Raw genomic sequence first — 243018 nt, 5'->3', positions numbered from 1 at the left:
AGATGACTTGAAGTAGTAATGAATTTAATATTTGCACATATTTTCTAGTCTTTTTAATGCATTTAAAATGAACGACCAAATTAATTATTAACAAAGTAAATGTGAATCGTAAAATGTCCATATGAATCTAATGAAGTAGATTTTCATGTAATGTCTTGTTTAGCGGTAATCTAAAAATCATATAATGATGTAAATGGACACTGGAGAGTACAGTGATTTGTCATTTTGACTGTGAAAACTGTAGGGACAACACAAGTCAAGAAAATGAACTTTCTCTATGTTTAATGTGCCTCCTGAATTTGGTGACCCCTCCCACCACACCCCACTATGTCCCAGGGGCATACTCACTAAAACCACAGTCCATTTGTCATTACGGATTTATAATTACTAGTAAAATTTTACATTATCTGCTCTTCTGTAAGAATGTTTTTATGATTTTAGTCATCAGTCATCAAGTAAATCAGTACTTGATCTGTTACCTAGCTGGCATTGCAAATCTAAAACAGTTTCTTCTATGCAGAAACAAGTTTTGGCCTGGAATATGATATGCACTCATAGTAGGCTGTGTGAAACTGGGTATTATGGAGTGGGGGTGGGAGTGGGTTGGGGTAGGGGTGGTAGTCCTCTCAGGTGGGTTTTGGTCCTATAGCCAAAAGGTGCTCATCCTTGGAATAAGCACTGTTCATACCTGTTTATCAGGAAATGTACATATATTGAATATATCACATTACAAAAATAAAAAATGACCTTTGACACTCTTTCTGACTGGAAGTACTGTGGAAGTCAAGTCTACATGGGGCAGCAATAAGAAAATGTCAGTGTGTTTCTAGCTGAATTAAAATATAAGCTCAAATCTAATTAAAAAAAAGAACAGATGTTGTCAAGATAAGGTTATTGTGGAAAAATCTTCTGTTCATTTTTGATTTATTTTCTTCTGATCCTTCAATTGAGTCTATTTGACTGTGGGAAACTTTGTGTAATCAGAGGGATATGGGAGGTGAATGTGTGCTCAGTTTGAAAGAGCACTTGGTGTGGGTGTTAGTCTCTGGGGATCACACTGTATTACACATGGTTTTGACTCCCCCCCCAACTGAGGTGGCACTTGAAAGCCCGGGCAACAGATGAATGGCACACATTACCCTACCCATAGCTATTTCCAGATAATGCGTTCTTACTCCAGCACACTGTCACACCCACATACACTCAGCTGTGCTGAGCCTCAGTCACCAGATGAAGAATACTTGCACGCACAGCTGTGCCAGATGTCTGTGTCTCCTTCTGCCCATGGAACAGCTGTTCTGCCCTTCAAAGGGCACATCCACCTATTACATTGTCTTGCCTCAGTTGCCACTTCCATCCAAATGTACAAGCCACTTTGTGTAGTGAAGGATTTTAGTAAGATCTGACATTAGTTCACATCTAATGTCTTGCCTTGGCTCTCCTTTCTTGATCTGGTGAGACACCCCTGGTAAAATATAGGGATGAATTATCATAGTCTGCATTGATACAAAAGTGTATTTTGTATAATGCAAGGTAGATATTTTAGAATGTTTAGTTTTAAAACAATGTGTTCTCTCTCAACAGAAAACTAATTAAAATCTATGTGATGTGTTTTTACCAGTAATCAGATAGCCTGTTCATTTGTGCTGGATTGCCTAGAATAAAACACTCAGTGCCTTTAGTTTAACATAGGATTCTATTTTTGGCATGAAAGGTGATATTTTCACTGTCTTGTAATCAAGGGCTCATCTTGTTTGTAGTGTGAGATATTGTTAATTGAAATCACACTATACAACTTAAAACTTGTTATGTCACCACGTGTCATGTCTAATTGTTAATTAGTTATAAAGTTACTGATGGAAACTTGCTTTTCCTGTGAGAACGAATCTCATTTGGATTTATACTGACTGCACTGGACATATGACTCGAGTGTGTTTGTTAGTCTGTTTTTCTCAGCCTCTCCCAGTTTCTCAGTCCCAGATCTTGAGAAACCTGCCAGTCTAGAATTGTAATGCAGAGTCAGGGATTCCGGTAGTCTTGCAGAGCCCTCCATTCACTTCTGTCTTCTGGTTATATTCATATGGACCTTCCACTCATACCATTGTGTTCAGCTGATTTTTCTCTTTCTCTACCCGCATTTTGATTGAAGAACCCCCCCCCCCCCCCCCCCCCCAGTTGTGTCTCTGAGACTGGCATAGTATACATGGAACCTGGCAGAATCCAGCACAGGCAGGAGAGGGAATGTGGGTTTTGCACTGGTGTATTACAACGGCCACTATCCAACCCACATGCAGTCTGTCCTGTTATTTGAAAAAAGATCATTTTAAACCTCAGCACTGAGTCCAGATAAACCATGTAACATCAATGTTATGTTGATTAACTAAATAAGGTTCTGTCTGACCTACTGAGCTGCATCAAGTCTCCAACAGTATGCCAAGAAAGCTGAATGTCCCATTTCAAAGGAACTTGGGAATTACTTTCACTCTCCATGACAGTGAAGCAAAAAACGTGGTATCGCTAAAGCTGGCTTTGCCAAACTTTAATTTAATTTTTTTGTGAAAAGGTACAATGTATGTGTTGTTTTTCAACAAAACACCTTATTAAGTCAAGTAACACTGCAGTTATGGCTATCATATTGTCTTTATTTTTCATCTCTCTGCTCTCCTTTAATATATTGTTTCAAGGCATGTTTGTCTCTTTTTGATAGATTTTTGCACTTTTTCTTACTATTTATCCTTTTAATTCTTTAACCTTTTTCACTGCTACCATAGCAAAAGCTCTGTGATGATTCCAGTGTTAGTAACACTTCTACAAACATTCAACCCTCAGAGTGCGCTTCATTCAAGTATTGCAGCATGCCTGGCAAGCAGGCACATCCTATTAGGTAAGCCTGCAGGGAAGATATTGTCAGTGCTGTTTTGTACCTGGTTTGACAGCTGTGTAATAAGATTGTGGGGATGTTGAAGGATGCAGGATAATTTGTAGACAGCAGGGGGTGCCACAGAGTTACAATAATGGCTGGAATTACTCTAGTTCCCAGTTCATGCTGCCGGCGATCTGATATTCCTGAGACTTCTGGGAAATAGCCAGACCCAATGATGCATGCATCACATGCACTTCTGCCTCCAGTCAGATCCTTTGAGGTTTGTCTCTTGTGCACACAGCAATACCACAGTCAGTGTAGCTGGGAAATACCGGGGAAACAGGCATCTGCATAGGGTTGTGCAGACAAAGGTGAATTCTGTTGAAACATTTGGCAGAAATAACAATGAATATCAACGCTGATCTCTCCATTGTTTCAACATGAGCTGTTCATCAGTAATGAATGCAAGACTTCAAGTGGGTTATCCTGACAGCTGAGCTGAAATACAAGTTCAATGCTCACATTTAGCCTGTCAGAGCACTGGACCATGTGACTGTGAACCACCCCCTGAAGGTGCACTTCATATGCAAGAGGAGCAATATAAACAAATACAGCATTTACACAGACTTTCCTAGTAATGCACCACTGAGGACAGCAGCGCCACATTCATGGTGAGGCATGAAAACTTTTACCTGATAAAACATGGTAGATTGGCTTTTTCTTTTGGTGTTTGCACACACTTAAATGAGCTAGGAGGCATTTGCCACATGATAGCAAATGGACATAAATTAAACCAGACATTGATAACCTTGAATGCTGTAGTGGTGTAGGCTAACATGGAATCAGTTGTATTATTTACTTAATTATTTGTTTACTTAATATTTGTGACTGCAACAATTCAATGTGTAATTGGAACCTAGAACTTTGGTTCAGAGTCTAGTGCCTTAACTATTACTCAAGACTACTGGATTTAGTCATAAAAAGTGCAAATAAGTAATTTCCCCAGAAAATATTTAGATCAGGCAACTGAATGTTTGATTAAAATTATGTAGGCCACCTTTGAATACTTTACAGCAGAATTCATCTGAAGATAAGCATAGGCCTAGTACTCAAAAGGTTTAGTGTCAGGCATTCTTAGTGCTTTCCGTTTTCTGTAAGCTGGTATAGAAATGCAAGTCAGTCTCCACAATTAAAGAACCAGGAAATACATTAATAAATATTTTTTGTAATGTGGGCAAGAGAGGTGAATAGAAGAGGGTTGCAATCAAAATAAATGTGATCTGTTTTAGCTAAGTGAAAGTGCAAATAAATCCAAATGTTATTTTTGGGATTTAAGACCAATTGAGACTACAAATAAAACACACGTGCAAACATCATAGCAGCTTGCCGAAGGTGAAAAAGGGAGATTGAAGTCCACTGAGGCTGCCTCGAGAATATTAACAAGGGAAAGAAGCTGAAGGATGAACACATTTCCGCAACAGAGCTATTAATATTCATCGGTCAAAATCATTTAACCTGAGGTGACAAATGTGAAAGAGGAGTGGTGCAAATCCAAAGAAATCATTCTCAACACGCACATTTAATAAATTTCGATTAATTGTCCTTAAAACAAATGAGAGGCATTGTTGCTGAGGGCTGGAGACGTTCCCATTCTCACTGCTGCTCACGCACTGCCTGTTTGGTGACACACAGTGTCACATCTGCCCACAAGTTACCTTGCTGTCTCTCATGATTACCAATGGGACACAGTGCACCAGAGAGCCACATTTCATCTTTCCAATCAAAGACATGCTCCTTCTTCATTTTCCCCCACATCAGATCGAATTGTGTAAGATGCTCTCTCCTTTGTGTTTGGATGTGTTAAAAAAAGATGTGAGACTCACATGCCCATTCAACACTCTGATTACATTGGCATTTATTAAGAAAGTACAGAGATGGGCATACAACCCCTGGGAGCAATTCATCTCTGTCTATTCCACCCACTCAGCTGAGACCCATAAAATTCAGAGGGAATGAGGAGGTGCATTGCATTATTTTTCCCTCTTGTTTGGTTGTCTGAGTTATTTTTTAAAAAGTCATCAACTGAATACTGATCACATATTATACTAGTGCTCACATATTATACTAGTGCTGTAAATGCCATCTTTCCAGTTCATTTGTAATTTGTTTCATTTACTTTACACAAAGTTGTTTAACTAATATTAACAGAAAAATTGAATATTAAAACATTATTACTGTTCCTACCATACCTTTTTGATTTCTACACTAAAATATCTTATAATTTGGGTATAATATATCCTACATTTTGGGTCCACAGTACACACCATTCACGTGTATATGTTATTCAACCATCACTATGAGGGAAATTGAGAGGAAAAAATAGTTACTATTTTCATCAAATTAATGACACTGCCTACATGAAAAAATGCTTGTATTTTGAGTGCCCCCCCCCAAAAAAGAAAGAAATGCCCAAATCAAAATGATAGCAGAATAAACATACAATATGCACTACATAAAAATGCACATTGCGTTTAGAAAAACATCCATGCATTAAATGTTGAAATACAGACTATTTTCATACAGCAGTTCTAATTCTCTACTGTGGCTCTTGTGCTCTGGATTTTAGTTCACAGTTTATGATCACTTTTGGAAGGGGATTCTGGTGTGCTGGTTTTGTTTTGATCTGTAACAGAAAGCAGTCCAAGAAAGCCTTTTCAGCTCTGGTGTCCTGATATGTAACCACTGTTACTTTGTGATAATACAGAATTCCACTTACTGCACTGCCAAGGCTGAGAATTACACTGCTCCATTATCATGTTTGGTCACCCCGGATATGGCAGAAAAAAATGAAGCAAACAAATGTAATATCTTTAAATGTATTATGTGAAAAAGAGGCAGGGGTAAAGATAAGAAAGAGTAGCCTTGAGTTCTTGAACATTTTGTAAAGATGACAGGAAAAAATGTCAATCATTTATCTACTACTGTGTGTTGCATAGGGAGGCAGGAATGTTATGCAAAAATAGATCGACTGCCTTTGCCCTCTAGATCAGCGGCTGTATTTCAGGTAATGTATCATTGCTATCATCAGACCTTTGAAGAGCCGTTATCTGTGCAGTACCAAGCTGCCATGTGGAGGAAGCTCAGTCAGAAGGCAGAAAAAGCCCTCAGGGTGCTGCTGTCTAACTGTGAATGTGGGAATCAGAATCCTGACATCCTCTGTCATCATCACCTTTATCACTCTGATCCAGGCACAGCCAAATCACTGGCAACAGGGGGCTTTTGTGTCTTGGAAATCTCTTAGAGAACAAGGGAAGGCTATGCCTGTCTCGCTCTGAGGTGCATGGGATGAGGAGGATAGAGAGAGCTCTGTATGTCGTTAAATGTTTTCACTCTGGCTCTCCAATCTCTGTCAGGGGCCGGGGTTCCTGTCACCTGGTTTTCCAAGCTATTTGTAACCTCTCCACTCTTCTCCCATGACCCCGTCAAGCATCTCTCCTACTGTTGCCTGGTGGTGAGGATGTGTATCTGCATGACTGTGCTTCTTTACTGTCTCTCTACTGTTGCTCCCCAGATATAAACAAGTGTGTGTACCATGCATATCCCAGTGTACTAGGGAAATGCCTGATGGGAAGGAATTGGGGTAGCATGGATCATCTCTAGTCCTGAGTTACAGTTTAGATTTGTCATAATCTGAGGTATAGAAAAATCAAAACACCCCTTTCTATCACCCACTACTCCCTTCCCCTTCTTTCCTTGGTTTCTTCACATTATTCTTTGCAGTCTTTCCATCCCTCATTCTCCTCTCCTCTTTCTTTCCCTCTTCCGCTTGTCTATTTACAATAACAGGCTGCTCAAATCCATGATAAACAGGTCTCCTGTCCTGACTACTGTCACAGCACTCTGCAGTCCAGTGCTAATTAATTGAAGCTAATGAGTAGCAGTATTTGCATATTAATACTTTCTCCACATGATCCACACTGTGTTTCTTTTCAGTGGTACATCACATCTCAGCAAGAACCTTTCATTAACATAAAATGCAAGTTTCACAAATAAAAATGAATGAGGACATTTCTGTAATGATTTTAATCATTTGCCCATTTTACATTTACATTTATTTGTTTGGCAGATGCTTTTATCCAAAACGACTTACAAGTGAGGCAGAGTACAACACAAACACATTTGTCCTTTCCTTTTTCCCACCCTCTCCCAGCTTCTTGTACATTCTAGAAATGTCTACAGCAACATTGTTCAACTCTTCAGAATATGTCAGAAAAACAACTAAAATGTATGTTTTTTCAAATATTTTAACAGCTAATTAATAATGAACTCTAGGTCTGATATACCAGTTCAATGTTCTTGTTTAGCATTGGGGGGGGGGGGGGGGGGGGGAGTTGTGCCTTGTTGGTCACTCTGTATAAGAACTCTGTTCAACAACAATGACCTAATGTCTCTAATGTGGAGTGAGAATGGGGGTAGGGTGTGTGTGTGTGTGGGGGAGAGTTAGGTGAGAAGAATTATCAGGTGAACAGGTCTTTTATCCTACAGCCCTGATGTGTCTGTAGGTGTGCTTCCCATCAAAATCATGGTTACACTCTGAAGATGTGGTCTGTTGCCAAATGGTGACAGAATCGTGCACAGAATGGTGCTGTGGGTGAGAAGTTGTGGGTCTGTAAACTGGTTAAGTGCAGTGCTATTGCCACTGGAAGTTGGTGCTGTGAGAGGGGATCAGTAAGTGAAATGCTCTGCACCCTGTTTGATTAGTCACTGTAAAGCAGGGAGAGTGACCTTGTGCCCATGGGTGGGAAGAGATGATGCACTGACCTTTCCCCTTTGGCAGTGCTGGAATTCAGAACAATAGAACTTATACAGAATGATGAGTCAACTTGTCAACTTGAGTCAGCTTGAGTGAACAGCTGCTTACTGTAAGATTTGTGGTTCCCGCCTCTCTGATGATAGTTTTACATTCAGTCAAGGATTCTGCCAAATAAGTAGGATGCAAAGTGAGGGAAAAGTGGAATTAATGAACTACTTTAATAACAAATTACCATGGTTTATTCTCTGTGGGTGTAATTAAGGAGTGTTTATTTGACCATTGCAAATAGTTACTGCAAGCTAATATATACCATATTTAACTTGTGTACACTACAATTGTGTTTTTTATGTTTCACAGCTGTGCAAAAACGGGTGTTTCCAGCTACAGATATAATAGATAACATTACAAAGTATTCGATAATTTTGTAAGTGCAATACCACTGAAGCCAAAGTAGGAGGGCAGGCCTCAGGGAGATGGATTCAATTACCTACACATATTTCAAGAATCAGTCACGCTTATTCACACACTAATGATTCAGGCATGCGAGGGAATAAAGTGATGAAGCTCTGAAAATGAAAACAACAGAATACTAACTTCACTGTTCATTTTTTCTTTGGCTTCATCTGACATAAGCAACATTGAACATATTTGATAAAACAAGCATTAGCGTTCAATCAGAAACACTTAATGGATGCAATCATACATCTCAATGGATGCACACTATTGTACCAAATCCATACACATGTCTCTCCTTCAACTAATTTCATTAATACTATTAATAAAATATGACACATTTAATAGATGCAAATAGAAAACTGACTTAATTAACAGCACATAACATTACTCCAGCATTTACAAAGTAAATCTTTTCAATTTTTTTTTGTTTTAACTAAAGTTAAACAAGACATAAACACTGAAAATGTTGATATACACTCATTGATATCTCATCCAGTTAAGAAGTAGATCACTTTTACAGTGAAATTGAATTCAATTAAGTAATGTTACTTTACTTGTGGAACACTGGCATTCCAAAGTTGTGTTCTGAATGTAACCATATAAATGTAAGAGGGAGAAAGGTCACCAGAAAAACCAAGTTCTTCCCTATGAATAAAGTTGTGAAGCCACAGAAGAGTTCTAATACAAAAATTCTATCATTTTACTGGATAGCTTTCTTTAAAAGCAATCTGTATTCTCATCTTTAACAATCTCCAATCTCCACCATTTATGAATGAACACTAATTAAGAAACACAGGTTGAAAAGTGTCTGAGTTAATGCTCTTGTTATTTATAATTAGCTCTTTGGATTTATCCATATTAATTACAAATGATCTTGTCTAACATAATTTTTGAAGAGGTACAACCTGTTCAAAATAAATTCACTCAGTCTGGGCTTGATCTAGTGAAAATAATCCCACTAGGGCCATATCATCACCATATTTAAACAGCAACATCTGAAATCTTCATCTCATTGGTATATATTGAAGACAACAGATGCGGCAGGTCATAGCTGTGAGGTATGCCAAAAAAAAAAAAAATCTAAAAGTATTTAATATGAGAGTATCTTCTCATGAAACCTTTATCACAGATAATCCCTGATTCATGGATGGATTCATTCATCATCAAATCAAGTAGTCACAGTAAAAGAATGTGGCTTTTCTTTGTGCTGAATGCTGAGCTAAAATGTAATCATAAAAATATTTAAGCTGTTGGAGATATTCAGCAAGTTTCCCTACATAAGTGTTACAGCCGGTTTTCTTCTGCATGATTTATGAGGAAATTCTCAGGGGTGCAGGTTACCTATGACAGCTAATGTAAGATGGTTTTTGACAATCCTCACCGTACGCAGAAGGGTGAAAGCTATAGGTCTGAAGTCATTGACTGATGAAACACCTGTTTCTTTTGGCACCGGCTGGCATTTTTTGGAACAGGGAAGCTATTAAACAGCTGAAACAGCTGTGTAAAATCACCTTTCAGCTGATTGACACACACCTTCAGTATTTTATGTACTTTGACCTGTCGTCCATCTGGCTCAGGTGCATGGTACAGTTTAACACATGCAAATCATGCAGTGACCTCACACGTGGACAGCTGCATATGAGGGCATTTATGAGTTTTGTCACATACATTTTTACATTAGTCTACAAAATCTCCAAAGTCAAATCAGCTGGTTAAGGTCATTCACAAAGAAATAAACATTCACAGGACTGAAACTGTGTATGTGTGTGTGTTTTTTGCATTGTGTGTGCATTATTTGTCTTTATACTTTGTCCTTTTTTGAGCTTTTGTCTCAAATGAAATTACATACTTTCCAATTACTTGGGAAAATAATGCCTGTAAAAATTATTTTTTAAAAAATCTCTTTTTGCTGTGTAATCTATACACCTAATCTCTTACTTCTGAACATAAGTAATGAGGTAAAATAGCATCTACCAGTATGTCTGGTTGTGATTAGTAGCAATTAAATTGGATGAACTAGTGAGACCTCCTTAGGTCTTAGTATAGAATGTGTTATGCATGCAGGTGCTATGTTTTTCATTCCTTCACCTTTCTGTCCTTCTGCACAATACAAAGCTATTACACCACTACCAAGAGCCTCCGCTGAAATGTTTTAATCTTCTCCTTCAATTTGCATATTCTCACTGTATTTGTTTAATTTTTGTCAAGGTTGCATTTCAATAAAAACAAAGTTGATACATATTTTTCAGCTCTGAGATGATATTGTATTTATATTATTATACATGTAAAGAAAGAAAGAAATAAGCAAACAACTTCCAGGCACAAATTCCATGAATACAGTTGTATGGTGTAACAATATTATGGCATCCTACAAGTAAACAATACCATACACACTAGAAGGAGGTACTATTATAAATAAATTATACCATAAGTTTCCCTTTTTCTAGGGGGCAATTTTGCTGTATTTTTTTCATTTCAGCATCTGAACACAAAGTACTACTCAACTTTCTGTGTGTGAAGTGAATTTAACATTATCTTTAAGACAGTGAAAACATTTTATATGTTAGAAATCATTTTAATGCAGATTAAATTGCGCTGCATGTGATTTTTTTTTGTTTGTGTTACAAAATATGCAAACACTTAGATGAAAGATGAACTGAATGGATGTTGTCACTTTATTATCACATCTACAGTGGCTGCACCTGTAATATTCTTTGCATTATTCTTTGCAAGTTAAAGGAGGCAACAAACTTGAAACTGGCTACAACGAATACCAATTATCCCTAATAAATCCCTGATGGGATATTGTGGCTTTCCATGGTAGCTGTGCTTCTAATTGATATGTTAACAGATTTAACATAATGTGTGGCTGGTATATGTGTTTACAGTACCTTATATCTGGCTTGCATGTTTTAACTCTGTATTTCTAATACTTTTGAGGACCTTTGGTGTGTCTGATAATGTGTTACATATGGATGTTCCACACATGATTTCCTAGTATCAACTGTATCCTTTTTCTAAGGAAAATATGCCTTGCCACACATAGCAAAGTTTTCGTAAGGACAAAAGAAGTTTAATGAGAAGAACATGATTTTCAGTCCAAAAATATTCATGATTTTCATTTCATTTCATCAGCAATCAACTTAGCAACTATTCCTGTTTATACAGCTTGGATAACACACATCATTTAAACATATATTAATGTCCATAGGTAACATTATTAATCACCATGCTCAAGGAAACATATAGCAGGGATTAAGACACACACCCAACTGGACCTGTGTCCAGGGCCCTAATCCTTTTGCCTAAGATTGAGTGAGATGTTGCTAACAACAGAGAGATGTTGTCAGTGAACCCATCTCACTTTCTGGTGCATCACTGCTGCCTGCATGCCTCTCTCAACCTTGTGCTAGTCCAGACCTCCTGCTGTCACCTGGCTAGTCTTACATATGGATGCAAACATTTTTGTGATGCAGCTAATCCTACTGAATGCACTTCTAGCAAAGGGCGAGAGCAGTCACCCCACCCGGCCACGAGCCCAGGTCTACAGGGTACTAACCATGCGACTTTGACCGCGACATCAAAGAACCAGGCTGCGTGAAGCGCATGGGCGCGCTTCCCGAAGGGGAGGGCAGTGTGTCGGAGTGCCGTCACTACGGTTGAGTATGTGCTCTGACTGCCACACCAACGAGCCAGGCTCTTTAGCCACACACATTCCCTAAATATAGGAAATAAAGAATGAGGTGTCTTCCAAATGAAAACATTTGTTTAAGCTTCTCCCCAGTAAGTCTTGTCTGGGATTCTCTATGAGGATTTTGCTCTAAGCATACTCAGTAAGTACAAAATTGCAAGTAATTCTGTGGTTAATGGTCCAGGGATAAAATGTAAAGCTGTACATAATATGCAGCATAGAGATTATGCAAGGATAACACTGTGATGACCTTTTGTCCATTTCAGTCAAAAGCACAGTGATTTTTCATCTGCTGTGTGGTGTAATACTTAGCATTAAAGCAGCTTTGTGATTGCTTCACAGAGAAGTTTATGGAGGAGAATCAAAGATCTACTATGTCCCTGTGAAACCCAGCTCTTTTATTGGGGAAATCCAGATCTGGTTTCTGCATTGTCTAGTATTACAGAGCTTCGCAAAATCATGTTTCCTACGGTGAGTGATGGTAATTCCAGTAGAATTTTAGCTAATGTAAGGAGATTAATTGTTGAAGTGCAGAGTCTGAACATTACTGCCACGCCCCACCCTCAAAATGAGTTCCATTTTTGGAGGGATTTGATCAGCTACGGTGTCCTTCTATTGATGTTTGAGGCAGGGTGAGAGACCACAAAATTGATTTGATGGGTATTTTCAACATTTCAAGGCAAACCAAGGTCTGACTACAAGGTGGCAGATGCCTTGAATGTTAAATCTATCCTCTCTTAAAACCAATGATTTCTGGAGAACTAATATTTCAGTAAAAGCGACTGAAGAAACTCTACTGTGTACTACCACAGAGCTGAATAAATGTAATTTATATTACATTCCCTTTTCCCCAGTCATTTTATCCTTTATACTGTATATCTGGTAAAGTTGCTATTTTACAATGGATGTGTGATAACAGAAGTGAAGCCAGTTGTGACTATGGACTGTTTTGTTGGCATGTCAGGTGTTACACTGGTGTGGTCTACAGCTTTTATAGAAATGTGTGTCAGTAGTCTGGTTAGCTTTCAATGGATTATGGATTTCACTGGGGTGTGTCTGATGGGAGTGTACTGGCAATGTCTACCTTGGATGTGTACTGTATGGCCTCTGAGATGTGATTTCAGAGTCAGCTATGCCCTGAGAGGGCTGTTCTTACACTCTGAACCTCCTGCTGATAGCGTGCAATTTCACCTCAATTCCATGTCTGAAGGTAGGAGAAAAATCAGATCAAAATGAATAGTTCTATGTCATTGAAAGGCTAGTTTCATTTCTGTTGACTGTGCCATTATTATGTTCTGACTTTCATCTCAAGCTATTTGGTTTGGTTGTAACTGTTCTCTCTGCTGAGATTCTGCTGTTTTCACGAACCACTCCAGCAATAATAAAGTGGAAAGCAGAGAGCTAGTGGAATCCCATTAGGGAGGTAGAAGGATGGTGCACAGAGCTTGGCACACCTTCATTGACCTTGTATGACATGTGCCAAGTGTTATCATGGTCATCATGTATTTGTCAGGATCACAAAGTGGTGGGTGGCTAATGACCAGGAGGGGTGAGGTCAATATAAACACACATTCTCGTTATTATAATATTACTAAGTGTTCTTCGGTGAAGGGGAGCGTGAAACAACATTGACTGCAAAGACTATGGCAGCACAAGAACCAGCATCATGTCCTTCTGCTGTATTTTATCTCAGTTTTACTTTCCTACTCAAAATCACGATGTAGTGAAATTTGTCCCAAAAGGGACTGCATTTAACATTTTGAAAACGTTATTTCACAACTGGTATAATTAAGTAAGATATTTTAGCATCGGTATTTAGTATTGTTTAGAATAGTAATTCATATTTCACAAATTGGGATCTAAATATGTCTCCTGAAATTCATTGCATTCAAGCTTCTCATTCAAGTTTCCTACAAAGTCTACAGGAAACCAGCTTTGTGCGACATTAACTCACATACCAGAGCCAGATATATTCAGTTACAAAATGTTGAAGGACTAGATTTTGAGACATGAGATCCCTCCCTCACAGAGGTTCACCACATAACAGTGAGAGTGAAAGTGAGCGGTGCAAAGAATTTCCTTGGAGTGAATAACTTTGGGAGCACAGATACACTAAAGTTGTAGTTTCAGTTACAAGACAGTGTCCCATTGCAATAAAACATATAAAATGTCTTGCTATTAGCTCAGTGCATGAATAGTTTGCCTTGCATGCAAGCTGAGCTCTATGACTCAGTCTGATCCCAGCCATGTCATTTGCTAATTATGACAACTGGAAGCTCACAGTGGTGAAACAAATTGGTTTCCTTCCACTGGGGATAAGGATAGGTCAATTTAGTTTAGTTTATTAGCTTTTTAACAGGGACCATGCACAACACGTTAGTTGCACCAGAATTAGCTATGTAGGTAACTTTCATCTGCAGTTCCTGGGCAGGAAGCACATTAAAACATTAAAATACATTATAAGTAGGAAGAAGAACATACCAACTTAATATACAGCATTTACAAACAAACAAGGACAGAAGGAAAAAAAGATGTTGCTTCTATTATACACTATTAACTATAACAAAGTCAAATGTTAGTGTCTACATGCTTGGGTGGTCTTCAGCCTAAATTTTAGTCTTGATTTATAAATTGTGAAACTTGTGGATTTTCTAATGTTAGTGGGCACTGAGTTCCATTTCCCTGGTGCCTTGACTGTAAATGGTGTTTATCCAAAAGCTGTCTTTCTGAACTGTACCACACCTCTGTACCATTAACCTCTAACTGAAGCCCTTGTCTCGCTAGCATTGTCCCTTGCAAGAGGTAAGCATCTTTTTAGTGGAGGAGATTCTGAATCATGGATAACTTTGTACATAAGGCAAGCATCTGAAAAAATACAGAACTGCCAAAGGTCAACAAGATATACTTCTTTACAATGTTGCAGTGATGAGGACTCCTTGTTTTTTATTTAGAGTTTTTAATGTTTGTTTGTAGAGGGTGTATCATGGTTATCATGAGAGAGGATTGTGGAGTGTACAAGCAGTTTTGCAGCAGAAAAAGGCAGTTGGTGTCTGATATGTTTAAAAGTAATCAGATTGACTTTGACATTGCTCTAAACCATTTTCAACCTGTTTATTAAAGGACACGTTGGAGTCAATAATGATACTCAGATATTTGAAGTGCTGGACAACATTTATAATTTCTCCTTTAACCAGTAAATCTGGTGGTTACATGTAATTATTCTTAATGGAGAAATACAGTTTTGCTCACATTGAGGGGCATACAGGAGTAAAAAAGCCATTCTGCCACTTTGTTCAAAACAGTGGTATGTTTCAAAGTAGCTTGTTGTTTAGTCTTTGCATGGGTATAAATAACTGTGTCCTCTGTGTACACGTGGATGTTAACATTTGGACAAGCTGAAGCAAGATCATTAATATATCAACTAAACACAACACACACCAGAACTGAACCCTGTGGAACAGCAATGAACTCTTGTCGCTGATTCTTGAGCACTGCTTCCTCATAGTTAAGTATGACTCCCTCCATGGTAATGCATTAACAGAAAAGTTTAAATTTTACAGTTTTAATAAGAGAACATTATGGGTTTTAGTGTCAAAAGCTTTTTAAAAAACCAGATATACTATACCAACAACATCACCCTTGTTGAGATTTAATTTGTTAAATAAAGAAGCAGTTAGCCGTGTCAGTAGAATGGTGTTTCAATTCAAATTGCATAGGATGGAGAGGAAAGTGGCCTACATTCAGATGTAAAACTAATTGATCGCGGACTACCCTTTCAGCTATCTTAAAAACAATTTGAAGGATACTGATAGATCTATAGCTGGCTATATTGGTAGAGTCACCAGCCTTGAAAGTAAAATTTATGACTCCTGACTTCCAAGTAGAGGAAAAATATCTCAGTTTGACTGACATTACAGGTTAACTAGGTGGGTGATGAAAGGACAGAGGATGGTTTTGTACTTTTTTTTTACAGTCTCACACTAAAAAAATCTTTGGCCTTAGAGGTCTTTTTAAGTTTTTTTCATTATAGAGATTTCTGACAGCTCTGTGACATGAAAAGTGGGAAGATTATAATTGGGGTTGTGTAATTTCCTTAGGTCTTACACCAAAAGTTTGTACCAGATCCTGAACTGAATCTTTAAAAAATTATTAAACACAGTGGCAATTTGGTCTTTATCTTGTGTAAAATTTTCATGGACCTACAATTCAAAACCTTTACCTACAGTCTTGTTACCTTTCTTTATAACTTTGCTGAGGTTCTCCCAAAATAATTTGTTGTAGCCTCATTTATCATATCAATAATGACATTTGCTTTAGCTTTTCTAAGTTTATTTAGCACTTTGTTTCATTGCTGCTGAAATGTTCCTTGCTCATTGCTTAGCCCTAAGTTAAGTACAGTTTTTAACACATAGTTCCTCAGCTTCATTGAGTTCCACAGGAGCTCATTCCAGGGTAAATTCTGTTTCTTTCTTGAATGTGTGACTTTTTTGCTGAATTCATTTTTAACCTTGTTGATTTTGGTCATGACACTGTTGGAAACAGTCTCATTATTGACAGTAGACAAGTAGACATCTCATTTCAGTTGGACTGTGTTATTTTATCCTAACATTCATTGCCAAGATTTTTTTGGTATAATGTTTGAAAAAAATGTTTACTTTCTTGTTGGTATAAGAAACTTAATTTTGTCAATTTCCTCATGACCAGTGTTGGATTATGATCTGACAAGACAGTGATGAAGTTAAATGATTTGGTTATTCTTTCTGGCTTTTTGCTGAATATTAAGTCTATCTTTGGGATGATTGGGTTATTGGCTTGTAATATCTTTCAGTTTTTCAGTTTCAGTTAGATGTATCCATCAAGTTAACCACAACAAATTCTTCGGTTTTTAAGCCTATGTTTGTTTCCTATGTGCTCGTAAAACATGTTATTTGATGATGGTGGTCTGTATACACCCACAAGAGTGGAAAAACATTTGAGGAGATAACATGATGAAGACTGAGATACACCCAATGTCCAAGGTATTATTGATATGGGTGTCTATGGGAGTCTTTTCTCATACCTAAGCAGCCTTCCTCCCCTAGCCATTTTTCCATCTTTCCTGAATATATTATATTCTAGTACTAAATAAGCAGTCGTAGGTGATGTGTTCATCAGCCAAGATTCAGAAAACTCTTGGGTGGTTCACTAATTGAAATAATTGGAAGTTTTGTTGTTTGTACATCGCTGTATTATCATTCCAAATGCTAGTATTGAGGATTGCTTCGTTTGTTTGGAGTGGTGGAATCGCATTCAGGAAGGTAATAATCGCCATAAAAGTTGATGGATGGTAGAGACGTCATTGGAGTATCTGTGATGTAGGATTATTCTTTGGATGGCCATTACTTCATCTTTCAAGTAGATGGAGGCAGTTGGTCACCTTCTCTGTAGGAGCTTGGTCCTGGGTTCCACTGAACATCTCTTTCCAGTTGAAGGGTGACCATCGGGTAGCTGATTAGTGGTAGAGAGGATTTGTGTTTCTCAGTAGGTACAGGTGCTGTGTTAAAGCTGTTGTCTTGCCATCGCTCAGGATCATGGAGAAAGAGGTCAAGTGCCTCCAGGAACTGAAAGTAACATAATTGTTTTGCCACTGTGTGTTGCTATGGGATTTTACCCAGCAGCATTGGAGTGATAATGTTAGGAGAATAACAATGTACATGCATGTCAAAAGAGTGTATGAACTGTCCAGCATTTATTTACCGTATCATGGGCTTTATATGAATTAATATGTATGATCAGACAGACTCAGCTATGCCATTTTATATGGAGTGGCATGTTTAAATGCTCCCAGGTACATCAGTCAGCTGAAGCACTTATTCCAAAGGTAGGCTGAGCCCTATGGCCTGGGTATATGTCATTTTCTGACAATGATTGGGATTGGGATTGGGGTAGAGGTGAGTGGGGGTGGGTATGTCAGCAGGGTTCTCTTGTCTCTTCACTGCTATTCCCTCTAACAGTTCATGAGACACCTGTGAGGCCCTTTGTGATGTTATTGGGAATGCAATGATCCTCAGTGTATTCCCCTGCTGTGGTGCACTGTAGGGCTCGGAGTGTGGAAAATATCTGTTGGCTGTGTCTGAGTGTATTGGAGGATTGCACTTACCTCGCTTCAGCACTCCTACAAGCATAGGGAGGGTGCATGAAGAGTAGAACCTAATGTACTATTAGCAATTGCAAACTGGGTGAAAAAAGGGACAAAGCAAAAAGCAAGTCAGATTCCTGACTTGTACTTGTAAGTTTTATCTCTTACCTTGTATTGTGCATGTTTTTGCCTAGGTAATATAGCGGTACTTTACTGTCCCTGTGATTGTATTTGATATATGTAATCCTAGATCAGATTAGCTCTGACTCGCTACACCGACCTTGCGCTCAGCTTAAGCACTATCTGCATTGTATGACCTGTACACATCTTGCCCTTGTGCCTGTCTGCCCACTATATGCACTTTTGTGCGTTGCTTTGGATAAAGCGTCTGCTAAATGAATACATGTAAAATGTAATGTAAATGAAAAAAAACAAAAAAACAAAAAAGGACTGAGAGATGAGATATGCATTCCTTACCTAGATGATGTACTGGTGCACAGCAACACTTTTGATGAGCTTGTCCATTCATGTCCAGAAAGTGCTGAAAAGTATTAACAAAAATTCAAAGGTGGATTTCAGACAAAACTTATTTAACTTATATAAAAGGAAGAAAAAGCACTTAGGGAGAATTGTTTCAGCAGAAGGCATTACAGTTGATCCTACAGACACAATTGGTGTCCTGGCACTCATCATTCAAAGCTGTGTATAGGAACCTACACCAGAAACCATTATTACTTGTAAGGCACTTGTAGTGATTAAGGACAAGAGACTGGCTTGAGTTCTCAATAATGGAAACTTTCTGAATCATTCAAGAAATTGACTGGAGAAATGGTACTTGCAGCAGTGAACCAATAGACTAAATGATATTGGAAAATGCCCAACTACTCTGGAATCCATGTGTCAAAATGGGAAATCAAGTGAAAATGAGATTGAAAACTGAAATGGAAGAACTGCTGCTTTTCAGAGAAAGGAGTAAAAGCTTCAATTACAGTCATATGGAATACTGTTCAGAAAAAACAGTGGGAAATGACAGCAAAACACCATTCTCAAGTTTGCAAAGAGTCTCTACATGGAATGGATCATTTGGGAACCAAAAGAATAGTAAACTTGGGGAAAACAGATTTTATTGTCCTTACCTAAAACAGAATGTAGAGCATTCAATTTTCAAGCAGTGTCTGTAGGGAAGAAAGAGAAAGACATCAGCAAGAAAGATCTGACCACCTCCCACCTGCATTGTAACCACAGAACCATTTCAACTAGTATCAATTGAATTATATTGAACTCTGAAGTAAGGAGGTTATGAAAACATTGTGGTCAAAACAGATTGCTCAATGTGTTCTCCTCAAGCAAAAGACAAATATGTGAGGAACAGAGCAGCAGACACGATTTTTATTGATTTTAGTTTTCCATGCTGACTTCACCGTGGCCATGGTAGCGAGTCTGAGAATCAGATTATCTGTCCATTAAAAAAAAAAAACTAGGTTTTACATGTGTCATTGGGTAAAGTGGTCACACAGCCTTGTGAAAATTAACACACAAAGGTACAAATTCCTAATGTGAAGAGGTGGATTTATAAACTGATTTCAGAAGTCATAAACACACACATAAACAAGAAAAAAAAATCATAAAACTGTTGCCCCTAAAAGCATGAAGTTCACCACAAACAAAAATAGTAACTAAATTAGAACATCCAAAGAATGTGATCCCATTTGAGCAACAACACAATTAATATAGATGTGTGCACTCACCTATATTTATTCCAGGTAACAGACAGCTGCAGAGATTAGATTAAAAAAATCCTCTCCATGGTTACAATTTACAGAATTTACAACATGATATATTTGTTAATTATGTTTATTTCTTCTTTCGTTCAATTGCTCATTTCCTTATACAAATGTGTTATTATTATCCTAAAATCAAAATACAGGAGAATTTAGCATCAGCTAACATGGGAGTGTACTGATGGGATGATGGGAGTGCACTGATGCATCATGACAAAATTTCTGCAGCTGTACCCATAGCCATGTAACTAGTTTCTCTCCATTTTAGTTATTGTATGGGCACCCTCCTTGTCTGCCAATAGAAATTCCATTTTGTTGGGAGGGAGAAGGCAAACAACATAGTCATTCAGAATATGTAGAGGTTTGTCAGAATGATGCAGGCCTACAAAATTGCTCAGGCCCAAAGTTTTGCTGAAAAAGGGAAAAAAAGTCAGCACAGGAAAGGGAGCTGAAAAGCCTATCTGTGAAGTACAGCCATTGGAGGAAAAGAAGAAGAGCTTTACACAGAAAGCTGCTCCTACCTATTTCCCCACAAATCAACCCACACTCACGAAAAGGAGAGTCAGAACTGGTACCTATGTTACAGAGCGAGATGCAATTGATGAACAGTCAGAGAAATCTGACAGTGAAGATAAAGAAATTGGGACCTTACAGTAGAGATGGCTAAACTAGTTAGTTTAAAATCGTACATGATTTTTCTTAGAAGGGAGATTGGAGCTCTAATAGGGCATGTTGTTTCTGAGGAACTGGACTTCTATGCTTTACTCTCTGTCTGAACAGAGAGAACAGGCGCTCAACACCTCTACCCCCTCCTAGGTCACAGGACCACTTGCTTGGATGACATCTGAATTCCTGGTATCTCCATACAGTGTAATCTTAGTTGTGCAATGACAAGAAGGAAAAAGGATTATCTACATTCTTTTTGTGGAGCTAAAGGTGCTGGACATCGAGAAATTAATGCTGATGGTGCTTGCTAAAAAACAAACAAGCAACAACTATAACCATTCACACAGGCACAAATACCATGAAACTGAGACAGTTAGAGATTCTGAAGGTGCGCTTTATTTGTTTGATCGATAAAATCAAATTGTCTTGGAGGAACGTAATTACTTCCGCCCATTAGCCTGCCTGGCAATGAGGCATACATCCACCTCAGTGTGGATGTATGCCTCATTGGCTGAAAGGGTGGTGTAATGCACAACACAGAGACGTCATTAACAATTGAGACACTTTATGAGAAAGATTTGCATTGCTTAGGGAAGAAAGACTCCACCCTATCTGTTGTGGACTGCCATACCTGTTGAAAATGTTTTGCTGCACTGTAAGAACTGACTAGTTAAAATGTCTTAAATACAGTGAACAGTGAGTACAAGGAGCAGGTGTTTTAGAAAAAAGGCGTGGGAAGTAATTCTTACAATCTAATTGATGTCTCCATGCTGCCAAAGGTGTACGTCTAACCTAGCTCCCAATCTATGCAATTTGAAACTTTTTATTTTAAGATCAATTGTGAATAAAACTTTTGTTGTTAATGTATACTTTTGAGCAGAAACTCAGTTGTATCTGTTTAACTGAAACCTGGCTTGGCAATGATAGGATAGCCTGGGTTATGAGGGCTCTGCTCCTAATTCAGAAACGATTCGGCACTACCATATGCGCATTTCATATATAGGAATGCGCCCGTTTCATGTGTATCTGTATGAACATTTCATAAGTATGTGTGTGAATGCGTTTCACATGTGTCTATATGAGCGTTTCACATATTTGTGTGTGAGTTTTCAGTAGTATGGATGCGTGTGTGAAAGTTTCACATGTGAATGCATACGTGTTTCATATGTGTATGTGTAACAAAAGTCTGAAATTTTTCCTAAATGGCCCCTCATACAATGGCAGCCTGAGTCTGCTTCTGGCAACTGCTGTTTGTCTCAGGCGTAGTGACGTGCCACACACATCAGTCAACACTCCTAGTGCGGTTTTCTTCTGATATTCTCCCTCTACAATAACACATAACCTAAAATTACGACTTTATTCTCGTAATATTATGACTTTTTTCTTGTAAAATTACGACTTTATTCTCGAAATCTCAGAATTTTTTTATTTCCTCAATGTGGCCCTAATACTCCGTCATACTAGTTTATACGGAACATTACATATGATTTAATATTTTTATTGAATATAGTTGATAAACCCAGATAGTTCAGTGAACTGTTGAGTTCATTTTGAAATATAATACGTATAAATTAAAATGGTGATTAACACTGAACATATGTAACAACTTTGTTGTAGGAAACTTGAAATTCCATGGGACAACTGTGTGGATTTTGCCTCTGACAACCGTAATGTCATGTCTGGGAAAAGAAATTTGGTGCTGTCCAGGAATCGAGAAAAACAACCAAACTGCTTCAACATTGGCTGCATCTGTCATCTGGCTAACCTTTGTGTCGGTGCGGGTGTGAGAGAGCTGTCCGTATATTTTTTTGTATATTTCTCCTACTTGAAATTGAAAAGAATATATTTTAGTCTTTTACAAAGACTGTCAGGTTTAACGTTGATAACAACAGCCATGAACACAATGAAAAACCTGGTAGGGTGAGGTGCAAAGATCGGCTGATGTCACCACTCACAAAGCTGACACTACGCTTCCTAGAGTACATACTGCTAGTGATGAATGACTTCAACAAATTGTTCCAGGTTTGTACCATATAAATATTCAAGCTTATACATTTATTCAAAGATAACATCAGTGTAGGAGGTATTACACTGATATATTGATGTCTCTGATTGTTTTCTTGAAAGGGGGTGAGATTATTAATTTTGACATTTGTTGATATAGCATAATTCTTAATGATGGTTGGTATGAATAGTATTTTGATTTAAAAAATACAACTGTGCTTTTCAAAATTTCTGTCAATTTTTGTTTTTACAGGCTGATGAAACCCAGATTGGAGTTATGGCTGAGGAGATGGATCATCTTCTCTGGAAACTGATGGGCAAGTTTGTCAAACTTGTTCACATCAGGGGCCAGCATGACCTGAGGCAGGTGGATTACCTCAACAGTCACCATCAACATGCTGAAGACAGTATCGCTATTGGTCTTCAAACCAGAACACTTCTAGAAAGTGTGGAGGAGGGACTTGACCCAAACATCAGAAATGAGTTTTTCAGGTAAGAAAGTGTCTCCTATAATACCAAGTTTGTATTATATCAGTGTACTTTATATTGTTTATTGATAACACATACATTTGTTTATAGGGTACATGTTTTTTAATTAAACATCAACATTATAATTAAAACCAAATCATATGGATATTTTTTCAGGAATTCAGCATTTTCATTTATTTATTGGATTTGAAAAAATGACAATATTGGCATATGCTGTATAGGAAATTCATGAAATACCTTATGGTATCATATTATAACTATATGCTGATTTTAAAAAGTTATAAGGGGTGGAATACTTGAATGATATCTATACTACAACTGATTTGATTATGAGGATTAATATAGAACTTTCTGTTTGTCTTTTATTAATAACATAAACTTGTCAGTAACCCACTTTCATATTGTTGCAGTTGTCTCCCTTGCCAACCAAGAGGACCTGAAAGAAGGGTTTGAGGAATACCAGCTCTTGGAAGATGAAGAAATTACACTTCTTAAACAATGAAACAAATAATTCACAGAATAATTTACACCAATGTGTAAACAGAGTAAATAATTAAGCTCGCAGAACAGCGCAGATTGTCTGTAGTTTGTGCACTGTTGCGAAAGCTACAGCATGACGTTGTTTAATTAACAAGGATGGCAATTTGAACAATTATGTGGCAAGTAATCCCAAAGCTTTCTCTTAAATGTTCCACATTATAGCTTTTTGCGTTACAAAATTCAAATTACAAAATGGAGCAAAATTTAGTTAAATGGATTTAAATGACTGAGAATAAACTTTTATGTTAGGGTGAGGGCAGTGAACAATAACGTTTAGAACACAGACCTCACAAAAGCTGTGATGTGTCATGAGCATTTAATGTAATTTAAATCGATAAATGCCATCCTTGTTAATTAAACAATCTCACGTTGTTGCTTTCGCAAACACACAAACTACAGACAATCTGCGCTGTTTCATGAGCATAATCATTTACTCCATTTACGCGATTGGTGTCAATCATTCTGTGAATTATTTGTTTTATTGTTAACCAAGGAAGATAAAGGGGAACAGGTTGAAAGTAATGATAGATTTAAAGGTAAAGTTTCACAGCCTCCCCTGTTTCCAGCTCACCAGCTGCCACTGATCAGATGTAGGGCCATCAAACTGTACACACTGAGTCCTCTCTGTAAGGTAGTTGACAAACTAACTTACTGTATGATCGGAGAATCCAATGTTAAAAAGGCATTGCTTCAAAATGTCATGATCCACAGTATCAAATGCCTTTGATAAATCAATAGAGACACAATGCTGCTTATTATCCTGAGCTTCTATTGTGTCATTTACCACGTTCATGGTAGCAGTTAGAGTGCTACAGTTTTTTCTAAACCCTGACTGATATTTAGATAAAATATCATTTGCATATAAATACTCCTTAATCTGGTCACTAACCAATGTTTCCAGAACCTTTGCTAAAAGCAACAGTTCTAGGATTTGTCTGTAATTGTTCAACAGTGTAGAATCTCCCCCTTTTAACAGGGGTAGAGCATAAGCAGCCTTCCAGACCTTAGGGATTTTATTAGAAACCAAAGTAAGATTGAAAAGATGTGTCAGAGGTTCAGCTATATATCCTGCTGCTAATTTTAGGGAACCTGGTTCTAGGTGATCCGGGCTAGCTGGTTTGTGAGGGTTCAACTGCTTTAGGGCTTTGTGAACCTCAGCAAAAGAAAAGGTAGTAAAACAAAATGTTTGATCAACATGAGCAGCATTATCAACACAGATCTCAGGTGCCACAACAGGGGAAGTCACGACAGAATCAAATAAAAACCCAGAGGAAATAAAATGCTCATTAAAACAGTTCAACATTTCTGACCTATCAGACACAATAACAGAGTTCTTGATTATAGAGGAAGGCATATAGGCATGTGCAAAAATATCGTTTTTTTTTTATTAATTGTTTTTTAAAATTCATCCGATTCGATATCGATCTGTAAAATTTATGGATCAATCTTTTAGGTTAATATGCATTTTTCCTGTTTTCTAGATTCATTTCCGAAATGGTTAAACAGAGCCAGAGAATTAAATAGCCGGGCTCTGACATAGCCTAACTGTCTTAGTAAAGACAATTACTAGTCTCCCCAATTAGATGTCGCTCTCTCCTTTAACTTTTAACGTTTAAAGACCTGCGAATGCATAGAGGAAAACCTGTTACATCATTTTTTTTTTTACTGGGATGCGACCTCTCAGTGTTCACCACGGCTAACCCTATGGTCACACGGACGACACAGGAGAGAGACAAAGCGACCGGCTGCCATTCATTTTCAGTTGAGAGTTGGAGTTGGGGATTTACAGTGACAAGAGAGAAGTGGCCGTTGCAAAGCCAACTAGGTGGGGCTAAAATAGACTAGACTCGTGGTCGGCTTTATGCAAATACTGAGCGATGCGACATGGCGAAGGCAGCGTGACACACATTGCTGAAACAAATGATCCAACATTTTGGTTTCAGTCAAACATGGAGGAGAAGCTTATCGTGGCAGTCTCGGGTTTCCCCATACTCTACAATTTGTCTCTTGATATGTACAGATATATAAATTTTTTTAAATGATGCGTGGAGAAGGGTGTCCAAAATCGTGAAGATGCCTGGTATACATATTCATATATATGTGCACTGCAGTCACAGCTTTTTAGCTATAACTTTCATACAGTGCACAGCCACTACCGGACTAGCTAGCTAGCTAAACGTTGCAAAGTAAGTATGCACATTAAAACAGTGATAGAAAGTACAGTACAGTACATACATAAAACATTAGCATAAGCATTTACTATGACTATCAGGACATATTACATGGTATACTATGTACTGTACCATTATACGCCTGGCAGCGCAATCGCTTTATTTCCAAGAGACATGAGATACACTTGTTGCGTGCGGGAAGCGTTGCCTTCACTACGTCCGATTACGTCCGCTATGTCCCGTTCTGCGATCGGGATTTTTAAACTTTATTATAACCTTATGGGACTATGGATGTATATGCGAAAGGACGTTGTCCGAATGCACGTTAAGCGCCGCATGACTGTACACGCCTTTGGCCTTTTCTTTAGTGATTTTCACAATTTCCAGTTACTCTGCATTTGTAAATGTGTGTTCCCTTTAGAGCTTTTTAAACATCTCTCCAAATATGGAAAGCTGTTATAGTATTTAATATCTCGTTCCTATCGAATCGATATTGAATCGGATTGAATTGAATAGTTAGCTTGTGTATCGGAATCGAATCGGATCGGGGCATCTCTGCCAATACCCAGCCCTAAAGGTATATTATTAGAGTTATCGCAGACTGACAAAGATTTAATAGTTTTCCAGAATCTCTATGGATTATTTAAGTTGTCTCTAATTACAAATAGATAAAACTCAGATTTGGCCTTCCTAATAAGAGACGTGCATTTATTTCTTAACTGTCTAAAAATAAGCCAATCAGCCTGAGCTCCAGACTTCATTGCCTTTGCCCAGGCTGTGTTACGTTCATGGAGCATATTCGAGAGCTGCGTTGTGAACCAGGGGTTGTCCCGCCCCTGGACAGAGAGTGTAGCGAAGGGCGAGAGCAGTCACCCCACCCGGCCTCGAACCCAGGTCTACAGGGTACCAAACATGCGACTTTGACTGCGACGCCAAAGAGCCTGGCTACTGGCGCCCTTCGCTACAGGGAGCATGCTTATTCAGAATTTTTAAAAAGCTGTCTTGAAAAAAATTCCAGGCTGATTCAACTTCATCAATAAGGACAATTCTGTGCCAGTCAAAATAAAATAAATCATGCAAAAAGCCCTGCTCGACAAATACCTTCATATTCTGTCTTTGCACAAAATGAGTAAGTAATTCCTAACATTCGAAATCACAGATACACGCGCCAGTACTATACCCTTTAGACCAAAGGAAATAGAGAGAGTATTGCCACAGAAAACACCTAGCCTCAGGGGGAGGACATTTTCAGGCTTGAATACCAATGAAAGATCATTTTCCCTGCAGTCCCATAATGTTAAAAAACAAAACAAAACCCAGAGTATTTTCATTGCCACTGCAGTTCAAATTGCTTGAGCTTTAATGTATCAGATTGTTGGCAATGTATCTAGATGTGTACCGCGTCTTTTCGATGAAGTTACACCTAGATCTGTGAGGGCTCTACTGGTCAGCACGGTATAGTCAAAATCCATACGGTAGGGCAAATTCATGTCGGTGTACCTTCTATACCGTCCACCCCTACCTGAGATACATTCCAGATGTCACTAGCCCCTGAAAGACAACAACCACTGAGGGACTAACAACTCACCCAACCCCCATCCCCTCCAGATACCACCACCACCGTACTGGAAGATAATGTGAGAAGCAAATCAATTACGGTTAACAGTTAGTCATCTCCATATACTCCCTCAACTAAGGATGCAAATCCAGAATTTTATTTTATTTGTTGTGTGCATTAATAAATTGTATGCTAGGAAAATGTTTCCTAGGACAATTCAAGCATCATCTATGAGATATCCAAGAGAATTGTCACACGATGGAAAGAATATACAACTCTGCTATTATTAAAACACCTGCATCTGCAACATGTTGTGAACCACAGAGTTGAGCCAGTGGCAGGCTGACTACACTTAGCAACTGATTCTGCTGAGAAACTGGTGAAATGCCATCATGCTCTCTGACATGAAAAGGAAACCCAACAATGCTTCCTTATGCAACAGGGATAAAGACTGGGATGCCAGGATTTCCAAATGTAATTAATTCTTATTTCAAATCAGTTTGGGAAAGTGCAAAATCATTGTAGTGTTTATTCATCTTGTACCAGCCATCAGTTTCAGTGGAATGTGCTTTCTAACTTTGCATTGGAGAACAATTTATGTCAATGTTAGCTGAAACCAACATTTGCTTAAATTGTTTATTTAAATTAAAACAGTGTGAAAATGTAGTTAAAATTTGTGGGTTAATTGCTTTCACCAATATTCCTTGCATCCTAACTTAAGGAGGGTCTTATTGTTCACGTATTTAGAGCACGCACTGCACAGATCCATGCTTCTTTATTTTTTATGGACATAATAATCTAATAATCTATGTTCATTGCTAGCCCATCCTGACAATAAAAAGGTCAGTTGATCTGTGCAGCAACTGATTTGACACAATGCTTTTGAAAAACCATTGTGTCATACTAGAACTTCATTTGCCAATTTATGGAGAGCATGTAGTTATTAAAATGACAAAATGTGTTATGCAGTACAACCAGTTGTCAGCTCCCCTGCTTGTTCTTCTCAAGGGGAAGACATGTTTGTGTCAGCTTGTCCATTCTCAGCTTGACAGCAGTTTAGAGGCAATTCAGAGGCCAAATGCAGACATTGCAGGCATAAAATGAAGTGTTGTGAGGTGAATTGAATGACAAAGAGAATGATATTCAATTTCTGTCATTTAATCCTTAAACTGTATTCATTTTCTTTGGGGTTATGGATGGCAAGGTCTAGCCATTTTTAATTAAGAAGTTAATGACATTCAGACATTCAAACATAGTCATTTGTTATCTGTCCAGTACATTTGTTGTAAATAATAGGCCATATTGATTGTCATATAAAATATTTTGGGAGTCCATGATTGTATTAAAAAGCCACAAGAGTGATAATCCATCACAAAAAAGAACTACTCTGATAATAGTTTGAGGCAATTTTTATTGACAGATTATATACAGTGCATTCAGAAAGTATTCAGACCCCTTCACTTTTTTTTACATTTTGTTGTGTTGCAGCCTTATGCTAAAATTGTTTAAATTCATTTTCCCTCGTCAATCTATACTCCCATAATAACAAAGTGAAAACAAGATTTTAGATTTTTTTTGGAAATTTATTAAAAATAAAAAACTGAAATATCACATTGGCATAAGTATTCATACCCTTTGCTATGACACTCGAAATTCAGCTCAGGTGCATTCTGTCAAGGCTCAGGCAAGGACTCAGGCGCGGATCACGGGAGCTTCGGGTTCCAAGCGTCTTTAACGAAATCGTCAGGCAGATCGCTAATCAGAAACGAGCAGGGTCGAAAACCAGAAGGCAGTCCGTGGACAGAATGAGGATCGGAAACCGGAGCAGGCAGGGTCGGGAACCGGACAGGCAGGCAATCAGGCGAACGTGGCAAGGCGGCAGGCAAAAACGAGGTCAGGATACGAGCAGGGTTGAAAACGAGAAACACGCAGACAGAAGCAAAAAGCAAATGGCAGGGACGAAACAGGAGAAACACACTGTGACGAACTAGCAACAGGACAGGGAAAAGCAGGGAAGATATAGGGCAGGGCTGACGAGGGGATGGGAAGCAGGTGTGCAGGCAATCAGGTGGGCGGAGACCGGGTGGGGAGCGGGGCAGGACTAAAACACAAGGAAAACAAAAGCACATGGGCAAGGAAAACAAAAACACAACAGCTAAGGAGGCGGAGCACTGACACATCCCTTTTTTTCTTGATCATCTTGGAGATTTATTTACATCTTGACTGGAGTGTACTTGTGGTAAATTCCATTGATTGGACATGATTTGGAAAGTCACACACCTGTCTATATAAGGTCTCTCAGCTGACAATGCAAATCAGATCAAAAACCAAGCCATGAGTTTGAAGGAACTGCCTGCAGTGCTCAGAGAAAGGATTGTGTCAAGGCACAGATCTGGGGAAGGCTATGAAAAATTTCTGCTGCATTGAAGGTTCCCAAGAGTACAGTGCCTTCCATAATTCTTAAATGGAAGAAGTTTGGAACAACTCTTCCTAGAGCTGGCCATCCAGCCAAACTGAGCGATCTGGTGAGAAGGGTCTTGGAAAGAGAGGTGACCAAGAACATGATGGTCAATCTGGCTGAGCTCCAGAGATCCTGTGTGGAGATGGGAGAAACTTCCAGAAAGACAACTGCAACACTCCACCGATCTGAGCTTTATGGCAGAGTGGCCAGACGGAAGCCTCTCCCTAGTAAAAGACACAAGAAAGCCCATTTGGAGTCAGCAAAATAGGACCTAAAGGACTCTCAGACTGTGAGAAACAAGATTCTCTGGTCTGATGAAAGCAAATTCTAAGCATCATGTCTGGAGGAAAACAGGCACCGCTCATCACCTGCGCAATACCACCCCAATAGTGAAGCATGGTGGTGGCAGCATCATGCTATAGCCCCCTTCACACATGCACTGGACGCCAGAACGTATCCAGCCCTTAGCCGGAGGAGCTGTATGTGAGAACGCAAATGTCTGAATCAATCGGACCGGACATGTGGCGGACATCGTTCTGCCAGCTCCCTAGTACAAAGTCCGTCTCATGTCGGAGCAAGCCCATGTGTGAATAGAGCAGACAATGTTCCGGAGAATCCACCAAGAGCGAGTGGGCGTGTTGATGACGTTTCTATTATGTGACTGGCGTGAAACCGGAAGAATACAAACATCTGCCTCGTACTCTTTTCCGCGTGCCTGTACATAGCTTTCAACTGTTTAGTTGACATTGCGGATATGTCCAAATACATGCTATTTTGAGTCCAATGATCATTAAAGAGATGGGGAAAACGTGTCTCTTACGTCTCTTACGAAATCTGGACGTTTCTAAACTCGCAATGATTTCAAGCAACAATGTAACATACTACAAATGTAATTATTAATGGTCTCATACTGGGTACTACACTGAAAAATAGCATGCAGTATACAGTATATACTTGTGTAGTACGCAGTACACAGTATGCAGTAGGCGGTTTTGAATACAGCCACTGCGATTTCTGCAGCATAGTTTTTGCATCATGTCCTGCCTCCTGCACACTCTACCCAGGCGCCACCCCTCACCTAAACCAAACCGGAGTATTTCCTGTAGGTGAGAAGGCATCTGTCACGGACAATCTCCTGTTGTGGCTCCACGCGTGAAAGGGCAATTCCGGCCAATTTCCGGACCTGATTCTCTGCACTTTGTCCGGAGTTCATATGTGAAAATGGCTTATGAGGGTGTTTTTCAGTGACAAGGACTGGGAGACTGGTCAGGGTTGAGGGAAAGCTGAACAGAGCAAAGTACAGAGATATTCTTAATGAACACCTGCTCCAGAGCGCTCAAGACCTCAGACAGGGCCAAAGGTGGACCTTCCAATAGCACAATGACCCTAAGCACACAGCCAAGACAATGCAGCAGTGGCTTAGGGACAACTCTGTGAATGTCCTTGAGTGGCCCAGCCAGAGCCCAGACTTGAACCCAATTGAACACCTCTGCAGAGACCTGAAAATGGCTGTCCACCAACGGTCCCCATCCAACCTGACAGAGCTTGAGAGCTTCAGAGAACAATGGCAGAAAATCCCCAAATCCAGGTGTGTAAAGCTTATCGCTGCCAAAGGTGCTTCAAGTTTTGAATTAAGGGTCTGAATGTTCACTTCAATGTGATATTTCAGTTGTTCATTTTTTTAATAAATTTGCAAAATTTTCTAAAAGTCTGCTTTTGCACATGTATGGACATGTGTTTAATAGACAGTCTGATATCTGCATAAAATCACACTGCATTGATAATTATAATCACAGTGCTGTTTTACAGCATCAGACTTGATGATAGGCACATAACAATACACATCACAGATGTGTTACTGAGAATAATTATACATATACTGGTGAAAATAGGAATTATGAACATTTCATTACAGCAGTGAATCCATTCTCAGTTGTGCAGTTATTTTTGAATCAAATGAATATTATTGTTACAAAATTATTGTGCAGATTGTTGTTACTTTAATATCAAATAATGATTTTGTTAAAATCCACACAATAAAGAGGACATGAAATAAAATGAAAATGATTACAGCCTACCTAACTACATTAGGTTGAATGGACTTAGCAAATACTCTTTTCCCTGGACTTGACAAACAACGATATTACTACCCTGAGGGACAACAAGGTGCTGTATTATATAAAAAATGCTCTCTGATTTCTTTCACATATTTGTCCTCATTAACCTCTGCTGTGTGGAGAATTGCAGGCTGAAACTGTATAATGAGCCACAATGTTGTGCAGTTTCATGCTGTCTTTAACTTATTCACTAACCTTAGCCAATTAAGGAGCCTATTGTGGCCAACTGGTGGGTAAGACTTTGTGATAAGAACTGTAAATAATAAACGAGAGAGCTGCTGTACAAGTACACTGATGAATTTGAGCCAGCAGTATGGGCCCTTGTGCAGGGGAATTAGTAAAATGTAAAGTTGCAGCATTCTGCAGGATTTGGAAATGCTGTGTTCCTGTGGGACATTACCGAACACCGTAGTGGGTGAGACTTGTACAGACTAATACTGTGTGAGAGAGCTGATCCGGGGGCGAGTGATGTGATGCTCATTACAAACATGCAGGGCAGCTGAGACCAGCTTGTTTTGTTCTCTGCAGCCAGCACTGAGAGGAGAGTGGGAGTGAATGGATGTCCTTTTGTGAGAGGGACCCAATAGAGCCAGCCAAACAGCATCGACTGAACCTCATACTGCGCTCCGCCACTCAGGTAGGGCGCATCACCAGAACATCCTGGTGCTCACCACCACAACATTCAGCCAGCCAATAGCTATTTGCCACCTGTCACCTGGGCCAATATCCAGAGAAAGGTAACTGTAACCTCTGCAGCTCTCATAAAAGGCATGAGCAAAGTCCAAAAGAAAGGACCTGCACACTTGTAACGCTGGAATAAATCCAAGGTTAACAATTTTAGTTGTTGGACAAGGCAAAAAATAGCACAAATATTTCTTAGCCACATGGCTTTTGTTTAGCATGAGCATCAACAGCATATGTTGCAGAACAATACCTTCATCAGTCTTTATTTTAAACTCAGTCTTTAGATTCATCTCTTGTAGCCCAAACAGTATAAAATGGGAACATGAATTGACTTAAATTCTTAAGGAAGATCATTAATTGCCTAAGTCTATTTTTAATTTCAGGTAAAAGACATATGGTATCACCTTTACATCACTTCTTGAGCTTTTTTTTGTGCATATGGATGCATTTAATAATGCTTCATTTTCAAGAGGTGAACATATTCATAAAAAATTTGAAATGTAAAATTTATTCAGCTGGCTTATTTTTGGCTGATACTAATCAGCCCTCTGAAGGGTAGTGTCCCTGACTGACTGACACACTCTGTGTCAGACTGAGTGATGGAGCGGATCCCCCAAAGTAACAGCAGAACCTTATTTTTACCAGTAAATGACATAAAGGCACTAATAAGAGGGTCCACAACCACTAAAACAGTGCTTGTTCTTTCATTATTTTTGCATGTGTCAGTCAGTATAAATCCCACAATCCTTTCAAATTTTTTGAAAACTCACAGATGATTAATAAGACCAATTCTGGGATGGTTATTCATGCACTACAAAAACAACATGAGGTTTTTTTTAAGATTTAAGTTCTGATCTCGTGTCTACTTATAATAGTAAAATTTAAGATGGTATTCGGGGTTCATTAATGAGGTCTAGCCTATAATACGCATTTGCTTCCAGGCATTACCTCTCTTAAATTTTGCATGCAAAATTTCATCTGTATAGCCTTCACTCCAAGCAATGCAATCTGAGGAAATCTGAGTTAAGACGATTAAATCCATCAGTATCAGAAGAACTGCGGTGTCGTGTATTTCCTGGAGGGAGTGATATGCAGCAACCAAGAGAGCAACACTGGCATACTCCCAGTTCACGTGAGGAAAAGCAAAGCCCAAGAAGTATCACAACTACATCGGTCTAACAGAAGATCATTATGGCACAAGCTTATCTGGGGCAGCACCACTTACATATATATCTGTATTTGGTTGATGGTTGCACAAACAGTATTATATGTGTGTTATTCTACCGGACTGCAATTTTGTCAGAATCAGTGTCCTGGAGATACAGCAAGTAGGGTCTAAGTATTTTGATAACGGATATCTAAATAGGTAACCATCACTACATCACTACATTTAAACTAACAACTGTACAAGTGTAGCAACCAGACACTCTTGGTCAGACCACCACCTCACCATCAATTAACTTATTTAACAACATAATTGATAATATTATATTGGTCATTCCACACACCTGTACACTGCAAACACCAGAGTTCCTAACATCATCAATAAACATGACCCGGTACTATTTCTGGCCTTCCCTACATTTTACCTACAACAAAATGATAACCTAAATTTTCAGCTTCAACAGCATTTTACCTTAACAAAATTTTCAGCTTTAACAATATTTGACAGATTTATGCAGATTGTTTCACTAATTCAGCTTTCCTAGTGGAATCAAAATGCGAAACCACACATTCATTTTGTCAGTTACATGGCAGTCTATGACTGACAGGCTAAGATATGGTCCATCAGACACAACACTTCACCAAGAAGGAGACATCAAGTTCTGTCTTCATGATTGTTTTGACGTGCTAGTTATTCTGCATCAAGAGAAGTCAGTTTTCAATCTTTTTTTGTATTGTACCTATTCCTCCTATATGAATGGAGTAGAGTATTTGCAGGAAAAAAGACTTTGGGAAGACAAATACTGTCCTCCACCTGATACTTACTGGCACAGCACTCGCCGTCAGTCCCTTTCTGCCCTTTGCGAATAGCTCTTCCCCTATCCTCCAGTCATTGTTGAGGTTATGAAACTGATTCTACTTATCAATGGCAATAAGATCTGGACAAGAGGAATCTTTCTCAAGCAAACCAGGGGGAGCAAATTGTGGTGGGATCTTATTTTGGCACTCATTTTAGATGACAGTAAGAAAAAGACTAATTCTGAGAAATGAGTACATAAGCTGAAAAAAATGAAAAAAAAAAATAGGAAAGGCTGGGAAGAACTAAAGTTTGAAGCCATGGAGTCCAAATGGTCACATGACTCTACCACCTGGCTTCTCTGATGCAGAACATCTGGCATTTGAAAAGGGTCACAAAGACAGAACTTGATGTGTCCAAGTTGAGGTGTTATGACTGAATGACCATATTGCAATTTGTCATTGATGGACTGAAACTAACGTTCTGCCAGGTTATAAATTCCTGGCTGTGAACAATCCAGCCAGTGCACTGACTTAGTAAAGGCTTGAACATAACATTTCTCCTAACTTCTCTCCACCAGTTTATATTTCAACAGGATAAAATGTTGCAGTCATGCAGTGCTTCTACAACAGGTGAAGCCACCCAAGTGTGTCACTGTCAGTCATGTGTTATCGTGAATTAATCAAATGCACTCCATGAACACGTAATTAATATTGAAAACTTCTATACTTTATCTTTCATTAATATACAAGCTGAAATACATGAGTTTCCTTTAGTGCTCATTATATAAACAGGTTATACAGAAACACATGTACCAAAGTGAGAGACACAAAGAGTGATAAATAAAACATGTCTACTTTTCTTTTCATCAACACCCTCTTTCCAGTAAAACACCATGCCTAGGGCCACCGACAACCTCAAAACTACAGAAAAACATATCTAATGTGCACTTTGTGTGTGCTTGATGAATAATTGACTAAATCCATTCCACTCAGTAGAGGAGCTTTTGATATGGGCACAGGTCATAGAGATTTCAATACTGCAATAGTATCCATGGTTATAGCAGATTGTTACCTGTGAATGTTTTTGTTTGTTTGCTTGTTTGTTTTATTTACTTATTTTTAGAAAGGGAGGGCTGAATATGTGGGGTTAATACCAAATTAGGTAACACTTTATTTTAGGGATCCATAATAATACATTAATAAACTGCTAATAAGCCAGGAACTAATCATCAGCCTGGCAGTTATTAGTGCAATATAAAACATAATTAAGGACTTATAAGGCCTTTTCATAACTGTGTCTTGTATGTTTGTTATAAGTCAAATAAACCTTTATTAATCATTAATAATGCATAATATAATCAATTAAGAGTGAATAAGACAAGTAATTAACAACATGTTAATGATGCTTATTATGTACTGTTTAGCTATTTATTCATGATAGTATTGCATTGTAGGGTGTATATGCCTAATTACAGAGCTGCATAATGGGGTTAAAGATACATATGAAGCAACTACTAATGCGATACAATATGATTCACCCCTATTGCGATGCAGTACGATTCCACACGATTTCATTCAACACAATGCGATTCAACGCGATACGATGCGATGCAAAAGAATATGATGCTATACAATTCAATATGGTACAGATAGTTTGATTTTATTTCTTTGGTTAGTCGTGCTGCCTGTGCACTTTATAGCGGCACGGCATATTTTGCAAATTGCATGCGAAAAATCTGAAGTGCCGCCAAACATTTGACTTGTAGCAATTCGGCGGAACGTTTACCTCGTTCTCCTCCATGATAAACTGTGACTCGTCCGGACACGCCTTCAACCCACGCGAGACTTGGCCGAGAGACTTGACGAGAATTGGCCACTGACAGCAGTGGAGATGAGAGAGCGCCCTTGAGAAACAGTTTAGAGAGGAGGAATCAGTCTAAACATAAAATTATTGATCACAAACTATTGGTCACGTTTCTAAATAATAAAGGCATAGGACCTCTACTAATAATTATATATAAATAAATCGGATTTTACCGATGCAAAGATGTTAGAAACGATGCATCCCGGGTTCATCCCAAATTGTATCCAGTGCACACTTTTTTAATCGGGGCAATCGCATCATAAACTTTTATGCCGGTGCATGCACCGTGGCCTCTCTGGAATCCAATTGACGAAAATCCGTCGTAGCGACGGAGAACTTTAATACCTGAGACAGTTTTAATTTTCACTTTGTGTAGCTTGATTTTATTGTAGACTATTTCATGAAAAAGTGTTTTTCAGAAATGGAAGTTACTTGAGAAAAGGTTTTGTTTTTTTTTTCTATTTATTATTGCAGTTTTACACCGTAAATATTCTTAAAATACCTCTGTACTATGTGAAATATGTCCTAGTAATACAGTTAAGAGTACAGTAATAGCTGCCATGCAGTTGCCATACCAGTGCTTTACCCCTTCAGAAGCATTTATATTGAAATTTTAATATATATATATATATATAATATATGAATGTATGAATATACCGTGATATATACCATCACCATCCGTGCCTCACATTATACCATGATATAAATTTCAGGCATATTAGGTAATGAATCCATGGGGGTATTAGAAAGGTTTTTTTTGGTTTATTTTTCTTAATTCATCAAATGAATCCCATCATAAGTGCAATTTCCCCAGTAGACTGACAAAAACAGAGCATTGCTAATGTGTCTGCTACGCTCCTGTTGTACATGAAACCAATATGTGATTTGCATCATTTATTAAAAATACACAATATAGATGATTATGCTGGTTAATAGCCTGAATGAGGAACCCCTTTGTGCATGTTAATGAAGTCAAATGGGAAAATTTAACTGTAAATCTTTGAGAATATGATAATACACATATTCTATTAAAAGTCTCTTACCATTGGGCCCTGCTGCTTAATGTTCTCAACTTGTATTTATGCTACTCAAATGATGGCCTTGTTTCACACATATTCAGTTCCTCAGATGTGAGTCTACAACTGCGTGAATAGAATGGAGGGAGTGTCTTAGCTCGGCTCAAACAATCATGAATCTGTGGCACTCATATTGCATGCCCCTGTAGGCCCCTGCAGGCCCTCGCAAGACAGAACAGAACATATGGAAATATGGAAAGGACTCACAATTGTCTGAGACAGCAGAGTGGGAACAATTTTATTACCTACATTGACACTACCTTAGATACATTACTACCTGTGTAGATGTCATGTCATCACTGAGTGTCGAATAAGTGCATAAATGGTCCCAATTCCAAACAATCATGATCAATGATGTAAGATGAAGAAAGCTACTGGCTTAACTAAAGGCAGCTATATTCTGTCAGTCTCCAGTTATAAGCACTTACTGTTAGCATGCAGTGTATAGTGTGCTGTTTGACTTGTACAGTGTGCACAGCACTGGGGAATAACAGACAGTACAGTGCACAGTAATTTTACTAGAGTTTTGATTTAAAAATTCTGTTCATCTCAAAAAAACACTGTTGTCCATACTACAATAAACACTGAGCAAATAGGTCAATGTTTATTTATCAAGCTGCCTTTACCAATGAAATATGTGGTTTCCAGACTAAGGGACATTTGTTTGACTGTGCAAGACACTAAAAACATTTTTGGACATCTCAAGCTATCAGCAGACATGTTGTTGCTGGTATGTGAGGGGAATTTAACCTGACACCAATCAATTAAAGAGCCATCACCCTGGACATTGTTTCTACATATTGTGTAGATTTGCAGACTTTTTGATCTGGTTCAACACAGGGATTAAATCCATAGAACAAGCAAGCCAAGCAAGCTATGGTACTGGAAAAGGTGATGAAGTCTATGTGTGCCAGCTGAAACCTTAGTAGGCAAGAAAAATTACATTTGACATTGCATTATGCATATAATGTTTTGTGCTTTGCAGCTGCAGTAAGGATGAATCATGAACTTTTTCCACTGTATGTGTTCTCATATTATAGCATTCAGCATACCTCTGATTCTCTGTCTTGTGAAGTACACTCAACACATCTGGAGCTAACAGGAAGGATGAGTTGATCATGCTCTTTCAGTAAGTATCTGTCCGTGTTTCGTGTTGCATCTGAGCTTGATTAACAAAGAGATTGGATGTGGTGGATGATGCCTGTAGGAGAAAGCAGGATTTTGCTAGGGAATCAAAGCTGTTGGGCTCTTTATCTGCAGGTAGCACCTGCTCTGAAACAGACCCATTTCAGTGCTTTGGCTGTTTGCCTGCTGGGTGAATCTGGGGTGAGACAGCTCTTTGTTAGTAGGTGACACAGTAATGGTTACGCAGGGTGTTACTGAGAGAGGGAGCTGATGGAGTGATATAGAGGCAGCTACAATGGAGAAACAGGGAATTAAGAATAATGTAGAGTGTGATTCTGATAAAAGGATAGGGCAAAGAGAGAGAGAGAGAACTAAGAGTAACTGCGTAACTCTTGAGGACAGCTGCAGGCAGAGGAAGGACTAGTTTGGTGATCAAGATAAATAAATGAAAGTGTATTCACCAGCTGAAAATTTCTCCCTTTGTTTCAAAGACAAAATTTAAATAGATACATTCAGAGAAAAGGAGGACTTTTGTTTGTAAAATAGTATACAATATGCATCCAGACAGGTTGATAAAGATTTGGTGTGATTAACATGAGAAGCACAGATAGATCTGCTCTTAGTTGGGGGAGAGGATGGATTTTCAGACCCTGCTTGTTAATGAGGAATGAATGTGCACACATTGGCCAGTGGGTATAATGCTGTAATCACAGCTGGCCACATGTTTATCTTCTTACTCACCCCTACTTTAAACGAGGATGGATTACATAGATGATAGAGTACATCTTGGTAAGACAATAGTCTTGCACAGCACATTACAGTCAGGGGAATCATTGTTGGTACAGTTATGGCAGTATATCTGATGTCCTTCATTCATTGGGAAACCTTTGAGAGCACTGAGCTCTCATGTTTGTTAACCTACATAACGCCAACGGAGATGCTTGCAACACTCAACTGCTGCAACTGTGATGAAGATCAACCAAAGGAATTATAGTGATGAGCTCAACATGTGCTACATTATTGCCAAAAATAATAACCACTGCACCAAATTATGCAAGGAATTACAATGACCACACCACAAAAAATGACACATAATTGTAATCACTGCCATACTCAAGATGTTACACAGGATTAGAGACCACTTTAATAATTCATATCATAAGTGCTTTATTATCAACGCTTATTTATATAAAAAAGCTATTCTGAAAGATGTAAACACATCTATCATCAATGTATCATTATCATCCATAATTTCTCATTGAAATGGCCATACAGAAGCACAAGTGTTGATTCATTTATTTTTAATGCTTTTATCCTCTTTGTGAAACCCTATTTTGCAATTGCTAATTGTACATGCTAGATTTGTCTCACCATGACAACCCCTGCACTCACGCAGGAGCGCTGAGGCGTGATGAATGCAATCCTCCTGTACGCTTACATGCAGCCAAAGGCTATTTTTCACACTACAAGTCACACAGTGCACTGCAATGGAGTGAGCACTCATTGAGGGATAGGTGCCTGTCAAGTTGGAGGGTGCCTGAGAGTGGCGAGATGGGCACACGCTGGCTGACCTACTTGCCCCAGTCCCCAGTGGAATGAAGGTCAATTTGTTCTGCCACTGTGTGATCCTGGTCTTTGCTGGCAAATGACATGGCTGGTTTTGAATCTCTAAGAGCTCATTCTGTGCTCAGAGTGAAAACGTTGCCAATTTAGCCTCTCAGGACACCCAAGTATAAGTATTTATTATTGTTCAGTTCCTATCATGATAACCAGTTAGACTGCATATGACAACACAGCAGGTGATGTTGTCATAGCCAGTGATGTGAGCTGTAAGAAGCAAATGTGTAGGATGGAATTTGTGTAAAATAATTGTTAATTCAAAGCTTTAAAAAGATGACCTTAAAGTCTGCCCAGGTGTTTGTCTCACCTAATAAAGACTGAATTGTATTTATCATCACACACATTGTTACTTTGAACTTATTTGTGAAATACTTCAATTGTATATTATGTATCCTGATTTCAACTATAATTTGAAAACTTATGTTTAGGCTTCTTACATTTACTTTCTATAATAAATGTATGCTGAAGTAAGTTGTATCCACCCAGGTGAGACATGCCAGATCATTGCTGCACTAGCATACAGAATGAAAAGTACAATAGGGCTGAAAATATGAACTAATACTGTTACTGGGTAGCATTTACCATTTATACGACTGTAAAAGTATGGGTTTAATAGTTAAATCAATTTACACATGATTATTTATACATATAAAGATACAACAGTAAGCAGTGAAGAGTAATCCTAAACGTATTTGGCCCATGGGTTGTGTCTGAGGAAGTTGGCTTCCCTTGTACCCTTGAGAAGGGTTCTTTACTTTGTATAAATGGTTAAGAGGTATGTGTAAGGCATCACATTCTTAGATTCCCTGGATAAGGTGGTCTGCTGAATACATTCATGATTAGTTTTTGTTGTTTTCATTGATGGTGTTCTCAGCTCCTTCTATTTATGACAGCATGTGTTCAGAGGAGCCAGCTGCAGGGACTGACACACTGCTGTAGGCCTAGCTGATTCCTCACAGTGCAGATTCAAAAGCACACCTTCACTAAGCAGAGGAATCCAACTGTTTCCTACCTCTCTTTGGCCCACAGACTTTTACCAAATTAGCTATCAAGCAGAGGGAGGGAGAAGTCCAGACAAACAAGAGAGCATTTCATAAGCTTTGTGGTCAAATCTGTTTTTTTTTCCCTGTTTGCTTCAACAGAGAGATTAGAAGATTATCCCCTTGATAAAGCCAGCTTGCCTGGAGTCAAGGGGGAGGGGGTGATGGATAAGAAAACAGGAAAAAATGGGGGAAAAGTGATATGTAGAGCAAATAGCTTTTCTTCATTTCCCTGGAGGAAAAATAATTAAGGAAAGGCGGATTACCTTGAAAGCATTCTCTCTACCCACATGAGAGGGACATATAGAGGGAGTTGGAGTGGCACTTTGCCCATTGTCATGACCACTATTAGAGGCAAAGTACATAGACACGCACCACAGCACCGAGACTGAGTTTGCCTGTGGCTGAATGACAGACTGTGCATGCTGTGGTCACTCTCCCTAACAATGCACAAGAGTGTACTGAGCACATGTCATTTTGTGACTCTACCTTCATTCGGATCAACAATCTGTTTGAACTCAGGAAACACGGTTAATGACCACATGGAATCTTTATTGCTTGAACATTGGGATTTTCTCCTGTGTATTTTCACTTCTCAGTAATCCCACAATACTGTAGAGGTGAGTGGCACAACACTGACTTTTGCACTCCATCACCATCCACTGAATCAGTCTGACATGTAGCCATCAAAAGTGTAGGTAGTCTGCAGGTACCTGTACAGATGAGGAAGCTTTAACACCCACCTTGTGGATAATTACCTTTGGCCCCCAGGTTGTTGTGTAGTGGCCTTTAACGGTGTCTGTTATATTGTGACTTATCTACCATATGTAGATAATGGACAGGAAAAATGGTGACTTGGAGAACTTACCATGGATATGCAGGGATAGATTCTGGTATGTGTATGGCTGTGAAACGTCTAGCCAGAGTCTTGCTGTCACTAAGCTCTGAGATATGCAGACCACCCATCTTTTACTCCACTGCTTTTCATGATTTCAGAGATTGCCAGTAACCATGTCTTTGAAGATGTGTGGTCAGCTTTCTCCTTTTATAAAATGTAATCTCCACTAGACCCCTTGTCTCAAGCTTTTACAAATGCCCAAACCATTGCCTGTGATTTGTTTCTGTAACAAATGGCTTTTCTGTTGATGAGTCAAGTATTGAACATAATGGAAACAAGGTGTTAGTGTTTACTAAAATAATTGTTTCTTATCAAATCTCATGTGTAATTCTAAAATATTTAGCTTAAAACAAGTGATTTAAATTACATTTCATTACATTTTATTACATTCATTTGTGATTATGTAATTAATATTCAAATGAATTCATTGATTAATCTAAATTGTGGATATTCCTTTAGACAGTATGGGTGCAGGGAGTGATTATCCATAAATATATGTACAGTGGACAGACAGAGCATGCTTATCTGTACAGTGAATTTCTGGGCCAGAAGGTGTGGTCTGCAAATTGTCAGACAGCCAGGTTAGGGACAGAAATCCAGAGCATTAGCTGTCTGTTTGGTTTATCCATGATCTTTTTTTGGTTTACAGTAGCCAGCAAAGCTCATCTTCTTTGGTGTTTTATAAAATCTATGTACTTTGCAATCACAGCTTCTTATCTCCGCTCCTGTAAAAAGGGTTGATTTCCCCCCTCTTAAAACACACATGTTAAGAATCATGTAATCAAAGCATGTACACAGCTATCACTGGAGGCTCTGTAGCGGGAGCTCCAGTCAGCTAACTTTACTCTTCTCCTTAAGATTCCTTATCTTATGTTGCTCACAGAATGTGTCTTTTTCTCTTTTGGGCTCTACAATTAAGTTGGTGAAGAAACTAATATATATTTCTTAATTGAAAATGGATTACAGAATATGGCAACCAGATAGGATAACCAAATATACCCACAAACACATCTCATCTCCAGTAATCCATTAAAGGAACAATTATTCACTTGAATTGCCACTCCATTGAACATCCTTTTAATTAGAACATTGATACAGCTGTTCTTAAATTCAGCCACCTAGAAATTGTCCATCAGAGTCTTTTTTGTCAGTAGCAGTACAGACCAAATCTCCACACACTGTAGGTAGATGGTTGTACCATCGAGACAGATAATTTTATTAATAGAAATTGCTCCAGGAAGGTGTTTTTACAGTTAGTACAACAATGTGTCCAAGTACTTGTAAGTCACTTTGGAAAAAGTCTAGATACGCCCTTCTGATGGTGGTGCTGAGGACATATTTTATGACCTTATAAATGTTCATGTTGTCTTTTTTCTTTCACAGAGGACAGAGGACATCTAAGCAAACCAGGCATGTTGTATTTTTGAAATGAGTACATTTACTCGCTGATTATTCATGTAATATCTGAAATTCCTCAGAGTGCTGGTTACACAGACAGGGGGTAAAGTATACAGTGACAATGCTCATTAAAAGGAAATGGTGCTGCTCTACTGAAGTCTCACCATTGATGCTGCCAGCTCTTCTAATTATGCATGGTAGATTCTGTCTCACAAAGTAACAACCTTTGGTTTTTCCATATGCAAATGTGACAGTCTCGATCATGTGGAAGCTAAAGGCAAATTAATTTTAAAAAATTAACTTTAATATTGTAAATTTATTACAATAAATTTTCCACTGTAAAAAAAGTTTTATATCAGTATTTGGCAAGGGGGATGTTACAACTAATATGTCATCTTCAGATCTTAGCACAATTTATTGGCGTTCACAGTTCTATGTGCACTCTAGACTATAAATAACATGACAGGCATAGATTGCCTGAATGGCTCTTCCTTGCCATGTAACTTTATGTGCTTAAAAGGTATCAGATGTACCCTTAAAATGGGATGTAATTGGAAGTATCTGCTGCTTATTGGCTACCTTCTCTCTGTTTGATTTATTGGCTTTCTGAAGGAATTTCAAAAAAGTCTAAATTACCAATCATTGCTGGCCCGGTCTGTATCAAGATATTTAATGTAGAGTCACCAATTATAAAACAGTTATAAACAGGGTAAAAAAGGGTGTGAAGATGTAATCTTCACTGGTAAGGACACAAGTTAGCACCATGCTTATAATCTAATCACTGAATATGAATCCATCTGTGTTTCGAAGGGTCCTGTGTTTTCACATTGCTTTCAAAACTATTTAGTAGTTAACCTTTATTTAATCAGTTTTGCCTTTGTCAGTTTGTGCATGTGAATATGTGTCTGTTCAGACAACTGGGTAATTGTTTGGCCTCTCCTCCCAGTTAAAGACCAGGGGGCTGAATCACGAAGCAGCTTCAGACCTTATTGTGTTAAACTCAAGCAAGCTGACTTCAGTTAAAGAAATAACTGAGTTCTCATCATGTGTGTAGCACCAAAGTTGCCACGTCACCAATTTATCAAATTAAGTCAATGCAGGTTTAACAAACCACAGCACAAACACATGCAGACTCCATAAGAGGCCAGTGATGAGTATTCATTTATATATCATGATGGAGAGCACTATGGAAAGTGTGGCATTCTTTCCTATTTGCACAAGTGTAAACACAATTCAAGGGAAATCACTGTTAAAAATGTATTGAATCATTTAATCAGTAAAGTTCTCTGCTGTACTGTCCTGCACAGCTCCCCCATTTGGGTGGTTGAGGTGTACTGGCTGAAGGTCGTTCTCCTCATTTAGTTGATTTGTCACTGTGTAGGGTAGGCTGTTCTGTACATTAAATGCATTTTTTTCTGTTCTTGCGCACCAAGAGTTTCTGACAGATGTAATCTGCCTTGTGAACTGTGGGGGTGCAGTTATAAGGACCTGAGTACAGTCCAGTGCACCAGTGACATTTGGGAATCCTGCAAAGACAAATGTAAGCTCTTGGTTACTGTAACTTATATAAAAAATTACACTCTCAAAGGAAATAGCAAGAACGACATTAGCCTGATGAGAATTATCGAATTGCCCACAATGGCATAGACGTTCTCTTTAACAGGTCTAATGTCTTGGTGGTCTGCGAATGTAATAAAACATTCAAGATATGTTTGAAGGCAAGGCACACTTTGCACTGCTCAGCACAGTGTTTTTGCTTAGATGCTTAGCAGGAGAAAGCATCACTTGGAAGAAACCGTAGCCCAATACACAGTGTTTGGTGATCTCTCATCAATGGTATTCTCCACCCCGTGATCACAGAGGATGGGCCATGATTTGGCATGATTATTACATAAGCTAAGCCAAGTTAACTTCCTGATTAGCATTTCAGTTTCCTTGCCTATGTTTTATAACATTTGGACTGGCTATATCCAGCTGAAACATACTTATGACTATAATATTTTGTTCTTACAAACCAGGAAGAATTTTTTACAGAGCTACACTATAAAAATTTTTACAGTGTAGCTTTGTGTAGGCTACACTTTAAATGTTTCACAACTGTAAATGACCAAAATCCTACATCTATTACCTCCGAAAATAATTTCAGTGGTTTCACATGCACCACCTCAAGGAAGGATTAAAAACCCTATGAGCTAACCTGTGAAAGAACTGTTGATGAACTGTTTCATCCCTGTTTACTTCTGACTGTTTTATCCTGTGCAATTCATGATGTTAATCTTATTTATTTATTTTTTTTCTCAGATCCGGTGTTTTTTAAAGAAAACCTTTTTATGTGAGAATCTAGCTCTAACACCCAGGGGGATAGGAACAGTAATTTTACAAGAAAAAAAAAAACAAACTCCTAAATGCACAAGACATGTAGATCAGCAGCTAGGTCAAATTTCTCATTTGAACCCAACATGTGACAGAGCTGTACTTTGTAAGTGCAGCTGAATAGGAGAGGAGAGGCCCACTTGACATGCTTCAAGGGGATATGAGCTGGGGAATCAGAACTGGTAAATGTAAGGCTTTAGAGGGGTGAAATGATGTAAAACAGCCATTTGCCCATGGTATGAATTTTGAATTGCATGTGGACCCAAAGCCTGAGTGTGGTGAACTTCCTTCCCTCGCCTCTAAATTGAAAATCCTTAAGATTATTTCTGTGGAAGGACATGAGATTGCCTCTTTTGTTTCGCAGAAGTAAGGCATAGGTGACTGTTGATTTCTACCACCTCTCTGTTGTGAATATATGTTAGTTTTACTGCAGGTACTGTATATTATTAAACCTCACATTGGTTTATCCACGTTAGGAAGTCTTTGGTGCATCCTTCTTTGGGGGTGCACACCCTTGATGTTTCGTAGCAGCTGACACCATCTCATTTAGGAGGAGCATCACACTGAGTTAGCAGCCCGATTTAAAGAAGCGTGATTGATTATTTAAACTGGAATTCTATTCCATACACCATATTAGATGTGATGCCAAGGCATTATTCCTGGTATGGAGATTCATTTAAATACCTCAGGTAGGTATAGATAACGTAGCTGCATAGGCTGTAGTAAGAAATCAAAGACTGTCATGTCTTTAAAGGCTGCTTTTCCCAAGAAAAGTTCAAAGTCAAAAATACAGACAATATTTGCCAGCTTTCCTTAGTTATAACTGTGCATTTATTATACTACTATTTATTATCTGAAGATACACTATTGAAGATGTTGAAGCTAGACTGTTGTACAGTCCTGCTTGACTGATCTTAAAAGCTATGCCAGTTGAGTAGCCTCTAAATCTTGGTCTTTAAAATGATTCATATACCAGGGCAGTAATGCACACCTAAGGACCTTTAATGGGTTAAATAACAAATATGAACAATTATTTTTCACATACTAAAAAATAAAATGTAGGAAAATTCAACAGATTTTACAGAGTTCAGGACCATTAATGGAAAAATTGCTAAGGTCCTGAAGTAAGGAATGCAGGAATATAAATTATCTTTAAAATACGTTGTCAGATCAAATATCTCTTTTTTGTAGAATGGAGACATTGTTCAATAATTCCACCAACAGTACCCACTGAACTACTAGTCATTTTGTATATGTTCTGACTGTGCGTCTCTTCCACAGTAAAGGATACATTTAATGATTCTGCCTCATTATTTTCACTTCATCAAAAACTGCATCACCAGACTGGCTACCATTATGTTCGCTGATATTGTTCAAACAGTCACCATAAAAAAATCCTAAAAATAGCAGCCTTCAGAAAGCTGTTGCATTTAAATGCGAGCTTTTTGTATTAAAAGTAGGTTGATCAACGTCCATTCTTAAATTAAGTCAACGAAGTGGTACAGTGGACGTAAAACTGCTGCGGCGCTGCGCGGTGTGGAGTTCCCTAGAGGTTTTCCCCTACTTTTTTTTTAGTTTCCTTCTACCTTACGCCACGCCCCGAGCGTGCCGCTGTCCAGCACTACGTGATGCAGTTAAAACATACCAACACAGCGCACATCAGCGCACACTCCGGCTGCCTGGAGATGTAGACAGACCGTGGTTAGAGCACAGTGAATGCGGAGATAAAGTTGTACGGCGTTAAGTCGTCATTAGTAGAGATGCAGTAAATATAAGGTCGGCTTTTAAAATAGTTTTATTTCTTGGAAGATACAAAGTATTTAGTAATGGTCCGGTGTCACAGCGTACGCTCCTAAACCACTTGCTGTGGTAGAAATTCTCCTAGCCATGATTTGGACAATTTTATTGTCGTATGTCCTAACTTCTGTTTTGGGGAATAAAACGGATGAACGTGTCCCCTTCTTTCATGGGCATGTGTTCGAGAACTCGCCGCCGGGGTCAAAAGTGAATGGACTGAGTATTCCAGTTAAACGGATAGACGCAGGAAAATGGTGCCCAAAGGCAGGTATACACCTGAAACTCTTGGGGAGCGGAAACGAAGATTTCCACGTGCTTGCCCACTACAAACGAGGCCATATATTGCTGAAAACCTCCAAGATATTGGACAGGGAAGGACGGGCTGAATACATCCTTAGCGTTGGATTATGCTGTCAAAGTTGTGCTTCAGAAGCCCGTGTGGTCGCCGAAGTGGCATCTGTTAAAGTCGACGTATTGGACACAAACGACAACGACCCTACTTTTCATCGTGAAAATGTTAAAATAACTTTGGACGATGCAACAGCCCTCCGATCTGTAGTGTACACGGTGAATGCGGTAGACACGGACAGTGGCAAGAATGCAGAACTGATTTACTTTGGAATTCCAAAAAACGGTAGTTTCTACGTTGTTCCAAAAACCGGAGATATTTTACTGGTAGATTCCATACTGGGTTTGACGACCCCGATTAAGTTAAATGTGTTCGCCAAAGACCACGGATGGCCCTCTAGAATTAGTCAGAATATAGAAATAGAGATTAATCCACGACAATGGTCAGCGGCGCCTCTGTCCCATGCAAACGAGCCAGGCAGCGGACTGTCTCGGAAGTCGAGGTCTCTTTTGGAGTCTGAAAAAACGGTCATAGTGAATGTGTCCGAAGACGCAAGTATCGGTTCTGTTGTGATGAACCTGAACTCGAGATTTCAGATGGCGACCTTTGAGTTAGTTTACCCCGACACAGAGAACACCCCGGTCACAGTGAGTCGGGACAGCGGAGATATAGTCATTGCTAGGCGCCTGGACAGGGAGACGGAACCGGTTGTAGAGATCACCATTAAAATACAAGATAAACGGGGTGAGTGCATTGCTGTTTATTAAACGTGTTTGAGCTTGTGTGTAAAATGTCCGTTTTGACTGCATTTCTCTCGCTATTTCTCTCTTTCCACCATGTATAATTCGGTAGTTTTGCATAGCATGAATACTGGAGAATAACCAGTTTCGACTCTAAAACTGTCGAGTGAACACTCAGCATTACCCTCCACACATCACGTATCTTGTATCATTTTATATATCATTTTTAACTATTTATTTCAGTGTGTAAATATGACTTGGGAAAAGCAAATTCTGACTTCTGTGTAGAACTTTTTGTACACGAACTGTAGTTAATTTTTTTATTCCTCTTAATACTGGCCTTGACGAGTGGAGATTGTGCGTAATGATGCTAAATGTTGGGTTTGTTACGAATTGATTACAGTTTAAAGATAAAATAAAATTAAATATAAACAAAATCAGTTATGCCTACAACGATATTCTCTTCCTATTCAGATGTCGTGCCATTTAACATGGCATTTCTTGGTGCATTTTGCGTTATTACAGATGTTCAAAGCTCATATGCAATCTGTTTAGTGCTAGGTTAATTATTACCTGCGGAAAGGGATTACAAAACATCTGGATCCAGGTGTGATGAAAACCTGAGAACCTCGTTACGATGCATGCTAGGGTAGATATTAGAGCAGTAGCCAACAAGTCAACGTAGCAACTAGGGTGTAACAGTCACTGTCACCACCCTTAGTGGTTTTAACAATAACAATTTGTTATAAATGAAAAAAAGCTTTTCAAGCTCCTGCAGAATATTAGTTCAGACAACTTTAACCAGCAGCCTCCGCAACATTTCTGAATATATATATATATATATATATATATATATAGTGCCTTGCTAAAGTATTCAGACTCTTGACCCTGCAAATGATACACTGAAATTTTGTTCTCTGTGATATTTTATTTAAAAACACCGAAACTCAAAATGAATTATTTTAAAGTGACATTGGCTTTATTTTTAAAAGTAGGCGATTTAAAAACTGAAATATGTTATTTGTGCTCTAGATCTCCAAGTTGGCACAGAAGAAAAAAAAAAACCCATGTGGTGGACACAACTGCCTTTCCATTGGCAGTGAACCTGTGAACCACTAAAGTAACTCTTAATATCTGGATAAAACTCCACTTTGTTTAATTGGTATGGCTGTGAATCTAAGTAAATATGTGAACATGAAGCCTAAAGAGCATTCTGCAGAAGTTAGTGATACAGTAATACAAATGCATTAATTAGGAAAAGGGTACAAAATAATATTCAAGTGAACACTGTCGGATCAATAATCAGGAAGTAGAAGCTGCATCACACCACTCAGGCTCTGCCTAGAAAAAGCCGCTTCTCAAAGCTATGTGTCCAAGCAAGGACACTTGTGAGAGAAGCCACAGAGAGGCTAACAGTGACTTTGGAGAGGCTTGAAGGAGTTCAGTGGCTGAGAGTGGAGTAAAGGTGCACCAGTCAACAATATTAAGAGCTCTGCATAAAACCTGCCTGTATGGGAGGGTGGTAATAAAGAGACCATTACTCAAAAAGTACCATCTCAAAGCCAGTGGTGGAGCCAGAGGGGTGTCTGGGGTGGCACTGGACACCCCTGATATCTGACTGGAGACCCCGGGTGCCACCCTAAAATTTCATTTGCTATGCAATTTTAGGGTACAGTTATGATAATGGGGATTTGTAATTAAGATTGAGATTGGACTAAAATGTGGGTAATTGGATGCTTAGATGTAACCATAGACTGTCTTCTGTTTTCGCATAGGGTCAATTAAAACAACCATGAAAAGGAAGGGAGATATATCAGAGTTCTTTTTAAAGAAGAACAAACAGGCAGATCAGGTGCAAACAGACCCCAGCCTTTGCATCACCACCGGACCCCAGAGCAGCTCCCTACCTGAGGCTAGTCAGAATCAGTGTGGTCAGACTTCACAAGGACCCAGTCTACCACCACCAGGTCAGAGCACCTACCAGGCAGTCAGTCACATGCCCAGTTCAGAATTTAAGTTTAGCTTCAACTTGTAACAATAGATAATTTTGTCAGATTAAGCCTCACTTTAAAATGTTGGTTGTTGATTCATGTGTGTTCTTGTTTTGATGGCTGTGGCATTTTTATTGTGATTATATATTCATGAAAACAGAGTGACCCAAGTCTCTCCAGTATGTGAGTATAGTACAGTGTGTATGTGTGTGTGTGTGTGTGTGTGCTTGCATGTGTATGCGTGTGTGTGTGTGTGTATGTGTGTGTAGAGAGGTAGAGCCACTGGCTATTCATAGCATGTTAAAGAATTCTAGTGAAGTAACCCTAGTGGACCACACTATCTGCCACATTGAAGAACTCCGGGTTAAGTGAATTATCACCTCTACCTCTAATCAACAATCATAGGATTCATTCATGGTCCTTAGATGCCAGGTTAGGGTTACACACTTTTCTGTCATGGTCTATGGACCCCCTGAAGTAGACTTGGCCACCCCCTGGCCACCCCATGTGTAAAACTCTAGTTCCGCCACTGCTCATAGCTGTCTAGAGTTTGCCAGAAAGCATAAGAGTGACCCAGCTAAAATGTGGAAAAGTGCTTTGTGGTCAGATGAGACCAAGATAGATCTTTTTGGCCAAAATTCAAAGCGTCGTATGTGGTGCAAACCTAATCCATGTCTTAAGAGACACCATCCTTACAGTGAGGTATGGTAGCGGCCACACCATGCTGTGGGGTTGCTTTTGCTCAGCAGGGACTGGGCATCTTGTTAAAACTGAAGGAAAACTGTATGAAACAAAATACAGGAAAATGCTGTGAGAGAAACTGCTTCAGTCTGCTAAAAACTGAATCTTGGGAGAAAGTTCACCCTTCAGCAGAACAGTGATTCCCAGCACAAGACTAAAACAACATTACAGGGCTCAAGAACAAAAAGATGAATGCCCTACAGTAGCCTAGTCAAAGTCCTGATCTCAATCCCACTGAGAATCTCGGGCACTATTTGAAAAGTGCGGTCCAAAATTGTCATCCAACCAACCTGGACAACCTGGAGCAAATCTGCCATGAAGAATGGGCAAACATCACTCCAAAACAGTGTGCAAAGCTAGCAGATACTTACTAGGGGTCGACCGATTATTGGCCTGGCCGATTATTGAATCTGATATTCTACATTTTTACAATTATCAGAATCATTATTTTTTATCTGATTGCCAATAAAATAAATGAATTTTGTACTTTAGTGCTACTTTGGCTCTGATGCAGCCACCTCTCTCTGTCTGTAGTCACCACTCTGTGGTCTCGAGCAACACATCACGAGTAATAGCCTATCAACACTGAAGGCTACTGTGCCACAGATGGGCACAGAGGAATACATTTGCAGACTGGAGCAGCTCTGGTGAGTGAGCAGAGCTGTGTTTTGAAGGTAAGGCAGCAGATATTGCTGAAGTTGCAATAAACATCACAATCCTTTACGCTGAAGTTGCAAAAACACCACAATCTTATCATCTATGTCTATGATGACAAGCATGCCTAGTTTCCCAGTTACACTGAAAATGCCCGAATAATGCACTTTGTTGCAGTGATATACTGTTAACTATAACGAGATAATAGAGTTTATTTATTTAGCGATAGCTATATCTTTGAGTAACGTTGGTGCCAGTGCAACAGGAACTTATTTTAGCTACCATATTGCGAACGTAACATTACTCGCCCGTATGAGCTGGTGTTTTTACATGTTATAGGTAGCCAATGGTTATAATAATGTAAGCTAATGTTGAGTCTCGTAGAGCTAACTTGAATGTGATAGCGAATGTCAACAAGTTCATTTGTTGATCCATAATTTGGCCAGCTGAGCATGCTGAGCAACTCTGCTTTCTGCACCACAATCTGGTGCTGCTGAATTGGGACTACTAATTGAGACTCAAATTTCAGTACAAATTTAAGTTTTACTAGTTTTATATATGTTTACTTTATTTACTTAATAAAACTTCAGGGAGCTATTTTGTTTGATGTTTATTTATTTATTTATTTAAAAATTTCAGTTAACTTTATAAGAAATGCTGCTGGGAGCTCCCTGCACTTTTTGTTCTAAGATAATGTTGAAAAGTCCTCTTTTAATTAAACATATGTTTAAAAGCATTTCAGTGAAGTTTTGTGTTGGAGTTTATGTTATTCTAAATTTTATTCTAAATATTGGTTATCGGTCTCCTTGATTACTAATAATCGGTATCAGTATCAGCCCTGAAAAAAACATATTGGTTTTATTACCCCAAAGGACTTAAAGCTTTTATTGCAGCAAAAGGTGGCTCTACCAAATATTACTGTGTGGGGGTTGAATACTTGTGGAAACAGCATATTTCAGTTTTTATTTTTCTTCAGTTTTTTTTTCTAGCATAACCCAATGTCAGTGTGTTAATTGAGTTTAAATGTATCATTTGTAATTCAGTAAAATTTGAGAATTACCTTTGCAAGGCATTATATATATAAATGTATAAATATACTGGTATGCATGGTATGCATATGTTTTATTTTTTACTTTTTTTACTTTTACTTTTTACTTTTGAAAGCTAAAGGTGAGGGATGTTTCCTCCTGGTATGTGTGCATGACTGTGTCAACTGTTAGAATGAAGAATGCATCACTGACAGTGTTTTTGTCAGTGATCATATGTACTTCAGTTATTTTAACACTATTTAACACATGTACTCCAGACACTTAACTCTGAAAGTAATGTGAACAATTTCCCAGATACTACTTGTACAAAACAGTGTAGTATTAACCTTCCCCATTAAAGCTCATCTGCAATCATTTTAGGTGTAAGTGTCAGTCAGACACTTTCTCTCAGATGTACTGAATCTGTTATTACTCTGGGTCCAGTATATTTGAAATGTTATATTATCACTTTAGCTGGTAACTTATAGATTAAATGGTGACACAAAAAATGTATGAATCATAAGTCTGTATTTAAGAAATTATTGACTTTTATGCAGAAAAATCTGAAATGACTGGAAAATGATCTCCTGGAGTTACGTGTACACAAAGTTTACCCTTGAGATGTTTGAGTTTAATTTTAGTCCTATTGTACTTGCACAGAGGGGTGGAAGAGCAGCACTAAAAGGATCTGGTCTGGTTTAATCCTGTCTTGAGAGGAGATGCTGTGCGACCTTTCCTCATCTGCTAGCATTAGCTGTGTAATCCCCCACATTCATTTTCTCATTTTAGCCGTTTGGAGTGGCAGCACATTTGTCTGTGTAACTCTGAATTTCATAGAGGGAGAAAGAAGCAGTTAAATCCTGTATTAATTGGTATCATCACAGTCTTCAGCTGTCCATTATGTTCCATTATTTATTTGTACCCCCATAGTGACTTGTTATTTGTGTGTACAGGGAAGTGATTTCATTTCTACAGTCTGTTGGTGGTTTAATTACAACATATCTGAGTGGCTGTATCCTGGCCTTAGTGTTCAATGCTCTGTGTGTGTGTATGTGTGTGTAATATGAATGTGTTTAAGAATGAAGGTGTGTAAGAAATATAGGATTCTAAACAATGAGGAGAAAACAGCTGGTTTTAGTCAAGAATAGGAAGTGGTTCTGCTGACCTTTCAACACTTTAACACTTAATGATATCTTTCTCTTGACTTTATTGCACACAGTACTTAACTAATTCCCCACATCAGCTCCCTGTGTTTTGATGCTATCTGAGTGGTTATATTGTCACTGTAATAACAGAATGGGTGCTGTTGTACCACCATCTCTGTGAGCCAAAAAAAAAAAAAAAGACAAAAAAACCTACCAAGTGCTCCCACCTCTGGGTAGCCCTGGGAAACACACTGATTCTTTGTAATTGCTGGATGGGCATGAGATGAAATACTGTAAGAATCACTGATCACAAATCTGATCAAAAATTTAGAAAATTACAAAATGTTTTATGGCCCTGATGTTATGAAGTCAAATTAACATTCGACTGGCTAGAATGTAAAATAAAAGTGACTAGAGAGTAAAAATCATGTAAGTGGAATTTTTACTTGGTTTAGTACTTTTGTCCATTACTTTCCTTGAATGCTGTTTACATTTTTTGTGGCCATTTGAACTATTTCCCAGTAATAGCACCACCACGTGATGCCTCTCTTAGATTAGAAAGCAGAGGGCAGGCTGCCTTGATAAGACTGAGACAGAAAAACTTGAATCCAAAGAGTATTTTTCTAGCCAAGCAATTTATTATGGATAAGAATGAATTTGCACTGCCATTACCCATTTAATATATGAATAAAGGAAAGAAAAGAAAAACTTCTTTAGTTATGTGTTACGACTGTGTTCCTGTCAGCATTATTTCTCAGAAAATAGCCTTTTATAGTAATTTTGTATTGTGAATTCCATTTCATGAAATGTATTATGAGTTGATTGTATTGTTCCATGCATACTGCTAGATATCTGGTGGGTGCCCATCTCCCAGTAAATCTAATACAGAGCAAAACTTTCTGTTGTGACCACAACCTCAGTTCACACAGTTGTTTGCCAGTACTTTGGTTATGACTGGGTAGGAGCATTGATTCTGCTCCTCTGCTTCCACCATACATCTACTGAAAATGATCTCCTCTCTTAATTGTTTGCACATAGAATAACTTCTTAATTTCTTTGACAGGCTGCATGCTCTTCTGATGCACTGGCTTTTGATATTATTTGTGTGTTAATTTGCAAGTGAAGACAGAGAGAGCAGATGTGAGGATCAAACACATGGGTGGCATTTCACCGCCTTCTGAAAGACCAGGGCAGCAACACCTTTTTACAGTTTTTTTGGTATCCAGACCTGAGGGCCTGCATGGTGTCTCTCTTTCATCCCTGCCTGTCCATCACCAGGAATCTCCTATCTGGATGTTTCTCATCTGAAAGTTAGTGATCTTGAAGGCTCCTACAGCATGTTGATTGTTTACCCTTCTGTCACTTCTTAACTAAATTGATTTTCAGCTGGTTGTATTGGCATGACAGATATGTGTATGTGTTGCCAAACCATGTTATTGCACTGACCCTCCTGCATTTTGATGTAATCTGTTAGGAACATTAGTAGGTGCCTGGAACATTATAAAAAATTATTCTGTTCATTGTGATCTGGCAGGAAATAAAATTCTTTCTGTTCCTTGATTTAAACAGACGCCCATGTTTTCCTGGGGTTGAGTTGAGTTTTTTCTGGAGAGCCAGAGATTTATTTTTTTCTGGGAGACATATTCTGCAAGGGAATAATAGGTTCTTGTGTGTGGTTCTCTTCACACAATCCTGTGTGCATTGTTGCATACCTTTCTCTCTCTCTCTCTCTCTCTCTCTCTCTCTCTCTCACACACACACACACACACACACACACACACACTTGCACACATTCACACAGATGCTCACATAAGACAGAAACACATGCATAGCTTCACATGTGTGCACATACTCACAGGACCCTCAAATATAACCCATTCAAGGCACGGTGGATTTACAGTGCTGAAAAATATATTTCCCAGAAATTGCATATTGGGATAAGCAAGCAGCAAGTGAACAAACAAATAAAAAAATAAATCAGAATGAACACCAAGGGGAGTGTATTGCTGATAAGAGGTTAGTACCAAGAAAGCTTCTTACAGTAGATTGCCCCACATTGCATGCAGCATCCAATATCAGCCATTCCTCCCACCATGCTGAGTACATTTTCACTTGTATAAGTGATATACTTGAAGTATAAACTGTTGAAGTAGGTAAGGACATCTTCTAAATAAATAGACAATAATGTTTATATGGCAGAGTACCCTGTCAAGTAAGTCTGAATGTGAAGTCCTCTTCCATAACAAACACATTGTTGAGCACCAGTGAACCCTGCTCAATAGGCCTGCTACAACTGACAGGAGTTTCAGTCTTATCAGTGTCATTTACTGATAGATCACAAACAGATGTGTTAGGCCTATGTTTACCATGGATGCAATAATCTATAGCATAGGAGAGTTTTGAAAAGTCTAAACCTAAAAACATACATGTTTTCTGTTACCCCAGCCCTCCTTTCTTTCCTGGCAAAGACCGTTTTGAATCGCGCACACATCATTCACACATTAAAAATGTGTCACTGCGTGTTTCACTCTGGTGTTGTAGAGTTGTTTTTTTGCAAACAGCAAGCAGTAGGGTCAAGAGAGGCTTACCTCACAGTAATCCTCTGGTGGATTAATTATCAGAAGGACCATAGTTGTTTTTAAAGAGAAACGTGCTATCACTCAGGAGATAGCACATTCCCTGCTCCTAAGTGTTGTGATGCTGAACTCACAGGTTGCCTTGCATTGACTACTGTGCCTCTCTTCCACTCTGTGTTTCCCCTCTGCTCAGACTCCCTCTCTTACTCAGATACTGTCAGCAAGATGCATCTATCCGCCGACAATGTTTTCTTCCTGGTGCACTGTGGGACCTACAGTGTAAAAAGTTGGTGCCATAGGACTTAAGGTGTATCAGAGGTTGGCATGAGCCTCTCCCCACACACCTAAATGGTTGTTGTTGTGGTGGCCTAAGTGCATGATTGGCAACCTCTGAGAATAATTTATCTCTGAGAAAAATACTTTCAGTACACAAACACTCCAGTTTTCTCATAGGCATAATTAAAAACTATCCAGAGAGCACAGACAAAGGGTGAAACATATTTTTAGGGGACTGATGGTTTGTGATGATGTAATATGAAAAATTAAAATGGAGATGAAGCAGAAGACAAGGAAGAAAGTGCAAAATTGTCCTTCTCAATTTTGATTACAGTGATGTGTATGGAGTGTCTCCTAGAGGCACTGTTAGGGGAGTGGAAATCCTCAAATATTCTGCAATTATAATACAAGACAACTCATGCAGCAGCATTTTTTATTTATATATTCCTGTAAAAATCCCCTGTTAGCTGCAAAGTCTGTTGCTTGTCTACTTATTGACTTCAACTGAGGTAATCACACTGGTGATACCAAAAGTCCATAAAATCTTTTATTATAGTACCTTTCAGTTTACCGATGCTTGTGTGAGTTATAGGAAGGATGAAAATTAAGGTCAGCACTTTGTTGACCAAAATTTGTAGTTGTTCATTTGTTCTGTGAGGTCATATAATAATGTTCAATTATCAAATGTTAGAAATGGTTCTCAATGAACTCACTTCAGTTATTTAACTAACCTGGTTAAATAAGTAAACAATAAACGCAGCATTAAGAAATAATAAAAACATTATCGAAACAACAGTCCTCTCCCACAATGATGAATTGTCCTCAGTGTATGAGTATACCACAACATCATTCTGGGAAAATGTACAATGAATTATTTCCTTGTGATGACACACTATCAATACCTAAAGAAAAATGGAAGAATGATATAGATTCCTGCATAGGCCTCCCTGTATGACAAATGACATGCTGTCTGTGACCCATAATACAAATATTCAGTCCAGTCGATGCAAAGTCATACACAGTGTGTGCCATACCAGACATAGAATGTGTTTGATGATTGCATACTCTGCAGCAGTGATACAGCTCACAGATTGATTCACTCCCCATGGCAGTGCCCTGTAAATTAGTTAGGAAAATCCATCATTGTGGACAGTTTGATATTCCAGACCTCTGCATCCTACACTCACTTGCCCCCTGCCTGATAGAAGATGCCCTCAGTCTTGAAAGTCCCACATGATTATAGTAAATTCATCCTCATTTCACTGGAAATGGCAAAAAGGTTGTAATCACCAAGTGGAAAAACCATGAAACTCTCTCCCTGTACCATTAGCTTGTATATGTTTAATTCTTGACCTTGAACAACTGTCTGTGTCATACTGCACCCTACTATTTGAAAAGGTCATTGTAATTAGATGAATTACTGTGAAAAATAGGATATTATCTAATTTGGAAAAAATTGCACTGTCTTTGTAGGCTACATATTTACCTTTTACATTATCATCTGTTGCAGTTTCTGTCTGCCAAAAAGAAGTTTGTCTTGTTGTATTTTGACTGCAGTGTGGAACATGGCAAAAATATCGTTATCAGTAAGGGTTGCTCTTTCTAATGGCTTCCTACACAAGCATTAATGGAAATTAAGGAAAGGAAATTAAGAAATTAAGGAAATTAATTTCTCACACATCTTTGAGGTTACTATATATATGCTATTTTCTGCAAAGCCACATTATTATATGGAATGTTATTTGCCATGTGATATGTAGAGTTTTAAAAATCCTATGAATGTAAATGGTTAAAATGGTAACTTTGTTAACACTAATGGAATAGCCCAAATAGCCCAGTGTGTTGGTATTTAACAGTTGGCTTTATAATACTTTATATAATACAATTGCTTGCCAATACTGCACAATGGTAAACTGTTTGTTGATCAACTTTTTTGAAAAAATATGCTATACCATTTGAAATTATCAATGCTATTCAGTTTGTAGTAAACTAGTAAATGTAAATGTAATATACTAATTTGTGTTAACAAACTATTGGATCACATCCTTAGTCACAGCAAAGTTGCAACAATGTAACTAGTTAGCTACTCATGTAAATAGTGTCATTGTTAATTAACAGCTAGCTCTGTCTAACATGCTAGCTATTTCATAGTGTCATAATGCATTGTGAGCATTATTGCTGAATTTATTGACTTAAGTTATTGAGTTAAACGTCACCTCTGTATACAGATACTTAGCATGTCTACAGTCATACCAGTGTGTCTGGAATTTTCAGACCTCAGTGCCCTGCATCATGTAAAATTGCTAACTGTAGTCCTTATAGGTTTTGTCTTGTTTTATTAGTATAACTACAATACCAGTCAAAAGTTTGCACACACCTATTCATAAAGTTTTCTTTATTTTTACTATTTTCCATATTTTATAATAATAGTAAAGACATCAAAACTATGAAATAACACAAATTACACAGTGACCAAAAAGTGTTAAACAAACTTATATTTCAGATTCTTCAAAGTAGCCAAAAATATTTTTAAAATTGAAATTTTTTTTGGAAAGAAAATTATACATAGGCATCAACTTCACTAATTATATTTGTCTAAGAAACAAATTTTAAGAATTTAAGCATAAGTGTTAAGATCAAAATGTATTTGAATGCATGTTTGCCATTCTCTTAATCAGGTGTGTCCAAACCTTTGACTGATACTGTATCAAGAAACATTACAGCACAAATGGAATTACACAAAGGTATTGGAATTGTCTGTCTTCACAATGTTAATTATGAACACTTTGAATTAATGTTGAACAAGTTCTTGATTACAGTGGGCATCAGTCCTCTCACACTTGTATGCTAGTATCACACAGATGGTTTACCGCATTGTTCAGGTATAAGATACAACGAAAATAAAAACATTTTGTTATATTTGTGTTAATATGTGACATGAAGTGCTCACTAAAATTAAAAAAAAAGTTGGCATATGTTGCTGTCATACAATGTAAAATGGCCAAATTACAGAATGCCAGATTAAGACGCAAGGAATCTGAGACAACTCTGAAGCAATGACCTTTATGAAACATAGCTTGACTCATCTTTCAGGATGATAGTTTCATTTATTCATCAACATTTCTGTTGTTGGCTGATGTCAGAAAAAAGTATACAATGAATCCTGATTTTGACCCCAGAAGGCACTGTGTCATCTAAAGTGCAGAGCTAGAAGAATGAGTCTATGATGTTTGGTGCTGATAGCATCTAATTTGTGTGGAAACACAGTGGTCAACTGGATTGTGATGAGGAAAGATGTAGCTGATTTTTATCTGCCAAGACATTTATAAACACAAAAACATATGGTTAAAAACAACAACTGTGTGTGTGTTGTAGTGGCTTTATCTGACTGTTTTGGCTTACTTTATCTGGATATTGTGATTCATGCTCATGAGGATGTCCCTGGCTTGAAGAGGTCCAGGTCCCTGTATGAGTAGTTATTGTGATCTTCCAACCACGTATTTTCATCATCACAGTCTATTCTCCAGTTTGTCCTTACCATATCGGCATCAAGAACGGAGTTGTAGTAACAACAGTAAATGGTGGGCACATTGCTTTTCACTGTGTCCTGGGCTTTTGTCAGCTGGAGCCTCACCTTCTCCACTTTCAAAAAGAAATGTATACGTGAATACACTTCAAAACAATTTTGTATCTAACATTTTTGAATCAGAGGGCATGCAAAACACAATCTGTATCACTACCTCAACCACAACCCTTGTGTATTGCTATGTGTGTATCCATGTATTACGATTATGAAGCTGTTGGTGTAAACACACACACACGCACGCACGCATGCACACACACACACTCTCTCCCTCTCTCTCTCTGTATTTCTGATTTCAACCAGCATACATCTTCTTACTTTGTGCACTGTAATACCTCCATCATATTTTCATTCCATTTCTGGCATCTGTGTGCTCAGCAGACACAGAATCTTTCTCATCCTGAGAAGATTTGATACTAATAGGACTTGAGAAGTTTTACAGTTTCTAGGTATTATTATTGTAAGTGTTATCTGGTACTGAATTTTAATTTTGATCTTCCCTCTCTCCACAAAGTATGCTGGAGGCTCCAAGGTTTTTTGTATGAAACATTGTTTTTAAATTGTACTTTACATTTGAAAGTTAGTTAATAAAGTCTATCTGTGGTGATGCAGCTTAGCACTGGCATCACACTTTAGTGCCACATTTTAACACCTCATATGGACTGAACTGTTCTCTTGGGGAGAATGTGGGAAAAAGGACATGTATGATCCTAGGGATGTTTGTTGTTTTCCGTTAACAGCACTATTACATTCAATGTGCTAGTTGCTGAATCAGTGTGGACATTTCCTATATACCTGTGAAATGCCAGCTTTCACGCATGTAAAGGGAAAAGTGCATGTCCCCTTGCATTAGTTTGTGTAATCTGTCATTAGGAATGTAAACTTTGTAATGACTTTAACTCTTCACATTTTGTGTATCTGCATTAGGTATACTGCAGTTAGGCATTAACAGTGGAAGCAAGTAACTTACCTTACAGTGTATACAGTAATGTTACATAGAAAAGGCATATGCCTTTTTGTGTACCTCTTTTCTAGACATTGAATGAGACAACCAACGCACCTTAAGGGAGTATTTAATGCTCTGATGATCAGACCTCAGTCCATGTATCTCCTATGTAGATTTAAATAAGCCTGTCTGTTTTTTTATAAGACTGTCTGTTTTTTATGTGTTGAGCCATTGCAAGGCCTGGGGGAGAGACTTGGAGCCTGAGACTGCAATAAGTCTCGTTTCCCGGCCACCATCCTTGGCTATGTGTGTCACACTACCTTGTGACAAATTAGTGGCAGCAGAGGCCACAAGGGGCAATAGATTATTCAAGATGCCACCAATGTGACTGCTGGCTGCAAGAGATGAAGATGAACCCACAGAGGTGGACACAGATGCTATCCTGGAGGGGGCAACAATAGCAGGCCCTCATCAAGCCCAAGAAGAGAGTGTGTTAGAGCTAAGCTGTATGCTGTAACACTTTGCACAGGCCCAGCTATCTCAGGAGGAGTGGTTTGAGAGCATCAGAACCCTGAGGCGTTCCCTGTGAAGAAGATCAGAACAAGGCAGTTTGTAAATGCACTAATACAAAGGGTGGGTGATCCATTGGAGATCATTACAGGAAAAAATTTCAGATCAAGACTCCTCAAAGATGTTTACAGTCTGTTAGGGATTAGGGCCATTAGGACCACACAGACTGATGAGCTGGTGGAGTGCTTCAGTCATTCACTCAAGAGCATGTTGCATAAGTTTGCTTGTGATAGATGATCTGATTGGGATCAGTGGCTTCTGTACCTTTGGTTCACCTACAAAGAAGTCCTGTAGGCCCCCACTGGTTATTCCCTATTTCAGCCCTTGTATGGCAGCAGGTGAGGGGACCTCTTGATGTGCTGAGAAAGGCTAGGGAAGGAGACAAATGTATGATGTTCAGACTGCCAATTTACCTATCTGCAAGGTAGTGTGGTCCCTCTACTGCTGCCTTCATCACATTCAAAAGGACCCAGTCAAACAGTCTCTAATTACTGGTATCAGAGCACATGCAGGGCCACCCAATGTAACCATAACTATGAGTGTATTTTATATGTCTAGAAGTGAGTGTATACTGAATGGATGGGGGCAGGAATGTGAGAGACAGGGACTGTGAGGACAATTCACTGTCTGGTGAAACAAGAATTAAAAGAGGTAGTATGCTTCTAAGTGTGTCTGACTGGAACTTTTTTTTTTTTTAAGCAAGGACAAGTTGTAAAATGCATTAGGAAGGGGAGATAACACCATGCCGCTGTGTGTGTATGAATGTGTGAGGGTGTGGATATATGTTTTAGATGTTGGTTATAAGGAATGGTACATTGACAGCAACAGACTGTTTTTCAGTATTATTTGCTTGTATGAGGTATAGAGAGAAACACTTTAATGTTTTTTTTTCTGGATTGCCTCCCTTTCATGGTCCTGATTATGGGAGCAGCTGCCATGACAATACACATTACACAGACATGAGAAGTTTTTGCAACGATGTGCTAATCCAGTTTCCATTTCTTAGCACTCAGCCTTGTTATATTACTTTTTTATCTTTGATTTCTGTATGCTCTCTATCTATGGGACAATCTGGTACATACACATAGTCTTTTTTTCAATGATTGTATATAGGAAGAATTGGGGAGCAATGCCCTTCCATGTTTTTCCACTTCTTTTGTCTGGGTACACTGCTGTCCATCTCTATTCTTGAGCCCTGCATTTATTCCACCTCCTTGCATTCACAGAATGCACAGCAGTTAAGATGTGTGCAGCCATCACATGAGCCTTTGTGCAGGCTCATCTCACTGATTAACAAGCTCCTCTAATTAGGTGGGTAGCAGAATCCCTGCAACTGCTAGGAGTGTGAAAGTGATGGTGGGGGGGGGGGTTCACTGCTATACCCTCTGTTGTATAATGTGATAAATCACGGTTGCAAACCATAATCCCTTACAGATGGTCCAGATAGCTGGGCCCTTGAGACCACATGTTTCCATCATGGCCATGTTTAGTGCAGCGGTTAAGCACTGCTTAGACAGCCGCCTGTCTTTGCTTTTGCAGGCAGAAAGGACTATTCAAAATGTGTTCCTTTAACATGACTGAACGTCTCCCATCTTTGTGTCAATTTATAATGAACCATGCCTGTGCGGTATTCCTCATGACTATCTAAAGCTGAACAGTATTATTCTTTTGAACCTGAATACTGATGATAATGTGCTCTGGAATTTTTGCCAAAGTTTCTGTCAGTGAATTCAGAGGCCACTGACTAGCATGGTTGTTCAAACCCTCTGTAGTAAATTTTCTCAGAAAAGAAAGAGAATCATATTTTGTGTGTGTGTGTGTGTGTGTGTGTGTGGGGGGGGGGGGCTCATTTTACCTGTTTTGATTGAATCGTGGATGTAGTAGCACATGACAAGTGTTAGAGCTTAACACTTCCACTGTGGCTGTAATTTACATCTCTCTCTGTACCCCCTGAGGCATGTGTTGTCATTTGTTAACGCTGTGAGTCTTCAGCAAGGAATTAGAAATGAAAGAAAGTCTGGTCATGTTTATGGGCCTTCTCTTCTCTGTATCTCTGTATGTTACTCTGTAACTTCTAAATTCTGTGTCTACATTTAGTTCTGCATTTCTGTGTCAAATATGTTAAAAGAAGTATGCCATCCTAACCTGACTCTAATGCACCATTGGTCAGGTGTACATAGCAGGGTACTCCTGACATAAGTTAACCAAAATATTGATCGATACTGCTCTATTAGCTCCGTTGAATGTTCCAACCCCACTCTATCAAATGCAACAGGATGTGGCAAACTTAAGTTCAAGTTCCATCTGACTATGCCTGTCAGTATGGTGAAATAACTGGTAGTACTATTAACATCAGGCAGCAATGTCCATGCCTGTTATACCTGTCTTGAATAGAAAATAGAAAAATTCCAACAACAACCTGCTAGCCTCCCTCCCATGACCTGGAGAAAGATAGATACATAGCCTATTACTTATGGTGATTTCAGTAACTCAGTAGGCTTTTGGTGAAAAAAAACAAAAAAAAAAAAACAAAAACAGTAGGCTTTTAGCAGTTGAAAAAAAAGACAAGCTGAAAGCCAGTTAGTGCTACATCTGAAAAGATAGAGGCTGTTTGTCTCTGCTTTTTTGAATAATTGTGAATTGTTGTTTTGAATAAAAACAATGGTGAAAACAATCCTGCTGAGAATGTATACTTGTTTTAATGAATTCACTTTTGCTCTGTCATATACATGAGAGGGAAATTGTAGGATACATGGCCACTGCCAGAGGTCCTGGTCTCATTTTTTCAATAATGTCACAAAGGTTAATAGATCTGAATGCATGTTGTGTCCCTCATGTGATCATTGCTGCCTTGCAAGACAAATTGTGGTTTTCAGTTGACAGTGATTGTTGTGCCTTGAATAAGCTATTTACTGTTGTATGGGCTTTTTAGGAAAATATAACAATTTGTGTCAAATTGGGTCCAAATGAGTGACTTTTGTGGAGTCCATTGGGTTTTCGGCACCTGTTTCCAGAATTCGTCCTGGTGGTCATTTTAGTGCTAACAAAGCCTAGCGCTTCTTAGCTTCAGCCATCAAGAAGGAGTTGCAAGGTGGTATGGCTGCTTGGAGTGAATTGGGATTAAATGAAATATGACTGGCTCACCTTGGATGAAATTTACACAAAAACATCGACAACAAAACATGCTGCACTTTCCCACACAAAGGGAGACCAAAAAATTTCTATGAGAATTTTTCATGAACTCAACCATGTCTGCATCATCCAGTCTTCCTTCTTGATTAGTCTGGTTAACTTTTTTTGGAGTGTGTTTCCCTGCCTGGGAGTGCTGAAAGTGCTGATGACTGTGGGTTGTGTGATGTTGGAGGGGGAGAAAGGCCGCTGATATCAATAAGTAGAGGGATTTTGGAATAGGTAGGGGATGTCAGGTGGCAGAATGTGGGAGGTAATAAGTTCTGAAGCCTGTGGTTGAGGGTTGCTCTCTTGTTATAGAATAAGAACTCAGCACATCATTATCCATGACTTCACTCTTGCAGGTCCCACTTTGTTTAGATTTGACTGATTAACACAGAATAAAACAAAACTGTAAACATGGTGTAAAGATGGGCTTACTACAAATGTAGTTGCTACAAAGTGTAAGGCATGGCTTGATTTGAATAGTAAGAGATAGGAGCTGTACTCAGACAGTCCTATGAGGGACTGAAAAAAAAAAGGAAGAGACACGGAAGTGATGAGGATGGAGCAGAGAGATGTGTACTAATCAGGCAGAAAGGCTGCATTATTAATGTCCATTACTGCTGGTATTTCTAACTCAGGACAAAGTGGGGGAGGGGGGTGGGGGGTTAGCGTGGCAAGCCAGTAATTGGTGACATGTATTTCTGAGTACATTTCTGTGACATGCTGGCACAACAGCATGGAAAATGGAAAATAATTTGAGCTGCACCCCTGTGTTGTAGGAACAAAAACAAGTTGTGTTGTTACTGAATGGAGTGATCAGTGAGCATGAACTGCAAACCCAGTTCTTTTGCAATGCATGTAACTTGTGCTCTTCTTTAATGCTGAGGAGTATATTTTCCACCCTTCTTTCCACATGTAAAACAATCCTGATGGAATAATTTTCTTTTATAATTTTACTATGGACCCACTCCATTTGTAGGAGAATTAGGATTTATAAAAATGTATCTATGTCACGATAAGCTGCTTTCAGTTTTGAAGAGTAGAAAAGCATGAAAGCAGTTACTATAAACTATACACTGTTTTTCCTCACCAATCAGTTATATTTGAATAACTTTGTGTGTTGTGTTATGTAACATGGGGTTTTTCCTCAGTTAGGCCCAACAACTCCCCTTCCTTACCATTTGTTCAGTTGTTTTCCATTTAAGTGAATGCCTTGTTACAGTGCTGCGTTGTGTTACGCTTCTTTTAAACGTACTCCCTTGCACAATCCAGGTAATAACCCTGCCCGGTATCAAAGTTGTTGACACCACAGGTATACCTCATATCTGATTGGTTTAGTGATACATGATAAGTGGTCATGATTCTGCATGCAGAATCGTAGCAAGATAAATCTTGCTATCTCACAGTCACTCTTGTACTAAATTGACCAGCCAGATCCCAAAAAGCCCAACATATGGGCTAGATGGCTTGATCTAATATAGTACAAGCACCTTTACCCAATTAAAGCTGGCCCTGATGTTGCCTTCCACGTGGAGGTACCACTCTCAGGCCCCTTTCACATATGTATGTACTCAAGCTGGACAGCATAGTAAACTCTGCTAGATGTCTCGACGCACCTCTTTTGTATAATTGCCTTCTCTTACAGTGTACAGGATTTCACTCTGTCATAAATCAAGGTCCAAGAGAGCATTATGGATGACATCTGAGCAAATTGAATAGAACATAATACCAGGGAAATTCAGTGTTGATGTAGACATTTGGATTTGCAGAGGTAAGTATATATACCTGTACAGCACAAACCACTCTGCTTCTATTGTTGTTGTGGGTCCGTAGATCTACATGTGGACAGACAGTGAGCGACTCTCAGACGCCCTCATCTGGCGAGTGCATTTCTCTTCCAGAGAAATGGATTTTTTTCTGTTGATTCAATGCTCAATATTTGCTAATTATCAGTCCTTTTGACAACAGTGTGATTACTATAATCTGTAACAGCGAATTGGTAAAGAAAGCCTAGAGCAAGTGAGTGTTGTATTGTACAAACTAGAAAAGATTGGTTGGACTGTGTTTGGTGATTAATAACGGTGGTTTATTTGGAGCAGAACTTTCCTGCATCATAATGAGACAAACTTTGCGATAAGATTCAAGCCAGAGGAAAGGTGCTAAATGAGACTTGATGTGGGACCCACCCTGGGGAAATGAGTCATTTGCAAGTGTTCTTAGGGTTCCCCTACCTGCTGTACCTCAGAACCTGCCCCAGTGTATTTAACCATGGTCAAACCCCACCTACAGTGCTTCAGAACTAGAAAATTATACATTGTTTGAAGGTAGTTGGGGCTACAAAAAGAGGGCCAAGGAGTGATGTGGGATTGACTGTCAGCGTCAAGCTGGAATGTGGGCATGAAGTCATAGTCATATGTACAGTAGAATTGTACAGTACAGAGTACAGTTTGAACACAGCTGCTTATGTCAGCTACAATTACAATAATAATCAATATACCAAATGCTTTAAATGGTACAATGGTACTCTATGTAACTTATTTATCCAACGTGTCCACTACACCACACTTCCTCCTGAACTCTTTCCTGCTACCATGACCAGAGCATTGGCTTGTTTTAGAGAGTATCTTAAGTACCTTACCTACCCTAACTATCCACCAGGTATTCACATGGCATTGTTTTCAGGCTGCTATAATAAAGCAGGAATGATGTAGGTTATTTTATGCCCTTCACAGAGAGGAACACCACCACAAAAAGTGTTACAAAAGATATTCAAAACAGACTGGAACTGAACCTTTGACAGTAACAACAAGATGGACGTTTAGAAAAAAAAATGTTGTGCTAAAGTTTCTACTCAATGGTGCCCTCTCAAAAAGGCACAATTATTCCATTTGTATAAAAAGAATAAGACAATGGTCCCCATTATCGCCACACACTTTCATTCAGTCTGTTTTTGGATCATTATGACCATTATGGTAATGAACACAGAAATGCCTCTCCATGATGATGAGGAGGAACATCATCATATAATCATCCAACTAGGCTGAAATCTAGCCGGAAAATTTTGCTACTTCAGTAGACGCTTTCAATTTTTCAAGTGCAGTGTTGTCTGCTGGGCTGTATGTGTGTGTGTGTGTGTGTGTGTGGGAGGCAGTGTGCGTGTGTTTTATATGGCTGTGCATGTGTGTGTTTATGAATGTGTGTATGTGGTGGGATGGGTGTGCATACATTTGTATATCTCTGCATGTGTGTTAATGTATATGTGGTGAGGGTTGAGTGTGTATGGTTGTGTACAGAATGTGACTCAACACCATGATGGTTAGCAGATAGCTTCACCAAGCTGGTCTGAAGAGGCTGAAATAGTCCTCATTCACAGCCTGCCATAATCAGCCTCTCTCCGCCTGCCTACTTGCTGTGTTCTCATTATGGCCGTGCTGATGCAGGCCCTCTAAGCCCTCTCCAGCCTCTCCAGCATAGGGGTTTAGGTTTGTGCAGTCATGGAGACTACCATACAGCTGGAAGGATCATTCAGAGGGTCAAGGCAAGCATAGGTATGGGTAGGCTTTCTGTGAACATGTACAACATGCACAGAGGGATGTAATCATGTGGAATGTTTGGGATGTATACCACTAAACGTAAGACACCTTCACCTGACTACCCTGATGAGATCAAATTTATGAAAAGTATACATTTCTACAACTTGTGCAAACAGCCTCTTCAGATTATTCTTATTTAATTCACTTTTTAAAGAAAACTGCTGCATCAACAGCTAGAGGTTGATAGCAGAAACAATCTCTGCAGAATGGTTCTTTTTCTTCTTGAACCTGTGCCATTTTGGAATAGGCCCTGTCTTAGTAATAGCCAATGGATACATGTCAAAAACATTTAACTGGCATAGAGGTATCAGGCAAGGATGCCCACTATCCCCATTAGTCTTTACTGCTCTTCAGATCGTTGTGGTTCTGGCAGGTCCCATTCTTCAAAACAATGGTACTGCGGAAATCCAACAAAAACTATCATAAAAGCAACTTTATCTAGGTGCCTCCTTTTGCTTTTCAAATGGTCCACATGTGGTTTCAGATACATAAGAAACCTTCATTTGTCCAAATTCTCATGATCTGAACAACCTCAGTTTTCTTCCACTGCTCAAAACAATAAATATTCTTGAGAGACAATAAAGATTAACATGTGCATTGATGGAGCACATCTCCCCTGATATGATGAACACACTACCTAGATTTGATTACTTGTTCTCTATGACACCAGCTTATCATACTGTATCTTACCTTAATTTTTTCAATGTGTTCAACCTAGAGAACCCTAAAAACAAAACTGAAGTAAACTGTGCCAATTTACAATAGTCTGTCATATTTCAAGAACTGAAGTTTTTAAACACCAAAAAACAATTCTTGCAGGCATACATGTTTCTCTCATTCCATTTTAATCTCTACACAAAAATGGATTAGAGATCTAAATCTCAAAGCAGACAACATTCTCTGTCTAACAGTTTCGAACAATGCATTCTCGATGACTCAAAGTTTGAGAACTCCAAACCATTAATTGAAGTGCACACAACACATCTTCATAAACATGAATTACATGGCATGTTAAATGCAGGATCTGACACTTGTATACATTGCCTCAATAACAGCCATGACACCTATGAACATGCCCCATTGACATGCCCACCTGTTAAAAAAAAATATAGTCAATGGTCCTGCAGTACATTCTTAGCTTTTTCATCCTTTCTGTCCCCTCCTTTCTCATGGCCTACAATCTACATTGCAGACTCCCCCACAATATAAGATAGAAGCACTCTTGCACAGTCCCCAAAAACAAATAAACAAACAAACAAAAATTATATTTCTAAACTAGACAAGGAAAGAAGTTCACTGCCTATTGGTGATGACAGAGCACTTATATGACATGGGTCACACCTATGGCACTGGTACAACTTTCACAGAGGATATGGGATATGTTGAGATTTTTTCATGTCTTCTAAAGAACAAGGTCACTTTATGGGTTTGTGGGCTGATACACTTCAAAGTGAATTGTCCCCCTTCTCTTCTACCACCACAAAGCTACACTGCCAGTCATCTCCCCAACACCCTATTCACTGCACCCAGCCAGTGTGACAAGGGGGGTGATCTCCATGGTGACAACCCTGTAAGGTATTTACACAGATGCGCCTGTCCATGTGTCTGCGGTAGGTTAATTAAGCCTGAGGAGGGGGTGTCTGCGGTAGATTAACATTTGATGAGGGGATCAGCAGCCCCAGATTTGTCAGCCCATTGATTTATCACACACTCTCCAAACACCCAAAGCCATTTTTCAGTCAACACATTACTCAGTCTGCCCACAGTGGAAGGGCTTTGCCTCATCTCACCTTGTGCCTGCAGTGTTTGCAATCAGCGGGCCAGTGAGGGCTGAGGGATAGCATACAGGCCCATATGAGAGAAAACTCCAATCAATCTCTTTATAAATGGGACAGAGGAGCAAGTTAAGCCTCTTTCTTATGGCATACTTTTTGCCTTTGGGTAGCTGTCCCCTCAGGAAAGACATTTCATACACAACGGTGAGACTGTTCAAATCATGAACATTAATCTGTACAAGAAGATATGTACACTGCATGATAAGGCTTGAACCCCCAGGGCTAGATTCATTGTTACATAATTTCTTATCTCTTATAGAGCATATGGAAGGTTTTGTCGTGGTTTTTGCACCATTATGCATGTTAAGGGGCAAAGGGTTATATGAGTAAAGGGTCTGTTGGTTGAGACAGGGCTTCTCTACAAGCAACCCTGTACTTTGGTATTATGTGATTGAGGCAGCAAGCCCTAACTATGTCAATAAAATTATCCCATGAAACAGTATTATAATTACAATTGCATTTAACAGCCCCTACCATTTATTTTATATTATAAATTTATATATGATAAATTTCTTGCTGTAGCACACACAGTGTTCACAGATACTGTTGTGGAATAACACATCTCTTCTGAAACAAGAACTTAGTTACAATTGAACAATTTCAATGTAATTTCATAAGATCAATTTTGCCTTTTTTTAGTTAAATATAGACTGCATTTCTTGGGGGAATTTCATCTGCAGTTTTAAAACTTGTTCTGAAATCAACTGATTCAGTTTTCAGTGAAGCAGATAGATTAAATCCATGTTACTGGAATGCTGTAGACAAATTTTGAAACAGAAATTGTTTGTATAATAATACGATAAGAGATCTATTCATTAACCACTGTATGCAGCCAGCTAGTACTCTAGGAAGTAAAAAAAAAGATGCAGATAAAAACATTTTTCCCTCTGCAATTTCTAACACCACTTTCCCATGTATTGAGGATTGAACTGGATTGGTTCAGTTAAGGAACAGGTAATTTTCCACAATCCTGTTCTACATTGCTGATCAATGTTTGCTCAGCCTGTGCATGTCACTGTTGTTGATGTACTTATGAGCTTTCTCAAAACAAAGACACGTTATGTAAATGCATTGCCTCTGCCCATATCTGTGTTAAAAACCTTGATGAAAACATAGAGGAGAACACTGCCATGACTGATCATTCTAAACAACGAGCATTATGTAGGACCCTGGGCACTGAACACTGCAATCAGCTCTACAGAGAAATAATGTGAAGTCTACTTTCTTTGGAGAAACGGTGACCTCAGAATACAGAGACAGTGCAAACAGTCCTCTTGACTAGTACACAAAATAATTTCAGGTAAAAATGTGGATGTTTTTTGGGTGTTGAAACACAAATACAAGTTCAAAGCTGTCAACCAGCCCAAACTAATAACTTTCATTTTACTTGTGTCAGGCCTTCTAAGAAAATACAAACACAATTCAACATGCTGCCTTCTTCGGTGTGCAGTGTTATGAGCCATTGATATTCATCAAACAATAAAAATGAAATGTTCAGTAGAACAGATCTGAAAGGCTGTTGTGCACAGCCAAGCTTGTCCTTGTGATGTGCTGGTTGCAGCAAGACAAAGACCCATTCAATAAAGAGCAAAAGTATAAGCCTGCTTTGAAGAAACTTGGGAGGGTTTGGTATTTGATGCGACTAGATAAACACTAAACATCAGAGAAAATGAAATTATCTTACTTTGATAAGCTCCAATAAAGTCGATCTCTTTTCTTTTACTTGTTGTGTGAGCATTAGTGTAAAATACCAATATAATGACATGCATTTCAGGTTAAAGTAAATGAGCACAGAATAGTGGCACGCTAATGTATGCTTAATTGTGGTTAATGGGACCACCACACTGCATCACTTTATCCATTGTGTCCACAGAAAGACTTTCCCAGAAAGAGAGAAAAAAATCTCAATTGATATTGAAAATCTGACATGGTGATACAATATGTGATTAATACTTGATTAGAAACTTCATGCTTTTTTTCTGAACATGTGATGATTGCAGAGGAGGAGGTGAAGTGAGGTGAAGCAGTATCTCAGAGACGCTTTGCTCAGAGATCTTCCACAGTGCTCTTGAAGGGAGCTCTTCAGCAGAACAAACAAGTGGTGCAATGATACAATATTACTTAAGCACAAAAGGGCTGCAGAGATCATGTGGAGTTGATTCTGTTCCTGTGTGCACCATCCCCCCTCAGTCATTTCAGTTCACTTGCACAGTGGAGCTATACACAGTGTAGCTCCCTCTCACGCTCACTAAATCCCTTGATTACATTAAAGGGGACTTCACATAAAATTTCAGACAGAATATGTTGTTCCTTACTGTTTTTATAGCAGATATAAATACTGGAAAGCACTTCATTTGTTCTGATAATAACATGAGGAAATATTAGTCCTTATCTTGGTTCCTAAACACACATAAATTTATCCAACTGCAATAAAAACCCAGAATCCATTGTTCCTTCTTACTGTGTAAGGTACATTTGCAAACCATGCTGCTATTTCAAAAGTATGCTTAATCACATAGCACATAAATACTTTATACACTTAGCTAAGCTATAAATCAAGATCAGAATCTGTTGGCTATGCTGGCTTTTCTCTTACTGTGTGGAATTTTAAATTATTATTTATAACTACTTTACTCATATTATACTAAATTTTTTTTTAGCAAATTTCTAGCTGTAGGATAGTTTCCTGGTTGGGGAGGCAGCAGACTGTAGGTCAGAGGGGCACAGATATGAATCCATGAAATTAAAGATTATAAATTGAAAATTAGAGAAAGTATAAGATTATATAGCACTGTAACTGGGCATTACAAATGGTTCACTAAATGATAACCCTGCTTCAGATCTTGTGTTTTTGTGGAAATCAGTTTTAGTGTGTATGATTTAGCTATGTCAGGAAGCGCAACATTGTGTGGAAGATTGAGGAGCAGGCACTGTAAATATTTATCCTAGGGAACCATGATAGAGGTGGGTGATGGCAGGGAGGGGGCTCTAGGTATGGAAGGGAAGACAGCTCCAGACAGACTGAGGCTGTGTCAAACAACCCCATTACTCCCCATTAGACATCCATCTCCAGCTGAAATACCTTTGGGAATGAACTGCAACTCCCCTGGCTTTGCTGGCCTCACCACATCCTCAGTTTAGTTACACTTTACCACCTTATATTGGGACTATTGGTAAAATTGAACTGGTTCAATAAGAAAATCCTTCATTTTAAATTCTGTAGGTTTATTGTTGAAAAAGATGGCAAGCAATTATACCTTACCATTTTCTTTGAGGAGGACCTTTCTGAGAAATGCTTCTGTTTATGGTTGAGACGCAATCACTTGCTTCTTCTCAGGGTCAGGAGAGAGAGGAGACGAAAAGGCTGGGGAGACTGAGAAAGAGGGGCAATATCTGTGTAGTGTAAAATAGTGTAAAATAATTATGCATAGTGGGCATTAGGGGTTGCTGCTATTTAAATATATTATTGGACATCCATGATTCCTAAGCCTGGTCTGGGATTTGATTTTATTGAGTTATGCCTATGGGGTTGGATAATTCTCCAGGTTGGATCCTGATTTTACTGCAATGTGGCAAGATTGTCAACTGCTCTCAATCAGCATGTTTTACACTGGTGCTGCTGAGCTGTAGTGGTGATGCCCCAAGATTGGCTGTTTTAAGGGTGTCAGACTTAATTGCATTCTGGGGCATATATTCATGAAATATTTTACCTCAGTTGTTCTAGTAACACACTGTGGAAATGTTTTGTAAAATATGTAATCTACAGAAACTGTAAGCAACCCCGGACAAGGAAATCTGTGACCCATATATTAGTAATGTGCTAAACTGGCACATTGACCTCCTGATCTCTTGGGTGGATCTCCACGTTCTCCTCACCTCTTCAGTATAATGCTGTACACGTGGTGCTGATGGTAGAAATGCAGACAGGGTCTCAGGAGTCTGTCCAGCTGTTAACTTTCATTGCATATTAAGCTGGATTTGCTGAGCATTTAAGGAAATGCAACCCAAATGTTGTGAAGATAATCTGTGCTTTTATCGCAGGCGGCGAACCGCACCATTTGCCTCCCGTGATCAGGAAGTCTAGGAATAATCCTAAATAATGCCCCCCTCCTCTTTCCAAAACCCGCTTTTTGTAGGGCACTGTCAATTTTTTCATTAAAAAGGCTTTCTCCATCCACACAGACGCAGAGAGAGAAATGAATGTAACGATTCCTTGCTTATGATGAATAAGATTGCCTGCAAATCTAAAACATCATTTTCTTCATTTAATGCACTGTGGGATCTGAATCAAGATATTTTCACCTCCCATAAAGACTCATTAAAAGGTCTGCTGAGCCAGTCTCTGCAGGCACTGCAGTAATGCATCTAAAACTCTTCCATGCTGAGTTCACTTACAAATTAATTTCCCACCAAACTATAAATGCTTGCTTGCACAGTCATAGAACACATACACAATATTTTTTGGTATAAAATGTATGTCACACTAATTAAAAACAAAACGGAAACATGCTGTGGTAAACATAATTGAGGAGGGGAAAGCCTCAAGCTCAAAAAAATCCCAGCTGTTTAAAATATTAATTGTGAATCTAGAAATACTCCATCTCCCCTGGTTAGTTGTTTGGCTCCTGTCCTGGGTGTATAATGGGATATTGATCTGGTGGGTATGTATCGTATGTACACCGTGTGTGTGTCCATGCCTATCCATTCCACAGATCAGGTGGGAATTATTTTAAGGCACACTGCATGGCATGTGTGTGGAGGAGGAGTGGGAGGTTCAGTGAGTGGGGTGATTGAATGAGATTAGATAAAGGTGAAGGATTTACCTCAGAAGTTTGCTTAGAAGTGGGAATGGACTGCAGCAGAAGTGGTAATTATTTGATGTTGGATTATTTGTTGTTATGGTTCATCACAAAACCCTGATCTGAGATGAAATCCACTGAGAAACAGTAGTTCTGGTGTGTTGGTAAATTTAGGTAAGGAAGTCCACTGTAGGATCATAGGTAGCCCATGTGTCCTGATGTCATACATCTGTCAATGACATCCTTATACATCTGGCAGGGATGTAAAAACAGTGTGGTATGTATTTTCAAACGCTAACAGAAATACTGCCCATAGGTTAAGATAAAGTACTATTAGCAAATTGTGAAACATTTATCTTGAGTTTATGTTCCATATGATATGATATACAAAGAAAATATGCATTGTTCTGTCTTCCCTCTTCATGAGCCCCTGCTGTTAATGAACTTTAACCTGAGAGTAGCTTAATGACCATGGCATGGACAGCTGACCCTTGAAGACTTCAGATAGGGGAACTTTGATTTTAAATGTTCATGCTTTGCTTCAGATAGTAATCATGTGGTTATTGGGACATGCTCTCTGCTCAGATTTCCATGGTGGGAGAGAAGACCCCCATGTCATGCAGGCCCACAAAGGGGAATCCTACAACATTGTGCTAAGAACAGGCAATGCAAGGCTGACAACAAAGCACCTCACAGTCTGTTGTTCATGTTGTAGGATTCAATTAACCATGAGGAATGGAACTGTCACTGAGACCGTACGTGTGGACCACAGTAGTCTGAGATTGTTCTCCATTGTACTGCCTGTACTGTATGGACTGGCACTTCCTACAGCCATGTCTGGGTTTGTTTACAGAGTGCTCCATGTCCTGGCGTACCCCATACCCCCACCCCTGCAGCTTTAGAGAATAGCTCATGGTAGGCCTGTAATCACAGCGCTTGAGGAAATTTTTACCATGGCAAGCCACTTACCTGCTTTTTATAGCCGTGCTGAAAGAGGATTATCAGCAGGAGGGAGGATGAGTCTTGTAACGTGGGTTGGTCACACCAGACACTGGGCTACATACATCCTTAGCTGATGCTGATCTGAATAGCAACAGAGACACTGTAACTTACAGTGCTGTTTTCACGTAATACATGCAAAACGAGTGAGTGAAAAATTGTTGTGGTGGTGCAGGTACCAACTTGAACACAATGTAGTAGGATTTAACATTGTTGTTTTACCGTATTGCAGGATTTTAAAATTCAGATGTTATGTAGGTGAATGTATAGAAATGTGAGCACTCTAGGTCATCAGCATGAGGAAATATTTTAAGGAAATAAATCATGTGGTATGTAAGTTGTAATGTAATGTTGGCCACAGGACACTTTTATTGGATGGTGTACTTTTGGTCACTGTCTTGTTCAGCTACAGCTGTGTGTAGCTGTTGCTGTGAGCATTTCCTTCACTGCAATTCCATCCAGAAAAAAGTAAAACCTGTTTAAATTCAGAGAATCATTGGGAAATTCAGCTGTTTTCTTTGCTGTCTTGGACCACAGAGATTATTTTGGTGTTAACACTGTTCAAGTGAAAAAGGTAAATTAAGCAAAAAAGTAAATAAAAAAATCATAGTACTTTTCCATCTACTCTGAAAACAGGTGTCAGGCTTTTAGTTTCAGATGATGTTTATTATTGTTCCAGGAGTTTTAGAGAACTTTTAGTTCCGAGAACTAACTGAAAGAGATCTCACATTATCTGCCATTGCCATAGTTAGATCTCTATCAAGCTAATTTTATACTATATTGGGAAATCAAGATCACAATCAATAATGAAAAGAATCCTGAAAAAAGAATTCATAACATGTAACAACTGTCTGTCTTTTCACATGACATACTGTAAGACTGAAATAATTTTCACAAGAAAAATATTTTTCATACTGTTAGACTTGTGCTGTTAGTACTGAAATGATCAATTTTATGAATTTGGACTTTCATCAACAACTAACCATACAGTGAAAATCACACCACACAGTTTTGAAAATGTGAAATGTATAATTGCTGTTGACTGAAATTAGGAAGTCTTAGTAAAGCATGTCATTATTTTCAGAATTCTCACATGCGTAGGTTGCTCCTGACAACCTCTCTTCATAACTGATTAAAGTTTAGATTTTTTTCTTGAAAAAGGTCTTCACATATGAAAGGGCTGTCGACTCTCTCAAGTCAATTTTTTCCTCTCCAAATTGACTTCAAAGCTACAAAACTAATCCTCTCATTTCGCGTTCATCCCTATGTGTTATTAATCCTGTTAATAATCCTTTTATGAGCTGTCACACTCTCAGTTTATTGACATTGTTTTTCAGAACACTGTATGGAATCCTGCCTTTAGAAGCCTGCTTGTATCAATATTAGCAGTGTTCCATTACAGACCTGTTTCTTTTTGAAAACTGATGCATCTGCAGGCAAGTTAAAAAAAAAAAAACAGAAGGTAACTACAAAAGAACAAACTACACAGATGTTCCACCTTTCAAATTTACATAACTTCTTATTTTTTAATTGCATTTTCCTGAAAAATAAAACAAAAAAACAGAGAGAAACCAAAGCACCATGAAGAAAAGTTTAAATATGCAGATATACAGTAGTGATGCATAGGAAATAATTCAACTGGAAGTCACTGACCAGCTAGCTACAATATTGTGGAATTTTAGCTAGCTAACAAGGTACTGCAATACTGTTTGTCACCTCTATAGGTGAAATCTGAAGGCAATCACATGATCAGAGACCTTATGTTATTAACTGGCTAAAACTTAGCTAGATGTGTCTATAGTCACAGACATACATTTACAGCCATTTGTACAGCTTTCCTATTTTAAGTGAAGATCAACACTTTTAGAAAATCTAGCTAGCTAGCCATTTCACATTCAGTTTGGCTCAAACAGGTTTTTCTTATTAGTTAGTTGAGCGGTTGTGCTACTTTTGTGTAGTGCTGGTGTACTTGGGGGACAAAACCTCTCATGTCGGACACAGATGGGGAAGGATGCTCTTATCCAGAGCAACATACAAGATTAGTACACTTAACATTACATTCACATTGTTGACATCCAGCAGATGCTCTCATTTAGAGCAACTCCAGAAATCAAGCACAAGGGCATCCAACAAAATCACACAAAATGTTACACAAACAGGCACACCACCATCCACTCACAAGCAAGAGGCAGTGTCAAACACACAAGGCTGAGACCACAAGTGAGCACCTGGCCCAACATGCAACTACAGCACAATATTCCCGACAGTATATCATTGGGTGTATCATTCGAGAACAATACTGACACATAACCAGGGCCTCCTCTAGTGGAGTCCCATAGATACACTCCCTTGACTTTGAACAAACTGAGTCTTCCTACAATAATGCTGAGGAACGAGACCCCGGCTTCAGTGCAACACAACCAAAAAATGTCCTGTTCGACTAACAAGTGGACAAGCAGCCAGCAGAGAGGGGGAAGCCTAAACTACTGAATAACTAGACGAGCAGTTAAAATCCACCAGTATAACTATCCAATGAAAACAACAATGACAAACAATTACATGATCACTGCAGGGGTGAGCAACACACTGTAAAACACAGCACAGTTTCACACAAAAAACAAGTTAGAAAAGTTTAGTCCTGTTGGGATAACGAAGCTCGCACCATCCAAATTACATGCACCCTGAACTAATTGCCCTCCTTCACGGTTTAATGCCACCAGCTCAGAGGAATTAAATATTTAATGTAGTAATGTGAGTATTTTGTGCAGTAAATATTTTGGTAGAAAAAAATGGTGCTCGGAAATTTATGGGAGCTGCATTCAAATAGTCAAATTGTACTTATTCTGAATTTACATCTTAGATAAATTTAAAATTAAAATACATTGTTTTTCTACCATAGACAGTTTACTCTAAAGTAAACAGTCACCCCCAGTGGGCACAAAAGAGATTTTAAACTTTGAGTTTAAACCACAAGACATCTGTACTCTCCTTGGACTGGAATGGGTATACCTACTGCCATGTGATAAGCCCATTTTGTATGAAGCAAAGCCATGAACAGTACAGCAGCATTTTTAAAGGCAGTGTGAATTAGAAAGGTGTGTATATGATGAGGTTATCATGGTCTGGGGTATATGGCAAAGGAATATACAATCAATTTCTCCTATGTCTTTGTTCACATGGTGTGTCAGAGAATTAGGTTGAATTGGTGCTTTGTTATGGGGACACATCCACCACATCCCCAATACTCTCCTAGATGGGCCTTTTCCACACTGAAAGTGCACCGGTCACTTCATGCTGCTGGTTTATAAAGCTCTTTGAGGCTCTGAAAAAATCTGACAGAAAATGTAAGTGACGGGGGTTTCTGGATGAAGGTGATGTTCGCATTCAGCATTCCTCAACCTCAGGCAGGGCCCATATTGACACTCATACCTACTTCTCTTACTCCATTGCCAGTGCTTTAAGTAGAGCATCATATGGTGTGCAGGTCTTTTGTGAGAACAGCATGGAAAAGGTATGGGGGTATATACTGTATATAATTTGTTTATAGTATATATTAATATATATTATATATGCAGATGATTTCATGTACAGTTAATCGATATGGGCAATAATGGGGCTTATTGTGACATTTAAGTTATAATATTTAAGTTCCAATATTTAAATTGCCAGCATGGATGTATTTAATGCATAAATTATGGAGAAAGTCTGAACTCTTAATAAAAGATTACATGACTGAAAATACATGTAATGTAAGCCTAATATTCAATAATACCAAACCACGCCATGAAACATTATGGGCAGGATAGACACTGCAGTTTCTTTCATCAAGAATGTAATCATTTTTTCCAGGTCATTGTAGCTGGATAAAAAGTTAATGGGAATGTTAGCCTTTTCTGTTGTAGTCTTGTGGGTTCACCAAAAAGGATCAAGGTTACATGCTTCTTATCTTAAATTTCAGAAGGGCTCTTTATTTTCAAAGGCCATGGCACCGTTTCATTTTTGTATTTATTTTAATTGTGTTTTACTATACCGCCAACCCAAGATGATCTAGGACTCATTTGGTTTTTGTCCAGTGATTATTGCAAAGAAGACAGCAAAATAAAAGCCATCGTGTTAACTATTCTTGACAAATTATTATGTAGTACCAACAAATAAATGTCAGTGATTTTTTTTTCCTGCAATATTTCCCAGTATGTGGATTAAGATAGTTATCACCTGTATTTCCTCCTTTCTTTTTTGGATTTGCATTCTGAATCTTCTGACCATCTTGTTATTACTGCAGTGTTAATTCTGGCATCTGATTTTGATTTAGTCTTAGTCTTTTGACTAAAATGCTTATTAGTTTTTGTCACATTTTAGTCTTTTAAATTATTATTAGTTTTGGTATAGTATTTGTTGACAAAAAATCTTTTCACATTTTAGTCAATTTGCATTTTTTTTTTTTTTACAGTGACCTTTCATCAAGCATACAGATGTTCTTAAGCCAACTACATTTCTTAGGTTTTCTTCTCAGGGCCAGGGACTCCTAGCTGTAGTCTAAACTTGATGCATTTAATAATACAGTAACATCTAGAAAGGTTGTGCCATGCACTGTATGCTGTATAAAGATGAAATATGCCTTTTGCACTGTGGAAGGAATATGACTTATTCTTTGGCTGTTTGTCAAATAAATCTGACATTTGTTTAATTTAAAAATATTATTTTGCACTTGGTTGTTAATCATTGCAGTGCAAATGACAAAAAAACAACTACAATGAAGTACAGTATACTCATAGCATATAACCTACCCACAATGTAAGACAAAGTCAGTGCAAATATAGTATAATTAAGTCACTTATATGTTAGTAGCGCAAATGACCATCAAGGACATACTGTAGTGCTAGACAAATAAGGGACACAGGACTTAATGATAAGGGCACTGTCACTGTGCATCTGGAACATAGCATTAGCAGCAGTCTCAACCCAGAACTGAGTCGAGCAAAACTCAGGCAGGCTATTATCAGAGCGGTGCTTCTCACATTCACACTAGGATTAGCGTGAGTGGAAGCGAACACAGTAATAAAACCTAACTAGCATAATATTTACATGGTACATGACACATAACACACATAACACACATTGGCCACCGCTTCGTTTGCAATACTGTTCCTAACGACAGAGTGAAAAAAGACAATATTTCCACTGACTTTGTCTTACAGTATAGGACCTAGATCAGAACAACACTAGCATTGTTGGATATCCTAGTTATAAGCTTGCTAACGTGCCAATACCGACTGGCAAGAGCGAGAGTGAGCTCTGTTTGTATCTATGCTGTAGAGTAGGGAAGTAAGAGGCAGTCCGAATTAAGGAGCAGTCCAGCTAGCTAGATAATACAAGGAACATTGACTTAGGCCTAGTAGGTGGTTCATGTAATGTTAACATTCATCCTACACCCAGACAACTTAACCTACCGATATGCACAGTTACCATTAATAAGTCGAGTGAACAAGAATAGATAGCCATCTGCTTTTAGCTAACAGTCGAGCCTTTAAGTTGATTTTGATACCTATACAATTTACGCTATCATATATTTCTGGTTGGTGCGCCTTCAGGTGCCTCGATGTAGGTACTGTTTTCCCCACCGATTTTGTACCCGCATGGTCTGCATTGTGTTTTATTGTTAATAGCACTGGTGATATAGATACAATTTCTCCTTAAATCGGCTCTTTTTTTTCTTCCGAGTGTTCCATAGGCGGGGCAGAACGACCTGGACTTGTATATCAACCAATCATAAGCATGCAGTAATGCACGGTAATGCATATTTTGTAAAGTGAGTGCCTGCACGTAATTTGATTAAAAAAATATGGTAGCTAAACTCCTCGTCCATTCGTCTGTCTCTGATATTATTGTTTCGCTATTATTTGTCAACGAAAATTGTACTATATTTTGTCACAATTTTTATTTCCAAAGGTGACATACACATCTTAGGTTAGAATGTGCGTAAAAGAAAAGCTTGCAAGAGTTTCTAAAAAAAAAAAAAAATAAAAATAATAATAAAAAAAATCCTTCTGTGGTACACAGAACTGGGTCCAAAGCCTTTAGGCTGAGCTGTCTGAGGATTGCATCCAACGATAACTCAGTAGTAGGATTATTTTCTGGGCAATGGGGAAATGCTTTTTAATGAGACCCATTCCAAAGGTGTATGTGTCTTTCAATAAGATTTACACATCAGAATGTGTAATCTAATGTGTTTCTAAATGCAATATGTGCATTCAAGTATATTTTTACTTGAAAGTACAACCATATATTTATGCTGCCCCCCAATCCCAGTGGTGGAATAAGCAACTTCCCCTGGTATCCATGATAATTCTCACTTCTTCAGATTGTACCTGTCATAATCTGATGCTGCCCTAATATTCTTGATGAACTAAGACTTGAAGAACACAGAATGTCTTTGTTAGTTACTCTAATCACCTGTAAGTACCAATGATGTATAGTATAATGTATACTAGAGTTACATTTTTAACTGGGGTTGCAAAGAATAGATGAATAAAGCAGCTTTGTTTATATAATATCTATTCTGTTCATGTCCCATGTAACAGTAAGAACCATTGTGATGTGTTTGGATAAGTGGAGCTTGCTTTTCCTGAGTAACATTCTCTCTCGGTGTTTGCAGCTAGAATGCAAAGCTGTGAAATAATTGGGAAATTTTGGAGCCCTGATCCTATAAGGGCTAAGAGCCCTCAAGTGTGCAGATAGTCAGGGTGACTAATTGGTAGTGCTGCTAGGGTTCAAGCAAACGGCTTGTGCTGCAAAGTGTTCCAACTCAGCCCCTACTATCTGAATGGGATGTTCAGAGTTCACTCATTCAGTAATATACAGTGCACTTATACACCTAATTCTCCCATTCTCACCCAGAATGCTTGTGCTTTGCAGACATGCACTTGGACCAAAGCTCTCATATTACAATTTATAATAGAGAATATTATATGTGGTTATGCTTTGTGTAGCACCAGATGTGACCTAAGGGTATCTAAGCATAAGTCTTTGGCCAGAGCAGGCTTTATACCACTTTGTGAATAGTCTCAGTCTTGAGAAACATGATCTGAAATGAATAGATTTTATTTTATTTTTCAATTAGACAGATTTCTAACCTCCCTTATCTGCTGGCCCCATTTCAGAAGAGACTGGTGGAGATAAGAAGGAAAACTGTTTATTCTCTTTCCTCAAATAAGATATGAATGCTTGGCAAAAGAAGCAGCTCAGTTGTTGAATTGGGCTGGGGATACAGGAGTGCAACAGAGGCTCAGATATTTCAAAGGAGTTTTAGCAAACAATGGAAAAAATATAGGGGACTGCTTAATACTTTAAAGCTCTGATTTTTTATTACATATGGCCTGGAAATCAACATTGGTACCCTCCAATGGCCTTTTCTATCATTGCACAAGCGAGGAAAGAATCTAGCAAATTTAAGAAAATAAAATGAATGAACAATTGCATTAATTGCAATTGCATTAAAAATGAATTAGTGAAATACATATAAAAATGTAATGTATCAGTATTTTTCATGCATTTATTGTCCCTTGTTAATGAGTAGAATCGGTGAGTAGAATCAAACTCACTGAACTGAACAGAATTCAGTTGTAAATCCTCACTGGTGAGGGGGCATTTAGAAATATAAGAAACAGGAAATAGTCATTCAGGCAATATTTGCTAAAGGTGAGAATTTATCAGTGCATTTGAAATGGGAGTAAAGGGGGAATATGAAAACATGTGCGCAGCAGTATGGTGTAGTGGTTAGAAGCAGTGCTTGCAACCAAAAGGTTGCCAGTTCGATTCCCCACTGGGACACTGCTGTTGTACCCTAGGGCAAGGTGCTTAACCCACAATTGCCTCAGAAAACATATACAGCTATATAAATGGATAAAATTGTAAGTTGCTCTGGAAAAGAGCGTCTGCTAAATGACAATAAGGTAATGTAATATGTAGGTGGAAATGGTGCAGAGGAAGTCTGACGCAAGAAACAAGAGTCAAAAAAGAGGCCACAGTACTACTACAGATGCCTGGACATCTTTGTATGAAATGTAACTCAAACTATTCACAAGTGAAAGTGAAGTTAATTCTACCAACTGAAAAAGATTTTGAAGGTCTGTTCCAGCGTTGGTTTAGTCTCAGGGTAATAACTCACTGAGGGTAGTGGCAGTGCCCAAGGTCGACCTTAAACCTATATATACAACAAAAATGCACATATTTGGTTAAACATGCAGTAAAGCTGAATGTTCCCCCTAGTGGTTACTGTTCTATTTGCCTTCGTGTAGAAATGTTATTATTTACTTAATGTCATATTTGAACAGTTGATTACAAAAAAGCAGAAACTGGTGTAAAAGGTAAGATGCTTCAAAAAGAGCCTTTTGAGAAAAATGTAAGAAGCACATTTAGCTCAGTTAAAAATGCAAGTTACCCAATGCCGGCTTAAGGGATAACTGACTCTTCTTCAGTTTCTTATGTGACAGTCTAAGAGGTGGATGCTAGAATGACTTTTCCCTTAGTCCGCCAGCTTGGTGCTTGGGTGATGCATTATACCCATGCTATGATCATATGACATAATGGTCTTACAAAGCAGTTTTTCCCTGTCTGTTTCTGAAACTCATCTCTAAAGGATCCTGAAATATTAGTGCAATTTCAGCTTTCCAACCAGGAAAATGTTTGAAACTGGGAGGTGGCAGATGCCCTACTGAGTTTCAGTCCTGAAAAGCAGCTAAATCAAATGTTCTACGACATCTGTAACGCTCACTGACTCATTTGCAAGTTGGATTGGACTTCTAGCTAGCAGTGGTGACCTAAAAACACTACACCAGTTAAGGACTTAAATCAGATCTTTTATATTACCAATATTATTAGTGCCATTGCATCATCAAGAAATGAAAAAGTTTTTCATAATAAGCGGTAATGTAAGGACAACTCCCAGAGGTCAAAAACTTTCAAAGTTTGTTAAACAATAAGAATCATTGATGAAGTGCTGACACATTTCAGAACAAAGTGCTGTTCATTAAAGTGTTGACACTTTCATAAGAGGACCAAACATGCAGTGATCTTAAAATAGAACCTGTTAAACATGAAACAACACATTTTTTTGTGTTTCATCACATTTAGGTAATCTGTTGCATTAGTTGTCTGTCACTGAATTGTATGATTACCTTTAATTTTATTCATTTTAATACCACTATTGCTCTCCTGTGATATTAACCATGCACAATTAACCCAATGAAGTAGATGCTTTTTTGTATAATTTTAGTTTTGGTGCAGTAATGCTAAATGTGCAATACACATGACGATATCCTATTATTCGAATATTTTCTTAACAGTCAAATGGATCACTAAGTCTGAGCTTTGGTCTGTTCTTTCAAAAGTGAGGTATATGCTTACATATACACAAATAGAAGGCATATGCAACACACACAGACACACCTGCACCGCACACAGCAACACACTGAAAATGTACTGAAAATGGACACTATAATGCCTGCTTTTCTTAGAGCCAAATTAATTTCCTGTTACCATGCTAGAATGAACAGACAGAGAAAAATACTGCCATCTCTTTGAAGACTATAATGTGATCTTAAAATTCAGTGTATAAATTTGAAGAGGATTACCCTCTGCAATGAAATCCATGGCCTTGGAGGCAGCACGCTCAATTTTAAATTCAAATTAATATAACTAGCTTACATAGATGTGATGCTAACCTGCTGATGACCACTTGTGGAGACATTGTCTAAGTTACATTTAGGACATGTTGCTTTCTTTTTCATACATGGGACACTGCTTTTAAGAAACCCAAATGAATTTAGTTATTTTATTATTTTTCAAAAGCCATTCATCTGAAAGGAGCAGTCCTGCATAACAATAGCCACAACACAAATAAGAAAATAAAGACAATAAGAGAAATGAAGAAGAACCTGCCTAGACTTGCTTGGGGTCTGAGTGTATGGAGTAATTCTGTCCAGGTGGTAAATGATGAGACTGATTGTAGCTGACAGCATGCTTTAGAGGGGAGTGTGTTCTTCCTATTTTGCTCTCTCCATGGGGATAAACAAACAGTGGGGGCTCTGCAGACCCTCAGGAGCTGGGGCTAACCAGACGACTCCATTGCAGAGGGAAGCATGAAAGAAAAAAAAAAAGAGAGAACAAACCCATTTCAATTTTCCAAAAATATCAGGGCAAAAAAAAAAAAAAACTAAACTTGTGGGAGCCTTTAAGACTGACAAAATGCAATATCAAATTCCATTTTATTAGATAATTGATGTCAATATTCCTTTTGCTGAGGGATTTTGTCTTGTTCTTGTCTCCTTAGGGGTTTCTCCTGACTAATTATTTTGGGATATTAACAAAGAGAAAATCAGAAAGTATCAATTAAGGCACAGAGTGTGAATGACAGTATCTACTCATTGTATTATGAAATGGCTGTCTAATTATGTTTTTTCATATGTTGTTTTTACTTATTTTTATTCATTCATTCATTCCTTAACAGATCCAGTTACTCCCCTGCTTGTGTTTTCTCTGTCATTTTATTTTGCCATTGTGGTATCTTAATCCAAAATAGCTGTTCTGTGGTGACTATTCTTACTGTTTTTCCTACCTCTGTCACCATTTTTCATTTTTTTAGCCTCACTCTGCCTGCTTGTGAATATGGATAACATTCTCTCTGTCAGGGTAAAGGCATAATGACAGGATCAGGGTCCAGGGCACTTTGATTCCCAGGTGACTGCCCATTTCTTGGCGCCTGTCAGCACGCCTGTTGTCTTTTTCACCCACTAGCCATAGGGACCTGAACACTCAGAGTGAGGGGAGATGATCGTAATGAAGAAAAAGCAAAGAAACCCAGTAAAGGCTTTAACCTAATACAACGATATCATTTGCAATAATGTCCCATGACTCAGGTTCAAATGTAGCCATTACTTGTAATGTGTTCCCATTTTGTACTGTCAGTATTGGGCTGGTCAGCAGTGTTGTGCATGAACGCGTTAAAAGAGCGCGATCATTGAACGTGGTCATTTTTTTGAACGGTGAACTTGAACGTATCCGTTTGCAACTAAAGAACGGGAACTTGAGCTCGTTCAGGTTTGCGCGAGATTCGGAATCCTTGGGTGTGTTAAAGTTACTGCTTGAAGAATAAAACACGGACGGCGTTATTCCACACTTGAGACGTTTTTATTTGGGTTGTCAAGCGATTAAAAAATTAATCTAATTAATTACATGCTTTGTGATTAATTAACCTAAATTAATCGCATATATCAATATTTGCCATGAGAAGCATTTTATGTTCAAATTGTGCTTTATACAACAGTTAGTTCCGACCAAGTAATTTGATTGGACAAGAGGCATTCCATGAGTGCTGATATTCAGTATAACAGCACTGGCACTTTTAACTACACATGTATCACTCCGCTTTATCGATGTTCCGATACAATCGCTGATTACACCAATGCGAACTTAATTCGCATTTATCGACAGCGCTAATGTGGATACGTTTCCGTGTATGATAGCTTATAAAACAAACTAGCTAGCCTGCAGTTCGGTATGATAAATGCTTAAATGCACAGTGAGGTATGGGGTCAAGGGGCATTACAGAGTGCGATTAATCTTCGTTAATTTTTTGACGATTTTTTTAATTAATCGAAATTAACGCATTATTTGGACAACTCTAGTTTTTATTAGTGAAACTCATCAGATAGACAGCTGGACAGCTCGCAACCAACTGCCCATATCCCGCGTAACAATCTTTGCGCATGTAGACGTACACATACAATAGTCCCTGGAGAGGCTCATTAAAAAAATGGAAAAAAAGAAACGAACTGGGACGGTGAACTCAAATTTGAAAAATTGTGAACTATGAACATGAAATTGTTCATTTTAATCTGTGAACTGAACTTTGAGCTAGCCTCTTGTGAAGTGTGATGTTGCAAAACACTGCTGGTCAGTAGGTAACCTATATGAAAGGGTTACTTGTTCCATAGTACTGTTTAGTGGGTGTAGACTGCATTTTGTCTTATAGATGTTAGGTGGGTTAGTGAGCAAGCAAGTTTTGATCCGAGGTTCTCACTGCTCACTGCCCTCCCCTTACAGCCAGCATTGTTACCAGTAGAGCTAGAGGCAATTTGCCCCTAACTCTATCAGCAACAACGCTAGCTAACCAAGTCTCAAATGAGTGACGTAACCGCTGTAACTGCTCGGCTACCTGTTACCTGCTACTCAACAGGCTTTATGCTTGCTCACACAAGTTACTCTATTCAGCTCTGCTACAACTGCACTAACAAGGTTTTCTTCCAATATAATGGGTACTCCTCCGGCAGTAAGAAGACATGGGAACAGAAGATGTACACAGTGTAGTGTGAATGTTCGTGTGTGTGTCAGTGCCCTCACCTATGCTCATCTGACGATGACTGTAACATATTTCAGGGCTTGCTCCACCCTGTCTTAGCTCCCTCTCCTTCTGATTTATGAGTCTGAGTTATCAGGAATCCAGCAATGCATATCCATGCACCCCTCTCTACCAACAGCATGACCATTCCAGGCCCCAGCTATAATCTGTCCAAATAGTTCCAGCATGAACAGAGAGATAAGATGATTTTATACAGTGCCTCTTGAAGTTGATGGAAAACATTAAACTGTGATTGTATGGCAACCTGAAATCTGAGAGTGCTTAGCGCACATGTGGAGGCCCCCTTCAATTCATGCCCTACAATGTCCTTTCGGGGCATGGCATTGCCTGAATGAAGAAAAAGCTTCATTTCACACAGTACCTACTGTGTCCCCTGATCTAATTACTGAGATTATGATAGTCACATACACATATGTGGATAAGGGTACTTTACTTAACCTGTTTCTAACCATTCTTTTATAACATTTCTAACCTTTTATTAACTATATACAAGATAAACACACCAAATGATAATTGATGCTTTTAATGGACAAAATAAAGCGTTATTTCTTTTTTAGGTGGAAAAATGGCCTGTGCAGAATTCTAGAGCACACTCATTTTAACCTTTTTTGATTGAATGAGCTTTATAAATGATGTGTCTCCCAAGTCACTTGTTGCCAGCAATGGTCATACCCAATGTGGCATTGGCTTTATACAGTAAGTGTTTATTGCTTTTTAGGGAAGCTTTCTGCAAGAAGTGATGTATCCGTGTCCACAAATGTACTGTATGTGATGCTGTTGAGACACAGACCAATCCAGTGCATCCCAGAGGTGCTCTGTTGCGTTCATGAAGGGTGAATAGATAGTCCACACAGCATGTCTAGGTTTCGCTGTAGCCATTTAAGAGAGAAGAAACATAAAACCCATACATGCCTCAATCAGCTATATCCATCTTACACAGATGTTTGATGTGTTGCTGCACAGGCTGTTGTGGGTAACAACAGTAAAAGATAAATTTCTCTAAATGTATTGCCACTGCAAAAATGATATTGGTGTGACATTCATGCCTTCAGCATCCCAATACATTGTTCCGTACCCTGTCTTTTGATTTTTATGGGCTTTTTATTCATGGTCAGAGATGCAGAAATGTATAAATCACCAGGATAAAATCTACATTTGCATACCTGCGTACTAGCTGTGTTATAGGGTTATAGAGTGTTATAAATATGCAAGTTTTTCAAGCTTAGTTAATTGATTGTTAGGAAATGAAGTGAATGAAAAAAAAAATTACTGACAATTTGAAACACATCCTCTCACTCATTTCAGGTCCAGACTGGTACCTTGTCAGGGTAGAGCTGATTGTCACAGATGTGAATGACAATGCCCCAGAATGGACCATGGTCCCATCCCCCTACCTGGCTGTGGTGTTCCCCAGTGCACCACCTGGTTCAGTGGTCTACAAGCTGCATGCTCATGATGGGGATGAGGGGAGCAATGGGGAGGTGGAGTACTTCCTTTCTGATGGTGAGTACACATTCTGTTTGATTTATAAGGATTAAAGTGAGATTAAGGCCATATGTATTTCTTATACTCCACTGATTGCTTTTACCTGCCTTTTGCTTTTGTATTGCAGTTGTTTTTCACAAAGCATATCAACATTTTTAAATAATTTAAACTGAAATGTGGCTCACCAGCTCACTAAGTAGATAATGCAGACAACAACTCTTCTAGAAAAATCCAACACGTATGAAAGGAGTCATCCTAACCTCTTAGTTATGAAGTCTTAATCAGTTTAGAATCCAGGCATATGCAAAGGACCAACTCTATGCCAATTTTTACAGTTTCCAACTGGATTATTAGAAATGTCAAGAAAAGTTATGCAGGAAAGTGTATTTGTGTCTTTTGAATTAAGTCATGCAATATAAAGTATGGTAAATTGCACATCATACTGAAAATATCATAATTAGTGGGACTAATCTAATTTATAGATTTGTTGAAAATCAACATTTTTGCATGTCTATTCAGAATGCTGTCAATTCAAGTTTTATTTTGGTCAATTTATAGGTCAGTGTTTCCTCATCACCATAGAATTTTGTATCCATATGAAGGCATTTTAAGAAAAAAAAAACATTCAGTTATCTTCAGTGTTTTCTTAAGTAAACAGCAAGTAATTAGAGAACTTAATAATTTTTTTTTATTTAATTAAAAAAATATTAAAGTAAATACAAGTATTATTTAATGATGTATTAGCTATAATGGTGTATTAGAGAAGTTGTATTTCACTTAATATATTCCGGGTGAAATACAGAGTCTGAAGTTCACTGAAACATGAAAATTGAAGCAAGAAATCAAAGTCTGTGAGAATGGTAATTAGTATATTGAAAGGAGTGATATTTTCAATAATTACCAAGTTGAACATTAGAAGATGAACATTTATTTTATAACATTTATCACAGAAAGATTTTTGCATCAAAATATGACAAATTACAATTTCATTTAATGTTTTAGAAAGAGGTTCTTTTATTTCCTTTTGTTGGATGATACATTCATTCAGATTAACAAAAAAAAAAAAAAACAAAAAAAAATTCATAACATATTTTGCATTTCACTAGATATAAATTTTTATACAGTCAAAATGTGAAGGTTGCATGTGGTTACGGTGGTACTTTTATTTGGCTTGGAGTCCAATGAAGGGATTGCACCTGGCTGTGGGCAGAGGCTTCTGACACCGATGAATCCTTTTGGCTTTGAACATATTACCACATAAGTGTCTTATGGTTTTTTGTGGCTGTTGTCTGCTTCTTAATCATTCTCATATTCTGTCATATTCAGTCTAACAAGATGATAATTCCTGAGTTGTCTCTGTCATTGATAATAAAATACCTAACTACATTAATGTTGTTAGTGATTTGGACACCAGTCACTGAAATCATGCTTGAGAAATGATATTGGTGTGAAACTATATCATGAAGTCAGAACACAATTTGGCTGGGTTGTGTGGGACAAAAAGGCCCTTCATTTGTCTAATGAAGACAGCACTGTAAGTAAATATGGATAATTTCATGGACATGGAATGCCTTAATTTGTACCAACTTCTGTAAAAATATTTTTTGAACAGTATGTTATTTTCTGCAACTGAATGGAATATGTGAACCACCCACATGCCTTGTGTCCATAGAGATTTGTCAGCTTTTTGTCTGACACCTGTATGATTTAGTATTAATAAGGAGTGCTTTGTTCTCAGGAAGCATTTTCAACTTTTTCCCTCAAAAATACCTTATAATATTCTACCTCCTACAGATAACATGAAAAACTGATTGGTGATTGGTGGGCTGTAACTCACAGAGACTACCCCAGTCATGCTGCCAGGAAATGCTGTTTTTGAAGGACTGCTTTTGTAATCTAAATAAATAGGTTCCAGTAAATCTTGAATCTGTAGAAGTCACAGACACACCAGCAGTGCATTGTATGAGGATAGGGGTATACTCATAGAAATAATGTATTTAGTTGATTTGAGGTAGCAAGTTTTTGACAGTTTTAACATTTGGGTGTTTCAGTCTGTAATTTAAAAATTTTAAACAACCATTGAAACTAAAATGAACTAATTTTCATTTCATCTTTAATTACATTTTGATTTTAATTTTTTGCAGCACTGATCTCATTTTTTTGCATGCACAGGAGACTTTTGCTATTTGTGGGGGATAAGTTATTGAGATTCCTGCAATTGTGGAAATCTGTGAATACTGTATTGTACTGAATACAGATTTATGTGTGAAAGAAGATTTGTTTCATCACAAAAGCACACTTAATTTAAAAATACAAAAACAAGTGATTAACACATATATTTATGTAATAAGAGGGTTGGGCAAATCACTAGTTTAACTGCTAGTCCTCTAGGCTACCAAAATGTAGGCTCTTGGTGACCTAAAATAATAAATTGTTTTAGCTACTCAGATATTTTTTTCTAAAACGAGGAAGCAGAAGTCAATTTTACAGAGTGTAATTGCTGCACAGGAATTGAGTCTGAACTGGTCTCAACTAGATTTAATCTAAAACAAGTTCTTTTGACTATTGGTGGATGACAAGAAATGCAATAGGGAATGCAGCAGCAAGCAAGCTACTGCAGATTGTCCACAAGCAATCACACTGAAGGACCAAGTTTTCATTTTAGGATATGTCGATGCATCAAAGTGAAAACTTGAGCACAAGCTGTCTTTGTATTGACAACATTAAGAGATTTCACCTTTTGTATCAGATGCAGTTGATCAGTAAAAATGTTAAGGATACAAATTGCAAAATCACTTCAGAGCTTCACAACAATTATCAGGAAAATTTTACACATGATTTAAAAAAAGATACATTTGTTGCAAAAAGCATGATTGTGTAATAGGAACAGAATTTGTTGTGTGTGGGGAGAAGAAAAGGACTGGCATCTACAGTTGTGCGTGACCAAAAAAATCCTCCTATGGACCAATTCAAAAGGTCAAACAGTAACACATCGATGTCAGATAAAAAAAAAATGACATGAAATATCTTCATGTACAAAGTCATTTAGCACTGCAGATTGAATTTAAGGTTGTGGGTTTGCCCTTCAACTGTGTTTTCTTTTGACTGCAACTTGAAACCAGGGGCAACATTGAATCGATTAAGTACAATGTATTGTTTTGGAACCTTGCTTACTAATTGCTACATACAGCTATTAAAACAAATGTGTCTTTTTAAATATTTCATTGTCTTTTGTTTTCATTAATGAATGTAATGATGTAAAGGTGAAAAATTGCCAAGATGTTTTTTCTTTTCTTTACGTTCTAAAATCACCCTACACAACAGTGCATTTTGCACAATAGCAGTGTATAAAATGGTTGATGTGATGGTTGATGGTTGTGTTATCTGGAGCCTCTTATATTTAAAAAAAAGACATATACTGTACAGTAAACAGCTGTGTGTATGGTTCTATTTTACAATGTCCTTAGAAAGAAGGTTGGAAAAGCAAGAAGAAGTGGCCAAACACCAAAGATGGACTTATTCAAATGAGACTTGTTATTATTCTAATTCAGTGTGAGACTCCATGAAGGATTTTTTTTTTTAATTAGCCCTGCTAACCTGATTAGGAGACAAATATATAATTATGATTGACTGCAAGATTAGTATATAAAAGCACAATACAAATCAATGAATCAGTGCTGTAAGTGCTCTATTTAATAACCCAAGAGAAGCTTGATAGGTTTTGGGAAGGCAGTGTCTGCAGGTGCAACTGTGGAGATCTTGAGTGCATGCATTTACGTGAAAAGCCTTGTTTTAATGGTCTTCAATGAATTGGATTTCCATATGCTGAGTGAGGTATCCAAGAAGTTTCACAGTCAAATGTGCTAATGAAATGTGAAGTTAATTTGTGTTCAAAACAACAAAACTCAGGCAAGGTCACCAGTGTTATCAGAGGTCTGTCTGAAGTGATCTCTGTTGAAGAATAGACTGACTGGACTTCATCATAGATATATAGACTGTGACAATATTTTTTAACAATATAAGATAATTTGTAACAGTAGAAGATGTAGCATTCCTTTCTTATTCAGACTTGATTAAGTCATTATTTGAGTAGTGTATGAGGACCACACTGAAAGAGTAATTAATGATTTGTATCCATGTCTGTAAGCATTATGAGTAGAGCAGAAGTGTAACAATTAGGTGTATGAATCATTGTATTCATTACGGAGGTGTGTATGGATGTTTGTTACAGTCAGTGGCGTCGTTACGTCTGATCATTCGGGGCTATAGCCCCAAATATTTTAAGCCTAGCCCCGAATATTTTTGCCCTGAAAAGGAGGTGTTTCTAGCAAAACAACAGACAGACTGTGTGACAGAGCAGAACTTGACTTGCAGCATCCGAAGGTGTGATAATATTTATTTGTTATAAAGGTAGACATAACCTCCCCAACCTACTGATGCCGATCTCCCTTCAAAAAAAAAAGACAAGCCCCAGGCAAACTTGGCTTAGCCCCTGATCTTTTTTCAATAGCTCGAAACGCCCCTGGTTACAGTGATGAGAGTGCATGTGAAACAGTGATGTGTGGGGTTATGAGGGTGACATTAGAGAATGTGGAATATGTGGATAAGTGTGCTTTTTAGTCAGTTCTATTGAGTATTGAGATTGCTTCTTTGTGGTTGCAGGTGGTGATGGCCGCTTTGAAGTGGATAGGAAGAGCGGCCATATCAAGACGACAGGACTGCCATTACAGAAGGACAGGGAGTACCTCCTGAATGTTGTGGCTGCGGACAAAATGGGCAGCCGAAGTCCCCCAGCTTTGGTGTCCGTGGTAGCAGGACCCAGAGCACCCCAATTCACCAACATGTCCTACTCCATATCTATTCCTGAGAACACTCCAGAAGGACAGCCGTGAGTGTCTCACATGCACATTCTCATGTCCATACTGCATAATGAAGTAGGGAAACACATGTGCACTGGGGGTATAGGCATGTGCTGAAGGTGGCTTATGTGGCTCCTTGGAGCACTGTAATGACTGTCTGCCTCTGTTTGCTGCTTGTGGACACAGTGGGGTCTACTCTGCTGAAGCTCACTGGAGCCTAAAGTACTTATAGCAATGACAAGTACGGTTTATCAGGGCCTATACAGTCCGTGTTTCACATGCATGATACTAACTGCTTTGGAACTAATCCTCTCCCAAATCATTATTCCCGTTTCTTATATTATACTTCTGTTTTGCCAAACACAGATTTTAATTTGTACCTTTTTTCAGATGTTTGATTCCTACTTTATTAATTCCACATTCCAAAGATGCATGGCTAATCAGTATGGTCTTTAGTGGTGGGTCAGGCATTAACCACTTGCAGAGTGTAATTTTCTTTTTAATTTGTAATCGTTCCAGCATGCATCACAGAACAAACAGAAATTGTAACACCTATTTCCATTGGCTGTGGCTGGTGAGTGATAACAGTGAAGCAGCTAATTCATAGATTCTCCAGATAAGATTTGATTCAGTTCTGGAGAGAGGGGGGTGTTCTTTCAGGCAGCAAACTGGAGTTGTACATTAATCATGGATAGCGTTTCACTGTCTTCTGCTTGTGTGTGATGCACCCAGCAGGGGGGGTAAAGTGGGGAGGGGGTCAGCTGATTGCTGGGGCCCCCTCCATCCCTGCTGTTTTCTCTCTCTTCCACTCTTGTTTGTGCATCAAATTGATTTAACAGGTCGGCAAAAAGTCCACTGCAAGGCAGCTTGCTGTTTCCACGTGAAATAGAGCAGGCTGTGATAATCAGAGACAGAGTTCGTGCCCAGCGAGTCCAGGCAGAAACGATTTCACTGGAGCTGTCTGTGTACAAATGCCTTTTTATTGCATGGGAATTTCGATTGTTTAACCAGCTCAGCTTGAAACTGTATGTCTGCGGGCGGTGGTGCAGTAATTGGTAATCACGCTTTACATTGACTGTGACTGGCTTCTACCTAAAGTGTCTGCAGCAACATCCTCTTCCTCATGGTCCAATGAGGTGGAGGCATCATACTAGCTGTAACTCACTTGTTAGTGTGAAGGAGATATATGGGCACTCATGTGGATCTTAGGTCTTTGTTTCAAATATCCAGTTGTGTCATCTACTTTTCATTGACAATCTTTCAGTTTTTATAATGAATGGGAATGGTGAGACTATTCTGATGGAACTGCATTTTAATTATTGAATATTATATGCAACTTTATGTATCCAACTACCTGTAAGTTATAGTTGGGCAATTCACTTATGAATTGGCACTTCAAATATATTTGTATGTGTCAAACACATGCCCGTTCATAACATTTAAGATAACCAAATACAAATATTTCAAATAAAAATATTTTTCTCATAGTTTCCTCATGTATTGAATGTACCGAGTGGTGTGAATAACACAGAGAATGATTATGACTCATATACTTACTAAGCAAGGATGACATTCAATGTGATGTATTTCTTAGGCATAAAAAATGTATGTCATGTAATTATGTGTCATGTTTACATGACTTTTCATGCCTATTCAAAGGAGGTGGAATAGTCCATTTGTTTGTATGGACAAGTTCAATAACTTGTGTCCTTCCAGTTACTGCAAGAAATACTTATGCTTAGTGTAACAAGGCGATTATGTGAACCTTTATTTCTCTCTTGTAAATCACATTTCACTCAGGTAGAGCTATACACCGTTCAGAGCATGTATTTGATCATACCCATGATGTGGTCAGGTTAATGCACACTGATCCAAACCATCCCAAACTACTCCCTTGCTCTACCTACTTCTTAAACTTGTTTGTTGGGGAGGTTGACTTCAAAAGACCCATTCCTTATGTTTGGTGGTTTGCAATTCTGACTTGTGCTCTTTAGGAGTTTGGCCCTGGATAGGGTGGTCAATGCCATGCAGCCTCATACTACTATTACGATTACAACTCATACTACTAATAATAAAAATGTAGAGAGAAAGTAAAGAAAGACCAGTAAATTGATTTTTGATTAAAGATAGATAGGTAGATAGATAGATAGATAGATAGATAGATAGATAGATACTTTATTCATCCCCTTGGGGAAATTCAGGGGTATGGTGCTACAAGGACTTGCTGCCGTTCCACACGGCGCACCAAACCAGTATATAAGAAATAACAATGTCTCTACCCCTTTAGGTTCCTGATGGTCCCTGCAGTGTCCTTCCAGAAGCAGTCACTCACTTACAGCCTGCTTATCAACCCCAGCAGCCTCTTCTCCATTCAGCAGGAGACAGGCGAGATCAGCTTGACCCGCACCATTGACTATGAGAGCGATCAGCACCGCTACCTGCTGCTAGTGCGGGCCAGTGAGAGCCAGGACAGCCTGAGCAGCGCTGCAGAGGTGAGTCCAGCACAGTCAGCCCACTGAGCCACTAAAATTGAGGTGGGATCAGCTGATTTAGGCTAGTCCTATCAGGAGATTCTTGATGACTTCACGTTATTGAATGGTCACTATTGTGACCAAAAAAGAATTTGTAAATGAACAGTGAGATCTCATCCGTTTCAATGAAAAAATGATATATGTGTTAAACAGCTCAATGTACAGTGGTCAATAAAACTGGCAAAAATGTAAAAGATAACACTCTATTATTATACTGCATTGGTATTGGTTGTTTGCTGGAAATTTGAACATTTCTCTTTGGGGTACAATGATTTGTTTAAAAAACAAACAGATCCTATATTACTCTTCTATATGGGCTGATTTTGTTTCGAGTCCATCTGGGCTTCATAGATATGGTTTTCATTCATGCTATGTTAATGAAGGTTCCCTAGTCCAGTACACCCAGACAAAGTAGCCCTTAATGGAAGCTTTGGTAGATACAACTGCCCAATGCTTTTAAGTGCCATGTTTTGGCTCTGACATTTGTCAGCTTCAGTATTTTAGGCTGGAAGTTATGGAGTGCCATTGGCTTTCAGAGAAAGTCTGGATTGTTACATGAAAGTTCTTTCTGAGATTCACAGGCAGTGTAATTCTGTGAGGTGATCTAGCTGTGAACCCTGGTAAGAGGCATCACCTGCCAGGCCTGAAAGTGGATTGCTTAAGGATAGGGCAGAATAGGGAGGAAACCCTCAAGAAAAACTCTGAGCAGATCAACAGATGAGCCCATAAAAATGGAAAAACCTGGAAGGAGGTTAAAAAAATACTGCTATTAGTCCCGTACATTCCAAAAGAAGGCTTAGAGGATTAAATCAAATTCAGGCTGTATAAAGTAATGCCTATTCTCGGTGTTATGCCTCACTTCCCTTCTGCCCTACTCAGTGATCCCTAGGCCTGCCCTGCCTTGAAACAGTAGATTACAGAGCAATGGGAAAGGGGAGAGAACTCACAAACAAAAGAGTAAAAAGCATACCACACCACAGTAACCATTGTTCAGTCCCTTCAACCATTTAAAATTAACAAAAAGACTGGCAGCTGTCCCTAAAATTGACCTCCTGTGAGGGGAAGACCACAGGAGAAGTGGACACAGTCATTGCCCAGGGTGTCCGTGTGGAGATGAGGCTGCATGAGAGAGCAATGCTCAGCAGAGGAAGAGATTAGTGTGCTCATGGTTCATCATTAGCTTTACCTGCCTGCTGTGCCAAACTTTTACAAAAGCATTGCTCTGCTGATCCACTGGTAAAGCTGGGAGGAAGATTTCATGCTGGCAAAGCACGTACCCAAAAAACAAAAAATGTCTTTGCTGTCAGCATGTCCTTTTTTGGTTCTATGGCCCTTTGTCCCTGTCTGTAACATAATGGTTTTCAGACTATAGTGTGCAACCAAACCTGGCACCATCTTCACTTCAAAATAATAGAGCAGCTCAAACCATTCATATCATGCTCAGCATCATCAGCCTCACCATAGAGATTCTAGTGAGAAACATTGTGTCCTAAGGGAGGAGACTAGCAAGATGCTTCTCTATCAGGCTGTCGAGTGTAAACAGAGTCCAATTACCTCTCTCCTATTGCAGCTGCTATTGATAGGCTATATCTGTCCTTTCACCTTAGCAGAGGATTCCTTAAATTAAAAATAATTTTTGTTTCTGCCCTTGGGGGATTCCACATCCACATCTGGCAAATACTTAGTGCCTGCTCACATCATCTTCCCTGGAATGTAATGTAAGCAATCACAAGCCAGCACACACACTTCCAGCCTACTCACTGTTCACTCATAATGAATAGAGCAGTAGGAGAAGGACAAGAAAACCTTTACAGCTTGTGACAACCCATTGAGCAGTTATAACCAGAGACCGACTAAAATGTCCAGACTAAGGGGGCCTGTAAAGAAATCTATTGTAGCGATTTCTTTTCACACATTCATGAATGATGCATACGATGCATTCCATAGTGTGACATTAATCAAGTGAAATTGTCTCTTTGCTCTTTTAAAGTGTACCAGAGAGAAAGAATGTGTGTGTGTGTGTAGGTGTGTGTGTGTGTGTGTGCAAATGTGTCCTGTAGAATAATATGGAAAGATTTTGTTTCTTTTTCCACTACTTTTCTGACCCCGCCCAAAAAACCTCAAACAGGTGCTGTAGAACTGGCAACGTTGACATTGAAAGGGCAATCCAGCAAAAGCAGCTTTTCTTACATGTACCAAATCCTCTCACTGATAGAATGCCAGAGACGAGATTACTGCTTGAAAATCCCCCTCTTCTTGTCTCTCTCTTGGGAGTGAGACAATTAGAAACATTAATGCTTTTCATAATGCTCACCACTCTTTCTTTCCCTCTTTATTAAACAGGTTCGGGTGGTGATAACAGATGAGAATGACTGCGTTCCAGAATTCATGCAGTCCATTTACAGCAAAGACGGCGTCCCTGAGACTGTAACCACGGCAACCTCACTGCTGCAAGGTGAGCGAGCCCTCAGTAGGTCTGACAGAAAACCCCAATGGACTCTTTTGGGATTGAGAAGATTCAAGCAGTGGGGATTAGGATTAATGAGTCAGACTGGATAAATGAATAAATCAGACAGTCTTCTGTGTTACTGTATGTTGATGGACAGATTCCTTCCCTTGTATTGTTTTTTAAAATAAGACAGGGTCTGACAGATTTGTGTGTGCAAACCTTGACAAAGGTAACACCTTGTATCTGATATGTGATGGCAAAACTGTGTAAGAAAAATGTGACAGTTTGTAAAGTGAACACTGTTGATGCATATTAAGACATGAAAATTACTATGTGATTGCACAGGTCTCCTTTAGGGTATCTCATGTGAATTATTGGCATCAGATGATCAAATAACTTTTGATTGATCACTTTAAGATTACCTCCTAAAACTAATCTCAGAGATTTCAAGTGTTAGTTATCATCATCAGGACACATGTTATACCACTTTTTGAGACGTAAATGATGTATTGTCTTGCTTATTTATGTTCTGATGAAACAATTGCTCTGAGAATGCCTCCAAATACACTATGGTTAGCATGTGCCAGGAAATCATGTGAAAGGTTTATGAGTCCATTATGCCTTTACTACAGGTTAATTGCAGATTCATACATCAGTTTCATACTCAGTGAAGAGAGAAATCAGAGGTACAGTAACAAATGGCAGACATCTTTATTCAGACTATAAACAGGGAATACTTGAGACACGACTGACCTGCTGGAGACTCAGATAGCAGGCAAAACAATCCAATAACAACTTTATATCTTTATTTCTATATTTCTTTTTTAGACATTTTGTGTGGTAAACTGAAAACTGCAGGCAAACAGCAGTTGTGACTGAAATATTGCTGGTTTCAGAGGCATTCATGTCACAGTCATTATTGTATACATGACTGAGCTGACTGGCAGGTCATACTAGAATTTTCATTCAGAACTGTTGATATATGGAGAATAGGGTATTTAGGTCACGTCTATGAAACATGTTAGTTTTTAAAGACATTGCTATTTCATTGTGCATTCATGTTCTGTGTTAGTGGGATAACTGGGGAAGATGCACTTTTTATCCCTGGGATTAACGCCATGCTAACACAGGAAAATAATTATACTGGTCATTCACAGACAACCCTCTCTTGTAAAACTGAATCCTGATAAAGCTTCAAGGACCTGTGGTATCTGACGACAGAGTGAATCTGGAAATATGTATTCAGATTGAGAAACAACAGTGTGAAAGTAGAGAGGTTACTTTTGAATGCACACTGTTGTTTTTGGAGGAAGATATTGGGTTGGAGGTCACTTTTCCCAGAGATTCAATATTTCTGGCTTTGCATACATATATATCATATTTTCTCCCCAAATGCTTCACAAAACCACACATACACTGTTAGGTTATGGTGCATTAACCCTAGATTACAGGCCTAAGTTACAGCTCCTGCCCTGTTAGAGCTTTTTCTGATTTTCAACTGATTTACATCTGGAGTATGAGGGGAGGTGAATTGACATGCAAATGATCATGTCAGACAAGCTGAGGTGGACTGAAGAGTAGCAGAGCGTGTGACCCTACAGGCTTGGAGCTGGCTATCCCTTTGTCACAGAGTGCCAACTGTGTGGGATTCAAAATAATAAATCACCATCCTCTAGTGTTATTCAAAACAATGTAATTTGAAGTGGGACTGAAAGAGTATGTCTCTTTTCCCAGTGTCAGCCAGTGACTGTGACTCAGACCTGAATGCTGAGCTCACCTATTACACCCTGAGCCCAGACTTCAGCATCTCACCCCATGGCACCATCTTCCCGGCTCAGACGCTGGACTACGAGCGACACAACCACCTGTATGAGTTTGTGGTGATGGCTGTGGACAAGGGGGAGGTACCCCGCACTGGGACTGCCACAGTCCGCATCCGCATGTCCAACGTCAATGATGAGGCACCTGAGTTCTCCCAGCAAATGTGAGTCCCAGAGCTGTCTGTTACTATCCTCAGAGATACAGTACAGCTCTCTCCCTTGCCCTGAGTCCTTCTTCCCTTTCTACCCCTCCCTCTGTCTCTCCATGCACAATCACCTTCTACCTGTCCCTCCCTATCTCTCTATCTGTGCACTCTCCCTTTTGCCATTTCTTTCCTCTCTCCCTGCATCCTCTCTTTCCCCCTCCCTCCCTCCTCCTGTAGCCTCTGTCTCTCCTCTGTTCTGATGGTGCTAGTACCATTAGTTTCCCTCTCCGTTCTCCTGTAAACTCAATATTACCCAATTTATATGTGAAAAGAATGCACATTTAGTGCTCTGTAGGAACTCAGTTCTATAGTATTCCCTAGAACAGTGGCTATCTTTGTAAAACACAGGTATGTAACATAACAAACTCTGGGGAAAAGTAAGAGGTTTTGTGTAACATGAGTATGAGACCAAGAATACAAAGGTATAATATTTTAACTTTTTACACTCGTGCATGATACCTGTTTGCTCCAGGTGTATTCTGCTTCAAAAGCTGCTTCAGTTTCTCTCACATTTCCCATGTTCCATGTAGCTGCCTGGATTACAGCAAAATCCCCAAAATATTCACAGCCAAAAAAACTAGGTTTTGTAATTTTAATATCTTCTAAGCAGCTTCCATCTCTTTACTTCCTTGTCTAAAAATCCATACATATTTGTTTCTTTCTTTTACTGGTGGTTTTGCACGCTGGCTTTCATTTTTTTTTTTTCTTTCTTGGCTTTTTTTAATTGGCCCATTTTCTGGCAGCAGCTCTGTAATCAGTCAGGCCTTTTCAGTCATCCTGGAGTGGCTAGGAGTTTGAGAGCATGCAAGAGGGGGGTGAGAGAGAGAGGGATTCTCTTGAAACTGGCATTGTTATCAAATACATGCACAGAGTTATGAGTGTATGTCTGATGTGCCAGCATTGTCTTGGATCTCTGTGGATAATATATATATATATATATAAATACACACACACACACATAAATGTCATATAATAGAGGGAGCATTGAATAGATGTTGTAGGATGATGATGATGTAGGAATTGGTGTTCAACATTTTATGCTGAACTGAGCCTTTTTTCTGTTATTATTCAGCATCAGTGGTTTCAGCTGCATGATGGAAAAGAGAATATTGTCATGTGAAATGGACAGGAGAAAAACATACAGGTGTCTTGGTCACTACACCACAAAGTGTTGGAAGAATTGACAGAAATTTATACTAATTAGCAGTGTAAAATATTTTTTGTGCTATAAAAGCTGTGTCTATTCACATTGTATTTGATAGGAGTGAAATAATGCATAAAACAATGTCACATTTGTGCATTTCTTTCAGTTTAATATTAATTGTACATAATGATACTTGGCAAATTGTTAAACTGCAAATTAGATTCTGGCTTATACCACATTTAAAGAAAAAAACCATTTACTTCTACACACAATTTGTTTCTTCTTGCCATTGATTTGATGAGCAAAGGACTCTCAAACAATTGCAGATGAATTTAGCTTTTGGTGTAACTAAAACTGATGGGGAATATAATGAGGCAGCATAGAGCGTGTGTGGAACTCAGTACAATCTGACAGATTCCATTGTGTAGTTCATCCCAATTGCTCCATACCTCCAGCTGTGCACTGTCAGTCACCTGTCACAAGTTTGTCATTAGTCCTGTTGCCGTGGTGACAGATCAAGGCACAGGTAACTGCAGCAGGAGTTGCAGTTGAGCATGAGGCTGGTGACAGTTTTACTCCTGCATTTTTCTTCAAAGGGAAGGCATCTTTTAAAAACTAGCAGGTTTCCTTTGAGGAAGGAGGAGGTGAGTGATCTTGTCTTGAAAAATGAATGCCCTTTGAGGCTTATGACAGATTACAGGTCACTAATGTCGAGCGCAAGGAAAGTGTTGGGCCAAGGTGGCAGGGTGAAGGCTAGACGACTGTGGTGTCTCCACTCAGGATTACTAATCACTCATATGAATCGTCTGTCAGCTCTCCTCTGTTACCCATCAATCACTACTGCATAGGGTGGCGGCTGTGCTGATAAATCAGTTCTGTGTCCTGCTCTCTTTTGCTCCCATCCTACTGAACGTTCCCTCACTCCTGACAGATCTCTGAAGGCCTGACAGACCACTAAAAATACAGAATTTGGATGGTGGACCATGAGTCTGTGAGTGTGTGTGTTTGTGTGTGTGTGTCTGTTTCAGTCAGTGGCCCTTCCTTGTCACTGCATTCTTGGGCGGGGTGCTCAGGTGCACTGCAGATCTCTCTGCAGGACAGGAACTCTTCTGTGTCCTCTTCTCTGCATGTCTTTTAAATGTTAATGACTGGGAGGTAGGAGCTTATTACAGCAGAGGGACCACAGCACAGCGCTCCAGTGTGGTGACAGCAGGTGCTTCTGTGCCTCCTAATGGCCAGACAGGCATGACCTCAATGTCAGTGCTGGGCTGGTGCCAAAGGCTGCCAGCCCTCTCCACAGTCTGATCAGTAGTTATACAGGTTGAAAGAGAGGTAACTGCCAAGTCAATCATTTATTCACACTGACAGCTGCTGCACTATATTAATGTAGTCAAAGACAAAGAGAATGCACTGTGAAGCTGGTCATGTTCCTTCTGCATTTCGCAATCTCTTTAAATGGAAGTATGTTTCACAGAGTAAACAAAGGCAAACCTGCTTAGCTTCAGAGAGTACACTGTATTTAAACTTAGATAAATACTTGGAGTTTGTAATTAAGTGTTATAGGGACCATGAATAATTTTTAAAACATGATCAACAACATAATTTTGAAATTGATGCAGACAAGAATTGTCCTTGGGTGAGGAATGGATTGATAAAAGTTTTTTATAAAAGTAAATGAAGAATTATATATGGATACGTATTGTAACAAAAGCAAGGGCTGACACTGAAACACAACTAGTCACCTCTGTTTATGCACTCAGTTATATGCTACACAGGGGGTCTCTCTCTCTCTCGCACACACACACACACACACACACACACACACACACACACACACACACACACCTACATATATATACATGTAGGCACGAGCGGTTCACCAAGGGTTGCATATGGCCAACAGTGGAAAAAGTGGAACTGACTCTACATTCATCTCTTCACTCCAACTGTGTAGTCAGTACTTGAAGTTCCAAGCAAAGATTTTACAGACAATCTTTACACAATTAATCAAACCTAGATAAACAGGTCCCATCCATGACTATGTAAATCACACTTAGCACTTCCTTTCTGCATCATCTGTTCATGACATCCCTCCTCCATCCCATCTCACACTTTCTTTTCCCTGTTTATGATGTCCATATGGGCGCCAGCAACCTCGGGCCATGACGAAGTGCGATCCCTTCATTGGACTCCAAGCCATGCAGCCGTCTTGCTTTGATTGTATAGAAATTCATATCTTCTGAACTTATTTATTAAATATTGTATGCATACACCCAATGACTCTTTGAAAAATGTGTGTGCCTGTTTATTTTCATGGGTGTAGTACATTTTAATGGACTGGGTATGCAGAGGAATGAGACTTTGTGTGTGTGTGTGTGTGTGTGTGTGTGTGTGTGTGTGTGTGTGTGTGTGTGTGTGTGTTTGTGTGTACAGATCCCAACTTCCCTAAGTAATAACAAGCTTATAGTTGTCAGTTAGCTGGGAGAGTCATCATGGTTGGTGTGTGGTGCTGGTGCCAGCACCATCTGACTGGGAGCTCACCGCTGTTTCCAAAGAGGTTTTGGTGTGTGTCTGTTTGTACCTGTTTTTCGCCAGGGGTGTGATGGGACTGCATATGCCTATGAAGACAGACACCATTTAATTTCCACATGCTCTAAGCCTTTCAGTCCCCTTCCCATGTCTCAGATGGACTGAAAGAGTTTCTGTCAAATTTTATGTCAAAATTTCATTTGAATGTAGCTGCAATTTCATTTCATTAGCTATGAATGGCACTGCATTTTTGAATAAATCATTTATAGTCATGAGGAACATATCATGAATTCTTCATGTTAAAATATAAGTGTTTACTTAATGTGGGTAAACTGTGAAGGTCTTACCTGTGTTGGTTCACTGATCTCAGTAGAAGCTAGAAGAGTTGTTTTCAGGGTGTTTCTCTGCCAACAGTTATCGGACCTTCGTCTCTGAGGATGCTGGGCCCAACACACTCGTTGCCACGGTGCTGGCTAAGGACCCTGATGGAGATGGAATCACATACAGAATCACAGAAGGCAATGAGGAGGGCAACTTTGTTATTGACAGTCAGAAAGGTGATGCCTTCTCCCTCTCTCCTAGACTTTCCTTCACTTTATGCACTTTCATGGCCTTCATCAATGTGCATGATCTTTAAGGGGCTCAGCTGCTTTCCTACAAACATGTATGTATGTTTGTACATGTTTGTACAGACATGTATGTTTGCATGTCTAATTGATTTCTGAAGGTTTGAGATATCAGGTTCGGACACCTTTTCATTGCACTTCAAATCATCAGATTTTTTATTCATTTCCTCAGATTTAATTAATTATTCATTGGGTTTTTCTACAGGGGAAATGGACGTGCCCAGTGTTCAGTGTTAATTTGACTATAACTCAGGTCAAGGCAAAGCCTAGTGATTTAATGCCATTTAAACAACAGCCCTATATTGAATACATATATTTTATAACATATGAAAATTAAATATTTACAAATTATCGGGCACAAAGTTTATGCTATCAATAGTCTCCTACCTTTAGTCTCTCTCTGCCGTTGAATTATGTAGAGCTTGTGTGACAGGTGGGTGGACATTTAGTCTTTTTGCTATGCCTATCCTCTGAAATCAGTTAGAGAGTATATTCTACAGTTTAAATTCTAAATGTTCCAGGAACAGATGAACAGATAAATGCATTAGCTGGTGAGACATTTGTCAGGCACCCCTCTGGATTTCAGTGGTGGCTCCACTGCTGTGGCTCAGATGATGGCAGCTCCCACTCGTGGTGCAGTCTGCCTGGGGCAGGCATTCAGCTCTTTCTCCCCACTCGATCCAGCATTTAGGGGGATGAGATGTTGATGAGAGATGGCATGCAAAGAGAGTCGCCAGTGGCATCCCCTGTCATTCAAACTGACGCATGCTTACTGAACCCAAGAGACAAAACTCTCCCATCTTTTATGTACTTTGAAATCTGCTGGCCTCTCTGCATGCGACACGTCCCATAGGACGCCTCAGCCAAACGCAGTGGCAAGCACACACTACCACTCCTGTTGCTCTCAGTTCCCTGCCTCCGCATCACCTGATGTGGTTCCCCGCATGCCCCCGACAGAGACTGCACCTCGGACACTTCAAAACTGTCAGAAGTTCACTGAGCCCCAGTCCCATGAGGAATTGCCCCTGAAAGTGTCCTTCATGTGGGACGGTGTGCTGACACATCTAGTCCTTTATATCTTATCTTATACATTGGCGTACCCTTCCTGGGCTAAAAAAATATGAGACTTAGATGTACAGGACTGACTCATTCGGATGTAATATTGTCTCATGTCCTTGTGTGGGATTGGTTATTCAGCCATGTGGAATTCTGCCCATGATAAGAACTTGGCTGAGAGTAGCCTTTGGAACACTGCAATAGGGTAATGGTACAGTTGAGCAGACAAAAAATTTATACTAGAAGACATAACACCATCTCACATCGAGTCTTGATGAAAATGGGAATTGGTTACATGTTACCATGGCACATCCAAAATCACTGTACACCTTGCACAATGCATTGGTTTCAGATTAGGGGCAGAAAAATTCCAGTTCTTCAAGGCAAACATTGTATGTTCTATATTCCACATTGATGCAAGATGCCTTTTATCTTGCCTTTTGAGGGAAAGATATAAAAATGATACAGTCCTCAAAAGGAGAACATGATTCCAAGCAGTGTGGTCTTAAAGGGATGTAAATATGTGTCTCTTCAGATGCATTTGTGTCCCCTGCCTCCCCTGTCTCTGGAGATAAAAAGGATGCTGTCCACTGCCCACACACTGAAGGCTCGAAATAAGCCAACAAATACAAGTCATTAAATTGCAAAGTAAGGTATGGGAATTCACTGCCCACGCAATAGTTTCTGTCCAAAGGAACTGGGCACAGGCAGTGAGGGGACAAAAGTGCATCTGCAAATGTCCCTCTGAGAGGGGATGGGGAAGCAACCGCAGATGATATGGAACAAGGCCATTGTGCTGGTTGAATAATCAAATCAAACAACTCAAACTCTGTCCCCATCTCAGTCTTTTCCTGTAACCCCCAACTCTCTTTTATTCATTTCCTTACCCTGCCTTCTTTCAATTCCTATCCCCCTTCCATTGCTTTCACTGTTCCTGTCAAACATGCTAATTCAGAATACTTTATGGCCAGAAAAAATAGGAGATCAGTTTGGCTACAGTTGTAGACATTCATAATTTTAGAATGAAAAGAAAATCAGTAGAATTACAGCTGAACAATTTTCATGTAATCTTTTTCATGAGAGCTGCATTTTCTACAACCAGTCTCATTCCACAACCCATTAATTTCTGAAGCTGTAACTTACTTTGCTTTTCTAGACCCTCAGCCCCATGTACTGTTTTTTCTTGTAGCATCACTCATTTAAAACCAATGTATGTAAACCTTTTACTGGTCTCGCCCACACACATAAAGCCTCCTCTCTCCTCTGTCTGAGTTAATGAGGAATGGAGCTCTCTGATTTGCTACTAAATGGCTGACTGATCTTGCAGGGCTGATCCGCCTACGGTCCAGCCCCCCTCCTAAACTGCAGGGCCTGGAGTACATCCTCAACATCACAGCAACTGATGACAACATGTCAGGTGGGCCTCACCCCCTCTCCTCTTTCGCCCAGGTCATCGTGGGAGTTGATGATGTCAACAACAACAAGCCCATTTTTGAGAAGGTACAGCACCAAGTATGCTTCTAAACACATTACCTTTTAGAATTTGTGAGATAGAGAACAGATGACTATATCTCTCTACCTATCTCCTCCACTCAATACCCCTCTGTCAATCTTTCTTGAGTCTCTCCTCTTAGTCAGTCTGTCTCTTAGTTTTAGTCTCTGGAGGAGTGACTACCTGGTCCCATTATATTTCCATATAATCCAAGTATTTTTAATAAAGCATTTGAAATTTTGCTGAATCATCATGATATACCTGTTTCAACAGCTGTTCTGTTTTGAAATAGTGAAGGGTAGTCTCACATTTATTTTGAAAGCCTCAAGTCAGAAAGATAACAGTGTGATGAGCTAAACTGAGATGTGAAAATGGCACCTTTTCTCAGGAGGAACTTTGTATATGTATTTCTCTTGGTCATGCATCCTTTTTAGGCTTTTTCAGGACATCTTTTGTGTCCATGGTAATGGCTCCCACAGAAAAGTGATTTTCTTCTTTTGAACCTGTTCTGTTGGATCATGTGTGACATGCTCACATACAAGCAAGTCTTTTTATATTCACACACACTTGAATCTGAGATCAGCCATAGTTACACTCCTTCTTGGGACACTACTGGGGACCCTGTCATGGGATCTTTGACCTTTCCTTGTCTGCTTGTCTTGCCAGCAAAGCCTTTGACAGCTAATAGGAAGAGGAGGAGAATGCAGGAGTCCCCTGCCATTAATTAGACATTAGAAGTAGCCATCAAAGGAAGGGAGTCTGTTAAGGCATCTCTCATTATGCCAAAGAAGTTGCCAGAATTAAGTTTGTAGTGGTGGGTGTTGAGTTTTGATGTGATATATTCTAAACTTTCAAACGTTGATAAAAAACAATATGTGGGTGGTGGAAAGAATTAGTCAGGCATATTCTGTACTGTATCTCTGTATCTACTGTTATGGAATTGATTTAAAGGCCAGTGGAGCACATCCAGAAATGCTCAATAGAAAACAAAAACATAGTGGGATTAGTGAGACTTAAGTTCTTTCCTTCCCTCTCTCAGTGCCAGCAGTACAGGGAGAGGACCTCTGTCCTGGAAAACCAGCCCGCTGGAACTTTCGTCCTGCAGGTGCATGCTGTCGATGCAGATGAAGGAGCAAATGGCAAAGTGACATATGGATTCATGCACAAAGACAGCACCGTCCCTGCCTTCAGCATCCATCCTGACACAGGTGCAATGGGCGGGCTATCTGCCATGAGTAATACACAGACTGCAGTGTAATGGAAGGGTCAGGATAGCAGTGCACAGTAATGCACTGCATTCCTCAGTGTGTTTGTAGTGTAGAGTTTAAGAGAGTTATGAGTTGATTGAGTTTTGTGGAGCAGTGGACAGGGTAGCAGTATCAAGTAGTGATTAGTGTGCTGTCTTTATGCAGCAGGGATCAGGGCACTAGCTGTAAGTCTGCAGTTTCTGATTCCAAGTAGGACCAGTGTTTTATCCACAGGTACGTGGCACTAATAGATCCAGTGAAAATTCAGCGCAGTTACAGTATTTAATTTGTAAACAGTGTATATTGCTGCAGTTATATACTAATTAATTAATAATTTGATGGCTTCACCATGCCAGTACTGAAACAGTATAGCAGTTTTTAGTAAAGCAATGTTGAACAAATTAGTCATTTCAAATGGAAAATGTCTTACTGAAGCTCATAGCTTGAAGCATGCGAGACATTCCAAAGTTCAGTTTAATTCACTTTAATCACAACCTTTCAAATTGTGCCAATGTTGAAAGGATGAAAGGTTGAAAAGATGGCAATTTTAAGAAATTATGCTCAAGTACACTTTTAAAGAAGAATATCACTCTATGCCTTAATGAGGCATGCATGCACACTGCACATCAAATCAGTATGCTTTTATAAAAAAGACAAAAATCATTTGATGAATTATTTCTTGTGAATTTCTCTGGAATCATTCAGTTTTGGCATATTCACTGTTTCCATAAAAATGTGGGTTTGAAAAACAGTGCTGAGGGAGAATCATACTTGCAAGTAAAGGAAGTGCATCTGTTCACACCTTTACTAAACATAACACCATAATGCAGTTTAGTGTTTGCACATTCTGGACTGGAAAGTAACACAACAACATAAGCTAAATTCTTATGTTCTTAGATTCAGCATCATATCAGTGTTCTAGAATAAGTATGCTGACCTTCAGCTGACTATAGAGTGACACTGTGATGATTCCTCCTCCTTCAGGCGTGATCGTCACAGCCAGAAAGTTTGACCGTGAGAAGCAAAGGGAGTATGCTGTCACAGTGACAGCCACAGACCAGGCTGCAGAGCCTCTGATTGGGATCTGCCAGCTCAATATCCTCATTCTGGATGAGAACGACAACAGTCCCAAGTTTGAGAACCTGCGCTATGAGTGTGAGTTCTAGCTGTTAATGTGTTCTCCCAGTATGTGCTTTGGGTCACTTACTGTGTAAGTTCCTTTCATTACTCACTTATTGTGTGTGCATCTTTTCTGAGTCTACCCCGTTACTCACCACTTATTATATGTGTTGCTGTGGTTAATGTCTTTGTCTACTGTGTTTGTGTTCTCGTAGTGAGAGTTTCAGCTGCTGACTATGTGTATTCTATTGGTGTGAGAGAGTGTATTAGTCACTTGCTATGCGTGTTTCTTTTATGTGTCAGTCACGGATTATGTGTGTTGCGTGTTAGTATCGGTCACTTTCTGTGGGTTTCCCATGACATTTTTTATTCCAATGGACAGTACCCAGTGTTCATTTCATGCAGACTTCCTGAGGGAGGATACTATGATTGGCACCAGTTTCCTGCGTGTGGCAGCACATGATGATGACTACAGCACCAATGCAGCCATCACGTACTCCATGTCCAAGGAGAAGCCGGAGTACTTTAGAGTCAACCCCATTACAGGCTGGGTGTATGTCAACCAACCCATTTCACAGGTGAGACTGGATGTAACCCTGTACACTGTCAGCTGCCACCTTACACTATCAGTAAATCAATATCACATGTGAGACATGTGTCAGAACCTTTCCCTGTCCTAGGTCTGCATCAATATGTAATGCAAGGGTCAGTGCCCTGTAAATACCCCACCACAAGCCTGTTTTACCGTGTCACAGACCTGTATCAGAATCCTATCCAGTGGAATTGCTGCAGCTTCATTAATTGGCCCAACTGACATTTGAGTTGCAGATTAGAACAGGTGAGACGGCAAATAATCTGTATACAGTCTGCTGTAAATATGGTGTCTGTCAACAAGGCCATTTCAGACATGTGACCTAAGTTTACTTGTAGACTCAAAGGTATATGATTATAATAGCTCTGTCACAGGACTGGTCTTATATTCCAATGTCTAACCTAGCCTAGCCAATATTATATTCATACATATGCTCATTTGTGTACTTATTGTTCTTAACCTTAGGAGTAAAATAGCTATTGATTTTAGATGTAAGATGTGAAACTGATGTTAGGGGAATAATATTTCCAGTACATGTCACATTGAAGATTTTAGAATGAAACATTGAAAAAAAGATGTGAAAAAAGAAACATTCTGGATGTGGATCTCTGTGAAGCTCTTACTCTGCTGTACCTCATGAGATTTTTATGCCATATCTATATATGTATATACCATATAGAAAGTGTACTGCATAGATAAATAGACTGCATATATAGTACATATGTAGATAAATGTATACAGAGGGTAAACAAAATGATCAAAACACAAAATGAAAAAGGAGACATAATTTGTATATACATATTTTTCATATTAATGTCAACAATAATCACCAATGTGTTTCTACTATAAAAGACATTTTATAAAATCAACACTAATATATGAGCAACATGACAACTCTTGAAAGAGGTAAAATAATTAGTGCCTGAATTGCAGGTCACTGTGTCCACCTCAGAAATGGCAAAATTTGTTTTGCCATAGTTGTTAAAGACCACAAAATGGCCTAAAATGACCACAGGACTTAATGTACACTTCAGCGACCCTGTCTTAACCAAAGTGTAGGTTTTCTGGTTCAGAAAACTTGTGTTTATTGTAGGGCTACCATTGGGAAACCACTGGTAACCAGAACCTGGTGTAATGACCACAAAACCTGGACTTGCGAGCAGTTGAAGAAAGTAATGTGTGATAAATCGTCTTTTACTCTTTTTCCTACATCTGGATGGGTTTATATTTGGAGAAGGTCAAATGAAGATTCAGACCCACATTGCCTTTTCTCAGCTGTTAAACATGGTGGTGGATCTGTCATGCTATGGGCAGCCATCTCATGGAAGTAATTGGGTTCAATCATAGCTCTGCATGGTGGAATTACAGCCAAGGAATACAAATCCATTTTAGGCATCAAGGTGTACCATATGGTGCAAATATTGATTCCTCAAGCTGTTTCCATATTCCAAGACAACTCCCCCCATACACACTGCTAAATGGATTCATGAGTGGTATCATGAACATCAGGATGAAGTCAAACACCTTCCAATGCTTCCCCAAAATCACTAAATCTGAACACCACAGAACCTTTAAGGGAGGTTCTGGAATTTAGAATGTGGAGCATATTTCTCCTCCTTTTATCGGTCAAAGAGCTAGAGGCTTTTCTTTTTGAAGAATGAAGCAATATACCACTAGAAACAGGTCAAAACCTATATAAGAGCATTTCAAGAAAGAGTGATGCTGTTCTAACAGTGAAGGGTAACATGTTAATCGATAAACATATTTTATTTAGCATGAGTTTTAACATAAGTTTAAACATATTTTGTTTGGTGTTTCTATTATTTTGTCTAAACCCCTGTATTGACACTATATGTACGTGTATGTGTGTGCGTGCACACATGTGTGTCTATTATAGCATGCTGTTACCACAGACAGGTTTCAGTTTCATTCATGCTGAGCTGTACAGAGGTCTTGCAGCAGTGGTGTCAAATTCAGTTCTATTATCAGTAATGCTTCTCTGTCACTGTGGATCTCCTCAGAGATCCTACATCACACGAGAGATCATTGCTACAGATGGAGGAAACCGCAGCAGCACAGTGGAGCTGGCTGTTACCATCACCAATGTGAAAAACCAGCCTCCACAGTGGGAGAGGGACAGCTACGACGTGGTCATTCCCGAAAACACCATGAGGGACATTCCTATTGTGGTGCGTATGGTGCTGGTGGTATAGACAGCATTGTGACCTAGTTTCAAAGTCTCAGCCATGGTATGTATTGTACATGGTGTAGGGAAGGCACACCTATAAGGTGAGCAAAAGATAGGGGAATTGTCATGCTAAAAGATGTTTTTCAAAAAAATGTTTTTGTTACATTGTTTTATATTATTATTTCGGAGTGAACTTGGTAGGAGTGAACTGTATTCACTAGGACAAGGGTAGCTGTGGGAGTTTAGATTTTTTTGTTGCTGAGTTCAGCCGTTATTGTTTTTAAATGTTTTTCAATAATGTTTGCAATTTTAGCATTTGAAATTGGTTAAGCCATCATTTATATCCAGAATAGAGAGGAAACAGTAATGCACCTCAGTGTGCAAAATCATGCTGTTTTATATCAGTTATTGTAACCTTCTGTATTTTACTTAAGATGTATTTTACTTTACAGTAATGAATTGTACTTTTTTCCTAAGTTGCTTCAGTAAACTGCTCCAAGCTGTATGAACAACTTTAAGTGTGATAAGTGTACCCTGTATGCCATGAAATAAATGGGTTTCTGGTAAATTATTAATGATAATGCCACTAGTGCCACCACTACCAAATCTATTATTTAAAATTCAAATTATGAATTAAAATTCACTATTATTACCAGGACTTAAATGTATGCCACTGGTTCAACAGAGCCTCAACAGGGTATGCCTTAACAAGTGTGCAGCATGATTTTTTATGTTTATGTTTTATGTTTTGTGTCTTTTTAAGGCACAGGCCTGTCCCATGAGATATTCTTACTCACTGCATAGCATTAATAAGTCCAAACAATAATAATCAGGCCATCCCATCAGCCCATCTGTTCCTCAAGGAGACTGTAGCCCACCTGCTCTCTCTGCTATGTGTGTTGCATTCTGGGAAATTCCTACAGAGCCTACAATTCCAGTCACTCCCAGTCAGCCAATATCCTTTAAGAGCTGCCCATCTCTATCTGAAATCCCCATTCCCACCATCATGTCTATTTTTAGACATTTTAAATGAAGACATTCTATCATGCTGTTAGTGAGCGAGTGCGGCAATCTTTATCCGTAGATTATTTATTGCGCCCTTTTTTAAAGGAAAGCATTGAAAATTAATTTGTAGATCTTTCCCTGGATCTTTAATAAGCTATTAGAAGCATTAGAAAATGTAGATGAATATTTCACCAAGGAAGAATGTAGTGGGATTTGGTAAGCGTTAATTGATCTGGCACATGAATGTTTATTTTACTGTGCTGTGAAAAAGTAATATGACTGAGTTCTACTGTAAATGAACTGGAGTATAAATGTTTATTTAACTCTGATCTAGGAAAGAAGTCCAGCTTGCTGAATTCTCACCACATGTGTAACACTGCTTGTGTTTCAGATAATGTGATGCAATGGAATGTAAGAACTCATAAATATCCTGTTTGCTTTGCAACACAGACCATTAAGGCCATCTCCCCCTTGGGCGATCCCAGGGTCACATACAATTTGGAAGATGGGATGGTGCCAGAGACCAACATGCCGGTCCGATTCTACCTGACCCCCAACCGTGAGGATGGCTCTGCTTCCATCCTGGTGGCCGAGCCACTGGACTATGAGACTACTCGCAACTTCATGCTAAGAGTTCGGGCCCAGAACGTGGCGGCCGTCCCCTTGGCAGCTTTTACCACAGTCTATGTCAATGTCACAGGTATGCTACAATGTGTCCCCTATTGAAACCCCCTGATCCCCCATCCCAACTCATTCAAGTTCCACATGGCCCTTTGCCCCCAGATTCTACCACCATAATGTACAGCAACGCTCCCCTCTGGTAATAATGTCCTAAATGTCTTCATCAGGCATGTGTTATGTAGTGACTAAAGTAATTCATACGCACAGCTCCTCCTTTACATGTTTATTCCTGTTAAGGAAAGTGCCATTTTTGCACTTAAGAGCAGGGGAAAAATTACTGAGTAGATTTTACTTTTTTAAATATTTGTGAACTTTGATCATAAAAAGTGTGCTTGGAATTTGGAAATAATTTACTTTAGTCATTTTTAGTCCTATCCAGATAAGATCATGCAGACTGTAGGCAAATAGTATAATATTGTTTTTAGAACTGAAAACATATTGTTGGCAGTTTTCAAAGGGGCATGCATCAATCCTGAGGATTAGTGAGGGATACTAGAAATTTTCTTATGCCTAAAAAGGTTGACTCAGCAATTCCTAATGCATTTGCATGGAATATGCATCAACATCAAGCCTCATTACAGTCTCCTTTGAAGGCATATAGTGGGATAGTAAAATTTTACGAAGTCATCAAGTAAGTGCCAGCTACTTCAGACGTGATAATTTTCTATAAGCAAGTGCAGCAGCTGTAGATAAATAAAGAGAAATATGCAAGACACTAGGCAAATCACAACTGCATCTGAACTGAAAAACCTACAATAAACCTGAATCTAGAACAGATTAAAATATGCTGTTAATCAAAAGGAAATGTCAAAGGCTATAAACCTTCTGGGAAGGGCATTTTAATGGAAATTTTCAAACACATCAAATGATTATTTTTGAAGAAAACAGAAGTGATCTTTATCATGTAACGTATAAAAGGTTATTATTATGCACAAAAGAGTATCCAAGATATTTAAAAAGATTGATTAAAACACCAATTTTTTATTATCTAGAGATAAATCTGGTTATTTACAGTAGCTACAGTGATAATTTTAGACAAACAAAAATAGGTTTCACTTCCTCTTTTTAAGACAACAATGGAAATCAGTTTGCATCTGAAAAAGGGAATTATTTGCACAGTGTTCCACACTGAAGTGGACGTGGGATCCTGCCTGCATCTACCTGAAGGGGGGGGGGGGGGGGGGGGGGGGTCAAGAGAGAAATAAAGGAATCCCCTAGGCCCAGTGGAGTAAGTGGTCAGCAATATGCCAGTAATAGTGCAAGCTAGTAAAATAACAATAGTGTGCAGATGTGTGTCAGCAGATTCTGCTGTATTTTCTAATTTTTTAGGTGAGCCTAGACCGTTTTGAATTATGTACTTTTATGGTGCATACATGCTGAATGGGAGAATTATTCATTTTTTAACATTGGAAAATTACAAAGAGTATCAACCAAAAGCTTCTTATGGAGGAATTACAAAGAGTAGAATGTTCTGTGTGTATATCTTAAGTGTAGTGATGGTAAAGGTTCAAGTTTTGTGCTACAGAATGAAAGATGGAAAAGGCAAAAATGGTAGGACACAATCTTGACATATAGAGCTGAATGAGTATTTCCTGACTGACATGCAGTGACTATAGGCTGTAGACAGCAACCAGTAGTATTCACACCTGTACTCCCCAAATTGTATGCGTGTACAAAAAAACAAGTAGTATAACATTTAATGTTTAATGTAATGTACCATCTTCAATAATTACTCTATTGTTGAACTGACAAACTCAGACAATATGGATTTCTACTTTTATTTATAGCTTGTTTGCACATCCACTGTTACATAATCCATTGGAGTGAATATGGTACTGGAAAGTATTTCCTGGTCCTTGTGAAAGGCAATTCAATTGATGTACTAGCAAAAAATAACATATTAATGAACACATTTGTAACAGAGCATTGCAGAAGATATTGTAAAACATGTAAATCTGTGATTAAGACAGACTAACATACACTTCAAATACACATTTTCGGTATATCTGAAATAGTTTTAATATATTGTAAAATTGCCAAAAATGAAGAACAAATAATAAAGAAATTTGTTCTAGAATAAATAAATAGAGTTCAAAGTGGAATATTCAATTCCTTGTTACAAAATGTTATATTATGGGAATATATTATAGGAAGTACACTCATCTGCACAAACAGCACACAAATAGATGAGATTAGACTGGAAGAGGGGCTCCTTATTAATCACCATGAGCTGCAGTGGGGGTGGGGGGTAGGTACTGTAGCTTTACATTTGGCACCATTAAAACTGACTGAAGCAGAAGAGAGAAGATGAGACCATTGTAGTTCTGGTAATATGTGGGTTGCAACAGCTGTGTGGAGACGGTAGGAGATGGTAGCGATTTTAGACAGAGAAATTAATCCAGGAGAGTGGGAAACCTGCCAGAATTAGTGACTTACTGTAGCTAAACAGAAGCAAAAGGAAGATTTGAATGGTGGGGAAGAACAAGTTTCAAAAGTCCACAGATCCTTCGGTCCTTTGTATCACTAAGATCATGGTGCAATTTGCCATTGCAGACAAGGGTGAAATAAACCCGTCAATCTAACAATATAAAGCATTTCTCCTTTGTTTTTGGTTGGAACTTTGCTTAAGTAGTTACTTGAGAGCAATGATGGATCTTTGTAGTGACAGAATTGATTTGCTCTGTATAGTAAGCAGGATAGGAAAACTGGACTGTTAATGGTGCAAGTTCATATTTGACTTTTTCAAAGTTTATGTTGGAGCTTTTTGTTATTAAAAGAAAAGATTCTTCACCATATTCTTGGCCCCTCTGTTAGTTGATATTGTGAGTCCAATCGAATGATCATAGTTAACTAATTGCATAGGTAACTAATAGGAAAATATTGTGTATTATATGTGCTCAAGAGGTATTAAAATCACACTTGATTTTTTGGGGCAGGCATCCATTTGACATAATACATTTACATTTACATTTATTTATTTATAATAGAATCAGTACAGAAGGGAGGATAGGGTCGGGGCTGAGCCTCTTATAGGAGGCGAGAGTGTGTGTAAACTGTGGGAAGTACGATTATTCACTTATATTATCCCTGTCTTCTGCTGGTGTGTTTGGAGGGCTGGTTGGGGATGAGAGGTTTAAAGGAATTTAGAGTGGGAATTTTAATGCTTATAATGTTTTATGAGGGAGTGATTGTACCCATGGAAATGATGGGGTGGTGGAGAACTTCATGGAAGATCATTCTGTGGTCTTTTTTGCATAATAAAGAGATACACTATATGGACAAAAGTATTCGGATGCCTCACCATTACACCAACAGGGACTGTAATGACATTGTATTCAAATACATATACTTTAATATGGAGTTGGTCCCCCTTTTGCAGCTATAACAGCTTCCACTCTTCTTGGAAGGCTTTCCACAAGATTTTGGAGTGTTTCTGTGGGAATTTGTGCCCATTCATTCTGTAGAGCATTTAAGAGGTCAGGCACTGATGTTGGACGAGAAGGTGTGGCTCGCAATCTCCGTTCCAGTTCATCCCAAAGGTGCTCGATGGGGTTGAGGTCAGGGCTCTGTGCGGGCCAGTCAAGTTCTTCTACACCGAACTCATCAAACCATGTCTTTATAGTCCTTGCTTTGTGCACTGGAGCACAGTCATGTTGGAATAGGAAAGGGCCTTCCCCAAACTGTTGGCCACAAAGTTGGAAGCATAGCATTGTCCAAAATGTCTTGGTATGCTGAAGCATTAAGATTTCCCTTCACTGGAGATGAGGGTCCTAGCCCAAACCCTGAAAAACAGGTGTGGCCAAATACTTTTGTCCATATAGTGTATTTAGATATTTAGATGTTTTGGATGTAAACACAAGTAGTACAATTGTAGCATTATGGACTGACTGAAGGAAATAAAAAGGTGTAATATTTTAATGTATAACCAACTTTATTTGTAGCTTTGGATGTTCTGATCTGCCAACTTGCAGTGCAACAGCGGCACATTGCCAATCTCCCTCATTTTTGCTTGCTCGCTGCAGGGAAATATGTATGGCTCCTTCTTACCCCCATTGCAATTCTAATCTTAAACATTGGAGATGTAACAAAATCAACAGAATATCAAAGCTATTTCATCTTATTGGAATATCAGTTCAAATGACTAAACTATGAATAAATCAGTCTGGATCCTGCTTTTACATGCTAATGACAAAAATGAAAAGTCTTCACAAGTATCCTAGACAAGGATATTCAGCTGAGATTATGTAGTTAGTATTAAGCCATGTTGGATAATAGCTAATTCAGTCAGATTCATTCTGTGATCCTCTAATAGATCACACAAATTGTAATAGTATGACTGTGATTAATCATAATAATGTATTCATGTTCATTAATTAATAATCATATTAGATACTTCATAAATTTAATGACCTGATGGTGTTTTTTGTTTTATTAAGAATTCATTAATTTCATTTGTATTTTGGATGACATCTGTGCACTGAGACATGTTTAGTTACATAGCTGAAAAGTACCAGTATACCATTAAAAGAGAAATAAAGCATGAATTGCATGCATTGCTTGACTTGCACGGGGTCTTGTCTAAATGGAAAATTGATTTGTAAGTGCGTAACACCTGTTACAATGAATACAGCATTAATTGAACTAAGATATGTTGATCTGCTTTCATATACCATTTGCATTATAGTTTCGTGTTTTTGTTTTCTTCCAATGACATTTTGATGGATATTGTGCTGCATAACATTTTGCTTGGATATTGCTCTGTATTTACATTCAAATTCAGACTCTTGTTCTGGTGTCTACCATGTTTCTTCCTAGGTGTAGATGATTTTACACCACTGCACAAGTACAGTACCTACCCACAGTGCATGTACTAGCATCAAACTTTAAACTTTTATTTACAATTTGTTTATAATTTAAACAGTGTGTTTATGATTTCATTTGCTCTCCCAACAACCCATCACAAGTGAAGATAAACTAAATTGGAATGTGATGGATGGTTGGTAATAAATGTTTTGTTGGAGTAAATTTGAGTTAAATTCATATGTTTACAATCATTAAAATACGAGGGTCAGTGGGATGTTTTTAAAGGGCATTCTTTCACACATAATACATTTTGGACCTAAAGCTGTTCTATTTGCTTTATATTTGAGGACTGGGTTTTTTTTTTGTATTTTTGTATTTTTGCCCTGCTGGACTATTAGCAGAAACAGGTATTTGATCAGAAGGTTATTAAAAGTGTCGTTGTTGGTGTAAATTTTGCGCTTCCATAACAAGAAAAACAGTTGAAGCAAGGATAAGGGCATTTTAAAAGTCTAGATATCAGTGAGGGTTGAAAAGGATTCTCCTCCATCAACACAGAGGTTGATATGGAATTGACTGTTACCTTTGTAAAGGCTCATAGTTTTGGAAGTCTCTATAAAGCATACTTGCCGCAGGCTGTGTTAGCTAGTTCTTGTTAAGAGGATTTTTGTGACATAGCAAAATATAAATTGAATTGAGTCTTTTTTAAATGAAGTGGGTATTTGTCTGTCATCTGTGAAAGATTCTTCAGCTGTTCATTAAAGATTGGACAAGGGTTGTGCCTAGCTTTTATCTTGCTGTGGTAGTGTCTTTTGTAAACCTGAGTAAGAACTGACAGCACAGCCATTTATAGGCTTGTTGTTCACAGGGACCTCATGTGAGGGGTTGTTTTATGCAGTTCAAAGTAGTTTCCATGGTTGTTTCTCCACCTGTTCTCTGTTGAGATTAGATATCTGATATCATGCAAAGGCTTTAGCAAGGGAAGGACATGAAAAGAATAAAGAGCGGCTGCTGTCTTTGAGGTTTAAAAGTGTAAAACTCCCCCATGAGTTTTTATTTCCCTGCCTTGCTCTTCCAGATGTCAATGACAATGTGCCATTCTTCACCTCCTCCATCTATGAAGCTTCGGTAACAGAAGGGGCAGAGATTGGGACCTTTGTCTTCCAGGTGTCTGCTAATGATCTAGACCTGGGGCTCAATGGGAAGGTCAGTACACAGTTTCAAATGGGTCACTGTATTCAGAGTATGCCTTCTGTTTCACTGTACCTGAGTCTTTAATGCTTTTTACACACAGAATTTGATTTGTGGTACTTAGGATTGACATATGTAACTGCTTAAACCCATATGAAAAATACAGTGTAACTAGTTCCTTCTTTCTCTGATTCATCTCAAACATAGTCTCTATGTTGGACTTTTCAAATGAGTTTGATTCAAGGATAAGATGATGTGTTGAAAGCAAGTGCAATGGATATGACTGAAGGATAAAAAAGGAGATTGACAATTGATAAAAATGGTGCATAATGGCGGCTGTTTTTTTTTAACTGTACCGTAAAAATTTCTCTGAGTAGTCCCTGGCCGATAATCTCCCTCAAGGACATACACATACACATGCACATTCATGCTTGCAATGGTGTCACAGTTACATTTCTTCAATGAATTTCCTTTACTATTATGGCTCTAAACAGAAAATGTATGTCAAAATATGCTCAGTGTCTCGCCACTGCAGTGTGTTTTAACTAACAATTACTTTAACTCAGATTGTCTGGCTAACATCATGGTATAATATAAATGCCATGCTTATCTACATTTAGATGACAAAATTATCTCTGGCTGGGAATCCTCATAATTTTTTTGCCACTCTAATAGGCAATTCATCTCATTAAAGATTTGACAGTGTTTTCTCCTTTATATGTTAGATTTAACTCACTGCATGTTCCTTTCTTTATTCAGAGCTAGTAGTGTACCATTTATTCAATGGGCTTAGATGACTTAGTGAAGATGTTGAGCACTGAATGAAACAGAACTGTAAGAGGCTATTTAAAACCTGGATTATCATATTTGTTTTACTTAATGCATATAACAAAAATATTGTTTTATGGGGAAAGCTTGATTTCTGTGCTCAGCATTGTCTTCTGGTTGCAGTGAACATGGGAAGTATATAGATGTCAAAGACTTTAAAGTACTTAGGTTAGATCATCACTACAAAGCCATTTCAAAAATGCTTTGTAATTGCTATTTAAAAGACATATATTTGTTTCATGGTTAAAACACTATGGCATAATAGGACTGCTTTTTTTTGTTAATTGTGTTCTTTTCACAGCAGAATCTGCCAAAACTGACATTGATGTTTTTTAAATGAAAAAGACTTTCAGGTACACTTCTCAATTCTGGACGGGGTGCCCTGTTCACAAGACCTTAGTTTTACATGGTGCTGCTAATGCAGGGTTTAGGGGAGTATACGTTTTTATAGCCAGTGCTTAAAAAAGTGAACACTGTAGAGTAATACTGGCACATTTTGGCTATAACAGTGAAAATGAGGAAATGCTCTAAATGTGTCATGGAGTAAATGAGGTACGACAACGCTATTGTGGCCAGAGAGTGAACAGCAGAGACAGTTCCTTGTATTTCCATTTACTGTCCCATTGCCTCAACTGGAGAACAAGTGATGCCCATATAATATGCAGCTCTGAAATTAACAGGTGATGACAGTGTCAGATGACATAACTCAAAAAGTTATAACCAATTGCGCAATGCAATGCAATTAAAACATCTGTCCATTGGTGAATTTAAATAAATAAGCATAAATAATGCATAAATCACACATCTGTGAGAGAGAGAGAATAAATTGGCCTGAGCTTTCATTTAAATAACTGTCAGTGTACATAACAGGAGAGGACATGCAGATGTGTTGTGATAGTATTTTTCACGAAGATTAAACTAAGAAAAAAGACTGAGAAATCATAATCAAATTGAATATAGTTAGCTACACTATGGCAATAGTAACAGGAGGAATGAGTGAAGCGGAGTGGCGGATCCATAGATTCTTAATATGTTGAAGCTGTTTTCAAAGTGAGGCTGTGTCTGTTTTCAAAGTGAGCAGCCTACTGCCTTGATGCCTACAATAGCAGCTACCTAGGGAGGGTCAGCGGGGAATATAACAGAAAAATAACAGCAATTTGAGGGCAGGGTGTACTTCAACGGCTACATCATCTTTAGTTTTCATGGCATGGAGGAGACATATATATACTACACAGCTTCAGGTGTTTTACAGCCTGAAATTACTAATCAATATGGTTTTCCGTTGATTAGTTACATAAATCAAAACCATAACTAGCAAGTTAGCTAACTAGCTGACTAGATGTCTAGCCTTCACCCTAACTAAAGACCAATTTCTTACATCCAGCCACTTGGGATGGAGTTGTTGCGCTGATAAAGTAATTCATCGTGGATTTCAGTTAGCTAGTTAAAATGAAAGTCTCCATGCTCTCTCTAATCGCTTACACAAATGACAGTAGAGCTATAATATGTAAATAGCTCAGCAACCTAATCATTGTATTTTATTTTTAATAAAGATGTCCAGATAATTAAAGAGAATGAACTGTTTTGTCCTCTTTATTTCCTCCAACATCCACAAGAGTTAAGAGCTGTGCTCTCTCCTCTCGCTTCGCAAGGATCCCATTAGAAATGCTGACTGGAAAGCTGGTTGGTCAATACAATCACTTTTTTTTTAACTGTAGTGGTACTCATTAATGTGTAAGAATATTGGCAAGCAATGGACAATGTCCAGTAAATAGTTTCCCAGACTTTGGGAAGCAGCAGCAATATCTGGCCAAAGTCATCAAAATGGAGAAGCCCTCTCTGCTCCCACACCACCCCTCCGTCCATAACTATATATTATACATTAAACAATAAGAAATCAAGTAGCAAATAATCACATTCACATATGTGAAATTACCCACATATTTGAAGGGGTGGCAGTGTAGCATAGCGGTAAGAAGCAGGGCTTGTAACTTAAAGTTTGTTGGTTCAAGTCCCTGCTGGGTCACTGCTGCTGTACCCTTGGGCAAAGTACTCAACGCAGAATTGCCTCAGTAAATATCCAGTTGTGTAAATGGATGACATTGCTCTGGATAAGAGCGTCTGCTAAATGACAATAATGTAATGTACTATAAAATAACTCATTATATCACACATTATACGTAGCACAATGGTAGTTAACACCAATCTCCTGAGGAAATTATTTAAATATTTAAATAAACTCTGATAGATGTAAGATAATCATAAAGTAAGTTCACGTATCCCTTGTATCCAGCATTGGATTTAGACAATTTTTCATGAAGGCAAATGTATAGAATACTCCATCCCTGACCTCTGCGTTAGCTAGGCTATGTTGACTAATTTTGATTACACTATGCATGCTATGTAGTTGAGGAAAGGTGTTGCTACTCCTGGCCACAAACCTCAAACCTGTGTGCATGTTTCCCCTCAGATCACTTATTCCCTGCTGAACGACCGCAGTGGAGACTACCAGGTGTTCCGCATTGACCCAGAGATGGGTACAATCTACACCAATGCTGTGTTTGACAGAGAAATGAAGGGATCCTATCTTCTGGAGGTGAAATCTGTCGATGGCTGGGAGTCGGCCCGACCCGGGAAGCATGGGCAGCCCAACTCTGGTGAGCACTAGTTTCAGATCATATACCACTTTCTCTATGAGGAGATGGCACAAACTCAACCAGCCACTCTTTTATACTGCCACAACTTACAGCAGCGTCTTTATGTTAATTTGCAGCTCTCTGAAAACTAAAAGTGACACTATATCTGCCACATGTTAGGGCTCATAATTAGTGGGTGGGCTAAGAATTTGATTTCATTTGCAGGGCAAGACTGTCCTCCCAATGAGGAATTTCACCAGTTTGATTTATTTCTCCAGTGGAGTTAAACTGCTTTGCTCTTCTGAGTGAAAATGAGAATGAGTCTCAGGGTCATGTATTTTTCATACAGTATGTTTCCATGGATTATTAAAAGTGCTTTTTAGGCTAATTTATTCATTGTGATATTTTGACAGTGTAAACACTGTTTAAATATTAAAGGTGAGAAAAGAAAAAATAAATTTGCAGCGCAGTGCAATGTTTTATAAATGTTATATGAAGACATATGAAGAGGTCTGGCAAAGCTTCAGAGTAGCAAAGTCTTTTCTCTGAGATCCGCCTGGCTGCTTATCATTTCGAATGAGCTTCAGAAGTGTTTTTTCCCCTCATATCTCCTCAACCAGGAGGGCCCACCTTCACTGCTCACATTACCTCCCTGTCAGATCTTTTATGTTGGGTAGAAAATAAATTTATGAGGGCTGCTGAAGAAAGAAGCTGTGAAAATAGATGAGTATGAAAAACATCTTCACATTTAGAAAGGCTTTAAACGTAACTGAGACTCACTGCCAGGAATCAAACAGAAACAGGTTACAACAGTTTGCTGTGAATATCCTGTCTTTTGTCTGAAATAAAAACAGTAGCAAACTTAGAACACAGACAGAAGGCAAGGACGGGTAACCAACTGTCACTTCATAATCTTGTGATTATTCTAAATGAGAGGAGGTTGTTTTTTTTTTTTACATTCTTTTGACAAATCGTTTGTGTGAAAAGTTCAGGCTATTTATTTTTGCTGTAGGGCAACATTATCCCTCTTTCAAATTGTAAACTCCCTCTACAACTGGCTTAAATAATGTATCACTTCTTGAGAAGTATATTGCAAATTATGTTCCTTTTGATATCTGTATCAAACATAGCATATTTCATAAGGGGGGCCTGCGCCCCCTCCCCAGGGGGCTTCTTTCACATCTGTCTACTGATGGCTTCAGAAACAAGAGGGATAGAAGAGGGAGGGGCAACAGAGAGAAAGAGAGGGGAAGGGGGGGAAAGAGAGAGAGAAATAGAGAGGGGGGGTGATGGGGTGTATGCTGACAGAATAAGAGCAGCCAGGGTGTTTAATCTCTCACTTATCACTTCCACAGACACGGCATATGTGCGCATTTTTATCAGCGATGTGAATGATAACAAGCCCGTCTTTGCTCAGAACGTCTATGAGATCGAAGTTGACGAGGGCGCGGATGTCGGCTTTGCCGTTGTCACTGTCAGCGCTAATGACGAGGATGAAGGTATGGTGTGGAGAGTGGGAAAGGCAAAGTTGCAAAAGTTTGTGTCAGTGAGATGAATGCAGTTTTTTTATGGAAGAGGTGGGGGTCATCAGCACCCAAAAAATTAAATTAAATAGCATTGATGAACTCAGTCTTTTCCCTCATAGATTTTTTTTTGAAATAGTTCAGCATGCTGATTTTAGCTCTTTGCACATCATTACCCCAAATCAGCTCTGTACTACTGAGTGCTAAACCAGATGCCCTAGGTACCATTTTTAACACTTTGGATTGAGACTAAACCCTTAACTGTCAGCTGTGATGGCATCCAAAGGACCAGAAGTTGGTTCAGTTAGCATGTTCTTATCTCTTCAACATGACACCACCCAGGCTTATTTGTATTTCAAAAATGTGTGTACTGTGCGTGAAATCAATGATGCAAGAGAGTGGACCCTGTGGTTAATTTGATATGCCTGGGAATGTGATATTACTTGGTCTGATTTCTGGGTTTGACACTGACTACAGGGACCAACACTACTCTAACGTATAACCAGCCTCCTTCACAAGGCCACACAATAAATCTCCCTCAACAAGCTCGTCCCCTTCATGGAGTTGTACAATGAGTCTTTATCAGTCTGGGGAGTTGTACAATATTATCAGCCATTTATCATGACAGCAAGAGCTGCCCGCAGAGTGTTGTATCCCATGATGAATGGGACTTACAGCCCTGCCGGCTCTATCTCTGTCATCTGAACAAACATGTTTGCATAAGGAGCAATCCCACACTGCTTTGTTTAATAATCCACATGGGCTGGAGTGCTCCCTTCATCCCCCGTGAGCATTTCAGAGCCCAGAAAGAGCTGTGTCTGAGATTTCTATGCTAATAGCTGAAATATGAATTCCCACATTTGTTTCCCCCTTAGGATAGCAGTTTTAATAAGGAAAGAAGGAAACACATGCAAGATTACCTTGTTTGTCTGTTTGCTCATCTCTTGGGATCTGGTATAATGATTTTGAAGAATGCAAGCTCCATTCAGAATCCTGCTGTTATAATGTTATAATGTATGAAACGTGTAATGCTGGAGATGTGTCATTATTTTTATATTAAAAATCATAATTGAACCATTCATATTTTGAACTTTTGGTTTGTGTTTCCCCCATTTTTTACCTATTGAGCATGTTCTGTTCATTGCTGTCTGTCCCATACTCATGCAGGTAGCATTATGTAAGCCCTGTGCATTCCCCTGATATACCCGCTGCAAGTCGCAGAGTACTACAGAAATGCAGGGGCTGGTCTGAGGAGTAATGCATCTCTTACTATTGTTAACCAATAATCTTAGAAGTATTAAGAGCTAATATACTGGCACCATGAGAAACACTTGCAGACTTGAACCCCCTCCTGCCAATCCCATTTGGAGAAAGCCAGCTGTATCCTGCTGTTACAAGCTCCTGGTAATAGTTGGCCACTGACATAGCCGGACTCAGTCTAGCGCTGTTGGAACTCAGCATCTGCTCTAAGTAAATGCCTTTGCTGAGTGAGCCACTTTGGAGCAGTTAAACTGTGAAGATTTTCTTCCCCTTTGTGATGTTCATGTCAAGCAGGGTTGTTTTGCTGTGACTGTGGTCCATATTTGTAAAAAAGAGGAAAATCATTGCAACTCTGTGTCTTAATTAGTTGCATATTTAAAGCTACTGATATAGCTACATGCATTCTGGTCCTTGAGGATGGAAACTGAATACCCATGATGCCAAGCTGGACTAATGAACCCTGGTCCTGGTTGACCTTGATTCTATCCTTATAACTCTATAAAACACTTTATAAGACACTTTATTAAAAAAACAAAACCTTTCAGAGCCACTATGGTAAACTACTTCATTCAGCGTTCATTCAATGATAACATAAGTTGTACCATGTTTGATACAGCTCCCCAGGACCAAGACTGGGTGGCATTTGTTAAAGTGCAGTACCTCTCTCCTTTGTGTGGTACTGCAGGTGCCAATGCCAAGCTGCGCTACCAAATCACCTCGGGGAATACAGGGGGTGTATTTGACGTGGAGCCTGAAGTTGGCACAATCTTCATTGCCCAGCCTCTCGATTATGAGTGGGTGAAAAGGTACAAAATGCATGTTCTGGCATCAGATGGAAAGTGGGAAGACTATGCCATGGTCATCATCAATGTCCTCAACAAGAACGATGAGGCACCTGTTTTTTCAATGAATGAATACTACGGCAGTGTCACAGAGGAGCTGGATGGCTCACCAGTGTTTGTGCTGCAGGTGCGTGTTTCAGATCCTTCTTCTAGTATCCTCTTTTAACTTATATGACTTTAAGCCACTAATAAAAATCTAAATGTCTCTCTTGAGGAATGCATGGTCCATGATTGCAACATCACAGACAAAAACTATTAATGTACACACAGTAAAGCATTTTAAAACTATCGACTAAATTTTCACCCATCAGCTATTTCTGGTGGGGCCATATATGGAACTGAAAATCAGTTCTTATTGTGACCCAAAGTAAAACACCTAATTGAATTTGTTTTGTAAATTGAAATGAGTTCATTTGTATATTTTTATTTAATGCCACATTTGGCTATTTATTTTTCCCTTGTTATTTGCCATAAATCATTCATGCAATTTTTTTTTACAGCTATCAGCCTAAAATTCAGACATTCCCTTTGGATAATAGTCTGTTTTGTGATGGTTCATGTTTACAGCATTAATGATGCAACCATTAATTATTTTACCATTAAAATCTTGATTTATGACATCTTTTGGATTTTCCTCATTTTTATGTTGCTGTTTTTTTAGGATAAAAAATATTCTAACTAATTTTTACTAAATGAATGGCAGTGTTATGTTCAGTTGTGTTGTGTACACTTAAGATTGTTGCTCAATGAATGTATTCACTGGGGAAGAGAGGGATGCTGGGGAGTGAGAGCGAGAAAAGGATCCAGTGAAATCATCTGAGTTAAAAATAGTTTGAATAGGCAAGAACGTTTTCTTTTCCCCATTGGTGGTTTCTATTTTAGTTAGGTGTTCATTCTTATTTTAGTTTGTTGTGGTTTGTTTCTTATTTTAGTTTGTTGTGGTGTCTTTCTTATTTCAGTTGTTCTCAATCAGTTAACTTATAAGGAGGGCTTTAGAAGGATTTTTATTTTTTCCCTTGTTTGTTTGCTGTCTCCCTGTCATTCTCGTTCTGTCAAACAGTGCAAGTCACAATACTTACTATTCAAACTATTCATATATGTAACTGCATTTACATATGCAGATAGTTTTTTTTAGGTTTTTTGTAAAAAATTTTCTAGTCTGTCTTCTTGAATGTAGCTGATGCTAATAACATTGCATTGTGGGAAAATCATGGAATTTCATTCATGATAATCTGGTTTCTGACAGGGTTTCCACAAATGCATTGTGCTGAAAATTAGGGACTGTCTGTATTTATGTAATGGTGTGCAGGAGTGTCCATTATTCTCATTTGACTATCAACATAAAAAAGCCCATGAGCAGGAGCCTCTTTGATCAGGCATATAGAAATACTATGATAAATAAATGAATGAATAAATGAATGAATAAAAAGATTTTTTTCTTATACACTGATTAAGGTAGTATCTATCAAACCTGCTTATGCACTTGTATACTGTACATAACACGGTAACTGTTGAAAAAAAAAATGTTCTAAAACTGTACTTTTGCATAACAGTTGCCTCTAAATAGTGGCAGAAAACTGGGATATGTTGTACATTACAAATGAATAAATAGTAATTTATATCAGTGAATTTTGCCCTGAATATTTAAAAGATGCATTATATTGATGGGATATCTTGCTTAATAAGTTTCACAACTTACCACATCAACATCTGAAAGTAGTGCAGAGATCAGCACAGGATTGTACAGGATTACACAGAATGTAATTATATGTGCGCAGTAGTATGTTTAAGGCATTGATGTTTTCAATGCAGCAAATGTCTGAAACAGGAAAGGGGTTTCTGAAAGTATTTACAGGAAGTACACAGTGTGATCACAGCCACCTTTAGTATTTCCATTGGCAACTCACCCAAAGATTGTCAATAGAGGATAAAGAGAAGCAAAATTTCTATTGGGATTCTCTGGTATGTCCTGTCATACATTATGTTGTCATGTGGAAAGTGTTCAGTTACTCCAGGTATTTTTACCTTTGGTAAGTTCAAGAAAATATATTATATAAAATATTTTATATTATATTTCAGGGTTACAGACAAGGTAATATCTTGATAGAGTGTATAATCTCTAATATTGGTGATATATAGTGAACATGTCTGTCAGTTGCAGTCATGAGATATCACTTCATAGAACAGAATGGAATAATGAAAGGGAAATTCTTAAAATCTGTAATGGAAATAATATGTTTGTAATGGAAGCTATAAAATCTTTTGTTTGATGATCTTGGCAGTGGCGTGACAAGTAAGAATAAAGGCACTGCTTAAACAGATTTCACATACACTTTATTTCAGCTTCATCAAAGAGCCGAGGAAGTCACTCAAGAAATGGCTCAAGGATGCTGAGTTCATGAAACACAGTCAAAAGAGAGGTGAACTGGATGGGTTGCACTGCCAGTTCAGAACAGACATGCTGTAGTCACAAGTGGTGCCATGTTGTGAATTACATTTAGGTGTATTTGTGTTTATGGGTTTCATTGATCTTGCTAAAATATGAAGGGGATGAATTAGAGACATGGGTTGTGTAACATTCTTTGTGTGATAGAGATGTGAAGGTAGAGCAATCTCTCTCATATATAATCTGTGTCATACAGAGCTGGACACAGAATGTTAAAAACATTTTAAGCATACTGACAGATAGGATAGTATATTTTCTGTTGGCACATACAATTGATCTCCATCAATTGTAACTTACTGTCTTCATGCCGTGCAAGAGGAAACTGAAATGAGTGTATGTTCTGTTCCTATGCAGTTTGCAGTGTAGGTAAATGCAAGAATATTTGTGATGCAATTTTTTGATAATTCACACACTTTGTGAACACATGGTTTCAAAGGAAATGTCTGCATGTGAATGCTTAACTCAACCCATTGATGTTGTGTAGTGGGAAGAAATGTTTATACCTCTGATGAGATGTCATGTTCATAATCTGTTCTTCCAGATTAATCATATTAATCAGTATTTTTAAGTTTATATAATTAACAAAACATTTAGAAAAAAAAGATTAGTTATTTTACCCCATGTAATTAAAATTTTGAAAATGAAAATGAACATTTTGATTGCATTCTATTAATATTTTCAGCTTTCAAGGCTGTGGGTAAAATGTCTGACATCCTCTGACAAAATTCATAGCTGAATGTAAGTCTAGGTGTAAAAAACCTCCAACCAGTGGCTCCAAGTCAGCAATCTTCAATAATTAAACAGTGCTGAACTCGATTAAAAAAGTTACCACTCCTGCAAAAAATGCCAGGCATATTCTGTTTGATCTCCTAGGTAACAGCAACTGACCCAGATAAAGATGCCAACCAGGAGGCCCTGAGATATTCTCTCCATGGTCAAGGAGCAGAAAGTGAATTCATCATTGATGAGGTGACGGGAAAGATCTACGCGCAGAAGACCCTTGATCGTGAGGAGCGAGCAGTCTGGAGGTTTGTGGTGCTTGCCACAGACGAGGGTGGGGAGGGCCTGACTGGCTTTACCGATGTCATCATCAATGTGTGGGACATCAATGATAATGCTCCCATCTTTACCTGCATGCCCGACAACTGCAATGGCAATGTGCTGGAGAACTCATTGCCTGACACCTCAGTCATGGAGATGACTGCCACTGACCTGGATGACACCACCATAGGTCAGAATGCAGTGCTTACTTACAGGATTGTGGGAAACACCAGGAACAGTGCCATGGCTGACTTGTTCAAAATCAACCCCAGTACTGGCACTATCTTTGTGGCAGTGGGCAACCTGGACAGGGAGGTGGTAGAGAAGTACCTGCTGGTAGTGGAAGCTAAGGATGGTGGGGGCATGACAGGGACAGGAACTGCTACCATCTGGGTCAGAGATGTTAATGATCATGCTCCCCGTTTCACTGAGAACTCATGTGGCGCCCGCATCTCTGAGAGTAGCGAGCTAAACTCAGCAGTGCTGGAGGTGTCAGCCACGGATGCAGACATTGGGGAGAATGCCCACCTGACCTTCAGTGTAGTAGCAGGAGACCCAGAGCAGAAGTTCTACGTGGTGAGCCACAGGCAGGAGCAGCACGGGACGCTCCGGCTCAAGAAGAGGTTGGACTATGAGAAACCCAGTGAACAGCGGTTCAATCTCACCATCAAGGTAGAGGACCTGGACTTCTCCAGCACAATCTACTGTGTCATTGAGGTTGAGGACTACAATGATCACGCCCCTATTTTCATCCCCCACTTTTACACGCTGCCACCTTTGCCTGAGGATGTACCTGTGGGTAGCAGCATCACAAAGGTTGTTGCCAGTGACTCAGACTCAGGTCAGAACCAGGAAATTACATACAGTATCTTGGCAGAATCTGACCCATACCACCAGTTCTCTGTGGATCAGACTGGTCTGGTCAGTGTGGCCAGTCCACTAGACAGAGAAACAATGGCTCAGCATTACTTAGTCATATTGGCGTCTGATCATGGAAATCCTGCACAGACTGGGAGTGCCACGGTTCAGCTGACTTTGTTGGATGTCAATGACAATGGTCCCGAGTTCCAAGTGGCCTACATGCCTGTAGTGTGGGAGAATGTTGTGGGTCCGCAGATCATACATTTGAACCAGACCTCCACTTTACTGCATGTGGTGGACCAAGACTCCCCAGAGAACGGGCCTCCCTTCTCCTTTTCTGTGCCCCTGGAATATCTTGACAGTGAGAATTTTCTCCTGCAGGACAATGGCAACAACACGGCCACCATTACTGCCCTACGCACTTTTGACCGTGAGAAACAGAAGGAGTTCTATCTGCCCATTATTATGACAGACAGCGGCCATCCCTCTAAAAGCGTCACCAGCACACTCACAATCACCATTGGCGATGAAAATGACCATGCCCACATGGCCGGAGAAAAGGAGATTTACATCAATAGCCACAGAGGTGAGGCCCTCTAGCCTTGCCATCAGGAAACGCGCATCTTTTAGAAGACCTCTGTAAGAAATTTCTTTGCCCATTGCAGTATTGTGTGAGCCATGTATTCTTGTTTTCTTTATTTACTCTGTGGGGCAAAAATCACTGTTAATCTCTTCATCTTAAAATGCTGTTTGAAAATGCACATTGTCCTTATTGAATGAAAGTACAGAACTGTCGATTAGTCAGAGTTTTTAAGTGAGAGCAGTGCAACTCTGAAATATATTTTGCCTCTTCTGCTGAAATACTTTTTTCCAATGATGTGATATTGTGTTTCTCTAGTCTAAAGAGCAATTCTGAAACTGGCTGTTAGTTCTCTAATTTCAGATGAGTTGGCCTTACAGGATATCACAATTGTGAAAGGTCCCCTGTGGTGAACTAGGAACAAAAAATAGAGCCTTTTTCCATCAACTGAAGAACAGAACCAATATATCACTTCTTCCACAACAGGAAGGATGCCGACCACAGTCCTAGGGAAAGTTTTTGCTCCAGACCCAGATGACTGGGACAACAAGACATATGCCTTCATAGGTCACGTGCCAAAGTAAGTTCTTTTCCCTTATGGATTATGCTCTTGAGAGAGCTTCAAACCGTTGGATTTTTAAGCGAGCACAACACCTTGGATGTTCTTCAACTGAAAGTTAGAGGAGGGATGAGTAAACCTGACAGCAGGTTCAAGACAAGCCCTTGAAATGCCTTTCAAGGTGTGCATCAGCATCGACATCCACTTTCCTCTGAACATCTCACTCGTGTCACAAAATGTGAAGTCCAAAGGCTGAATGTAAAGGCTGCAGTGCTGACAGTTCTCAAAGGAGCTAACCTCTTTCAAAGAAACTTTGAACAATGAGAAAATATGAACAAATGTAAACTTTAACACACAAGCTTTTACAAAGTCTGGATGGCAGACATAATGTTGTTTGAATAAAATCAAAGCAAAGATATCATTTTATATTTATTTGAATGATTACTTATGTTTTTGCCTGCAAGTATTGTTTTTGTAACTAGCCTGCAAAAAAAAAAACAGCAAAAAACAAAAACATGACAGCCTAGGTGTGCTCTGTTTATTGCATAAGTTGTTGCTTAGAGATGTAGATCACCAGGTGTCTGGAAACTGTAAATGATCAATCAATCAATCAATCAATCAATCAATTAAATTTATCTCAGCACCATTCACAGTGGTATTCTCAAAGAGTACAGAACACAACAGAGAATTGATGGCATAAAATGAACACATTTAAGTAGTATTGTATTGTATTAACTTGTATTGTTTTTCTGATTTATGACAGCTATTTCATTCTGAACAAAAGGACGGGCTTTCTGATCATCAAGGAGAATGCACCTCCAGGAAGCTATGAATTCAAGGTACACGTGTCAGACGGTGTGTGGCCAAATGTTGTCTCAAGCGTAGCCATACATGTTAAGGAGCTGCGAGACGAGGCCATCTATAACTCTGCCTCACTCCGCCTAGCAGGTACTGTGGTGTCGTCCCTACATTTCAGAGTGACCAATGGCTAAATGAATGTTTAACTGCAAAGTAGAGGTACACAGAGTTTGACAGTTTGTCTTGTAGCAGACACCATAATCTGATGCTTAATATTAATGTGTCATTGAAATCTTGCTTTTTTTCCAGAAGTGTTTACATAATGTCCTATAAAGCAACATCAGTGTACCACCTGACATTTCATATCACAGATTTAGAACACCACCTTTATTTTAAGTGTTTTTGGTCTTGGAGTTTTTTAAATGTTATTACTAAATCTAAGTCTGAAAAATATTAAATTGTTCTACTTTAAGTGGTACTGATAGCTGTCTTGACATTTAAAATCCCATTTCAAGAACAAGTGTACACGCCAATATTAAGACATAAGTAATTAGGGAGATTAGGGAGAGGGGTTTTTAACTTGAAGGATAAATTGATTTTGCAGCAGCATGTAGATAACTGGTAGTCATGAAACACCTATTCAAGTCAACACACAATCTTGACAATCCATAAGTAGAGTTATCATTGCTTTAAGGCAAAGACCCTTCAGTTGACTGAGTTGGTGGCGATTAAAACTCTCAGACTGGATCTTCATCAAACTATAGTGCTCTGCCAACTTCAAGGTGATTGATAAAATTCTGAAGTCCAATCTCTATTGCTTTCCACTTCTGTTGAGAAACCCAGGTGAGAGTAGCAACAGCAATTTGCGTTTGCTGAAGTCCTCGTTATAGGATCAATAAAAAAGAAATTGAAAAATGATTCCACTCAGCAGTTGGATTAATACTGTATGAATTGTGACAATTCCTGAGTTTTACTCAATGTTCTATTGATCATTTGTCTTCCTTTCACCTTTCTCTTCCTTTTCTCTATTTGCTGCTGACCTGCATTTTAGGATTGAACTTATTTCTGTGGTTTGAGCACCCTTATGCAAAAGCTGGCGGTGTTTTTCTCTCATACTTAATACCCTCCATTGACACAAAGGTTGATTCTGATTAGCATTGGAAATTAGAACACCTGAGCAATGTGAATCCGGTACTGGATCATTATATAAATGTAAATGAGTGCTCTGATCAAGCACCTCCAGAGTGGAGCTGTCAGGTACATGTCACTCGTCCTTATTGAATGTTCACTATTTTGACACAGTGGGACAGATTTTCTCCCTGCTTTTGATCCAGTACAAGGCTCTAATCACTACCTCCTCCCACGGACATGAAAAGAATTCATGCCCAAAAAGAAACAAGGTATGGTGCAGGAAGGGATAACAGAGGAAAATGATAAAGAGGTGCAATCTGTAGCCCCACTTTTTATTGTTTCTATTCTGTGCATCGTATGTTCAAAATTTATTTATTTAGTCATGACGAAGAGGGACCTGCTTCAAGCAGAGAAGTAAATTGATGCAGAATAGATAACTCCTCACAGGGGAGTAGGAACAATTTTTAATGCAGTATTAGAAACATTTGGCCCAGTTTAAAAGTGTCCATGGCTCTCTGGGACTTTGTTCCACAGAGGAGCTTTCATCTTTGGCCACACTGCAGACTGAAGCAGAGGACTACTCATCTTACCTCACTGCCATTTACCACTGAGGCTGTGTTCATGGCCATGACTGTGACTATGAAATGGGCATTGTCATGGAAATCAGATGTTCTTCTTTGTGGAAGGAAAAGAAGTTTCCTGTATAATTACAAAATGCAAAAGTGCTCAACAGTTCCTGCCTGTTTCAATCCGAAAACCTCAGAGGCGTCATCATTTTTTTAAACGCATAAAAACTGTTGTAAGTGAAACGTGACGATAAATGTTTCATGAATGTGTCCCTATCTTGCTAGGCATTTCAATCGCAAACACTAAGCTTCTCTCTGCAAGCAGCTTATTTCTTATTCATTTTCACAACTACTTTTTTTCTAAGCTTGCGCTTTGAGATAAATCTGTTTGAAAATGAAAGACAGATTTAATTAAACATGGCATTGCTTTAATGCTGCAGGATCTGTGGGTCTTGCTGTACAGATATCACAGCCAAGGAGTTTATTGAACGCCGGAGCGATGCGCAGAGCCGATACGAGATGTTCAGAGACTTTCTGTCTGAGATGCTGTCCACCAGTCCTGACAACATCAACATCTTTGGCCTGATGGAAGTGCGGGAACGGATGCTGGATGTGCGCTTCTCTGTCCACAGTGGTCATTTCCTTAGACCAGAGAAACTGCATGGATACCTTGCCGCACATAAGCAGAAGGTATCTGCCGGCCTCATTGTTGTATTTAACACATCCGATGACTATTGCAACACATAAACATACACAGACGTACACACACATAGACTCATACATGCTAGCATGGACGTGTGCATGCATGCACGCACACATGCACTACTCAGTCTACCTGGTATTTACATTTACATTTATTCATTTAGCAGACGCTTTTATCCAAAGCGACTTACATAGGTTACAGTTCTTTACAATGTTATCCATTTATACAGCTGGATATTTACTGAGGCAATTGTGGGTTAAGTACCTTGCCCAAGGGTACAGCAGCAGTGTCCCAGCGGTTACAAGTCCTGCTCCTTAACCACTAAGCTACACTGCCGCCCGTATTCAATGATTACTAAATTCTGAGGTACATCTGTGAGTACTAAATAAAGACTGTTTTGTCTAACTTATTTAAGCTATCCAGTCATGTTGTAGATAATTGTAAGATTTCCATTTCAGAGAAACTCTAATGTTGTCTGTCCACTGCTTATCAATCCCAACACTGGCATGATGGCAAGTGAACCATAGTGCATACAGTGCTGCACCTTCACTGTTGGAGGCAGTTGTACTTGGGGGGCAACTACCCCTTTGCATCACCCTGTTAGAATGCACACTTCCCTTTCCTTGATTCCACATCTTGAATGCTTTTTCTAAACTTTGACATTGTATGTGTGCTCATGGAACCCTTTTCCACAGAATCTTACAGTAATGGATGATTGAAATTTGATTGAACTTGATTCAGGTGTTAGCTGTTGATGATTGTTACCTCTTTATCTGGTTCTGTACTCCCTAAGTCTGTGGAGATATATGTGAGAATAAGCTGTTGAACGTGGCTTGAGAGCAGATAAGCCAGACAAGGAATGGGTGAAGGGGAGCTTTATTAATGTTTGGAATTCTAATGCCTGTGAAAGCAGACAAAATATTCTTGCCCCAGCAGGGAAGCCATTCTCTTGTCAGTTTTAAACCTCAGTTCAACACATAAAGGTAAAAAAGGGAGTGCTTTGGAGAGTCTGCATGTATATTTGTGTATGTGTGTGTGCGTGTGTGTGTGTGTGTGTGTGTGTGTGTGCATGTGTTTGTGTATTTGTCTGGGTGGTTACTAGGTTGAAGTTAGACTCATGATTCATTGACATGCAGACTGAACACAGATTTCCCTATAGTTATTGTAGAATGTCCATTGTAAGAGAGCAGAGTTGACACCAGCTTTTGAGAGGCATTACGTTTGAATTTAATCATCTGTATTTTAAAGTAACTGCAGATGAATTGTGTAGTGCAATTGGGCAATATCATTCATTTACAGGATGCATGCCAGTTAGATATAGTGGAAGCAAACAACATCCAGCCAACCATCCATATATACTTCCAGATGTTTAGTTCCATTTTGTATTTCAGATCACTGGCTGATGTGTGTGTGTCTGTCCTGTTGGTGTGAAATGTGAAGTAGGGCATGTGATATTAGTTCAGAGAGAGAGGCAGAGCGAACCCCTGGTGCTCCAAACTTTGAGCAGCACCCTTCTGTGAGTAATGGGTCGTCTGCTGCACTGAGCCCTACCAGTCCCCTCTGCCCTTCTTTCCCATTCCTTGCAATCAGGCTTTGAACAGCCCAGGAGCCTGTCTGCTGCTGGCTAGAAGATGGAAAGCAGAGCTACACAGTGTCCCACGAGTGTGCTGCCTCCCTCCATCCCTGTGAAGTGTCAAAGGGAGAGAGGAAATGTATTCACACAGACAGACAAGCAGAAAGATAAATAAAGGCATAAGAAGCCAGAGTGAAAAGTGCCCAGCCATTATCTAGGGGATGCTTATGCCATTTCATAGGGGGCACAGGGCTGCTGTAAGGAACAGAGAAAGAGGGGCTATGTAAGGTGGAAGAGTGCTGGCTTTGTCTTGTAGTCTCCCAATGTGGTCAAAAGCAGGTGGATATGTATGTGTGTGTATGTATATATACTGTTGATTTGTATCACATGAAAGCCATAGGAATATGTGATGCTGTTCCTTGGCTTTTTGCATGTTTCCCCTTTGCATACCTTACCTTTAGCTGGACAGGGAGCTACTGTATGCTGACCATTCAGAAGAGAGAAGTGTGATTATGATTTCATAAAAAAACACAGTAGGCCTCAACAATCTGTTACCTTTTGTGTGAGTGATTCTGCCCTGGAAAGACACAATAACTCCAGTTCTTTTGGTTCACTAAATGTGTGGAGTTTAAGGAGAAGGAAGTAGGAAGCCTATTCAGTCACAAGTATCTCCTTGAGGAGTCTTCCCTTCATACTTTAAAAGACACCCACCATCTGATTTCCATTTTCTGCACATGTCCCTGGGGAGTGCTTCTAAATGACTCTTGCTCTCTCTGCAGACTGTCTACCCAGGAGTGCTCAATAATCTCAGCTTTTTGGGATCTCAGACATGGTTGATATAAAACTTAAAAGTCATAAAAAGAAGTCAATTCTCATTATTACTGTCACCTCTCGTATGCCTTGTATATCAACAAAGCAAAAGCTGGTTTTAGAATGATTTTTTTCTCTCAGTGTTGTTTTAATATCAGTGCACAGTCCCTGGTTAGCTGTCTCTTATTAAAAGCATATTGTGTCAAGTGTGTCTGGAAGTAAAGGGAAAGGAAATGGGGAGGTGTCTCAGCTTGGCTGTGCTTAACCGGTACCACATGCAAATGACCTTTCATGGAGTCATTTACACATTAAAGTGGTTTAGGGAAGTAGGTGATATGGTGCGAAACCTCTCTTTGCATATATTTGAGCAAACATGAGTCCCTGAGGTGGGGCTTGGGGCTGAATACTAGGAAGTACACTTCATCCTCTGATAGATACTTTGAGGAGGTACATGTGCCCTATCTATTCTCACTTGTTCCAGTCAAGTCTTTTCTGTGGAACAGAAAATATTCCACCTATCATCACATGCCCTCTGTGTTGTCCTGTATACACTCATTTAAACACATGTAGGGTTACAAGACTTATTTTTAAAAGTATGTACTAATACAGAATATCAGCATATCAGCAACATATTGCGGTCTGTCACATGGATAAACATGTTTTCATGAATTCAGCCAGCAAACACAGTGCATAGTTGTCTAACTCTGATGCATGTGAATGAGAGCCTTGCAAAAATGTCAATTTAGAAACATACATGCCATTGCACCTCTCTAGAATAAGGTAGAAAATGTTACGGGCTCTATATTTATAATACAAATGTGCAAAGTTAGACATGGCATGTGCTATTGCAAGCTGTCATACACATAACCTTGTAAACCTCAGGTGTTTCAGTCGGCACTGAGATACTTGTTGATTGTAATCACAGTAGCTATCTATCTTTGGAACTTAAACCCAGTTATTAAAGCTTATTACTGAATATGCTGTTCATCATAAGTAAGACAGATAATTATCAAGAAATCATTTTGGAACTTCATTTAACTGGGAATCATGCAAGGTGAAAATTCTTTTCTCAGTTCCACAAAACAACTGGCAGTTAGGTTGATGTTGAAGCCAACAAACCTACACAGATCTACAGATTGCAAGCCCTCAGTACAGAATGGACAAAATAAGACATTATGTGTAGCTGTGTTAGCCCTCTTACTAATACGTTTCCATATCCTATTATTCACAGAAAGGTAGATGTGCAAAATGATGAGGTAGGCTATACCGTAGATAATGATTCTACTTTTTTACTAATAGTCTTATTTTAATGTATTTTTATGTACCAGCTGTACGTATGCTTATTATACTGTTTTCATTGGTTCATAGCTCAATTCAGCATACAAATTGATAAACTGAGTCTGTATGTGTGTCTTGTATTAACTGTTGCTATGGGTATCAAACGTATCAGCACCATCAGCAAGTAAGCAGAAAATAACTTTCTTTTTGTGTAGTAGTCTAGGTGGATATAGACATGAATTCAGTCCTCCGTACACTCGTTATAACTGTAGCTTTTTACCTGATGTACTGGCATGCAACTTTCCTTAGACAACTGCTTTTACACTCCAATACATAAGGGCAGATAAATGACACATGACTGATGCATGTCAGTAACAGGAAAATTAACAGACACATGTGGACCGATTCAAATCACACTGAATCACTGATAATTGAGTTGAAACAGTTTACAGTTCATAAAGTGTGCAGAATCAAAACCAGTCTTGACAAACTCATGGTTTGAGAGGGACTACTGTTCTATAATTTAAAATCAGGTTTTAGATGTTGTGGAGTGTTTGTCTGTGTGTCTTTATGTGTGTATGCCTGCGTTTATGAGCTTGTGTGTGAGCTGATGCATTAGCATGTATGCATGTATACCTGAGTACATATGCATGGGAGTGTATGTGCTGTATGCATCTGAACATCAGTGTAAATTTAGTTTTGTGCTGCACTCAACTCACACTCACACTCAATCCTCTGTCTCTTGGACAATTTCTCATTCTCTTTTCCCCCTTCTCCATGTTTTATCATAATGCTCCTATGGACTGTGTGTGTGAGTGTAGATGGGGACAAGTCTCTCTGTCACACTGCTGAGGGAATCTACCTGGATCCCATGTACTGCACATTAACAATATGAAGAGAGGGAGATAATTTCATACACTCTGCACTCTGCACAAAGCTGCTGAGGGTATGAGAGAAATCCTGTTTATAACAAAGACTGCCACTGCTTTGTGCCTTTATTTAGCGTTCAACGTGCTGCTTGACAAATTCTCTTGCTCTTTCTCTTGTCTCATGTTTTTTTCATTATCTTGATTGCTTCTCTCTGATTTTCATTTTTCCCTTCCCTCCCTCTCATCTTCTTCCCCCTCCCTCAATCTCTCCCTTTTCTTCTCTCCTCTGTCTGCCTTTCTACTTTTTCTTGCTTCCTCCTTGTCCCTTACTCCCTTTCTACCTCCCTGTCTTTCCCCTCACTCTCTCAGCTCCAGTCATTTCTGCAGGTGAACATCAGTCAGGTACACATAGATGAGTGTACAGCAATGGACTGCGGGGGCAGAGGTGGCTGCTCTAACCACCTGACCATCAGTGACACGCCCACTGTGGTGGATTCTGGGAGCATGTCCCTGGTGTCGGTGGCAGTGACAGCCACAGCCGTGTGCAGCTGCTTAGGCAGGGAGCATTTGCACCAGATGTGCGCCTCCTACCCCCAAAACCCCTGTCACAATGGTGGAGTGTGCATCGACAGCCAGAGTGGATACAGGTGAGAAAATTCAGGACTGGTGTCTTACTTTGATCAGCAGTCAGAGTGCAGATATAGCTGAGGGAAATCATAGCCTTTATCTCACTTTTATTGACATACTGAGTAGATGCAAGTGAGGGTTGGTGCCTTCCCTTTATCAACAGACAGGGGATTCATTTTGGAACAAAGGATCTGTCTGTGGTGTGGTGTGCAACCAGACTGTGTGCTTGAGTTGCCACACCTAAAAAGCTCTCACTAAGTAGTGATAATCCACTTGATAATCCACTTGAGTAAGTATTAAACCTATATTGCACAGAGGGGTGTGTGTTATTTGGATAATTGGCATGACCATGATGTGGTTGTCAGGTATAAGGAAAAACTGAGTTCCTGGAATGTTTCAGCTGTGCTGTCACTAAGACTAAAAGCATAGCTGCAATGGGATTACGTGGTTGAAACTATCCATTCTATAATAAATTGAATAGATTCAGCCATCTCAGTCATCCACTGAGATGCAGTGTAATTCAGGTGTAGTCTAGCTAGCAACATCTGAAACAGAGCTCCAATTTTACACATTTAAGAATATCGTCAAAGTTTCTTCGGTAATTGCAGGTAATATTCACTGTTAAATACTGAACATGTGTTGCTCTTAGCTGGCTAGCTATACACTTATTATTCACCAGACCACAGCTAACTCCATTTATGAATTTAAAGTTCAGAGTTTAGAAATGAACTTAAAATGCTTTGTGTAGGTACTAACCACTACTGTCAAGCTTGCTTTTGCTTCACTGGTGATTTTGGACCAATAAATCACCTTATGTAGTCTAAGGATTGCTAGGAGGGGGTGCAACCATGATTCTGCATCTCTGCAGTTTCCTATAAAAATCACTTGTTTGCATTTGTTAATGTTCTGCTATTAGCTAGCTAGTATGTTAGGTAGTAAGTTAATGTTTTAATATTTTATTAAAGTCAGTTAAGACTACCACAAAAGGTCAATTAGTTAACAGTTTAGGCTTCCCCCTGTCAGCTGACTGATCATCCTCTCCTTGACTGAACAGGGCACTTTTTGAGTGTGTCTGTGCTGAAGCTGAAGTGGCAGCCTTGTCTGACAGCCTTGTAAAAATACAAGGGAGTTTATCTATGGGAGTCCATTGAGGCAGGTCACTGGGGAGGCCCTGTCACATCACTGTCTCATATTTTGAATGCTAAGTAACAATATGCATTCAATCTCACAACTTCAGGGTATGTGTGTAGCACTTGCATGTTGTGCTGGTCGCATCTGCTAGATATGAAAATCTAAAATGTATTCACATCTTGTGTTGCTCTAGATAAGAGCACCTGCTAAATAACAAAGTGTATATGTGAATATGAGTTAGCTGCATCAGTAGTTTGTTGCTAAGGATGAAGTAAGAGGTGTGTCATGTTTGTCTAAGGTTATCTACGCTCCCTACTACCCATAGTGCCATGGTTCCAGAGGCAACCTTTTTTCATTCTGTACTCCTTGGTTTTGCCAAGTACCTAGTGACTGCATTACGGCCAATAATCACAATGATACGCATCCTCTTGTGTGTTACTGCTTTAATAAGCACTTGAAGAACATGTTAAATACAATGGACACAAATGAGAAGAAGTACAGACAGCATACAACAGGGGTAAACTGTGAATGGAATCTAGATGGAAGCATCAATGAGAAAATGGCAAGCATAAATGGTTATACATGTCATAAATGTGATGAAAACATGTCCTGCAAGTGTCATGAATAACAGTCATGCTATTTTTAATTTAAAATAGGCCTAATTTTATGAAATGTAAGCATTTTTTGCTTTTCTAATTAAACATTCAAAACAAAATTGCAGCCTCATTGGCCCATGAGAATTTTTTTTAGATTTATAACCTGCTGCAATGTTCATAATCAGTTGCCACTAGCATCCAAAAGTGTTTCATTACACTGTTCGGGTAAGACCAACATGTGTGCACTAAATCTTACCACAACTGACCCAATGGTGATGGACATTTTTTAAAAGTTGCATTATTATTCACAAATAGTGGAAGATATTTGGTTTGTGGTGGCCATATATTTTTTTCATTGAACAGTTATTCCTTCTCAGATTAGATTGACTTGATATAAAAATTATTAATCATATTGAATTCCTTGCTGGCCATTTTAATGAGTCCTGAGGACTTGACATTAAAGGATTTGATAGCTAATTCAAAAAGGCTGTGGTCTGTGACACTTATCATCATTGGATTTATTTCTAAGTGGAAGTTAATATACCAGATAAATGTGTCAGACAGTGACATAACAAGTGCTGCTTTTTGAAAATAGGTGCCCTTTCAAAATGCGTATGCAGTGTTTTGAAGTGCATGCTTTTTTAAATTACCTTTCCAACATGCACAGCAGATTAAACAATTATTCATTGTACAATTTATAAGAATGAATAATACTCAGTTAAACCTCAAGACCTTATGGTTCAAAATAATATAAAAATAACTGAATAGTAATAGTAAACAAAAAACAAATATCTAACCAGTCCAACCCTGCCACATATACTTTCCGCTTTAGCTGGTTAGCTTGTCAACTTCAGCATTTTGACACTTAAACAGCTGACAGCTAAAACAAACCTGTTTGCTTTGAAAGCTACAGAAAAGTTTTAGATATTGATCAAATTGTATCTTAAACTGGGAGATTTCTATTTTTTTTTTAGAAACAACCATAACTCCTCTATGTAGAAATAAATATGATGGGGGGGGGGGGGGGGGGGGGGTGCTGGGGCTGTCAAGTGGCTCAACTTTACCATTGTTCTATTGAGGTAGGAGAGGTTTGTCAGCAGGGTTTCCTCATCTCTCTGCTTACAGGCACCATGCAACATGTCAGGCACCTGTGACCCACACAATGATGTCAGTGGAGCTGTGTCTTTCTTCCACTTGGCACTTACTTCACTATAGTGCACTGTGGGGCTTGTAGTGTGAATAATAGCTACTGAATGTATGCGAGTGGATCAGAGGATTGCATTCATCTCACATCAGCGTTACAGCCTGTGTACAGACATACACTCACTGAGCACTTTATTAACACCTGTACACCTATTTATTCATGCAATTACCTAATCAGCCAATCGTGTGGCAGCAGTGCAATGCATAAAATCATGCAGATACGGGTCAGGAGCTAATGTTCACATCAACCATCAGAATGGGGAAAAAATGTGATCTCAGTGATTTTGTGGCATGATTGTTGGTGCCAGACTGGTTTGAATATTTCTGTAACTGCTGATATTCTGGAATTTTCACGCACAACAGTCTTTAGAGTTTACTCAGAATGGTGCCAAAAACAAAAAACATTCAGTGAGCGGCAGTTCTGCAGATGGAAACGCCTTGTTGATGAGAGAGGTCAACGGAGAATGGCCAGACTGGTTCAAGCTGACAGAAAGGCTACAGTAATTCAGATAACCACTCTGTACAGTTGTGGTGAACAGAAAAGCATCTCAGAATGCACAACACGTCGAACCTTGAGGCGGATGGGCTATAACAGCAGAAGACCATGTCGGGTTCCACTTCTGTCAGCCATGAATCTCGATTTCTGCTGAGGCACACAAATGGTAGGGTCAGAATTTGGCGCCAGCAGCATGAATCCATGGACCCAACCTGTTTTGTGTCAACAGTGTGGGGAATGTTTTCTTGGCACACTTTGGGCCCGTTAATACCAATCAATTATAATTTGAATGCCACAGCCTATTTGAGTATTGTTGCTGACCATGTGCAATTTACCCATGTTCTAATGGCTACTTCCAGCATGAGAATGCACCATGTCACAAAGCAAAAGTTGTCTCAATCTGGTTTCATGAACATGACAATGAGTTCAGTGTTCTTCAGTGGCCTGCTCAGTCACTGGATCTGAATCCGATAGAACATCTTTGGGATGTGGTAGAAAGGGAGATTTGCAGCATGAATATGCAGCTGACAAATCTGCAGAAATTGCGTGATGCCATCATGTCAATATGGACCAGAATCTCAAAGGAATGTTTCCAACATCTTGTGGAATCCATGCCACAAAGAATTGAGACTGTTTTGAGAGCAAATACTACCCAGTATTAGTATAGCGTTCCTAATAAAGTGCTCAGTGAGTGTAGTCTAATGTATGTGGATGCATTTTGCTAAATATAAACTGTGTATAGAACATCAGAATCACGTAAAGATTAGCCTAGAATACAAAATACTTGAAATCATTCAGTAAATTAACAATGTGCAAACATCTTTTGATAATGTCTGAGTCAAGCTGGGTAGATAAATATTTTTAAAATAATCGAAATGGTACTGATAAACAAAATAAGATGAAAGTACATTTGGAGGCATAAAAATGGCTCAATGAAGGTAAGTGGAAAGAAAATTACACTATCCCTGAAACTAATGAAATAATGGCACTGACCTTTCTTTTTTCATCTCCATCAATGATGGTAAATGCCTCTAACACAGTAATTCACGGTCCTCTTTGTTCTCAAGTTTAGTTTTGCAATTTCTAAATGCATACCTTTTTATATATGCTTTGTTCTCACACTACACATCAAAAGATGTGCATGCACTTATCGCATGAGTTGAATGAAGTTTTTCACCCTTAAAGTGACCCAAAGCCATCCCAAACAAACCATCACTACTTTGGACCTGAAAACTAAAGTCATGTTATGTGTCTGAGCACTTGTGTCCTGGTGCATAGTGGTGTGGTAGAATGTTATGATGCAGGGCTAGAAACTCAAATGTTGCCAGTTTGATTCCCATGCAGGCCTCTGCTGTGAGTATTTAACATTAAGCTTCCATAAATATCCTGCTATGTAAAGAGATGACATGTAGAAATTGTAATCTATTTAAGTTGCTCTACAGAAAAGTGTAGGAGGATACATGAGAGGCTTAGCAAATGTAATTGAGGTCCATGAAAACCATCAGTGCACACACACATAAACACACACTCAGAACAATTGGCCTTGCTTGTTGACTCTTTGTCTCTACATGTACTCTCTCAGTGGAACAATGGCAGTTGCTCTCCATCTCCATTATGTGAAAGATGTTTTTTTATAATGTAGTGACAGCTATTGCTATTCAAGGTGCCAGACTGGTTGTGAGGGTGTCTCCCCTGTCACCAGATGACACACATGCACAACACCATTCTACTGTAGGACTCACTCCTTAGAAAGCAGCTGTATCTCCTTTCAAGAAAATTTGGTGTCATTGTTTGTTGGTTGCATGGTTCTTCCTACTTGATCTTAGTTTAACATTAGAGTTCACCAAATGTCCAATGTTTGAAATTCGTGACATGATGCATCTCCAAAAATGTGAGAATTAAAATGGACTCATCTTAATTATAAGATTAATAATGGGTATTGTTCATTAAATAAATAGAGCTTTTGGTTGGATGGCTCAAACACATAATGTGCAAAGCAGCTGAGTCACAAAAATGTGTTGTGTATCCAACCAAAGGTTAGTCCTGACTTCAATTTTCATGGCAAATATTGCATTGTTGAAAATCAACAAAAAATGCCTTCACCCCCCCAATTGGACATGTATGTTAAAATTCTAATTAATTAATGATAATATAATTATTATTGAAATAAAAATATTGTAATCTATACTGCACTTTCAGAAATAGTGTGTGTTGTTATGGAGGTGTTGGACATGGCAAATGTTCTCCTCCCTGCGGTAGTCTTACTCCACAAGCATGGCACTGCTTATATTTCAAGCTTCACACATCTCATGCCACAGTGAGAGACTGCAGCCCTTTCTCTTTCTTTGTTTGTCTCACCCTAGGCTCTGACAGACTCTCGACAGCATTAGTCACACAGTGCTGAAATGCCTAACAGCTCACAGCCATAGAAGACAAAGGCACAGGGAGTGGCAGAGAAAAGTTAAGATGTTTCCTCACAATTTCCTCCCCATGAATCATGAAAGCTTTGGTACCAAAATGAACACAGTCTGCAGGGTTTTGCCACCATCCTTTGCCATTTGCTCAGCAGGGTCATGTGCTCTTGCCCCTGAAAAATCACTTCTCAGTTATTTCATGTTTCTGTGCAGAGACCTTTTATGTTTTCCCACTGGCAAATTTTATACAATACAAACATCTATATCATACAACAGACAAAAACCTGTGCTAACATTGCCATCAAGACAGCTCCTTAGCTGCACACAGTAGTTTCTGTACATTGACTTACATCCTACTTCTCCTACCAATCTGCAGTAGCATTAGTTCCATGTTCAGCTTGTAAGAGGTATTTGTCTCAGATGTTAGCTTTTCATTTCAGCATTATGCTGTTGTTATTTTATGCATTCATCCATTACAAAAGACTTTTGTTTTCACCTTAGCCTGTATCTACAAGTATGCAACTGTCAAATTCAGCTTAATATCTTAATGCAGTTCTGTTAGGTAGTACGTAACTGTATACCAGTGTTGCACAAGAAAGACTGATGTGGTTCTGGATTTTGTGCCAACTGTTGCTCTTAATTGTCGAAATTGCCCAAGCATTGAGTGACCTGACTTCTTTGAAATCCTGGATGACAGCTGAGGACTATTTGTGTTCCTAGCTAAATAATTTCAATGTGGTCCAATATAGACTTGAAATAGTGTTGGTATATACAGTAAGTGGAGAGGCTAATTGGTTGGAACAAAAAACCAGCATACATACAGGCCCTCCAAGAAGTATGTTTTGGCTTACCCCTGCCTTACATCATTCTGAATGATAAGCTGTGAATTTCTGTTTATCTGAAATAGTGTAGCATTCATTTTTCAGATGTTGTGGTACAACTCTAGAGGAAAGGGAATTGAATGAAAGAATGAGAGCATGAGAGAGAATATATTAATTATTAACCAAAATCTTCTCACAAACAAAAGAAAACATGTAATTCCAGTGTTCAACAGCTGCTGATCAAGAAGAAGAAAAGAAAGTGTGAGTAAAAAGGTATAACACAATCCCACTGAATGGCATAATGTTAATCATGTTATAGAGACACATTTATTATTACAAATTATTTCCTTAATTGCTTTGTGTTCATGCATTCTCAGTGCCAGCGATTGTAAAAATACAGGTTAAGTCTTTAAATGTGCAGTTGCTTAAACATCATAAAAAATACCAATATGGTTGCAATGAATGATTGCAGAATTGATTTTTTTTTGTAATGTTGAATTCGTAGGTGCTGCAGAATTGAAAAGAATAAATGCTGCTCATTTCCTTTGGGACTATAATGGCAAGTCTTGCAGCTGTAGGGGAGCATGAAGCATGTAGGACTGCTTTTGCAAGTCAACAATGGTTCTGATGTAGTGAGCTGAATTTGTTTATGATTTGTACATAGATGAATTGCTCATTTGTGGATTAGGTCAGGATAATTAGATGCAGTAGTGTGATATTTTTTTGTTTTTGCAGTTATGGTCTGCTCATTGCTCTCAGAAACACAGAGGACTTATTTTTGCATGTGTAGCAAGCTAACTACAGAATTGTTTTTTTTTAATAACATAGTTGAAGGCTTTGGAATACATAATATATACCTATGTCTCACCCAGTGACACGTGTTGCACATGTGAGATGAATCCATCTGCATGCCAAACTTGCATTTGCAGTATTCAGAGTGCTCATGGACATAGTGTGAATACGTCCCACACTACTTCCTTTGATGGTTTTGACACCAGTCATGGAAGCTGGTGTAGATGTGATATTTCTCTTTACACTACAAAAAGATGAAGACAGATCTCTCGAAAATCAGCTGGAGTCAACAGACTGACTGGAGTCAAATGTACTGGAGTGCTACCAATCTATTTTTACTTTTTCTGTTTGAGTTTTTTACACCTGGATATAATCTTGGTTTTCAAGATTTCTCCTTAAAGCTACAAAAGTGTCTTTATATTGAAAGACTCAATGTGTATGACTTTCTTTCCAATACAAAGTTAACGAAGTAGAGGCCATGACCTGCTGCTCCTGAGTTGATGGTGTTGCACAAAAAATGAATGCAATTGTGTGTGCTGTTTTATGTATTGAAATACATACCCAAATATATGGCAGTTCAAAATATGTGTCAAATTATTCCTCTGACTGATCAATCATTCATATTATTTTTTGCCGTTACTGTAGAGAACTGTGTCTCACAGAAGGAGCTGTTCTGCGCTTTATGTCCAGAGAAGACCATGTTTTTTTTTAACTGATTGTCTCTGATACTCTTCTGATACATAATGTCTGCTACTTTGCCATCAAAGATGGGTTTGGTTGTGTGTAAACTCTTATGCATACATGTAGAAAACTCACTTCTCATGTGAGTTGACAGAAACATGACCTGGATGTCATGGCTCAGATTACCCCACCCCCTGCCAGCTGAAAGGCATAAACATGCTGTGTAGTCTGTTGGGTTTGCCTGCTTTGGTTGGTCTCTGTTTTGTGAAACACAACCTTGAAATAACAAAACCAGCACTAAAATATCCTCGCAAAGTCCCTGTTTTTCAGTGCCTTTTGCCATTTCACTTTGTTGTACACATGCCAGCCATATCCCCATCCTGGGTTTGATTTTTTCAAAGTACATCTCTTTAACTTCACCAGTCAGTGTGGTTTCTGAGAGACAGACTTGAAAATGTTCACTTGTTCTGATGAAAAATGTAGCTCATAATTCCTCCCCAGTGCTCTTCCTCTTCTTGTCTGTTCTCTGCAGTCAGTTTTGTAAACACAGGCATATCTTTGATTATTGTTTGTGGTTATTAGAAGGAGCACATTATTATATTAGCCTAGGCATGCAATCCTCGAGTTATCCTCTTTCATTTTTCTCTCTGTCAGCTGTAAAGACTCTGCAAGTGCAACAATCTCGCTCTCCATCTCTGATCAGAGGGCAGGCGTGAGAGAAAAACTAAACACACAACATGAGATGTGAAGAATTTCTCTGCAGCACTCGAATGAGAGAGAGAGAAACTTGGGAGGGGGTAGGAGGACATGGCAGAAGCATTATTAGAATTATTGGAGCGGCACTAAGAAAAATGAACAAGAAAATAGCTGTGCTTTTGACAAAATAAACAAAGCAAAGTAATGCATTATTAATGCTCCAGAGCTGGTGAGAGGCAGTGTGAAGAGGTTTTAGATAAGGTGCAGTTTGTTAGAGAATACAGAATTATGGGTACCCCTCAGGATTGGTTGATACATGTGGGAAGAGGAAGGAAAGTGATAAAGATCAAGTTTGGGTGAGAGGGTATATCTTATCTCTTTCTTAGCTTATGTACACTGTTGGTATAGGAGAAACGGTATTTCATTCTTGATTGTACGCAAGTGCATGATAAAATGACAATAAAGGAAATCTAAATCTAATCTAATGTTTATATGAATATATTCAGGGATGTTGATATTTTGTTAGGTAGCATGTGTCATTAAGTAAATTTTAAATTGTATAGAAGTGTGTTTATGTAAACAGACTGTCAAGCTGGGAATGCACACATTCAATGGTTGGTCTATGTGCTCTGATGGTGTAGTCGGTCAGGGGCTTCCAATAATCTTTAATAAAGATGCACGGGAACACACGGTCGAGACTTTGGCTGACAATTTACTGCTGTTGTGCCTTGACGTTCTCCGTAAATACTGAGTTAGTTGCAAGTGTGTAGGTACCAAGGAGAGAGCTACCTGCTAGGAAAGGCAGCTCTTACAGTATGAAAAATAATAAGGAAAAGTCCTTCACACAGGCTACAAAAATTACTACGTTTTACAAAAAACTAAGCTTTATGCCAGTGACACTAATACCACTGAGAACAGTAGCAGTCATGACAACATAATATAATGACACTGCCCACTTCTAATGAAATTATGTAAAACTGATATTATTACACCTTTGTTATGTTCAAAGACACTGAAATTAATGATAATCTCATCCTTACCTCTTGCCTTTAGATGTAAATGTGCAAATTATGGAAAATAATTATGGAAAAGAAAAAAATAAAATAAAAAACAATTGCTTGTCAATCAGTGTGAGATGTCTTCTGGTTTTCTCCAGATAGAAAATTCTTTTTCTAAAGATAAGAGGCACAGATGTGATTATCACTTCTATTACTGTCTTTAAGATCAACAAAGGCATTTGAGATGTTATGACACATCATGACACATTATGCAGTGCTTATGACATGGTCATGAAAGCTTTTTAATCATTATGTCAAATAAAGTGTTATCCAATAGTGTTATCACTGTCCATTTCTTTAGCTAAATTGTGTAACTAGCTAGCTAATGTGGGATATCTTTGTTAGCTAAACAACAGTGGTGCTTAATCTTCTGCTAGAGACTTGATTGCATGAGTTTGTTCCTGCATAATTTCTCTGTTCTACTGCTGGCCTCTCAAGCTGATCAATCTGTCCTCATTCTCATTTGTCCATATTGCCATCATAACTGCAGTGTCTTCTAAGGTCTTGAATCCTCTTTCTTGTTATTGCTCTTTTCTGTTCTCTTGTGGCGATGTCCCCTGCTCTCTGATTGACTGAGGGTTGAAATACTCTCACCGACGGCTGACACCAATTCAACATTTTGAATCTGGAACAACAGCCATCAATGCCAATACAGACTAAATATGGAACACATGCTGGTGACCTCAGGTTATGGTCAGCAACAAATGGCTTTTGACTGACTGTCAGGTGTATGTTTTTGCCCTCAGTGAGTACTGGTGGAGATGACAGTCACAGAAAGGTGGTTAAAGGATACATGCCTGCCATCCAGAGCATGAGTGATGAGCCATTATCTCTTCACACAGGGAACACCTGAGCTTTGTGGGTTCCATTTATACAAAAGGTGGGGTGGAATGTAAGGGCATGTCATACGTTATTGGTGAGCTGAAAAAAATGACATTTTCTTAAGGGACTTGCACTGTGACAACAAGATATTTCTCATGAAACTGGGAAGGTATGACAATGATATGCTGCAGGAATGAGGAATCTGTTGTCTCCATATTTATAGGCATATGAGTTCTGTGGTCAGGCAATTGCTCTTTCCTGTCATGCAAAAGCTATACTCTGCAGACTTCACCAGGATGTGATAAGTAAGCAGCCTGGTATCAAACGCTTAGTCTAACTAGAACTGTCCACTGTTCTCTGTTTTTCTTCCTTCCACAGATGCCAGTGTCCCCCTCAGTTTGAGGGCCCAGAGTGCCAGCAGACCAAGCACAGTTTCCATGGTGATGGCTATGCTTGGTTTCCCCCCATAAGGCCATGCTTCGAGAGCCACCTCTCCCTGGAGTTTATCACTGAGGTTGCAGATGGGCTGTTGCTCTACAGTGGGCCAGTGGCCCAGCTACAGCCATGGGACCCCGAGGACTTCATGGCAATAGGTGAAGTTCAGAAGAGACCTCAGACCACACAGATAAAAATAGAAAGGCTAGGTCTAGGTCATTGCTAAGAAAGTATTGCTTTCCGTAAAATAAAAGACAAAAGGACACTACAGAAGCGTCTTGGATATGGAGCTTGATACTGGCCAAAATGAAATGAATACATTTAATAAATTCATGGCATAGTGTATCTCAAGGGTATGAAAATACATGGAGGCCACTGCATATATCTGGTTATAATTTCTTTGCTATTTTCTATTTTTTTAAAATAACATATTATATAGAAATAGCACCCACACACTGTTTTCTATGTGTGTATTTTACATTTCTTACAATATAAGTCACAAGAAATATAATAAAGAAAACACCTACAGATAGGTAGGTAATATTTCAGTAGGATATATCCTCCTCTTAATGTGCCCAAATTGTAATTATGGGAACATCTCAAAAATGTAATTTGGAATGAGCACACATCTAGCTCTCTCCGATCAAACCTGAATTAAAGTGAATGTTGCGGTTTGTTAGTTTGAGAGTGCAAAGCATAGAATATTTAACTTACTTAAAGTTAAATTTGAAGATGAAGAATGGTCTGTGTGTGTGAGTGTGTGTATGCTCACTTAAAGCAATTTCCTCTTTGAGTCACTGATATGCAGAGTAGAAGTACATTTCCCCCTGTGCGTTTGGGAAAAGCAGCACTGAATGTAAAGGATTTCACACTGGGTGTGATCGATCCCCCTCTCTGGTACCCACGGTGTTATCGAATCAGACATGCTCAGCTGGGAGGGTCCGGCGGGCTGTTTGCGGAGCAGTTTCACTCAGATTGGCTGAGTGAGCTGAAGTGTGAATGGAAGGTGACGATAATCGGATGCTGGAAAGGCCAAGTCGGAAGAATCCAGCCTCAAAGGAAAGGCCTTTGTCAGACAAGCACAGGAGCAGGGCAGGGTGAAATAGATTTAGAGAGAGACAGAGAGAGACACCACACTATCTCACACTGACATTGCCACTCAGCCATTGCTGCAACACCTGCCTTTTCCCAACCAGTGTCGATATGCCACACATTTCATATTCATTCAGGATTCTGGAATTTAGTGGTAATACTCTGCAGTAGTGCGTAGGTGGTGCAAATATTTCTGTGTTATTGGCTGTAGTGAGCACACCAAAGTAGATTTTTCTGTTGGTATTGGTCAGAATTGGATGTGTTTGCTTAGAGACTTTTTCAGGCATGTTACACAATTATTACATGTTTGAGAGAGTGGTGCCATATGCTTCAAAATGTGTATTGATTGCCTTCAGATAATGATGTCTTTAATTAGAATCACATATGGATTTTAATGTAACTTCCCCTCCCCACAGAATATAAACCACAGTTTTCTTTAAATAACAGTTCTATCATTAATTTTCTCAGCAGATAGCTAATGATTATTACTTGATTCCATTTTAATTATTGACTCTTTCAGGTAAGGGGTACATAGGCCCTGGAGATCCACAACATACCCAAATATTCTTATTATAAGCATATCTTCATGTTGTGCAGATCAGCCTTTATCTTGTCAAACTCATTAGCTCCATTCAACAAAATGGAGAAAACCAGACATTGTGTACATGCATTAGATGTATTAGAGAGTACATGGTGGTTTGAGTCATGATTTTGCCCATTGATGTACATTCTTCATAGAGGTCATGGGGGGCTAAGGATGCAGCCAGTATGAACAGGAAATAATAACAAGGTTAAATCTGACCTTCTTTCAGAAACAGCAACTCTGAGATGAAAGAGTGCTTACACCCAACATGAGACATTCACATTATGATCAATTTGTAGAAATCTGTTTCACAGTCTAACCTCATAAAATTTTATCATGATGCTTGTATCAAATATCACTTTTAAGTTACACAGTTTTGCACAGATATATCCAGAGGGAGTTGTGAAATGTGTTTTGTGATCTTGCAGGCTGCTCTTTTAAGTCAAAGGCACATAAAGGAGCTCTATCTGTTACTGATGTGTTTATTCTAACTAATTTGTAGTGTTATTTATTAAATCCATGTGTTGCCATCCTGACTTTTAGTTCAGGGCTCAAGAGAAGCAATTGTTCATATTTAGTAGAAATGCTATTGCGTTTACCTCTATCTCGAGGATTAATCTTCACAGATGTCAAAAAGAAACAGATGAATAAGGAAAGTGGGTGGGAGATTTGGTGAGAACACAGATGTAGATTAAAAGCAGAACTATGTAAGGACCTAGATACATGCCATCTCTGCTCTTGTCTCAACTCATTAAAACCTTAATCTGTAATGTCTGCCTTTTGGCCCATGCAGCCATAAATCGCCAGAACTCCGTAATGTCTCTCACTGCAGCCTGCACATTGCTCCTGACACATCATATCCTGATTAATATCAATTATACTGAGCAAAGCACACAGTCTGTACTTCCTCCACCACCCTCCCCCAGATCTCAGGCAAGTTCTCTCATTTGTCACCCCAGCCCCCATCCCTGGAAATGTCACGTCAAGCCCAACAGAAAGTGCATCAAAATCAGACAGACAGGGTTGACACTCTGGCAGCCTCACCATTTGTATGTAACATTTACTCCAGAGCATTCATACTCTTCATTTTCACCTGCTGACTTTTCAGGCTGTAAAGTACATCTCATTGAATGTGCAGGCTCTAAGTTGCCTTTTGTTTTAAGAGTTGCCCAGTTAGAATGCTCTGTTTAGGATGAACAGGGAGAAAAATGGACAGCACATTTCATATTGTTTCAGAATTGGTCCATTTTTGCAAGTGTATGTTCAGTAAATGAGTAGGTAACAAATTTTCAAATTGCAAGTTATGTGCATTATGTTATGTGTGCTGCACATACACTTTTCTTATGGCTATTATCTCAAGACTCCGTTGAAATTAATAAATCTCTTTGACCTTGATGTTATGTGTAGGTATTTTATGAAAACTTTCTGTGACCCCAAGGTCTTTAAGGTTTCTCTTGAATACATATTCTTTCTCAGAACTTATTGATGGCACGCCCACCCTGAAGATAAACCATGGCTCTGGCACGTTAGTGCTGCAGTTGCCAGGCAACGTGGATGTGGCGGACAGACGTTGGCACAGATTGGATGTGAGGAGCAATAGCAAGGTATGTGTTTTCATAGGGTCATCCCTCACACCATCTGACTGATTAATGGTCCAGGGACTTCTGGGACCCAGAGTGCTCAAAGAAAACACAAAGGTCATGCTGCAGCAAGCTGTAACTCAACATTAAGGGGAAAGTAGAAAATTCATGGAGATGTCTGAAGTTTATTGTTGGGGTTGGACGGAGACATTCTTGGTCATAGAGTTGACATAGGGGGAGTGTTTTGGCATTCAGTGTTAAATTAAAGGTGGATTGAAAATTTTGTAATGTTGTTTGTTTAATGTTGTAATGAACAAAAACAATCCAGAAACAAATCCTAAACTGTCCTGTTCCAAAAACAATGCTAAAAGGATTCTCTTCTGTTAAAAAAATCTAACAGCAAAAGTTTAGAACACAGCTACTGAAAATAAAGGGGAGATACATTAGGTAACTTGTGGATTTGTGGATTGGATTTACCTGAGTATACAGTATGTCCTAAATCTCTGTTATACCCTATGGACCAGTGATAACAGGAAGCTAGCTATAAGCTGTCAGCCAGAAATCCCTGAATGCATTCAGTATGACATTTCTGTGTAATATTCCCAGACTGCTGTTTGGATAAATTGGCATGAATGGAGTGCATATTTCTTATATTCCAGGACCATATACTTAGGTCATGTCATCAAATTAGTTTCTCTCATCCTTGACCACATCTCTGTAGAGTCTCTGGACTGTTCGGATGTTGTGACCCAGGGGTTGACCTTTCTGCTCATCTTCTGTGTTCTTAAGGAGGTGCGCTTTACTCTGGACCGCTGTGCTGGTGCCACTGTAATGGAGATGGAGGGTGTGGGCAACTGGCTGATGACTGAAGACCACTCCTCCTGTGAGGTCATAGGAGTCACACCAAACTTGGACAGGTAATGGATCAGCTTCCTCACCTTTACTCTTTCCTAAACTCTGTCCCTAACTCTGCCATGGTGACAAGTGCAGGCTGAGAGAGAGGGCCGTTTTATTTATTTCTGTAGTAATTTTTCTCTACTTAACTTCCAGTAATTCCAGTCATAATTCAATGTTATGTTTGTATATTTTTCAATAAAAAAGGAATTTTTTTGGATGAGAAATGCATGGACCCAATGAATGATTGATGCATTGATTGTGGTTAATGGTAGATGGATGGAGAGACAGACTGAATGGCCATTCTATTTGTGTCACCTCAGGCACCTGAATGTGACTCAAGTGTTGCAGCTTGGTGGAATCAATGAAAACCTGCCTTACATCTACCCACAATTACAGCACAAGCATTTCACTGGCTGTATCCGCAACTTGGTCGTGGATAGTAAGGTACCTGCGATCGCACAGTGCCTACATGAACTAAATCACGGTGTTAATATTTCTGTAACACACCATTTCAAGACATGGCTACAGTTTTACAGATCTGTGATGGATATTAAGCATGGCCTTACCATGAACATGCAGTAAACAACTGTACCTATCCTAGCTCACTGTAATTCCACATCTATGGTTCATCCTTAAAGGCTCCTTTAGGGTAATGTACTTTAATATGTTGTGTGATAAAAGATTACTTTAATGACAGTACTTCCACAGACCAGTTGGCTAGGAGCCAACCCTACACCAACATGCTGGTGACATGATTAGAAAAGAAAGCAATTCTGAACTATTGCTCCAAGTATTTAGGAGGATGCAGGTAGTTATCAGTGGAAAATTTATAGTAAAAAAATATATATTTCAGAACAACAAATTGTCTAAGTGTACACACTGCATTTACAAGAATTCTCATTACATATTTACTGTCCTCACTAATGTCTATACAAATGGTGTATAGACATTTTTCTGCTGCTAGTCTCCCTCAGCTGACTACATATCATTCAGAGTTGGTTTCCACTTGTATCGCTGAGAGTAACGAGAGGGCTGAGCTCTGGGATAACTGCCCTTTTGGAAGCATTGTTTTCAGTAATCAGGGAATAGTTTCACACATGTCATACGTGTAACATATAAGATTGTAGATTTAAACTGGTGTCATGATCATGGAAAGCAATGTAGGAACTATCAATTTATGTATAAATTCAACAATGTATTCTAGCTCACTATAATGCAAGACATGTATCCTTTTACACCATGATAATTAAGAGCAAAGAAGAAATTGCCTTTGAACAAATTCCTGTATTGGTACTAGTCAACTTTATTAGCGCAAGCTCACTTTTATACTCATAAAACACTGATCATGTGCAACAAGGTGTAAATTGTGTGAGACAGCACTACAGTAATGTTACATCGCATAAGTGCTCTTATATTACTATGAATGTGTGACACATGGAACTAAAGTTGTTTGACACTAAAATGTTCTATGGAATGCTTCTTGCAAATGGCTGTGAGGTGATGCAAAATTCATGTGCCACTATTGTGGAGCAGAGTTCTGAGGTTGGTGATGTAAATTTCATCATGTGCACTTGGGCAGAGATCCAGTTCCCTTGTCACTTTAAGGAAGTTTGTGGTGTTGGGGGATTTTTAGACCTTTAATGCTATAGTTATTCCTGAACTGATTCTACCCACTTGTGAGATCATAATCTACCAGCTTGGGAAGCTGAGTTTACCTTGGGCCAGGGAGGGCAAGCGCTCAGGATTGATAGTTGTTGAGGATTGTTGGGAAAATACTTGCATGACTATGAGGAGATAATAAAGGAGACAAACTAGTCATGGAAAGGAGGACAACAGGTGAATTGCTTGACCGCTGGCTGTGATAATGAGACCCCGGGTCCTGAGACATTGTCTTGATCCCCCTTGGGGCTTTTTTACTGTCATAACTTGAATTGGGGCCACAAGAACTGAGGAAAACGAAGTCTAGTTTTTGCTGCCTCTGCAATGCTGCTTAAGCCTACAAGGACACTGATGCTAGTTAACAGGAACTGGAAATCACAAGTCTCTGCACCCACCACAGCTAATTGGGTGAGATTGAGTTTTTAACAGTTTCTATAATAAGCAATTTGGTAGCCTAAAGGATAAAGTCAGAAAGGCAAATAACTTTTTTCAGAGAAATATTTATTCCTAGGGTGAAAAAAAAACATTTTCAGCATTTTATCTTGATTGTCTCATCTGATTTGCCAGCTCAAGTATATGCCATTCAGAGCTATTTTCTAAAAATAGTCATTCAGCAGGGATGTCAATGCAATGGAGCCACAAACAGTCTCATGTCACCATTTTTGTACTGGGACAACAAACATGGTTGTTTCAGAGGTTAAAAAGATATTGAAATGGTTGGGCAAGCTGTTCCTTAGATGATTTCATGACCTTACAGATAACATTGTTTCAGATAACATCTAGCTGGTCTGGTATAGTTGCTTTAAGTGAATCAAGTCTTTTAAGCAGGGACCTATCCTCTTTAGATATACTGAACATCAACTATGGAAAGGTTATACAAAGGATTTATAATGTCCTGTTTTTTCCAGAAGTAAAATCAAATGTACCAAAAGGAGCAAAAACTGCATATTCACATTCATTTTTAACAGTCACGCTGCAGTCTGTAGGTTCATACCCTTAAGTGGTTGATAAAAATTGCCAGGCTTTCCTGAAATTGATTCAAAATACTAGCTCTATTTGTTTTCTCATAAGAAGGCTGGCTGTCCATAATTTCATGTTTTAATTTCCTCTACATGACCAATTTCTTCCTTACTACTGCTGTTTACTACTGTTGTTGTTGCTCAGAGGTGCCATGAGTTGTGAAATTGCCCAGAGCCTATTATTGGTGAAATCCCAAGCCATTTAGGAAATTCAGTCTTCGCAAAAATGAATATACTGTGATATTATGTTCCCTGACTTATATAAGTTCACTGCACTGCATCTGTGACATATTTCTGGTAGGTTGGTAAATATTCATCCTACGCAGGGTTACATCCCCCCAAAACACTCTTCCATTTTGGACGACTCAGTCTTAACTGAAGAGAACAGAACTACATATGATGCCAGCAGTTATGTATGTATGCTGTGGAAGAAATGTAAACAACAAAGAGCTTACCTTGACAAGTAATATGGATGTTGGTTTATGACAAGAAGTTCAATGTACTTTGTTCCCCATGCTTAATGGTAATGTGAGCTGGGTTCCAATACTTTTAGTTAATAAATACACACTCCTCGGTCTTTACTCTTATTTGTGTTTATGGCTATTTTAATCCTTAAAAGCTTGTAACCATCTGGAGTCTGGGTCATTCTCAGTAAACTGGGTTTCAGTCCAACAAATAAGGCAAGAATGGTGGCACTGAGACAAATACTGTGCCCTGGTCCTGAGCATGTTAATTCTAATGCGTAGGACTTTGCCTTGGACAGTGGTGGCACTCCAAATCATTCTTTCATTAGTCTGTCCCAAACGTCTCCCTGCTGCATTTCTTCATGCTGGTTGTATCAGACTATACCTCTGTGGTTTTCAGGGGTAACCTGTGGGCTGAGCTAAAAGATTCACACACGTGAAATTCCAGAAGAAGGCTTGCTTTTGTCTTTAAGGGTTGGACACTAAATTTTTTCTTCACAAAAAAAAAAAAATAAAAAAAAATAATATAAACATTAAGTGACTTGTTGGATGCAACATATCTCCACTCAGAATTATACTAGCAAATACTTTAGGGAATGACAAACAAACAGTAAGAGTAAAGCAAAAAGAAATTTAAGAAAATGTAAAACACAGTCTTACTACAAGAACAACAGGAAACAATGTGTTATGCAGCTTATGCAGCATATGTCATGTTTCCAATTTTAGGCTCTGATAGTGTTAATGCTAAGTGGTCTTGGCTTAAGTGAGTGTTGTTGGACTAGTATCCCACCCTGGAGTCTTAACTGTTGACATGTAGCTTCTTTACTTTCATCTTTCATCTCTTTATTAAATTTGTTATTGGGTTTTGTATCCTAGTAATGTAGGTGGACAGGACTGACATGAAAGAAAGAAAGAAAACAAAAATCTTTGTAAATATGTATGTACATAAAGGTTTTATTGTTCTTTTAGTCCTCAAAGCCTTTTCTTGGATCATTGTCTGTTCTGTTGTACCTTATTTACATGCATGCAACATTGAAAAAAGGGAGATAATAACGTGCTTGGTGATTGAACGAATAAAGATGTGCGCTTCTTTTTCTTTCAGTCTTATATTGTTGGCTCTTCCCTCATGACGTAGGAAAGGGGAATAATAAAGAGTAGCACTACCAGGCGGAATTAGTTTGTTTTTTTAGTTTGCTTTTTCAGAGTTATAATCTTAGCATTTCTGTGTTCTGTACTGCAAGTCATAAATGCCAAAGTAAACAAGAAAATGCTATGTATTCTGTCGTAGAATACTGGATTTAATTGTGAGCACAGGATAGTAAACTGAATATTAGACTTCCTTCATCACTTCTTGTTCACTGTTCTTTTTCTGCTTTTTCTTCTTTTTCCAGATCTATGATCTTGGCTCTCCTGCGGACTCTGTCAACAGTGCTCCGGGGTGTCTGATGACAGACGGGAACTGTGTGAACATGGGGTACCCCTCCTGTGGACCTCATGGCTGGTGCCATGGGGAGTGGGGCTCCTTCAGCTGCCAGTGCATACTGGGATACACTGGGCACCAGTGTGAGCAAGGTATGTCTTCCAAAATAGGGATGCAGGGTTACTGAGCAGTAGTCAACTGATTCAGTGGAATGACCAGAGAATCATGGCGTAATAGCTGCATCAGATCTAGGACTGGGTTTCAGATTTGGTGAACACCTCTTTCAAAGAGATTTTAGTTTGACACATATGATTGCGCTTGATGCTGACCTGGGTGTATGTTTTGCAAAAGCTAATGCAAGCCCTCCTTGGCAATTATGTAACGATTGCTGTCTGTCAACACTGATCTGTGTTGTGGGAAACAAAGAAAAAAAAGATTCTGATTTGGGTGAAGCATCATACATCATATGTCTCACAGTTGGAAGGAACGAAACAACACACTGCTTTTCCATAACAAAAACATATGTGCCTGATACATTTAATGAAATACAGTAATCTCTGTGTAATTTAGGGATTACATTCCTCAATTACACCATAACTGACAAATATGCACTTAGCACAGGCTGGTGATTATGGGAAATTTGGGACTAGGGGATCTAGGATCCCACACACTCTCCTACTTTCTCTTGGGTACCCACAGTAGTGTGTAGTAGTGTGTTCATTTTCAGTTCCAGAAGACTGGAATATGATAATGCTGTCACCCTTTTCTCCATCATCATAATCTGTATTTTTTGGATGAATACTTCAACATCATAACTTGAAGGAACAAGTTTCAAGGTTCAGTATAGTGAATTAACCAACTAATAATGACAAAATGGAAAATATAATGGAAAAATGGAAAATGGAATACTAATGATTTTTAAGGCAATTGTCTAATATATGCTTTTGGATGCAATTTAAATGCCAAAATCTTGGTGACTATTGTGAAACACATCATCAGTTCATATCATCACACAACTGTCCTCATTAACACAGACACAACTGCACAACTATCACAACTGCAATTGGGCAAATGATTATTAAATGCTTACTTTAAATTCTGAGCAGATTTGATTATTGCAGATTGGATTGCATGTTGATGCATTTCAGCTGTTTAAGGTTATTTTGATCAAATGTAAATTTGATAGATTCACCATTTTATCAGAATGGCAAAAACTTGCTGTCTTGCTCAAACTTATATATTTGTGTATGCGGTACATGTAATCTGGAGAAATTGTAAAATTTGTTTGTCTGTAAAAAATTGATGACTTTCATAATGTTCTTCAGATTGATCATCTGTGTATAATACACCCTAAATTGTTCATGCACATGATAAATGAATCATAAGACATTCAGAAGCTTTATATCCTGTTTTTATCCTTTCTATCCTACTGTAAGTGGACTCATCACATAAGTGTGTTTCCAAATCCAGATTTGTGTTGCCATGGGGAACAAGGTCTTAAAGGCACATTAATATAGAATGAGGCAAAGTGAAACAAAGTGAAGCATGCAGCTGTCATGTTCAACAAATAGTTTTAAGGGACAGGGAAAACTGATGTTTAAGGAGCCTGGGAACTGCTCCTTATTCTGCCCCATAGATTTGCAGAACACATACCTGGATGAATTTCCACGTAATCCACCTGCTCTCCTGTAAAACACTTGAACTTTGTACTGATTTCATCAAGAAAATTCACTGCTTTATGAATTCGTTATAAAATGCATTTTGAACACGATTTCCCAGTTTGAAATGTCAGTCTCACACTTCAATTAATGAATACAGTTTGAATAACAAATGAGAAAAGCATGCCCCGTGTAGCTCCTTTCCTTCCCACCACATTTGTACACATGCTAATGTAATCCCACATTTTTACACAGCAGTGAATACCTATTGCATTTTGTGATTGACAGTGGTTCCGGAGTACTCCTTTGATGGGCGGAGCCACATCCATTTCCAGCTGGGGTACCCACTGCCAGCTCGTCGGACCCTAGTGCAGGTTCTGGTGCGGACCCGGAAACACAGTGGTGCTATCATCAGCCTGTTCTCCAAGGAACAGAATGAGTACCTGCGCCTTGAAGTGAGCTGTGGTCTCCTGTCATCTACTGAAAAACACCCTCACAATGTGCCTATGATGTTACAAATGTGTGATAACATGCAATGGCAATCTTCTGTGCTTGTTGTGTGGTATCTGGGTCACTTTTGTTTACTGTGCAGAGATTTAGAGATATTCTATTGAATTGAATTTGGGATGTGTGGCTCACCTATGTGTTTGGTTCACCTGCTGCAGCGCTCTGAGGGAATTTTTTTTCCAGTTCATGATGTTAAAGATTTTTAGACTTAACATCTACAGAGAATGACAGAGTCTTGCCAGTATTTGCTAGACTGACTGAGATTGGATATAGGCAAGTTCTCTATAATGTGTTTTTTTTTTGCTCTCATGAACTGTACAGTATGAACCAATTTATTGTTTCTTTTTTAGAACTAAGAGGTTTGTGAGTGACTTGTTTGGGAGTTGCAGTCTGGGTGAATCCTCTGACTGGTTCTTGAAACATTTCCTGCGTGCACCTTCCCCCTGTGCACTTGCCTTAATAAGCAAAACGAGGTGGCCTTTAACGTAGAGTCATGACGCATCATCTGAAGGTTTCATGTTTAATCCAAAGTAACATCTCTGCTGAACCTTGCCTTTCTCTCAGCTGACATCCTCCCAGCAGCTCCCAACAGGAAACTGCTCAGGGAGCCTCAGTTATTATACACGCCAATGCAGGTCATCTCTCCACTTGCGCAAATTGTCCCAAACCTATTCTCTGTGAGTGCAGATGTCCTTTTGTGTTAGGCAGACTTGCTCTCAGTTCCCATTGTGATGCCTCCAATTGTAGTTAAAAGCATGCAGCCCTTTTTAAGTAATTCTTCATCCACTCAAATGTATTCTGCCAAAGAGAGTTCAAAACACTTTTAAGGGCTTAATCATTTCTGTGACTCATCATCTTGTGCTGATTGTTGTAACATATTTATGAATATACAGCACAGAATGCTCTGTTCTTATTTCTTTGGAACAGTTTTTTTCTCTGCGCTCATATTCTCATTTCTGTTGTATTGTCATTTCATAATCATTTTAGTCTTACTCTGTTTTGTGTGAACAGGCAGACAGGTTGGCTGGATGGTGTCCTGTAGCTGTTTTGCATTGAACTGAAACATGTGTAACACCTCAACCCTTTGATTTGTTAAAGGTTGGGCCCTGAGTTCGAATCTCTTAATAAATCCTTTAGCTCTAACCCCAAGAATGACCACAATTAGATTTTTCCCTTTTAACCAATCTCCTTTACTGGCCCCAAAGAGTAAACATAAAATACACCAATACAATGAAATCAACCTTATTTTAATAACTTTAAACTCAAATTTTCTTCACTGTTTATCAGGATCTCCCACAACACGTACCCCCTTTCCCCTTTCCTCAGTAGTGGATGAACTTATCCCCAACAGCAACAAACAAATAAAAATAATAAAAAAAAACAAAACAAAACCCTAATCACACAGATTGCTTGGTAATACAAAAATAAAGTGTCAATGATACAGTAATATCGCGAATACAGAGTGTACCTCCAATTTAAGTTCACAAACAACACAGAAAGTACCCCAAGGAATTTTGCGATATACGTGCACGTGCAGTGCCCTGTCCTGCTACAATTAGCCAGTGGTAAGGAGACTAGCAAACAAAACGGGGGGGAAACAGTTCACTCCCTCAGTGCAACACACAATGAGCAATATTGCTTAACGCTAACCATATGCCGGCAAATTAGCTAAACTAACTTTAAACCAAAAAGAACCGTTGCAGGCCTGTTTGATGTGGGCGCGCTTGTAGGAAACCGTCCTCTTCACTAAACGAGCCAAGGGGGGGGGGGGGGGGGGGGGGGGGGGGGTGTGGGGGAACAAAACTCGTTACCTGCTAGCTGCCCGTAACACGCGAACAGTCACAGTTCCTCAGCATGTAAATAGTTCAGCACCCCAGCGCGGAGTCACTCTTCCCGTTCGTCGCGCTGTCTTCGTGGTTTCGTCGCGCTAACTACACCCTATGAAGACCCGCTACACTCCTCACAAACTGATCGTGTTCCTTCTTTACATATTCAACCTCCCCCCCCCCCCCCCCCCCCCCCCAAAAAAAAAACCCCGGAAAACCCAAACCCTCCAAGTTCGTTTTTCTTTTCACTCTCTCTCACTCCCCCTCTGACCTCTCACACCTTCACTCATTGGCTGAGGTTAACCCATCGCATAATTCCTCATTTTACAATGAAATATTTCCGAGACATTAAACCAAACATTAAACCAAACAGAAGAGTAACACTGTATACCCATGGGGTTACACATGTTACAAGAACTAAGCTAGCAATGGCAACACAACATTATTTTAGCTGCTTACTGTTTACTATTTTATTTGTTTCATGTAATTTAAATGTATCATCCTACTCAGAATGAGGGAGCAGGATGTCCAAAGATATGTCTGTGTGTGAGAAGGAAAACCTAATGGCCCCTTTCAAAGTTACAGTAATATATCTCTTACCACAGGTAGATTGTTTTCTCAAAGAGGAATGCATATATAGTGCACCCATATGCTTGTAGATGCTGTTAGTGCAGCCAGAGAAGCTGGCTGTGGCTGTGTGGGACACAGTACAAATGCAGTCCAAATCATCTTTAATTGGGAGAAAATAAGGTTATTTTGAAGCCTAGCATGGTAAAAAGTTGCTGCCAAAGAGGGCCTCACATAATTAATGGTTCATTAAGAAACCTTGACAAGTGCCAACTCATTACAAAACAACCTTTGGGCCATCTTAGGATATTTGTTAAACATTTTCTCATGTGTTTGTAGAATGTTTCTAAGATTTATGACATTTAACATAAAATCTTCTAACCTATCTCTGTCTTCACTGTTCTCTGTCTGTTGTTTACTTCCACATAAGAGCTAAAATAAAATGGGGATTTACAAATTATGCTCAGTGGGACCTTCTTCATGTTTTGAAATTGAAATGAAGGCCTCATCAGTCTCTAGCAATGTCAGATAGACTATCATCCTCTGATCCCTGATGTAAGTTCTTTCCTTTCACACATAATTTGTTAGTGTTAAATGGATATTGCACTCTGTAAGTTCTGTGATTTGTATCAGAGCTGGTTAAATGCATTAATTGTCTCCTCAGGAACTGAACAAAAAATACTGTTCCTGCTTGAGAAACACTTGAATGGATATTTCTCCTATTGTTTTCCTACATTTTACGTTTTATTATTGAATCCAGGAGTCTGCTGGGATCTTCGGCAATAATGCAAAAAAAGTTTCTGTTGTTGGATTCTCTTTGTTTAGTTGGGTTCAGGAGTAAAATTAAGGGGTGGATCAATGGCACTCATTGTCTTTACTTACGTAAGTCCTGGGCAAAGAGATGAAAGAAAAAGAGTCTTTATGGCATCAGGGTGGCAGAGGAGATTTATTTAGGGACTTTGAGGGAATAGACAGAGGCATAATGTCCTGATGACCATGCCGGGGGACAGATGGTTAAAGCAAGTTCTTGAATAAATGAAAGCCCTATTGAATTATTCTACCCCGATGTTTCCAATTAAACAAGCGGTATGTATAATTCTTTCAGTTCACCGGCCTCTTATGAAATCCAGCCGAGTGTGTTTATCCAGATCCCAGATGGCCTGTGAGATCTAGCTGAGGCCCTGACAGCTGTAATATTTTGTTTCCTGTCTGTTCCAGATCTACCAGGGCCTGCTCACTGTCTTCTACAACCTTGGTGATGGGGACCACACCCTCATGTTGCCCTCCTATCACATTGACAATGGGGAGTGGCATGAGGTCCACCTGGATCGCCACGACAATGAGCTGACTCTGCGTCTAAACGGTGGAGGTGGGAGACGGGAAGTGACTGCATCCCCTGGGCGGAGCAGGGAAATCATCATTGATCCTGCGGTGGTCATAATGGGGAACTCCTTCCCCTCTGGCCACAATAAGAGCTTCCAAGGTATTTCCTCAGGCATAGAAAAAAACAGTGCATGATTGGAAGGGAGGAGACAAATTGGAGAAAAACAGTTGACTGATGATCAAGAAGAGTGCCTTCTGACAAAATATCATGAAATGAGGCTTTGCCCATTTACCATTCCCTTTGAAGTACTATAACGTAGAATCACATAGCATTATTATGAAAGATTAATATACATGTTTAATTAATGATTTGCTCAAATGCATCTTTAGTGTATAAGATGTATTATAGCCATGGGGAAGGTTGGCATGGTGTAGCTGAACCAGATAGAGTATGATTAAGCTTTGGGACTCTGTAGTATAAATGACATAATTTTACATGAAAGTGTCTTGCTGGAAAAAAAGGGAAGAATATGTCGGGTGAAACCCTCCTGTGCAACGCGAGGTTTGGTAGACAGCTTTGCCTCAGGCAGAAACAGACATTGTGTGTGTTTATTAAATAGACTTTAAAAGCATTTTCATTTTTGTTCACATGCTTGATTGTGGGACCTGGGGATAACCACCGCTCTCGCTGTCCAGGCTGCATGCGGGACCTGCGGCTGAACAACCGTTACGTGCCACTAGATGGTCAGGCCAAAGAATGGGTTTCAATTGTGAGCTTGCAGGGCGTTTCCATGGGGTGCTCCTCTGACTCCTGCAGGAGGAACCACTGCAGCCCCCCCTTCACCTGTGTGGACCTCTGGAGGATGCATGAGTGCAGGTAACGTCACCCACATGGCCTCTTAAGAGGGGGGCTGTCTGCATCTGCACTCTGCTGTCAAATGACTCTGGGGAGTAAGGGAGGGAGGATTTTTTGAGAAAAGAGAACTGAAGGAGCATGTTTTGACATACCAAGCTTTTATGAACCAGCCTGCTGTGGACCTTACATTGTGCAGTATATCTAACTAGAATTTTTTCCTGGATATTTAAAAACATTCTCTTAGAATGAATTTAACATTTCAATTAGGTGAATCAGATAATTTAAAATAAATATAAGTTTTGCAGTTTCCAAACTGTGACTGGTCCTCTAACTTCCATGAATGATAGATGTCTGATCTTTTTGAGGGTTGTAATCTAAAGCATCTGAAAAACAACAGACAAGCCATTGTGTTTCATCTACAAGCAGCGAAAGCAAGCTGGTAATGCTCATGTTGATTACTGAGTTAGTACAAAAACTAACCTTCCTGGAGTGCTGCAGTCCAAGGAGCTTTGTGTTTGCTCTATGATTCACTGATGGATCTCTTGTCATGATGTGCACCTGAAACATGACATGTAGAATTTAATAGTGGTATCATGTTAATAAGAATAACACACATTTAAATAGATCAAGACTAATGATTTGTGTTTCACATCCCAGTTTAATTTTTAATTCTCTCAGCAATGTTGAATCAGTTAAAATCTCCAGAGTTTCCAGTGGACCTGTTGCTGTTCTTACGATAATGCCCTTTAATGCAAACAAAAGCATAATGAATCAGGGAGCCTCCTGGCATTTATGAAACAGATACAGTTTCTATGATAGGATAAATAGAAGCACTCTTTGAAACTCATTTTCAAACATTTGCACACGTGTATCATTGTGAACTGTGCAATTGCTCCTTTTGGAAAGTTTTGGATTATGGATGTGTATGACCAATGAGCCAATGTGTATGGTCACTCCTGACCACACAGATTCATTAGACAGATTCAAGGAATATTTTTGGTGTCCCAGTGTGGATGTTACATGACAAATTACAATGAGTTTTGCATAAAGCCATGAGAAGATATGTTTGTAGACCCGGAAACCAAACTCCCTGAATCAAGTTGAAATCAATAAAATCATTCATAATTTTGACATGACTTCTCCCAGAAATTGAACAATTGAACAAATTTTACAAAGTACACATGTAAGAACATGTTAGGAGGACAGATGTAACAATATATTGATAAATATTAAATCTGGTCTATTGGGTCTAAATAGAATCTTCAACCTTCATTGTAGTGTGCTTCTGCCTGAGCAAAATATTTGTCCCAGTTTTATAAATCTCTGTCCACCCCTATAGCAATGGAAGGTTATCAATTGTTGCTCTCATCACTGTTCCAAGGTGTCCTCCAGGTCATATGATGAAGGAAAACTCCACAGGCAAGTTCTGCATCTACACCTTGTGTGCCAGCCATCCATGCCACCGCGGAACCTGCATGGCACAATCCCCCTCCAAGTTCACCTGCCAGTGTCCGGAGGGCTACAGGGGGCGCCACTGTGAGGTCACCCTGGCCATCTTCCGTGATGATGTGGGTCTCAGCTTCAGCTCCCTGTTCGCCATCTGCATTTGCTTCTTGGCGCTCCTAGGTAGCTATGTTCATTACGTCCTCTTCTACCTTTGGTGACTGGCATCACTCTTCTGTTTTTATGTTATCTTCACTGTTTCTCCCTCCCCACACTTCGCCTTCGTTTTCCACTGGTCACTCACTGGACTGTGTCTTCCTCATGTCATACCTTTCCTGATTCTCTTCTTTTTCTTCTTCTTATTATTATTATCATTATTACTACTACTATTATTTCTTAGTGAACAGAGATTAGACTTTTTATTTGAAATATTAAATTCTAAAGCACAGAGTCAATGGGCATGACTATGTGTTCAAAGCTCTTCTATGGAGTTGAGTTTCTCAAGTTCATACTCTTTCAGATAGAAGCAGAAATACAAAAGCACTTAGAGGTAAGAAGTAAATGTATTTTCCATCTTAAATTATGAGTCAACTTCAGTAGTAATTCAAACAAGCCTAAAGGATGAGTGGATCTGTGAAAATAATTTATACCTTATATTTATTCATTTCCCACTGAATACAACCTTGTTTATTGACAGTAACTGTGGCTTTTTAAGTGTTAATTACCCAATCTGTAGTCACACAATGTGCTGTTTACTGAAGCCCACAGAATTCGAGATCAATGCACAAGGGTTTGGGATGGAATTTAAATCAGCTCAATGTTCTTCGTCCTGAAACTAAAGCAGCTGAGGGTCATTTTTTGTATTTCCATATTTCTGAAGGAAATCAAATAGGTATTAAAAATATACTGTTATAGCTCTGCATCCATAGCTGTTACAGCCAACAAAAGCAGCCTTGGTTCTGAAGCTCCCTTTTTTAGCAGCTAATGGGTTTATAGCGTGAGTGCTACGCCACCGCCTCTGCTCTGCCACCTCCGCTACCCACTGAAAATCTTAATACCTTACACTTCCCGTTTATCTCACTGAGCACACGAAGCTTGACATGTAGGACTCACCCCCAGAGCCGAGGAGTGGCTGGGCCCTTGCTTTATTTAATGGCAAAACCCCTAAAAAATAAAGGCACTCTGTTGTGATTCTGATAAGTGGCTTCCCACCCCAGTGTCCCAAAGTCAAAATGATGCTTAATTAAAGACTCACATCTTGTCTGGACAGACAATGCCTGAGGGCACACAGTGAAGACAAGTGAGCTGATGGGAGGAGAGGATGTCACTAGATAGTTCATAATATTTGCCCTCATTCTCCTCCTCAAATTGTAAAGAAACGTCTAGTGAATGTGACCAGTCACATGGCCCACCTCTGGCTATGGTCTGCCCTTGTCACACTGGACTTTAGGGTTTATAATACCATCTGCAGAGCCTTGGCATCATGCTGGGGTTTTGGGTTTCCCTGTCAGAGTTGGAGTCATTAAATAAAGGTACACAATTCAATACAGAAGATGTACTTTCTGTAACCAATTTGGTGACTCCTAGGGGCATGTTGTCCAGTTTGAGGTATGAGTCATCATTAAACATGCACTTCAAGATTTTATGAAAAGAACACAAATGCACAATTAATTGAATATTAGAAGAAGAAAAGTATGGTAACTAACATATGTGAAAAAACTTGTTTTCAGCATAGGTGTAAGGGAGTGATTGGGAAGAGGATTATACAAAGTTAAATTTGGTGATTATTGGTAATTGCTCTTCCTCCCACAAATCCTAGTGTAATTAAGATGGCACTTGTCCTAGGGAAAGTGGTTTATACACAATCAATCTGTCCCGGGGGGGGGTGCCTCATTACAAAATGAAGGGGGCTGAAATGACGAGTAGGCCAGAAGTTATCTCAGCCCCTCCTTCCTTCACTATAGGACCAGTTATGTAACGATGTCTGAGTCATTTCTGGCCATTGCACACATGATGGAAATTGTTGAAATGAGACATGACAGCAGCCACAAACACTAAGGAAGGCTTGGATATCACATTATTGAAGTTGGGCTAATGGACTGCTGTTAAATTGGGATAGGTGAAGACTCAGCACCCTACTTAATGTGCACAAATAATTCATTGGCTGATTTTAAAGAGGGAGGCAAGCTACTCCCTTCCCAGTTGCATTCTGCTGTTGACTTTTCTACCCTCAGTTTCCAAAGGTTGTAAATAAAAGTTTATATTTTGTGAAGAGCTTGTAAATAAAGTTTTTTTTTTTTAATTTTATGAAGGCTTGTAGTAAAATTGCTATTTTATGAAAGGCTAAGTAAACAGTAGGGAGACTTGTTACAGTTTGTGAGAAAAAAAAACAAAAACTTCACTGGTATATGTACTATACCTTATGCCAAGACTCACTTGTGCCTGTATTTTTCATAATAGAAAGATAATAAAACCATAAAATATGTCAAAGCTGTCTCTCATTTATTTCTTTTTCATCTGCTTTTCCTTTTATATTGTCTTTTTTGTGTTTTTTCTTTTCTTGGTCATTACAGTTCATCCATTTTACCTTGTTGACATGTGTATGTTTTTAAACTGTGTCATAATTAACACTGCATTTAAGAGTAAATGTTTACGGTACATTAAGGAAAAGAGAATTATGTGAGGTGAAATTAGAAACCTGTAGTATAATTCCATACTTTCATGACAGTTCCTCTTTAACGTGTGTGTGGCATACTGGATCAAACAGAAGTCCACTTACATACACAGGTACTGCATATTTCTTTATGTTATGTATTTCCTGGTAAAACAGAGCCATTGTCAAAAAGTTTCAAGATCTGTCCCTCTCATTCTCCAGCAGGTTATTTATAAGAAGGCAGTCTCTATTAGGAAAAGACAATCTCATAAAAATAGGTTTGGATTTTGAGTGGTGTTTTTAGTTACTGAGGGCTATGGACCAGCTGCTCCTCCCCATGGCCTCTCCATCAGAGAGTGATGAAGACAGGGATTTAGGTCATGGCAAAGGCTGTCCAGGTTTTACTCTTGAGCACCAATAGATTCATTGGGGTCAAATATTTCATGAAGCACAGACAATCTAGGCAGATGCATTCTGTGTCTGGAGTGTGCTGCTGGCCAGCTGGTGTCTGCCCCAGTTGCAGGTTCTGCCCTGCCTGCCTCTACAACACCAGCTTTGGGCAAATGTCACCTGGCCCGGGCAAGAAAAGTCTCACTTCCTGGTGTTTCCTCTCACCAGCTCAGTTTATCCGCTTAGTTCAGCCCATGGCTGGATTAGTAACTCTTGCCTTGTGAGGTCTGAATTAACTAAGACATTAATCTCCTGTGGGATACAGGATGCAGCCAGCAGAAAGACATTGGTGATGTCAGACTCAATAAACACTTATGCATATACCAACTATCTATCCCCTTCATAAACAGATTACTTTACATAAAGGCAGTTAATATCATGACTGGGCAACACCTGTGATTTGAGCACATACCAGTCTGCTACGTGTAACTACATTAAGCACAATGCTTCCTCAGTTCATTTTCTTTGGTAGTTGTAGATGGCATGCAGTAAAGAATACCACTCTTCTTTTTCTTCCTTTACTATAGGGCTAGAATGGATAGATGAAAGAATGTACACACAGAGTGGAGAGTTCCTGCAAGTAAACAGTATTGCAGATTGAGTGATGCATATTTTGTGAGGACTGAAAAGCATGGCCATTACTTCATACAGAGATGCAGACAACACTACATATTGATGTGTTGGGGCTTTGTTTTGCTCATTTCAGAGAGCAATTTATTTATTTAGGGATCTCTTTTCCTCACACTAAAAGATGTGTAGCTCTCCAATCTGCACTGTGCAGAATATCATGTATGTGTGGAGTTCTGAGGGTTCTATGCATCATTTAGATGCATTGGTGGCCTTCACTAGGTCCCCAGAGATTCGGAGGGGTGAAATTAGGGTCAGGTGATCAACAAAACTCACTGCTCTCCACCACCACAACACTGAGGGAAAGAGAACCATTTCTTACAACCATCTGAGAGTTTTATTTGCAGTGCACTCAGCACAGGGTTATTTTAGTTCTTAAAGAAAAACAAGACACAACACTGTCAGGGAACGCCTTTGTTTTCTGTGATTAGCAAAGCAATGTGTTTTCCCCTGTGCATTTCTGTGGACTGAACATGAAGTGACAGAAGAGCTACTGTAAATGTATATTAAATCTCAATGTTTCTGTGAAGAAAAGATTGACTTTGTTAAATGGTATTGATTTCTTTGCTTCTAGTCTGGTGCACCTGGCTGGTTTAGAAGAGCTGTAGTGTCTGATGATTGTGGGGTAGAGATGGTAAAGGTTTTCTCACACAGCGGGAGTTCTCCTCACACTTATAGTACAAGTTCTTTTTCACCCACATATTTCACACTGCGCGTGAATGCACTCTCAGGACTTCTGCCTGAGAGCTGTCTGGTGATTAGGGACCAACAGTTTCCCCATCATGAGAGACCTGCTGTGCTGCTACAGAGAAAGGCAGAAGGAGAGAATAGGAATGGGAGGGTGAGAAGGAGAAGCTTGTGTGTAAGAGAGAATGGGAACAAGACAGCAATAAGAGGAGAGTTCAAAAATTAACAATGCTCTGCATAAAGCATTCTTTGAATCTCACAGAATAATAGTAGAGCATAGTATGCTGCATCATGTGCGTGTTATCATATGTCCGTGAAAAGGATGTTTGACTTTCCCCCCTCCACTGGTGTCCTCCAGTGCTGCTCCTAGGTATCTTTCTGTGGACACGTTGGAGGACCTACAAGGGGCTGAAGGAGGGTGTGTATCATGTGTCTGCACATCATGACGGCTGGGAGGACATCCATGAAAATGTACTGAACTACGATGAGGAAGGTGGAGGGGAGGAGGACCAGGTGAGACCACTGCTCCACACAGCCCACCTTTCTGTCAACATGCACATACATATATACATACACTACACTACACACACACACAGTGTTCGGGTCACCATGCTGGTAATTTTGTATTCCTACATTCTACATTCTAAATTCAGAAGTCTACATGTTTTTTCCGTACATGTCTATATGTATCTACTGTCTTACTTTTTATATATATATGTATATTTATACTCGTATTATTGTTAGTTTATACTCTCTCCTTACTGGTTTAAAAGGCCATTATAATGAGATTAATACATAAATATATAACACATCAGGATGAAAATATTTTGTTTCTGATCTACTTGGCTGATACACTTGTCCAGGGCTCCTTACATTGCTATGGTTGGATATCTACAGCTGGATATGCACAAAAAGCAATTCAGGTCAACACTGACAACAAGTACAATGACAGTGCCCCATCTGGAAGTGAATCAACCCCAGTACCTTAACCCCAGGTGTTATGCTTTTAGCATAAATGAACCGGGTAGCTTTAACAGCCTGAGGTTCAATCAGCCAAGCACAAAGGCCCAGGGAGTCTAATGTGGGGAGTGGCTGCCATTGACACAGTGTGGAGTAGTGAGGCATATAATCCTTCCCCCCACCCCCAGTCTGGGTTTAAAACAGACTTCATGAAACATATTTTCCTCAAGTTTGATTAGATTCAATTTTCTAGGTTTTACATCATAATTTGAAGCAGTTAATATATCAAAAACTGTGTAAATTGTATAGGCCAGGTTTTTCCAACCCTGGTCCTAGGAATCCTCTGGATATGCTGGTTTCTGTTCTTGCAGAGCTCTCAATTAGATTTGATTGACTTCTTAAATTAATAATAATCTAAATTTGATTACATGTTAAAGACGTGTTCTTTAGTACTGTTTAGTTCAGATAGTTCAGATAGAGGTAGCTGTGAATGTATTTATTCCAACAGAAGGGTAAGAGTAAAGGGGCTTCTGTAGATTCTGAGAGTAAATTTGTGTTCAATTGAAATTCTTAAACAAATTTGTGTTCATCTTTATTGATTAAGGGCAATTAGTTGTTGGGACCAAGGAAAAGTAATTGAACAGCTAATAAAGATTATTGCACAGCTTTTTAGTGGGGCAGGTATTTACACAAAGATTTAGTAAATTACTTCACCTTCATAATAACACACACATTCCTCCATCTGGATTGTGTAGCCCAAAAACAAGTGGGTAAACAATGATTCGTAGGAGTCCAGTATTGGACATATACTCATCTAAACAACTTTTTACTGTAACGTGCCTCCCACCATTGTGCATGCTGCATCTACATGTTCAGTGGTAAAAGGATTTTTTCAACAGGGATTGGAAAACTAAGTTTTATTTAAATAATGCTAAGCATATTTTCTAACATCTACATAGTTTTCACAGATTTGCACAAAAATACCCTGAACAGGGTAAAAAAAGTGATAATTGCAGCCTTAGGTTAACAGGTCATTAGCTTTCTTGGAAAGCTGGAAAAGTAAAAAAAAGATTTAGAATGAATAAGAGTTAAGAGATACCCTATACAGAGATATAAGTTCATAGGTGGCATATTTTAACAAAATAATGTAGCAAGAAATGCAAATCTGTGTAATTCACAACCATGTTTGACACTGCTCTGCACATGTAACATACAATGCAAATAAAGTAGACATTGTATCCCTTAACACTTTATGATGTGACAACTAACAATCTCACTATCTCTTACAGTAAAACACACCACACACATCTGATTAGTGCTGTGTTATGTAAATGTTTGTGTATGAAATAGCCAGGTAATGCTATAGCTAAGAGCATGTGTGCTATCACACTAAGATAGAAGAATAGAAGTAAAAGCTGTCTGTCAATATCCTAACAGATATCATCTAAACGCCTATAAAAATATAGCACCTGCACCCCCCGCACACAACCCACCTATGTTTTTTTCTTTCTGTAGAATGCCTATGATATGGCAGAACTGCAGAAGTCTTTACAGCCCAGCCCAGCTCAGTCCGTACAGTATACCCGTTCTCGGGGGGCTCAGCACCACCCCCACATGAAGGAGGACTCCATCAAAGCCAGTGCCACCACCACCACCACTCTGCGCCGAGACATTCCTCCTACCCGGACCCAAGCCCAGGACCAGAGCCAGCCCATCCCTCTGTCCCGAAAAAGCCTTTCCTTCTCCAGTCAGGACTTGGCCCGCTACCTGTGTGAGATCATCCGGGATGCGGATCAGCACCCCGAGACCGCACCCTTTGACTCACTACAGGTGTTTTCCACTGAGGGTGGTGGTTCACCAGCTGGATCGCTCAGCTCCTTCAGCTCGGCTGGCCTGGATGAGGACAGGAGCCAGGACTGCCTGCGGGAGTGGGGGCCACGCTTTGAGAAGCTCAAGGCACTCTATGAGAGAGCCGAGGCCAGCAATCTTTGAATAATGTCTCTGATACAAATTGAACAAAAGTAAATGACCTTACAGGAACCTAAAGACAAGCCTTACTACTGCCTTTCAGTATGAGTCTCATGTCTGTGGTTGTGTTTGGAGATTTGACCTATTGAGCTGAATGAGGTACTGAGGGACAGAATTGCCTTTTATAGGAACTTAAATGAAGCCAGTGGTTTCGTTGGGAAATGTTTTATCGCTAAATGAAATGTGAGGTTCCCTGTGCACCCATGATATGCTCATACATGTAAAATCAGTGTTGAAAATGCATACACATTTGAGATAAGAACTCACTTCTCCATAGTCTTTGAAAGTTTTGAAAGCTGTTTCTTAATCAGCTTACTGCTTGAGCAAATTCAGAAGGTTTTCTTTTGTGATCGCTCCTAAAAATTGCAATTTTATTTGGTTCATCAATCCACGGTAGGGTGGTGTAAACCATTATCTGCTCCTTTCAGTGGAGCTGGGTGAACAAATGAAAGCAGGAACACCTGTGGGGAACAAGGATACTTTTTGAATATAATTTCAAAGATTAACTCCAGAATTGTACATTTATGTTCAGCTTCAGTGTTAGTAAATGTCCTTTGATGAAAAGCCAAAGCAAACACTCTGCACCTGAAAACAGAATTCCTTCATAAACAGTCCATGCATTGAGGAGGCTTGATTCTTCATATGGAGTCTCCACTGCTGAGCAGACAGTGATGGAGCAACTCATCTTTGCAGGGTTTTGGAATGATCAAGCTGAATTAACTGCAGTCAAGGGAATAATAGAGGCACAGTGGAAACATGGCTGGGAATTGAATGGAGACAAATACAGCCTTCGTTGAGCAAGAGCAGGTTTAATCCGGCAGGAGGATCTGTCTCTGGGGGTTTGGCTGGGGAAGAAGTAGGAGCAGAGGAAGTCAATTTAGCATACCCTGGGTTTACAGCTTTCAGACTGCATCTAAACACATTTTTAAAATGTTATGGCCTCTATAGGAACTCACTTTGCTATATAGCCCCTACCTGCACATTTTGTGGAGAAAATGAGCTCCCACTATTTCCCACAATCACATTATTTAACACTGCTGTGAGAAAAATGACTTTGAAACGACTCTCATGAAATTGCAAAGAAATAGAAAAAAAACAAACTTTCAGAGAGAGATTATGTTTTCTCCAGTGTTGTTTTGTGCTAAATGTATTACTTTAAGGATGATTATGCCACAAGGTCATGCAGAAAAATGGTAATGGTTTTAGAAATGGTTCGTCCACCTTGGGGTAGAAAGAAAACACATGTAGCTTCTGTGTGATGTTGTGGAATGACAAAATGCCAAAATACTGTATTATATGCTTTTTGAGCTAGAGTTATAACACCCGGTTTCATCTTTCTTTTTCTTTTCTTTTTTTTTAGAGAAATATATGTTAAGCATCACAGTTGTGAAGGAGGGAAGTGTGCTAAAAGGCATCAAAGTCCTAATCCTAATGGGAGGTGATAGCCGGCTGTCATGCTATGAACTGAAGAATCCTGGCATTTTGTGGCTGCTCAAAGTCAACGATTTGCCTGTGGATTTCAACTGTGCCAATTCTGAAAGGTTGCGAGATGAGTTCTAATAAGATTCTCATGTGAAAATTGGGAATGCTGCTGCAGTGAGATGATTTTTGACAAAAAATGGAATGCGCTGGGGGGATGCAGTTTGATTTATTCCCCTGAAACATGCTTTGTTTTGGCCTTGAGGGGGTGTTGTGGGGGGCTGGAGTGGCAAGAGGAGGGGGCTCACATTCATAATCTGAAAGCTTATTGTAATGTGAACATTTTCTGTGTTGTTTTGAGTTGGAATTATGAGATTCATGATATATATATAGCCAGTATGTACCTCCAGTGGTAAATATACTCATATTTTCTGTGTAATGGATGGCTTTATGTGGTGAATTTACAGATTGTGAAAAAAACTTTATTTTTTATCTCATAAGTACATTGCAAAAAGAAAGTGAAAACAATGGCTTTGAATATATATTGAAACTGTGGAAATATCAAGAGAACCACACTGTTAAGTATTTTATGTTTCTTTAAAAGTGAGCTTGTATTTTGTATCATTATTATAATTTCTTTGACTATCCTGTTGAGTTATATTTACACCATTTGAAACTTTTTTCCAAATAAATATCTTTGATTATCTTATTCTTATGGGCATATGACATTCTTTATCCGAATGAGATTTCCTCCAGAATATGTTATATGTACCAGAGCTTAAGGCCAGACTTCCAGGGAATCGACTGAATGTGGAAGGGACAGTATATAGCAACTGATTACAGATTTTTTACAGTCCTCTTTACAAATAATTACCACATAGTGCTTTAGTGCTTAAAACTGTTAACTATTACAAAGTGACTGAAATGAGTCCAACAACTATAATTCAACTGATGAACTAAATACTTGAAAACTAACATACAAAAAAAAAAACAAACAAAAAAACTGGCTCACCTTTTGTAGCTGGTGAAGTTGATCTTTGAAGTTTCATTTCCATCACAGTGGTGTGTGTGTTTGTATATTTACTTATATATGCATTTTTTGTTTTGACTTAAAGCTGATATTGCAACGAAAGGTGGCTCTACCAAATATTAATGTATGGGAGTTGAATACTTACGCACATTTTATTTGATATTTCTCAAAAATATTTTCTAACCAATGTTACCAATGTTGCAACCAGCACTACTGTGCAGACAAAACATCTTAAACAAACATCACTTACAAAGCTTATTATGAAGATAAATGTTTTAATTTTGTAAACTGATGCCATCTGTGCTTCAGTATAAACTGTAACCAGCATTTATTTTTTCATGATGGAAAGAATCCCTACAATATTTACACAATTATAATTTAATTCATAAAATAACAGATAATCAGTTTTACACAAACTGCTAAAACATAGCAGTGCTGTCATGCACTGTACAGGCACACATTTCTCAGACATAAATCATACTCTGTCTCAGAAGACAATACTTGGAAACTCCCTGTTATGGAGTCTGTAGAAATAACACTTTTTGATACATAGATTTGCATTCATTTGTTTCAGTCCTTGTTGAGCACAAAAATCACTGCCAATTTGTCAAGACTGGACTGAACTGAACAAAAAATCAATCAGAAAGACAGAAGTTGGGGACAATGAGTTATGTGCCTGCTGTTGGAATCAAAGGCCATGATTGAGCCACCTCAAACCTCAAAGGTTTCCCTCTGACTTGGCCTGCCACCTGCCAGTTCCCACAACAGTATTTATAAAAAGGCACAGGAACATATGTTATTGTCTCAAGAAAAGAAAATCAGCCCAATCACTGCATGAAGAAGAAATGGTTTGGAAGGTAATTGATTCCAGTCATGTCTTTGTAATGTGGGTGGGAGTGGGTATTTGAATGTTCATGTTTTCTCTTATGAAGAAGCATCAATTCAATAACACGAATTTTTACAATTACAACAGTTTGTAGGAAACCAAAATGCCATTGTTTTGAGTTAGTTTAAATGGTTAGAGGCCAACCTGTCAGAATGATTAGACAACACAATTAACACAAATAATATTTATTAGCAAACATTGGCAGAACACTCAGTGGGAAACTGGAACACTATCAGAGAATGTTAAATTATGACTGAAGTGCTTCATATGAATTACTGATGTCAGTAATTTATCTAAGTTTATCTGACTTCATATTACTTCAGATTAATCTTAATAATTTTTAGAGCAATACAACAAATACATACTTTGGTTTTGCTTATTTACACTACCGGGAAATCAGTTTCATTTTATGCACTCAGTTTGACATAAATCTATTGTATACAGTAATTATTGGACTAGTTAAGGTAGAAATATAATCTAGTTGAGACAGTGGGCTTGGAACCAGAGAGGCAAGTTACATTTGACCAATTTTTCTGTATTATTTGTTCTAAATACATTTCAAGTAGAATTTGTCATCAATAAATATTAACCCACATTTGATTTCCTCTTAAAAACAATAATTAAAAGGAACAGTGCACTTCCAACTCCAAACCATGCCATTTTTTTCAGTTACTCCATTAGAGTTCTGTTGAATAATTCAACATTAATTATGATTTTAATCTGATATTTTTGGTCCTGTGTAAATCTCACCAATAGCTCTCATTTGATGTATATAAAACTTAGTTATATACATCAACTCAGCCCTCAACTTAAGAATATACAAAAATAGGCATTAATAGTTACAAACTCTGAAGATGTAACATCCGTCTCATAATATTGTTTACAGTTGCTAAGGTTAACAAGTACATTTTAATCTCTCAAGATAAAACAATGTATCGTATTAGGCAACTCAGTGTTAAACAAACTTGTCATCACTGGTAGCTAAATCTGGAGTAGATCTGTAATCTCACAACACAAGCATAAGAGATAGATAATTATGTTAGCCTCATGATGAACTTAATATACACAAGTTGCTAACTAGATTAATTTAATAACCTTCTTACTGTCCAAAATCACAACTTACTTTAAGAAGTTATCATTAGGGTTTAGCTGACAGCTTAATAATGTCCTTCTGCTGGATGTTTATTCACTCATGTAGGTGATGCTCGAGGGCTTGACTTTATGGCCTTGACCTGACTTTTCTGAAGTCTCAGTTCCTCTAGTTGCTAGAAGGTAGGGCCCCAAGTGAAGCCAGTGGTGCTGTAAGAAAACGAAAGTGTCCAAGACCTTTTAAACAAACAACTGGTTTGATAACAAAAACTGCATTTCATATTTTTGACTGAAATGTCAGGGTTTATTAAAAATAATAAAAAATAATATTTTGGACAAATTTTATTGTACAAACAACTGGTTATGATACATGCACACATCAAAATGGGACCTCATTATAAAGCATAAAACAAACATAAAGTGAAATTCAGAAATGGTGCATGATGGGTCACAGACAGACAGCTGCGCTGGTGCAGCTGACTGAGATGAAACAAACTACAGCTGCAATTATGCAAGATGCTCTGATTTCTGTCATGATCAATGAGCTCTTCTTTGCCATTCTCCACATGGAAATGTTAAGACTGGCATGCAGCCTCAACTACTGCTGTTTACACAATATTCTTATGCTGCTGGTGCAGCCCCGGATGCCGCCAGTGTAGAGTTTGCTATGCATGTACTTGCCTGTGCAGTGTTAATCATGGAGCTCTCCAATCAGCTCACTGTCAGGTTGCTGTGATTGATGATCGCCAGGGGAGGTGGAGTATTAGAATGCCATGAACGAGGACGAGGAGGAGCAGTGATCGCCTCCTCTCTGTCTACGCATTGGGTGAAGACAGAGTGAGTGATGTCATGGCTGATTAGTGGGGCCTGGAACTCTAGATTCAGGAGTGGTGCTCCTGTGTGGGTCTCCTGCTGCAGCTTGAGCATAGGTCAATACGCATACCCATACATGCAGAAAGACACTATTTAGGTTCAGTGCATCACCAATAACAACACAAAGAAAGGATTAAATTTCAATTTCAGTTCAAGTGTCACAAGGAGTCTCAGCTATAAAACAGGTAGAACTGACAGCATTTTTAAAACGTCAATAAAAATACCACAAATATGTTTGCATTCATAATTTCATACTGACACAAGATGATAAACAGAAACATTCAAAATCCACTGAGAGAATTTTGCTCATATACACAATATGAATTGGTCTCCAGTCACATTTATCAGTAAAAATGTATTTTTTCTAACACACTTTTACAGTTGCAATATCACAGTTTTTTGTCCTGGACAAAAATGGAACTGTGGAAGGAATGGAATGAACACATGCACATTATACATCAGCGCAACTTGTCACTATGCACAATGCACTTTGCCAATCACTGAAATGCAGTGCATGGACACCCAGATGTGCTTTGTGCAGGTCAGCTCTAGATATAGACTGGGGTTATAAAGAGCACACATTCTTGAGGAAGGAATACCCCATGCTATTCCTTTTTTTGAGGTCAAAGACTGGTCCAGCGATCTGGTGACACAGTGTTAGCTCTTGTCACCAAAGATCAAAATAATGAGTGACACATATATTTACTACATCAAATGTGTGAATAAAAACAAAGGTCTTTCCCTTTGTTGAATTCCTCTCCTTTGTTAGTGGGATGCTAGTGAGTGAGAGAGATTTACAAGCAGTTGTTACTTACAGCTCACAAAATCACAATCCCACTTGCACATAAGACAACAGTTTCACACAGTCATGCACCCCAATCATTACTCTCTCTCTCTCTCTCTCTCTCTCTCTCTTCCTCTCTTTCTCTGTGCCTCTTGCACACAGGCACACACACACACACACACACACACACACACAGACACATACACACACACACACACACACACAGGTTAAGATGCATACCATCAGGAGATCTAAGGCTCCCCACTGGGTGACACTTATATACCCGCTGGCCATATCTAGGAGGTCCCACAAGTAAATTGGCTGCCACTTAGGGTTCTGCTGCTCATAGCAGTAGCTGTCCTCTAGTGATATGCTTGGGGCAGAATTCTGTGTGCATCCTCAGGAGACTTTCAAGCTGCATCTGATACACCTGCTGGATCAATGCACAACATGGATATAGGGTGGCCATCAGTGTCAAAGTTTGTTCCTGTTTTGCCTTGGCCAGTTTCTTGTGCTTTCTGTGACAGTGGACAGTATCCTTACATCCTCCATCAAAATGCAGTGTTTGAAGAAGCTTGCATGTGACAATGGCAGAGCATTATTAGTGGCTGTCATAGAGTAGCCACTGTGGACTCAGCATCAACTGCCAAGACCTGGATTATTTTTCACACAGCTTAAATCTTTCAAATTCCCCCCACACCCATCAGTTAGGGTATTGAAGTTTTCAAATGGTTCTGTAGAGAAGGGCGAGAGCAGTCACCCCACCCAGCCTTGAACCCGATTCTACAGGGTGCCAAACCTGCAGCTTGACCGTAATGCCAAAGAGCCGGGCTCGTTGGTATGGCAGTCAGAGCGCATGCTCAACCGTAGTGACAGCACTCCGTCACATTGCCCTCCCCTTCGGGAAGCACGCCCATGCACTTCACACACCATGGCGTCCCTCACGCATCCCCCACCGTACTTCTCCCATCCTAGGATGCCCCACTCGCTGGTGCTTAACCCTTCTCTGGAGTCCCTCACATTGGTGTGAACCTGCCCTGGGGGTCCCTCATACGGCTCACACACTGGGCACGCTTCCGATGGCCTCACGGCAAGACATCCCACTTCTTACACTATATGTAGAGAAGGGTGAGAGCAGTCACCCCACCCGGCCTTGAACCCAAGTCTACGGGGTGCCAAACCTGCAGTTTGACCACAACGCCAAAGAGCCAGGCTCGTTGGTATGGCAGTCAGAGCGCATACTCAACCGTAGTGACAGCACTCTGTCACTGTCTCAAAATACACCAATAAATGCTGGAATTAAAAAAAAAATCTGCCAACAGGTATCTCTGTGTGATTCCCATCTCTACCTGTTTGCCTTTCCTTTCAGACCACCTTGTCCTCACAAGTATCTAGATATCTAGACAAGTATCTACCTCTTCACCCCTTTCATACCTGTGACCATGATTATGAATGGTCTATAATTGATTATGACTATGATTACCCATCAATTTCACACATTACACAGATTTCTCGTTAAATTTGTTCCTCATTAAGAAGATCTTAGTATTCAGTAGCTACAGCACTTAAGAAATGTCTCATCAAGAAATGCTGAAGAAATAATGAAATACATACACATATTCAAATAGCAAGAAACTAGATGCAAAACTCACAGGAGGGGTGTCAGTTGATGCTGTGAGAAGTGGATATAGAACAGAACACTAGCTAGTAGTTAGCATGTAGCCTTCTATGCACTTCTGTCTGTGTCTTCTGTCACACATGTGGCCAGCTAGTAGGTTCGCCAGAGGTGAAGTGGGGGTATAATCATCTCCCTGGGGCCCTCTCAGTTGGCAGCCTGACCATGGAAGCAAAAGAAAAGGTCTTACCTAGGATTTATATGTGGTACCTAAATTCACTGAATAATGAGTAATGAGTGTGATGTGGATAATGATTGTGAATATGTGTGTATAATTCTAACGAGACCCACTCAGAATTTAAACTGATAGAGTCTCACTAACTGCTGAAGTACTGTTGACACTGGAATGTCATTAAAAAATGTTTTGGTAAAGTTAAGTTCTGGTAATCCAGAACATGAAAAATGTTTTATGTCAAAAGACCTAAATCTGCCACAATGTTAACATGATACTTGTTTGTTGGAATTTGATCAACATCATTTTGGAGCAGAGAACCAGATTTATTATTTTCTGAGAATCCTGACTTCTGTCAGTCTATATGGACTGAAGTGAACAGCCTGAAATGTGTCATGATGACAAGTTTCATTTTTTTTTATTTCATTTTGATCAACCTTGTGGCTATGGATTTTTTACACAAACAGAGACAGTTCATTTGAAACATCTTGTATAAATTAAAAAAAAGAAACTGAAGTTGTATAGAAGGACAGCTTCAAGGTGAATTATTTGAAGTTGCAAGTCCTCCTTATCTTTTGTGATATTTCTTATACACAGTTTCTCCATGTTTGTGTATTATCATGGGTGTGTTTTCAAGGAAACTAAATGAGATGAAGCAGGAATTATTCCAGATGTCTGTAGAATGCAGACCCATTTAGTGTCCTTTCATTAGGCTTGGCTTTGGACTGGCTGCCTGGGTCACGAACAGCCAACTCCACTCCCCAGCCACTTCAATTCACAGGCCAGCTCATCCTCTTAGCCACAGAGATCTTTCCATTCATCTGGCAGTGGGTGGCGAGTGAGTCTCTGTGAAAATCTGCCCACCATTCTGAGATGCCGCTGGAACATGGGGGCGTTTTAATCTCAAATGGACAAGATTGCCTGGGACTCCATGGCACCATCACTAACTGGTATAAACTGTCCTCCTCATTTACTATCCTTTACTCCAAGGAAAAGCTTGATTCACTCCAAATGAAAGCATAGCTAGCCCATGCAATAAGGTAGAATGTGCTTTCACATATTCCCATGGGATGAGCAACTGTCATTTGGGGGCTTTTCTTAGAAGAACTGGCACTTTAGCCTTCCTATAATACTGAAATTAGATTAAAGGCAGTAAAACTTTCAGGTAGTAAAATTTTCAGCAGATGTAAGTTTCAGGCATTGTGATATTAATTACTAAGGGAGTATCTCAGAAAGCACAAGTGACTTTTGCACATTATATTGCACATTTGTAGCACTGGTGCCATTTTTCAGAGTTTTTCATTTATTTTTTCAATTAATTTGGATTAAAAAGCCATTTAATACAGCCACAAGCATTGCATATCCAGAGGTGACCATACAACCACATTAAATATCCAGTAAAAAGAGGGTGTTATATGTCTTGTATGTCCAGAGATCCACATTTTTTTCAACTTTTGATTCAGTAAATGACAGGATATTGCCTTCACAGTGTTCTTTAACATGTCCAGTTAAGTCACCCACATATATTAAAAGTTGTGTATTCAGAGCAGAGTAAATATAGAATATACACTGAAATTCATATGAATATTTCTGGACTCAGTATGTTTCCATATATTGCCCATGTAAAGTTCAGATATGTCAGGACATGGTCCATGTCTCAGAAAATGTGTTTACTCAAGATATCCCCGTATACTTACCCCTTTGCCCTGTGCAGAGGGGCTGGGACATCTGACACACAAACTCATAGTAACTTCTGCCGTTTATCCCTATCCTCTTCAAAGTTCTCTTTCAGGATTCACTGTATTATCTTCACTAGAAATAAGCAATATAATGCTTCTCACTATTATCTTAAGACAGAACAGCCTGACTCTTTTAAAAGCCAGTCAATGTGTTGATTCAAGTTCAAAACCTCAAATATATATAGAATTTCCTATGGGTCTCTGATTCCATATACTGTTAAATTTTAAAATATGTATAGTCAAAGTATTTGCAGCTTTATGTCCAAATACTAGACTAATGATCTGTCACTGGGCAATGTGTTAGACCTCTTACCTGTTTATCCTCTGACCTTTATGAGGTATATAGTAGCACTTCTGATTCATCAGCCCTTCCTAGATGCAGACCATGAATAATTACTGAATATCTGGGCAGGGTTGTGAGGACCAAATTGATATATATATTAATATGACTTATTTGGACCATGCCATTGCCATTGTTACAATGTTCTTGTCTGTTTTCCTAAACCCAACAGTATTGTAAAAATTGATTACTGTCATTAAGGGTAGGTTTTTCTAATTATATACACACATATTAGTATGCATGTGTGCATGTGTGAAACCACACAATGAGGCAATAATATTGACTACTCTGAGAGAATGGTGTTTTTTGTTAGAGCTATACACCTCAGGTGAGTTCATGATTTGCTCTTAAAGACTGATGGACACAGTTGCATATAGTATTCCATTACTGAAACCTAGATGATCAGTCCTTGGTCAGAGGCAACACACTCCCTACATTTTGTATCTTAGATTTTCCATCTGTTAGTGGTCATACTTTGTGTCATACTCTTAGCGGTCAAAATTGTCAGAAGTTGTCTTAGTGGTCACGATCCATCAATCCGCAGTCCATGTCAGAATCCATCAGAATCTGTCTGTTAGTGGTCATATCTTAAAACTGTTGTATGAATGACTGTGAGCCTTGCCTATCAATTCACAAAACATAAACATAAAATCCCAAGGGACCTTTGGACAGTTCAACAACTCCAGCTAATTCAGCAAGTCTAATCAAGTATGTCTTCAATACACACTCATTAAAAAAATGAACAGCTGCAAAAAGATCTTGTCCATGTTTTCCTTGCCAGCACATACAGACAGACATGCTGTGCAACATTAAGGCTACCATGCGAGATATTGTATCGCTCAGTGCAGTATATGAATACAACATTCGCCATTGTGCTTTGCACTATGGGTGCGGGTATGAACAGTCTGTAAGCTGCCCAGGACTTAATGATGCAACAAACTATCTGCTTCTACTGAGGATCATAACATGTGCCATTTTGTATGACAAATGATTATTGATATAGGATCAATCCATCCATGAAAACAACCACACAGACTTGACATGTCTGAGTCACAGATGTGTCATCCTGAAGCACATTCCGAGATAGTCTGGGGAGACACCATTATTGTGGAACATTGTCTGATTCACTGAGAGAGGAATACGCATTGGGTCCAAGCTCTGCTGTCCCTGAATGACTCTTAGAACACACACAGATAGGGAACAGAAGTGCTGTTACCACCATCAGTGCTGATCCCTGTCCCCTGTTAATCAATGATGACCACTTTCCTGATTGTAGTCACAGGACTGAGTCATCAATGGAATATCAGGCAATGCATCGTTGATGGGTTACAACCAAGTTAAAGCAGTGACAAAGTGACTGTTAAACTCAAATGTGTTAATTGTGACCTGCAAGTGATCAGTTGAACTTTCCAACATGCTCCATCTTAATGATCATTAACAACATTGCATGAAACACACCCTGCAAGCACTGCATTATATTTTTGCAATACACTAGGTGTTAGGTTTATGAGATGTCCTAGTGACATCTGGAAGAAAAGCTGTTAAGCAGTAGCTGTTTGAGAAAATTAAAGATAAGAGCATGAAACTGTGGAAACAACTGTAATTAGCATGGAAGAGAAAGTGGAGGATGTGAAGAAGTCGACAACATAATAATCCACAGAAAGCACATGAAAAGGTCTTTGTTCGGGCACTGAACATAAATGACTAGCAATTGCTTTGAGTTTCACTGAAGTTCCTGGTGCAAACAAAAGGCTCATTTGTCTTCATTATTCAAAAACAGGGCTGTACATTTCAGAATAACTAGGCCTGTCTACATTATTTGGTGCTGCAGCAATATTAATCACCGAACAAAGGAATGAATTACATGGCAGGTAATATTCACAATGATAAGGGATAATGACGACCCTTCAGAATCTTGACAAAGACTTGGAACATGAGGCTACCAAAAATTTCCAATGTATTCAAAGTTCAAGCAGACCCCCTTTTTTGTAATATGCTCACACTATTAGCCTAATAAAGAAAATAATGTGTTTTTTCTTCATAGGATGAAATGCTTGAATAATGTTTATCTAAAACAAGATGAGCTTTGACTGTTTTTGTGAAACACAATGTACATCATATATTAACTATATCATCTGAAATGTAATTACAGAAGGGAAGAGGCTTAATTCTGATGTACACATGAAGGTATCTTTGGCACGCTGATGTGTCTTCTAAATTGGATTTTCTCTAGGAGAACCTGTGTAATTTCACAGTGCCCCTTGCGCTTGGTCTGTACAATACTCTCAGAATGAAACATACACTGGGCTATTTCACTTCAACAGAATCACATAAATCCCATGTTGTTGGAGCACAGTTCCAGGGGAGGCATTCCCAGACCCAGCTGGGCCGTTTCCCATCACCAATGTCTCAGTTCATGCTCTGAAAGCTAATCTACATTCCATATGAGTGCACAGTCACCCATATTAACCATGGTATTCAACCATGGATCATTCAAAGAGGCTTATCTAATTTTCCATCCTTTGAGGATGCAAACAGTTAACCTAAGTCATCAAATCCATGGTGCATGGGTTGTAGAATTTCTGTAGTTTGGTCATTTGCTGCATGTTTTTGGGCTGAAACTTTGGATGTTGAGCACAAAATAAGGAAAAATGTGTTAATGTACAATACAATAGTGAGAAAAGGACTGATAAAATCTAGCAAACCAGAAAATGATGTTTTTGCTTCATTCTTAATTTCCTTTCCATAGGCTGAAAACAATGACTTGCATGTTGCTTGGTCAAATAAACATATTACAAAAAAAGACATCAATAAATATTTATTTCCCAAAATTTGTATGACATGGTTGTAATTTGTTTGAAATTTATCAAAATATGCAATTTACAGAACAAGCAATTTCAATCTGGTGAATCTTTAGATTAAAAGAATGTTTTCTCCCAGTCCTCACATTGCATTTCAAAAGCTCTTTTGGTTGTTACCATATCCCCACCTAGTGGACATGATGTTAAAATTCTTAACCTACTGCTTCTGCAGGATGAACAATTTTCATGAGTTTATTTATTTATTTAACCTGAGGTAAACTGTCACAGAACAGCTATGAATTCATCACATAATTTCATACCAATGATCAATTAATTATACTGGGGATATTTAGAAAACTATTTTCAAACTTTAATTTTTACATTGTGCACTTCATTCCAAAGTGTCACAGATTGCTGTGCACAGTTAAAACCAAATACCAAATAGAGAGACAAGGCACAAATAAATTACTTTCATACAATTATATTAAAGTGTAATGTAAAAGTCTTGAAGATTCTATAGAGTGACTCAATCAGTGTGTCTTAAGGGGGCGAGTTCCACTATCCACATTACAATTAAAAGATGTTAGTCACACTAACTGGAGATGACACAAGGGTAGAGTACCACCAATAATCCAATAGGTGTTCTGTACCATAGAATTCAAACTATTTTCAGTCATTACAAAGCATCCACCTTTATGTCATTTCATAACAATAAATATGATTATATGATACAAATATGATTATATGATACAAATGTAAACAAAGAGGAAAGATTCCAAGGTAAAATGCAGGTGTTTACAAGACAATGAATCCCAACAGAACTGACATATTCACATTATGTATTGCAAGTATGTGAGTACTGAATTTACCTTTGCTTCAGCACAGTAAAGGCACACCTATTGGGTGCTGACGTATTTCACACTGAAGAGAAACAGTACCGTGATAACTGGTTCTGCAACTAGTTGTTCTATTATTCTGTTAAAGTCCTGCTTCACACTACTCTTTTCTTGTTATTGTAAAGCTGTTGTTTCTTCTCTATAATTACTCCATGTAACCATTATTATAAGTTTTTTTCAGGGTCTATAGTTAATAAAGGGGGCATTAACATATATTAAGGTCTAATCAATTAATTATTTTAAATACGTTAAACTATCATTAACATTATTATAGGATCTGTAATCTGTGTCCTGAAGTTCACATCACTTTACATGGGTTTGGGAAAGGCACTGGAAAACAAGCCAACTATTAGTTGAAATTGTCATATTTTTATACTTAATGAGCATCTAGAAGGGGTGAGGAGTGTTTACTTTGTAACAGGCACTGTAAAAGTTCATTTCTGTATGGTAATTATGATTAATACTAAGGTTTTATGCATTTATTGATGGGACTTTAATATATAAAATGCTACTGCTAATTTATATTGGATGTTACTGGTTCCTGAAAGTGCCAGTTCATTTCTGGCCAGATTTAGTTCCTTGCTTATCCTTGCCATTTCATATTTGTTTTAGAATAGTATTAAAGTTTAAAAGTGATTTTCTCTGGGAGATTGGCATCTGACCACAAGAAGGGGAATACAACACATTGTAACATCTAATTGAATAAACATTTTCCATTTCATGTTTACACCTCTTTGCAGTGGAGGCTACTTAAATCGCTGAAAGACATGACTGCAAACATAAAACATCAGTTGGCTGTAAAACATCTTTTATGGAATGTTCAAATAAGGCTCCAATTGTTAGTATGTATGAGGATTAAAGCCTGGAGCACTTTGATTGCCAAAATGAGCAAAGTTTTAGGGCAGGGATATGTCCCATTGACAGTACTGCAATAATATTTACAGGCTCAGATATTCAGAGAGAAAATGAAGCAGGACCTCTTCCTGCACCCCAATCTCCTTCCAAGTGCCTTGAACAAGATAAATCAGTCTTCATCAGCAGCACATTATCTAAGATGAATCAAGGCTGTGGATTTGACCTGCCATTAAAAGTTCTAGCTAAAATGTGATTGAGAATTTATTCAAGCAATGCCTTTGTTTAGAAATAAAGGCATCCATGACATGAATAACCAAAAGATTCCCAGGGTTTGGCCTATTACTCCAATTCACCTCTAGCAATGGCTGTCAAACAAAATAATCTTTGATCTCCTTGTCATGCTATGGTCAGGGTTCTTCCTGTAAAGTGTGCAGTTAAGGGAAACAGAACATGTTCACTTGGCTGCTTCTTGCCACAGATGTTCTCACATGATGGACTCAAAACAAAGCATGTAGATGAAGATAAATACCTACAGCTCCCTTGTGTCACCTCTGCCAGCATCACCAGGGGCTGTGGGGATGCAGAGATATTGGTTCACCACTTGCATGCCCCAGGTGCTCAAATATATATGTCCATAATATATAATAAATATTTTCTTGAAATATATGCATTTAGTGACATGCCTAACCATAAGATAGACATTTGATTAATGAACTTAAAGATATGGTCATGAGGTCTCAGCTCTAGTGGGGTATTTGGTATAATTACAGTTGATTGCTTAATGCTAACATACAGCATGACATTTACAGTACATTCACAGTAACATCTTGGTGGCCTGAGACAGAGGGAGGAGGTAGATTAGGGCTTACTTATGTTAAATAATTGAGAGGGAGCGTAAAACTGGGAAAAAGCACTGGTTGGATAGTTTGGTGAGCTTTCCATTAGGTGCCCAATATTTACATTACATTAAATTCATTTAGCATACGTTCTTATGAAAAGTGACTTCCAGCACAAAAGAACAGAAGTGTATTCCTTCCAAGCTGAATGAGCAACAGTGTCAGACCAGGCTAAAAACACTCCCTGATCTGAGTGTGAGCATAACATTATTCAACCCCTACCACAAGCTAACTTGTGCAACCTGAACTAGACAAAGGAAGCCAAGTATTCTGCCATACATCAATCACTAGATCACAGAATCCAAAACACATTGCAAGACTACACATATAATAAACAGAAAGTAATACAAGTTGGTGTTACAGGGTGGGGACTGGGGTGGAACTAAGATGCAGAATGCACAGGTGGGTCTTTGATCTATTTCAGAAGATGGCCAGGTAGGAATGGGAAGAATGTCTTGATTAAAAAGCATCTAGATTTTCTTACTCACACACAGGCAGAATGAGATGCAGGCCCTGAGGGGTTTCTATTTGTGCTTCAGTTTCTGCTCTCATAAAGTTTTTGTCTATTTCCAAAAGAAAATGCACAATTATTCAATTGGTTCTGTCATTTTGTTATTTATTAAATTGTGTCCTGGAGAACTTGTGTTTGGTGAACATGTTTTACAAAATTCCATTTTGTTTAGAAAATTAGTTTAATTAAACCAAAGAGCTGCTACTGCTTAGAAAAATCCCCACTGTTCCTCTGTTGCATCTTATGAAGTGAGTTAGAGCTGGTGGCCCAGAGATTAAAATGACTGTTGTAAGCAGTGTCCACATAAAATGCATTCCATTACTTGTCCTCATATCTCTTCTTATCACATGTCAACTCTCATATCACATTGTCAATTCTACATGACATTCAGCAGAATTCTCCACCCTGTTCAAGAAAGATACATTTTTTACATTAAATTTAATGGAATGGTTTAATTTTACTGTTTTTCCAGCAAAAGGTTTCATCACTAAAATGATTTTTTTTTTGTATAAAAAGCCAACATACAGAATTTTCACAAATTATTCAGAACAAACAATCCTTAAGATGCATGGAATTATCAAAACATTGTGAAATGTGACACTGTGTGTACTCAGCTGGCTGCTTATATGCTGTATACATGTTTTTTGTTGTGACTGCTAATGTTATACTATGTAATGTGTTGGGGCTTACATCACAGATCCTTGAAAAACTCTTCTGCATGAGGATATATCTGCAACCTCCATTGAAGGAGACAGGTGAGGAAATGTCTTGCTTTCTTCACATGTTCCCTATGCAACAGGGATCACCCTTAAAGTGATAAGGAATGATCAATTTCTCAGTCATGAAGGATGCTGTCTCAGAACTGCATGGGGAAAATAGCTCAAGAAAATGTGTTTTTGGGCAGGTTAACTGAAATTGACTAGGCTTTAGACATAATGAAGCCCTGTAAGAACAAATTCCACTTTGTGAACAAAGTTCACAAAGTGGAATCATTTCACTGGAGCAGTGAGATGAGGTTTTGTGCTGGCACAGGACAACCTAAACCAAAATTACCTACGTCCTAAGCAAAGCATGGCCAACAGCAAAAGCAATTACAATCCTTATGCCCACGGCCAGATGCATAAATCGTACATCAGTTCAGGACAATGCAACTATAATGAAATTCTGTCTAATTTAACTCACATGCAGGAATACAGAGAAGAACAATTACAGTTAAGCATGACAATATTTTGCCTCCAAAAATTGTGCTGTGGCAGCTTTGGACAGCACAACGTTTCACTAACAAAGGCTGGCTTGACAATATAAAACAGTTTTACATGACATCTGAGAAACACTTCCAGTTGCTTCACCATATCGTGTTTATGATATTTGCAGTCCAAGTAAGTTTGAAATAACATGACAATGACAATGAAAATGGAAAAAAAAAAATTCAAATCAGTTCCACGTCTACAAAATCAGAGCAACTACATTGTAGTTTCAGGATAGGCAAAACAAAAGTTGAACATTTGCAAGATTCAAGGTATGAACCTTCCCACAATAAGTCACCCATGGCATTCCTGCACATTAAATAAGTCTGTGAAACTATAAATACCATCAAAGAGGTTAGACATGCACAGTATGCCTAATTTGGACTACAGGGAAGACAACAAATCCTTACCACTAGCAGAGAATACAATGCACCAGGTGTTGGTTGGAACAGAATCAAAGCTCACATGACACTGGAGGACAGATTTACTGATGAAAACATAATGGTAAAATACAGGAATATATGGCTCTGTTGCATTGCAGACATTAATAAAATAATTTAAAATATAATTTACTACAATTTCTCCAAATCATCATGATTTTGATGGCAAGATGGCATGCCTACACACTCAAAATGTCAAAATACTGAGAGAAGGGCTATTAATATTAATACCAAGTTGTTAATATTCTCTCACAGGGCTACAAGCTACATTTCCTAACTTGTCCAATACTGCATGCAGTTTAAGGAAACCCCTGTTCTTGTTTGGGTAACATTTTTCTATTCCTCTGATCCGCATACTCTTTGACAAGCAAGCAATATATGAAAGTGCAGTGATATGTCTCTATCTTTTGTTGAAGCTGCTCTTAATTAAACATAAAAGCGCGAATTACTACATAATAAAATGAAAAAAAAAACTAAGATCAAAAGCAAGAAAAGAGCGGGTATCTGTGTTCTACATCATACCTGTATATTGTCAGACGAATTTAAGTGAACATGTGCAATAAAAAAGTTGTGATGTGGAACCAATAGCATTATGTGGACCAAACAAAGAAACTTTGTTTCAGAAGAATTCTTTTGAAAACATGGCAATTTTGTTGTCTGAACTGAAGAAAACCTAAACTGAGGAAGAAAATGTCTTTTGTTTTAATGTGCACCTGACGCTTGATGAGGTTTTCTAGATCCCCCTTACAGTAGCCTATTCCCTAAACATTTAATCAACTCCAGATTAATTCAGCATATTTTAAGAGCACTTCAATTCTTTCCATTTCTTGTCTGAATTCTGAATTTTTGAGAATAAACTGGAGGTGAACTTGCTGCGAATTGTGATTGTTCATATAGAGGTAAGAACATCAGCATGCAGTACAGGCCTGTCCCGCATTTAGTCTTATACCATTATGATGAATGCACACAGCAGACCCATTAAAATAAGTAAACGAATGCATACATCGATGGGGAAAAATCCACATCGGCAAACATATACAAAGCTTTAAAATAACCAAATTAACCAAAAACGTTAGTTTAAAAACGTTTTTTTACCAAAACAGGTTACGTTAAACAGTTGACATTGTTTCCAAGTAGATCAGAACACAACAAACGCACAAGTTCAAATTATTTGTGTAATTACTTTATAGAATGGGCGCTATGCCTACAGTTGCCATGACACAGAGGCTCACCAGGTGCGACCATTAACAAGGTCTAAGTGCACGCCATAAAATAGACTTTCCAGCCCTCTATAATCACACATCGTTTAGACATCCTGTCTATAAGGAGATCCATCTGAAAATGTCCAAGACTATCTCTATTTCGAGTAAAAGCGACGTTACCTCGAGGAGTAACAGTGCAAACTCTGGAGAGAGAAAAAATTCAGAAGGTGAGTGTTAATCGTTCTCATTCGGTAAGAGGGCTTTAGTAGAAGACTGAAGAGCTAATGTATGGTTGTGACAGTACTGATTTTAAAACTTTCAAAACAAATGGAGATTTACAGTAGGCCAATTTAATGTAAGGCTTAATGTAGTAGTAGGCAATTCTAGATGCAATGAGTTACATATATTTTACTGTTGATTATCAGTGCAATGCTTTAACTCCAGCAGAAACGAAACAAAACATTTATTCGGTTTCCCCTGCTTTGATCAATTTCTGGGGAAAAGGTAAAAATAAATAAATAACGTGTTAATTAAACTTTGCAACACAGGGACGGACAGTGAAAATGAGGGGTCTTCTGGAAGTCTATCAGATTCTAAAGCAAGAGAAGACACTGTAAAGGCAACTTTGCGGGAACAGAATACACCACCAGCAGCTGAACAGTCTAGACAAGCAGAGACAGAAAAAGGGAGTACAGGTATTCTACCTGGTGGGGCAACAAAAACCACAACCCAGTAGGTTTTCATTGCAGCACAACGCGTCAATCCATTTATATTCCCAATGCATGCAACAACAACTTGTGTAGTTTTAAATCCTTATATGTGAGGCTTACAGTTTTTATTTTGTCATACAAATGTTTCTGTAACAGAGGTAAGTGTATATGTAGTCTTTAATGATTTTTAGAAAATGCAGAAGGCAATCTGAAAAACAGTGATGGAGAGGTGAGCAGACACAACCTGGGGAAGCCTGAGGCAGAACAGAGACTACGCCCTCAAGTGAAATGTAAAGATTCCACCAAAATCATCAAAGGGAAACTGGACAACATCAAAACGAAAATGAAACTGGCCTCACAAGAAAACCTGTTGCATCGACCAAAACGGTGAGTGGAGGAAGAGAGACAGAAGAGACATGAGTCGGAAGAACAGTCATGCTGATGATTATATATTGGTGTATTGTGTGCCGTTTGAAAGTGCGCATGTGTGATTTTGTAACTATAAAACCGATTTTGACTATAAAACTGTGAAGAAAAAGTTTTCTTTCTGCAAGTCTGTTTTCTTAATTCCAAGTCAAGTTTTCTTTAATTCCAAGTTGTTATAGCTATGCGATTATCTTCTATTTTTGTTGCAAATATGCCCACACAGAGACTCAACAAAAAGCCTGAAGAAATATTTAAAAAATGAGACAGGAAGCACAAAATATACTTATCGCAGAAGTGCCTCCAAGCCCTACGTGTATCCTGCACTCTTGAAATAGTATAGTTTTGAACTTTTTTTTTTTTTGCTGTTCACAGAATAATTCTGATAATGCTTATCTTTGAGCAGACGTTTGACAGAACAATGTATTATTTTCAGGAAGCTATATCATCCATTTGTTTGGAACAGCTTGAGCCCATACTCAAACACACATGAGATTGATTATCTTCTTGCCCAGGTGAGTGCTCACCTAACACTAATTAACTCTCCTCCAGTCTGATGCCAGGATTTCTAAGCCTGGAAATGATGTTCTTGGTGTGGTACCAATTTGGACACACAAAGCTAGGGATGACTATACACCATGCTCCAAGAAAACAGAGGTACATGTAACAGGTAAACCCCGCTCAGTGTTCCGCAGCAGCACTGATAGGAGATGAATTCTACAGTTAGAGGTTGGGGTTGGGGTTACTTTTAACAGTATCTGTGGACTTCACCTCCCATCTGCAACTGTGGAACACTGAATATTTTTTGCCTTTTCAACTTACTTCAGGTCCCCAGCGCATTGACTCTGGCTCACATCTCTGACTCTCCTCATTATACAGTACACATATTTTTAACCAGAAAGTTCTGTCATTTATACAGGGAGGCTCCAAAGTTGTCCCACAGGGATTCTGAATTATTCATAAAAATGTATTTTCTCCCAGGGTAAGAGATTCTAATTCTAATCTACTACAGGCAGTAAAATTAACACAAAAGAGACACTGAAGTTGGGTTTATGTATGAAAGAGAGGGTGCTTCACATCAATCTATTGCTGTAGAATTCAGTGAACAAAACCTAAGAACCAGCTGATCACAACCATGGGAAGAATAATTAGCCATTTCAAATGTGAAGTGTTCAGACATTTGCAATGTCAGCTGCTAGTTGGAACATAAATAAAAACAAATCTTTGGGAACAGCACAGGAAAACACATATAAGGATCAGGCTGGTAGGATTAGATGTTTACATTGAAGAGCATTTCATTGTATTAGTTTAGCTTGCCTGTAACAGGAAATAATACAGTCACTTTGCAGGCATATTTTGGGGACTCATGACAGTATAACAGCGAGAGCACATGATGCCATGTTCCCTGATTTGTAACAAAAAGAGGGCATGTCCTTGCCTCAAGAGGAGGTTTTGTCTCATTTTGCGAAGAATATCAGTGACTGCCTTAAATGTGATGTCAGCAGTTTTTGAGATTATATTTCAACTTGTTTTTAATACAATTTTTTGTACTTTCTCCTCAAGAAATATTTTAACCATGCATGATATTTACCTAGATATTCCTGACAGCAAATTCCACAAATGCATGTCAAATAAAAATTTTCACTTCAATTTTCAGAATTTCACTGGAGCCTGTCTTTAAAATCCCCCAGGGATGACTTTGATGCCTCTCTGAATTTTAGCTTTGGCCTTTCATTTTTCATTTCAGTTTTAATTCATTGCAGATTACTCATGGATAGCTTTCTCCATATGGCATCTTGCATTTATAGTCTTGAACCAAGAACTGTTGTTTACCCTAATCACTGTTTAATCATTCAAATCTTTTTAAAACTGTGATGGATGAAACACTCAAGATTGTAAAGTGGCCCTCTGTCTTTCAGTCTGCATCTGCCGTTCACAGACAAAAGGACAGAGGTACCACCTCTCAGACTGACATTCCCAGAAAATATAAGAAGTGAGTAACAAACCATGGCAGTTTTCTTGCTGGAAATTTCTTTTCCCCATGTGTAAGTACACCATGCTGTTCCTGGCTGGCAGAAAGGTGTCTTGTGTCTTGTCTCAGTTTGATTTAGAAAGGGACATATGTGAGCCAGAGCTGTGCCTCCATACTGGACACATCAAAGAAATAGCCATGTCCCTTATTTTGTATCTCCTTGAGTAGAAATCACAGCATTACTGCCTTTGGGACATTTCAAATTCTTTGAAACAGTTTGCTTTTATTTGAAAGCCCACATCATAGATTTGACACAATGCTACCATCCCAAAGTACACTTTATTCCCAAGAATATCCACTGTTCATTACACATGGTGGAACTATCTATAATTTATCAGAATTACAATTTTACACACTATAGATTGTTTTAAAAGGTTGAACTACAGTTTGTCCTTTCTAAATCATTCAAATTAACTTTAGACATGCATATTTCTTATTGCATGTCCTGTGATGAAGACCCTATAGTTTCCACTATTATAGGTATTAGGTGTTGTAGGGCAAAGGTGAAATTTCCTGGTGTAGTGGTGAAAAATGCTGTAGCAGACATGAAAGGGCTTTCGATTATCAAGGGGATTTAAGAAAATAAATTGGCAGGCAGCTCACAGGATAGAGGGATTGTGGGGGGAGGAACAGCATAAATGTTTAATGTTTTTCCTTGGAATGAGCTCGTTTGTCTTGATTATTTCTCAGTAAGTGCAAAGAAAGTAGGCTACAGCCATCTTCTCCCAACCCTTCTTCGGGAAGTTTGGATTGAAAAGTAGGGCCGCAAGCAAGGGGCTGTGGCCTATTAAATTTATGCCTCCATCTGCCCCATTAGAATGAAATGGAATCCTTAAGGCTGTGTTGGAAATGCTTTGTCATTTTTTTACTTAAGGGGTTTTTGAAATTGGGGAGATCCAAAACTGACTGCAACACAATCACCATGGCTTTTGGATGACTTCAAATGATCATGCATTTCCCCACTTTAAGTGATTTATCTTTTGTTCCTTCCCTTCTTTTTTCACTCTGCCTTGATCTCACTTTTCATGAAGGAAAAGTTGATTTTGCTAATACTAAAAAACAAGATATAAAGATATTTCTTTGTGGATTTCAAAAGTGGCCGTGGTTTCATGTGAGGTGAAATCTTAGAAGTGAAAATGCAAAGAGCAGTCTCATAGTCACTGAATTTTCTTCATCACTTTGAAAACCTCGGCTTACCTTTTGTTCATGATAGGACCAGGATGAAATTCCACACAAATGAGAACTGGACCTTGATATTTACATTTTTTGTGGTGTGCTTGTAGTTATTATAACTCTCAGAATGAAATAAATAACATAAATATGGCCTCTCATGTATAGCTATGCTTAAGCCCTATTCACTCCATACATGACAATCTTTATGAACATATACCTGTGTTTTTTATCGCAGGGACTGCTGAACACACAGGGCTTCATGCACTTGATTTTCACCAAGCTGCTTAACTCAATTAAAAACAAAATGCATTGTAGTTAGTTGGTCTTTTCCTCTTCCTCACCAGTCTGAACTCTTCCTGTGGCAGAGATATGAAGGAGTCATCACAGAGGGGGACTGGGAGAGGGATTGCCAGAGACATGGAGCAGAAATTCCACAGGATGCGCCTGGAGCAGGTGTCTCTCCAACACCCAGCTCTCTGTGACTCCGTGTTGAGGGCTTACTTCACATATCTGGGCCACAGCAAGGGCACCACTCAAACCATCAAGGAAGATATGTGACTGTGACCATCAGTAACATCAGCATCCCTGATCATCAGGTCACTTCTGTAACTTCACTGCCTCAAATAAAGTCTTTTTGTTAAACATTAGCGGTGTATAAAGGACTCTTTATAAAGACGCAATTACTTTTCCTTCTGCTATCTGGCTTTAGATCAGCAAACAGTTAAAAATATAGTAGATATGTTAGATTAAAATAAAGAAAATGGTCAACCATTCATGACAGATCACAGTAAAAATGTAGTGAATTTTGGTCTGAGCCACTATCCTGACCACTGAGTAAAATGAATTGGATGATCCTGTTTAAAATGTCTGCCTTTTGACTGAGATTCATACAACAGAATCCCTGGGTGCCTTCAAGAGAAAGCTGAAAGTTCACCTCTTCAAGCTGTATCTCTAATCTACCTTCCTATCAATCTATCCTATCTATCCCTATTTTCTACATAAAAAAGCACTCTACACTAGTTTAGCACTAGTGTAGCACTAACTCAGTGTCTTACTGACCTCTTGTAATACTTCTCGATAACTACTCTTAGCATAGTGATGCACTTATTTGGAAGTTGCTCTGGATAAGAGCATCTGCTAAATAACAATGTTATGTAATGTAATGGAATGAGCGATTTACATAAGAAGGAAAATCTGCATTATTGGCACCCCTGGAATGCACAAATCACAACACAAAAATAGTTTCCTAAACTAAACTAAATATAGTTTCCTAATAAAGGAAGACAGAATAAAAACAATTACAGATTAAACCATTTTAAGGTCTTTATTACCAATACAATGGCAATGTCATAACAGAAGACAGTCTATGAAGCAAAATAATTTAACATTATTGAAGTCTTGCAGTTAAGGTTGATTTAAAAAAGTGAAAAATGAGATCAGTTCTCAGTTTCTCCACTGCTTTGGCATTAAGGCATGCAGCTTAATGTGCTGAATTCAATTACAAATATAAACTGTTCCTCAACTACGTAACAGTGAAAGGATATTCTGAAGACCATCTTTACAGTTTTTCTACACTTTGGCTAAAAAAAGCACGTTATTTAAATGTTCTTAGTGTTTTTACAAGACATTTTAAAAAATATATTCTTTAAAAAAACATCAGTTTGCAATATTATTTACATTTATATAAGCAATCCTGTGTAAATTCCTATAGTACCAGATGTGTTGGTATACAGAGAGTTTCAAGTTGGAACTTGAAGATAACATGTCAGTGAAGCCTCTGATGTCACAATGAACAGATGGAGAATGATAACACCCCGCCCACCAACCTTTTATGAGGCATTCCTCTTTGTCTACTTTAAAGGAATGACCAATTCTTATGATACTGAACCTAAAATGGAAGGCACACAAGTGGACACAATACTTTACTTCAGTACGTTTACATACATTTCTACTGTATGCCAGCTCAGGTGTAATCTGTCAGTCATGCTGCAACATGCAAACTGTGATGGGCAAGTGTTGGGAATGACCTAGCAAATGCTGATGAGCTGATCTCCAAATATAAAGTCAGAGAACGTGGTTGGGTTTCCTAACCATGTATAAAACTAACTTACAAAGCCTAAGAATACTCTATGTACTTCGTATGTCCATTCAAATAATTTCCCTGGTCTTAATTTTCACTTTCATAAACACTTTCACAAAGTGAGTTTTCATCAGAAGTACCTAATAACATATTCAAATATGACAGAGTACATACACCATTACAACACACACACACACACACACACACACACACACACACACACACACACACACACACACACACACACACACACACCATTACATTCCTGTGCCCAGATTCTACAAGTCTAAAAAAGCCCAATGCTTAACAAAAAACTAAACTGAACTGATGCTACAATTTTCTCATGGAGTAATCTCATGCCAAGTGTGCCAAAGGCATTTGATGCTTGTATGTCTCAGGTTCAATTCCAAAAATCCACAGGGGAGGGATGAGGGTACCAAAAGAAAACTATTTTAAAAAAAAATCTCTTTTGAGAACCATAAAATTCAAATATGTGTAAATGCTAATTCTATCAGCAATCTCACCCAGGGGTATTCCAAGTGTGTGCATCTCTCAGTATCAAATGAGCACAGTAATGACACTGTACTTCTTCAATCATAGGACTGATGATTGGCTATCTCAAAAGGTTTCTTAAGATCACCTGATGAGGTGAAATATTCCCACGCTTAATGATCTGACATGTCTATGACTTTCCACAGTATATTAGATGTCAGAGAGTGAATAGTATATTAGATGTCAGAGAGTGACAAACGGTTCACATTAATAATCAATGAATGTTTGACAATTTAGCTGAATATGCACTTCACATAATTTGAATCTCATACTGTGAACAACTGCAGAATAATGTCAGATTTGAAAAAAATATGCACAATTTTGATCTTATCAAATAAGCAGCTCCTAGATGATTCATTTCAAAATTAGCAGATACAAAATCGTCTGGAGACTTCGGTTCTCTATTACTCTATTATAATCTGCTAAAACAGCAATTCATCAATTTTCAGAGGGAAATGATGGCCAGTAAAGTGACTCTAGAAGTCTCAGTCATTGTTTAAAAAGCTTTCCAAAGTTTTTGAAGATGTTCCTGTATTTTCTTATCCATCTCCTGCACAGGTTAGAGTATCACTCAGGGTGGTTAAAGAAACAGCAGCATAACCATTGCCTACCAACCCTTTACATGAGTTTGGGAAAGCCATTACAAGTCAAAGCTGCTACATGTGACAGTTGGTTTTTTTATATGAGGCCAAGGCTTGGTTTAACTTTGTGGTTGATCTTTGACCAGACATAGCTGAAAGGGCTCTTTTTAATCAAGTATTTTTTTTTAAATGACACCAGCAAAAATCCACTGAGATGGCAAAGACTCAAAATCTGGCACGGCGGGGGAAGAATGACCCAATATCATGTCCAAATGCCTACGACAAAGTCACATTCATCCCAACTGCCTTTTCTTTATGTCTAGCACTGCCAGTGGAACAAAAATCTAACTGTGTACACATGAGTATATTTAGCTGCACAACAGTCCATCTGCTGTGAAAGCACACTGCAGCACAGTGATCTTAAATAGATAATAAGTTTTAAATCCATCGTCTGTGACATAAAAGTGCTGTAACAAGAAGTTGAGAACACTGAGCATCCAATGCCTGCAGAAAATGAGTTTGACATTAACATCCATCTTCAGCTTCCATTCAGTTTTAATATGCCTAACAGGTTGTTAAAATGCATAAAATGCATAATAGGATGATGGAATAGAGTATGTATTAAATACAAGCTGTGACACCCTGTTCCAGTCTGAGATATACTAAATTATTATTTTTCTACTTAATTTATGACCTGGTATGTTAATGAGATTTCCAGAATAACAAAGATAGAGATTCAATATTTTTGATTAATCTCTATATATAGATGCAATACAGAAAGTGCACAAATTAAATTACAGTAAATCATATCACCACTTTCAGTTGGCAAGAAATTGTAAAATTATGCAAATGATTTAGAATTACATGTTAAGCATACAAATTAACACTGAATTGCATAAAACTACATGGAAAAGTCAGCAGATTTGAGAACTACTTTGAACAGAGCTAACAATCCTACATGTAAAATGAAAAATATCTGAATGCATAATGGCTGCTTAATAATTTACAATTTTATAAGAAACCATATTTACGTGAATCCTACAGCCATGAGGCAAACTAGCTCAATGGAAATATGGTGTGTAAGTTCTTGTGTATAAATATACTAAACAGTATGTATACACACAAGCACACATTTAACCATATTATTGGCTCAAGGACAAACAACTGCGATAATATAGCTGAAAAAATATTCATGCATGTTATGGTTTATAGCCTGACAAATATATAAGGGTACACTGGACAAAAAAATCTTACTTATGATAAAATCTTTAGGAAAACATCTTAATAAAGATAATACAACTACATTCTTACTAAATTAATAAGAACTAAATTAAATCCTCCCAAAATGTCATGGGTTTTAAAAAACAGATTCTGAATAGTTTAAATATGAAGAATGTCCCACTTTAACACATGTGAAACTGTCTTTTTATTTTAAAATATTTACACTGATGAATAGTGCTTTGGAACATTGCATGAAGGTAAGCTTTTGAAGTTAAAATAGAGTTGAAATATCAATGAGATTTTATACTGTGCTACAGAATACACCTTTCAAGAAATTACTCAAAACTAATAGCTGGCAATCATTCTCAAACAAGGGGTGTGTTAATAAAATAAAATTGCAATAACTGTTTCTTAGCAATTTCTCATATGATGTGTATTGTCTATATTATTTTGAGAATACAACACAAAGATATGAGTTTGAATGTTGGACCACAGACCATGAGAATGCTACTGCTGGACAGTTTGTACACATGCTTGCATGAAACTTGAGAAAACTGAAAACCTTCAAAATGACTTAGCCCACTTTTGAATACATTCCTCAAAGGGTTCTGCCAAACTCTTCACTGAGAACTAGTTCTTGGCCATAAGAGTGACAGTTCAATAGCACCATACAGACCATGACATTTAAAATACATATTTTTTGTGTGAAAGTAACAGAAAACTGCATACATAAACATAAATTAATTCAATAAATATTAAATAAAAACCATGAAACATACTGTAGCAAGTGTCTAGTGTGCCTCTCCATGTTTACAGCTGAGCTTGTAAACCTTAACCATAAATATATGTGTATATAGTGTAAATATTGCAGTGATGAGTGATTCATAAGAGAAGCTGCCTTCCTATTTTCAAATCCATTCTATATTTGCCCCAAAACGTGGGCTTAATACTATTTCTACAGTGAAAAAAACTGGTTTAATGAGGTATTCCAATGAATCTTAACCAAATACAGATATGAGAATGTATCTCACTGCCACACATTAAATATTTAAAACAAATACTTAAGAGTCCTAGTTTGACATGAAGGTTACAATTGCTTCAATGTTTGTAAGTCTAGCCACTTCCTCCCAAAAAAGGAGGCCCAGAATATGTGCACGAGTCATGAGGAAAAGCAGAGTCAACCTGACAGCGATTTAAGTGAAGGATGTGGGGAAAGAGAAAATCTATATCAAAGTATGGATATGGAAGGACATTACCATGGTAGCACCCTCACAATAAGGTTAGATATAAAATCTCTTGGAGGGCCTTGGGGAGGGCTATAGGCAACTCTGCAGGTTTCACACCATACATGACTCTGTTGGGCAGAGGTTCAGTGGCTCTCGTTGGGCACTGAGGCCTGGGCTCCCTGCTGCTCCTTGTTCAAGATGATGCTGATGATCTCTCCCTCATGCTCCTTCATGTGCTCCATCAGGCGCTCCTTGCTGGGAGACTCAAAGCCACAGATACAACAGCAGAACAACAGTACACAGTACTCCATGCCTGCCCGGGAGTGAGAACCCACCTTTTCAGGGGGGCTGGGGGCCCCACTGGCCAGGGATGACACCTGGGGTGCCTCTGTTGATGTTCCTGGGACCCCAGCTCTGGCAAGGTCCACAGATATACCAGCTGAAGGGTCTGACCTGGGCGTGACTTTCTCTGTTCCACTTGAGACCACACATGCCTGCTCCATCACTGCTGTGGTTTTCTGAGGAATGCTGGGAGACCTGTAACCAAAGAGAAGAGGGGCCATTCTATGAAAAGGAACACAGACTGTCTCAAAGGCCATTCAACAGCATACAATTTCAGACAAAAGCTAATAACACTTACCGGCTGCTCTGTGAAATGGCCTCATTGATGGCTTTGTTGACCTGCTCATAGTTGTAGTTCTGATCACCCGCATGCTTCCACATGTGTGACTTCAGAGATGGAGGGTGACTGCAAACATAGCCGCACATGGAACACCTGTGGGACATGGGAGTGCATAGTGTAAAACTGAACAAAACAAAAACATTTTATTTTCACGGTAACAGAAAAAACAGAAGGACAAGCACAGTATCATGACTAACTGGCTAACAGTCCTTACTGTGTTGTTGTTGTACATCAGGACTTAACAAGCTCATATCAGGGAGCTCCAGTATATGCTGGGTTTCTTTTTATCTCTGTTAACTTAATGTTCATTTGCTCTAATGCTCCGACCTGCACTACTCCACACCTGTAGGCTCCTACCTGTACTACTCCACACCTGTATGCTCCTACCTGTACTGCTCCACACCTGTATGCTCCTACCTGTACTGCTCCACAGTTGTATGCTCTACACCTGTCCTCTCCTACCTGTACTGCTCCAACAGTTGCACTGCCTGGTGCTCCTGTGGATGTCTCCTCATGTGGCTCTTCAGGCTGTTCATGTTGGTGGTGGCAAAGTCACAGCTGCAGCACCTGTGAGAGGCACACAGTGAGAGAACTGAATATAAAAATGTCCCAACAGGTGTCTAACAAAAACATGACCTACCACAACTACTCAGCTCCTTAAAAAGAACATATATTTTATCAAAACCATAGATTCTATTCCACTCAACTCGGCTTAATCATAAGCTTGACTTGAACCTATAACCAGAAACTACAATTTTGAGAGACAGAGTAATTTCATGCACACATAACACTGGATAAAATGGGTTCCTTTACAGTTAAAGCTCTGATTCTTTCATTAACTATAGCAGTATGTGGTGATTCTGGTGTCAGCCTCTGTGTGTTCCCAACAATTATGTTTCCCTACATTTCTGTGACAGAGTGCTGTCACTACAGTTGAGTATGTGCTCTGACTGCCATACCAACGAGCTGGCACCAGTGAGTGGGGCACCCTGGGATGGGAGGGATGCGTGAGGGACGCCTCGGTGCGTGAAGTGCATGGGCGCGCTTCCCGAAGGGGAGGGCAGTGTGACGGAGCACTGTCACTACCGTTGAGTATGCGTTCTGACTGCCATACCAATGAGCCTGGCTCTTTGGCGTCACGGTCAAAGTCGCATGGTTGGTACCCCGTAGACCTGGGTTCAAGGCCAGGTGGTGTGACTGCTCTCGCCCTTCGCTACAATTTCTCTTTGAGGCAGTTTAATGCTTTGACAAAGCAAGGAATACAGTGGTGCACAGACTAATGGTATTCAGGAATGTGATAGCCCCTGGTTCAACAGAGAACATGTTGGTTCAAAAAGACAGTCCTAAACTGTCTCTATACCTTCTGAAAACAGTCTTCGTATTCAAAGCCTGATAAACATGGAGACACTATTCACCCAGATAAATGGTGTTCAATTACAGTGAAATGGTGACAAGAGGTGCAGAGAATGATCTCATCCACAGAAAACACTGTGCAGCACTTGGCTATCCGATGCCATGTCAACAACACATACATCTGTGTGACCTGTACATTTACGTGGAGTATATGGAGGTTAGTAGTGTTAACAGTGGCTGAAATTTAACAAACACTGCCCTCTGCTGACATTTTTTAGAACACAGATCCATTCTTTAAACACACTGGAATAACAGCAACATTGTATGTGCAAGAACTAAACCATATGAAGAGATGAGAATTCATACTCTCATTACTGGGGAATATATGTTTGCTTAGCGTTAGTACAAGTCATAGTCTGACTACAGTCAAGATAATCTTTCATCTACACTACCAATGACCTACCTATAGAGTATATAATTGCAAATGTGGTCAGATTACTGCACACCTTTCCTCACTAAATCTTTACCACCCACCTTGTCTCACTGTGATCTATTGAACTCCTGGAGCAAGAACCAACCTGAATAACTGCACACCTGTACAGTCACACACATGGGCTTGGGCACATGGGCTTGGCCTCAGGGGCTTGAAGGCCCAGTGGGCTCTGTACACAGTCACATATCTGTGAGAAGATGTAACTATACCTTAACACATGGCCTGAGCTGCCGTCTGTTTATAAAGGGACTCACTACACACCTGTATGGCTTGTCTGAGTTATGGATCCTCCGATGATTGCGAACCCCGACATACGTGGAGCTGGTGTAGTCACACACATCACATTTGTAGATTTTCTGGATACTTGAGATGTCTGCAAGGAGATGCATCAAGACAGCATGAGCTGATGTGAGCAACATTCACTTCAAATACAGTGGAAATCTGAGGTTTAGTTGCAAAAAAATAACATAAAAAAAACAGAACCAGACACCTGAAATGCAATATCTATTGTTTCAAGTCCTTGGCAGGGTGAATGTAATGGAATTCCTGACTGAATGAAGCCACTGAAAGGCTCTGTTAGGAGCTGAAACTTTTTTTAACAGGCCACTGAGCTTTTAAGATGCTCAATACCAGAAACAGCTATTTTACAACCAAAACGTAAACCATGCAAACACTACACCTTCTGCTGTTTGTAAAATAAGCTCTGGTAGTGAAGGTTAAATCAACAAATAAAACAAATCATTGCACTGTGCTCATTTAAAAGGCCTTATTTTGTTAGAAATAAAAAATTAGTCTGCATATTAGTCTGCGCAGCTTATTAAAAAAAACTGTTACGCCCACATAGTAGAACCTGGCGGTGCCAGGCCATTGGTTACTGTTGAACCAGGCAAATGCAGAGATTCACAAGCACCAGTGTTGCCTTCATTGGCCCACAGAAATGTTACATTTCGCACCCTCTTCAGGGGTCTTCTCCTCAGTCTCCTCCGTGGCTGCTGTGGTTTCAGTGAGAGGTATCAGCGTTGTTGTGGAGTCTCCAAGCCCATGCTGGTCCCTTTCATGATTCCTCAGCTGACTCTGTGGAGCATAAGGGAAGCAACTGGAGGAGTTAAGGAGGGGCATATTCACAAAACCGTGACAGTGACAGAAGTGTACAGGTAACCTTTCAACATTCACAAATGTAACGGTTCAAAATATCATGTTCTTGGCTGTCTGATGTTATTTCTTGAAAGCAGTAAAAACCACATTTCTTCTTTTTACCAGCTGCTTAAGACATGGAAATAGGTTTACACTGCAATGCACTAGCCTAACCTATAAGAAAATGGAACACTTTTGGGTCTTCAAAGTCTTGCTCATGTTTTACAATCAATTCATGTCTTCATTAAATGGACTGGTGCAATAAAACAATCACTTAAGTACAACTCCTCTGGACAGCACAAGACTTCAAAGGAGCTTCCAGAAGAAAGTTCTTAACTGATTTGAGCTGGTGCAAAAAAGACAGTCTAAGGCCTCACCTTGTAATAGAAGGTCTCACTGCATTGCTTGCAGTGGTACATCCTAGTCTTGCAGTGATTGATCATGTGAGTCTCCAGATCCTTGCTGTCCTGGGCGATGTGCTCGCAGATGGGGCACTGGTAAGGCTGCCTTTGCCGATGCACACGTAGGTGCTGCTTCATGTAGCCCTTGTTCCCGCTTGTGTATCGGCAGAGCCGGCAACGGAAGGGCCTCTCACTGTTGGGGATGAACTCCACCAGGTTGCTGTCAGGCGAGCTGGATTCCCCGCCAGGTTGGCTCTGGGCATTGTCCTGCAGCTCTTTCAGAATGTCCTCATCTGAGGCGTTCTGGTCTGTCCGCTCCCGAAGCTTCTCGATTACAGTGAGCAAAGACATGCTGATGCCCATCTTTGCTGGGCCCTCCGCCGAACCCTCCCGAGTCGGGGTCTGCAGCTCCAGGCCCACGAGCGTGGCGCCAGCCTCCTCAATGCTGGCAAGCTCCTCATGGGTGGAGGGGACTCTGTGTGGGGTTGCGGCAATCTCAATAAGGCGCTGTCCCACATCAGGGCTCTGTGTGCTCAGCTCTACAATGCTCTTAATGCTGGCCTTCATCAGCTCAGGTGTCCTCATGGGCATGGCCACCAGGGCCTCTGCCGCCAGTGAGTGCAGTCTGAGGGACTCCGAGTGCGTCCGTCTGCGCGCTGGGGGCACATTCTCATCTGTTGGGGGGTCCTCAGGAGCCTCGTTTCCACCCTGCTGCTGCTCGCTGTTGCACCAGCCAATAACCACCTCCTCCTCCTCGTAGTACACTGGGTGTGATGCCTGCTCCAGCAGCCTTTTGTTACCCTCTGTATCTGTGTTCATGAGGAAGGGCTTACTAGCCACAGACTCCTCTGCGCCAGGCAGCCGCTCCACGATGACATTGACATGGCCTGCGCTGTTGGGGCTGCAGCTGATGATCTTCTGCGCGGAGGAGAGCAGGCTGTCCGGGCCAGGAGGATCCTGCTCCCGCTCCGTGGTGACCTGCACCTCCACCACCGGATCCTCTGCAACGGGGACCTTGGGGGCATCCACCTCCTCCGAGCTCTCCTCCACTACCAGTTCTTCAGCCAGCTTCCCTTCGCACTGCGATGCTGTGGAGCACAGCTTGATTTCAAAAGATGGGGAGCTATGCAGTGTCTCTGGCTGGCTGCTGACAGATGTCAGGACAACAATGGCCTCCTCTGCAGGGGAAGAGACTGGCCTCGGGTCTGGTGCACTGGGCTTCTCCAACTCATCCTCGAATATGGGGTAGGAGCAGTCCACCAGCCCGGCATGCTTCCAGGCGTGTGTCTTCAGCATGCGCTGCTGCCCACAGACGTAGCTGCAGATCAGACAGCGATACACACCATACTGCTCATAGCTGTACCATTTCTTCCTCACTGGCTCACCCTCTGTGCCATCAAGGCTGGCTTTGGCCTCTTCTTCCTCAACGGTCCCCTGGAGGCCCCCTACCTCCTCTCCAGAATACTCCAGCTCCTTCCCCATGCTGCTCCCAAACTCCAACAAGGAGTCCTTTGCACCCGCCCCTCCATTCAAGTGTACCCTGACATGTGCCTCCAGCTCCTCCTGCTGGCGAGAGGTGAAACAGCACTCTGAACACACCAAAATGAAATCATTCTGCTGTGCGTCATGCTGCTGAAGGTGCTCCTTCAGCTGGAACAGCGTTGGAGACATAAACCTGCACAGGCTACACTGATAGCAGGTGACTGGTCTGTGGCTGCGGTTCTCCTGTGAACCTTCCACAAGGTAATATTCTACCTGGGCCTCGTCCTGGTGGGCACCCGCCACAGAGTCTTTTTTCTTTTTACAGGGGGTTTCCCTGATGTCATCCCTGCTCTCCTGCAGTGCCATGGAGGTGCATGTCAGGTGGGATCTCTTCTTCCCTGATAGGGAACATCGCCTTGGCCGTTTCTCCACGATCTTGCTCAGCTTCTCGATCACCTGGATCAGGGAGTCTGTGGCTTGCTTCTGCTTGCCATTTTCATCATGCAGGCGCATGCCAACAGTGACTTCCTGCTCAGGGATATACACTGTGTCCTGCTGCTCCTGTGTGTGGGGGACCAGAACAGCCACACTGCTGGTCTCTTCCATACCTGGAGGCAGAGAACACAATATATAAGCAAAATCTGGAACAAGAGAGCACACCTGTCCTGTTGGTATCACATTTTTTTCTGCTGGAGAAACATGGGTAAAGGCTATGCACTGAAAGTATTTCTTCTGAATTTGCTATGCTCTCTGCTGACTTACTAATAGCTTCCTGAATTAAAATAAACAAATGTTCATTTCAGAAACCTGATTTTCTTTCGGTTAAATACCTCAGACCTGGCAAAAATTCAGCAAAAGTGAAATACCGATCTTGAAAAAAAATCATCCTGAACTGTAAACTGCACAATCACATATAATATCATATTCAGCTCAAAAAAAACATGTGCTTTCCATTAAGAAAATATCTGGGGATCCTAACTTTCACTTCAGGGAGAAAGAAAGAGACATAGGCGTTACCTGTTACATGATAATACAGTTTATGACAATCCGCTTTTACAACTGTTTGTAAATATTTATTAAATGGTGTAAACTCCAATTTACAACTTTTTAGAATGCAACAATCTATAGCAACAATCTTTAGTTGAATATTTACCAGGCCATCTTGGAAATCTAATTCTCAGGTGTATTTTTTTAAACGTGGTAAAATGACAGACGACAGTTGCTTTTTGTTATATTTCTCATTTTAGTTTGCTGCTTTCATTCAACACACTTGTGTAGGGGAGCTGAAGGAGATTTTGTTAACTTTTGTGTGTCTTGCCCACTTTATAAATAAATACCAGTGTAAAGACTGATTTGTGTCTTGAAGTCATTCCCAAACTGTGACACAGTGTGTCACAATACTGAATATTAATACTGTACATTATATACATAAAGCCTACTACAGCCCTCCTCAGGTCTGGGAGGACAGCTGTCAAATACTACATAAACTTTCTGGCAGACAGATGCTTCCAAAATGCTTCTAAGATAAACAGTCACCAATAACAATTTTGAAAGAGAGCAGCACTACTGAGACAGGATGGGAGGAGGACACCCAGTACTATGAAGAACCAGAGAGACAGATTTTACAACGTTTTCACCTAAAGGACTGTTTGTGTTTTTCATTTATAGTTACCCAACATTATTATTTGTGCTCAGTATTATGATAAAACTGTTCTAAAAAAAGTTCTAAGTCATGATTACACTACTGCAAATAACTGAATTTACTGTCTTAATACTTCAGTTTAGTTATGTGCTGGGAGAAAACATCTGTATTAGACTGTCTGGACAGCAGTTTAAACAGGATCTGCTACACAGACTTTTGGAAGTCTTCAAATGCCCTTGAAAAATACATTTCTATTGATCTAACGATTAAACTAATTATAAAGTCATATAATGGTGTGCATATATAACTGTTTAACAAAAATAACAGTGACCTCTCGATGTCTGCAGTTATCCTCAGGGCACTCCTGATAGTTCCTCAAAACCTAAAATAGTATCGACTCTTTTTGCAGCAACTTCCGTTTCTACCCCTAAGATCGGGCTAAATGTTTTGAATTTACAGAAGCGAATGCTTCTGACACAACGAACTTTACTTTCTTTTGGAGAATCAAAATCAAAACACTTATGAAATGGATGACAGTTCGTTATTTTCAAATGTAGATCTTCCTGAAGATCACAGCTCTTATCATCTCTCATCACTTGTGAGGCCCTTTCAACCACAAACCATGTTCCCGTTTTCCCTTTCTCCGCTGTTTACTTTCTAGTAAATTGAAATATCTCTACTGTTTATGTGCACGAGCATTGCCAAATGTCATTACGCTACACTGAACTCAGAAAACTAGTGGTAATCTCACACTAACAACTGCCTATCTTCCTTGGTGTTGTAGCTAACTGTACCTTTGGCTCATCAGCTAGCTCGAGGTGACTTGGTTGAACAAAAAGAAAAAAAAGTATCAATTTCGTGTGAATGATCGAACATAAAAAGAAAGGTTACACTTAGCTTGAGGTATGAAAGGTTAAGAAATTACACTAGTTAGCTACCTGTTACTCGAACAATACGAGGTAGTTAGCTGAAGAAACGCATAACCTAATCAAAACTAAGTAACGTTAGCTGCCAGCTATTGTAGTTTGCAAGCACCCTGCCTCACTGAACAACCCGCCCAGTGAGGTTGATATCAGCACGGACCTAAACAGGGGGCGTCGGTGGACTGAACGGATCAAGCTAAAAATACAATATCCTTCGCTGTAGCCAGTTAGTCAGCTAGGTTCAAACATCGAGGTCTTCCAACATGACCTGTGATGCAGTTTCTTCGGCAGGCAGACAATGGTAAGACTGATCAACGTTGAACGATACGACTGAATTAACCGAGAGCATGAGACCCGTAGAAACACTAATGTGGAAAAGGGGGCAGGACGTGAATTGATAAATGCACTGCATACCATACACGAGTCAGTTTAGCTAGCTAGCTAGTTATCCAGCAACCAAAAACACACCAAAAATGAGCACACGAAACTTGCTTCCCAACTTAGCCGGTGTCTTAGGGTCATACGTTTTGCACGCTATGGGTCGGTGACTACTTACTGATCCAGCAATTCTCAGTGATCTTTGGCCTCAGCACATGAAAGACTTTGAGCTTTTCTCCTTTGCAGTAAAAGTGATCCCTTTCTCTCACGCTGCAGTCAAAAATGGCGAGGATGGAGCAGTTGTCACGTGACTCGTATTCCAACAGGTCAGGTGACCACAACAGTATTTTTATTGCTGTAACCTTCATTTCACTAGGTAAGGTTGTGACGTTACAAACGGAACCTTTCGTTCATGTCATGCTTTAGGTATAATCAATTACTTTTATTAAGGCTACACATTTCCACATTCTGGCTGTTGATACGTACTGTATGTTGTATGTCAATGCAATAACTCCGCTGCAGTTAGTGCAAGCCGTTCATAATTCACTACAACACCCTTTGAAATATTTTGTCGAAATACACAGTAAAAACCTGTTATAATAACCTCAATTATACACGGCGTTGGAAGTTATTAAAGTAATCAGATTTGTAGAGGGAAACATGCATCTGTTGTTGAATGGCGTCATCTAGTGTCAACAGAAGGAAATAGCAGAAAAGGCAAAACGGAACGTGGGAAGGAGTCTGACATACTGTACCTCTAATGCACATATTTCGTTATTCATCGAAGTGGCATTCAGCTTCTACGTCATGCATGTTAATTTCCAGCCTATCTCCCATAAATGGTTTAGGATTCACTTAGTTTAAATGTTTCGATGCTATAAGACTGCTGTGTCCGTTGTTAATAATAATAATAATAATAATAATAACAATAATAATAATAATAATAACAATAATAATAATAATAATAATCATAATAATAATATTGCTTACTTTTTACATCATGATATCAAATAGGATTTTAAATGGTGAGGGTACTGTGAATGTACTGAAGGGGATGTTGTATTGCATTTATAGGTTTATTGTTTGCTGTTTGTACATTGTATGGTATTCTTAACTGTGCCCCTTCCTCTTACAGTATGTACTATATATGTACTATCCATATCCATATATGTACTAACTTTCTCTGCCGTTGTCCCCTGATGGTGCAATGACCTTCCACACTTCATCCTTTCTGCTGTGTCCCTCTCTATCTTCAAGAAACACCTGAAGAGACAACTCTTCCACTCTCATCTGAGCACCTGAAACGCTACCCCCTAAAGAAATTTCTCATGTCTCAAAACGGTTCCCTACTAAACTATATAAAATGTAATCTAATGGTTTAATGCACTCTTTAGCTCCACCAGCTAGCTTGTACCTTGTACCAACCATGGAGACCTTGTCATGCAGCACTTCTATTATTGTTGACTCCTGTTTTTTTGCTTGTGTTGTACTCTACCTCATTTGTAAGTCACTTTGGATAAAGTGTCTGCCAAATGAATAGATGTAAATGTAAGATATTTGTAGGTAGACATGGTTAGTGTTTGTGAATACAGATAACTGCTGCCACAGATCCTGCAATTTGTGAAAGTGACATAGTAATGTACTGTTTACCAAATCTCTCTGGGGCCTCCCCTGCCTGTGTGATTTCCTTACAGCTGAAAGGGGCTGGAAGAGTCTTCAGGTCCACCCTTTCCTTCCTCCCTCTGCCCTTCACACCAAGGAGGTGATTGCTCCACCAAAGCTCCTTCAAAGGCCCTGTGTGTGCATGTCTATGTGTGTGTGTGTGTGTGTGTGTGAGTGTGTGTGTGTGTATATATATATATATATACATATACAGTCATTTGGTTTTGATTCAAATCAACAGACCCAGAATGTAAATCAGAAGGGGATGGATGGGGTGTGGTAGGATCTTCTGAGGAAGGAAAGCACAGTAATTTTAATCATCAGGAAAAACACACTGGGCTACAAATTCACAGTCTACAACAATGTATACAATAGAGACCCTTTGAAAATATATGTGGTTTGCGACATATGAGTGTGTTTTCTGACTGGATATTATTAAACTAATAAGTAGTAGAATCTATAGTGCATAGCCACTATTTCAAACGCTGCATAATGTTTCATGCATTAAGGAGAACCTCCCAGATGCCTGAATAGACTTAAGCATCTATATAAGAACTTCTTAATCTTAGAATTTCAGAGTTTTGCAGTAAGTCAATTAAGACAAAAGAGAAAAATTATAATTGACTATTTAGTGGCTGACACTGCTAAATTATTCCATTGCCATTACCTCTACCTTTTAATTTGAAGAGCAGTTTTCCACGGTATTTTCATAGTAACACAAAATGAAAACCAGAGCATGAAAATATATTCCTCAAATTATTTGCAGAAAAAATATCATGTTTCTGGTGCAATGCATGTCATATATTTTTCTTTTTAAAGTATTATGTCCTGGGGCTGATATTTATATGTGCACATGTGAACAGCTGAAATTAAACAAATAAAGTTAAAAAGACCCTGTAAGAAAAGTTTGACAAAAGCAGACTCTGTGGAATGAAGGATGAGAGTGAATTGGTCATTGGTAATTTGTAGCTCCTGTTCTTGTCCAGCCCAGCAGACCACTAAGGTGCTGAGTTTGATTGTAGACTAAGCCCTTTGGCCTGAAGAAAATAGACAGTACATTTGGCAAGAGGTAGTAGTTGTGGAGGAGGTGGGTTGCATCAACAGCTGATGTAAAACAACAGAGGACATACACCACCACTGACATTAGTTTCTGAGTGTCTATCTGGTGGGTTTAGGAAATTTTATGCCTAGCAAAATCAAGCTTGTTAACTTTTATTTTAACAACAAATTTCCAGTTATAAAAATGCTAACATTAAAGTCTAAAAGGCTTATTTAGTTGCTTTTGACACATTGAATCTTCACGTGGATGTAGCTGAACTTGGGGTGTGTGTGTGTGTGTGTGCATGTGTGTGTATGTGTGTGCATTTGAGGGAGATGTGGTGGAGCAGGGCTTAGATATATTCCTCACTAGATTTTTATTGTTAATAAACAATACCTATAGCCTACCCTGATCTGTGATGCACTGGTTATTGATGACATGCTATTTGTTTTGGACAAAGGTCTGTCCTGTGCCTGTGAGGTCATACACCATCTATTAAAAGAGTGGTTATAAGTGGAGCTCACTCCCACGATTCAGAGCGGATGGTAAGTAGGAACAGGTGTTCAACCATCCATCAGCCCACCCGTTGCATTTCAAAGGAAACATCTGCCTTCCTGTTCTCTGATAAGTTTCCAGTGGCCTTGTAGGGCTTTCAGAAGTGAAAATCAGTGAATAAATGACACACATCCCATTAAACACCTCCCCAACACACACACACACACACACACACACACACACACACATAATACATGATAACAAAAATGGGGACCTCATAAAAATCCACACAATATTTCACATATCAACAGATGTGGAAAAGCTGCTCAAGAATCAATAAAAAAGTTGATGCACAAATCATAAAGTAGACATTAACGTTGAAGTGTGGCTAAATGGCTTGAATTGCAACTGTACTCACTGCAGATGATCTCTCTTTTTAGAAGCTGAACAAGTACACAACCAAACTGCTTTTCCTGCAAATTGTGCATGGTACAGGAATTTTCTTACAAAAGAGGTGATTTCTGAACTAAACAGCCCCCCCCCCCCTAAAAAAAACAAATTATTTTTTACTTTAATAAAATCTGATAAGGAACACATCTCATTGACTTTGCATGGAATCATTGCAAAGTAAATTGATTTCACCGTTGAGCTGAGTTGCCTGTTTCATAGTACATTTATTTAAACGAAGATAATAAATAAGTGCACTGGAAGTGTTCCAGCATTCTTGGGATTTTCCCACTTTCCCAGGTTTATTGTTCATGGGTAGGTATATACGTTATGGTTCAAGCAAATATGCCACTGTGTGTGAAACTACATGAGGAGTGGCCTACTTGGGATTCTGTAAGCAATAAGAATGATGAAACATTGGATTTGGAGCATAACAAGGGAGGTTTAATATCCCAGAATGCTCCACATCTTCTTCAATGGCTTGTTTCTGAAGCAGGGTGGCAAGCTACTGTATGACTGAAGGGTGCATTAATCCTGATTGGAGACATATGGTGTAGGCCAGACTCCCGCAGACAAATGGGAACATGATTTGGCTGTGTGGACAACATACAGTGATTTTGAGAATCAACCAAACAACTTTTGAATGTGATTTCAATTGTACTATTTTCAATGCCTCTCAAACATCCTCAGTGCAATGTAAGAATGGCACGACACCCACATACCTGTGGCCAATTTATTAAATTAATGAAATATAGTTATTTTTCATAAGGAATAGTGTTGTGTGGCTGTAGTACTTGTAGAATTATTACTTATTCTTTTTAGTTTTCTAAATGCAAAATGCACAATCAGAGCTTAAAATAAAGTTTTTATGTTACATTAATAAACAGTATGTGCTTGTAAGTCTTATTTTCAACAACACACCAGCTAGTAGTTTTACCAATTTGCCTAATTGTCATAATCATGAATACTGAATATAAATCAGAAAGAAATCATGTTTAGATATTTCACAGAAGCAAATATTTAAAATTTTCATATCTTTTGATAAAGGATGATAAAACAAATTTGACATGAAACATCACTATTGTGTTTACAAGATTGAAGACTGTCATTGTGCAGTGTACAATTTTAAGATTTTGAAATGCCATTGCAATGGTTGGAGACAAATGACTTCATACAAAAGGTTGGTTCATTGATTCTTAAAACTCTGCCAATGCACTGATTCAAGGAAGCCCCTCCTTAATATTACAACACAGCTGATGACCATGAACACTCTCATTCCTCAGTCTCTTTGACAAAACATGCCACTTCAAAAAAGAAAAAAAAAAAAAAACACAGTAAGTGCATGCTGTTTTAGTCCATATCCCATAACCATTGAATGAAATATGGCTGAAATCGGCTGAAATCGAGAGTAATAAAGGCCATTTGCTTCACTGTGTTCCCAGCCCGGTGAATTGAGGTCCACTCAGAAGGTGAAGCAAAGCCTCTGATGCAGTGTCTCAATGTGGACCAAGCGAGTCTGAGGTCATGAGAGTGCCGCTCCACTAATGCGCCCACTGGATTTATAGTTTTAATTAAACACCCCAGCACTACATCATAAACTGTTTACAGGGGCTTCTCGTCCAGCACTGTGGTTTTAAAAACTGTTGTTGTTTGAATACTGCCTTGGTTGTGGATCGTGTCCGTTAACGTGGTTCTGTATGGTTACAGTAACTGACCTTTTTCTTCACCTTTTTAGCACTATCAGGTGTAATCATTTTCCTGCCCCACTTTTAACATTAAGCATAATGCTCATGATATGTTTCTAGCTGTAGTCTGTATTCAGTCTACTGCAATGCACTTTATGTTTACCATTGACAACTGAAGGTAGAGAATTGTTACTTTTCTCATAGATACTTGTAACATTTATTTATTTTATAGTCTCTGAAACAGATGAAAAATGTTGTCTAAAAAGCAAAAATATCACCCTTTCTTGGATTGGTCACTGAAAAAGAACAATGAGTGGGGTTACACTAAGTCTGCCCACCATACGTCCCAGTACATGCAATACACCAAATATAATTGGTGTTTTTTTTCTTACATAAACCTCCAAGTAGGTGAAGAAAACAGACACAATTAGGCAAAGCTTCACACAGTGCAGATGTTATGTACATAGCCAAATGAGAGGAAAATGAGACCTGACAAAAAGGAAACACAAGGTCCAGACTGACAGGCTAGATCTGAGAGAAAGCAGCATCAAATGTACACAGTGTGTGTGACCCCACATAAATACACATGACATACGGTACATTATTTCTTTCAGTCCCGCTGTGGGTAAAATGTCATTAGAGGTTAGGCTCCAATAGTTGAGTGAACAAGCTAATGTATGTCTCTCCCCACGCTATACTTGGTCAAGTTGCACATATATCTTCTTCCACATTATTTTATTAACTCTAATATCTACACTTCCTATTACCGGGCCTGCCTTTCATTCAAAGGCACAGTGGCGCAGCTCTCTAATCTGGGGTGACAAGCGATATACTTTCCCTCAACCATTACACAGTAGCCTAGAGCAAGGAACCTGTTTCTTTGAGAATGTTGGAATTAGGTTATTTCTATTGAAGTATTAAAATAATACTTCAGTTTAAGCTATTAGTTCAGAATTCTGTGGGTTTTTTTTTGAGGACTGAGGGGATTGATGGGGGAGAGGAACAAGGGTATGACTGCAATAACCTGCTGAATGCACACCGTTCCCTGCTCTTTTGCTGTGTGAGAAACAATGCCTCTCTTTGTGCTTGAATGTATGTAATTGTTAGAGAGGATGTGGAACCATGTCTGTAAAAGTGTAGAATTTGACATTTACGATATTACTATCTAGTCAGTAGTCAGCACCATCCTGAAAATGTATCTCCTCGTGGGTTGTCCTAATGAATAGAAACAATATACATGATAGCTGTATGGACAAATGTAGCTTAGAGATATAATCACAAATGTTATTGTTTTATAAGAACAAACATACCAGCATTTCTATATTACTTTTTCAAAAAGCAGGCAAAGTGGGTGCACTAGTGAGTCTGTATTTACATTGAACAATACTGTAAGTTTCAGGTTCATTGAAAAGATGGACAACTCTCACGTTGTGGTGTACACACAGACATATATTTCAGGATATGTGCTTGCAGCAGTGTATGCCAGCTGGCTTTGTCCTTTTATCACTGAATGTTGTTGTAATGTTTGTGAGAACATTATTATGTGCTGAGGTTGCTGAGCACATCAGATGGACACAGTGTTAAACATTACCCAAGCATACACTTCTTACTTTCTTTCAAAATGTGGCAATTTATGTAAATTCCTAGTGTGGTTTAAGGTCATTCAATGATTCGAACAATTTTATGAAGATCATGCCTGTTACTTCAATAAAGTGGAAGAATTGTGTGTGGAGAGGGTTGTGGACTGAAAACCCTCTCAACATGCATGTGCTGGGATTTCCCCTATACCCCTGACACATGAAGCTTTTTGTTCACAAAATCCGCTTCTGTAACAATGTGTTCACACATTCTGTGGTATACCATGCCCTGATTCATATGCTTTGACACGTGCTTTGTATAAAGCAAAATCCCATTCAGAAGAAAGAAAATGTGAAGGTGTATGTCTCACTGTATCTTTGTGCACTCTGTATTGGTGTATGAGTGTGTGTGTGTGTGTGTGTGTGTGTGTGTGTGTGTGTGTGTTTGTGTGTGTGAATGTAGTAGGGTGTGTGAATGCTTTGTGTGGACATGTTAAGGAGACAGAGTGTGTGTGTATGTGTGGCAGAGAAAAAAGTATGTGTGTGCACAGAACCACACATGTACTGTGTATCCTAGTCTTCCAGATACTTTTGAGCTCTTGTTAGTTTGAGTGGCGTGGCGTTGCGAGCTGAGTTGGTGTAATCACAGTGACAATAGGGATCTGAGAGACAAAAGAGGAGAAGCCCCAGAGGACTTTTTGATCCAAATCCTGTCTGATGATGTCACTTTATGGCAGATCAAGGCTCAGTCATAGCACAACTGACATCACTCCTTAACTGTGAGCCTGTTCCTCTCTGCTCTCTTCACTGCTGTCATGGGCCCACTGATGACCCTGTCTTTAGATCCATCACAGGGTCAGGACCTTGATAGAGTGCTACAGGGGACAACCAGGGGGGCAAATGTCTTTTAGGAGGGTTTTCACATCCGGTAGAATAAATTAACCTCATTGAGATCGCAAAGCCTAAGTGATCTGTAAGTACGGTAAAGGGTTGTGCAGTCAAATATCACTCCAGAAGAAATGGCATCACCCCATACTTCGTTTTTTAAATTCTCACAATTATACAGTGCACACACATAGCGTTAATACATGAAGAAAAATACTTTTACACGAAAAATAATTTTGAAAAAACATGGTTGACCATGTGGGGACAGAGTGTTTTCCTGTTTGCTGAACTGTTGAACCCCAACCTGTAATGAGAATAATAACAAACAATTTGGTAATTGTATGTATATAGTGGTCATGTACACTGTACTTGTTAATTAACTTACAAAGATTTTAACCTCATTCATTTATTTCACATTTTCAGGCTGGTGTAGGCATACCTCCTTATGTAGTAAGTCCCTCAAGGGTGCAATTTTCCCACTGGCCTGTGGGCTGCAGTATAACCCCATGCGCCAGCAAGGCAGATGGAGAGACAAACAGGCAACTGAGCGCAGACCTTTGTCCAGCTGGAGAGGCTTTCATTTATCCCCACTGAGGAGCAACCATGCGACTGAAAGTATTTAGCTGTGTTTTACTTGCCATTTATATTGTATCTGGGTGGCGCAAGAGGAAAATGAACACGATATTGTTTTATTGGAAATTGATGTGCACCATATGATCATGTGAATTCTGTAGCTCTCTCATAGCAAGACTACCCAGGGACTGGTATTGTCCTGTAGGTCTTAAGGTGATAAGGGACAATATATGTTTCCCATTTGACTTGGAAAACAAAGTGTCAGTTCCAGCTGATACTTTCCTTCTGCCATCCCCTTCTCTGGAAGGGTCACTGCAGTATGCTTGACCTCTGTAAAAAACATTATTTTGTGAGTTGCAATTTTGTTTACATTCTATCAGATACAGTTTCATTCTCTCCCAGCCGTTTATAGGTGTATTGCCTCATTTCTCACCAGGTGAAATGTATCCTTCAGGAACATCTCAGTGCATTTGAATTAGCAGTATTATCATCATCCAGGGTGGCATTGAAGCACTGAGGATGATGTTCCTATACATGAAACTATTCCAGTTATTGTGCAAGATGTATGAGTAAAAGTAATTGAAAAAAATACATTATTGATTATCATTTTAATCATTACACTATATATACATTTTCAACTAAAATGATTCAATAACCATCTATATAACTTACACAGGTTATTTTTTGTTATTTTTTTCAACTCCACAGCAACAGGCGGATTCATTGTTATCAATGGCTGAAAACAAAGTCCCATACGATATATTGTTAAGTAGATTAAAATTGCAAAGAAGACATTTTGGACTATCCAGCACTCGTGAACACTATTGCAAGTTGCAGTTGTCCCCCTTCCTCTTCTCCCTACTTTGCAGCTGCTATGTTGAGCCCTAGTCAGAATGGGGCTGAATCAAAATGAATGAATTCCTCATCACTCTTATTACATTAGAAGGGGTATGCTGAGGTCATGGGCTATCCTTTTCTCACAATGGTGGGGTACAATTGTTATGTATGCTTTACTTCAGGGAGTGAGGGTTCCTTCTTTTTCTTTTTTCAAGCTGCCAGACATGTAATGGAGAATTATTTGGGTAAGCAGGACCATTTGCCTCACAGTGTTAGAATCTGAGCTAATAAAGCTGGGCTGTAGATCAGGTTTGTTTGTTGTACAAGACAGTAAAGTAGAATTTCTACTGTCCTGTCTGCTCAGTTGCTCCTCCTGTTCCATGTTTAATTGATCATTAAAATGGTTGACCTTCACAAAATCCCTTGAAAGAAATAATCTGCAAGAGGGTAGGAACAGAGGGAGAAAGAAAATAAAATGCTAACATACATAATAAGACAAATCTGCTGCATATTACAAATACTGTAGATTCATACACACACACATGCATACATGCTCACAAATGTTCAACATTTCAGAAAAGATATCTATGTACATATTCAGCATAAGATCTACACATCCGATAGTTAGATTATGGTGCATGCACAGCAAATCATGCTTTGTTTGCATTTATTCATTGCATGATGTAAGTCTTAGAATTTCTGATTTTCTGCTTTCAACAGTTTAAAGAAAAAAAACGGCATATGATTACTGACACTGATAAACAGACACCCCTAAAGCTCACAGTATCGTTTTTCATTCTTCATACCCAAAGTGTTCAAGCAAAAACATACAAATTACTGCAACATTCCCTTTTGATTGCTCAAGCATGGAACTATTTTCCTTTACCCTGTAAAATAAATTACTTATTGATCAGCAAGTAGTTAGATACAAATAAATAAATAAATAATTTAAATAATAAAGGGCTGGAATTCTTCTGCAGCTACACCTTAACATTAACACATTCTTGGATTTCATGCCCAGAGCCTTTCATTTTTTTCAGATGCTACAATAAAGGGCAGATGTATGTCAGGGCTTGTGTTTGACATAGGCTGACTTTACAGTGAGGCCCTATCCTGGCAAACAGTGGCAAATTACAAAAATTTGCAGGGGTCTGTCCTAGCTCTGTTTTGAGGGGAATGGTCCTTCAGTGCTGCTTTTTCAATTTGCTATTATGAGGTCAACATTGATTTAATCTGCACCCTGAAATCTGGGGGAGGTTTCCCTTAGAAAACACAGTGTCCTGTCCAAAGGCTCCCTGTCATGTCAGAAGCAGAGTGTCTCTTTACGGATGCATACTTATTTAAGTGTGACACGTAAGTGTTTTTGCACACTTGATAGAAAAAGCCATGGCAGATAAGTTATGATCCTGATTTCATTCACACATTTCAGTTTTCTGTATATCTTTGGATGGTCCTGCTGTACTCATTTTTGATTACACTCACAGAAAAAAAAGATTTAAAGATTGATCACTACACATTATTTGATCCCTTTCAAGGTAATGTATAGTAAGAGGAAAGATTAACAAACAAGAGAATGACTACTGTGGATAGTTGGTTTCATTTTGCTATATGATGTGTCTGTTTTAATGACAAGTAGACCCACACTGGAAAAAAAATGTATGCTGATTGAAATCTTCCAGTGGATCTCCTTAAATAGATTCATTAACACTTGGGCCAGGATTGGCCAGCTAATAAACATTTATTTATAGCAAATTATTGCCTAATGTATCAAATTAACAACATGCAGCAACCAAGATTTATACATGATGTTATCCACATTCATTACATTTACTTAAAGTATTTAGCTGAGCACATTTTCGTATAAAACACATTTTTTTATAGATTACAGTTTATGATAAAATGTGCTTGATTAACAACTCATGGTATGTTTTTGTTTTGATGATTTATAGGCACAATAAAACATGTTTATTAGACTGGTAAAAAGAATTAAATGGTAGCATTTTAAGCGCAATATTCACCTAATGTAAGGAAATAATGTGAGAAAATATTACCCTGTAAAACAGAAATTATCACTGAGGTCAAAGAGTCAAAATATTTACCACAGTAAATATACTTTTGAAATCATCCTGGTAAAGATCATGAGATCTCTCAACAGTGCTTTGTTTGTTCTTAACAACATGAGGTAAAAGATATACAAATAACAAATGCAATAGGTGAGGCATATGTGTTATATCCCTGCAAATATGACTTATTGACAAATTTTACAATAGTGCGCACATGAAAAGGAATATTGTTTCTGCATTCTTCTGAGACCCAAAACACAAAGTGACTTATAGCATATAGTGAAATGTATAGTCTTTTCTTTCCTGTGGTGAACCTTTAAACTGAATATGTTTTGTTTGGTCCAAAATAATTGCTCCAAAATGGCTTTTATATCTGAATTTGCATTCCAAGAAAGAAGTGAGGATGTAATCAAAACTGATATTCACATGTGTGTTTTTACTAGGAAAAGCCTTTGAAATTTATCTTGGAATCACTTGTAGCCATTTGATGATCTGAACATCATCATTTCTGTCACTTCTATTTACCAAATACATGTAACTGAAGATATGAAAATTGTATTTCCCTAATAATAAATAATGTAAAACAATAATTAACATATAATGTTTCTCAGTCCTGGTCTTGGCAAACTACCGTGTAGACTGTTTTTTGTTCAAAGGGGTTCTTTATTATAAGTTTGGTGCAATATGATGATATGGAAAGTTATCTGCTGTAAGTCTTTTAAGAAGTGTGTTCTTGGAGATGTATTTGTGCTTACTGAAAGCAAATGCATGATGGGTTACCTGCATTATTTTTGTTTGGGCAGTGGACTCAGTCAAGGTAAAATTGATGTGCTGTTTTAAGTCCTTTAATTTCTTGGAAAAACAACAAATCTTACTTCAGCAATTTCATATTTGTACTAATTTGTTGATGAGGCACAGACATACACAGTCTGATACTGTAGCCCAAATGTCAATGTTTGATGTTTTTTTCGTTTGAGTGAAATGTCAATATTTGACATTTGTGTTTGTGTCATATGTGTCAATATGTGACTTTCACAAATATATGAAGTGTGTGTATGTGTAGGCATGACAATGACAATCTTTAATATTTGAAAAATAAGACAATAATGAAATCAGTTCATTTATCGTATGTTTGAAAGTGAGTCTGTGTTCAAATTCATTTATTTACTTAAACGTTTAATTTTGAAATATGTATTTCTTCAATTACTACCACATGGCACAGCTACAAATGTTAAACATTGATGGTTCACTCAACCTGGGCTATGACACCAGATTGTATTAACAACCTGAAATACCTTTACTTTTAGGTTCTATCAGATAACAGTCAAAGGTGTCAAATCCAGATCAGGGTTCACCTAACAGCTTAAACCTAATTCTGAACAAGTGAAAAGGAACATACACAGTGCTTCACCAGGAACAAGTCAACCTTAAAGTGGCAAGGGTCATTTATGGCTGTGAGATTAGCATAGTTTAAAGCATTTGTTCTATGTGTTTTTGTTTAATGGACATTTTAAATGCCTCTCTTTTCCTTTTCATTTGCTCTGTTTGCTTGTGATATCTTTTAAAACACAATAATTTGACATTGTTATCTGTGGTTACTGCCCAGGAAAACTACCAAGTGACTAAGGCCACTAAACTGTGCTAGACTTCACTAAGCACGATATGATATGGGTCAGCCCCCACAACCCATTAGCTCTTGTTATTCTATTGCAAGCCACCGAGAATGAGACAGAGAAAGTGCAGCACATCATCAGATGGAATGGTCTTCCCATCGCCTCCATACAAATGCTGATTGATTACTACTGGTCCCTATGAGATGGTATGGCTTAGTGTCTGATACACAGGTTTTTGCTGTGGTTTGGCGAGGTTCTCCATGAGAGGACCCCGCCCCCCAAACCTCCCTGCCTTTTTGCTCCAGGGAATAATGGTGACACATTTTCTACCTGCCCACAAAACAAGCAGGTTCACACACTGCTAAAACCGAAATATTCTCTTATACTCTCAGCACATTCTTTGATGAACTTTCACTGGAAGTCTAGGTTTTTCTTGTGCAGTCAAGACATTGACATCATTACAGTGTATGGTGCCTATTCAATTTCCCTGCATATATTGAAAATGTTTAGACAACTCCCAACCAGATCGCACAAAGTGAGATTATCTTTTCCCTTGTACCTCATTGCTCCCTTTGGTTTAAAGTGGGGAGTTAACTAGAATGTCATACAAAAGTAATTTGAATAGTTAATAAAAAGTTAATATGAAAGAGCAAGATCCTCAGCACAAGATAATAGGACATAGAGCTAATTTCATAGTATATGAAAATTGTTTTAATTAGAAATATAATTAGATAAAAAGAATTCCAAGACATTTTTTCTCGTATTTATAAAATGAATGCAATAAATGTTTAATTATATGGACATAAAAAAACAACAGCAAGGAAAAAATGCATATATATTAATTCATTTAAAACATGGTTAGAGCTATGCATCATTCAAATGCCTCTCTTACTGTGGTAAAAATGCAAAGGAAATTGGATTCAAAAGCATCTGCCCTGACTGTATCCTATGTGTCTAACAGCCAAGGTGCAGCCTCTCAGCCTCACGCCGTGCTCGTCCCTGTGTATAATTAGGTAAATGGCCAGATTAATTTAGCGAAGTCCTTCCTGGCTGGTGGAGTGTTGCCTGAAACAATTTCCATCCTGATTGGTTGGGGGTGGGGGTGAGGTGTGTGTGGGGGGTGGGGGGATGGCGGGGGGGGGGGGGGGGGGTGTTGTTCGTCTCTTTCCACCGACTCTTCCTGGACCAGAGACGCTCCTCCAACAGGAAGATAAATGTCTCTCTGTGAGAAATTCAATAAAAATTCAGATGCGTTACCAATTAGAAAATCAAAACTTTTCTCTTGTAGTTTGTGTTAGCCAGCATGATCTGAACCAGCATTAGAAATCATTGGCCATCAGGTCCATACTGCATGGTACTTTCTTCTGATGGAAGGGGATTGCTTTGTTTAACATCAAGATAGGCTCAGGCTTGAAATGCTGGAATCCTTGGAAATACACTTGGTAGTCATTCAGGGAAGGTGGGGTGGGGGGGGGGGTTGTTAACTTTCTTGTTTAATAAGAATTTAAGGCAAAACCATATACAACTGTATACAAAATATAATGACTGTACTTTTCCAAGAATCCTTACATTGCTCTAATTTAATCCCTGTCTCTACAGCTGGATGTACACTAATATATAGCTATGCCTCATCTGGGAAGTGAACTTATGCCATATGATTTTAAGCCCTGTACCTTAACAACTGTCTCCCAGTGTTGTTAGCTTTCATGTTTTCAATACTGCAGAGTTCAATAACACAATAACAATAGCAATAAGGCACATGCATACTGTAATGTAAAGCATGTCCTGTCATATTTCACTAGCAGACATACCACTCTTCAGCCTGACGAATCAAAACCAAGGTCTTGACTCATTGTCACAAAAGTTCTCGCGGCACATATTGCAGAGAGTTGGGGGTTCTATTGTGTCATGGCAAACATACCTGGCTGTCTAATCATTTACCCCATTTAACTGGCAAAATGAATTCCTTTCTCTTCACCGCAGCTAATGTGTGGTGATTATTATGGTGAAAAATGGCTTCACATCACCCAAGTGTGCTATACATTGAAGGTCCTTAAGGTGAGTTTGCCTTGCTCATTGGAAAACATTCTGAGATCCACAAACAGTGCTGCTTAAATGCGAATGATTATTATTTTTGTCACGTGTGAAACTTTGGGCTGTAGAGGTTACACATTCAGTTCTCAGAACAGAGTGGCTCTCTGCTTTAGAGTACACCTCACAGTGAGCCTGCAGCTCTTCTCTCTAAATCCTTTTTGTTGTTTTTAGGTCAAGAAAAATAGCAGTTTGTCTATCTCAGGGCTAGCAGAAACAGATGTTTATTCTGGAAAACTCAACGTAATCCTATAGGGAGCCCCAGTGAGATATATTTATAGACAAGTGCAGCGCACAATCAAGAAGCATTTGTCCGCAAGTGAGAAAAATATGGTTTCAGCAATATTTTGTGGCACCGAATAAAAGTAATGATTGATTATAGCCAGAGAGAACACTTTGTACTAATTTCATCATAGCTGAAAAACGACAGGGGTACTTCTGTACACAATAGACACCATTGTTTTTGTAAAGTTGTCAAGAAAAATTAATGCAATTAACTTGCCCTTAGGTGTAGGCCTGATTTTCAAGTTTGTCACGTTGTAATTCTGTTATCCACTGACTGAGAAAACACAATCTCTTTTTGCTGTTTTTTTTTTTTTTTTTTTTTTTTTGCTCAAATAGGATATTTTTCTCCAGCAAAAGTCGTTTTCTTTTTTGTAAAGGCAGTAATATTCTTGTCATGGCATCTGTTCTCATTTCACCTCAAAGTGAGATGGTCGCGTCAGCAGGCTGAAATCACTGTTAATGTGTCTTAATGAATTACAAACCCTGCCGCTCACATTTCGTGTAAATATTTTCACACCCCACATTACTCCCCTCATGTCTACACATTGAAAAGAGGAAGAAGAAAAAAAATGTACAGAAAGGAAGTGATAATCAGGGACACATTGAAATAAGCACCGTCTGTCTAATGAGAGAAAGAAAGAGCTCCTTCTGCACATGCCTCACACAGAGCTCTTCCATTTACACCAGCCTCCTCACTATGCCAGACTGATCTCCATACAGTATTCTCTCATTATAACAAGAGCTTTAGAACACACAGTACCTGCAATACTGTGAGCTCGTAGCTCACATTTGACTGCTTGTCCATTACAGGCAATTATAAGCTTCGCTACAAAAAAATGGAAACAGAAAAGTATTTCTCATTGAAATATTATTTGCGTAAAATAATTTACACACATATTCACTTACTATTATAATATTTTATTAAAACATTTCTTAAAAAGGTACAAGCTCAGATGAGGACACTGAACAAAAATCGAAAGAAATACCTTTGGTAGTCTCTTTTCTTTGCTGTAATGTGGCTGTAATGGGGTCTGCCACATATGTATCCTTGTGACTGTGCAATACGGGTGTACGCATGTGAGTGTATGTCTGTGTTTTGGCTGATCAGTAACACTGTGCAGTTAAGACAGTGGCACTGATTCTTTTTCTTGTCCTGTGAATTCTATGGTAAATGTGTGGGGACAGACAGGCATTACTGTCTCAGTACCTGACAGACTGATGTCGCCTCAGTGTTAAAACCAACCTGCGACACGACGGCCTGACCCAAATATGTGTGTTTCTGACCTGAAAACCCAAGACAAAAATGACGATTATAGTCATTATTTAACATCATCTCATGTATTTACTTTGCAGCTGCCCTCAATCAGAGAAACATGCAAAATGTGTTGCTTTCTACTTGTATATTCTGTAACTTTCAAAGAGGAGTCTTTAAAGTCTTTAAAGTCTTTAAAGAGGAAATGCATATAAAATGCCTTATCCAACATTAATATCCCAGACGTGGTTAAAATCTTTGACCCTTGGGTGCAGAGCAGAGCCAGTACATGACACTACCATCCTATCCACACTGAATCCCAGATTCAAATTTACACCACAATAAAAAATTGCCTATTTTTTCTGCAGCTGGCTCTAAATAGCTTAATGTAATTACTCTCCTGGATTCACAATATATAGGCCACAATTTAACTATGGGGTTTATGTTTAATTAGTGTTTAATTACTTTGGGCACAAACTATTATCCTTTGTTAAGTATTATTAAAAGGCTCAGCCATTAGCAATCAGCATTGGCCAATCTGGAAACCACAGCGATATAGAGATTCAGTAATGCTGTAATATTAATGCATGAGCAGAAGGGAGGCAAATGTGTGGGTTTTCCTGTATGGGGATGAAGATGTAAGTGTTTTAATGAATTCAACGCATGGACTAATTGTAAGAAGAGTATTCCAAAAGTGTGAAATGCGAGTCTGATATCTGAATCAGCCTCACAACTCTAAGATAATACTCTAATACTGAGGTCATGGTTTACACACAGGCTCAGTCTCAAGTTGCGGGGAATGATACAATTATACAGTCATGAAATGTGATGTGTTCCTGAGATTCAGCCGATCTGTATAGAGAGAGATAAACCCAAAGAAATGCCTTATGAATTCTGTGTGGGAGTCATGAAGAATAAGAGACACAAAACGCTATAGTACAATATGTCATCCTAGAAATTATATAAATTAATTGGCTGAAGCAACTCAGTATGGTGATTCTGCTTTACTTGTAATTAGTTTGGGATTACTGCTGACTTAAATCAAAAACTTTTTATTTTTTACTTTTCAGTAATATTTAATTTGTCATGAGAAAAGGAATTTTAAAGGGCAACTAAACCTTTGTTTTAATTGGGGTGAACTGAAAGGCCATTAACCATTATGGGGATTTCATTGATATTGAATTAGTGCTGGATGCTGCTGACGGAAGCCTTTGCCAGCTTAACAATGTTAGGCTTGCCAAGAGACTGGTCCACCAGCACACAGCCAGGAAATGGGCTATACTTCCCTAATATCAACCTCCTGCTTCCCACTTTGATGGACAACAGGAGTCCTTCATTATACCCCCCATCTCTGTCTAATTCTTTTTTATGTTTTTTTTGTTTGCATACACTGAAATAGTTGTTAGAATTTAGACGATATTCTTAAATTCCTGATTACCATACATATTTGAACATGTTGATTGTCCTCATGAGCAATACAAGACTATATCAGAATCAATTAGGTAGTTCAAAACCCTTATTATGTTTTGCACCTTTGAGAGCACGTCTCCATGCTGATTATAGTGCTTGGTAGTTTGAAGCATTCATGATTTTTCAGTTTATGAAAAACTTCATTTATGTTAGTGTATAGTAGTTGTAAGTGTAAAAAGCACTCATGGTAGGTACAGGTGAAAATAATGCAAAGTTATTGTTGTTTGGTTGGACACACAGCATATATCAACTCATTGATTTATGTGCTTGGTACAGTCTGTCCAACTAAACATTTTCCCTGGTGTTCATTTTTGTCAGATTCATAGACTTCTTGCTGATAATCTAAGATTAATGTCAATTTCAATTAAGATGCACCTGATAAAGAGAAGAATAGTCCAGTCCAGTTCTGATCATTTTTTGAAGAACATCCTGAGTGCCCTTTAAAACCTATTTGTAAGATGAGATCTCACTGTTGGTTGAGATCTGTGTGCTGTGCTGTTGTTGTAAGTGTTTAAGGTCAGCCATGATAGGAAAACCTGTCTGTCTGTGTAGTTTAATGCTCAGCGTTGTCTGATCCATCAGGATGAGGAAACCACTCTGGACAGTTAAGGGGCAGGAGACAGGGGTTGTCGGCAGTGTCAGGAGGGGGACTTGACGTGACTGCGGAACATTGCTAGAATGAAGGGTGACATGGCGGGGCCTAGTCAGTCACCACCATAGCAGCCAGGCCCTCCAGTTTATCTGTGTGTCACCACAAGGGGGGCGACATTTGCTGCCTGGGGCTATGGATCCAAGGATATGACATGGGAGTTTATCCCATGTCAGTCGTGTGGCAAAACAGCATTTGTGTCAGCTTTATTGATACATGCACAGATCATAGATTTGACCGCTCTGATCACCAATGCGCTCATCTCTGCCCATTCCTAGGAAAAGTACATTCCCATATTACAGCAAATAGGACAGGAATTTTAACAAGAGTTAAAAAGACACAGACATTGATGATTTCAAGCTGTGCTGCTGAGACAGATGCATGAATTGTTTCAACACTGGTAAGCTGCACACACTCCGCACTGCTCTTACATTTGTGAGTACCACAAGTACATACAATTTTTATATTCACACACCACTTGTCTGTGGAAGAATACCATTGAAGGGATACTACAGATTATCTTATGATTCTCACCTAGCAGATATAATATAAATTAGTTTTGCATCTTTAATATTGAGTTTTCTGTAACAATTCAATATTTATATAAAAATGAACCCAAAAAGTCATAAGTGCATAGTATATCCAACAGAATACTTTCCCTGGGTTTGTCATCAAAAATACGTGGCACCTTTTAAGCTCTGATTTTTTGAGCAGAGTAAGGTAAGGTGATTCTGCTCTCCTGGAAGGTTGCTAATGGTTTACAAGATATATATATCACTGTACCACTTTTTTGATAAAGTGTTTTCCTGCTTAAGCAGTATTCACACTGTGAGGGTAGCAAGATAAACAATGACAAAGCCTCAGTGAATAGTTACATTACATTACATTACATAATTTAGCAGATGCTCTGACACAGAGTGACTTACAAATAAGTGCAACAGGATTTAAATAAAGAAACAGTTCATTCCTGCTTACAACCTAAGGTGTCTTAATTACATTACGCTGCATCAAATGTGTTCATGAATAAAATTGAGTGCTCAGATGCCATACAAATGCCACAGATGCCACTACACCGCCAGTGTTTTTAGGGCATAGTAACAGGAAGTGCTTGGTGGCTGGAATTATCATGATCAAAATTAGAATATAAATGTATTTTGTGTTAACTGTGCATACTACGTTTCAATTGTTTGTTGAAGTTTACTTTAGACATTATCAGTTACACGAATACTGTATTATGAATGTCTTGTAAGTGCCAAATTTATTATTAACTATGATAAAAAAAATCAATTCCTCAGTATTTGGCTATTTTTATTTGTCAGCAGTTTGTAGCAGTGCATTGATGGAAAGCATACGGACAGAAAAAGCTAAACAGAAGATATTTGTTATTCTTTAGTTTGTAAGTATGTTATGAAATGACCCATTAAGCATGAAACATAAATTGGTAAAATGCAATGGATGGGGGTTTTAAGACTCCATGTTCTATTGTTTCAGTGATCCTACAGAGGGCGCTGTTACCCATAACTGAAACACATTAATATACTTGCAAATATTTTCTTCTCAAAAGTTGAATTGCCTTTAATGCATTTCTCCTCTCATGGCATTCATTTACTTATGATAAAATGTATTGCATGGGTAATTTTTTGCCAATGAAAATAATGATAATAATAAATTTAAAATCCTGAATTTGTTTTGGCATCACAAAGAATGCTATTGTATAGTGAAGTGTGAGTGAAAAACAAGATCAACACATTTCATTATGCATATTCTGAGGCAAAATAGGCCACATTCACATTGTTAGGATACAGAAACTGATCTTGGATTTGTAAATCAAACACATTTCCTGACAAATGCTTACTTCTCAATGCAAAAGCTTTACATCTGAATGTGATTTCTCACATTTACACTCAGCTAATATCACTCCTCCTGTCAATGATAATTCACAGTGTGGTCTAGATGGCTTTACAGAATGTAAAATCACCAGAGACTACCAAAGAGCAACAAGATTGTGGATTTCAATTGTAATATGTTCCTCGTTGAAACATTACTGCAGCGGAGTCTAATTTTGTATTATTGCTACCATGTAAACAGTGGTATAGCTGGCAGGCAGCTGACATGTGCTGTGCTTTAATCAGCGATCAGATGGCAGAGGAAGGGCTGAAGCACAGCTGAGGAAGAGAAGCATGAGGAGAGAAAAGGCCTCGGATGTGCCACTTGAAAGCCATAGTAAACATTTGACATGCTGCATCTTTGCTGTCAATAAAGATTTTCCCTTGATGTCTTGGAGTAGATAAATGGTTAAAGCTTCCTGCATTCTCCATTCTAATGTGGGCTCCTCCTTGTCAATCAACCGTCATCTTCATTCCTTATCTTCTCACCTAATGCACCCTGTTATGGCAGCACTGCAAAGGCAGAGTAACACCGTTACAGAGTGTGTGTGTGTGTGTGTGTGTGTGTGTGTGTGTGTGTGTGTGCGTGTGTGTGCATGCATGCGTGCGTGTGTATGTGTCTTTATATGTGTGTGTGTGTGGGTGTGTGATGCACATGTGTGTATTTCCTCCACTTCAGCCTCATGTCTCAGGCAAATCCCTTCTCTTAATTTGTCACAGGCCCGGAGGTACCAGGGGATAATGAGCTTTGTTTGAATAGACTTTTTTTCCAGTTCATCAGACACACTTTGGGGTGATCATTCAGGGGACTGCTTTCTGGAGACAGAGTGATTGTGTACATGATGGAGCAATGGCACTTTATTAGTGGAGATGAAGTCTGCATTCCTCCCCACACGCCAGTATGCACAGGTACACATGTACACACATGCACACATGCACATGCACACAAGCATAAACACACTCACACACAATGTCTTACTCAGATTCAGACTCTGATCTGAATGATAGAGACATACTACTGTTTGTTACTATCACGTACTGGACTGTTGTGGATTGCACTGTTCTGTTTTGTAGCAGAGGCAATTCATACAACTGAACTCCTACACTACGTGAACAGGGACCAGTATGGGTACAGAGGTGTCTACAGCTCTGTCCATACTGTTGCTATACATTCCTGGACATCTAACTATCTCCTCATTAGGCAAAAATCTATTCCCTCCACTTATAGTGTGTGTAGAAAAGACTCTGCACTCTGTTTTATTCTATCTGTGCTAAAGTATGCCAATCTCTGTCTATGTGTTCCAGTGAAGACCAGTCATGCACCCTCCTCTTTATTAATGTAGCATGATTTTAATGCTTGATGATTAAAGAAATTATATATTTCCTCTTCTATTGATAGTAAAAAGACTCAGAACCAAAGTTATGGTCTCACCAGGTTAGCATTGAAAACTAATTAAATAGGAACGACAGCTTTGGCAATAAGACCCATTAACAGACAGATCACTTAAATGTCATATGATAAAAATAAGGTCTAAAACCACATTTAAAAGCCACTAGCTATCATACAGATTTTAAATAATTAGGAGGCACTGCAGAGACATGGGCCAATGGAGGAGAATGCTCTGTCTTCCATTGTGCTGAGTCTGGTCCTAGGAACAGTCAGGAGGTCTGTGTTTGAAGACCTCAGGTTACAATAATGAGAACGTCCTTGGAGAGAGTAGGTCATAGAGTTATTTAGGGACCTCAGTTTTACAGGTAGCCAACAGAAGGATGCAAGAAGAGGAATATTTGCTTTTTTTGCAGATCATTGTCCCTAAAGTAGCTGTGTTCTTTGCTTTTCTGAAAACACAAGATAATACACTTCTACTGAAGGCTTTATTGCTGGTACCCAAAAGGAAACTTTTTTCTTTTTTTCCCTTTTTTTACCCTTGTGTATGGTCACTCTTACCGTATATTATGTAGATTTCCATATGAAGTGAAATGGCATATACTGTTATACTATTTTTAATAATGCCCTTTGTACCCATGTTCTGCAAACTCCTGTTATGCAATGCTACAAATAAAACTGAACTCTGAGTGAGTAATGACATGCAATCAGTGGGCATTGCTATTCAGATGACAGGAAGCTGGAAAGATTGAACTTGGTAAATTCTGTCATCATAAAACAGCAGTCAACTTTTGAAGTCACTGTGAATCTAAGGTCATACTAGATATACATCTAACATTTCATGCTTCTGTGTCCTGCTTATTTCCTGTTATACTGCATTATGCTAGAATGCAAGAAGGATTCACTCTTTGTCACAATGTTGGAGTCAGCGGGGGTAGTATGCAGCTGGATTTCATGGCAGAAAGAGGAGGAAAACTTCAAGCAGCATAGAAAAATCAAAGTACATTGATCAGATATATACTACTCATTTCAATGAATAACACACAACAACATATACACTATATAATATACACTTAATATATCCAAAACGGCAATAAATGCTTCTGCTATGACCCAGGATTTCCAGCTTAATTTTACTTACAGCTAACCTACTTACAGCTAACCTACTGACCTCTTGAAATACGGTACACCTGATCACACCACACCATTATACTACAGCAAGGCATAGGTGTGACCGTCATATTTAACATTTCAGAAAGAGGATCAAAATATTGATTAAAAAAAAAACTTCTGAATTTTAATGATCTGAATGCAAGATGTAAGTGGCATCTTAAGACGCTGTCTAGATTGCATATTCATAAGACTATTGTGAGGAAAGATAACCTGTATGGATCCAGATTCAGTAATTGAGAATATTACCTTGAGGGAGGGGGTGATGATGAGAGGAAGAGAGACAGAGATAACCTGTATGGATCCGGATGCATTAATTCTAAATATTAGAGAGAAGAGGATAGGGAGGCAAGCAAGGATCCATTACCTGTGGAATACAGAGAAGCTGGACTCTCCTCTGTATTCGGGTGTGCTGTGATAAACTGCTGGGTCCTGACTCCTCAAGTGACATAGAGGGAAACAGATGCAGGAGGAGAGAGGGGAAATGGGGGATGGGATGGCATTCTGCAAGGACTGTGGTCATATAGGTAAGAGCACAGCACTTTCCAATATAGTTCAACAGTAAGCGAGAGCCTTGCTTTTGAAACATGGCCCCAAAACAGGGTGTCTTGGTGAAACTTGATGCTCACAAAATGGTGGTCACTAGAAGATGAGGGCTTTAATTGTGTAGTTTTCAGTCCTGACATCTACGGGCAATGTAGTTTAAAAGTATCTAAGGGTATATTGGAGTAATATTGTCATTTTAAAATGGAATTAACTGATTGCCTATTGATTTTTTCAAGACATCCATACAAGATCATGTAGGTCTGAAAAAATCCTTCAACCCTTTATATCTACCCAATCAGCATTTATAACCTTTAAACTGATTCCACCTTTGAAATGACAACTTCCTAACCTTATATGTTCATTGTGTGGATAAAGTGGGTCCCTTTCAAAGGGACTAATCAAAGTTCTCAAGAATCTATGCTGTATATGTCCATGATGGACTCACAGACATACAGGAAAAGAGAGCATCCCCACACACAGGTATAGACACACATACACACACACACACACACACACACAGACAAGAACCAGAAACCACACCATGAAGGCTGATATGACAGGTTTTGGACTTTGGCCAGCAAGGCCTTTGGTCTGAGGCCTCCATATTGACATTCAATTTGCTTCCCCATTTTTCCCCTCTCTCTCTATCTCATGTTGATCAGTGAAGATTGATGCCTTTGTTTGCCTCCCTGGCTCTGGGTTTATCACGGCCCTATGAGGAGCTTGCAGAAGCGATAGTGTGGGATTTGAATTATGTCCTCAGATGGAAGGAATGGGAGAGGCGATGGGATTTCTCTCGCCCTCCCTTCTAAAACATCCAACAGTAAAACTGGGACTAAAATGAAACTCCAGAGCATGATAAACCTCATTTGCTTTGATGGAATTGTCATGGAGTTACACAGAGCACACCAAAGTGATCCCAATGTTTTAGGGGGTATTGACTTGAGAAGTGTTGGGGCTATTCAGTAGATATTGGTTACCTGAGGTAATTTTTCATTCACAAAGGGATTCTCATGTCTGCTCTGGGTGGTGCAGTGTATTTGAGAACCAGTATAATCGTCTGGTTACCCAAAACATTCTACATAATCTGCTGTCCTTTGTGCCTGGTGCGTGAGAGATGCCATTGTCTTCCCTCTGGAGGTTTCATTAGGGTTGGTGTCAAGAGGCTCTCCTTGACGAGGTAAAAAGTCATTTATCTCCCCCCACCGGCTCCACACTCTCCTCGCTCCCCCACACTGTTGAAGCAAAAATGAAAGGAGGGATCAGACATGTGTTTGACTGTTTGACGTGCTCCAGACTCACTCGTCCAATGAACCAAACGTCTCCCGCAAGATCAGCTCCACATTTTGTGTGGCCATTAATTAGAGCTGTCAAAACTTTTTTTGTTCCTTCGAGCGTTTGAATAGGATACCGTTAATTAAAAATATATCAGATCAGGGTTCCTGAGTGCTAATCTAGATACATTAACCCTTGGATTTTGACATATGAAAATATATGCATACTGTAACCTTAGTTTGATACTCACTTTAATATGATTTCTTCTCCAAGGTCGACTGCGTTCAAGTTCTCATGCAGTACAAAAGACATTTGATTTAATTACGCTCATCCTCTTTCAAACATTTGAACAAAAATGTAGATTTGACATTCTCTTCTATTTTGAATATTGAATGAGAATTAATCTAAGTACGAATACATTTTTAAAGAGCTGTAACTGGAGATCAAAACTACTGACTTAAAGTAACTTTACTTCAGTTCTATATCATGAAATTATGTGGACTATACTCATTTGAACTGTTCCCTTGTGAATAAGTGCAATGGAACACATTTTAAGATTTATTTTATGGTCCATATATATTGTTTCTTTTGTTTTCTCCTGTTTTATTTCCCTAGATGTCCAATCCTCTTCAAACTGTCTGGAAAAAAAAAAAAAAACACTTTCCCACAGAGTGCTGCTCTGGAAAAAAAACCCACTTTAGTCATTGTGGTGATTTTTATCACAGTGGCCTGAAGGAAAAAAAAAAGAATAAAAACTGTGTTTCAGCTAATTGTACATAATGCAAATGAAGACATGAGATGCCCGACTAACAAACAGTGGGAATAAGGACACCCAGCAGAGAGGGGAGAGAGGGAGCAGGAGAAGAAAGGGAATGGGAGAAAGGGAGTGGAGGAAGCAGTTTGCAGCGGAGCTCTGCCCTATTGTTGCCGTGGCATGTTGTTGCCGTGAGATGCGTGTGCAGTCTGTCAACGAACGTCAGAGCTGATTTTGATGAATGGGTGTAAATCTGCCCCCTCTCTCACAGTGCTGCGAATCACAGCAAATGTCCCTCCTGTCGAGGCTGTTGTAAGATCATTTGAATAATTTGGAGTTAATCATTTGTGCATCCCAGCCTCTGATAGGAGGGCGAGGTACTTGTGGGTGAGAACAGATCTGGCTGTTTAATGGCGTTGCTGCGTATCACGAGGTGGGAGACAAATGGGGCCGACTGGCAGAATCCACCTCCATGCCTCTGATGCAAAACTCTAATTAATTTTGTGCAGTGTTTCAGAATTGATTGTGGTCATTTCTATTTCTAATTTTTCATCCATTTCAAGGGCTTTCCCTCCTCCTAACCGCTCTTTGTTATTCATAATGTAACATGTGTGTATGTGTGTGTATTTATAGTATTTGTGTTTGATAAAACTATCTGTTTGTGCATCTGTGTATTTATATATATATGATATGAGCATCTGTACATGCATGTGTGTGATATGCGCATCTGTGTTTCTGTGCATGTTCGTGCGTGATATGGGTGTGCATATTTGCAGGCTAACACTTGTGCCTGTGTATTTGCTTGTATGCTATGGCTGTCCATATGTGTGTGTGTGAGTGTGTGTGTGTGTGTGTGTGTGTGTGTGTGTGTGTGTGTGTGTTTGTGTGCAATGTGAATGCCCCTGTGTGGATTTGAGTATGTGTGGCTGATGCAAGAGAGTGGTTTCTTTATGCTATTAATAGATGGCAGATTTGTTTATGCAGCAAAGGTCATACTAGATTTAATCTGTTTGTTCTTGCCTTTCTTCATAAAACACATTCCATTCTGTTAATGTACCATTTCAATACTACATCCTCTTCATTTTAGTTAATAAAGCCGGTTCATGCTTGTGTATACCGGGGATGAGAGGCATCAAAGCACAATCTTTAATTTCATACAGGTAAATGCACATTACAAATCATGCAACCACTGGCACAATTACCTATGTTGTGATGTTTTTCTCAACAACAAGAAAGCCAAATAAATTTCTAATAAAAGCCATGAAAATGTATTATGCTGTTCGTTTACATGCATACCTGCTAAGCTCTTGCTCTTGGATATGGTTTATGTCACTTAAAAAAGAAAAAAAACTGGGATTGTATTGAATTTGATTGTCTTCAATTTGATTATGCCATTGTCAAATAGCTTGCGTATCACAATTCCCTATTTTTAATCATTACTGTAAAATCCCATAGCCCTAGGGCAATTTTTTAATTTTGCCGTACTAACGAAAGGCAAAAAATTGTTTTGCCAAGACTTAATAGAAGCAATAAAAGCCAGCCAACCGCCTTTTACCTCCATATTCAATCTCGTTTTTATTATAAAACATTTTTGTCCTTTTTAGATTACCAGTGAAGATATTGAGCATTTTACTAATAAATATTTCAGTTTGCTTATGA

At 39.0% G+C, this 243018-nt stretch overlaps 2 protein-coding genes across 2 annotated transcripts; one reads left to right on the top strand and one right to left on the bottom strand.

Annotated features, from left to right (window-relative positions):
- The first annotated feature begins 47587 nt into the window (after nucleotides 1-47587).
- LOC118781894 (neural-cadherin-like) lies at nucleotides 47588-178395 on the top strand. Its single transcript, XM_036535031.1, has 33 exons — nucleotides 47588-48658; nucleotides 90288-90485; nucleotides 95130-95355; nucleotides 97614-97818; nucleotides 100201-100312; nucleotides 102041-102290; nucleotides 106420-106562; nucleotides 109015-109187; nucleotides 110219-110387; nucleotides 111411-111581; nucleotides 111951-112123; nucleotides 114159-114326; nucleotides 115781-116030; nucleotides 121890-122017; nucleotides 125301-125487; nucleotides 126822-126965; nucleotides 128935-129218; nucleotides 132411-134025; nucleotides 134506-134599; nucleotides 135342-135526; nucleotides 137537-137763; nucleotides 142676-142953; nucleotides 154022-154236; nucleotides 157230-157357; nucleotides 158123-158250; nucleotides 158551-158674; nucleotides 162764-162944; nucleotides 164739-164905; nucleotides 168569-168833; nucleotides 169370-169550; nucleotides 170911-171155; nucleotides 175748-175902; nucleotides 177865-178395. Exons 1-33 carry the CDS (start codon nucleotides 47656-47658, stop codon nucleotides 178339-178341), a joined length of 8649 nt encoding a protein of 2882 aa, XP_036390924.1. The 5' UTR covers nucleotides 47588-47655; the 3' UTR covers nucleotides 178342-178395.
- A 28729-nt stretch (nucleotides 178396-207124) lies between these two features.
- LOC118782096 (zinc finger protein 507-like) lies at nucleotides 207125-215943 on the bottom strand. Its single transcript, XM_036535351.1, has 7 exons — nucleotides 215897-215943; nucleotides 211270-213383; nucleotides 210712-210832; nucleotides 210020-210131; nucleotides 208375-208479; nucleotides 207871-208005; nucleotides 207125-207767 (listed from the first exon to the last, which is right to left on the bottom strand). Exons 2-7 carry the CDS (start codon nucleotides 213379-213381, stop codon nucleotides 207374-207376), a joined length of 2979 nt encoding a protein of 992 aa, XP_036391244.1. The 5' UTR covers nucleotides 213382-213383; nucleotides 215897-215943; the 3' UTR covers nucleotides 207125-207373.
- Between the last annotated feature and the right edge of the window lie 27075 nt (nucleotides 215944-243018).

Source organism: Megalops cyprinoides, chromosome 8, assembly GCF_013368585.1.
Source record: "Megalops cyprinoides isolate fMegCyp1 chromosome 8, fMegCyp1.pri, whole genome shotgun sequence".
NCBI classification, from domain to species: Eukaryota; Metazoa; Chordata; class Actinopteri; order Elopiformes; family Megalopidae; genus Megalops; species Megalops cyprinoides.
Note: the sequence above shows the minus strand (reverse complement) of the source record. Positions and strands in the feature narration are given on the sequence as shown.

Coding starts and splice junctions, on each gene's coding strand:
- LOC118782096 (XM_036535351.1), bottom strand. CDS start 213,381: ATGGAAGAGACCAGCAGTGTGGCTGTTCTGGTCCCCCACACACAGGAG. Junction 208,480..210,019: donor AACTCAGACAAGCCATACAG/GTGTGTAGTGAG, acceptor TGCCTCTCACAG/GTGCTGCAGCTGTGACTTTG. Junction 208,006..208,374: donor CAACTGTTGGAGCAGTACAG/GTAGGAGAGGAC, acceptor CATGTCCCACAG/GTGTTCCATGTGCGGCTATG.
- LOC118781894 (XM_036535031.1), top strand. CDS start 47,656: ATGATTTGGACAATTTTATTGTCGTATGTCCTAACTTCTGTTTTGGGG. Junction 109,188..110,218: donor ACAAGCCCATTTTTGAGAAG/GTACAGCACCAA, acceptor TCCCTCTCTCAG/TGCCAGCAGTACAGGGAGAG. Junction 169,551..170,910: donor TGGAGGATGCATGAGTGCAG/GTAACGTCACCC, acceptor CACTGTTCCAAG/GTGTCCTCCAGGTCATATGA.